Source organism: Pipra filicauda, unplaced genomic scaffold, assembly GCF_003945595.2.
Source record: "Pipra filicauda isolate LSUMZ 115617 unplaced genomic scaffold, ASM394559v2 scaffold104_size2351352_pilon, whole genome shotgun sequence".
Classification (NCBI taxonomy): Eukaryota; Metazoa; Chordata; class Aves; order Passeriformes; family Pipridae; genus Pipra; species Pipra filicauda.
Window position 1 is genome coordinate 1 of NW_024103485.1, and position 271,868 is coordinate 271,868.

The following is a 271,868-nucleotide window of genomic DNA, read 5'->3' on the forward strand; positions in this document are numbered from 1 at the left end:
GCATCTTGAGTTCATTATACTCGTACAGCTATCCCAATCTGGCTTTAGCTTGGGATTTTGTATGTTGGTTTGATTGTTATCTATATTAGCAGAATGTCCGTGGTCAAAGTATCTTGGATTCTGGTTTTGTTACATCTGTTGTTGATTTTTGATACCTTTTGGCTATGAGGTTATGCTGCCTTACCAGTTGAATCCTTAGGAATCCTTCTCTACAAGTGCTTCTGTGGACTGTGCACTTCCTTCTTCTTCCTGTGGTGTTTTCATGAGCTGCAGTTTACTGCTGTTCTTGCTGAAGACACACACCTCACTTAGGCTGAAAGTACACAGGTAGTATTAAAAAATATAAAAGATAAGCTAGAAAAAACGTTGGCAAGTAATCCAGTTCATTCTATTGGCCCAAACCAGAGGTCATTACTTAAAATAATTTTTGAGTGGTGTATTCTGTTCTGGAAGTGTTCCATTCAGAGTTTTGCATTTTGCCTCATTAGACCTGTAACAGTGCTTAATAATCCTTCCCTTTACACAGTTTTCCCAAGTGTCTCAATTGGTAGGGAAACTGCTGGTGTCAAGGGAGAAAATCAGTCTCCATTGCTCCATCTTGAGCACATTATGTCTGGTCCTGCCCTCAGTGGATGTGAAGAGTTTATCATTCTCTAATATATGTATGAGACTTACTATGTTTTTTAGGCTCAGCAAGCCTGACCCTTCCAACTTCTCCAAGGAGACCATGTTTCCTACATCTCTGGAAACCTTTGTTGCCCTCTTCTAACAGATCCCCCTGTTTTCTGAAGTGATGTATACCTGCAGATGTACTCAGGACTCCAGCCAGGAACTGACCAGTGCTCAAGAGGAAGGGAGTGCTGTTTGTAACTGCTGTGTTTCCAACCACATGAGATTGTGCCTACAGTGTGATTCACTATCAGCCCTGGATTTTGGTTTTGTTCCTCCTTTTTTTTTTTTTTTTTTTTTTTTTTTTTTGTTATGAGCTGTCAATTACTGGCTCATTTAGTAAAACATTATCTACCATTTGTGAAAGCAATTACCAAACCATTATTATAATTTTTGGAGAGATTAAGCCCATGAGTTGAGAATGCTCAAAATGCTGAAAGTTGCCTGGTTTTGCATGTTCTGATAATAGTTACTCGTGCCTTCAGTTGCAATTCCTAACTTTCGTGGGGTTTTTAAGCTATTAGTAGGAGAATATTTGCCAATGAAGAATCTTGATCTTTTTCATCAATGGCTAAGTCTGTCTAATATTTTCAGCCACGTTGAGACCAAGTGGCCTCACAGGATAGGTCAGGCTGAAAAAATAGACTGAAATAGAGAGGCAAACCCTAGCACAGTGAGGGAACTGAAAATGCATGCATGAAATGCTTCAGTGAGGTTTTGCAAATGGTTAGAACAGCTATTAGAGAAACAATTTAAGAGAGCAGGATGGATCTGGAGCCAAGTTTGTTCAACATCTGTGGGTGTGCTTCATATTAATTTTTAGTATCTGGTTTTAGAAATCTTGAGAAAGAGGAGGTAATGTTATGACAGAAGAACAAACATATTTTGTTGAAAGTGGAGTGAGTCCTGTGAAAGATATTATGTTGAAAGGAATTATTAGAATGGAAGCCACTTCCTTCCATATAAGATGAACAGCTGAAAGCAAGGTGCTTGCTCTGCCAATCCTCCTTGCTACACCATGGCTGAAAGACTTTGGAGTCTTTGAAGTGAATTTACATAGCAGTGGGAGAATCATCCAGATCTCCTCCAGCTTGGCCTCCTGGAGGTTTCCTAAATGCTCAGATGATTGCTAGTGAAGAGGACAGGTCTTATTCCAAACATCCCCTAAAGGAGCGAATTGAGAAGGTCTGGATTGATAGCAAAGAAGTTGTTAGCTCCTAATATCCATTTGCCATGCTTTGAGTATGCTGAATTTAGAACAGTGGTCTTACAGGAAAAGGTCCATAAATGTTCTTTAGTGCTGCTGTACCATTTATTCCACTCAAACCAGCTTTTTCTATTTTGGAAAAGAGAGGAGGAATGAAAAAGAGTGTCTGTCAGTGTAACTATGCACTAGAGAAAACAGCCTTGGAAATACAAGGCTAAGGAAATATAAAATTGGACTTGTTACTGTAATAAAGCTTAATGGTAAGAATTCACAATGGGTCTGTTACTATAATCAAGGAGACAAAAGGCTCTAATCCTTTGAAGAATACAAGGTTTATTTACATTATTTGTCCAGGTGTGGGTGTGATGGATGGGGCCAGATGTCTGTGGTGCAACTCTGTGAGTCAGTCTGAATCTGGCCAATATTCTCAGAAGAGACTTGTTACAGGGATAAGCTTTATTGGGTTGGTGACGACCTAGCTACAGCATTCACCTTCAGAAATATCCAAGCTTACCTTTTAGTGATAACTGATACAGTGTAGATTTTCACTGTGCTAGGGAAAGGAAATACCTGCTGTTTCAAAGTTTCTCACGCACTGAATGGGGAAGGACATATGTTTTTAAGCTCACCACCTTGTCTTCCTTTTGAAACTGTGCTGAAATTTTCTGTCTGAACCTGGGAATATCTTGCACGTGGCACTGTGGTAAATATGTAGACCTCAGCTGACTGCTAGGCATTGTTAATAAAATTCTGGTTTTGTATTATGTACATTTACAAAATGTTAATTGAATGAAATGGAAACAGGAAATGGGCTTTGAAGTATGTTTTGAGCCAGGCTCTGAACTAGAATAAACGTATTGATAAGTCAGTTGCATAAAGTTAGATATTTGTTTTCCTCTTCACAGTGAAATATGAGTGTAGACACCAAGTATTTACTTAGTAAGGTAATATCTGTGTATATTTGTGGGAAAAACAAAACAAAACAAAATCCAAAACAAAAAAATCAAGGGTTTCCCTTTTCTCTCCCCACCCTTTCCTCTGAGGCCTTGCTAGAGTTTTTCTGGTCCATAGAGATCTGATCTAAACTTAGGGAACTTAATTTTATTTTTTTTTCCCGTGGATAAAAAAATAATTGGTTTTGGTCATTCCCCCAAATGATGTCACTTTTCTCAGAGCTGCCTTTAAGAGTTCATCTCTGTTACAAAGGCCATAATGGATATTCAAGAAACATTTAAATAAAACTGTGGCAACTGAAGTCCCCATTTCATCAGTAAGTCATGATTCAGTGATTAATTGTGCATTAGGGCTCATCGTGATCGATTAGAAACGTAGTTGGCTAGTGTAATGCAACTGTGATACAAATTCTCACTGCTGATTCCTGTTGCTGGCAACTAAACTGACAAGTTGACTTCCTACTGGCGGGATTTTTCATGGATTAGGTATTGCCTTTGCTTACAAAGCAGTCACATAACTGGTACAAAGGTGTAATGCAGGTGGCAACACCACGAGCTAATAGGACAAAAATGTGATCACAGATGCTCAGATTTGCATGCTTTGGTGGTATGCTCGTGCACAAACCTAGTGATTATGAAACCTCAGCCTAGATGTAACTGGTCAGCCAGTTATGATTTCAAACTACCTTAGTTATCCTTACAATTACAGGTGAGCTAGTGCTCTTTCAAGAGAGAGGGTGTGAATGAAAGAAATTACCTGCTTGCAGTTGTTATGTCTCATGAAGGCAACTTCCATTTCTGCCCTTGAAATGCTGTAAACAGCCATTCAAGTCTTGTTGTATGGCATCAATCGCGTATTTCTTATGTTATTTTTCATTATGCTACATGTACCTACTCTCAAAATCTGTTTCAGATGACTGAAATTCACATGTAAAAATGGAAAAAGGGAGAATAATTTTAGATAACTTATGCATGATAACGAGACCTCAAAGATTAATGTCCTTGTTTGGTAACTTAGGATTTTGAAGTTTCTGGGTGTATCTGTTAGATCAGAACCTCACAGTGTTAACATAAGTGATTACTTTCATCCTGCTGGAAGTGATGTCAGTGTTCTGCTGTAGTAATGGTGGTAGGAAAAAGAAGATGAGTTGTTTAATGATATTTAGGTAAGGTTGATGTTAGACTTGAATATCATGGCTCGTGTATATGTGCCTTGGCCACAGGATTTTCCTGCCTCTACATACAGATAAAGTGAAGTCAGCTAAAACACACGGGCAGTTGGAAAATTTCCATGCTGGCAAACAGCTTGGCAAACAGGGAGCTGGATTGCATCTTTAAGGACTGAAATAGTCCTCTCACTGTTCTGGACCTTTTTGCATCTCTCGTGGGGGAATTAATAAATGTGTGAATTCCCTGTGATTTGATCCCATAATGTGTCTCAGCGAGAAGCAGAACGAAGCAGGTTTCAGGAAGTCTTGTTACCGAGATCTTCATTTTAGGTGGATTGTACAGTGCTGGCACGATTAATTCTGAAGGTTGTCTCAGTCAGGCAATCTTTTGGCTGGTATGTGCATATTTCATGGTTGATTTAGCTGGGTTCGCAGAGCTTTCTGTAAACCATGGACTTCCAGAGAGGAATTTATGGGTTTGAAAGAGTAACCAGTTTCACAGGGCAAATGGCACTGTCTCTGATTACCATATGAAAGGAAGTTTGGGTTTACCACTAATTACAGATAAAAATTATTATTTGCAAAGGAGATGTGTATGATTTATTTATAAGTGTTTTCTGTTTCCATAATGAAATTTCCTTTGGGTTTAAGTACAGTCATTTGGAGGAAAAAGCAGAGGTCTGTGGCTCATTAGTTTCTGGTGGTTGTCAGAAGCCATTAATCAATTGCCCCTTTTACCAACATAGGTCCTAATTCAGCAAAGAATTTAGGCACATGCTTAACTATAAGCATGTGTTTCAAAGCACTTGGCTAAATCGGGACTTTAATGTGATTCAAGCTTGCTCCATTTCTTTCCAAGTCTAAGGTTACCCTGAAATGACAGGAGTCACTAATACATCAGCTAAGGTGTCATGTTCCTTCCTCACCGGTCTTTCTAAAAAGTCATATGCAAGGTGGAAAAAAATGGGTCAATTTTTCCCTCATTCTTTTCAAATCCTACCTCGGTTGGAGGCTACTGTACTGAATAGTAGGGCACCTGATATAGCAGCAGGTCAGGAGCAAGGGGAGCAAAATGTGGGGAAAGCAGCTTCCACTTGATTGTTTTTTTCTCTCCGACCTCTGTTTTTGCCAAAACCTGCTTGATTACGACGATGAAAGAGGAAGGCAGCAGAGCTATGTTTTGATACAGCCAGATGAATACTGGTATGTGGGATCTGTTAAGGTAAGGTATGCATACATCCTAATCTACAGAGGAGATATAGTGAGGGGAAGTTGACTTTTATTCTACCAAGCACTTCTATTCTTTCGAAAATTACAGCGTGACTTTCAGCGGTGATGAAAGGTCAAGACTGAGGGTTATATTCTCAGTCCCAAACTTGTCCACTTTTCTGCAAAAAGGATGCAATCCAACAACAGCTATCTTGCAGAGAAATTCCCTGGCAGAAACAGCACCCCAGCTGGCACAATGCCAGCGTAACTAACCCCCATGTCCACCCTTCCCATTTTTACTCCAGTAAGAGAATCAAAGAGACCTGAGGGTTTTTTCTTTATGTTTATACTATGATTCGTAATTTAGTTGTGATGATTGAGAGCTGTCAGAAATTATAGCAGTTACTAGACATTTTTGTTGTAAGCAGGAAGTTAGATATCTTGAGAGTTAAGATAACTAGTCTTATAATCCCTTCAGGATTTTTTTGGCATAGGAGAGAGTATAACCTTCAGGAACTGTTCTGTGGAGGCCGAAGCTCCCCAGCAGTGACAGCCATCTATCACACAAACACTTGATTTATTAAAGCCTTTGCAGTAGGGATGCTGCCTGTTGAATCATCAGCACCATTTTTTGATAAACATACGTTTCCTTTGGATTTTCTTTTCTCAAGTGTGGCTGTCACTCAGACTTGTTTTGCAGGTGAAATCTGACATCATCTCAGCCTGAGGTTGTATGTGGGAAGGCAAATTACTTCAGTGATTCATGTTTTCATTTTCTTCACTTTCTGTATTTGACAACAGCAAGAGTGCATAAAACTTTGCTAGGTACATTACACAAATGGAAATGACAACTGAGCCTTGGCTTTCAGACTGAAACAATGCCTGGATTGCTCATAATGGACCTTGACTCTACAGAATGCAGTCAGTTGATTAGCGTGGAGAATTTTGCGTGCTTCCTTTGACTTTCAGTATTTTCTTTTTCCCAGAGAAAAGAAACCAAAACACTTTCTATTTTCTGTATTAATACTTTTATACCATATTTAGGGGGAGCTTAAGCACTGTTTGTGTTGAAAAGCATTCCAAGGCCTCAAGGATTTAAAATCTGATCAGATGAGAATCCAAGAGCAGTAGGGTAAGAGGCAGCACTAAGGTAAACCCCTGTCCCCAGTCTCACCCCAAAATCATGTGGCAGAGCTAGGCAGATAAGTCTCATCTTGAGTCTTAGGTCACAACTTTCTCTTTTGCTGCTAGAAGTGTGTCTTTCAAAGGCTTGAACTGTTTTCTGTAGCTTGGCTGATAATTGTGGCAGTGGCTTTGTCCCTAAGCATGCTTTTTTCTGGGACCCTAAATAGAATTGTCATCCTCACTAGCTGTGGAATCTCTTAGATAAAGATTGTTTTGCTACTCTAGCATGAGTTACTGAAGCAGGTAAAAGCAGAGACTTTGTGGTGCTTTTTCCCTCTCTCCCCCACAATTTGGAACATGCTCCTTCGAATTATTCTGATTTTAGAAAATTAACACAACTTTTATGGAAGTTTTAAGCTAGCTCTCAGTTTTCCTTCATGCTTTGATCATGTGTTTGCTTAGAATTCTTTGTTGTCTCATGCTTTTCTAGTGTGCAAGAGGTTTAGGGGGCTTCACATCTCTTACTTCTGTGACTTGCACTGTGTGTTTGGGTGTTGCAGATTCTTCAGGAGCAAAAGCCATGGGTTCTGTGCATAACTGTCCTGAAAGATGCTGAGCAATTACAGGTGGCCCTGGGAAGAGTGAATCCTTAGCCATCTCTAGAAGACACTTGGCAACAGCAGAGATTTTATCTTGGATAATTAAATAAAATGCCGGTGTTTGTTTCCAGGCCATGAAGTTCAACAAAGAAAAAGAAAGAAAAGGGCAATGATGGACAGGGAACAAAAGGAAGTGGTGGGATATGTGTGATAATTACAGTTTTAACTTTGCTGCCTGTGATGACAATATGCAGCGATGAAGTAGATGTATTCTGTGATTAATTTCCTTGTACTTTAAAGTAGTGGAGCTCTAAAAATGACTAATGAACCTCCTTTCAAGGTTCATATCTATGACCTAATTCATATGTGCAGGAATCTTGTCTTCCTTTTAACTGCTGCAGAAAGTTGAGAGTTGCTCATCTAAAGAGCATTAGAAGCCGAAGCAGAGACTCTGGACAAGATCCAGCACAAATAGCTGCATTCCAGTGAAAACAGGAATCAGATGTACAGTGCACATGATAGTCTAATTGGCACATGCTATTTACCATATGTTAATTGCAAGTTGTATTGTAAGTCATGATGTTGATTAAGGCAGTAATTAGAGCAGTTTCAAGTAGGATGATGAGTTTTTAAAAATAGTTGTTCCAGTAGATGATTTTTTATCACAGTACAATTGAAGCTTGTTCTTTAGAAGCAAACCTTATTAATGTGCATTGTTCATAACCTCAATAAGGCTGGTTTCAACAGAGAAGTTATTACCTCATGAAGTGTCCTGTGGTACGTTTCAGGCTATGGAAGATTGTATGGCTCGAATGTTTGCACACTATTTCTGTTCGACATCTATTGCAAGATGTATCAATGTGTAGTCATCATGAAACTTTATTGTAAATGCAGAGTCACAGAACAGCTGAGGTTGCAAGGGACAGCTGGAGATTCTGTAGTCCACCCCCTCTGCTCAAAGCAGGGTCAGCTAGAGCAGGTGTGTCGTGCTTGTATCCATTCGGGTTTTGAATTTTTCTAAGGGTGAGGGATCTGTGACCTCTCTCTGTTGAACTCCTGTGTATCAGCCACTCTATTTACAGTTCTATGTGCCTGCAGCCTTGCTAAGGGTGGGCTTTTCCATGACCCAGGTCATTAATGAAGATGTTACAAACTATTGGTCACGGTGTTGACCCTGCTGCACACCACTGGTGACTGGCCCCCTATGGGGTTTTGTAACACTGACCTCAACTTTGTGGGCCTGAAGGTTTTTCCAGTTTTGTCAATCCATTTCTCTGTGTGGATGTTCTATGCTATGAGATAAGTTTTAAAAGCCTTGCTAAAGTTCAGATAAACAGCATTCGCTGCTCTCCTGATCTCAAAATAACGTAAAAAAACTAGAGTAATTTGTCCATGCTTGGAGTGTTATGTCATCTTTAAATGAAAATGAGTGTAACTGGGGGTAAAATAAGGTAATTTAAACCCGATTCTTCTCAGTGTTTGAAGACAATAAACTTTTTTCAAAGATAGAAAGTACATAAATCTTATTAAAATTTACGAGACTTGGGTACTTAACTATTTTTTTGCCTTCAGAATTCTGTTTTGTGTCTCCCTAGAAATATGTATGTTGGCCAAGCCAAGTACTTGTCTGTTGGAACTCATTTTTGAGCTTGAGACTAAGACAAGTGTGGGCTGCAATCCTGAAGAACCTCTTCCAGGGTTTTGTAATTAAACCTCCTTTAAGACCACTTCAGTACTTTATTTCCAAGTTTATTTTATAAAGGGCTGGTAAGTGATCACAGGAAGGTACATTAAAGTTACTGATATGAATGATGTATCTTATAGATATCATTTGACAGTAACATTGCTCAATAGTCATGGTAATTAAAAACCCATTAACATGCTGGTTTCTGTTTAAGTGTATATTCTATCCCTTTGTAAACTGTTTATGACCAGAAACCTGATAATTTTTAGTAGCTTATTTATTAATGTTTAATATTAGTGCTACCTGTGTGTTGCTTTCTATTATATTACCCTGCAACCAGAATGAAGCTCTTGACATTGAGAGATTTTTTATATTTACTCTAGTGAAGTAGGTTGGATCTAATTGTCTTAGAGACCTTTTCCAAACTAAATGGTTCTATGATTCTATGAATGGTTACCTTGGTTTTGGTCTCCTTTAAAATGTCTAACTACTTGATGCAGCCATCTGAAGGCATAAATATGGGTTGTTCTCTTACTTATTAGAAGCGAATATTATAATACATAGAACACCATATCCCCAGTGGGGATGTTAGTATATAAGTGGAGCTCAGCTTATGTCTTGTAGACAAATTTCACTTATATTCTGGAGGCTGGAAATCATTCTTTGGACCGTGCAAAGCATGTGACAAGCTTCTTACGTTGCATTGTCTGTGTGGTGTTTGGTATTCCATAGTAGAGGAAAGAGTAGCAGAAAACTTTTGCAAGAAAAAGATCCAGTCCTTCAGACTTTCAGGCCAGTTGAGCAGACATAAACTCTCTCTAGTAGTTCTTCTCTGTTACAGAGTGATCTCAGGATTATTACTTCTGGGAGATCAGCTGCAGCCATGGTATTGTCTGCATTGTTAAGGCTGAGCTGTCTTCAGCTCTATCTCATACAATTGAAATGACTTCTGTTCAGGCAGCTGAGCTGGCTACCTTCACATGGGTCATCTAAAGACATCCCAAAGGAAACAGAGCTAATTATCTTGATTGCACCAATGAGTGTGGTGTGGAGGTAGCAGAAAGTGCAGATGCAGAAATCTCCCATGAATTTTGCTTTAGCCTTTAGTCTTATTCTCCAAGTCATACTAAAAACCCCTCTGTCGGCACATGCTTGTGGGTACTTGTCATGTGTCACCACACTTTCCTACTACCATAGTGCTGAGGTTTCCCTTTGCATTTAAATTGGAAAGAAACTGACTTTCTGTCTATGTTCTACGATTAGTCACCCAGCACCGTGCTGTTATAACAAACTTTTAAACTGCACAAGCAGATATGTGGAAGAAAGCTCATTTTTCTCTCCTTAAGAAAAGGCACTGCAGTGAACAGTGTGTATTGCTTTGAGAGATTGATTTATGTCCATTCTCTCAAAGTGGAAGGAACTCCAAGTGGAGGAAATCACCCAGTTGAAGGCGAGGCTACTTTGATTTATGTCATCTTCAAAGTGTTCAAACTTAGTCACACTCTAAGCTCTCAAACTGAAATAACTATGTCTACCCAGGGATTTGTAAGGGCTTAGCTGCATCTGTTCAGAATTGTACCTCTCATTGAAGTAGTGCAGCTTCCTATTCCTGGAAGAGGCTGTTTGCATGTCAGCCAGAGGCTGCAGTTGTAAAGGCAAGATTGAACTGCTGAAATTGTATGTGTGTGGTGTTTTTTATAGTTTTTTTTGTTTATTTCTTTTATTTTCTTTTTTTTTTTCCTTTTCTGCTCTAACAATAAAGTTTACATAGATGATGTGGTCCATTATTGCTTGGCTGTGGACATGTTACCAGGGAGGTGATGTGCAGGGCAACAGAAGAGAGCACACAAAGATGTGACTGCTGTGTACAACCAGGCAGTCTGTGTATTGAGGTAGGTATTTGAAAATAGTGACAAATCAATCCGCAGGAGTAACTGTTATGAGTGTTCATCATAAAATTAGAAGAGTTTGTTTTGCAGTTGGTTGGTCTGTTAATGAGCCTTAGGCCACAGACACCTTGTGGAGGAAACACAAATAGTTCAAGAAGACTTGAGATTTCATGTCAGAGGGTAGATGTCCATACCACATACCAATTCTGAATGCATGCAGGGAGTGTCTTCCTCTTTAAAATGAATGAAGAAAGTAGATAAGTGGGTACTTTTTAAGCTTTGCATTAGTATGACTGTGGCACATAAGTAGAAATTTCTGATTATAGGTGCTTGGCTTTGTCATGAATGTCTGTCTCAAATGCTGTTAGATCTATCTTGAAGGAGATGTAAGAATGTTGTTCTGTTTGGGGGCTGATAAATCACGGTGTCGACATTAACTTCGTACAGATTTTCCATATATGATCTTCACAGATGTTTGCTCAATTACCAAGCACAGGTGATCCTACTTGCAGTTCAAATAGGGCACCAAAGATATTGCTATTGTTTTGTATACTTAGAACAAGACAGTATTTGGGACTTGTCTGAAGCTGCCTCTCTTTTCTACGTCCTCCTCCTCCTCTCATTATTTTTGATTATTTAGATGTCATTTATGGACACACAAAAAGCCCCTTCAATCTGTGTAAAGCGTGTGCTTTGATTCTGGCTCAAGCAAAGAAGTTGACAGCGATGAAATTGCTATTTCTAGAAAAGGCAGGAATTTATCATCTGCAACATCTGTCGCTGCCCTCTCTTCCTTTTCAGAGCATACCACTGAAAGAATTTGAGAGAAATCAGTTTTGTGTTTCTAGGAAATGAATAATTTGTTTATTCCAGAGAAAGTGGCCCTTTTTTTCCCCTCTATAAAGAAAAAATAGTAATAATAATAATAATAATAATAATAATAATAATAATAATAATAATAATAATAATAATAATAATACCGTTCCACTGTTTGACCAGCTGGGAGGCCCCCATCTAAAGTCTTCATTCACAGAACATGTACCAGTTATTTATTTTCCCTGTTTTACAGTCAGCCTATTGTAAAATGAGAGTAGAAATGACTCCTTTCTCTCTTATTTAGATCTCTCTTATTGTGAGATCTAAAACTTTGAATCACTCAGTATTGCAGTGAGAATCATATGCATACCATTTAGACAGAAAGAAAAACTTTACTGTGGTAGAATGTTGACTAAAAGTGAGTAGAGATATATTTGTGCTTGTGTATTGCAAGAAACTATAGAGACTTAACCAGGGGAAGAGATGATGCATTACCTGAAGCCTTCTCTGTGTGGAGTTTCAATCATGTTTTTCTCATGTTGGAATGCAGTTCTTTTGATTTCCCACAAATATGCAGAAGGCAAAGCTGTGAATGGGATTGGTGATTTGCTACCAGAAGAATCACTAAAACTACTATCCCGTTCTGGCACCCTGGATGGAAAATAAAAAGTAGCCAAACAGTAAGTGGAAGTCATTCTGTACCTAGGTGGGCTGACATAGTTGCTACTGCCGTCACCAGTGCTCTGTCAGCTTTGTAGATCAGGGAAGGGCTTCATCCTGTGAGATTGCTAATCCATCATCACTTAGAAAACCTTGTAATTACTTATTTGGTTGCTCCTATCCCTTTCAAATTCATCTCAGAGACAGGTTATTGTGCAAACACAGAAGTGTGAGCATACTGTTAGTTTTCTCAGTCTTGGCGCCCGTTGACTGATTTTTGACATTGCTGCACAGATGCCCAATTTCTGCAGAACAGAGCTGGCATTCCAGGCATTGCATTGCAATAGTGAGGTCTATGGGAAAAAGTCAAGGAGCACTGTCTGGAGGAATTATGTGGGCCGGTCCAAATTCCAGCTAAGGAATCCCTAGATGATAATTATTTAGAGGGTTTCTGCTCTCTAGTGGGTAGAAGTCAAAATTAGAAAAATATCTGAGATGATGAATGGCTTGGAGGAGAACAATCTAATTGTTTAGACAAAAGCTGTTTTGTAGATTAAACTCAGAGCTGCTACACTAGCCATCTAACTCCTCAAATCCTCATTCTTTTCTCCCCCCCTCCAACCTTTTTGATTGTCTATTTTTAATCTCCTGTTTTTGGACACACAAGTAGAATGAGCCCTGTTGCATGAAGTATTTGTTATCATAAGGTTTTTCGTGCACTTCTATCTGGCAGTTAATCAATGCATATTCTTTCTCCACTGATGTCTGGGCCTCTTTACTAGATGTAAAATCAAGCAGTGCAAATCATATGTCTTTTTGGTGTCTGTACTGGGGACAAGCATCACTGAGGATACTATAAATATTAAAGAATAATGTCGTAATGTCTTGTGGCACCATGCAGCTACAACAACTTGGAGGAGCTGTAAGAGTTGCTTTGGGCCTCTAGCATAATGGATCTATTCAAACCTATTGCTAAACCTGAACCTACTAACCAGTTTAGAGGTTGGTCTCATTCCCTCTGTGTCAATCATTCTGACCATCTTCATCTTCTTTGATACTTTTCTTCCTTTATTTTTAATATCATCTTTCCCATCACTTTGATTTTCCATGTCCTCTTTCTTCCCTGTGTTCTGGGCATGTTTTTGTCCAAAGCATAAGGCAGATTTTTTTCTGTAGCTACTCCTTCTGTCAGCTTCTTTCACTAAACTACAGGTGGTAATGTTATTTTAAGTTTACATAAAGTAGTTGCAAGCTGTAATAGGTCGGGTGGTCTAATAGATTTAAAAATATTGGGGCTGTAGAAACCAGAGGTCCTCTTTCTGACTTACATCCAAACAAATGAAACTGAACTGAACTGAAGCTTCACGTCATTGTTATGATGTGACAATTCTGATGGTATAGGGCTCTACCATTCCAGATAGAATTGTCTCTCAGCTGGGAGAAGTGTTAACTTGGTATACAGGGAGAAGTGTTAAGTTGGCTTCCACTGAGTGGATGAATATAAGCATCATTGCACATATGAACTATTGAATTCATGGATTTTCAACAGGACTAAGAAAGGAAGATGGAACATATTCGAATAATAATGTTCTTTGAATTGTGGTTTTGTATATTATGTGATAGGAGAAATTAGTGGTGTGGAAGACTATTGTTTAGTTTTGTGTGTTCCTACAACTTGAAGATCAAGGAAATCCTGAGGCTGACAGGAGGGTTCTGTTTTAAAATAAGAAATACATAACATTCAATACATAACATTGAATTCCACTTAGTGAATGAATCCTGATGTCTATACAATACTTTGCTCTTCTTTAGTCTAATGTGATCCTTATAGAAAGTTTGCTTTGGCCCAAATGGCATCAAGACTTAAAATTAATAAACTCTCCATGAGGGTTGCCAATGAAAGCTGATAATAGACAACATCAATTAGTTTCCCATGAGAAACAAAGAAATATCAAAGGGCTGTAAATAGCATTGCATTTTCTGTTTGCTGGATGAAGATGGGACATGTGGATGGTCTTAAATGTTTTGTCCATTTTGGCACATGGTTGCATTTTCAGTGGCCTAACTTCTTGGTCTGAGATTTAAAAGACAAAATAATGCTATTATACAATGAGAAGAACACAGCCTCGTAAAAAAGCAGAATCACAGAGTTATTCTTGCTGATATGACAGGTCTTCTAAATAAAAAGACTGATTGCATTCTAAGTTACTTTATTACCAGTCTTTCCCTCTAGAGAGGATCTCTTTTCTTCCATTTGTATTTCTGAGTTTTATTTTGGTTTCCCTGCCCTGCTCAGTAGTTCTCTCATTGTATCTACCTCCCTGCCATTATACAGGCAATGGGACAACCATCCAAAGCTATTGCTTTGTTTTGGTTTTTAGACTGAGCTGTTGCAGATCTTGAAGAAAAGCAAATATACTGTGGGAAGGATAGTAGAATCCTCTCCAGCAGTCAGAATTAGAAAGTTCCTGTTTTGAGAGTCAAATAGTCACCCTACTTAAGAAAAAGTTTAACTGAGAAGCCTCTCTGACTTCTCTATTTTCATGTAACCCCTAGAGTCTAGCAGCCATCTGAAAGATAAAACCATCCCTTCAATCATGTTTAATTCAACTAAAATCTATTCTTACAGGGAAATTGGTGTAAAACTCAAGGAGGGTGAAGCGTAGCATGCTTAAGGTCTGCCAGTGCTGCTATCCCTCTTGCTGCCTTTCTCTTATTTTGTAATGCTGAACCCAATTTTGTGCTGCCACAAAACAGTTAGTGTTCATAGCGTATTTCAGCTCTGCTTTGACTCTTAGTTACACAGAAAAGTCATTCTGTTGTGTACTGTTGGTCGTGAAACTGTTGAATTATTTACATTTTGTTGGTACGAGGAATAACATTCGAATTCCAAAGGCCTTGTCTTTTTTTTTTTTCTTTTTTCTTTTTTTTTTTTCTTCTAGTTTGGGTAACAATGACTTGAACTCTCACTAGTTGCAGTAACATTTATTTGTGAGCCAGTGTCCTTGAGACAAAACAAATACATTGCTTTGCCTAATGTGGTTTTCTTTCCTATTCCAAAAAATATGCAAAGCATAAGGAGAAACGTTTTGTAACCCAGTACCCTCTTTCCCCTGTGCTTGCTGTTGCATGGCAAATAATATGCATTATGATATTCAGTTGGCTAAGCTTATGTTCTGTGGTCAACCACAGACTTTCTCTGGAGTCAGTGGAAGATTCAGATACTAGAGGAATCTGGATGTGAGTCAGCAGATACTGACCAGAGCTGGGTGAAAAATTATTTCTGTCTTTACATGTTCACAAATTCAGAATCTTTCTGAAAAGGCAATGGGACGCATAGAAAGATCTTGTTAAGTAGGAAAGCAGGCAGAGACACACCTTCAGCCTAATCCATTCTCAGATCTCCTTGCAAGATTGAAGGCTTAAGTGCCACTCTGTGCAGCTGGGATAGGGGTTGGGTCTTTCTCTTGTGAAAGTGTGGGTGCATTTACCATCCTGTACTGTACTGCTCCTGTTCCTGACTGTCTTTAGAGCTGCTCTGCACTGAACAAATAATGAAATAATTATATTCCCCTCGTCAATAGATCTTCTTTTAGTGTAAACTGGAGTGATTCCAGATAGTCCAGGTAGTAAGCAAATCCTGCTCCAGCACACCCCTTAGGCTGGTGACTTGGTGCTGCTGAGGCTTATCTGAGATGCAGGAGGTACACACAAATATTTTTACTTCACCTGTATTCTTTTCTCATTCTCTTCAGCTTAATGACTAATTGTTAAATAGGTCTTTCTTTGATACAACCAGAACTGATACCTTTGCTCAGTTGGAGGTGGATGTTTATACAGAAAATATCCATGTCATTGACCTGTTTTTGGGGAGGTTTGACTCATCGGCTCCTATGTGTTTATCAGAACAATTGCAACTGCCTCTGGATATGGGTTTCATATTAATTATGGCCTAAAACATCCTAAATTAAATGTAAATGAGTAGCAAAGCAGATGGGGAGAGAGAAAGTAGAAACTGATTATGCAAGATAAGATTTTGAGATGTGATGTGGAAGCAAGGCAGACCTCAGTAGCAGAAAGCTTCTCTGAGGTCAGGCATAATGAAAGCACCCAAGAAATGTGTAAGATAGATGAATGCAAAACATAGGGGGGAGAGAGGCTAATGATGTAGTCAGCCTTTAAAAATAGTTAACCTTAGAGTCCTTGGAATGTATGAAAAGCCTGAACTGAGTCTTTGGATTCTTTGGTTTTTCTCTGCTAGTGACTTCATGTGCCTGTTTGTGAACTGAGGACTGCAGAGAAACAGTGTAAGAACTTTAGTGGTCTTGGACACAACCAAATTTCATAAAAACTAGGACAACCCACTACCCAACCATGAATAAAGGGTGCTTTAGTGTTTGATTGAAGAGAAACAAGGCTGAACTTGGAAGGATTAACCTGGGTCTGATGAAACCTTCATTAAAAGGGCTGTCCAAAGAGGGTCTTTATCATTTACACATGTGCAGTGCAGTCATGCATACTTACACAGCTAGCAAGGAGGTCTGCAGTAGAAGACAAAGTAATTAATAAAATTAAAATGATAATCTGACTATTTTTAATCAAGGAGGCATTCATGTGAGAGAAAGAGAATGCCTTAAAAATAGGTCGTTCTGTGTGGGGCTCCAGATGAACTAAATTTTATGACTCTGTTCTTTTTTGCAAAATCTATAAATACTTTTCTGGGGGGAAAGGAGGGAGCAGAGAAGGGAGGGAGACTAGGAGGGGAACGAGAATGAAGTAAAACAAAATTCCTTTTTTTTTTTTTTTCTGTTTAAATGGAATGCTAACCAATCCCTTGGCAACAAAGGCTATGTTTATTTTTAATTAAAAAATAGCATAGCTGGGTTGACTTCAGTTTTCCCAGCTGCTATTCTTCCATCACAACAGCTCTCTGGCCTCTTTTCCCTTGCTGATTGCTTTCATCATTTGCACTTAGCTTGTATGTGTTACATGGATTTTGTGTAATATTTCCTACCACTGAAAAAGCAAGACTAACAGTCTAAACAAGTAGCTGGGGTTCAATCATCTAAATTCTCATCTACAGTACCTGAACATGCCCTTCCTTTTGGAAACGTAGTAGGTGTGACTAGGATAACTCTTTTTTTTTTATGTGCACATTCCTTGCTGTTTATATGAGTGCCAGGTGAGGAGAGATTTAAAATTGCACATTGAATTTATGAGTTGTAGTTCATTAAATTAAATGGAATGGGTTTGGCAACATTCAGGTATCACTGAGCACACAGGTAGTGTTTGAAAGCTGACAAACAGCCTCGGTGGTTTTTCTTTCTATGATTGATTGCAAACTGCCAGGTTTTGTGTTTGCATATTAGGTAAAAAAAATCAGAAAATAGACATACTTGCCATGCCTTCTTCAGCAACTTCATTTCCTCTGTCCATGGGGCAGAATATGAAGAAGTCATGGAGATGATCCACTTTTCAACATGTGGTCACAAAGCTGATTACTGACTATTGGAGATGATGGTGTCTGTCTGTAACAATTTGTTTTCCTGAGTCAACTAAAATTTAAGTATTTATGTAGACATCTAGAGGCCCTTGAGTATTCAGGAGTATCTGGGACTTTCTGCAGGCATTTTTCAGCTAACTAAAGTTGAGATAGTAATGCTGTAGGCTTAAAGGTTTGTGTACCAGTCATCCCTACTAGACCTTGCTGGTAGCATTGGGAGCTGAAAGCATCAAAACTGCTTCCCAGACAGAAATGTAGTGGCTGGAATAAAAGTAGTGGTTTGTTGTGTCACTGGAAACAGACCATGGAATATATGTAATATATTACTGGTTATTACTGTATTAATCACCAGTAATGTTACTACTGGGACAGTCTTTGTGATGCATGATTTGCAGGTTTTCCATATATAATATAGCCAGTTCAAAAAAGTTTTTTGCATTGGTTATTCATGAATAAGTGGCAGCATTTTGGTGTACTGTGATAACTTTTCCTCTGTGGAAGTTTAGCTCTGATTATCTTGCCTCTGTAAGGAGCCAGTAAGACGAGCAAAAATGCACATGAACTATTATAATATGAAAAAAATAATGTTATCCAAGCATTTTTAAGGCACAAAAAGGATTTGAGAGAGATTGGAGTTTTATGAAAAAAACTTCTACAATGAGTCTTATTTTATCTGGACTAGTTTTCCCTTTCCTTGTAGTATACTTTTTGAGAAATTGCATAAACAGGTGAAATATAGGTAAGATGTTATATACCAGTCTGCACTAAGGTATGGGTATCATAATACATGGAATGGTTGACACCTGTTGGGATGCTACTAAGAACCTTATGAACATAGGATTTGCAAATGGTTTCCCCAGTCCAAAATGACCATGGTGGGACTGAACACACATGTAGCTTAGTAAAAGGTGCCTGCTATATTAACCCTTCCTAGATGACACAGTTTGCTGTCATGATGAATGACAGGATCAGAGGTAGTAGATATCAGGAGGTTAGCAATAGGGAGTAGGAGGAAGCAGGGCAGTAGGATCTGGACCAAGACATTAAAGTCTGGTGTAGCAAGAATGTGAGCAGGAGTGAGCAACTAAGAAGCTGGAGAACAGTACAGTGGGGGGAGGCACGATGGCTATGGAAGCAGGGGAAAATAGGGCAAAAAAAAGTAAAAATGTGATGCATATAAGGTACTTAACATAGCTGGGAAAGAATAACTGGATCTGGATTGCTTGGATATCCTGTTTGAGCAAGGTGATAGAGAGGGATGGAGGAAGTGGAAAGAATCACATTTTTTGTTCTTTTTCTTCCATTTCACAGTTTCTGGGAGATGGTTCAGCAAACTGGTGGGTGCTTCCTGTGTGAACTGGGATGCTGTGTCCTTCTCTTGTTTTTGCAATGGAGCAGCACTGGCTTATTTCCAGTTACTTGTTGTGGCATGTAATGCATTACCCCTTCTAAAAGATGATTTGTTTGAGATAGTACTTAAATATTTGACAATAATCAAGTAAAACACAATGCTTGTGGTCAATTTAATCATTTGTCCTGAGTCTTTACAGGAGATTAGAGCAGAGAAATCTTGTTTTGAGCTGAGTGTCACCAGAAAATACTAGAAGACTATCTTAGTAGGAAGGTGACATGAACTTGAAAGCTAAAAGAAAAAGTTAGTCCGAACTAAAAGCTGAAATAAATCCCGAAGAAAAGAAAATGGAACCAAGTGTTTCTCTCCATGAAGTTTGGGAACATTCATTCTTAGGGTTTCAGTTTGGTTCATTATAGAAAACTTCCCCAGAGACTAACCTAGAAAACTTGAATCAAATCTTCTGCCCCAAGGGAGGGTGTTCTTCAGGGACTTTCTGCTATCCTATCTCCACAGAAAAATCCATGTGAAGGAAACCCACAAGAAGGTTCACATGGATCTTCCCTGCTGAGGGAATGCCTTTGTTTGCACAAAGCTCTTTTCTGAACTGCTTTATTTTTATGGGAGCTGTGAGCTCCAGGATCCACAAATAGTAACTTTTAGTGCTGGTACTAATCCTGTCAATCAAAATTCTTCTCAGAAACATCATAATTAAACTTCCCCAAAAAGGATACAGCTCACAGTTTTCCCTGCAGTCCCCTCTCTCCCGACACCCATCCCACTGGCATGTTTACATCCAATAACTGAAGATGACACCAACAAGGAGAAAATCAGAGCTTTCACAAGACACTTTTTTGTTGTTTCAGACTTTTTAGCTGCTTTACTCTGATACTTTTGAGCAAATTCTTTTATTTTCATGGTCAACGATGCTAACAGCTGTCAAAATATGCTTTAAAGCAACCAGCTACCATTTACTGTGTGTTGCAAGAGACTATTTTCTGAATTCTTATTCTTTATGGATTATTAATAATTTGGATTAGAGCTCTAGGCTTTCTGTAACCCTTTCCTTAAAGGGACAATGAATTTGCAAGGTATTTGGGACTTCTTATGAGCAGTAAATTGTTTTCCTCAGAAGCATGTTTTGCAGCAGACACGCCTGTATCCTCTGCCAGTAATGTAAGGCCACTTATGTTCACTTCCCAGATGACAAAAAAAGGGATATAGCAAGCTTCGTCTTTTAAATTTTAAAATGTTTTGTTCTCCCAGACGCACGATTTGGAAGAGGAATAAATACCCTCCTTAAGTTGTCTTTTCCTCGCTGTGAAGGTCGCTCCTCTGTTGGGAAGATAGGTTTACATGAGGACAAATGGCTATTCTCAAACGGGCTTGGCCTGTTCTTGCTGTCCCTGATGTCTTGTGTGAGAAAGGCAGTTCCTGCATGGAGCAACCGAACACCACAACCCTCTGTTTATTCTTGTGGGCAGTAACTGCTGATCAAAGCAGAAAGAGGCGAGTCTGTTTTTCTGCTAATGTGAATGCCACTGCTGTGTGGTTAGCAAATGGTTTCTGCTTAGTAGCACAAATGTGTCCAAAGAAGGAAGCAAGTGCTATATTTGCATGGCTGAGGATGATGTTCCAGATCAGATGCACACATACTTTGCTTATTTGTTGGCCTCTGCTTTTAAGAACAACCATGTAAAGATCTTGCCATCTACTTTCACTCAGTACGAGCTGTATCTAGTCTCCCTTTTGGTTGTGCTTAATCTCAGGAAGCAGTTTCCTTTCTTTGCTGTTTCATGCTAGAGATGTGCAGAATGAAAGCCTGTATATAGGGCAGTCATTGCATCTGAAAGTTGTTCACTTCTGTTGAGGGAGTATCACTGTGAGCGTGACAGGACTGACTGTTCTCCACAGTATTAGGGTGCTCTGCTACTGAGGTCAGCATAAGGATAACCAGCATTTTAAGACTGTGGAGAAGAAATATGCCATTTTCTGAAACTTTGTAGGTCACATGAGTTGCTGTTTAAAAGGATACCAGCAGCTTGGCTGAAGGGAAGATCTTTCTCCTCCACAGACTTTCCTCCCTATTGTGTATGGCTGGCATTATTTTAAAGACCAGTCACAGTTAGGAGCTCTTATTCAAATTTGTAAATAAGTACATTCATTGAGCAGCTTATTACATGGGAGGGGGTGTGCTCAGGGTGCCCCTGAGTCCTTCTCTGGAAAGCCATTTTATGTGCTGCTTCACCCATGGCATTGGAAATGGCTTGAAAGCAAGGCCCATGGACCCCCCAAGAATTTGAACTGCAAAGGATGGGTGTTCCCTGCTCTTCAGATTTCCAATATGTTCTGCAGCTGGGCTGAAAGAGGAACTGCTGATGGTATGCTTTTCCTCTCTCAACTCTTTACCTCCAGACTCTGAACGTGTGTGAACACTATAATCAGATGTTATCCAATCCATGTGGTTCAGCCAGAAAATATGACGGGGTGGGAAGCTATTTCCTAAAGCTCACATTATCCCTATGAATCTTTCCTCATTGCTCCTGAAATTCTCTTCAGATGAAACCAAAATGAAGCTGTACAGGTCTGAGTACGTCATATCATTTGAAAACTAACAATGGTATATACGTGTAGCTATGTGTTTGAAAGATGAAAGTATTTCCTTGAACATCTGTGGGCTCTGCCTTAATGATCAGCGGGGATTAGATGGCACTTCAACTCTAAATCCTTTCTTTAATAATAATAGATGTAATATAATACTAAGTTTATTGAGAAGTAGCTTCATCCCTCTTACACCTGGGTAGTTATACAAACTGTTGCACTCAGAACACTGACAGAAACACTGATAACTAGGAGCTGGCTGCAGCAATCTAGGAGGTAGAGCTCTATGACTGTCACACACTGTGACTCTGTGACCATGGGAGAGGGGATGGATGACAATAAAAATGACTAAACAAGACTCTTCTCAATGGTACCCAGCGAAAGGACAGGAGGAAAAGAAGAAAAAATGAAATAAAAAACATTTCATTTAAGTTCAGGGAAAAACTTTATTACAGTAAGTGATAACACTGGAACAGATTTCCTAGGAAGACCATGGAGTCTCTATCCTTGGAGGCAATTGAACCCCAACTGGACATAGAATCATAGAATCAACCGGGTTGGAAAAGACCTCCAAGATCATCAAGTCCAACCCTTGTGAACTACCACCACGGTTATTAGACCCTGGCACTAAAAGCCACATCCAGTCTCACCTTAAAAACCTCCAGGGATGGTGAATCTACCACTTCCCTGGACAGACCATTCCAATGTCTGATTACTCTCTCTGTAAAGAATTTCTTCCTAATATCCAACCTAAACCTCCCCTGGCACAGCTTAAGACCATGCCCTCTTGTCCTACTGCTGGTTGCCTGGGAGAGGAGACCAACCCCCACCTGGCTACAACCTACTGTCAGGGAGTTGTAGAGGATGATGAGGTCTCCCCTGAGCCTCTTCTTCTCCAGGCTGAACAGCCCCAGCTCCCTCAGCCTCTCCTCATAGGATCTGTGCTCCAGTCCCTTCCCCAGCCTTGTTGCTCTTCTCTGGACCTGCTCCAGCCCCTCAATATCCTTCCTGGACTGAGGGGCCCAGAACTGGACACAGCACTTGAGGCGTGGCCTCACCAGCGCTGTGTAAAGGGGAAGAATCACTTCCTTGGACCTGTTGGCCACACTGTTCCTGATACGTGGCCGTGATGGCAACTATATCAGAGCCTTCCTGCTGCACGATGGCTCCCAGCTCCTCTTGTTTGTTACCCACACTGCATGCATTGGTGTACATGCATTTCAGCTGGGCTGCTGACATCACTTCTAACTCAGGCTTTCCACCTTAGGCTCAGCTCTGGAGAGCCTGGTTTCAACCCCTTCCCCCTTCAAACCTAATTTAAAGCCCTTCTGATCAGCCTCGACAACTTATGGGCTAGAGTCCTTTTGCCCATGGATGAAGCCCATCTGACTCTAGCAGGCTGGGTACCATAGAATTTACCCCGTGGTCAAAAAAGCCCAAAATTCTGCAGGTAGTACCAATCCTTTAGCCACCGATTAATGAGTTTTCCTACTCCTCTCCTCATTCATCCCTGCTACTGCAGGAACTGAGGCGAACACCACCTGTGCTCCTGTCTCATTAACTAATGGGTCCAGTTGGCATATAGGGCCCTCAGTTCCCCTCAGAAAGGAGCTACCTACTACAACTACCCTTCTTTTTTTCTTTATAGCTGTGGTTGTAATCTGTCTGGTAGGTGGGGTGCAAGTGGGAGACCCTCCGGACAGATCCTCTTCCTGGCTGCCCTCTGCCTGACTCTCTGGGTCCAGGGCCTCATACCTGTTCTTTAATGGAACCATGGGAGGTGATGGGGGGCAGAACGGGATTCCTTTACCTCTCCGGTCAAGGACCTGTTTCCATTCCCCCCCATCTACTTGGATTGCTCCATCTGCCTGATGGCAGGAAGGACACGGTGTCACTGTGTCCTACTGGACTTCTTTGCCCATGATCCTGGGCAGCCTGCTTTGAGCAGGAAATTGGACTAGATGATCTCCAGAAGTATCATCTGAATGGTCCTGTCATTCTGTGAATATTTGCTATTTTTAAGATTGGAGAAGGAATCCTTCTTTTATCTAATAGATTGCTAACTTGGAACCCAGTAGGTAGACTGGGTTACATCCCTCGTCCAAAAGAACTCTCAAGTGCACTCTCTAACTACACTTTGTTGTGCTTCCACTCTCTCCTGTTGATGTCATTTAACTTTCCTAATGATTACCTGTAATTGGGATTGAAACCCAGGTGTGCTACTTCTAAACCAGCTTTTTAACCACCTTAATTGCAGGTAATTTAGGATTGTCCCATTATATATGATGCAATGGTGAATACTTTCTATGAGAATAGTGCAGCTAATTGTACATTAGGTGAGTGAGCCTTCAGCTGGGAAGTGACATGGATGAGTTCAAGTGTCAGTCTAAAGGTTTGATTACTTCTCCAAAGTTAGCTGTATCTTCACACAGCACATAATTAAGTTGTGTGACTCTCTGTGATGGGATTTTGTTGAGTGTTTCCAGCTACTGGAAATAATCATGGAAAAAAGTTGCCATGGTGATCAGTAAATATATAGATTCCACCTTCGACTTGGGCATTCTGGAAATTACAAGCTGCTATAGAGTATTTGTCAGTGTATATTATTGTATACTTTCCCTATTCTTATGTTCTACTCTAAACACCTGATATTGGTCACCACTGGAGACAGGATATGGAGCTGGTCAGATTTGTAGCCTGTTGTGTTAGAGTTCTCATTATACTCTTAGCACCAACACTATCAGGAAAGGACATGGAAAAAATGGTAGAGTGTCCTTTGGAAAATGTAAGCTAAAAATCCCTGAAAGAAGAGATATGATCTGAACCCTCTCACAGCCATGTTGTTGAGCTATTGGATAAAATTAAATACCTGCAACACATAATTTTGGTAACTGGGGTCCATAACTTTATTTCCGTTCAAAGCTAACAGGTATAATGGAACCAAATTCATTAACAGAGTGGAGGGGAGTGAAACCATGCTTTCATTTATATGTGCATGCATATACTTTTAATTAAAAAAAACTCCAAAACCAAACCCTACATTTAAATATCACAGGTGAACTTATGAATGACCTTGGATGTGATTTAATTTCCCTAGTTTCCTTAATCAAGAAAGCAGCAACGCCTGAACTTCTCAAGCCACAAAGTTCTTGCTATCAAGGGTTTTCAAGAACTTCCAATAAAGCATTTCTGTTACTAAAATTGTGTTTAACGGATACTGACCTATGTTAGCTGGGAATGTAGTACCTGTGTTAGCTGGAAATTGAGTTCCACAGTGGGCTTGAATATGCAGCACTGGCTACATGACTAGATCTGCAATGCTGTTAATGCCATTGTGTGAATGAGACCAGAACATGAACCCAAAGTTTATGATTAGGGGAATTTGAAGGACTGAAGAATCAGTTAAAATTGTGTGAATTTTGCTGCTGAAGATTACAAACCAAACTGTGTCCAAACCCTAGTGATATTTCTTGGATTGGAGGGTTTAGATTTATGGATTCTGGTTTTCAACCTAGACCTGAACTTCCTTCATGCTTAAGTTGTATGGAAATTTCCTGTTTGTTAAATTGTTACTAGCCCTTCATAGTCAGCTCACAATGGAACTGTGGTGTGATAGAAGTTCTTTTGGGTAGCAAACACTGAGAGAGAGTATTTCAGTCATTTTATTGATATTACAAATTATATAATATTACTTGATTCAGAAAAATGCTGATTTAGGACAGAGCAAATACAAAGAGAACTGCAGAAAAGGTCTTCATGAGTGTGGGAAAGAAAATGAAGATATTTTGGGAGTTGTCTCCACTTTAAAAGTGACCCTGAAGAGACTGAAAGAGAAGAAATTATCTGAAGCAGAAAAGGACTTTTGGACCCAGGATCCTCCAAATTCATGATCTGAATGCCATGAAGTTATGGCAGCTGAAAGTCAAGTGAGGCACACTGTACAACAGAAATGGGCAAAGTCAGCTTTTCAAGCTTGTGAAAAAGTTGGAATTAATTCAGTGACCTGGAGTGGCCTTGCTTTTCATGAATTGGAGCTCTGTGGACAGATAGAGCTCAGTCTGCTCTTGCTGCAAGCAGGTCTAAACAGAAAATTTAAAGAAAATTTAAATTTAAAGAAAATTAAAAAGAAAATTTAAGGCTCTTGGTTGCTCTTTTCAGACCTTGATGTTTAGGGATGTCCTCTTACATTGTTTTTTTTTTTTTCTTGTGAGGTGTGTGCGTAGTAATGCTAAGCATCAAATGGGGGTTGAGATTTCTTGAATCTAGTACTGAAACTTCTAATGGAATGAATCAAAACCTTGGCTCTGGCCACCCCAGTATTTGCAATAATATAAAACAAGTGTCTTAAAACGTAGAGACTACTTGCAGAATAGTTATTTATACCAAGAGTCCTCAAAAGTCTGTGAGTTTCCAGTGGAAATTAATGCAAGTAATCATCCCATGTTACTATCTTAAAATAACTGAAAGTAGACTTCAGTGATTTTTTTAATAATCCGTTTCTTCTGTTGGCAGCAGGATGTTCTGTATGAAGGTCCTTGGATCTAAAGAGAATGAACCAGTTTTTATTTTTACTCTGGTGTGTCTGTATACTGTCAAAGTGGTTGCTGAATGCAGAGCATGTCTTCTGGGAAAAAAAGACCCCAGTTCAATGAAGTTTGTTCTTAGTGCGTTTCCTGGTATCCATTATGAGTTTCTACTAGACCATCCACAAATTTGGCAGCCAATCAGGCGAGGAGGGGTGGTGCTGGGAGCAACTGTGGGATTTTTAAATGCTGGTTTAAAGCATTAAGTGACACGTCAAGTTTTTTCTTGAACACTTCCTGGGATGGTGACTCTGCCCCTTCCCTGGGCAGCCCATTCCAATATTTGGCAACCCTTTTAGTGAGTCAACTAATACTTTCAGAGAGCTCTTCCACAGACTCCAAGATGTCTTTGCTGAGTGTTGGCTCGTTTAGAGTTGATTGCTGTGTGTATACAGATATGAGGGATTTTTTTTTTCTCTTGTACCGTTCCATATGAACACTAAATTCTGTTTGCCCATATAAATTCATTGCTATGAACTCTTCCCCAGTTATTAGTACTGACTTCAGGTTTTATTATGATGAGTAGCTTTGTATCATCTACAGACGATGTTTTAGTGAGTGACTTGGTTGAGAGATTTTGGGAAATCAGTCTGCTTTGTCAAACTCTCATTTATGGAGCTGTTGACAGTGGGTTTTGTTGGTCTCTTGCAAACTTTTTCAGTTTTATTCCATACTTAAAAAAAAAACTTTTAGGAGTCTTGTTAAGACTTTACCACAATAAAATGAAGAATGCACAGTAATTATACCTTTGCTAAACAAGGTTTTTTATTTTCTATTTTTGTATAGAGAGAACCTTGCTGGTGATCAGTAATCATTTTGATACACCAAGCAGCTAGTTTGTTACTGAAAAGCTCAGAATATTTCCTCTGATTGCCTTCCTCTGAGTATGAGCAAAGAAGTTACCCCAGACTTCCTTTCCTGTGGTATTCAGAAGGTGGTTTTTTTTTTGTGTTTGTTTGTTTGTTTGTTTGTTTGGGTTTCTTTGTGTGTGGGTGGGTTTCTTAGTTGTTGTAGTTTGCTTTGGTTTTTTGTTTTGTTCTGTGGTTTCGTTGTTGTTGTTGTCATTGTTTTTTAATTGAGACTTTTTTTTGTATGTGTGCTTGTTTACTTCTTTGGAGGCTGATCCAAATTCCTCTGAAAATCAGTGAACAGCCCTGCAGTCAGACCCTGTTCCTCTGGGATTATTGACACCAGAGATTACTTTGTTCAGAACTAATAGTAGATGTAAAGGAATTTATCTGGAAGTTTATCTTTGTGTTTTACAGTAAGCACTTTGTGGGTGTAGGACCATTCTTTTAAAAGCTCTATTTCTCCACTGGATTGCAACAAGTTTTTTCCTTGCAATGGGAGTCTTAAATCATACTTGTTTTAAGATCATATGCTGTTGTGTTACTATCCTGTTGTGTCTTCTCCTCTTTTTAGAGTGAGCAGGTATGAGAAGTATGTGAAAGTTCAAATAACTGTGTTTACTAACTTTTTACAATGTGGAAGACTTAGACATTTTTTACATTGTTCTTTCCCTGACAGAACAAGTGAGGGCTCACAAACCATTTAAAGGAAGTGTTTATAATGTGTGTAAACTTTAGGCCCTCAATATATGGAAATTCCAGACTGGAGACAAACTGTGGACTGGCTCTAAGTTTAAGCAGTGCCTGTGACAGCAAGCTAATGGGTTCAGAAATATTGCACCAGTTGCAAGTCAGCTCCCTTAGCCACCATCATCTTCAGTCGATTCAGGCTACAAAGAGGTGCTTATCACTGATGAGAGACCGTGTTCTCTGTGTGCCTGGACCTCTGCTCAGCTGCCCCTCTTTTTGGCAAGAGCAGCGTGGAGGAGGAGAGACACAGGGAGGCAGGCTGAACACTGGTTGCATTGTCTTTCATCTCCAACAGCCTTCCCTCCCCATCAGCAATGCTGGGTCTGGACCCATTTCAGCTGGTTTTGTCATCATCCCTAGGGAAGAGAATTTAACTTTGTCTACGCTTCTGAGGTTTGTGCAAGTGCTGAATGGGCTGATAATTGTTGCAGGCTGTTCCCTGCCCTGGTTGCTGTTTTGGAGTTCTGCATTACGTTTGAACCTTTGGAAGTTTGTGGGGGGGGGGAGTATTTAAAACTGAAGCCAGACGCAATCTGGTATTTCCAGTTGTAGAAAATGCTGTTATTTCAAAATTAGGATTTCTTTTTGATTCAGAATCAGCCTAAATGTTCTAAAATTTCCCACAAAACACTTCTTCAAAGACAAAGCTGAATTTAAGTTCCCACGTGCTTCCATGAGCAGTGCATCTGTAAGGTGTTTAAATTCCTTAAAAATCTGAACCCAGGCAAAGAAGGCCATACTGTCTAAAAGCAAATGGGATCAGAAATGTAAGTCCTCTCCCCCTGTGCTTAGGATAGGATATTCAAAGAGAGCTGTGACTGCCCTCCAGAGTTCTTCTGATATCTCAATAGCAGGAGTTGTATCTGTAGACATGTCTGAACATGCAGGCTGTGGTGTTGAAAGAAGGCATTTCAGTCCCTCAAAACTGAGGCTGTGCTTCAGTATATTTCTGGGCTGGGGCTGATTCCTTGTTTTGATGCATAAATTGCATCTGAAAATCTGTCCTCCAGGGACTCATTCATCTATTCCAAGTGGAGGATGAGGGATGAGTGTCACCTGTCTCATGCTGAAGTCCTTGTGGTGCCTCCATAGCACTAGTCAAAGTGGTGAAACAATTCTGTCACAACAAAGGAAAGTCAAAATGTGATCATAATTTCCACATTTAACCTCCACTTTCACATTTTAAAACTGGCCAAATAGGAGGATGATCTTTAGGCAATGTGAATGAAAATACCGTGGAAAAGGCCATTAGTTGCCTTTAGAAAAATCATTAAAGCAAATGGCGTGGATCAATACGCTCATTTGGAAAGGAAAAACAAGGCACATCTCTTTATCTGAGTATAAAATACAGTAATATAGTTTAATATAATTATGTCAGTCCTGTAACTCTTCTGTTAGTTCTTGAATACAGTCAAAACTGACTTCGGAAGACAATCTGGCATATTCTTATGTGAATTACTTTCAGAAATAAGTGCTACCCTAAAAGGTTAAGGTTCAAAGTCACTGGCTAGTGATGATCACTTATTTTTACTTGGAAATGTTCATTTTGTCAAAAGTAAAAATGTTTGCCACTATGAAACATTGTGTAAGAATGGGTTTGGTCAGCTTTTCTCCTAAGCAATGAAACATGAAAGCATTTCTGTAGAATTTCTGAAGACATTTTCTATGGCTTTAGTATGAAAGGGTTTTCCTTCTCTCTCTGCTGCCTGGAAAAGGAGGTGAAGCATTCAGTCTTGCCTGAGTTTCCTTGTAGCTTCTGGAACCTTACATGACCTCTATGTATACTTTTTGGGAAAAGCTCTTTTGTGAGAGATGAGAACCTAGTGGGTTTTGTGTTGTGTTGCATGGCTAAAGAGGTATTCTAGACAACTGTTTTGAGTTGTGTTTATTTTAACACTTGGAGATCAAGCTTAGGAAGTAGTAGTATCCTAATTGATGCAGTTCATACTCCCAAGAAAATGTCATGGCTGCTGAGCCTAATTGGTGAGCATTACTTGGTGCACAAGCTTTATTGCTTCTAAGAAATTTGGAACTAACAGGCAACTAAAACAAAGCCAGAGCATCATATACATATAGAAGGTTATTCTTCCTTTAAGGGTGAAATCAAGCAAGTAAACCTGCTGTGACTAATCCAAACTTTTGGATGAAGAACACTTTTTATTTTCCAGAAAGTACACCACTTAGAAATTGTAAAACTGATGCACTGAGTAGTTGAAGAGAAATCTGCTTCTAATAAACCATGGCTTGTCAGACAGAGGTTTAAAAACATCTCAAAGCAAAATTTAAAAAAAAAAAAATGAACAAGCAGAAGGATCATATGTAGGGGCAGAGTCACTGCTGTGCTCAGAGTGAAGGGAATGGAGTTGATTATCTGCACTTTCCCAGTAGGCTGGGAGCAGATATAGCTCACTGGAGAGGATGTGGCAGGAACACGCTGCGCTTTGGCTGTTTGCTGGGCAGGAGTTCATCAGAGAGCAGTGCCAAGCACAGCTCAGGCACAGCAGAAGCTTCTGTCTTCAGTGCAGTATTACCCTTCTAAGGCAGGAAGTGCGTGTGCTGAGGGGAAGATAGGTTGGGAGCTGGGATTCTTCAGTTTTCACTGCTCTTTCTCAGCTTCATCCTAATAAGCTCTCCCGTCACTTTAAAACTGCATTACTGATTACTGCTGCTTTGAACTTCCCAGGTTCACTTGGTGTACCTAACTTTACAGAGCAGAGCGATCTCTTTCTGATAAATAGGGCCAATTATTCAGAGCCCTGATGTTTATACTGTGCAGCATTAAAAAAAACAAACAAAAAAAAGAATTTCCTTGCCTACGTTTTGATGATGCTTTCAGATTATGGAATGAAAATGCCTTGGTCAAATAGTTCCAGACATTTTGGAAGCGAGAAGTAGATGAAATGTCAAAAGAATATCATGTCTCCAGCTAGTGTTGTAGGCTCAGGTGCTGTGGTGGGGGCAGCTTCAGAAGTGCACAAGCACTGTTAGATGTCAATTCAAACTGAGCTTGAACTCCCAATCTCTGAAAGTTCCCCCATGCCTGTCTTCCAAGAAGAGCCTGACTTTTTCTCACATGAGAGCTGTTGGTTCGGAACTGTTAAGTCTTTGGCCTGACTCTCACTTTCACTGGAGTCCCTTTACACAGGTAAGGCATTCTGCCACAGGGATCTTAAAATGAAAGTAGATGACATTTAATAGCTTAAACAAGAAACAGGTCCCTTAAAAAAAAAAAAGTGAAATTGGTCTTCCCTAAATTGTTGAGTGCTGACCTTGAAAAAGCCCTTACAGTCTCTGCAGGCTGACTGAATTTTTTTTAGGAGAACAGATACCTCAAACTGCAAGAGATTACCTGAGGCGAGTTTGGATTTTTTTGTCTTTCTTTTTAAGAGAAAATTCTTTTCCACTACACTTGTTATCCACATGTCTATCTTAAAGCACTATTTATTTGTCTCAGCACTTCAGAACTGCTGGTGTAATTTTCTCACCCTTCTTTAATTGTTTTTTTAAATTTACTAGTTTTAAGCATTTATAATTCAACTTATCATTATGTGAAGCATGCTAAAGATTGCATTTGTATTTTGAATATTAGAAGGTTTTTATGTGGGAAGCAATGTTTAAATGTATTTTGAGGAGGGGGGAGGCAAGACAAGCTGTCATCCATCAACTGGTATGAAGTCCAGCTTTGAAAGTTTGATACAAAATGAACCTGACTGTTAGTGCAGACATGATACAAATTAGCTGTGACTTTATGATACCAGCTGTTTCTCTGACAGGGTAAAAGGGCACATAACTAGAATAGCATCTTTTGTTGAAAGCAGTGTTTCCCTTTGTTAATTGTGGGAGCCTCAGGCAAAAAATTGTGGTCCTTAGTTATGTGACATGTGCAGTCTGCAACATGTTCATGGAGCTCGGGGGGCTTTTTACTGATGTTTTACGAAGACAGGGTTATCATAAGTGTTCTATTTTTGCTAGTTTTATCACTGGAAGACAAATCTCTGTCATGTTTTTGCCTTGTGTTGAAAGTGAGGTTAATCTAAGTGCTATTTTCCTTACAAGGACAAAGAAAATACTGAAAAACAAAACCTGAGAAAAGTCTATAGATCTCAATGTAAAACTAAATTAGTTACTTTATTAATTGATTCTCTCTAGTTAATTTTTTTTCTTACCGGGATTTTCAGGGCTTTTTATTCCATAAAAAGTCTACCTAGTCCCTAACAAAGTAAAATCAGCTGTAACTGAGTATGTTTTATAGAGAGAACAGATTAGTCCTGACACGGATGCAGGGACATCTTGGCTCCTGACCCATTTCTGGTGCCAGGTGATTGTGTGCAGCAGCTTCCCTACCACATCCAGCACCTGAGCAAGCAGGGTGCCAGGAGCCCAGGGGATGGAAATGCAGAGATGATACACCTGAGGAGCTTTGTGTGGAAGGAGTTGTGGGGTTTCCTTGTTACCAGAGCTCATAAAACCTGCTCATAAACCAAAATGGCTCCGAGCAAAGCCGTTTGAGTGACTTTATGCCACTGCACATCTGCATCCCCGCTATGTATCTATACCCTAACATATCCCCTGGCTACCTCAGGCAACATGAAGTTGGTGTAGCATGTAAATAAACTAAAAAAGATGTGATTTATTGGGCAATCAAATTAATCATACTTCTACCACTTGACTAAGAGCTCATAAGGTCTCAAAATTTATTACTACAGGTAACAGACATACTCCATTTGAATCAATCAGGAAAGGGGCAATATTAAGAATGGAGTTATGTTATTAGTATAGTAATGTCTAACTAGGAGTACTACAAGGAACAACACTGAAGCTAGAGCTACCAAGAGAAGCAAAATTTCGACTGAGTGTCTTATACACTTAGATCAACAGTTATCAATGCTGATGTTAAACTGAAAAAGAGAGTATCAAAAGAGGTAGTTTCCTTTTTTTAATGTAGTAACTTTAGACTATGAGCAGTGTGAAGGCCATTGCTCCTTTGAAAATATTAAGTGGTACTCAACAAGGGAAGGATACCACTGCTAAGGTGACCATGAGAAACTTCTCTGCAGAGCATAATTTCAGACATGTGGAAGTTAGAATGACTTGATATTCTGGCCACAACAGAAATATCATATGGGTCCTGCATATCTTTCTACATGAAGTAGAGAAACCACTGTGGGAGATGGTAGAGCAAACAAACACAACTCCTACTGAAGACGCAGAAAATAAAAAAAATATGTGGACATAGAATTGTAGCAGGCATATATGAGTGAAAAGAGTGTTGAAAAATACTGACTTATAAAATTCTCAGAGTGAATTTTAAAAATAAATACATTTCAAAGGAAAAGTTTAGGATATAATAGCTGTTGTGTTTTCATGCATTGATGGCAATAATTAAGCACAAAATAGAAAATTCCAAGTACTAAAAGATGGGAGTTGGCTGTTTCTGTTGCTAACATGCAATTTTACTGTCTAGTATCTGTTTCTGAAATTATGTGAAGTACTTATTTAAACATTGTGTTTATCATGGTAAAACATGAGTGACAAGAAAACATCTTGTTTTCATGAATGTGTAGAGAGGTATGTCAACAAAGGTCCATACATGATATTTGAAGAAAAAGCCCAGCCACATTCTGTACTGATTTTTTGTTGATGTAAAAGTCCCCTTGGCCAGCTTTCTCCTTATGGATATATCCCTGCAAACCTGGAGTATTTTCAAAGAGAGCTTAATGTGTCCCTTCCACCCATGCAAGCAGACTGAATATGGAAGCACAGGGCTGGCTATAGATGCAGTCAAAGTAAAAATGTGTGTGAGATGCTGGAGAATGTGTTAATAGCAAATGTGGGGTAAGAATCGAGATTAAAAATGACATGGAAAAGTTAAACTGGTAGCATGGTAGAAAGTAAATTATGTGCTATAATGGCACAAATTATGTGCTGTCATGGAAGAAGCCATTATCCCAGCTGAATTTTATGGCCACAGTGCCAGAACCATCATAGCCTCTTGCAATATCATATTCAGGATATCTCATAATGACTTCATTAAGAGAAGGGGTGCTACCCCTCAAATCCCAGAACTTAAATTAACCTCTTCATTATCTGAAAGTACATTCCCTGTAATGAAAATTAATTTTTTTCCTCATTTTGTATTCTAAACTATTGAATTGTATTCTGAACTTCAATCAAGTTGCCATATTCGTCCTCAAGAAGCTGACATTCAGTGGTGAAATTGCATTGGCTCCTTTGGGTATTTGGGAGAGGACAGATAATATTTTGTACTCAGATGCGCCAGCTGCCTCACATCCTCTGGGGAGAGAGGAATTTGTGCAGTGACTGACTTACAGTCAAATACTTGGGTACCATTTCAACAGCTCAAGGAGGCCTGGGACCATTAGACAACTCTCTTCATCTGCGTGGCAGACAGGGGATTCTTAATGTTGAGTTACTCTGGGATTTATGGTTTATAATAGGGAAAATTCTTTTATTTTAAGTGCCCACTGTTTTGCAGATGCTAATTATGCAAAATGGCTCCCTCTGTGTTTCATCTTGTTACCCCTCTGACTGGTGCACTGCTACCCTCATGTTCTTTTGTGTCTCGACTCAATTAACTTCATAAGGGTTAGCAACTTTTTGTTCTCATTATTTAGTACCACACTCTGACTCGTCTCTTGGAAGACTCTACCTGCAAAACCTCTGTTCTGTATAAGTAAAATGGGTAAAATATGAACTTGAAAGGGAGTAAAAATTAAGGATTTGCTTCTGCCAGTCGCTGAACATTAGGTTAGTTCTTATATAGTCGTGTTGATGATACAGGTTCTTTTGTTTTTCCCTTTCTTTCTTTCTCTCCTTCTTTCTTCCTTTCTTTCCTTCTTTCTGTCTTTCCTTCTTCCTTCTTTCCTTTCTTTCTGTCTCCCTCCCTCCCTTTCTCTTCCTTTCAATTTGCCGTCATCTTTTAATTTTTTCCACTCAGCCAAAAGCAAAAATCTATAAGTAATGGTCTCATTCAAAGTATGGAAGCTGGCTCCAAAACCAACCAGATCTGACCTTGCTTCAGTTTTAAAACCTTGCTTGAGGGAGCCAGGATCCCTATACTTAAATGATTTAATTTTCAAGCAGTATGAATCATGCAGCAACTGCACAAGTTCTGGCTAGAATATATTCTACATGTGTTTGTTCTTTAGGCAGTAAGAGGAGAATACAGAACTGGAGGTCATTTGAGTTACAAGTGCTTTGGGGGATTTTTTTTAAAAACATTCCTTCTAACAAATGCAGTTTAAATGGGTTTGTTTATATGGTGAGGAATTGGAAAGGCCCAAACTAACCAGGCTTTAAACAGTGTGGCCTTCTTCCAAATTAATCTAAAATATTTTAATCCCTCTGGAGTTTCTTTATCCTCTGCATCTGTGCTATGGTTGAGACACATTTTTAACATTTCTTTGAGGAAAATTACCTTTCTTTCCCTCCAACTGTACTCAACAAGGTCAATGGAGCACTCTTATATGCTATTTAAACATCTGAGATTCATCACATATCTGCACAACAGAAAGAATCATCATAAAAAGTCTAATGAAGCCCAACTGCCGGCCAAGTAAGGGAGTCCCCTGACGGATATCGGGGATTAGAAACAAAGAATTGCATGCGAAATTCAGGTTTTTACACTTCAGCTTTTACAATTACGAACTAAACTGCCCCCTAAGAAGGGAGCAGGGAGTGTTTGTGACCCCCAGAACAATTCTGGCAAATCACACTCTGTTTGAGACAAATTCTGAAGTCATTGCACGGGCCAGGATGGTCCCAAGGTCTGCCTGGGAGCAAGGGGTCCACTCACCTCATGGGACCCTACTGTGCCTGAGCTGGAGCCTGCACGGGCTCCTTGGTCCTGGGAAAGGAGATACTCTGAGTCATGGTCAAGTTCCAGAGCTGGCTATCTCAGCCTCTGGCTGTGAGCCCATATTTGGGTTTAAGGCCTTTTAGTCTTCTAGTTCAGTAGCAAGTTTATGGGACTGAACTCATTTTACTACCCAGTAACTGAAATACTGAGGGAGGCCTAAAAATTTCAATTTTTGTAACATTATTTTCGAGGCATTTCAAAAACCACTCCTACTCCTTCATTTCCCAATAGTTCCAGTCAGCCTGAAATGGCCACAGGGGGCAGGTACAACTTGGATGTCTTGGGGGGTTTTGTCTGGAAAACTGTTATAGGATCATTTTTATCTGAAACACTGTTACATAGCTTTCTTTATTGATGACTACAGGGCAAGTTTAATACCAGCATTTATTCTAGAGTCAGTCATCCTTTGAATACTGCTAGACCGTGAAGTTCAGATACCTTAAAAAGTTTAAATGCTTCTTTCAACCTCTGAAGGAAAAGTTAAATGCTGAAGATCTCTGTTGTGTGAAGGCACGGGGCTTTACCAGAGTTGTTTTTTACATTCTCATCACTGAAGTCCTGTAGACGGAAGACTGTAGAGAAATCACAGAATCATAGAATCAACTGGGTTGGAAAAGACCTCCAAGATCATCAAGTCCAACCCTTGATCCAACACCACTGTGGTTACCAGCCCATGGCACTGATGCCACATCCAGTCTCATCTCAAAGACCTCCAGGGACAGAGAATCCACCACTTCCCTGGGCAGCCCATTCCAATGTCTGATTACCCTCTCTGTAAAGAATTTCTTTCTAATATCCAACCTAAACTTCCCCTGGCAGAGCTTAAGACCATGCTCTCTTGTCTTGCTGATAGTTGCCTGGGAGAAGAGACCAACCCCCACCTGGTTACAACCTCCTGTCAGGGAGTTGTAGAGAGTGATGAGGTCTCCCCTGAGCCTCCTCTTCTCCAGGCTGAACAGCTCCAGCTCCCTCAGCCTCTCCTCACAGGACTTGTACTCCAGTCCCTTCCCCAGCCTTGTTGCTCTTCTCTGGACCTGCTCCAGCCCCTCCATGTCCTTCCTGAACTGAGGGGCCCAGAACTGGACACAGCACTCCAGGTGTGGCCTCACCAGTGCTGAGTCCAGGGGAAGAATCACTTCCTTGGACCTGTTGGCCTGATCCACACTGTTCCTGATCCAGACCAGGATGCCATTGGCCTTCTTGGCCACCTGGGCACACTGCTGGCTCCTGTTCAGCTTCCTGTCAATCCAAACTCCCAGGTCCCTCTCTGTCTGGCTGCTCCAGGCTGGTGTTGGCTTTGTCCTTAATCCTGGTGGACTCTGCCTGTCCCAACTATAACATGCAGGCGGCAGTGTTGGTCTCCCGCACAAGGGGCTGAAGGATATGGTTTATGGGACAGCATTCTGGGATGGTGATGGCCTGAGTGAAATCATCCACCAAGATCAATCACCCCAATTATCAATTCCTCGATTATCCCCGCTTTTGAATGCAGTCATACCTACCTTAAACACACTTTCCCCATCTTTTTATGTAGCCGGAGTTATTTTGAGACCTCTGCAAGCCATACAGCAATGGAGTGAATTCCAAGTGCAGCAGGAGACCACATTGGAGGAAAAACTCACTAAATCCAAGGGCATTTCTTTTACTTTTTTTACTGGTACTGGAAAATATTCCCTAAATCTGGAGTCTACATCTGGATGTAGAGGCAAAGAGAGGGAAAAGATGAAAACCAATCCTTTAAATTCAGTAGGAGCCTACTTTAATGGCTTGTTTAATCTGCCAGCTGGCACAGCATTCATTGACTTCTTGCTACACATACTTTAAGAAGACCTATGTAGTTCTTGGAAGTGAGTTTATACAAAGTTGTAGTAACGTAAATATGAATAAATTGGCAAGACTGCTTTTTGGTTCTTAGTAGAAATCAAGAAACTGCTTAGTCATCTCCGAAGATATTTCTGTCTCAATTTACATGTAAATACCAAAATAATATGGACTTAAATCAGTAAGAAAGATAGTAAAAATACAGATCTGTTCCCAAAATGTGCCCTCTCTGAAGTACGTGTACATCCTTCAGACTTTGTAATCACAGGTATTCCCTATGCAACACCATGCTTTGGGCAGAATTTTTATGATGTTATTTGTGACACCATTTTTTTGAAGTAAGTACATTATGAGTTGGTGTCTTCTCCACCACTCCCTGTCTAAGAAAACTGGTCCCATCTTTATGTGAATTTTTCTTTGGGGTGTCTTGCAGTCTGTATCACTCAACACATGCTCTAAGGTATATTTTGCATATATTTTGTGTGACTGTAAGTGTTCATGTTTTTGGCTTTTAACTCTATTTTTGTGAAGGTAGATGGGTGCGACTGAGTGCATATTTGATGTACAGTGTCAGGTTTATAACTAACATTTATACTTTCCGTTCCTGAAAAGTTAGGCTACATCAAGAAGCATGTCTTCTGTTTTCAATTACTTCCAGCATTGGAAAAGCAAGGGAGAAAAGATTTAACTACAGACCAACCTGTCTTTTATGTTTAGGGAATTGTGTAATAGTATCTGAAGTGACACTTGTCAGTATTTACAAGTTATAAAAGTTTATTTGGTTCAGGTAAACACTGAAAAATCTGGCTAGTTTACTCATGTTTATGTATGATTTTCAGATCTGGTTTTTATTTTCTTTGTTCTCCTTAGGGGAGCAAGCTATTTTCAGGGTTTTTATCTTGGGTACAGATTGTTAAAGTCCTCCAAGTTTGCGAGCATTATCATCTGGAATTTTAGTTTGATCCTGCTCTGTATATATTTTCCGCAGTCTATTTCTTCTTTCAGACTTCTTTTCCCATTCTGGCCTCTGTTCCCTTGCCATCCTAGTGCTTTTTCCATGTATTTAACAGGGTATCCTTGCAGAGACTGTGTCTCTAGCTGTAGTCCCCTCCTGCAGAGCCATCAGATCTGGTCATTGTGAAGCATCCAACATCAGGAGGCCATAATGTCATAAACGTAATTATTGCTGCTTTCTTCATTTTGAAGAAGGCATAAGATTTGAAGGCTGAGTTCAACAATTGTTTCTTTCAGCTAGACCATAACTAAAGATGAGGTGACTGAGTTTTGAAAAATAATTTGCTTAGTAAAAATAAGCTGCTTTCCCATGTGACTGCATTTGAGAAGAGATTTGAAGCTGTCCTCCTTTCCTTCCCTTTCCACCTTTGTATTTCTGGTTTTGGCCAACACTTTGCACACATACAACTGTTCTCTGTGGGTTCACTGTGGAAAAGGTGCTTCATGTGCCTTTGGTGCCTAAAACTTACACTGTGAGCAGTCATGTGTGCTCTGTGTCCCAGTCTGAGCTGGGTAAAACTTACATGGCAACAAAGGAGGCTGAAGGAGACTCCATAGTGGTTTTAGATCCTTATGGAAGAGGACCTAGGTAGTAGATAATGTGCAGCACAGAAATTATTCTTTTTCCACTCACTTTTTGATGGAAAAATTATACTTTTTTAATTTTTTTTTTTTCTTGACCACACAGATATTGTCTGAACCACTGTTACTGGAAAAATTAAACAACTTTAAAATTTATCGGTTTGATATAGTGCTCAAGTGTAACTTCCTTTTGTCACATTAATACAAAACATTTATGAATGTCTGTGTGCTCTCAGTATTGGGCACACAGGACACTGTCACATCTCACCTGTCTCGTTTAATAGGCTCTGAGACAAGCTCTGCTGAAAGTTTTGATGATGCTGTTCCCCAGCAGGGTGAAGCGCTGCAGTCTCATGCAGTGATGTACCTATCCCCTGCTGTTGTGCTGTTTGCTGGCAATAAGTGTTCCTGAATGTCTAGATGTAGTAGTCAGATTATTGTCAAGATTGTTTACCAGCTTCCCTGCGTGAGTCTCGTGAGGGGAGCTGACAATATCGTAGTCTTGCTGCATCACATTTTGTACTGGCTCAGGTAGAGTATGCAAGTGTGTCACCTTGCCTATTTTTCTTTTCATTGTAGCAAAACCTCACTGTTGTTGGGCCTTCTGGTTTGGTGACATTGTTGTGTCAGTGTTTCCCTGTTTTCAGCTAAACTCAGCATAAAGTGAGGACGTATGACGTAGACTTCAAATATGGCAAATGGTTTGAGGGACGTCTATTTTGTGGTACCCTGTCTGAATCGTTGTGCTGAAAGGCTTTGCATTTTTGCTGCCTTGCTTTACCTCTTTAAAGATTCAGTTTTCAACCAAAATGACACAGAATTGCTGCCTATTAGAGACAAATTGGCAGGCAACAATCTGGGTTTTACTTTTAAAGATGACTAAAAGTGTGATCTGGAAAAGCTCAGTAGAAGTTTCTGCAGCTGGATCTGTTCCAGATGGAATTCCACAGTTTTCCATGATGCTCTGCTGTTGAATAACTGGACTTTCAGCTGCAATGTATCTATCACAGTGACGTGCATTGTGTTTGTGTAAGTGTACTGGTATTGGGAGAGAAGATGAGTTAAAGAGCACCAGGCAAGACCTTGAAAATTTATCATTCATTTCTTCTGAGGAAGTGGTTGTCTTGAAAATACTTATTGTCCCTTAGAGCACAGCTAGAAATAACAGCAATCTGAAGAACCTTAGGTACGTGGGTTTTTTTGTAATGTTTCTTTGTTTCTTTAAAAATTATTCAAACTTGGTATTGTTGCTTACTGCTGCCTCAATAGAGCAAGCAAGAGAGATCTCCTCAACTCTTATTTGAGTTTGTGATCCTCAGCATTAGGAAGAGCTGGATTCCTAGAGCTGCATGTTTTAAGACTGAAAGAAAAAGGATTGAAAATACAAAACTGAAGGCGCAGGTAGCTGGCTACATTGTATCTTCATATTATTTTCTATTACTTTTTTATGACTGACTATGTAGCTTAATAGATCATGATTTTGTATTTTGACATGTCTTCCAGAAAACATGTGGAGTTTAAAGCCTGGCTGAATGAATGTTGCTGTTGGAACATTACCTTAAGATTTGCTCAAACATTTTATTATTTTTAATGGCATTATCTTAGCTTTTAAATCCAGACCTGAGAGATACAGAGGAAGTGTGCGAACAGAGTGCTAAAACATTCGTAAAACCTACTTGGAAACAAATTCAGAAAACCTACTGCTGAAATATTGCATGTGAGCATGAAGGTCAACAGGGGTGGTTGCAAGTGTAGGACAAGAGGAGGGCATCGAATGAGAGGGATGGGAGCAGAGTACCAGAAGTCAGAGTGGCAGATACTTTCCATTTATGATCAGCTCCTTGCCTGGACAGGAAAACCCTTCTCAAGTGGAAAGTCAAGTGTGAAGAGCTGCACTGCTACCACTGGTGCAGAAGAAATGCTCCTGCACTTAGAGCACCATCTTCCCTGGCTGATGCCTGCCCCTCTCTTAGCTCAACTCCTCTGCCTATTGCCAGAGCTGTGACTGCTGTATGAGCCTCTGGTTGTCATGATGGGCACCAGACCACCCTGTCTTGTGTCATTCCTGCTGCATCACTGGGTGGCTAAATCCACTAGGCAAGAGCACCTGCATGCTTTCTGCTCCCATGGCTTGTTCAGCTTCATACCTGTGTGGTGGTACCTCGCTGTATGAGTTTGTTGTGGCTTTGCACATCCAGAAGGGACTGGCAGCATCACAGTGGTTAGTACTTGGTGCATGGTCATCAGCTCCTGCAGGCACTTCTGTTTCCATCTGCCCTTAAAGGGATATGTGGTAGCAGGTTTTTTTTGTGCAGACCAGAAATTGAAGACTGGCTTTCCACCACTGTGCAGCTTCTGCCTGTGTGATATTCTTTTCCAAGCTCTTATTTTTTTTTTTTCTATTAGAAATCAGTGGGAGAATTGGCATTGTCATTTAACAGGACAAGAAGAGCATTTTCCTCTTTAGTATGTCTTGGTCGTGTGAACTTGTCGTTCTTTCCTATTATTAAGAGCAAAGAGCTCCTAACTGGAAGTTGTTGGCATGGGCTCTGGTTTTCTGCTCTTGGAGTTTTGGTGAGAGATGAAGCTGGCCAACAGCAGGGGCATTGCCACAATTTCAACTGTCAGGCCACAGATTTGTGGCAAAGCACACTTGAGGACTAAGTGCATGATGTGGGCATTCTTGTAATCAGATGAAGGTCTTTGCTTGTAGAAGCAGATAAAAGGCAAGGGTAACTAGTGAATGATATCCCATGAACCTGCTTCCTGGACTATGATTGCAGAGAAAAATTGAATGCAACTCAGAGTTCATTTTGGGACTAGGCACTTTTACAAATGGTTTTGTGGAGCATAAAACCCCTTCAATTTCTATGTATTTTGTCCTTCAGAATGTGACCATCATTGTTGTTGCCTGTGATACTTGCACTTATGATTAAACAGTAGTAAGGGGGCAGTGCAGCTTTTCTACCCTTTTTATATACAGTAAAGGCTAAGTATTTCCTCAGTGAAAACAGCGCGAGTAAAAATAACGTGTTTCCCACAAATAAGCACTACAGGAGTAAAAGAAATTCTGCCTTTGTATCCGTGTGCACAAAGGTATGAGAGGATGAAGCAGCCTTTATTGGCAAAATCTGGGATCAGACCAGCTTCTGACATGCAGGGTAAGCTTAACAAATTTTCGTAGTATATATTAGATGAATTTGTCCTGCAAGGGTGGAATCCAGTCCTGATTGAAGACTCTGGGAAGTGTGCCAGGGATTCCAACAGGACCAGGATTCCAACTCTAGTTTGTATACAAATAATATTTCAGTATCTTTCGATCTTTGGGGACAACATATTTGAAATACTTCAGAGGGCAGTTGAAGAGGAGAGTCAAGGGTCGATCCTTCTACCATGAGAACCAGTGGCTGTGCCAGCGGCTTCCAGCAATGTCCTGTTTCTTCCTTTGTTTGCTAATGGGAAATGATAGACAAATGTCACAGAGATCAGGGGTGGGACCAGTATATGCAAATCCAAAGGTCAAGGGAAAGCTCTACTGGACCCTTATGTGACTGTGCAGTAGGAGAAAGGAGAGGAAGGAAGTAGGAATGGAAATGGTATACCCAGACTCAACTTCCCCAAGGGAGTAAATTAAAATGGGGACTTTTCATTACAACTGACTGGCTCTGAGATGAGAGCTACTACTGCTGTATGCTTAGAAGTGTATTGTGGTGTTGGCAGCAGCACACTAGATGTTTGCTGACACCTCTGAGACAATTAAACTCTATAGTGCTTCTTCCTCAGTGCTGAATTAGACCATGGATATGAGAGATGGACCAGCCATGGATCTTTTAGTTGCAACCCCGAGCTAACTCCAGCAGGGACAAAGTCATATAGAAAGGTCACTGTCAGCACTTTCATGTGCTTCACCCTGCAGCAGCTGGAGCTGACACAGGACCTGGCAGCTTCAAGGACATTTGTGATGTACACTGTGGTAACCTGTGCTGAAGGTGTGTGAAACATGTTCAGCATCCATAATGAATTGAGGGCCTGGATCATGGCATGATCCCGTGGGCCATCACAGTCTGCAGGGCACCAAATGAGAATCTCTATTCTATGTAATTACTTTATAGTTTTGCTTAGGATGCCACAGAGATGTTAACTAACACGTTCATCGGGTTTAAAAATGCCCCACCAATGTACGTAAGCTTTTTTTACTCTTATGGTGGAAAATGTACCTTATATTAAAAGCAGAGATTTTAATAGATGGAGGTTGTGACTTCCTTGTTGAAATTCTAGGAAATTTTCTGCCTTTTTCACGTAAAGTCAGTGTTTTGGACATGCACATTTAGCTGGAAGTGAAATGTTCTAAGAACTACAACTGAGACCTTAAGAAACCTCCAAAGTTTGGTTTTCCTATGCTAACTATGAACTGCACTTGGTTGGTTTGCCATTGATGAATTATGTGTGGAAGTCCTAACAAATGTGATCAGATGAAATAAGGCACAGGCTAGATTGGAATAAAACTGTGTGTTCATATGACCTGGTATGTTTATTTTGCCTTAAGTTCCAAATGAGCTATTCTGTTTGGGAAGGTATAAAGCTGCTTGATAGGAGTTTGTATGATTCCAGAGATATCCAGCATCTCAGATTAAAGAAAGAGCATGCATGAGGTATGACAAAAGACAAATCAGTCTTTTGAACTCCACTTTTTGACTTAAATGAAGTTATACCTGTTTCTAAAAGATCTGAGTGGCACCGAACGCTCCTAAAGCAGAATTAATAGGGGAGCAATGAAAATAACTTCCAAATTTTTTTGACAGATTTTATTAAAAACCACGATTTATTTGTTTTGACTGAATATAGATTAAGGAACTCTAATTCTCCCAGATATTGCAGCAGAATGTTTATCATACCCGCATTTCATGGGTGCCAGATTAAACAAGTCATATTTAGACAACAAGTCTTGTTTGCTGACCTGCTTTCAGCTGCAAAAGGGACAACGATGGGGTTCTGTTTTCACTCCTGAGGTGGAGGAGGTAGAAAGAAAGGTAAATGTCCTAGGGATACAGTAGATATCATGACATGTAGCCAGCCAAAGTAAAATATTCTCTATGCTTCTCCTTAACCAGTCCTTTACTGATATTTGAAAAGTCCACACTTCCACACCAGGGACAACTGAAGTGGAGGCAAATGGGCAAATGGGACATTTGGATTAATGGGGTACAACTCACAAAGCTGCTTGCACTCTTGGTCGAATTTTAATGAGACATTTGATACTTTTGGTGGTAGTATTAAGGAAAAAAAGAGGGCAATAATTTAGGTCTTGTGTTACCATCTGATCCTGCAGTGAGGACAGGTCCAAGGACACTCAAATGTCCAGTTGCAAGAATGTAGAAAATCTGTGCGTAGCTGGACTTGGAAGGGTCCTAAAATTTTTATCAGCAGCCACAGTAGTGAGATTCTACATTAGTGCAGGGTGGGTGTGTGCTGGTATGTAACTTCATTCACCAGCACGAGAGGCTTGTTGGGATAAGGAAGGAAGGGGATGTAGCTGGTACATGGTGCATGCAGATGTCTTTAGATAAGCTAGGAAATTTAGCAGAAGGTTCCTCTCATTACAAAGAAAGCAAGGTGGCATGTGCTTGTACAGTGCCGTGCCCAGACATGGCTTGGGTAGAACCATGTGCAATACACAGCCGTGCTATATTAGGGAATATGCTTTGACTTGAAGTTTCTTGGCTCAACTAGGTTGAAGCGGGTGCAGGGGTTCTGTGTAAACATTGCACTCTGGAAGCTCTTTCTGTGTAGTGGAAAGATGACTGATAGGTCTCGAAAGAAAGACATTTCTGTTTGTCAAAGACCTGAGTAGCAGTTCGCATTTTTGCTTTTTAACAGTCTGGCTCATCTGTTTTTTAAGTTCCCTTGGATGCTGAGTTGTCTCTGAAACCAGTGCTGGGAATAAGGTGAGGACAGCATTAAATCTGAGCCAGAGCAGTAAGTTATTTTACTGTCTATACTGGAATTATACAGCTATGTGGTTTTATATGCGTTTCTACCAAGCCAATTTATGTTTTTGCTTTCAAAAAGCATATTCCAGTAAATTGCTATTCAAATACTTAGTTGCCATTTACAATTGTGTATAACTGTGCCTTCCTCTGATTTTATATCTTGATGAAAGCTTAAAGAAATAAGATTTAAAAAGTTTTGAACTCTCTCATGGGATGAAACATAAAGGGGAGTGGGACTTGCATATGTGTGCCTTGTTCTGTGAGGGATTAAACGTCCTTTCTTGAAGAATGGACTTTTTAGCAAGACAGTGAAAGCCAACACATTTTAGCAATAAACCATAGTCAACTGAAGATCAGAGGTGTTATGTGAAGTGCAGAGAGGGAGGGATAGATTCGTATAGCTTTTGAAATGAAGAGGGTTTTTTGCAGGGACGTGGTGTTTGCAAGGGCACAAACTTTGCTGTGATTCTGATTCAGGTAACGTGGCAATGTGAGTAAAGGTTGTAGGTAAGTTACTTTGCTTATTTGTCATCTCTTTGTCTCAGTATGTCTTCAGGAAGACCACAGGGTTCATCAAACATGCCGAGATGTAAAGGTTCAGTCTCAGAATCAAAAGACACAGAGACCCCAAGAAGACCTTTGTATGAGAGGCTGTGTAAAACCTGAGGTCCTGAGAAAGAATTACCTTCAGCATATTCTGGGAGGTTTTTCTTTTTTTTTCTAAAAAAAGGCAAGGTCAAAGATCTTTGTAGCATTTTTCTATAGGTCCCTCTTCTGAGTCTGGTGGTGGAAAACTCTCAAGTGTCCACTTTAGATTCTTTCAGTCTTATTTCAGTGGTGTTAAGGTTGAAAAGATGCTAGGGTCCTGTTTTCAGGTAGAAGCAACAAACTGATAAGTTTTGTGGTGAACCTTTTCACAGTGTAAGAGTATCCCATATTCCAGTAATTTGCATATATGGGTAGATGCCAGGGGAATAGCACTGGTCAAACTGTTTCAGACATCTGCATCTATTTGCTAAATATATATGTTTCTGCTTTTTTAAAATTATTGATGACTTCTGCTTGAATTAGGTGAAAAACATACCTGGAAATAATTTGGAGAAAAAAGATATCAAAATATTTTCCATCATACTTTTAAAACCAAAATTTTTACATTTAAAATAAAGCTAGAGAACTTTTGGGGGTTTGGAGGTTGAATGAAACATTGCTTTTGATTTGAAATGGTTTTCTTAGGGACAGTTTTCCTCTTTTCAGAAAAATGAAACTTTTTTTGGTCTGACACCAAATTATTGAACTGTGTAACAGGAAAAAAAATGCAATCAAAGAATAAAAAAAAATAAAATTTCTTTGCACACATGAGATGATCACAGAGAGAGATATTTTCACATGTGGTTCTGAAGGCAGGTTCTGGAGTGGAGCTGGGTGGTGTGTTACATTTTGTCCCAGGATGTTTTCACCCATGAACAATTTCCATTTTAAAAAAAGAAACATTAAAATGTGCATGCTCCCAAAAACAGTTTGTAGAAAATGCTTCAAATAATTGGTACCTTAACCTATAAGTAAAGCAATTTTTGAGAGGCAAGAACTGTCTGAGAATCTTAGACAGTTTATACGCTATATAAAAAATGTATAGTGTATATTATATATTTTTGTGGACTTAGGAAACATTTTTAGACCAATTGATGTCATTGTCCAGTGGTTCTCAAAGGCTGAAAGACTATCATTTTTGGGAAGACAGTGAGCAGCACCGAACAGTAGACTTCTTCAAGTGAACTGATGACTCCTTTTCTTGCACTGACACAGCTTTGCTAACTAAATGTTGTACTGTTGACTTAATCTCTATTTCCCAATGGGTGCCTAATTTTTGAAAAAAGAAGATATTTGGATTGCAAATCTTCTGAATATCATCCAGTGGCTGGACCTCAGTCCTTTGAGAGGAGGCACTTTAACAAACCCTAGATGTCCTCCCAAGACAACCATCCATCTGATCTCCACTGCACAGCAGTAAAACATCCTGAGGATGGAGCAAGGTTGCTGCACCTGGGAACTTCTTATTGCTGCTGTGCAATGTCCCAGAGTGGAGGAGGAACAGAAATAGTTCTGGATTGTTGTCATTATCCTCCTCATACTTCCTCATGAGGAAGAGAGCGTGAGCTTTTGGAGATGAGAGATGGTGCTGAGGACCATGTAGAAAGGGAAGGGGTGGATGGGTATAATGTGGGTGCACAGAGTCAGGTGCTGTGCTGAAGAAGAATGTACCTTAACAGAGGTGGAGAGAGGTGGTAAAGGTGCAAATAAATCAGATGTCAAAGCGTGTCTGCTTTGGGAAGGTAGAGCAGGAAAAAAACTTTGGGATTTTCAATTCTGGCACACAAATTGTCATCCTAACAGTCAACTCTTTACATTTGAAATCCCTGATGGTGACTATACTCCACAGAATAAATGCTACTGCCTGGTACAGTCTTAGTTTTTCCGGACACCGTCATCTGCCTTCTGTGCACAGAAACCCAACATGTTGCTTTGAACTTGCTCTGTAGTGTACCATTCCTCCTTTGATCCTTGTCTCAGCCAGGGGCAACCACATCAGTTCTACAACTCACAGGCCCTCTAGCAGAGGAACTGAGGCTGGATTTAGTGGCACATGTAGGAAGGGGTGGAAACACTTCTTGGGAGAAGACAGCAGATAAGCTGCTCAGTGTTTTTCAAGGGGTACGTGGTAGTAAGAGTAAGCGAACATAAGATTGGAAAGAAGTCTTATTACAACTTGCTTTTTAGATATATGGTCTAACTGTGAGTTAAAAAAACCCAAACAACAAACCAGCAAGCAGCAGCAATTGCAGTGTCTCTATCAGATTTGCAAAATTAACTTTCCCTTTGAACCTCCACAAAGCAACCCTAGCCAGACAAATGCAATGAAAATCACATCAACAACAACAAAATTTTAAATCCCCGCAATCCAGGAACAAATCAGAAAGAAAAACACCCCTAGGAAAAGTAAACTAATAAGATAACCTTCCCAAAACTCTTGCCCTCAGCAGTGTTCTAATCCGAAAAATGGGTCAAAAAAAAGCCATGAATTCCCTTAAGCCATGCAAGGCTTTGCTGGTGCCACTGGTTTTATGTGGAGGACACTTGGAAGCTGCACTGGCGGGAAGGAACATAACATCTGCAAACAGAGTGCTTCAAATAACTTACAAATGCACCTTGGCTTTGTTTCCTTTAAACTGCAAGCATCTCATAAGCCACTTTTGAAAGTTTTAGTCAGCATCTGCACGGTGGCTTTCTCTGCAGCATAAATGGACTAATGGGCTGGGAAACATGGTTTGGGGGGGGAGCCATGGGGGGTGGAAATCCTCGGAGTGCAGCACAGAGTTTAGGATTGCAGAGGAAGCTGAGGCCTCCAGCCCTGCACAGGAAGCAATCTTAGAGCAGGCCTTAAATGCCAGATTCCAGGCAGAGTTTAACTAACCACTGACAGCTCTGTAAACAAAGCAGGGACAAAAAGAGAACAGCTTTCCCTTTTCTGGTAGTCATTTTTGGTTTGGGGGCTGCAGGGGAATTCTGTAATACTCGGCTTGATGGGATATAAACCAAGGCTGGAAAGGCTTTGTATATGAAGAACTGTAAAGGGGAAAATACTTCATGGATTAAAACTTAAAGAAGAAGGTAGGGCATGGGGAAAATTCGTGAATTAAACTACAAAAAAAAATATTGCTTCTTTTTGTTCTTTGAACAGGCTTTGTGTATAGTTTGGCTTCTGTTGGGTGATACTTAAAAGTGGTGGGTTATTTTTCTTCTTTTCTGTTTTCACTCTCGTTTTTCCACCTACTTTTTTCTCTTTTCCTTTTTTTCTCCCTCTCGTCTCGTTTTCTCCTCTTTTCACTTTTTTTTTTTTTCCTCTTTTATGAAGGGGGGGGTTGGGAACGGGCAGACGAGGGCTCGCTTTTGCAAAACTTTTAATTGTCTGTGAAACTAAAGAAAATAAGAACTCTCTCGTGCAGTGTTTTTACTGCTCTGACGAAAAATTTGAAGCTTAAAGTTAAAATCCCGCTGAATTGCTGCTTTTGTTTGTGGAAAAGACCTGTGACGTTACAAATAGCTAGTCTGCGGCTAGCAGATGTATACAGTCCTTGCTTAAAGCATGTTGATTTAATTTTAACTAGGAAACTAAACGCAGGCACGGGCTATGTTTATCCTACGAGACATTTCATTAATCTTGTTTATCTCAACAATGCTGAGGAAGTTAAATTTTTTGATGGAAAAAGAAAATAGTTACGGCAAAGTTAAGACAGCAAAGCAAAACTAAACGGACTCGGTCGTTTAAACACATCCATTGTGTTTTCGCTCTCGTCTAAGTGATCCTCTCCCTTTCAGATTTGGATCTTTCCAGAGCTTGAAACGCTTAAACACCCACCATGGATGACTTTGAACGCCGCAGAGAACTCAGGAGGCAAAAGCGTGAGGAAATGCGCCTTGAAGCAGAGAGGTGAGGTACTGCATACGGAAAATGGTGCTGGTGGGTCGCCTTTGACTAGCAGTAGCTTTGAGAATCTCTGTCTCAAATTCCAAAGTGTGCTCCAGCTAACCAAAGAGTCCTTGTGTTAATGTCTATGTCCCATAAAATAGCTTTAGTTAATATTGTGGGAGAGATGAGGGGTGTCCAGTGTCTAATTAGCTTAGGCTGTTGTAAATGTCCTGGCTTCTAGTTATTTTGTTATATGGATAAATGTGAACATCAAAGGTGGAATATGGGTGTGTGAAATCATTGATAGGAAAGCTCATGCTCAGATGCTACGTGGGTGTTGTGCAGAAGGGATTGTGTTTATCAGATATTTATATATGTTCGATAATATGTATGCTAAAGTTATAAGATATAATTGAAAGCTGAGATAGATTTGGTATGTGCAGTATAGCATATTTGTGAATTGTCTGCCATTAGTATGCAATTGCTGCTGTGTTTGTACTGCCTGTCGCTTTTTATTCATTTATAGTCACTTTATGGGGGCAACAAGGGCAGCATTTGCTACCAGTTATTACAGATTTATTTTGGTGAAAATGAAAGCAGAACTTGATGTGGGTATGATGTTGTCAATTTATGAAAGAAACACCATGAACATACTGGGAACGACATTTCAGTAGCTAACCTGTTTTACACTTGTATAGTTCTCTTTGCTTTTGTGGGATTTCCAATGATTTGCACTGGAATATGCAGAGAGAAAGTCAGGCTCCACTTATTTTTGTAAAGTCTTTAGTGATATAAAGATTTGATTTAGTTTATTAGTGCTGTGCTGATTTAAAGAAATAAAAGCTAGGTTTAAGCACATTTTGTTCCCATTTTTGTACTTCATTCTGAATATGGACTTCATTTCTGTCCTTTCCCATGTTCTGACAAAATCCTGGTGTTTTGGATTCTGAATGCTACAGAAGAAAAGTGATTTTTCAGAGCAGTTTTAAATGAAAGCCAGCAGAATGCAGTACGCTTTGTATGCCTGCTTTGAACTTTTTTATAAGGTCCTGCTACATCAGCAACTGCCTAATGAAAATTGATGATACTTGGGGGCGAGGAGGGAATCCCAGGTAGATGAGATGCAATAGCTAACTTTCTTCACAAAGGAAGTGCTACCATGCAAAACTGGGTGTGTGAGCTCTTGTCAGGCTATGCACTGAACCCATGAGCTCTGGAAAGCAGCAGCGTTGCTGGCAGATAAATAAACTCCTGTGAAGTGTGGTGGCCAAAGGGAAATGAGGCAGCAGCCTCCCTTTGCACAGTGCAGCCATTGCCATCCCTGAAAGGCAGAGCAGCAAATGTGACATGAAAGTTTCCCCTGGGCCTGGGGCTGTGTGTGCGTGTTGGGCAGCATGGGAGGGACTGCAGAGCCCGTACTAGTGTATGGTATAGCACGTGATGTTTATATACTTGCAGTGCACTTCTGCTTTAAGAAAATTTGTTTAAGGCAAGGCTCAAATTTTAGGTGTTGTTTTTTTTTTTTGTGAATAGGAACCCTGGGTGGCTTGTGGAGGGTGCTGGGGGGTGTAGTTTGGAAGGTGTTTTCTGCTACAGAAAAGTGTTGCTTGACTTCCCTTTGAAGACCTCCAAGCTCTTATGTGAGTGTGCAGAGGCTGTGGGGTGGCCTGGGTGTCAGCCATGGCTGGATTGTGAAGACAGCAGGGAGTTGGGGGTAAGGATTCTGCCTTTGCCACTATTGAAGCTTAAATCCAGGGCTTCAGGTATATATCCCACTCCTGCTTTTGGAAAGTGTTTTAGCCATGTCTAGGGTGGCTTTGTTGAGATTTAGTGTGGTAGTCTTCATGGAGGAGCTGCTCTATGGCAGCCTGGCCAGAAGAGAAGGGCTTAGGCCTGTGTCTCTATTTTCTCCCAAATTGCTGCAGATGCACTCCATGGCCTTTCCCACACATTTGAAGCCTTTTAACAGTAAATTGCTCTACACTAACTCTTGCTGTACTCCCTCCACTGCTGCCAACTCCAAGCATTCAAGTACCACGAGTCAGACTCCTTTGAAGTCATCAGACTGCTTTAAAAATCTCGAGATCTTAAAAATAATTCAGTCTGGCTTTTTTATTTTTGGTTTGCCTTAGCAAAAGCGGAGCCTGGCTCTCAAATTCAGACATGGCCCTGGGAACCAGGGAATCCCAAAATCTTCTCCGGCAGGGAAAGGTAACGTGGAGGAGGAGCTGAGCTCAGTGTTGGTCCCCATTGCGCTGCACTGCTCATGTCTAGTGAAAGGCAGCAACATTGGGGCAGTCATTAACAAATAAATATGTGATGCTGGATTGGTTTTGGCGAATTCAGATTTTTAGGGATTTAAGGATCATATTTACCTTTAAAATACGACCACAACACGTTCACATACGTGTCATGAGCTACAGCAGGCTTTCCTCTGAACGCTTTCAAGCATTTCATGAAGCAAATTGTGGAGCCCTAAGGTGCAGTGTGGAGGTTAAAAATGTTCTGTCAGCTCTCCAACTGTGGGCTGTAGCCTGACTGTGGGGAAACCACCACTGGTTGTAAGGATTTCCATTGGAAAATGGACAGATGGATGATTGTGTAGGCTGTAACATGTTTGCTAGGTCTCCCAGACACTGCTTAGACTCCTTTGAATAGAACAGTAAACCCCCAGATTCAAGCATACCACATCAAACAGTATTTGTAGCTCAGACAGTTGCAGTGACACATTTTGCCATTTCCTGGAATGAGGGTACATGGAATACATGTCTTTCCAGCCTGATGCCTGTGCCCAAGAAAGACCAAGGGGTGAAAATGCGTTGTAGCAGCATGGACTCATGCACCACATGCCCAAGAGGAAGTGACTTGATGTTACTGTGCCTTTACCAGGGGCCAGAGGCCATGTTGGGACTGGTCAGGATACATGTGCCACCAGATTCCCAAGTACCTGTGATGCTGGAGCCACTGGTGTCCAGCTATTTAAGTCTAATCTTTGGAGAAGCTTAGTCTAAGTTCAGTCCTGGAAGTCTGGTGTTAGGCTTTGTGTTTTAGGGGTTTTTTTCCATTAGAAGTCATTCGGAAATGATGCTTTGTTGTGCTGTGTAGCCTTTGCACTGTGGGTTCTTATGCTTGGGATTGAGCCTGTGAAGAGGCCAGTTTTGTCTTTTGAAGACCAACATTGCGTTTCAGCCTTGGTATGTGCTCTGGCTAGTAGTTCATACTGTGGCAACTCAGATACAAATTGACACCAACTCAGAAAGCAAGTGGTTTTTTGGCATTTTAATCTCTTACCTTTTCTAGGTATCCCACACATTCAGGATTCCCCACAAAGGCTCACTGCGCCCACCCAGAAATTTTGTCCAGCCGGAATTTTTTTTACTATTTATATTTGTCTGGATCTCTGGAGGCCTATCAACATATTTGTAGCAGCGCTGCAGACCTGTCTAGGGGGCATGTGTCCAACAGCAGACATATGGGACTTTGTCCAGCTTTTTCCCAGGCTGTCAGATTTATTGCACGTGCTGAGGCTGGCGGAGACCCAGCAGCCCTTGTACCTCATGGGAGAGCAAGGCTTTTCAGGCATAGACTGGGAAACCCAGGACAAAGTATGGCAGTGTTGGCTGTGCCAGTCTCCTGGCATTTTTCATCTGGTCTGTATTGGTCAGGCGTGAGGTCAGGGAAAAAATGACCCTACCAGTCGTTTGGGTGATGGGATGTGTTACATCTTTAACTGCTCTGTGGCAAAGCCAAGGCTTTGTCCTGCTCCCCAGAGACAGAGGGAGTCCTTTGCCTGGGACAATGGTTGTATAAGGCTCTGAGGTATCAGTCCAGAGCTGGCTGAAATCAGTGTGAAGCTTTCCACCAACTTCAGTGGGCTTTGGATTAAGCCCTACCTGAGTTATTCCAGCCAGCTGATTTATGAGGCAGTCTCAGTGGCAGCCTTGAAGGAGCTGGATGAATGCTTTGCCTTCCCAGCCACAGGGTACATACTGTGCTGGAGTGTCAGGGCTGTTACAGAAATGGGTTGCACTTAAGTGACAGGAAAAATCCCATATGTAATTGAAGCACAGGGGATTGACTTTCAACAAGGGAAAAAACAAATACCACCTGCTGCTTCGTGCCTCTTCCTAGACAGTAAAATATGTTCTCTTGAACAAAACCATTGGGTTTTGTCATTTTGATGTTGTAACTGACACTGGAAGAATTTAACCTGGGGCTGGGTAGAGTGTGTGTGTGTCTAGAGGAGTGGTGCTTTCTATCTTGCTGATGCACTTTGGTCTGCCACAGTTGCATGCAGCTGCAGTGAAAAACTGAGGTGAAATACTTCTTGAAGTGACAATAGACCTACTTCCTTGACTTCAGCATAATTGAGAGAAAAAATTGGCCCCTTAAACTCTCTAAAGAATAGTTCTCAGGTCAATCTTTGTAGCACTTAAGCCTCAGTTTTATGACTGGATGACTTGCCATTGTACCAGCAATGTATTTTCACCTCTACTTGGTGTTCGCGTTGTTTTGTTTTGTTTTGTTTTTTTTTAATTGTACTAGGAAGCTGATCCAATTTACTTCATTGTCATACCATCATGACTGAAGACTTCAGGAAGGTCATTGTCAGATTGGTCTTCATTAAGTTGAAGCTTAACTTTGAATCTGAACCACAGCTTTGCCCTGTATAATGTTCTTCCCTAAGGGACTGCAGGTCATTTCATGGGGAAGGAGAGGTGTAGGTCATCCTGTTGTAAAAATAGGGCAAAGAGAAGTGGCTATCTAGCATCAAATCACAAATCACTGAAAAGACTCTCTAAATCCATCCTGTAAAATGTCTTGACAGGGGTCACAGTTGTCCTGACTAAAGGGCTCATCTTTTTGCAGACCAATCAGATGTTACTAAATATACCCTAAAAAGGGCATGTGAGTAGGACATACAGAAAAACACTGCCATTAAAGCTGTATAGTTCCTCATAGATTATTAAAGGCAGTAGTTAAAAATTCTTTAAAAAAAAAAAAAAAAACCCACAACAAAAAGAAAAAGGATCCAACGGCTCAATCGCAAACTCCTTCCAGTCTCTCACTTAAACAGTTTTATAAGGCAGTGTGGTTCATATTCTTGGATGTGGATTGGGGAATGCTCATGGAAATAACCCAGCTTGCAGGTCGGGGATGGCAGCAGCCTGCAGCAGGCTTAAAGTCTCCTGAAGTGGTAACTTACTTAATGCAACTTCAGTTAAAAAGAGGACAGGTGGTTACTTCCAAAACTTATCTCGGTATGACTGAAAAAGGAGTCAAGCGAATTTCAGTCCAGATCCATGGAGGCATGTACAGAACCAGAAAGGTATTTAACATTTTACTGTTCCTGTTGAGTCTGATGTAGCTCAGGTAAACATACAAAGGACTGATTCACCAAGTTAAGAAGGTAAATCCAGCAGGGTACATCTTTGCAGGACAATGAGAAGCATGTTTCTTGTTTCTTGTCTTCTGGAGAGGTAAGACAGAATATATTTGTTTCCATAGCATCTAAATGATATTGTAGAGCCAGGAAGTGTCATCCTTGTCACCCACAGAAAGTAAACAATTTCCTTTTCCTGTCCAGGATGGTGAGGGTAAGTGTGTGTCCATGTTAGATCAACACTGAATGACCACAAATAGCTTTTGAAGCTGCTTCTCATTCCTGCATTGGCATCATCCCTAGTATAGGGTGTACATTAGTAACAAATGTGAAACACTGTTGAGAGTTTAGGAGTGAACATAAATGGTTCCTTTCCATTTTTTTTTTTTTTCTCGAAAGATTAGGACTTGCCCATTTCTTGTTCCCAGAGTGCTTCAACTGTGCTTCAGTTCAGGCTTGTGTACAGGGAAAGGAGAATATGATCTTAATACAAGTTTTCAATGAGTACATATATAAACATAAGAGGAGCTGGCTGCATATGTGTACCATATCATTTCCCAGTGTTCATGTTTTATTTCACAATCGTGCTTACCCAAAAGTTCAGCCTCTGTCCTCTTGAGGGCTGTGCCCTTGTCTATTCCAAGCCTCTTTTGCTACTAGAACAGAAACTACAGTGGCTTTATGTCTCCACAAACTTCATATATCCTGAAGCTGCAAATACTTTGAGGGTTTCTGTTTGTCTTTCTGTAAAATACTCACCTTCTGGCAGAGCTGAGACATGACATCGTCTGCCCAAGAGTTAAATATTAAGACAATGAATAAATAGGATCAGAAATGCGTGAGAGTTGAGAAAAAATTGAAGCAGAGTGCTCCAGTTGTTAACCTGTCTCCACAGCTGCCTTGAACTCCAGGACTGACAGGACATATTTGGATTGTTGAGGTGGGTTTGGCCCTTCACACTGCATTGCTGTCGTGCAGTTCTTGGAGCTCATTCTTAAACCCAGAGAGAAAAGCATGACCCAGTGGCTCATTAAAGCATGCTCTACTGCAGCCATTCTCAAGTGAGAGTGGATACTACACAAGTCTTTGCTATTGTAGCTTTTCAAATGCCCTGGAGGAAATAACCAAACTTATGCAAAGCTCAGTAGAATTTACGGCATAATTTTACAGTCATTGTGTGTTTTTTTTCAGATTATATTTTCTTTAACATCATTGTGAAGAAATGTTTTATAAAAGAAGCTTTGTTCTTTCAAATAAGACATGTAGAGTATGAACTTTACTGAGCTAAACCAACTGCAATTCATAAGCATACAACAAAATCAGGTCCTTAGTATTTCATATAGTAATCCACATATATGTCAGGATCATTCTATAATCTGTGTACTACATGTACTGTACCAGCCAAGCTTTTGGGAGGACAGCCCAAATCTAGCACCCAGACAGCTAACAAAATGCTCCACCTTTAATCCCATTCAGCAGAGTGTCACATGGGCTTTGGAAACACCAAGGAATTTTGGAAATTCCCAGGTGAAAAGAGAAATCCAATCCTATAACCAGGTAACCCACCTACCACCAAAAGGAAGTCTGCCCTTTTTTTCCTACTGTATATTTATGAGCTTTAACTAGATTGAAGTCCTTCATGAACTGGATCTTACTTAAATGCCTAATAAATATGGGCGTGGAGACACAGCTTTTGGTGCTCATTATTGATGATTTTAGTATGCCTGTTTAAAAGAGCACCATGTGAGGAGTAACACAACACGATATTTTATCATAATTTTCAGAATTAGACCAAAACATAGGCATTGCACAAAGAAAATCGTGAGGCTGAAGGAACGTAGCTGATTCAGTGCAAATAAGTGTCAGTGGCTTTCCTGCCATGTTTTGTTGAAAAATAACATCTCTTTAGTATGTTATATGCAAACTGGCAGTATGCAGTCTATTAAGCCAGAGTAGCCTGAAGTGCTCTTGCAGCACTGTCCATCTCTCATTGCACCTTCAAACAGTGTAAATCATATCTGCACCCTGAATTTGCTCACACAAAAGGCTTCAGATACTTGAGATGCAAAAAAGCTGCATTAACTGAATATTTACCTAAGGTTGTGAAGGCAGAGAGCCTTCAAACTTCCCATACCAGCCCCAGTGGAGCAGTGTGATGTCTGTGACTGTAGCTACGTATGCCCCTTGGAGGCAGACACAGAACCTCAGATTCCCCAGCAGCATTTTCTGTTCCCTGGTAAGGAGCACTTCAGCCCTTCATGTAGGTTACCTTCAGTTAACTCCATAAAACAGAGACCAAAGACACTGTTCTAAACTGACTCAGAATAAAAGAGGTTCAGTTCTTCATCCCTGGTCTATTTTTGTCAGTCTTTCCTAAGCAGAACCGTCCCTCATCTTCAGTAATCTGGACAGCCAGTATTCGGTTGTCAGGAAAATGCCCCAGAGCTATTTCTAAGTCTTATTAGATGCCTAACCCAGTCTCTCTTCTTAAATAAACCCAGTTGATCTGTATTTCTTCCTAGACAGAAAGTATATAATCGAGCTCTCAGTTGCTTAGTCATTTCCCACATGCCTGATATCCAGCTAGCAAAAGAGGCAGGGTTAATTTAATTCATTGTATAAAGAAGCATTCTCAGACCATAAGATTGTGTCTACTGCATCACACAAATCCATATACTTACAAATGAGTTTGCTGACAATTCTACATTAACCCTTCTTTTGATTAAATGAGGCCTTATTTTTAATAGTGATGCTCTGCAACAAATTTAATTTAGTCTAAAAAAAAGCAAAAGGAATACCGTGTTGTTCCCATATGAAAGAATTTGATGGTTGAATACCCCGTCTTAAAAAAAAGTTTTAAAACTATTTTTCAGGTGAGTACATTTGATACATTTATCTGTCATAATATATTCTGTTGGCTCCATATGCATGTTGCAGGTGGCTGATGACGTATATCCTGATTGTTCAGCCTGCCCACTGAGGTAGGTCACACAGGGTCTTGATGCTTTTTTTGGACAGAAGGCCATAAAGTGCTGCTCAGACAGCTGGTTACTTCTCCCAGCCCCTGACATGCAGGTTGATTGTTAGTACAGCCCTCCTTGCTGTTGCCTAAGAGGGAAGGTGGGAGCAAAGTGAGCAGGGCTGCCCTGCACTGCCCTCCTGCCACAGCACCCACACCCTGGCCCCAGGGGCTGAGCAACTACTTATGAGTAGAACATATGGGGACAGACTTGGGCTGGTGGTCCTGAGCCCAGAGAGCTGCTCTGCATATGTGGTGACACAACTCTGTGTCTGGGGTAGGTATTAAGGTGTCTGGGGGAGGCTGCTCCGAAGGAGAACATTGTCAGTGTTTGATTTGCTCTTTTGCTCTGAACAGAAGAGAGTAACTAGACACAGCCTCTAAACCCACAGCTTTCCAGACTTGGATGGATATGATCCCTTAATTGTTAGATTGCAATGCCTTTTTCTTAGGGAACAAAAATATTGTTGAACTTGTTGCTTAATTCTTCAGGGCATTCTGGGCTCAGAATGGTAGAAGCTATTAGGCATGATAGAGACTGAAGTTATTGCCCAGCTGTAAGACTCTCTAAGGAATGACATGAAAATAAATTTAGCCAGTGTGCTCCTAGGAACATCTGCTTCTCAGTGCGAGTTTGCATTTTATTAATGTCTTTATGATCTAATATCTTAAATTAAACCAGATAATCAGAATATTAGATTTCCCTTTAAAAAAGATTAGGTCCATTGGTTTGCAGGGATAATAGGTTAAATAAATCCAAACACTAACAAGTTTTACACACAAATAAGCAAAGTATGAAAACACTGTCAAATTGCTGGCAGCCTGGGCAAAGCCATCCTTTTACAGCTCAGTTGAAAGAACTATGGTGGGAAAATGTGATTTGCAAATGGAACTCCAAACTGATTTCAACTTGCAGAAGCATCTCTTTGGTGGATTAGCTTCTGCATTTTTGGTTTTGAGCCCTTAAATTAGTTTTTAATTACTGAAGATAAATGTTTATCAGCAGCTTTATTTCTCTCACCATAACCTACTTATTAGCTCATGCTAAACAAGGAAAATCCCTCTCGCCAGCAGATTGTTCTTGTGTAATCAAGGTCTTTCATAGAATAAAGTCATTAGGTGTCTGTGCTTCTTGGTCAACTTAATTCATCAGCATGCAGCTCTAGAAATATTCCTGGCCAGAAATAAGGTCAGTGGGCAACTACTCCTTAGAAGTCTAATGACAGCGCAGCCCCTGGGAATGCTGGCCTGCAGCCTGACCAGAGGGGTCAGGTTAACAGAAGTGACACAGCTACAGATTAGAAGGAGCAGCATTTGTGCCAGTGTTGCAGCTGAGCCCTTCTCTTCCTGGAGAGCAGCAAGGGTGATGGGAAGTGGAAAAGTAGAGCAGCATGCTTTTCTTGTCACTTATTGGAAAGTATAGACTGGTGGGTAGTGTGTGTGACAGTTAAAGGTTAGCTTCATCTTGGTTACATTAAGGAAATATAAATACATCTTTTTCTCCTCTTTACTTGAAAACCTGTTTATTGGTCCAAATAAACTTGCTTATTAATAGTCTTTACTGGATAGTCTGTTGAATACAAGGACAGCAAGTTTGCCATGCTGACAGAAAATCAAGAGAAGACTGCAACTCAACAGCAAGGTGTGGCTTTCTTTTTGTTTGAGTTGTTTTTTTCCCTGTCATTTGCTGAAAACACACCTCAGTTTCCTTTAAGGCAGTTTGTGACCCGTTTTTGATGCCGACATTTTTTAAGCCAGCAACAGGGACTGCTCTGGTAAAGGTTACCTTCTAGGCAGGCTGTGTTCCTGTGCTGAGACCGTAAGAGAAGTGCTGAAAATTAGTGCTCAAAAGCAGGGCTTCTTCAAAAGTTTGGTAAAGTTATTTCTCCATACTATTACTTACCTCTTCTGCCAGCTTGAGACAACATCTTGGTATATAAAGTGATTGACTTGAGCAAGCGCTTCGTTCTTTGTGAGCCCTCTTTGTATGATTTAAACCTGATGTATATAGTGGTAAATTTTTAAGTCAATTAAATGCACACAGGGGAAAGTAACCAAATTACCGTGACTCAATTTACTGCTTGTCAGCCAAGCCTCTTGCAAAATTGGTCTTATTGTGAAACAACACAGGAGGGTAAGCCCAGTCATGCTGGAGATTGGATGAGATGATCTCCAGGGGTCTTGTTCAGCCCTAACTGTTCTGTCATTTGGACTGGGAGGTTTACATTGATTTACTTCACTTGGTTTCGAACCAGGTTTGAGGTGAACTTTTGCTACTTCTGTGCAGAGACAAGGACTCTATAACTGTGATGAGGTGCTTTGGTGCTGGACTCCCTGACAAGTAATCTCTTTTGATCCTCACTTTCCATGCAAATCCTGCTGCTTCCTATAGCTGCTTTTGTTTCTGCTGTTAACTTGGCTCTGTGGAGGGATGGGAGGCATAGATGACAGACAGGGAAGCTCAGACACTGATCTACCTCCAGTGCCTTAATGTTACATGTTGTGTGGGGTCAGGTACAGATCAGGGGAAGGCTGGCAGAGTCAGCCTATGACTACAGCTATTCCTGCTCCCAGCGGCTGAATTCCTTGGACTATTACATTTCAAAGGTGAATAGGGAGAGACTAGAAAGAAAAATCTAAGCAACATCACTTTTAAAATGAGAATAGCACTGCAGAAATTATTGGAAACATATACAGTTACTTGTTCATAAGACATACAGTTTCTTACCACAAGACAGCTTAACTCTCAGAAATACCTCTTTTGGGCTTGGGGGTGGGTAGGATGTTTTTCTTGAGCAAAATTCCAACAAGCAGCCAGTGCTAACAGGAGCAAGCTGTTTTCAAAGTGATAGGCAGAAAATCAGATACTGTGTATCAATCCTGGCAATTTCTGAAAGTCAGTGTTATAATAGAGTATTGAGAAATAAATAGGGCTGAAATTGACCCCAGAGCAGAATGCTTACTTAATATAAAGAATAAAACCTTTTCCTTCTGTGTTTTTTAGCAGAGAAAAGAAGATAAATGGCATAAATGGCTTTTAGTGAAATGGATCTTTTGGGAGGGGGAAGAAAAAACCAGCCAACAAACCTCATAAATTTATTTTTAACCTTCATGTGAATTGAAAAACTTTTAATCAAAACCTAGCAATCAGATTTTCACAGAAATGCTTACAGTTGAAAAGTCAACCACCATGAAAGGCTGCCTTCACTCCTCGCACTTAGTGCTTATCATCTTGTCAGAGGACCAGGGCACAGTAGAGACTGGAGAGGAAAGCCCTTTTCATGATCCATGTACAGATGTTTTTTTGTCCAAGTGCACTCTTGTGAGATGATTATACCATTGCATTAGTATGTCACATCATGCCATCCCTTGAGATGAAGTCCTCAATGTTCAATCTGTTTTCTCCCTTTTTCCCATGGAGAAAATGTTTATGACTGGTTGGAAAGGAAAAAAAAATCGTGTATTTCCATAGGAATAGCACGACTGTAGTTTCTTTAGAATAGGTTTCTCTTACTAGCCTGTAATCACCAAGCTGAACAGTCCTCACAGCTTTTTCAAGTTCATATTCAGCACATACAAAATGACAAGCTTTTTTTAGGCAGTGTTGCTCAGATCATTCCCGAGATTCTCCAGCGGCTACTACTTCAGTGTCTTAATAAGGCAGCACCATAGCTGGGAAAGACAAGGAGATGGCTTTTCTAAACACTGGCAGCACATGGATTCCTTTTATGGTCCAGCTTGCACAGTGGGGTATTCCTCTGAAGGTCAGTGACATGGATAACAAAATACTTCCACTGCAGCTAACTTTTTGAGGGCAGGCATCATGTGTCTGGTGCCACATGTTCAGGCTGTTCTGAAAAAGAGAAAGAAATATTTGGGTAGGGAAGTATAGAAAGAGGGGGAAAAGCAGAGCCTGAAGTACTGTGTATTTTGTATCGATGCTACTGCTGCACTCACTGGGGCTGCAGGATGTGTTTGTGACTGTCACACAGAGAATGTGTGTGCATGTGCTGGGCTGATATTTCATGAACAATGCCCACAAGAAATGCCTCTGTAGGGTTTCAGGGTTCAGATCATCCCACAGCAATACCAAGGGCAAATTTTCATGTCATGGCTACGAGTTTGGCTTTTCATTCTCCCAACAAAATGCGGCAGAGTTCTAATGACCTTTTCAAGCCAGTGAGTTATGATAGCTGGAGGGTTTGTCTGTGCTGGAATGCCATAAGATGAACTTGTTTAAGGAAAAGGTTTAATTCTGCCTGCTTTCCCCTTCTCTCTTGTACAAGCTAGAGAATCTTTTCTCTCATTAGCATGTAATCATCTTAGAATGGAGGGTTGCTTAAGTTGCTTCAGGGCTACAGTCTTATTTCTCACCAAAATTTTTCATGGGATGGTTGAGTCATTTCAATATCCTAACAGGAAAGAATATATTGGTGGTTAAATTAATATGAGAAAACCTCCTACTGAGTAATGAAAATATTATCATGTTTTGTCAGGCCTGAATACATGTACAGGATATACATAAATTGAATGAAGAAAATATAACTTCAAGGTAAACCAGAAATGTTTAGGCAAATATAATGGACCTGTAATCTAATATTTTGTGTACTGTAATCTAATTTTTCGTCTTGGAGACCAGGAATGACTTTTCTGTCACACATCCATCCTCATTTATTTGTTGGTTGTTCTTCCCTCAACTTAGGCTGTACTCTGTCATCGATTTTTAAGCCAAATTCTAATTACTAATATGGTACCTATTAAACTATGATGATAAGGAAAGACTTCAACTGTGTCACCAGCTCTGACACTTTGAGTAAAGAGAAGTGCTTGAAGGTGTTGTTTTGGTGACTCACATCTTAAAAGTCTAACTTTCTTCATCTGTTCCCCTGTTGCTTTGCTGGCTCCATCCTGATTTCACCTATCATGCTCACATCATACTTACAATGAGATCCTGATGTACTGACTTTGATATCATTATGGGTCTTGCATGCTTGTGGTTATGCTGACTTTGTAGGAAATGTGACTTCTCAGTCTGTTGGCTGCAGGGTTTTGCTGGATATAATATCTTGCTTTGAGGAGATAAAGGCATAAATACACAGAAGTGGAGTAAACATCACAAAACAGGCAGTTTAGCTGATGAAAGCTTTTGAACTCCTGTCAATGCTTGCAGATAACAGAAGGACTCTGAAATTCGAGCAATTATTAATGAATATGTTTTAAAGCAAGATAGATCTGGGAGGAAGGGGTTGGCTGCCAGTTAAACTCAGAGGACCCATTTAACAGGCTATGGCATACCTACATACCTATTCAGACTGAATCTTGTTTTCAGTGGTTGTGCACTTTTAGTGATTACTCTGGGTTTAAGGGCTTGGTATAACTGAGGGCAGAGAGCATCTGTCCTGTCCTCATTATACCGCTGGAAGAAAATACTGGTAAGATGTCTTGGTGACTAAAAATTACTTTTCTGTCACCAGCCCATCTTCATTTATTTATTGGTTGTTCTTCCCTCAACTTGGGCTGTATGTACCCTGTCATCAGTTTTTAAGCCAAATTCTTTATAAAAGCCAATAGGGAGTCCTGCGCAAAGGGAAATGACATAATGTTGCCCTTTGGTCCTACCTACAGAGAAGCAGACTTGGGGGAACATATGCATTTTCCTTATTACCAAGCACTGAATTTACAACATGTGTTCGTTTTCTATCGACATCCGGCAGCTACCCCATATATTGTAAATTGTATTCAAGACAATTGTTTTTAATAAAAATATTCTGAATGTTGTCTTTATTTGGATTACGTGTCATAAATGTTGTTGTTCAGTACTCAGAGGTAAAGAATTTTAATGGGCAACATTGGGTGTTGGTAGCCAAAAGTATTTCCTTGAGCCACAGGAGTACATGATTTTGTAGGCTGCTGATTTTTACGCCAGCAGTAACTGCATTTTGCTAGAGATACGTGTCTATAGTTTGTAAAACACTTTTGATACAGAAGATGCTTCTGCAAATAAAAGCTATTGTCATGTGAACTGTCAGCTTTTACAGGAGCCGGATTTCTCTGTTCATGGCCTACTTCTGTGGTGCCTTCAAGTCGTTTTGCAGCACAGGATAAACAGAGTTGCAGAAGGAGTTTAAAATTAACACTTTTTTTTAATAGGACAACCTCTTTGCTAGTTAGAATTTAGACTCTTTAAAGCTTAAATGCTTAATAAGATGAACTAAGGATGTAAGCATAAACGTAAAGAAATCTGTCCAGAGTAGATTGCTTGAAAGGTAGATGAAGGTGATTCCTTGTGTTGGGAATAATAGTGTCATTTTTACTGCTTTAACTCCTTTCTTTAGCACTGTAGAGCCTCTAAGAGCACTGGAGATCTTGTCAATTATTTACTTGTCAGTTATTTACTCCATGTAAATCCCTCCATCACCCTTGTAATGTGGTAGTGCTGTTGCTTTAGCTTTGCCCATAAGGAGTGATGGCACAGCCAAAAACCTATCAAAGGGTATGTATGAATGCTTTGTGCTTGTTTGTTTTTTATTAGATCTTCTCCAAGCTACAGCTGCAGAGTTTGGAGAATGATGTAGAAATCACCCAGGCCCAATGTTCAGGCCATCTTTAGAAGGAGAAGCCATGAAAAGAAGCTTTAGTTATAGACTTCAGAAGTCCTCCTCCATAAGTTTTAAGCTCTATGGAGGTTTGCCCTCCTCACTTACATTTGATAAGAACTCTATATTTTATTGCAGGGAAAATTGTATACAGAGCCATTGCTTATCTTTGCCACTCACTGTTGACTCTTGGGTGTTGATAGGGAGATACTGCAGTGCATGTGCTGATGATTTCCCCTGGCAAGGGAGGATATAATCAGGTTGACAACCTGATAATGTTGGACTTATCGACTGTTGGGGGGCTGACACTGAGATGTCATGAGCTGATTTGCACAGGATACAGGGTTTTTATGGAGCAACTCTGTACTTAATTCAATAAATGCTTTCAGAAGCTGGAGAGGAGTAACAGCACCTCCTCGTAGCCCCTTTCTACTGGATTTTGGGACATTTCACCTGGCATAGGTTTTGTTTAAGAGCAGACTGAAGAGTCTTTCAAATGCTTGTGCAAGCTTTAGAGTCACATCCTGAAAGGCCAAGGATAGGGTACTTTAATATGTTGTGGAGCATCTGTGTGAGAGAAGGACGTGGAAGACATCTGGAGACTTGTTCTGGCCAAAACTAACAAACATAAGGCTTATTTTTTGGGAAAGCAATCCGAAGATAGGGCAGGAGCAGTACCAGATCCTTTGACTGAACGTACTCTTCTGCCATTTGTGCACTGGATTCCTCACCTGGGATAGCAGCTATGGCCATAGCAGATTAATAATTTTTCCTTGGTTTTGTTTTCTGCTGGTTTTTTTTTTCCTTAAGCCCGAACCATGTCCCTGTTTCTTACAAATGTACCTTTATCATCATAGGTTTAGGCTGTCATAACTTATTTTACTTCAAGCTCCATCTTTAATTACCTAGTGGCAGACCTGGGAATAGAAGCCATGTCTCAGTCACAGGACCACATCATCTCTCTGAGGCAGAGACCAGCTGTGAGCTTTCTTACAGAACAACCTGCTCTGCAGTTTGCTTACAAGCTGCATTTTGGGCTTTTCATAAACTAGGGCAAATGCTACTTCACCTTATGAGTCTCAGAAGACATAGAACTGCCTGCAGTCTTGTTTAGGCAGAAGAGGGGAATGTGGCAGTTGAGCCTGTACATTTAGTGAATGTTGGGAACAGATAATAAATTAAGATTTCTAGGGGGGAAAAAAAAAGTTGCTTATGTAACTCAGCTCTATCTGCTAGACTTCCTCCTCTCTAGCCTCCTTCCCCATTATTTATCAATTAAATATATTGGTAGTAGTGGGCTGCTGACCACAGAACTGGGGAGAGGATGGGATAATAGTTGTTTTCCTGTTCCAAAAGCCATGATATTGGATACCAGAAAGAATGAGAGTCAGATGTAGATGATGCTGTTGAGTTACCATTGGTAGAACAGAATGTACTATACTTTTCAGCTATGATTGTTACTGTGTCTAAAAGCATATACTATGACTGAAATATGGATGTCAGCCTGTAGCACTTGTGTGGTTTATTGGCTCCTCATTATGTCGCTAAACTGAGGGCAGTAGATTAGACTACCATTAAAATTCCATGTCTCAAACCAGCTTATTTTGCTGCACAAACCTTCCTCAGCTTCCACTGAGGGTTCCATGCAGATGAAGTCTTATCATTCAGGCACTCAAAAGTGCCTGTTTGCTATTCCTTCTGTCAGCAAAATTTTTATTGATTTCATCATTACAAAAACTGAATGAAATGCCTGTATGCTTGTTTTTCATGAAAACCTGTATGGGTAGAAGCTTTTGGTGATGGGGAGCTAAAAAAGTGTGCTGAAAACTGAGAAAGTTTATCCCAAACTCTTTTTCACAAATAAAACTGAGAGGGAGGGGAGGAAAGTTGTACATTTCCTTCAAGGTGACAGTGAGTGGCTCTGGTTTTCTCCAGATGGAGAACGCTCTCTGAAGTGGTAGATTGCTCCATTAAGAAATAAGGGTAGAGGCCTTGCATCCCAGTACTGAGCTGTGAACCTGGTGTCCTGAGAGTACTGGGATGCAGGGCGAAACGGTGTTTCTGGAGGAGGGCATAGGGGACTGGTGTTATCGTGAGAAACTTGTGCTGTTGCAATGTGAATTGCTTTGTTGCTTGGCTCCTCTCCTCTGCATCAACTAAATCGTGCTTAGCAACTCCACTTTTGCTGCTCGTTGTACTGAACTTCAGATCAGTGTTTTTTCAGTACTATTTGGAGCCACAAATTGGAAACCAGCACCAAATATTTAAATTAAATGTGAACTTGAAACTAGTTTAAGCTGTTATTCATTTAATGAACTGCAACTCAGTCCAAATAATTACTTTTAAAAGTCTTTTTAATTCAAATCTTAACTTGAATTGAAGGAGCCAAACTGAAACCAAACCAAAGCTGAGCTGAAAAATATACATTAGCTGAACTTTATGATCAGAACTGTGTTGCAAATTCGCTTACGTATATGCAGTGAAGGGAAAGACCTCTGCTCTGAAATTCTTGCAGTCTTAATTAACACAGGATGTGCACAGCTGATTGACAGTGAAATGGCAGAACATGCAGTTAGGCAATTACAGATAACACAAACTGTGGTCACAACTCGTCAATGAAATGTGGGTGGAGTCATTAGCAAATGTGACCCAGACACAGTGATTGCACTGAAAGAGAAGCTTTATAGAGAGACCTGAAAAGGGACAAAGCAGGATCCTCTCACCTACCTTTATACTCCAAGATGCAGCTGCTTACCTGAGACCAGGAGATAAAGAGAAAGATTCAGTTCCTGGCAGGGAGTTAAGGTGGACTATTGGTCACCCTGTTAGACCCATCTAATGTGACACATGCATTTTATCACCTACAGATGGTGGGGTCCCTTATGCCTGCTCATCACAGGTCTACCCTGCCCTGAAAAAAAACCATACCAGCAGTACTTGCAATCTGGTATCACGAGTTATCTCAGTGAAGCCTCCCATGGATTTCAAAAGTATATTCACAATTAATTTTTTTGCCTAGCTCAAAGCTGAAGGAAACCAAAACAGGAAGAATATATGTTGGCAAGTACTGGGATTGATCAGACCAATTAGTCTGATCTGGAGAAAAGATTTAAAAACGGAAGAACAGACTAGAAAGAAGAATAAATTTTTAAAGCATCTCCTGTGAATTGAGTTGCTGGCACATGACTCTGCCCCAGGTGGTTTCCCAGTGGTGCAGGATTTTATCCATGGTGGGGAGGTCCTAACATAATTCCTCCCTGGAGCCTGGCTCCAGGCTCTTGGTGTGTTAGAGCTCCTGGACAACCAAGCAGGGGCTGAGAAACTTGCACATTCTTTATTTCAGCTCAGCACCTGGCCTTCCTGATGCTTAGGTGTTGGCCTTTAAGAACATAGGTATTTGACCTGTGATAAATGTGAAAAGGATTTTTTTCTTCCCTCCCTTGAGTGCTTAAAGCTCCATTATCAGTATCCAGGAAAGCCATGTTTAGACTGAGTTGGGAACAGGTACCAATAAGGTTAGCTGATGCAAGAGCGGTTTATTTTCAATTTTAATAGTTCTTTAAACGGGTCCTGCATTAGTATATAGCTCCTTTGTTGGAATAAAAATCTTTCTTGGAGGCTACCAGACAGCTATAAATAGCTGTCGTGAGTATTTATGGTGAGGATAATCTCAGGAGAAGGTATTTTTAACTTTGCACATTGTTTAGAGTAGGAAATTCTTTTAATGCCCTCTTTTTCCATTCCCAGTGCCATTTGCTTTTCCCCACCCCCTCTTATGATGTGTGTCTTGCCCTTTCTTTCTCTCTCTCATTTCCTTTAAGGTTCAAAGTTATAGCCAATCTGCTCCAGAGGCAGACTTGAGTTTATTTCTTTTTTTTAAGGAAAATGCTAACTTTGGCCTTCTGTGACTCTGTGGGAATTCAGTTCATTTCATGGAGCTATCAGAATGTAAACGAGATATCTCACTAGACTGTCACTGTAAATTGGGTAATGAATGAGCACTTTATTTCTCTTGCACGTGGAACTATTCTAATGCGCTTGTTAGAATAACAGTGGCCAATCTACTTTATACTCCCACAGAAAGTATTCCACTGTTTTTTGGCAAGTTTGTGAGAGCTGCTACTTGTACCAATACTCAAGTTAATGCTGGACTGAAAAAAAAAAAAGTATTATGCTGAATTATACTATATGGTTCCCAGCAAAGCCTGTTCTCACACAAGTCAATAAATAACTGCAATCCACAAAACTGTCAAATGTGTGTTAACTTGAGAGAAAGTGCTGTGTAGACTACGGGCCAGATTAAAAGCAGGTAGGAACTGGCACAATTTGAAGTGCAACCTTTGAAAGAAGTTGACCTGTTAACAGTTGTGCAATCTAGTCAGGCCTTTTTTTTTTAATTTTCCGAGATTGTTTTTAATCTTAAAAGAGACTGATACGTGCAAAGCCTAACAGTTAATGAGAATTACGTAGCTTCTAGATAGGGGAAGCCTAGATTGTCTGTATGAAGCTTTAGCAGATTGACAGCTAAAATTAGGTGAAATACGTCCTGTCTAGCAAGTCAGGTTTTAAAATGTATTTCAGTACCTTGTGAGATTGTCTTTGAAGTCTCTGATCTCTCACGGGACTCAGCAGAAGACAATCTGTGTGCTCTTGAAGATGTGACCCAAGCTCCCTGCTACTGCCAGCAGCCCCAGAGCATCCTTTTAGCCATATGAGGTGATGTTTTGGGGTTTTTTGAAGATGGAAGATGGATGTTTCAAGCCTCTTTTTCTTGGCGTGCTAGATAAAGATAGGATTTGTGGCCTGTAACCCACCTGCCCTTGTTTGTAAAATGGTGCTCTTGCCTTAACGGGAATTATATTTGGGTTTTTGGCAGGTCACATTGCTGTTGATTTCACTATTATATTTGTGTTTACCACATAAATATGTAGGTAGATGTATGCCCAGAGCCTGCAGGTTTGAAATGCCGATGTGTTGGAGGCAAGGGCTATTGGCCACAGAGCCCACTTACTGCAATAATGGTTAAAGAAAAGGAATTGGCAGGTGTGGTGGGTTCACCTTATCCAGGTGCCGGGTGCCCACCAAGCTGCTCTATGATTCCCCTTCCCAGCTGGAGAGGGGAGAGAGAAATAAGATGGAAAATGGCTTGTGGGTTGAGATAAAGCAGTTTACTCTGGATCCCTTTCCCCACCCACGACGTGGGGGAGCCCAGTTCTAGTTCCATCTCCATCTGAAGAACCATTCCGACGTCTTGAGGGACAGGGAAAGGGAACTCCAGGGGTTTCTTCAGGGGTTTCTCATGCCCCGAGCCTGGAGGGGAGAGGTGCCCTCCCCTCCCCCCAGCACCCACGTTGTCCCATGGCTGGTATAGAGACAGCACACTGGCGTGGAGAGGAGGCAAGAGAGAGTTTGTTGTTGGGAAGGGGTTTATAAAGCTTTTAGGAGGGTCAAAGGGAAACCAATCACGAGTTCAGGGTCACACAGAAAAAACCAGCCAATAGGAAGGAGTTAACCAAGGATCAATGAGAAACACCTCAGGACACCTTCCCAGGACATTCCTGAGATAACACTACCGTGGAGGGTCTTGGGAAGAAGAAACACGTGTTTGCAAAGAGACCAAAAGCCATTTTAAGACATGTTTAAACAACAGTTTTCCCATATAATGCAGGTTTAGTGCCACAGTTTACTAAAGCAAAAGTGGAAGCTTACGTGTGCAAAGCAAAGAGGAAAATAACAAGGTTTATTCTCTGGATCCCATCAGTGAGCGACGGACAGTCAGGTCCCGGGAAGCTGGACTTCAGCACTGTGTAATGGTTTCTTAGCAGGCAACCATTGGAAACAACGAATTCCCCCTTTTCCTTCTCCTTTCCTTAGCTTTTATGTCTGAGCTGACGTCACATGGTATGGAATATCCCTTTGGCTAGTTTGGGTCAGCTGGCCTACTCATGTTCCCTCTCAGGATCCTGCCCTCGACTGCGGAAGGAGTGTTACAGCACTGATGCTGTGCTCAGCAGCAGCCAAAACACTGGTGTGCTATCAACAACCCTCTAGCTACCAATGCAAAGCATAGCACTGTGATGGCTGCTGTGGGGAAATGAACTCCATCTCAGCCAGACCCAACACAGGAGGACAGGAAAACTCACACAAAACCTGCTCAGCGAAGAGAGCACCTTGATTTGGCCTGCTGAGTGAGCAATGTCACGTTCACAAAGATCAGGGCTTAATTTCTCATCCGTAATGTTGTTTGCTTGGAGAAGTTATTAAACAGAAAATTTGGCCTTTGTAACTGTGTAAATGTTAGGGAAACGTGGTTGCTGCTTGGTGACTGGCAAGAGGTTGAGTGCTCAGACACACCTTGCTAGAGGAACTGTGGCACATTTCAAGCAGACCCACGAAAGGACCTTCTGCCCAAAGGCAGCTGATGACCTACCCCATGCAGATTTTTGTAGTCTTGGAAGTTTTTTGCTAAAAAGCATCAACAATCCGCCCGGACAAGAGCAGCCCTGGGAAGTACAATAGGAAGCATGCAGTAGGCTCAGCTACCCTGGGAGAACTTCTGCCCTGGGCAGGCAAAATCCAGGGGAAACAGCAGCTACCAGACAGAAGCAGGACTTGGTTTTTTGCCTTACTCCAGGGTCAGCACCAGCCATGTCATTCGAGCAGGGAGGCCAGAAACCATTGGAGGTCAGCTAGAAAAAAGGTGATGGATTGCAGCCACACTTGACTCCCAAGCCAAGATGGCAGGGTGTGTTCTGAATGCAAGTTTTCTGCATGTACCATAGCCTTGATTGAGAGGCAGCTTTGCTGAGTTAGCTTGCAAGGGTGCCAGGGATAATGAGTCCAGTAAAACCTGGCTGCAAACCACCAGGTTTCTTACATTCTCAGTTTATGGGATGTAAGTCAAATGGTTTCTTTCACAGTTACCTCGCCTATCTTATCTGATGAAACTGTGGCTTTATTTGCTCTTAGTATTTTTCTCCTTTCTCTGTTGTCTAGAATGTGACTAGATCAAATTTCCCCCTTCTGTCATGACCATTAGTAACTTAATTTTTTTTTACATGAAGATTTTTTTCAAAAATAAAATCTCTCCCAGGCTGTAGTTACATAATATTCAAGGTCACAGTAATCATAACAGAATCTGTCTCAGTTAGTAGGACTGTGCTCATGGAAATGAAAATGCCCTAGCAGGATTTTTTGCAGGATTTTGCTGCAAAACACATAATTCATGAGACTTGATCCATGAAAGATGATGCCATTTTTAGGCTCATTGTATTGAGCTGTTCAGTGTCTTAAATATTTCAGCTGTGAGGCAGAAGTAAAAAGCATTTGGGCCTCTTCTCTCAGAGAAACATTGTAACTGCAGAACTTTTTGATGTTGCTATTCTATGAATATTCTAAGTGGCTTTGAATCCAGAGTGGCATATAATTAAAACTTAGCATGTGTATTGGTGCACAGGGTCTTCCCAGAGATGTTTTGTATTATCATTCCTTGTGTTCTCCCTTTTTCCTCCCTTGTGTCTTCTCAGCACCGCAGCCCTCCATCTCTAGTTCACAATCATCCTCACAGGTATTATTCATGTCAGAGGAAAAGCTTTAATGTGGTTTCACTGTGGATGGAGGAATGGTGATCTAGGGGAAAGCTGACCAGCTGTAAAACTCATGGCACTTTCTCCACTCATATTTTTCTATTTCTGATATTCTTTGTCCTCTAGCCAGGATGGCTGGGAATGCATTTTGTCTTTGAAAATTGTGAGGCCACATGTGACGATTTTCAGAGAATATCAGGATAAAAAATTTGGTGCGAATTTCACTGGAAGAATAATTTATTGCCAAAGGGATCTCCCATTGAAGCATCTTCTGACATGAAAATACAACTAAGCTCTCAGTATTGAAAAATATATTGTAAACAAAGAGCTGTGTCCATTCACTTGCTGCTTATGGGCTCTCCTCCATGAAGTTAACATATATGATATGATTGCCTGGGGACAGTGTCATCAGTGAAGCTGCACAAAGATTGAATTTGGCTTGACCTGTGTCAGGAGAAGTCTTGCATAACTCCTTGCCAAAGGGTGACTTCAGCAGATACATAGCCACTGTTAAAATATAACCACTGCTTGATCAAATCTTTTATTTCAAGTCTTTGAGAGCAATTAAGACTGGTAATGGTTGATATAACAGCTGTGTGCTACAGATATTCTTCTGTGACCAGTCTATATGGGGAAGAGCAAGGAGAACTTTCCTTGGTTAATGTTATCTCATTAGATAACACTCAAGCTGGAATAGTTTGAGTGGTTATTTCTGCAATCCTTTGTGTTCCCACTGCTGACAAGGCAGTGGTCCCTTCAGAACAGTCTAGAAGTCTTCCAAAAGTCTTCCACTGCTGTTGCTAACTCAGACTGAGCCTTTTACTCTGGTAAAAGTACCAGAACTTTAATTGCAGAGGTAGATGTGTGCCTCTTTGGACTGCAGTGTGTCATGAAATGTCAATATCATTGCCACGTTTTTCCTGGCTAAAGATGCCTTCAAAATTTATGTGGTGGCTTCTAATCTATCTGTGTGGGCTACAACACTTGGATATGTAACACTCATTGCTGTCAGCAGGATTAAAGGAAGTTTTGAAGAGCTTTGCTCTGTTGGGGCCTGAATGGTTTTGAAGTGCCCCCTTTGCACTTCTGCAGGAAATCTGCCCAAGATTAGAGTTAAACTTTAGTCTGTTCAGCCTGTTTTCATCAAAACAGGCACTATTTATTTCCACCAATGAAGGTATGGGGGACATGTGATTTCTGGTACTTCACAGGTGTACTGGAGGACACCTAAGGCACAGGGAGTCGTCTTCCCCAAAATACAGCAAGGTGACAGCATTCTATGCAGTGGATAGAAATTGCTGGAGACTAAAATCACTGCCAGACTAAGAGAAATTTTGCCAACTGGTCTGTGTTGAAGTGATGCCTGGCTTTGCCATCCTAGGGCCTTGGTGAGACACTGCAAATTTCTTAAAATTCTGGGTTAAATTCTGAACATGCAATACTGGTGACTACATTTGTTTTTAATGTTCTGTTTAATTTGATGATAGTTTTAAAACTATTTTGAAAATGTTTGACATGGGTAAAAATATTCAAATCTTAACTCCAAAATAAATACAGGATTTTGTAAATATGGACAAAGGTAAAAGCACCGTAGAGTATCACAGGAACAGACTGGAGACTGTGCCAACAGTGGTTAATTTTGAAGGAAGAATTGATTTCCTTTTCCTGTTTTTCAAGAATTTTTATGTGTAGGAGAAATGCCACTGCTGCATAAACATTTTTTAAAAAATGGCTTTAAAGGGCATGAATGAGAGCCCGAATTCAAATGTTTTGCTACTACTTTTGCAAGTATGGCTGGAGGCAAGATCAGAATAAGGCAGATGTGGGCAAAAATAATGATGAAATAATAATACCTGCCTGTCCATTATAACCTGCTCTGTTTACCTGCCTAATACTTTAACAAAAAAAAAAAGAAAAAAAAAAGAGCCAAAGCAGCAATAGGAAGGAGGATTTTTTTTCTTCTGCAGATACAAGAAAGCAATTTGAGATTCCAGGTTTATGTACTCTTCTTAGCATAGTTGCTCTGGTGACATTTGTTGTTCTGCTTCAGGGAAAATAGAGACACCAGATGATGTTTGTTTCTGAGAATACCGTGTGGAGGTAGCAATCACACGTACTGGGCATGTGGACTGCATCTGGTTGTCTGGATAAATAGCAGACCACTTTTGGTCTAAGCAGGGGCTAAAATAGACCCATAGAGCTGGACTACCTCATAACTGCAAGGTGATTTGACGTCACTTGGTGTGGAATATAGACCAAACTGGAGTAACTGTCTTCACTGTTGCTCTTTGCCATCAATAACATCTTCTTAAAACAGACTGAAAGAAATTGCTGCATTTGGTGGAATAAAGGGAAGTTACAGAATTAATAAAATCCTTTGTGTGTGCTTTTGGGCTAGCTGTTGGAAAGATGATAATATCTATTGCCCAAAACAGAAGAACTTGATTCACTTGGGACTGCTTTTAGCCATACCATTGCTGGCAACATTTGAGCTGATCTCCATATTTGTGGTTGATGAGTCCATCCCTCTGCCTGCTCTTGCTGCAGCTGGCATCATTGCTCTTCCTGCCACGAATGCCAAGAGCCAGAGAAAACCCATTGCTATTCTTAGATCTCAGTCTGACTCTGCAGAGCGGGTAGTGACTCTAAATGTGAGCTGTGGGACTGACTGGGACAACATGAGTGTGTGTGTGTTTGTATAGGTATCCTAACCTTTTAGTGTTATAGATTTATTCAACTGGCAAATAGTCCAAACAAATATTGTCTGCTAAGTTGTGAGATGTATCAGTTGTTTGCTTTTTACCTGCACTAGATATATTGTTCTTGAAGGGGGCTCTTGTCAGGTATAGTAGTATTAAACAGGTAGAAATAAGGGATGGTGTCTGACATTATTGTGGCTTTGTGGGAAACTGGATTGGAAATGCCGTTATCCAGCCAACCATTCAGGGAAGAGCCACACCACATGGAAGGGGATAGCTAGTCATTTGTGTTGATTCCCTCAACCAGTCTCTTTTCCAACCTGTGTTTGTGATCAAGCTGTTCACAAATGAAGAAAGATGAAGTGGCATATCAAGAAATGAAATGTTTCACCTCATTTTAAATAATGGACCTTTTCTTAACTTACATGAAATGTCTAAGCCTCTTATGAGGAAACAAGTGGAGTGCCTCAACGTAAGGTACCAAAAGATTATGCTTATTGTTTAGAGCTTGGTCCTGTCTCCTTTAATCCTGATCCAGTGGCACAATTCCCACAGCTGAAGACATTAAATAGTGACTAAGTGACCTCTTCATCTCAGACATTTCCTTTAGAATCTTCTGCTTGTTTGTAATTATGTGCAGACAAGATCTTGGGGTTTAGATGCATTAAATATATGGGAACAAATATTTTTTTTTTCCATGCAGAGTTCCTAGTTTCCTTACCCAAATTCTAGTTATTTTGTAAAAGAATATGTTAGGTTTTCCCCATTTGGTTTCTAGATTTCTTTCTGCTACTGTTTAAAGTACATTATTTTCTGGTCCCAGCGTTTTCTGAAAGTCAATAGGAAAAAAACTTATTGTTTTGAGGTAACCATAAAGAACTGCCCTAAATCACACTGCCATAGAAAGACAATGGATAGAGGAACTATGTATGCAACTAATTTTTCCATATTACTGATTTTTCCCACCTATCATGTTGCATACATCTGGGTTCATCAAGTAGCAAATATGGGGGTTCATCAAGTAGCAAATGCATAGGACCAAGTCTGCAGAATTAGGGATGCTTTGGCAATCTGATTTTGGCAGGTTGAAGTAATATTCTTACCGTAACAGATTTTTCTCCTTTGCTCTGATTTTTGTAGACAGTCATGTACAATGGCATATGCCAGATTGACACAGAATAATATGCATGGATCTTGTATATATAGATATATCTATAGCCAGCCACACTGTACAATTATTTCTGAACTGTCTGGTAGTTGCACATACAAATTGCACTTGAGTTTTGTGTTCTCCAACTCTGGATGAAAGCTACCCTTCCTTATTCAGTATTTGCAGGCTTGAAATTACTAGCCTGTGCTTGTTTTGGTTTTGGTTGTTTTGTTGGGCAGGAACAGAATACTTTTTATAACTTTCAGAACCTTTGTAGTAATTTTTGGACAGGAAACCTTTTCATAGAATCACAGAATCATGGAATCAACTGGGTTGGAAAAGACCTCCGAGATCATAAAGTCCAACCCTTGATCCAACACCACTGTGGTTACCAGCCCATGGCACTGATGCCACATCCAGTCTCATCTTAAAAACCTCCAGGGATGGTAAATCCACCACTTCCCTGGGCAGCCCATTCCAATGCCTGATTACCCTCTCTGTAAAGAATTTCTTCCTAATATCCAACCTAAACCTCCCTTGGCACAGCTTAAGATGATGCCCTCTTGTCTTACTGATAGTTGCCTGGGAGAAGAGACCAACCCCCACCCGGCTACAACCTCCTGTCAGGGAGTTGTAGAGAGTGATGAGATCTCCCCTGAGCCTCCTCTTCTCCAGGCTGAACAACCCCAGCTCCCTCAGCCTCTCCTCATAGGACTTATGCTCCAGTCCCTTCCCCAGCCTAGTTGCTCTTCTCTGGACCTGCTCCAGCCCCTCAATGTCCTTCCTGGACTGAGGGGCCCAGAACTGGACACAGCACTCCAGGTGTGGCCTCACCAGTGCTGAGTAGAGGGGAAGAATCACTTCTCTGGACCTGTTGGCCACACTGTTCCTGATCCAGGCCAGGATCCATTGACCTTCTTGGCCACCTGGGCACACTGCTGGCTCCTGTTCAGCTTCCTGTCAATCCAAACTCCCAGGTCTCTTTCTGCCTGGCTGCTCTCCAGCCACTCTGTCCTCAGCCTGTAGCCCTGCAGGGGGTTGTTGTGACCAAAGCGTAGGACCCGGCACTTGGCCTTGTTGAACTTTATCCTGTTGGAATCAGCCCAACTCTCCAGCCTGTCCAGGTCTCTCTGCAGAGCCCTCCTGCCTTCCAGCAGATCGACACTCCCCCCAGCTTAGTGTCATCTGCAAATTTGCTGATGGTGGACTCAATCCACTCATCCAGATCATCAATAAAGATATTAAATAGGACTGGGCCCAACACTGATCCCTGGGGGACATCACTAGCAACTGGCCACCACTGGATGCAGCACCATTCTCTGGGCCCGGCCCTCCAGCCAGTTCCTGACCCAGCACAGAGTGCCCCTGTCCAAGCCGTGGGCTGCCAGTTTTTCCAGGAGAATGCTGTGGGAGACGGTGTCCAAGGCTTTGCTGAAGTCCAGATAGACACATCCACAGCCTTCCCCTCATCCACTAGGAGGGTCACCTGATCATAAAAGGAGATCAGGTTGGTCAGACAGGACCCGCCCCTCCTAAACCCATTCTGACTGGGTCTGATCCCTTGTCCATCCTGTAGGTGCTGTGGGACTGCACTGAGGATGATCTGCTCCATAACCTTGCCAGGCACTGAGGTCAGGCTGACAGGCCTGGAGTTTCCGGGGTCCTCCTTCTGGCCCTTTTTGTGGATGGGCTTGACATTCTCCAACTTCCAGCTATTGGGGACCTCCCCAGTGAGCCAGGACTGTTGGTAGATGATGGAGAGTGGCTTGGTGAGCTCTTCTGCCAGCTCCCTCATCACCCTTGGGTGGATCCTCTCTGGTCCCATAGACTTGTGAGGATCCAAGTGGCTCAGCAGTTCACCAACTGTTTCCTTGAGGATTACAGGGGGGCTATTCGGCTTCCTGTCTCTGTCTACCAGCTCCTGAGGCCAGTTGTCCTCAGGACAACCTGTCTTACTGTTGAAAACTGAGGCAAAGAAGGTCCTAAGTACCTCAGCCTTTTCCTCATCTTTGGTGACTATGTTCCCCCCCATGTCCAACAAAGATTGGAGGTTTTCCTTGCCCCTCCTTTTACCACTGATATATTTGTAGAAGCACTTCTTGTTATCCCTAACAGAAGTGGCAAATTGAGTTCAAATTGTGCCTTTGTCTCTCTAATTTTATTTCTACATAACCTAACAATATTCCTAAGCTCTTCATAAGTAGCCAGCCCTTTTTTCCATAGTCAGTAAACTCTCTTTTTTCCCCTAATTTCCTTCAAAAGCTCCCTGTTCATCCAGGCTGGTCGTCTTCCCCTCCAGCTTGCCTTTTGGTACACTGGGACAGCCTGCTCCTGTGCACTGCAAGGTTCTAACTCCTACTTTTGAAACTGTTTCACTTTTAAGTGAGACAAGTGCTTTTGGAGAATTTCACAAAAGTAATTATTCTATTATATATTAAAGATAATAGGAGATAAAGCTGAGAGTAACTTCTTGGAAGTGGTGTAGGTAGAGCATGCTGTAGGTTGAAGTAAACCACAGTGCTCTCTTTAGGCTGTGACTATTGTTTACCTTCTTTAGTGATGTTTGCTCTTCCTTTCTTTGTGATATTTTGGCACATCACGTGGATGAGAACCACAATAATTACTACTTAATTTAGCAGGTTTACTTTATAAATTGTAATTTATAAGGTAGTCCTTTGGCCCTCTCTCCACTGAAGGAATTTCTGAGAATAAGGGAAGAGACTCTCTCTCTCTCCTTTTTGATGTTGAATGTATGGCTGTGATGTCGCCTGGTCTTTATATACACCATGCAACACCCAGTCCTTTAGCTGTGCTGTTAAGGAAGGATCATGAAGCATCTGGCCCTCAGCTAGAAAGCCAGAATGCAGGAAATGCCTTTGCTTGTAGCATTTGCCAACTGTGGTTTCTGGTATGTTGGTGGGTGGATCCAGAACATGGCCATCTCGATAAGAAAATGCCTAAATACAGACCCCGTTCATCAAAGGATCATTTTCTTTATCTCTTGTTTCAATTAAATGTAGAGTTTCTAAAAACAAAAAGGCACCATACTCCTCTTAGAACCACATTTAACCTCTTAAACCTTGTCATGTTCATCAGGAGTAGCCAGGCCACAGTTAAGTATCAGACTTATCTTCCCAATTGAATCAATTTTCCTTGACTTTCTCCGAAGAACTTTGTATCCCCTGAAATTCTGCATGTCATACCTTATCATAGATGAGAGAGTTTTTTTCTGGAGAGATTTTAAAGGAATAGTAACAAAAAAGTTTATAATGTACAAAAAAGTTGTACCTCTTTTGATTTTGTAAATTATAAAAATGTAACTACAAAACCAGTCTCCTGTCTAGTGAATATTATTAATCATATTTTTCCTCCTAAGGAAGAATGGAAAAAGAAAACACCCCATGATTTTATTGGGTTATTTGAGAGGTATATTGTCTAGGTTTTGCATTTTTGAGAAGTACACTTTTAAAAAATGTATTTGGGATTCAAATAGAACGATGTGGACAAAGTTGGGTTTTGGAAAGAGGTTGCATTCAAGAAGAGTGCATGTTTGAATAATGCTGATAGGAATAAAAGGCCAGCGAAGGATCACAGTATGCTCATCTCTTTTCTGTAGTTTCCTACACTCCCAAAATGTCTATCTACTATTCCTTGGATTCCTTGGTCCAGGCCTGTGGTTTTTGTATAAGATCTCAGATGTTGCAAATGTTGATTTAAGTCCCATCAAGTGATGCAGGAGTCTTGGTCCACGATGGTGTTCAGAGAGGTAGGACCTGTTTTGGTCTCTTCCCTGTTGTTGAGGGATGCATCTCCACTGGGAGTTGCTCAAAGCCCGTGGAGCCACAGCTCAGGGTGAAGCCCGCCCAACCAAAAATGTTTCTTCTGGCTGTGTATTTCTGATCTGCCTCAGCTACATAATTACACAAGCTGCCACTGTGTGGGGCCAGGGTTCTGTTTTTCTGCCCCGCAGGTTGCACACACCACTGCAAGGTTCTCCTTGCATGTGAGGATGGGTGGCTGGGTCCACGTGGGTGATGAGGAAGGGACCAGAATGTCCTGTGGGTAACATCCCCTTGGGATTGGCACCTCAGTTACACTGTGTTGCCCACAGGCTGCCCAGCCTGGCTGTGAGGAAGGAGCCTGCTCACCTGTTACAAACCCTATGCTATCACAACACTAGAATTGAACCCATTAAGTACTCACCTAAGATCTATTTGACTTCAGTGTGTTTTGCCTATCCTTGGCGGTTTTAATGAGCATATCAGAAGTATACATCCTGGCTCTCTTTCCCCCTTCTAAACACGGTGGGAAAGTCCAAAGATCCTTGACTGATTATAGAGCTCTTTGGAGACTTCAGAAGCCCTCACTGAGATAGCACCTGGCTTATCAGAGCCTGAAAGCCAGAGTCTTTTCAAGATTTTCAACACTAAAAAAGAGCTAAGTTTTATCACAAAACATCTCAATAGTTGTTAGGTTACTTGTTAGCAGACTGCAACAAATTTCAATTAAATGAATGGTTTAATGTTTCCGTTCTGTTTTAGATTCTGCCTTGGCATTTGGAGATGATGGGATTACTCTACTTTCTTTGAATCCTGAAGTCTGCTTAGTTTTAAGCTCAGAATTTCACAGCAGCTTCAGTGTAAATGAATGAATTCTGAGGAAGAAGCTGCAAACTTTTCTTGAAAGAAAAAAAAGGTTCTGAAGCATTAGAAGTGTTTGAAGCTCTGCCAAGTTTCTGAAAATACTTCTGATTTCTGTCATACTTTTCTGAAATGTTTATTGGAAACATATTTTTAATATTTTTGATGGGTTTCAACAAATTATAATTTCTAGTGGCCATTTTATTGAGATATTGCTAGTTATTACCATGAAAACTGAAATGTCAGTCAGAAGCTCTCTAAGTGCAAAGATGGTGCCCTAAGAATGGGTTTGTCTCCAGCTGCCTGTGCTTTTAAATGACAGAAAATCCCCTCTTTCTGAATGTAAATGGTTTAGATTGGAAGGGTAATTTTCTGTTATAATGACTTATTTTAGGAGGAAGGTTGCAATACTGCATGTGTGTTAATCTCTCCTGAACCTCTAAATCCCATAAGAGCTCGTGGAGGAGGAGTTCCTGGAATCCTTCCCATCCTATGAAATTTGTTCATAAAATGTGATGCTCTGAAGCCTTCTCTCAGGTAACAAAACATCAACAGGGCATGAAAGTATACCCACAGCTCTAGAGGTCAGGCTGCAGCTTTTGGCAGATTTTGAAGGGGAGGTTTGCCATTTGAAAATTAAAATTATTTTTCTTTGAAGTTAGTGATTGATAATTCTCTATGCAAGCTGTACTGCTACTGACTCTTTTGAGAGCTACTTTATTTAAATCTCCTCGAAGACAAGTCCATCAGCTATTCTGCAGAAAATTACATTTCTCTTAAGCCACTTATTGACAGTTTCTGCGTCGTAATATGAGGAACTGAGTGGAAAAGGGAGACTACTGGTTAGTTAGAAATTGCAAGGAATGCAAGCCCATCCCAGCCAGTGAGAGCTGATAAGGACTTCTTTTATGTTTGGTAGTGGCAAAGGGGATTCTCATGTTCTTTGCATAGCAAAAGAGCAGCTGAGGTTCACACCCTTTCTTCACCATTTCGTAACATGCCAAAAAACTTTAGTGGCTGGGGCAAGTTTGGCAAAGGTGTATTTTTGTACACAAACCAAATCCAAAAGATTCTATAGGGATGCTGATCCTTGTGAGAGGGGTCAGATTATTGTGTTTTAAAGATTGTGTGGGAAGGAAATAATTCGGTATTTATCAGCTTCCCTTAAACACAGGTGAACACTTACATTTGCTTTTCCTACTATCAGACCTATGAGACTTCTCACTCTGTTACTCAGCTGACTGACAGATTGTTTGGGTGCTTACCTGAGCAGATAGTTAAAGCCCTCATGCATGCTCCTGTGTCACATTCCCAGAAAAGATAAGGTGGGGAATGCATGCCATCGATGCCTGCTCACAGTCTGATTACCCTCAGTGTGTGATCTCTCCAATCCATGTTAGGAAGTCTTTAGGGTGTTGTGATGATGGGTAGGTTCTGAAGGAGGATCCAGACCCTGCTGTGACAGGGAAGCATGTGGGAATTGTAGTCTTGCAGCTCGGGGACCACCTGTCACCCACATGGTGTCACTGCATCTCTCAGTCACTGGCAGCTGGACTGACTGGAATGCTTCCTGAGGTCCGTGAGCAATGGTGAAGGAGTCGAGACAGACTCTGTCTTCAAACGGTGAGCACTGCGCAGATGTTTGTTTGCAAATGTATTTCCTCATGGATACCTTAATGTATGTTTAAAAATGAAAACCAAAATAGATCCAGAAAAATAACAAAACAAGCTGTGTACAGCCTAAGGGTTTGCAGCTGCCCCTCTTCTTCCTTTCCCTGGCTCTGCCTCCTGAGCAGCTCACGGTTTTGTGCCGTCGGGGAGGACCCGAGGTGCTGCAGGTCCTGGGGGTTTGTCTGTGCTCAGCAGACGATCAGAGCTGAGAGGATCTCCTCACATGCTGTTACCTGTCTGGTCAGCAGTTCTGATGCTGAAGCTTCCAGACCCGTGGTCCAAGGCTTCCCATCCTCAGTGCCTGCTGATGGCTGTGCTGGGCCACGCGTGGGAGGCACTGGTGGTCATTTGTAAGGGTGCTGGCACTTGTCTCCACCCAGGGCATCAGGGTAGCCTGAATGAGTTCTGGAGCCTTGAGCAGATGGGATGTCCTTTTGAAGAGAGATCAGGCCCTTTAACATGGGTTTTAGGGTGTACAGTATAGATGGGAGGAAATCGTGTTCTTATGAGTCTGCTCAGACCTCAGCCTATCCTGATAGTGTAAAGTGTGACCAGAGAGCCATTTTCCAGGAGAAGCTAGAAGTAGATATGGAGTTCCTTAGAGTTGTTCCCTTGGCATTGTTACTAAATTACAATAGATTTCAGGTACTTCCAATACTGAAATAAGTATTAGCATGTGAGTATGCAGAGAAATAACAAAAAAAAAAGTATAGTTGGGTCTTTTATTACACTGGAGTAGTTTGAGTCCTCAGATCATTATGTCTTGATGTATTTGCTGTAGTGCAAATACTGAACATTTATCAGAGAATCACAGAATCAATTAGGGTGGAAAAGACCTCTGAGTTCAGGTCCAACCTGTGACCGAACACTAACATGTCAGCTAGACCATGGCACTGAGTGCCTCATCTTTCCTTAAACACCTCCAGGAACAGTGACTTCACCACCTCCCTGGCCAGTCCATTCCAATGTCTAATCACCCTCTTTGTGAAGAAATTCTTCCCAATGTCCAGCCTAAACCTGGTGCAGCATAAGGCTACGTCCCATACCATGGTGATTTCATTTTACTCTCTTGATGCCCTTTTATGTTTATTACCATGCAATAAATTGCTTTTTTGTCGTTGTTGTTTAAAGACCCTGCGGTGCAGAAAGCAATGCCTGTCCATGGCAGAGCCCCAGCTGCCTGCCTGCAGGGGGCAGAGATGAATTCTGTGGTGCTGGGGGAGCTTTACTCAATGGGCCAGGTGCATTAGTGTTTGCCTTTTTTTATTTTTTTCCCTTGCTTTCCTCTAAAACATTAAGCACAAGCCATGGCCGGAGGCAAGAATCCAGCCTTGATGGAGTGCCTTCCTGATCTGATATGACAGGCCTTGTGAAAGTATTCAGCCTTAATCCTTTGTTGCTTTCAAGAGGGAAATCCCATTAGATAACAACTGTACAGATGAGGCTGGAAGATTTTGTGTATAGATTTCCCTAAGACATGAAGAACATAAAGAAAGAAACCTTTTTTTGTACATGGTTTTGTTCTGATTTCCTTCAAGAAAGGAGAGTTGTTGGGAAAACAGATGTTAGATATATCCTGTTTCTTGAATAGTCCACAAAATGGTACATTTCTAACATGGTTTAATTTCATATTCAGTTCCTCCTGGAAGAAGTTGGCAAGGCTTGCTGCAGAGGGAGAATAAGTTTGGTGTGTTGCTACGTCTTCTTGGAAATTGCAAATGAATTGGGACAGGAGTGTTAAGGAGATTTCTTAGCACAAGTTGTGAGTCTAAAAGTTAAGGCAGAGATTAGCATGCTGAAGAAACCTCTGTTGTGAACCATAGAAGTGAATGGGGTAATGGAGGCAGTTCAGATCCACTCCTTGCCACTTTGCTAAAGTGGATTTGAATGAAATTGAATGTATAACTAGCCCCTAATTTCCAAAGCATTTTTGTGTGGGTTTAGCAATCTGATTCCTGTCAAACCCGATGACTGTCATATTGACGCAAATACCAGACAATATTTAGAAAATTTGGGAAGGTATTTTGCCAAGCAAGAAAAAAACCCCCAACTCTCTTTTAACATGCATTCCTATAGGAATCAGAAATATTGAAGAAAGGGAGAAAGCATACTGATGTGTTGACCATCTAACAAAAATCATACTGTACTGGTCCTTTTTTGGGATGTTTTTTGAAGTTTTCCACTGGCCGGAGGCTTTTGAAGGAAAGAAAAGACTCATCTTCTGGCTTGAATTAACTTAGTTAATGATTAACAGAACAGTGCAGCATGTGTGGTGCGATTTAATTAAATCAGACAAGGCATGATTTTAACAAGATTTTAGTTTCGCTTTGAAAGTTATTAAATAAACTGACACTGTTTGCTCTCTGAAAGTTATTGGGAACATCCGGTTAGTTGGTAATCCCTGAGCATCTAGTGAAATAAAGCTGTTTCCAGAACACCTAAGGGCCATTACCAGGTATTAAAAATCACTGGTCCAGTCAGGCAGGTTAACTAATCTTTAACCTGCATGAGACAGGGTCCTGGTCTGAGAATCCAACTTCATATTTTCAAGCTAAGTTCAGAGTTAACAAAGGCTCAAACTGAGTATTTCTAGTTGAGGTTTGTATTTTGAATACCTTGGAGATGTTCAACTGGCATAAGATGTTGAATAGTCACTGCCTTTAGTGGAATTCATATGGCTTTTGCTAGCTGAGTTTATTGGGTTGTTTGTGAAGTGAGATCCTGACTAGGGGTTGGATGTTGTTCACCAGTAAAACTCGGAGTATCATAAGATAGGAGCTTTTGGTCCAGGAAGGTCCCCGTAAATTGGCCCAGCAGGAAATGCTCTTCTCTTTCCAGGGCTGTGTGCATATGCTCCTGTGCACTCATTTGTATAAACTCTTCCAGCAGAGGAGGATCAAATGTGAAGCATGGACTGGGGTCACGGCTTCAGACTGAAGCAGAACAGTGGATGCTCTTGCTGTTACGTGGTGGCACACAAGGGTGAACAGACCCACACTTCACACTTCATGAGTTCACTGTTGTTTACTGGGCTGTCTGTTAAGGAGCTTTGGCTTAGGCTTCCACCTATGCCTGTTCAGCAGTAAAATCAAAGCATAATCTGTTTTGGCTACAGATGCATCTATCATCTATGTTTGTATCACACCTACCACTGTGTTGTTCTTTCTGGCTTTTGTGGCTAAGCTTGAAGTGAATAGTGATGTTTGGAGCATGCCTGCTAAATATATTAAAAATAACATTAATAATTTAATATAAAACCTCTTATTGAAATTAACTATTGCCAGAAGCAGTTGAGGCAAAGAGAACTTACATCTACATTATTGGCAGCTCATAGAGCTTTCTGTTTTGTGGGCTCTGCAAGTATTACCCTACATGGCTGTGAGCAGAAGCCCTACAAGTCTGGGCTTTGACTATTATTGTTTGCACTGATAAAGCTGAAATTTATTGATAACAGTTATAGCAAGCTACAGTTCAGGTATAAACGAGACAGCAAACTTTAAAATTTGTGAGCCAAAATAACAGTTTTCTTTTTATTGCTGTGAGAATTGGCATATGTCCCTGAAATACATAAAGCACAAAAGAATGGGTGCAGAAATGTGTGGGGAAATATGTCCTTCCTTCTTCTGCTCCTGTTCAGAGCAGGAGGGGACCAGAGGAGGGGACCTCCACTAGTGACAGTGCCAGGGCACAGGGAGACGTGGTAATGACAATCCTTGCGAATGCTTCTCCCTTATGGTTTCCTACATTTCAGTTGTTCAAATGACCAGAAGGTAGCTTTGTATCTGTGTGGTTATATTGTTTGGATCTTAACGTTTATCTGAAAGCAGTGAAAACACAACATACAACAAAAGCTGTGCTTTGGTGGAAATGGTCTATCACACACATGAAGTGTTATGCTGCCCTGTTTCTGGATTGTGCATTCCCCCATAGGTAACCGGTAGAGAATGCTATGGTTTTTTAAACACATTTCAATTTATTGTGTAAGTTCTCCTTGGAATATGACTTTAACACTTGCCTTAGAGTTTGTTCTGTTTATTGCTACAGACATACACACGCTCAGTAACTTTTCCACGTGAAAAGCAGGATAATATTACCTCAAGAACTGAGGACAGTCAGAGAAAATTAAATACTCTTTCCTGCAGAGGGCCAGACTCCTGCCTGCACTATTCAAGGCCATCCTGTCCCAGCAAAGCAGGTATCAAATAGAACTGAATGCTGCATGGGCTCTATATGGGTCTTATCTGCAACTACATTTATTGCAAGTGTTTACAGTTTCAGGCTTCGGGCTTTTGCATTTTGATGTGCAGGCCTGTGTTCCTAATCCTGCAGAACTTGCCTATGCAAATGGTTCTGTCGCCTGCTAAGGCATTTCTTACCTGATAATGTGTCAGTGTGAGCATGCAAATCCTGTTTGTGTGTGACTCCATGATTTGCACATGCATATACCCAAGCCTACATATTTCAATTTGAGTAGGTATTTTAATACATATACCCACAAAAACAGCTGGGTATGTATTACTCACAGGTTCCATTGAACATGCTAAAATTTTTGAGCCTGCTGCTGTTTGTGGGCATCAAGGTCGTTATAACTATGGGTTACAGTTAAAGAATAAAGGGAGGAATACATATCATAACCATAGGGTGTATTCTTAGTATTGAATCTTGTAAGAGCATGGAAAATTTACCACCGTGAAATGGCAAAGTCTCCGTTACTTGAGATATTTACAACTGGACTTGAAAAATAAGTACTCGAGATTTTCTTCAAGACCTTATGCATGAGTTGCCTGGCTTCACCTACTGCACATGATTTAATACACAAAGTATTGTTCATCTGTGAAATGAATTCCCTGCTCACATGCCAGTGTCCTAGAGTAAAATCTCACAGGGTGGTGAATGCAGATGCTTTTTGCCCTGTGAGATGCATCCACTGTGTTCCCTGCAGTGAACTGTATTGGAGCATTTCAGAACAGACCTTAAAAATACTAAGAATTTGTCTACTGCATGAGAACACGAAAGACACTGTGGCATCTTTCATTTTCCCAGGGACAGAACAGTTAAAAATATTCTTCAAACAAGGAGCAGATGTTAATGTCATTAGAATGGATTTTCATAAAAAACAAGAGTTCTGTTCCTCTTGCAAAATGCCAGTAGCTTTGCAAAGTTCTTTACGAGTCTGCCTACTTATTTCAGACTGGTGGCACAGAGGAGAGTGGTGCAGCATGGTCCCTGAAAACAATCAGATACACTTCTGTGAGTTACTTGCCTGCTCATTTTAAGACTGCCTCAACGTGGACTAAGCAAAGAGCTAAAGAAACATGAAGGTGTTTGAATAACAGGAAAACAGTGGGTAGCACAGCAAATTCTCTGTTGCCAAACAGGTACAGAAAGGATTAGGCTTTCCATGGAAAGGCATGGTCTGGATGGTGCATGTGCCCCTGTCAGGTCCTGAATTCACTATTGTCTCAAAAGAAAAAGGATTCACAGGCTATTTTGATCAGCTCACTGAAAATTCTGCCTTGCCTGCACGAATGGTTAAAGTAAAAATAATAAACAAAATGTTAAGTGGCTCTCTGGATGACCTCTGGACATTCCTCTTGTTAATACAAGTAGACATTGGAACCTTCTACTAATAATTTACTTTTGGAAAGCTCTCACATCTCCTTCCTCCTCCTCATTTTGCTCCTTTTAATGTTGAAAAGCTAGGAAAGGCCCCAGGAGTTCCTTTCATTGCTGCAATAGATGGTCCTACACTAGAGCCATTTGACTTGACTTCATTGGCATGAATGACACCTCTCAAGTGCTCTAGTTTAGTGTTTGTTTACTCTAGTTTTTTTCTTTTTCTAGTGTCTTCCTTAGGGGTTTTGCTGTCCTAGATCTCTGAAGCATCAGAACATACAAGGAAAGCAGGTTTAGACTCCAGCCCCATTGATTTTCCATGCTTTAGATGCCCATATGAATTTTTGAAATTATCTAGAAGATGATTTGCCTCTTCCTGCTCCATATGTAAGATCTCCACCTCAGGGCCACAATGTACTGAAAGCATCTGTCTCAGTTTAGTTACTGAAGTAAACAACAAACATTTGGCTTCCAAATAATAAGGGGGTTATTAAGTGCAAGGATCTATAACTGACTCAGATCATCCTCCCACTTATTTTTAAAGGGGTTGCAAGCATGGCAAAATTTTGTCTGTGTCAGCTTCTTTCATGGGAACCATTTCTGTATTGCTGTAAACTTAGGGAGCTGCTGGATCCCCACCCAACTGAGTGTGAATGTCTGGCATTGCATGGGTTGGCCTTGGCTGAGCCCTCGTTCATGTTGCAAACTTAGTCATCAGATGTCCCCGTAGCTCTTGTTAAAACAGTGATGTGCCTCAGCTGAACAGGCCTTATGACTTAAATGATGGGCACAGCTTAGAGAACAGCTGACAGTGAAGCCTCCTGGGCACTTGTTATGACCCGCCCCAGAAAAAGGGGAGGGGGGTAACCCAGGTTCTTATCAATAATTCCCTTGGGGTGGATTAGAGTGAAACGACACTGAATAATCAGTGTCTGAAAACATATATAGGTAGGGTTTATTTTAACAATTTTGTTTGAACAGGTATGTTAGCATTTTGGGATAACCCCTGGGGGAAAATGCATAAGGGAGAGAAAGGAAAGACAAGATAAGGGTAAGGGAGAGTAAGGGAAAGAAAAGCTGAGAGTGGAAAGATGTCTATAGTCACTGCCCACGGGGTTCAGCGATGGAACTTGGTAGTTGCAGCTTCCATGTCTGTCAGTTGAAGTGGTGGCCTTGATCTGTTGGGGGTGAAGGAGGGAAGCCCCCACACTCAAAGAAGTTATGAGTTACTATATCCGTGGTTAGTGTCACAGGCCAAGCCACGACCCTCCAACATCTCCTGGGTCTGAGCTGAGTTTCCATGAGGGGTCTGGCAAAAGGGTTTTTCCCGCCTTTCAAGATTGGCAGGGGAAGATGGGCTTTGATGGGCCATCAGAGGTATAAGGCAAAAGTCCTGCAGAAGTATTCAAAAGTCCCTTGGCAATCCTAGAATGCATAAATCATTAACCATTTCAGTCTCTGACAGCACTCACCAGAGCACCCACTGTGCTGGTCCCATGGGTTAGCCCAGGTCCACCTGGCAGCGTGCTCATCGCCTGGATGCAGTGGATTAACATCCATGTGTCCAGAGTTGCCTCTTCGATCTTGCAGCTTTGCAAGTGTGACAAATCATGGTTGTAGCAACTCCTGGCAGGTTAAAAAATTAATTTATGGGACACCAACTTGCAAAGCATTACGAGCAGTTGTTGACAAGGATGCCTGTCCCATATAACACTACAAACAGCTGGGCAGAGGAGGCTGATACTGTTTGGAAGTGCAGTTTGTTCACCTTATTCATCTTGAGTTTCATTTGCTGGCAAAAATGGCAATGTCTTGAGGATAGACTTGCATGGACAGTGTTGCTTATTGGTCAATTAGTAGGCAAATGAAATCTATTCTCAGTAGTGCTGTAGAGGTATGGGCAAGAAGATGCAATTTGTTGTTTGAAGTCTTGAAATAAAAATAGGCTGACCATGTGAATTGTTTCATCTGGAGTGAAGTTCTCCTCCAGACTTTTATAATTCAAAACAATATTTGGAAGAGTGAAGAAGGAGAAATTGAGATTCTTATGATTGTCCTAAGGGGGATATTTTAAAATGGTTCTGGAGTCTACTACAAGTGAAAGAGGCTTCCCCTTTTCCTAATGACTCAACAAATAGGTCAGATTTGCCATCTAGAGCCATGTGTGACAGTGGGGGCAGATTTTCCAAAAATCTGGAACTATTCTTTGTAGATGTAGAGTATAATGTTTTAGAGGATAGTCAACTTGTTTTTATTTTATTTCTGAGCGGAAACAGTTTTGTTGGTGAGCACTGCAATAATCTAACTACTCCAGGATATATTGAAAAGAGCGTAGAGCTCAATCAACTGGAAAAAAAGTTTCTGAGATGCAGTAATAAATAGAGACCTGTGTTTTAAATCTGTAGGGTTGCTTTGGAACCCAGTTCACAGTTTCATAAACATCAACTCTTATGTCTGACATCTGATTAAAATGTATGTTTTGGAAGAACATGATATGATCTCTGTTTAACTAATGCTCTTCCAGAGGGAAAAATTCTGATTCTGCTGCAGTGGTAGGAATGTCTTTTCCAGGAAGAGTAAATGTGACTCCCTTCTCACCAGCATTTTTTAAGACTCTGCATTCACACTGCCTTATATGTTCACTTTCCTTTGAGATTAGAGAAAACAACCTAGAGATGGCCTGCCTAGGGCACCCTCATCTCATTTGCAGATCTCTCTGCAATCACAGAAGTGGAATTCCTGTTTTACTTCCTTTGCAATCAGTACTACTGGCCTTTCCTTCCTCCAGACCAGGATTCCAGTATAGTTTATACGCTAAAAGATGGGAGTTTTAATGTAGTTTAGAACAAAGGGCTGGGTCTGCAGAAGGTATACCTGAAGAAATAGCAACTTCTTGGGGTACTGCAGACCTGTTTCTCAGTGTGAAAAAAAACCCTGAGCTTATACATGCTTGCACAGGAATCATTCAACTATCTGTAAAGCACAGAATTGTTACTTTTTCACAAAAATCTATCTTCGTGAAACTGTACAGAGAGTTTTCAGGAGGGGAAAAAATGCAGTTATTGACAGTAGGATTTAAGCAGAATGTAAATTAATATCAATGTCCTGAGAAAAGTGCAGCTTTTGAATTCTTAGAAGCTCTGAGGAAAAAAAAGTCAAGGTTGATGCTTCCTTGGACATCCAGCATCCTCCATGGCTTTGTGCAGAGGGTTGCCTGGGTGTTCACTCCAAGGTAAGAGTGCCACCTACCGAACCCACACATTCCTTCCCACAGACAGGCGAACTTGCTTAGAGATTTCCCTTTGGAGCACTAATCCATCCACACCCACTCTTGCAATTTATGAGGTTTAACAAGATCAGAGACTGGAGTGGAATGGCTGCAGGACTGCACAGTAAGTGGTTTCAGTTTGCTCCCATTTGTGGGCTTAAAGAGATATGGGAGCCAAGCATGTGAAATCATAGTAACTGATGGTGCCTCCAGTTAACTCACTGTTTGCATTTCTGTTTTCTGCTTCATTCACTGGATTAGATGGAAGAACATTGAGGTTAGGTTGGGTTTAACTCCAGCCCTGGTTTTAATCCTTTTGTTAAACACAAAATGGTTTTACCTTGACTGCAGTTGAGCTTGAAGGTACTTCCCACCTCCTTGGATTTGTCCTTGTTTGGCAGTCACCTTCAGTCTTTTAATCTATCTGATCCAGTTGACCTTTCACAGGTTAGATTGGATGCAAAATGCTTAGGCAATGATTTACTATCAAGTTCCCTGGACCATTATTTTATATCTGGGTACTCTTGGCAGGCTGGAATGTGACTTTCCTAGGAGCAAACACTTTTGAAGGCATCTCCGTGCAGTGCTGAGGCTACTCGGTGCTCAGAGAAGCTGGCTAAGCAGAAGCACTTCTTGTGAGAGCTGAACAGGAAGCAAGCATTTGTCATTCAACTTGAGCAGCTGAGAAATATGCAGGAATTTCTGTAACTGGGTGGCCCAGGCATAGAAAAGAGGATCTATTAGAGAGAATACAGTAAAAAAAAAAAATAAAAATCATATGATCACAGAGCAGAGGAGGGCGAAGGGAGGGGAGGAGGATACAAGATAGATAATGAGCTTGACAATACACAAATACAGAGTGTCATTTACGGGAGCGTCAGGACCGACTGAATGGTTAGCCTGTGGGGTGGAAAGAGCATCCAATGAGTCTCACATGCCTGAAAGGATAATGGCATTTTTATTATCTCATTCCACGCCCTGATCATCCGTCCATTTGCTCGCTGGAGCTGCCAGCAGTTTGCACTGATTCATACGCTGCAGACATGATCAGCAGATCATACTGCAGGCAGAACTCATCAAGCCTTTCCAAGTGAGTCGCCAATTTATTATGATATCTGTATGGGTTTAGTCTTTTGCTGTTGTGTAGGAAGTGCTGGATGGTGACAATGGGTAAGGGAAACAGAATGGTGGAACAAGTTGGGAAGCTGGTTTAACTGGGGAATAAGCACTGGATGCAGATTGGGTTCTTTTTCTTCTTTTTTTTTGTCATATCGTGCTTTATTTTCTAAAGGAAAATTCTTTGTATTTATGCATTTCCCTTCCCTGAATTGCAGAATTTAAATTGCTTTGTTCAGTGGCAGAAGAATATGATGGAAGGGCTGGTTGCTGACTGGAGTTCTGTTAGTGGGAAATTTGCAGAAGTTTCATAGTTTGTGTGAAAGCTTTTGCATAACTCGGATTGCTTAATTCACCGAGTAAATAGAGTCCTCATGGTACATTCATCCCTGAATGTGGGAGGGAAGCCAGAGAAGAAAATCAATTAGCCTGGGTAATATTGTCAACAAACTAATCTGCTTTATTTGTGTCCTGTATTGTTGTTTTGTTTGTCTGCTTTAGGTGTTGAGGGGTGGGAAACCGGACACTACTATGTTTCTAAATTGCAGTGATTTATATCAGGGTTTGGTTTAAAGGTTGGAAGAGGTTTTGAAAAGCAACTGCGCTTTCTGGATGCCTGTTTTTCAGAGTTTCCAGCGTGAAACCCTGTGCTCTTAGAGGGAAGGGGAGCTTGGGGATTTCTGAAACTTAGCCCTTCCAAGCAGAATCTGAAATTCTTCATTGTGATTTCAAAAATTGGACAATAAATAATAATTTAATTAAGAGTGTACCAAGTGGATTCTGTGTGTACGTGTGTGTGTGTTGTTCTGTGGCGAAATGCAGCCACAACAACCCTCCTTTATTGCTGTACCGGAATGGGGAGCAGCCGTGGCAAAGCACCAATTTCTCTGCAACCAGTGCAAGGGGAAAGCAAGGGAGGGAAAGGATGAACTAGGTGAGATTTGGACACTGTAGTGATAAGTGGTGAAAACCATGGCTCTTGATAACTCCTTGGGGAGTTACATGAAGTGAGTTCACCGCAATCAGTAAAATTATATGTGAGTGAAAACAATCCTATTCTCTTGAAATATAATTGGCTACTATACTGTTGGTTTCCTGTATCTTGGGAGATTTGGGTGCTCTTGCAGCTTCTAGCGAGAGCTGACACACCTCGACAACCAGACATGGGTTTTCTTCTGTCAAGAATCACAGTAGCATGCTTGGAGAAGAAAAGCAAAGCTCTCTTTGGTGGGGAATCTGAAGAGAAATCAAATGGGTGGCCAAAACTTGGTAACCGATTTGTTCTCTTTCAACAAGAATCTCCGTGATCTCAGGCCAAAAGAGGGAAGGCACCTTTAGCATTACCCAAAAAGGCTTCTTCAAAGCATTGCTCAGAGAAATACATGATGAAATACTGCCCTTCCCATGCTGAGGCATAACGTAATCATTCCAAGTGCTCCTGTCTTCTCAGGAGATTGCAGTGGAAAAGGAGTATTAATATCCTTATAAGTTAACTCTCTGGAGACTCTCCAGGGAAAAAAGAGGAGGCTGCAATTGCATTATTTTGAATGAGGTACAGTGTGATTGTTAACTTCTTGCAAATGTCCTGTAATGACCCCTTTCCCTCAGATCATTTGGTCTGCATCGTTTAACGATATTTTCTACGTTTTCAGTGTACTTGTAGTATTTGTAGAGAATTTTGTAATTGCTAAATAGCTGAATGTAATCCTTTTAGAATTTGATACACTAGAAATTAAAGGCAGAAGTTCTCATCATAGCCAAGAAATCATTCCGGTTGGCCTGAAAACATAAAATCTGTTTAATAGATGCATAGGGATTGACTTGGATTGGTTTGCTGGGCAATAAAGTGTTTACTGTGCAAGTTCCTAGGGAAAGCAGAAGTCTTCTTTGCCAGCAGGTAGAATGTTTTCTTCCAGCAAATTATAACTTCTGTTTAAACTTCACAGTTTGATTGTTGGAAGCTCGCTTTTTCACAGTATTTTCTTCATATTGTAGGTTACATTTTCTGTTTCTTGGCCAGATTTTCGAGACTGATAATCAGCTAGCTTTTTGAAGGGAAGAGAGGGGTTAAGGAGGACACTTCCCCACAGGCAGCAGTAGTGTTAGTGGCACTGTGTTATCTGGTTAATTCTGCTCCAAAAATTGAGGCCATTAATTTTCCCTTGAAGCCATCACTTTCCTTCTTTCTGGTCTTCTCTGTTGACCAGTGTTTCTGTTCCACAGTGGGCGATGGCTCGAATCCTTAATTTCTGAAAGCCTTTTTACATTACTGAGGTAAAATAAGAAGGACGTAATATAACCGAAGACCAGATCCTCAAAGATGTTATCCTGTAGTGAGGCTGATTTCTGAAAGCCTTTTTACATTACTGAGGTAAAATAAGAAGGACGTAATATAACCGAAGACCAGATCCTCAAAGATGTTATCCTGTAGTGAGGCTGATTGTCTCTGTTTTAAAAGCTAAGAATCCCAGTCACGCTCTGGAAGTGACTCTTCCTCAACAGTGACAAGTCTACCACGGTCCAAGAAATAGGCACTTTTTTACAATGTCCTGTCTGTTTGTGAGCTGCAATGTTTATATCCAACAGTTGGAATGGTCATTTTGATGCAAATGTGTTTATGTGTGTGTGGACCCGCAGATTTATGTTGAACACTGTAGTAACAATGCTCCATCTATATGAGCATTCTTGATGTATTAGTTGTCGCCACCTGAATGAAATACATGTTGCTGGATTTAGGAACTTTCCTCATAATGGATCAGAAGAAATTTACTGGAAGAAATGGAACATTTTTGAGTGGGACGATATTTGGTGGAAGAAACATTAGACAGAGACAGACAAGATGTTTCTCAGGAAACATCTGAGATTTTGCAGCCTTCTTGCCTCAGTGAAAGATGCTTTTCTTTTTTCAGCACAACCAAAACACTGGGTCAGGAGCATAAAGCTGGAGTAATATGTGTGGAGTTTTGGGCATCCACCTAAGTCATGACTTTGAGAATCAAATGTCTAAGGTTTTGTCAGAGAACAAGCGACTCTGGGGAGTTTCATGAAAACTCCGAGCTGAATTTTCCACCCTGTTTAAGCCAGGAACTTGAAGCTCTGTGGATCCCAATGCCTGAAATGAACTGTGAGAATTGTTTCTGATGAAAGGTAAATTTAGTAAAACCAAGAAAATTTAGGGGAGTTTTGGGCAGAACTGTTTCAGAGCAGTTCAGAGTAGAACTGGTAGCTTTGTCTAAATGAAAACAATAGGAAATACTTTTGTTAATTAATTTTTTTTACACTTTCTAAACAAGAAATTACTGAGCTGCACCATTGAAATATTTTTAAATAAAATATTCTAATATTTTGTAGAATATTTTGATTGAAATTGACCTACATTTTAAAGAATAAATTTAAAAGAAAAAAACCTTAAATGAAGGATTTGCTTTCTTGTTTCAGGCAGAATTAAAATAAAACAACCCTGAACATTTTCCATAGCACTTCACTCTGACAAGAGTTTTTGCTTCTGCTTCAACAAAACTAGAGAATTCGTTGTTAGAGCAGATCTTAAATCCAGATAGCTCCTCCACAGCCTCACTGTTGGCATAGGTGTTCAACTAGTGTCAGATAGGGGTGATAGAACCTCATCCTGCTTCTTCATATCCCCGTCTTTCCTTCTCTTGACTAACCTCCACCCTGTTCCTAGTTCCAAGTAAAACAAGAAAAGTCAAAAAAAATAAGGGAAATTCTCAAATGCAGTCTTGGTTTTTCTGTCCATACATAAAGCAGATGCACTAAACTCGATAATCAAATGTTTAAAAATTCAACCAAGAAAAACACTTCCCTCAGTTGTTGAAATAATTGAAATATGGAGACTTTACTCACTGTAAATTTTCTTTCCTTCTGTATTTTATTTTATAAAAGAAAACATTAAAAAAAACTAAGCTTGCTTTGCACTATTTTCATGTACTGACATTTGATTTATATTTTGAGATGTGTAAGCTCTTAAGTGTAGCAAAACGACTTCAGCAAACTGAAGTCTCCTTGACTTCAGTAAGGCAGTTTACATTTGTAAGTAGCTACCAAGTTTATAATTATATATCTCTGTAATGTTGACCTTCGTACATTTATCCATTCCAATTTTAATTCTCCGTTTCATAAAATCTATGATCAAATTTTGGAGCCCAAACTAAGCTGATGTCGTCCCTTTTAATTTAGGACTCAGCCCTTTTATTCTCCTTCTCTGCTTTGCTTTTATTTGTTGCTTTCTTTTTGTGCTGATGTGCAGCACATATTGTTAAAGCCACTTATTAGAGCCAGAATTTTACAGCATGGAAACTGTCCTAATAAGGGGAAAAAAAATAGCCTTTTATTGGTGAGGTAAGAGAAGTCAGGCAGTGGATAATTTTTCTGCTGATTGAGAAGGATAAGGTGTGGTTTGGCAGACATCACATTGGTTTGGCATTTGATGACGTTTCCTCTTTTCTGCAGTTCAAATCCTTTGCAGAGTTGTCAGTCAGGGAAGGCTTCCCCCATGCTCCCCTTTGCCTTTCCCTGCCTTCTTCCTTTGCTTTTTCACAAGTGTTCAGCATTGCTGTGAAATCTCACTCTGACTCTCAAAACTGGATGTGGTAATGAGACATTTTTGCAAGTTTAACAGTGCCATACTGTAGTTACCTTTTTGGGGAACAGCAAGCACATTGGACTACAGTTTTCCATGTGCATTGTTCTACACGTAAAGTGTCAGAAAAATTGCACTTTAGTCCAAGGCATTGCAATGCAATTTGTCTTTTCTCGAAAACCCATTATCGAAGCTAAATTCTATCAACAAGGTTTAGTTGATGCTTTAAATCTGGGTGTTTGTTTTTTTTTTTTTAATCTGTTTTTCTTTCCAATTGCTTTGAATGCACATATTGAATTCCAGAGATGAGCAGCACATCCCAGGCTTAAGTACAGGCTTCAGATCTGAAGTCAATGTAGTTCTATGGCTTTTAAATTGAGTTATGATGAGCAAAGTTTCAAGTGAGGGCAGAAGCTGGTATTTCAGTTTTTTCATTCCTCGGTCTCTGTCTCTTGGTAACTGAAATATAAAACCAAGTATTGGCTCTGCTTAAATTTACTTTGTACTGCACCAGGAGACCAAAAGTGATGTTCAGTGGCTGCTCCCTTCCTACCCCGTGCTCTGGTGTATTTCTTTGATTGTAGGAGGAACAGTGGTTAACCTGGTCACTAAATACCTAGTTTTCTCTGTTTGCTTATTTTCTTCTGAGTATTGTAAGTTTGCTTGTGTCGTTTGTAAAGCAGTTTTTTTCCTTTCCCCCCCACCACAGTAGTTCCAGAGTACGTATCCTATCATTGTTGAGGTTAGCTTACTGTAGGGAAAGTGTGTGAAAGACAAGTGGATGATGATAATAAAGCAGAAAAGAAAGATAAACAGCATTAGTTGTTGAATGTACCAGTTCACATTAAACAAAACATACAGATACACCATTAGGAATGGGCTACTCCCAGAATCTTACAGCATAACCAGGGTTTTTTTGCTTGATGCCTGTTTGTATTGAGACTCTTCTTCCTCAAAGTTAGAATTTCTCTTGAAGATCAGGGACTTGGCTAACTTCGTTGTCCTCTTTTTTTAATTTCCATCCACCACTTTTTCATATACCTTGACTAAGCAACTGTGAGAAATATTCACGTGACAAAAATTTCCTATGAGCAAGACTGACTCCAACAGAACCTGGCATACCAACTGGAGAGGATTAACTCTGTGCAAGAAATTTGACTCTTTTTCAGGTTGCTTTCAATCTACTTTTTACTTCTGTTTAGGAGGATCTGGTCCTGCTTGTTCTCAAGCTAAATGTTGCTGCATTAGTGAACAAAAAAAAAAAGATGTTTCTTGTTCCAGACTGCTTAAAACCTTATTGAGAAAATACCTCCTAACTGGTGTACCATGCATTTCAAAAATTTGAGAAAGCAGGAAGCAGTCCATGTGCACTTGTTTTCCTTCCCACGATTCTCTAAGAAATGTGGAGGCCTGTCCTAGAGGTGTGTCCTTGAGACCAATGCACTTGTTGCTATAGGATGTAAGATTTGGGATTCTGTTTTGTTTGTCACAGCCAAATTGCCCACAGGTTTTTTAACCATAAAATATATTACATGTTTCTGATCAGGAGGTTTTTGGCTTGCCAAATTCTGTCTGCAATATGTTCAGCCCTGGAGTTGCTTCAATATAATTGCAGAAGTACCTTCTAGCATTGTAACTGTTGCTGTCCTGTCGCATTCCTTACTACAGGTTTTTGTTATTTGGGGTTTTTTATTGGGTTGTTTGCTTTTTTGTTTGGTGGTGGTTTTTTCTTTTTTGTTGGGTTTTTTTTTGTTTTTTTTTTTTTTTTTTAAGTGGAGTTTGTAACTGAGCAGTTGGGTCATGACATGAGTGAGCCTCACAAACTCAATACACTGTAGGTTTCAGCATCCACAAATTATGTGTACCATCATCACACACTGACATGGTCATGGTAGAACTTTTCTAGTCTCTTTGTTCATTTTCAGGTTGTTCCTGGTACAGCTTCTGTGAGCTACAGCAGCATTCTCCATTACTATGTGTTTTTTTTGCCTCTTTCTTTTATTTTTCCCTTTCAGTTCTCCCTCGATAGCATTTTACATGACTATTTTGCAAAGTCCAGATGAAATGTGTTCCAACCATTCTGTATTCTCTTGCATACTTTAAAAGAAGCACCCCATTTGTGTGTGTTTTGTGTAACACTCATCTTTCCTCTGTGAAGCATGAGATTTTTAGGATTGTGCTTCTCCCACAAGAGGGAAATCACTGGCATGTACTCTGGGTGTTGTGCATCTTGGCCTTAGTCATCTGCCTCCTCCTGGAGCTGGAGGATCATCATAGACATCATGTCAGCAGTTTTCTTTCACAGGATTTCCAAAAGCCCCAAAGCCTAATTAGCAGAGGCCACAGCTGTTTCCAAAAGCAGCTAAACTTTTACTTCAGTTAGAAAGATTCAGCCTGAGGACTAATTTTCTTCTAGTTCCTCTGTTAAATTTACCATAAAGGCAAAGCAGTTCTCTGCAAATGTAGCTTTTACTCGAGTCTTACCAACCTGTTAAAAAACTCTCTTAACACTGTAGCAATGCTATCTTGGGATTCCCACCAGTCCTTATCTATATGGCTGTGAAAGTTTCCCACTTGCAGCACGTGCATTAGCAATAATTTGCAGCCCATCCAGTCAAGAAGAAATATTCCTGTCTTGTGCATATCTGAGAGCTGCATTTGGTCCTTTGTCATTTTGAGATAGCCCTGGGGTTAATTCCTTACTTGATTTCCTGGATTCTTTTCTCTCTTTCAAACTTATTCAACACTCTATTAAGTGATTTGGTAGGAGACAGTGTGTCCCATCCAGTCCTATGTTTATTGCCCCTGAACTTAGGAAGGTGAATGCTCTAAACCTATGAAAAGATGTTTGTTTCTGCTACATTCTACGTGTGCTATTTGTTTCTTGTGGTGTTCTGCCTTGGCAGTCATGCCAGTGTATTTTCTTTCCCTCAGAAGGACATGGTTATCCTTTTCACAAGATTCTAGCAAGCAGAGATTTTGCTGTTTAGGGCCTTGTCCCTGGTTTTTTGGTCCCTTCTAGCACTTTTCAAGATGAATGACATCATTTCAGTGAGAACCTGAGTCCTGCAAAGGACTGGTAGTATTGCAAGGGTAGGCAATAGGGAGGTTTAAGCTTGGGAGAACTTAAGGCACAGGGCTCACAGGTGTGGAGGAAGAAGATAAAGACAGCCATTAAAATGCCATTGGGTGAAGAGTGATGGGGGCTGCCTGGAACATGAGAAGAAATTGGAGAAGGCACTGGAAGAGGTTCTGGGGAGCTGAAATAGAGGAGAAAACCATTTAAAAGTTTCCTGTGTAATGTCACAAAGCAGGTAGTGGGGCCTTAGCTGGAGTTTCTCAAATATTTGTTAAATTTGTGGTAGTATTTTGAGCAAACTTGGGACAAATGTACAGAAAAAACTGTTTGTATATGCTTATAGCTATTCACTGACAGTCTGTCTCATACTCACCTTGAGCTGGCAGAAGCACATGTAAGTAGATCCAAGAGCACCTCATTGGCAGAGGATTGCTGGTGTTTCAGTTATTCCTGCCTTCATTACACCAGTCGGTCTTACAGCACCGTATTGGTGTAGGTAATGCTGGTTGTGCTGGCCATCCCAGAAATGCATGATTGTTTTCACTGAGCATTTCTGTGTGTTAGTCAGATGAGCGCTGGAGCACAAGGGATTTTGAGCATTTCATGCACCTGTAGCACAAGAGGGGCTAAATGAAGTCTTCTAAATCCCTTATTTAGCAACTTTCGCATGTTAGCTTGCATTAAGAGCAGTCCTAACTTATTTTTGCAATATAGAATATTGCTGATCCCTTTTTTTACCTCTTAACTGCTAAAGCTATCTTCTTCAGACCGTTGATTACCATATTCTTGTTTACTCAGTAACCTCAATCAGTTGAATTTTGGTAACAGGTTGGACCACACTCTTTGTGAGCAGGTATTGAAATTGTCTTATGTTTGTCCTAATTCTTTATTGTGCCAAACATTCTTCAATTTACATTGCCAAATCCTTGCTTTCCAAACGTTGTATCAAATCTATATTAGATGTAGATATATCTACACCCATAATCTATATTGGATGTAGATTTGCTACCCAGTGCTTGGTTTTTGACCCCTCCCGGTACCTTTCAGAATGTGTAACTTAAATTCAGTGAGAACTTTCATAAAATATATTGAATTGCTTCTCCCTCACAATGGACTTGGTGTGTGTATATGAATAGTTGATATGGATTGCTGGGAAGAGGATACTTGGATGAACAGTAACATGTTTCGATCAAGTCTGTTCTGTGGTGGTGTTGTTTGCTGTGCAAATGTCTTGTTTTAGCAGTCTCAGTGACTCTCTAAAATGTTGTCTTGTGGTCCAGGTGAGACAGGAAAAGTTTTGACTTTGAATCAAGATGAAGTCTTGCAAGAGCCAGTGTTGGAAGGGTTGGATGACGTTCATGTCAGTCCTATCTACACTGTGGAACTGAGGAGGGTGCAGTGAGAGCTGTGCTGCACAGAAACCTTCCCATGTGATGACTCCTACAGTTTCTGTAGGACTGAAACTTCTCTGGTGCAGAGCTGGTGTTTTCTCACTCAATCACCTTTTGGGAGTGCTACCTCACCAAGCTGGCTTTCTGCACCTGTTGAAGCTGGAGAAGCAGATGGGTTTGACAGCAAGCTAACTCCTTGTTTCCCAGTGGTAGAGTTAGGACCCTGCACCACATTTCCCATATTTTCAGGTGTTTAAGTGTATCTGAGTTCACAGCCCAGTGCCTCAAAAGGTGCCAGGCTGTGCTGAGCTGTGCTGAGCCATGCTGACCCCTGTGTAAAACCCAAGGTGCTTTTGCAGTGACACAGCCAACCAGATCCCCTGGGTTAAACTTACTTTTCACCCTCCCTTTTCACCCATTTCCCAGCAGGCACACCTCTTTTTTTTTAAAATATAAACTACTGGTTTGGTAATATCAAGCAACAGAAGGCATTACGTAGAGGAGAGGCAGGCTATCACTTGCTCAGAGAGAGCTCAGAGGAGCATGTCTCTTTGTTCAGTATGATAGCAAAAAGACATCCCAGGATAATCAATTCTGCCAGTGGCTTTCACGTACTTTCAAGTGCAGTGATGGAAGTCAGCACAGTGTAGCCATTAGAGATGGGAGTGAGTGGAAGGAGTCCATGTACCTATATATCCCTTTGGAAGCTGCTGGAAGAGCTTCTGGTAGCTTCAACAGGTTTTGGAACAGGTTTGAAGTCGTGCAGCCAAAATGCAGTAGTGCAACCTTATCTGCATGGTTTAGGCTAAAAGCAGTACATTCGTCTATGTTCTGGTTTTGCATTCCATAAAGTGGCATTATAGTGGTAACAATACCCACCACAAGGGAGTCAGAAAGGGTTTCAAGGATTACTTAACATTTGTAAAACACGTTGAGGTCTTTCGAGGGAGAGAATTTAGCCAGTGCCAAGAACTAATGTGACAATGAGTGGAAAATATCTGTTGTTCTGCATTCTCTTCTGTAATGTAGCATATGATACTGGAAGCCTTGGTTTAAACATCTGTTTACCATTCAATTACCTTTTCTGTGAAAATGTCAGCTGAATCTTTTGGAAGGCTTTGCTTCTTGGTGATGGAAACTTGTCAGCAGTTGCCTCCTCTCACATTTGGAATTAGACTCTTTTTGCCTGCACGTGTGGTCTGTTTCCATCATCTGTATTGCTTTCTTATCACAGCAGCTCTTTGCTATCCTCCCACTTTGGTGCCCACCTGTATAAAACATTTTGCAACAGCTATTACAGACTGGTTTCCTGCTTGGAACTGCTATTCCAGAATGAAACTGGAATTCACAACGAACCAAAAGGTGGGAAGTACTGAACTGTTTTTTTTTTTGGAGGGGACTTTTGGGTACAGGATTATTTTTTAGTTGTTTTTGTGTTCTTTTGTTGTTCTGCCAATACACATATATCCTTTAGTAAAGGGCTGTTATTTTTTCCTTTCTCCATACTTCCTCAATTGGAGCCTCTTAATTTCAGATTTACAATTGCTTGGAGGGAGGAGCTTGGTCTTCCTCATAACTCATCCTCCTTAGCAAAACACTTCAGTCTCATTAAACTGAGACAAAAACATGCTGAATATTGCAGAAAAGCCCCTCACCCCTCCACTGTATCTCCACAGGGCAATTTCTCTGTGTTGGATGCCTTATGCCTCCAACAGCTGCTTCTATCCCATTGGAAGTCCACAGAGTGTGGGCACTCCTAGGGCAAACAAATTGTTATTTTCTTCTGTTTCCTAGTTTTTGTCTGAGTATTTTCTGTGAATAACTTATAACCTGTAGACAATTTGTTAGTGAATCTTTGAAATGGAAGAGTTAATTTGTTGGATGCCAGAGTTCTGTGAAAAGGTTTGTTTTTTCCTGCTCTTTAAAGAACAGTGGCCTTTAGGTTTGTGTTTGCAGTGTGATTAATCAGCTCTCATGAGCTCAGTCAGCTTTCCACAGACTATTTCCAATATTGAGTTTGGTAGGTTCTTACAACTTCTCTGGAGTAAGAATCACAGTGAAGCAATATGAGAGGAGCAAGCACATCTAAGGGAAAACTAATTGAAAGGATAAAGCTGGGGCATTTTATTGTGTTTATGTGGGTGTAGTTACAATGGCTGCATTTCAAACTTCCAGCTGTTTAATTTGCACAGTGCTATTATACCATGTTTGCAAATTGTTGTAACATTAATGTGCTGTTCAAAGTGCTGTACTCAGCCTTGCATATCTGTATGGACTTGTTTTATGGAAGGGTTTTTTACCTTTCATGAAGGTGAAAGACACATCAGGATTAGCTTTTGGAGGGATGCATGGATTAGGGATGCCCCTAATCCTGTTAGCAAATCACAAGATATGTGCTCCTAATTCCTCTGCTGTCTCACTGAAGATATCTCCTAATCACCTTGGCTGTTGACAGCGGGTTTCTTAAACACCTGAGAAAGAGACAGATGCTTGTCCATGTTAAAAGTGAACAGCCATGAATTTCCCTTGAAACAAAATCTGCATTTGCACCTGCACAGCATCCATGAGTTGTATGCATGAGGAATCAGCATCAGAAAACTTTGAGACATCTGATTTTCATTAATATTTTCCCCCACTCACCATATATCGTAGCACTGAATGTATTGGCGGTGTCATATCCCTTGTCAAGTGGTTTATTTCATTTAGCATAAGGGTTCACAGTCCACTGTTTTGATGCATGTTCTGCTCTTACATCTCATCTCTTTCCTGTTTGTGGCATTTATTTCAGTGTTTAGTCTCCTGTAGTATGTTAAGGCTATGTCCTCCTAGTGCATATTTCGTGTTGGGAAGAGCGGATAAAAAAAAGATTATTCCATGATTATCTGAATGATTATCTGGTAAAATTATTTTTACAGACTCCCTGTGTGCAAATGCACGCCTTGAATTTTGTTCATTTACACAGTCTTTCCTGTATTTCTGAAAGCTTCGACAGACATCCTCAGGGATCTTTCTGGCTCTAAGCAATAGTAATTTTGTTACAATATCTAATCTCCTGGGAAAAGACAGAGAAGTTTTGATGCTTCACAGAGGCCAGGCTAATGCTAACACCTATACCTTCGATGAATCGAGCAATAAAAATAGCAGGTTCTGACTGTTTGTGGGTGTTTTAGATCACAGAACACTTCAGGAAAGGCCGAAGTTACTGAGTGATGTGTAATCTGGGTAATCACAACCTGCTATCTTGCACTTTCCATTCTGTCAGTCACGGTGGGTTTCAGTTTTCCAGGCCCTGGACAGCCATGTAAACCTGGCTGGATGTTGATGACAGAGCCACCTGCCCAGTCCTGGTGCTTTTGCTCTCCTTGCTATTCCCTGATGGATCCCTTTCCCTCTTCCCTGTCCTCTTAGTATTTCTCCATCAACCTTTCTGCATTCACCAGCTCATGCTCTGCAAGGGTGGAGGCTCCTCACCCATTGCTGCTGTCTGTCTCTCCTCTCTCTCCATCCACAGCCCAGGGAGATGTCTTGTTTCAGACCCCTTCCTACAGCCCCAGTCTCTGTTTGATTCCTGCTTCCACATTCCTCCTTCCTGCCCCACTGTTTCCCTCTCCCACTTTTGTTCAAATCCATTATGAATTTCAGAGACCGATGTTTTGGTTATGGAGCCATATCCATAGCCTACATTCTGATCTGCCCGAAGCACAGTGGCATTCAGACAAAATAACTCCTTTCAAGATGGGTTCAGCACTAATGGTGGGTGTTGTCCTTGATATCAATCAGTGTTGTGCCATGAACTTTCTTCTCTTCAACATTCCCCCACTGTAGAATCCTGTCCCCGGTTCCTCATTACACCCTACAAAGCCTGGCAGGCAAGTAAAGAAAATGCAGGAGTGCAAAAGGGGATTCAGCTCAGAAATTTGTCGTCTTTGAAAACCAAAGTCATTTTTCACCTCAAATTTTACGAATTTCTTGTTTTGTCAGGGTGGATGGTGAATAGATGTATGCTGGAAGTTGATTGTGAGTAGATTGGGCATGGTGATGGAGGATTAGGTTGTGTGACTGAGATTGGTTTGGATGTTAATATTTCATCTCTCAAATCAGTGATTCTCTGAGTTAACTTTTTCAGTGTTTGTCCTTTTATGATATTCAGTGAAGCAAATATGTGTTGAAATTAATGAAGGTTCCTGTGTATGAGACCTGTCCTCATGGTCCTGTACTTCCTTTTAAAACACAGTGCTCTTAAAATGCAGCAATCCTATTAATCTTTGTGGAGGGAATGAAATGCAAACACTGGTTTATTAAGGGGCTCTCTATTTCCTAGAGTTCTTCATTAAAGAAGACTTCCAAGTGGGTAACCAGCATGAAAGTAGATAAGCAGATGAGCTTGAAGGCTGTTTTTTCAGGTTAGCAATGCATACATGATTTATTATAATTCAGTTTGTGCTTTCCTGAAATCATCGATTTGTTCTTGTTTGCTGATTTGTGAGGGTGCAGCATACTGCTTTGGAATAAAAAAAACCCACTAGAAATAATATTTTTTTTAAAAAAAGGAAACTATATTTTTTTCACAAAACTTTACCTGCCGCGGTTACTGGACTAAACTGCACATTGAGCAGAGAAGAGTAAGAAGCCAGTTTTCCTCCCATTCAGTCTCCTTGCTTTTATCTCTGTAGTGAAACCTTGGTAAAATATCCATTGTTTCTCTCATTGCTGTAACCATGCAAGGGTGGAGGTGATCTGTAGGCTGAGCGTCATGTTTTGTATGTCTGGGTTTAGCTCACCTGGCTGAGGTGGTGCACTCACTTCCTGACAAAAACACAATTTCCCCTCCAGCCTCTGGTGGAAAAAAATATATCACATGTGATGGGAGTTTTTAAATAGAAACAACTGTTTCTCATATTCATTGCCAAGAATACATATCTATTATATATGTATGCATATAAAAATATTTAGAGAAAAATTACTTTTGGGCCAAGAGAAAATCCTGTGCTCTTGTTCAGAGTCCTCTTTATAAGGCTGCAGGGTTCCTTCTGTGCTTTTGCTCCAGATTCTTTACAGGCTTTGTGATGGAGTGCCCACCCCTGCCTCTACTCACCTCAGTATTGTAGTTTATTGACATGAGGATTTAGGATGAAGAGATGGCCCCATAAAAAAGTCCTCATGTCTGCCTTCCCTCTCGTGTCTTCATTTAAAGATCTCTGATAGATATCGTAGATGATGGCATGAATTTTGTGTGAGTTTAAATGATAATTGGAGGAAATACAGAAATTTGGAGCTTGAGCATGACACGTTGGAGACATCAGTTTGCCTAAAGATGACTGTAAATAAATGTAGGTTTAATTCCTCAAATCTTTAGCATGTTTTCTATGAAGACCACAGTTCTCAATATGAAGGGGAGATTTTTTACTTTAAATGTCTGTCTTTATTTTTAATTCCTTTTATCTTTATTAAATCTCTCAGTCATGTCAGTTGGAGTTTTATTTGCATTGAAATATAAAAGAGGAAGAGTTAGATCTTAATTTTGCATGCATTCAGTAAGCTAGCAATTTGAGGTATTAAAGTGCCTTGAAAGCCACATTGAATACAGCAGCCCAAAACCACAACAAAGAAAATTTCTTATTTAACTTTGTAGAAATTGTGGATTATATATTCTGGGGCATATCCTGTAAGACCTTACTTGTGCCTCAGCTAGGCAAAATGCCCATTATTCTCAAGTCATATGCCTGAAATATTACTGAGGGAGGCTGTGGCATAAGTTATTTTGGATTTTATATGCAATAAAGCACTAGAGACTGGAGGTGGTGGTAGCAAGCAATTTGCTATGGAGTCAACAAGTACCACACCAACCACAGTGGTAAACACACTGGTTGGGGTTTGCTCCCACTTTTTTACGTTTGAAAAAGCAAACTTGTTTTCTGTGCTTTTTTGCCTGTTTGCCATCTGCCAGGGCAACAGAGTTCTAGGTGAATTCCACCAAGCTTCAAGGAGGTAAAAAAGTACCAGTTATCAGCTAGAAGGCACTTGGCTAATTCTTGTTTTCTGCTCAGTTCCTTTCTTTTTTTGTGTGTGTGAAACTTCTAAATTAAAATGGGATAAGTATACTGCTCTGCTCATTGCCAGGTCAATGCCACGTCTATTGTGGATGAAGTAAAACTGCAGAGCATTACAGACTACACATATTGAGAGAATTATGTGCTTTTCCCTGGTATGTTTCCAAAAAGCACTTTTATCTAAATATAATATATGTTGGAGGCAAATTAGACATTGTTTCAGTAGCTGAAGTTTTTTACCCTTTGCGTTAGCGGCCCTGAGTGCGATTTGTGCTGAAGTACTCAGAGGCAATTTTCCAGAGTTATTTGAATGTGGTTGGAGGATCTGCTTGCATTTCATATTATGAAACAGATGATCAATTTTCAGCCATGAGGAAAGAAGCAAAAAATAATGTGCATTAGTCATTCTGCGTTTGTGCAGAATGATGCCGTGACGTTACCAACGGGCTCTAAGTACGAAGCCCAGGTTTTAGGGCTTGAATCTAAAACCAAAGGAACTGTGTTGTTATAAAGAGAAAACTGAAAAAAAAAAAAAAAAAAAAAAAAAAAAAAGAAAAAAGAGACAGGGCATTGGAAATATTTGGCATCTATGAAACTGAAATTTTTATTTTCAACAGAAGCCAGTAATTTGGGAAGGCAGGATCTGTCCCAGAGGCTTCAGTGTCATCCCTAGAAATGCAATAAAATGCCTGGAGGCTTTTCATATTGATTATTTGGTAGTCACCAAGGATTTTTGTTGTCAGTATGGAGTCCTTTTTCCTTGTGGTTATTAGCTTGCATGTCACCTTTCATACTTCATTCTTTGAGGTGGATTGTTTTCACCTTAGTTCTTTAGAATCACATTGTTAAATGGATGAGTGTATCTACTCTTTCCTTGCCTGTGAAAAAACCTAAATGTCAAAAACATCAAAAGAAATCATAAAAAAGAATGTACACAAACTGGACCTCTCAGAAGACATTTTCTTTCCCACACTTAACTGTTTTTTCATGTCTCCCAGCCAAATCCTTAGCCCAAGTAAATAATCTAAAGATCTTCCTCAGCTGAAACAAAACAAACAAACAAAAAGTTGTTAAAATGCACATTTTTTTAGCCTTTAGTTTTTTAGATCAAAGTTTAAGGTAGAAGGAATGCTTCTAAAGGTATGGTAAGAAATTAAGGACGCCAGGTCTGACAGAAAAATGTTCTTCTGCTAACCTTTTGAATAAGTGGTTACCCATCAAAAAAAAATTGTAATCCTTGAACTCTTTGGACCTAAAATAAAGAAGAAAGTATATTAGAAACACACAGTATGAAAACGAGGTGAATGAGTACACAGTACGCTGAAAGGTGAGTAGTCACTTTGGTTTTGCAAGACAACTACGTGGATATCTGGGTTGTTCATCCAGTCAGGAGTACAGGCTGTGCAGCTCTGGAGAATGTGTGGATCAAAAGACTAAAAATACTTGTGAGACAGAGATGAATTGTGAGCAAAATGAGAAACATATACCTTTGGGTAAATGTAAGGCTGTAGTGTTTTAAGTCCAACAGGTGCCACCATATAATCTAGTCTAACTTTCCATACCTAAGCGTTAGTGGAATTTCAACAAATGAGCCCCCAGATTGGTATTTTTTGGTAGTATAACTCCCAAAAAGGCATCCATCTTAATGTGGAGATGCAAGAGATGGATGTTCCATCGTTTCTTCTGTATATAATTACCCTCACTGCGAAGGATATGTACTTAATTTCCAGTTTTAATTTGTCTGGGTTTAATTTCCAGCCATTGGTTAATTTTATCCATTTGTCTCTCCTACATTCAATGTGAAAAAAGTTGTGCATGTCAAATTGAGAAATATGTGAAAAATATGGGTGTTAATATCAGCATTCATGCACAACATTGGACTGAGAACTGTGGTGGCATGTCTGCATGTCTCCAGCGAAATCCCCTGTTTTCGCTCACTGCATCTTTTTGAAACATGAGCATTTTGGACTGAGATTCTGCTCGTTCCCTCATAAAAATGAATCCTCCTGAGCAGGTCTGAGCAGAAGGCTGTCAGTTCTCCTTGAATTATGGAGGAATGATTAGAGAAAAGAGTTTTGCCCATAACTGCCCCCCACCATTCACCATATTTTTAGATATGACTCGAATGAAATGCAGCTGACGTTGACACGCAAAGCTTGAAAGAGGAACAACCCTCTGGAAGTGTGTGCATTTGTTATGGGTTTTTTTAGGTGAAGATTGATCAGTTGTTTATATCCACATTTTGAAGCGTGCCTATCATAACACAAATTAAATGAACAATAAAAAGATTAAAGGCATATGTAATAATAAATAAAACGGGCCTGAATATCAACAGTGACACAAAGAGCACTCCCCAGTGGGTATTATTACAAAGTCCATCCTCACCCCACCCATCCTTTCAGGAAGAGCCTGGGTAAATAGAAAGGCTTTCTAAGAGCACAAAAGGCAAACAAATGCACATTTATAGGTTGAGTCTGGCAATTAAATTTATCATTGAGGACATTTTACTGGCATCTTCCATCTGACATAAATTTAGAAATACGCAAGTCAACAAATATAATTTCAATTGCTGTGGTCTTAGGTGATGAAGGGTGAAGGTCTTAGAAGTAGGTTAGGTTGCAAGTGGAGGTGCAGCAGTCTGGTACAGGATGAATGATCTCATTTCTTGGGGTGGACCACAGAGAAAACTATTCTGTAATACATGTAAGGACTTCCAGATAACAAAGTTGTGTGGAAAAGAGCTTTCTGAAGAGGTACAGTTGCATCTAATTGAGGTACATGTTGTGAGGACACTGCTAAGAATGCAAGGTGGTTTTGTGGGCAGGAGAAAGGGAAAACAGACATTTGATTTGAGTGAACCACAGAGGAAATAAGAGGTAGATATGAGCTGTCTCTTTAAGTTAAAAATCCTAAAGGCTTTTGTTCTGTTTGGAATTTTTTCGCATATTTCTGACACTCCTGAAATGGAGTCCAAGTTCAGATTCACAGCAATTCTTTCTTCCTGCCTCCTTGAATGGAGTTGTGTGATCCAGCTCAAATTAGACAGGGTTTTCCTACTCCTGTGAAAAATTAAAAAAAGTTTAGATTCATCAGGTTTAGCTCTGAGGGCCCTCACTGAGGGCAGATAGGGCTACAAATTATAAAGTTTCTCTTTAATCAGAATACAAAGTGTTTAGGAGAGGGACCAGATCTTGCCCTATCTTTATAAATTGCCTGCTGTAGCAAGCCCCTGAGCTTGATGGGAAATTTCAATGCTGTCATAATTCAGGCAATAATAATAATGTAGTAGTACCAGGCAAGGAACTCTAAAACCAAAGTGCCTTAGATAATATTTGAACCGATTTGAGGTTTCAAGTGGAAACCAGTTGAAGCTGGCTTGTATGAAATGGTTTCAGCCCCATAATCATCCTGGCTATTACAAAGTTTCTTTATGGGCTACAACTTCAGGTAAATTCAGTGTTTGGTGTAAAATACAGAGTGCTGAATCTCTCTGAAGAAGGTCTGAGGCAGATGGCCACATCACCCACCTGTATTCCCAATCCAGCAGAGTTATTTTCCACTCAAGGCTGTAGATTCCCCCATTCAGTCTGAGGGCAACATTTTTAGACTCACTCAACTGGGAGATTTGTTGTTGACTTCAGCAGGTTTGGGATTTCAGTCCTGGAAGTATAAATTTGTCCTACCCACTTAGTAGGGCAGAACATCTGTTATTACTTGTTATCACTACCCAGAGTGGTGGGAACTGTCCTCTCACATGGATGAGATGCTCAGTCTCCCGTACAGGAGTTGTGCAATGTGGGAAGGATGACAGACTCAGCACTGTAGCTTTGCTAGAACAACTTACCAATAATGCACAGAGGTTACACAGCTTTTTCTCATGTCAGAAACACAGAGAAAGATAACAAGAGAAGCAGCCAATTTTTTCCTCTATTACTTGACTGAGATCACGTTATCTTTGATAACAAGGTGTAGGATGGTTTCCAAGTGATCATCTTTTCATCTGAATATTTAATAAGAGCTTTCGTGCATCACAAGGCTTGGCATACCTCTTTGAGGTCATACTGTGTTGTGGTCTCATTGCCTGAGGTAGCTGGAACAACTAACTATAGAGAGATACTTGCCTGCAAAGACTTTGAACAGTTATATGGAAGGTGACAAATGGATATAAATTTAGTTTAATTCAGTTGCCCTGTGTGTACGTGTGTGCTGGGCAGCAAGGCTGCTCTCCAAGAGTGGAGAAGCAGCACAGGCCAGCATGGATCATCAGATTTCCATCTGTCTGATACATGGAGTTAAAATCTTGGAGTCACATTTTTTATTATTTGTTCACTCTTGCTCTAAAAAATGTCAAAAGATGTAGGCAAGTGAAAGATAAGCTTTGAAGAACTCCCAGGTTGATTTTGGTTGTGAGGGGTAGCTAGGGAGAGCTGTAGCAGTGGGAGGGTGAGGGTCAGTGTTTCTATTCCCAGTGGAGGATGCATGAATTCATGTGTCAGCCCATGGTTTAATTTCTATGTGAAATTACTTTGACACCCTAGGCTATGTTGATAGCTGAGGAAAAGAGAGCCAGTCAAGTTAGGGTGAACAAACTCAGTGCGTGAGGATTGAGTAAATGATGAGATGAACACTAGTTGGAAGAGTGTATTTTTCGTGAGCAGAAATGGCATTTGCCTAACTTGCACCATCTTTCCTATGACTGAATTTCTCGTGGAAAGTCAATGGCAATTAGGGTAACTCTTCTGAATCGTTTCAGTTTACCCATGCTGTGGTCATTAACCCATCAATTAACATAGCCAGCCTGAACCTGTATTTTCAACCTGCTCTACTGTCAGTCTGTTGTGGCTAGTCACGTCCACTCCAGAAAAACCTTTATCTCAGAGGGAAGCAGAACAGCCTGTGAAAGTACAGTCTGGGGAGCAGTTTTAACGTAATTGTGAAGAAAACATGAAACAGATCTCTAAAAAAATTGCAATTAGTTTTTCATATGACTGTTTTCACGTTCGTGTGCATATTGTATGCATCCATCCTGGTGAACAGAAATTAATATTTAAGGTGACTCTAATGGATGGAGCCCATACCTAGTGTACTTGCTCACTAGTAGGAAACCACTACTTTCAGCAGTAACCACTACTTACTGCAGTAAGGCTGTGGATATACTTAAAAGCAGATTGAGAGAGATTGTCAGTTTTCTTAACAGCTGATCTATGTGATAAGTGTCCAAGGACAGGAAATGCATATCTGTTTAACGGGTACTATTTTGTGGGAATTTTTTGCCTAGGGTATTTTTATTTTTTTTTTAGTTTGCTGAGCAACTGGTGATTTTAAAGAGACATTTTAAAGAGGCTTTTGATAGCAATTGTTCTCCTTGCTGTGTAGGAGTGTTCTGTGTGGGTACAGAGAGTGGGATAAACTACTTCATCCTCACGTGGTCTCACTGCAAGGACAAATGCTGAGCCATAGGCACTGGGAATCGACTCAGTCATGGCCATTATCCAGCTGCCACAGGCTAAGAGCAGTATGCCCTCTCCTGTGCCCTTACATTTGGACTTCAGAGCTAAAAAGACCATAGCCTTCCTGCAGCCAGAATATCTTGTTAATGAATGGGCTGTCTGTCATCAGTTTGCTAATGCAGTTTTGTTCCAGAGTCTCTCTCTTCTGCAAATTAAAGACCTCAGTGGTTTTTGGTTGTATTCACATGCTTTCTGTTCTAGAATTAAATGAAATGTTGATCCTCCTTTAAATTGTTTACAAATGGCAGGAAGTGTTTTTCCTTACCTTCCCTGCATCACCTCTAGTGCTTTTAATTTGTCTGCTTCCTTTCTTCCTTGTCCCTACACTGTGATCCTTCATCACCAGGCTGCTTGTGGTTTTCACGCTTCTTAAGAGGATTTGTTTCTGTAAAGAAAAGGTTACAAGCTCTTGAGACAGACCATGAAAGTAGCAAATCAAATTCTGTGGTGCAATTAGGATGAAAATGCTTTTCTAGGTCTGGCAAGGGCCTCAGCCATGGTTTACATTTTAAAATCTCAACGCAAAATTTGGGTAATTGAGTCCCTGCTGAACCTATACTTTCGCCTTATTTTCAGCAAAGGAGAAAAGCAGTATCAGAATAAGGTTAGAGGAGAGGATTGGGCCCAAAACACCTCTCTCATAGCTAAATCAAAATGTTTTAGTTGCTTTTAATGTTAAAATATTCCTTGCAATACTTGGTTTTACTTGATGCAGAACTCTATTATTTTTTCTCCGTGTGCATGGCTGTACAGCTAACTTGAATGTGTGGCTATATAAGGAGGATGACTTCTTAACCATGACATATCAGACCACTGCTAGAAGCAAAGTAAATTAATGTCCTGACTGGGTCTGGCACGTGTTAACTTCCTATTTCACTTTCCCTGCACAAAAAGATAAGAGGAACGCAGGCACTCTCCCTTTATCTCACACAGTAATAATGCACTTCAGCAAAGATTTGAACGGGCCACAGGATTATTAGGATTGTAAGGTCTTGCTCTCCTTTTCAAGTAGAATGAAACTAAACTAAATGTGATGGGTTAGATGAATACAATGAGTTCTCAACTGTAGGCTTTCATCACCGCATCAGTCTTATATGATTTGGTCTGAGAGGGCTCTGGGCTCACCAAAATTTTGTGGGTATCAGATGTTTGGCACTCAGAACCAACCACTGAGAGCTGTTGTCATGCTTGTGTCTCCCTGATTTCATGTCCTTAAAATTTAGAATATTGTCACCATTTTTAGCACATGAGATTTGGAGGAGACTAATGAAAAGCTGCTTGGCTAAGTCCAGTTTCAGTTGTGTGGGTCTGAATGACAGTCTGCTCAAAATGCTGTTGTGAGCACTCCAGCAGGATCATGGTACAAGCTAGCAGGATGTTTGCTTAGCTACAGAGCTGGGGGTTTATGGTCTCGGGGTTTTCTAGGAGCAAACTAACAGTGTGGTATGGCTGCCACCTTCACTATGATTATTTTGTCGAGTCCACTTTTGACAAACAAAAGAAAACCAACCTTTGAAATGCCGCATCTCAAACTTCACAACGTATTTTCTAAGCAGCCACTGTAGCCATGCTTACTGTGCTCTGGAAAACTTCTTTTTTCGTAATTCTTCTGTGTCCTATATGCTATAGCAACTTCATCTCCCTATCCCTAATGCTCTACTGCAGGCTGTCCTACCAGAGAAACGATGACGATGACGAAGAAGCCGCCAGAGAACGTCGCCGACGGGCTCGACAGGAGAGGCTGCGGCAAAAGGAAGAGGGAGATCTGTCAGGAGAAGTCACGGAGAAATCAGAAGTTAATGCCCAAAACAGGTAAATGGTATTTACTGTTGTTTGCTGACAAGTCAGTGGTAATTTTTATTCAGAGCAGAGAAGTATTTTGAAAGGTCTGCTTTGGTACTTAAATTTTAAGTACCCGGTTTGGCCATCCTTATTCTGAAGAAGGACCTAACACTGTGAGGATTGACCCTGGCTGTGTCTACACAGTAGAGTGGGAGGATTACTGGCTCTGGGCTTGAGGCCATGCTCATAACCCATATCCAGCATGTCCTCAAGGCTGTCCTTGGGGTGATTCAGCTGGGGCTCATGGAGGCTGTCAGATTCTCTCAGGTATGACTGCATCTGGCCTCACAAACCACCACATTTTTGTCCTGCTAATAGAGGTCAGGGCATTGTGGGGCCAAGGCACGTGGGATTGGTGGGCACCCAGGCCTCAAGCTGCAGCTGAAACATGCCTGTAAGGTGCTAGATGTGAGCTGCAGACCACAGCAGTTGTCTGGCACTGTGAGTGTCATACAGCTATAAACAACAGAAAAGTTTATGGAATGAAGTGACACTTAGAATCATAGAATCATCAAGGTTGGAAGAGATCTTTAAGATCATCAAGTCCAACTGTCAGCTCAGCACTACCACTGTAACTCCTAAACCACTAAACCATATCATTCATATCACCACCTACTTTTCACACGCTGAGTGGCCAGAGCTGGCCTTCCTGTCTGTCCATCACTTGTTTAGTTTCACACAGTCTCAAATAATATACTCAGATTTCCAGTGGCCATAACACAGTTGGCAGAAGAAACCAGAAATAGACATTGGGATATCGAGGTAATAGATCCTGAGCACAAGTAGCATTCTATTAAAGACAAAGAGAATGGATATAGATAGGAAGACAGCAACATTTCTGATCATAGATTATAATCTTTTTCCACAACAGAGGAAAGGAAAGAAGAACAAACTAGAAAGAGGGAAGAAACCTGCACACATGAGTATTAAACAGCTGAATTTTAAAGGAGTCAAGAAAACCTCCAGGGACTGAGAGTGAAGTCCATTCCTGATACCTACAGCTGTTGAATAGCATATCTTAAATTAGGTGCTGTGCTCTGATCTCTAATAGTGTATTGTCCCTCTACAGACAATCACAACCTCACTGCACATTAATTGCTGGACTATCCCTTTAGGGACTGTGTCTGTGAATGCTGTTGTGGGACAGGAATAACTTCTTTTTGCTAGAGAAACTCTGAAGTCAGGAAGTATCTTGCTTGTGTAGAATCTTCAAAAATTTTGCCTAGGATGAAGACTATGCATAAGGCACATATTACTCAGGCCAAGCTGAAGGAAGCACCTAAAGCAAGCTAAGGTCTTCCAAGTATTCTGCTGCAGGATGCAGAGGGGGAGGGTGTATTTTTCAGGGCAGTTCAGAGTGCAGCTCTACAAGTGTCAGTGACCATTCCAGTGCCTACCAAAGTCATTAAGGCTCCTTAGAACTTCAGTGGCTCTTGGAGCTGTCTTGGGAGGGAACCATTCCAGGCTCTGATATTGTGAAACATTGCATTCCTATGGATGTAGAAATGCCAAAATTAATCCCCAGAACCACTTTGCTAAATTTTGAAGTATGTAGCCTGTTTGAAGTTGTGTCTTCAAACCATGGAATGATGTTACAGTAACCTTTTTTTTTCTGGAAACAGTGAAGTGTATATGTTGTTAAAAAAGGTTTTTCTTTTTTCTTTTAATGCAAAACTGTCACTTTTATGTAGTGTGGCAGGAGAGGAAAGCAAGCGTTCTACAGATGATGAAGCTGCACTGTTGGAGAGACTGGCAAGACGGGAGGAGAGACGCCAAAAACGTCTACAGGAAGCCCTGGAACGTCAGAAGGAATTTGACCCCACAATCACAGATGGGAGCTTGTCACTGCCCAGCAGGAGAGAAGTAAACAATGTGGAAGAAAACGAGACCACGGGGAAAGAGGAAAAGGCTGAAACACGCGGAGGACACTGTGAGATTGAGGAAACAGAAACAGTTACCAAATCATATCAGAGGAACAACTGGAGGCAAGACGGGGAAGAGCAAAAGAAAGAAGAAAAAGACAAGGAGGAGGTACAGGAGGATAAAACAAAGGAGGTCCCTGTAGAGGAAAATCAGATAGACGTGACAACAGAAAAACCCACAGATAAAGAAGGAGTAGAAACAAAAAGTCTAGCTACAAATGCAGAGGAACACAAAGCAGAGAATGATACAAATGTTGTACCAGAAGGGACACCAAGTCTAACTGACGCAGTAGATAAAGAGAAGCTTAGGGATGAGGACAAGGCTGAGGAAGAAAGGAAGGAAGCAGAAGAAAGGGAGAGGTTAAAAGCAGAGGAAGAAAAGAGGGCAGCTGAGGAAAAACAGAAAGCAGAGGAAGAAAAGAGAGCAGCTGAGGAAAGAGCTAAGGCAGAAGAAGAGAAGAGGGCAGCTGAGGAGAGGGCTAAGGCAGAAGAAGAGAAGAGGGCAGCTGAGGAGAGGGCTAAAGCAGAAGAAGAGAAGAGGGCAGCTGAGGAGAGGGCTAAGGCAGAAGAAGAGAAGAGGGCAGCTGAGGAAAGGGCTAGGTTAGAAGCAGAGAAATTAAAGGAAAAACAAAAGATGGAAGAACAGAAAATACAGGATAAGCAGGTAAAAGATAAGAAAGCGCAAGAGGAAAAACCCCAAGCAGTAAGAAAACAGGTACAGTAAACATTTTGCACCAAACTAAGACACCTGTTGTTTGTGAGAAATGTAATGCAAGAAAAAAAAGATTGATTTGGAATTTCCTCACAGATCTATTCCTGCACTGAAATGACTAATATTTGTGCTCTCACTCTCTCTTTTTAAACTTAAAGCTCTCCCTGCTTACCAATAATTCAGTGCACAACATGCCTGACCTCACTCTATCACTCAAAGAAAACCTTGCATGTTCAGACCTCTGCATGTTTTTTTGCTACCTTTTTTTCTCAGCTGCTACAAACTGCCTAGTGTGGTGTCACACATGAGGTGGAGGCAAATACAGCTTGGCACAAAATGTTGTGAGCACCTGGTAAAGCTGTGCGAGGAATGTTGTGTGTTAAATGCAATCACAGGAGAGGGCTCTCTGCTGAGACGTGTGAGCATGACACCACATGAGGGAGAAAGGCCCAGATGTGGGAAATGGGAGAGGGTTGAGAGGGCGGGGAATTTGGAGAGGGTGAAGGGAGCACAGTGGCACATGCAGATGTGGGCACAGCAGCGTGTGATGGAGCTGTGGCTGCACCCAGGATTGGTACACGAGCACAGTGGAGAAACAAAAGTGCAAAGAGACGTGATGTTTTCGCATTAAAAAAGTTATTATTGAAAACCCAAAAACGAAGGAGGAAGAAAAGGAGGTTAGAGCGGAAGCTAAAAGGGAAAAGTTACCAGAAGAGAAGCTCCAACCTACCTCCAGAAAAGATCAGGTAATTCATAAACCATTGGTTCAAACGTGGTAGGGAAACTTGAGATAAGAAAACAAGTAAGACAGCTATAACCGAAAGTTTCTTCTTCAGCAAAGTGCTTAGGCATGTGCTTCAGTTCAAGAATGTGTGTAATCCTGCTGAAATAAATAGGGATGAAACTACTTACTTAAGTGCTTAAAATTAAGTTAATGCTTAAATATTTTGTTCTTTTGGGGCTTTAGAACCAATTCCTGTTTGTCTTAAAACAAATATTTCAGGAAACTCAGTTTGGTCAATTATACAAGGATGTTTTGCACCCTAGGGATAAATTTTTCAGGACGGTATCAACTAATCATCCTTCCTTGGTTTCCTCTCACTTTACTGTGAACTTTTTCCCTACGAATGAAACCTACTCTTACAATAATAATATCATAATAATCATCTAGGCCTTTGGCCGCCCGCCTTAACTAATGATTTCCTCCAAAACTGCAATACCCTGTTATATAAAAGCATACCCAAGATTCTTCTTTTGTTTTAAAGAGCAAATCTACAAAATTTACTGCATTGCATTCCTACTGTAAACACAGGAGCTGGTGCCATGATGTTTTACTGTATGGTAAGTAAATAAGATTTGGGGACCATTTACTCTTCAGGTTACAGCTGGACACAGGGAGCCACGTTCGGTGCTGTGTAAGCAACTGTGGTTTTGGTTCAGTGCAGCAGGTCTTAAAGTACCCCCCAATTCTAATTAGACATTGAGAATGGTCAGGGCCTTAGAGGCTTGGACTCACTTGGGTTTAAAGGGAGGCTCACCCCAAAGATCTAGTAACAGGCAGTTTGCTGTTCACCCAGCTGCACGGAAGCATTGAAGTTGAAGGGGGTCAGCTCCAGTCCTTAGCTGGTGGATCAATTCAGAACATGCTGGAGATGCTTAGCTCACCCTCAGAGAGTGAGGAAGGCAAATCATGTTATAAGATTTTATGTCCAGTTGCCTGGCTTGATTATCCAAGGTATGTTTTGAGTAAGTTTCATATGAGATGGAAAAGACGAATGAAGGGATGGAGATGGTTAGAAGAAAGGTTCCTGATGAATCAGGAGAGACATTGGCAATACTAGAATAAATTACTCTTGTAAGGGGAAGTGTTAAATGAGACCTAATGGAGATCTTCAGAATAGTGCACTAGAAAAAGTAGACAATCTCTTTAAATTAACCCAATTTAGAGGTAAGAGCTACACAAAACAAATAAGAAATGGATTACATTAAGAGTTCAAAAGACAGAATCATCTTCCAATATTCACTTATGTCTTTGAATATTACAAGTAAATGTAAAAAGGAGTTTGTAACTGAACACAAACTTTGATTTTGGAGGGGAAATCGAGACACGGTTGTCCTGCTTGTGTTTATGTGGAGCTCAGTCAACTCTCACTAGAGCTCTTGTCATGCTTTTAAACCCTACCCACTGGCTAGATTATTCCAGGAAATTGGTAAGACTTATAAAAATTACTTGTGATTTTTATGTTTCCATCTTTGGATGCTCAAGCTGAGACAATGTAATAGAATCCCATTTTTAGTGCAATGCTGAATAGCCACCCAGTGAAAGATAAATCTTTTGCAAGTGTATCTATCATGCTGAGCATTCAAAGTGTTTTGGAAATCTTGGTTGTTGCTTCCTGGCTTGTGAAGAAAAATTGACAAATTTGGACTCCAAACCAAGGCAAGATCAGGCTCCCATTTCCACTCCTTCCCCCCTTTCAAGGACATACAAATTCAGTGAGATCTATTTCTAAGCATACATGCAGTTAAGAGGACAACAGTGTTCCATGAACAAGATCCTGAAGCAATACAGTCTATCTACATAATCAGATTTTGCTTTTGCAGTCATGTTCTTTCTTAATGTGATCAAAACCTGGCCCTTGAAATTCAGGTTTTGGTCAAATTGGCAAGCAAAATTTGTCTCATTTTCTGCACTGTTGCACAATTTTTGCTTCTTAAAAATGACCTGAAAAGTTCATAAGAAAAAGCTTTCTCATGATGTGAGACTCCTGGTATTTCCTGCTTCCAGTTTGTGCTACAACAGTTGCTTTTCCCATGGTATTTGGGTGTAGTAGTTGGCTCTACATGGAAGCTCTAGACCCAGATGCCCACAGCTTTTAACTCACCAAGTAATTGAGCTGAAATAAGGAATCAAATTTGGCAGATGACCCCAACCTCAGTAACAGATTCGCCTCAGTCTGAAGGTGTTCAAACTCAAGATTTAGAAATCTCAGCTCTCAAATAGTAGCATAAAACTGAAAAGAAACAGTGTAGAGAAAGATTAAAATATAAATACATTAAGCTGGAAATTCACTAAACATGCCTTTGGTCATATTCTATATTGATATCAAGATTTGTGAGAGCATGTGAACTGTTTCAGTTCAGGTAATATCACGTCTGCTCCAAGTGGGGTCAGTGTAGTCATTTTTACTGAATTCAGCAGAATCTGAATTAGTTTGTAATTCAGGGAAGCAGTGAGACAAGGGAAAGAACTTTTTCTGTTGCCTGCCTTTGGAATAGGATGCAACAGTTCCTTCTTCTGTGCTAATCAATCTCTATTTTGGCATTAAAATTAGTAGGAGAAGGATTGGGCCCAAAAGCTGAGAAATGTTTCTGTAATATCCTGTTTTAATATCTTTTTGAATAAAGAGGCCAAGCTGTGTTAATGGTTTTCTCAAATGCAGACACATTATCATAAATCCTACTGGCTTCTGAAATACTAGTTCCTAACCTATTAATTTTCAAACTATATTGTTTTAATATTGGTTTTCTCAGGGATTTCAATTAAGATGTAAGAGATATGACCCTCCCCAGTGGACCTGAATACATCAGGCAGCTGGGAGTGTTGGCTTTTTAATAAGACTTGGAAAAGTCTCGATGAAAATCTCAGCCAAGGAAATCCTATGCTCTCAAAATCCCCACACAGACATCCTGGCATGAGAAATTTTGCAACAATCAACACAGCCGGTTTCAGTATCACGCTGTCCGGGACTGAAGGGTTGGGAGACTGCTAACAGGCAGTAGAAATTTCATTTATTTATTTATTTATTTTGTGAACATGATCACTAGCTACAGTCTTAGCTTTTTGGGAACACCCAAAAGATGTTACTGTCTGATGGCATTCATTAGGGTCAATGAATAGCCCTGGTTGTCTCAGCTCCTAGAAAACAGTAAATCATTCCTTGAGGCTGCTGGTAATAAAGGTCTCGCTTGTAGCAGTTACAGCATCATGGCCAAAGAATGCACGGTCATGGAAGCTGAACTTCCCTCCTGTCTGTCAGGGTGCTTCTGCCAGGTCATGGCTAAAGCCTGTTGGCAGGGGAGGGTGGGAAAAGTCTGCACTGCTGCTGCCTGCTCCCAGGACAGAGCAAATGCCTCTGGGAGTTCTGTCCAACCTCCCCCACCGGTGGCAAATTTGCTGGAGTAGTTTGACCATTCCATACTCACTTACTGTGTGTGTCACCACAGTATTATCCAGCATATCAGTTTCTGTGAACAAGCAAACTGGCCTCAGGTTAAGTCAGAGACTGACTTTGGGACTTCACTCAGCAACAGCCTAATCCAATGCCTTAGGAGGATCTTTGAAGACTTTGAGCTCATTCTTTGTTGATAAAGACATTACAACTCCAGAAGTCATTCTTCAATGAGAAAGGATAGAAATTTCATTTGATTTGAGGGTGAGGGTGTATATTAGTTTTTTATTTCAAGGTGCAGCTTAGGACACCATAAAAGCAGTTGTGTTGCAGACAGAACTGTTACAGAAATTCTTTTTCTTTCTAGTTAGCAAATGGGATGGCAACAGGCCAGGTTCCCAAAGGACAAAAGTATTTATATTCTAAAGGTCTCCATTTGAATTCTTCACAGGAGGTATTTCTTTCTTGCCAACTAGAATATTCTGCCAACATAGTAGAGCTGGGGAAAGCAAATAAATGTTTTGGAGGTATATGTTTCATCTGCTGCTATTGAAAGTCTGTTTTGGTTGGTAGTCTTAGCTGAGTGAGAATCTTTCTACCTGAGAATAAAGAACTTAAATCAGTCCACTTTCTCCTCTTATCAGCATCTAACCATGACTCAGCATGCTGGTATCAGGTCATCTGAGGTATTGATAAATACTGCAAACTCATAACTCTGAAGGAATACTGGAGAGTGAAATCATGCACTGATGGATTACTTGATTACTATTACGAATTCTAGGACAAAGCTTTGGAAGCATAAAGGGAATTTTTACTTTAGCATTTTCTGCAGCGTTTGCTTCTTCATAGGATTAAATATTCATGTCTGATAACACTACCCATGACTAGCTCCTGGTAGGACTGTGCTTTTTGTCAGAGTAAGTTTTAGTCTTATACAAAGAGAATTTTGTGTTTTGGCCATTATTCTTGCAACACTGAAGATGTGCTATGACACCAAAAAGGGTGAACTTTGTCAAGCAACCTTGACAGTCAGTGGAGTTTTGTGTTATTTATATTGCACCAATGCCCTAAACCTTGTACCAAGAATATATACACAAGCTTAGTCCCAAAGAGTTTGCAACCCAGAATCTTAAGAGCCAACAGGTCAGTGGTGTTGCAGTGAGAGGGAAAAGAGTTGGGATGTAGATGCAGAATGAATTAATGAGGTAGCATAGTCCCATGGCTTCAACAAACACTTTCACAGATTCAAGATGCTTTGATCACTCAGGACAGTGATGGTTGATCACAGTTTAGAGCTTTACAGATTGCTTCTGCCATAAAGCACATGAACATTTTGAAGAGAGTTCCCATTAATACTAAGAAATCTGTGTTTCTTTGCTGTTAATTAGAATGTCTCATTGTGACTTCTTTTTTGTTGTTTGTTTCTTGTGTTTTGTCCTGTGATTTATGGTACCTCCTGAACAGGTAAAAGATGACAAAGATAAAGGAAAAGCACCCAAAGAGGAAATGAAAAGTGTCTGGGATCAGAAGAAGGGTGTTCCTGAACAAAAGACACAGAACGGAGAACGTGAACTCACTGCCCCAAAACTTAAACCTACTGAGAATGCTTTTGGGTAAGTTTCAAGTAGGAATTGAGCTCACTTATGTTATAGCAGAGCACGGGCCATCTCTGGGTCTCTGCTTAATAGCCTTGTAGCAGCTGAGTAGAGGAATTGTGTTGGAAAAATCAGCAGAGGCTCAGGCATTCATTTGGTTTAGGTATATGGTTTCTAACAACTACCCCCGTGTTGTTGCAGTAACGAAATGAAGTACAGAAAGCAGATTTCAATAGCCTTGCTCCCTCAGTAGAGACAAGTGTCTTATTTTCACTTTGCTGTGGATTTCCTTCCTCATTTATTTCTAATACCTGCACAGAGGCCAAACATGACAACCCAGATTCTGTGTTCTCTGATTTTTTTGGTCAGATCTCAACCTTTACTTTAGTAACCTATTGCCAATTACCCACCTGTTTTTAATTAGACTCTGTATAGCAGAATGAAGCACAATCCACTTGGGAACTCCTGAAAGAACTTCTCCCTTGATTTCAAGGCAAACCTTGGAATTAATGGCTTCTCTAGAAAAGTGGGGGGTTTTTTCAGTTAGGTGAAAATGTTTTCTTTTTTTTTTTTTTTAGTAAGCTGGGCCAGAGTTTGGTTTTTATTTTTCTTTTTAAGGAAATATTTGCCTTATGGTTATATTGGGAAATTCAATGAAGGTAACAAATTGTTAGTGAATATTTTATTTAAAAGAATCCTTTCTGCCAGTTAAAACCAGGGAACACACGAAGTAGAAATTAAGTTCTTCCTTTTAGCAGAAACCCAGGGATGAGTAGGTTAGAAATCTAAATTTTTCTCCTTCTGCATCTCTCTTCCTCCTACATGGACACAAGCAAAGAAAAGGTTAAGCTTTCCAGGCACTTTGAGAAATCTGTGCATGGCACATGGGATTTGCTATTGTATCTCCCCTTGTGATTCTTCCGGGAAAAACAAACTTTCTCAAAATAAAATGCAGTTCAAAAGACCCTGGAGACACCCTGACCTAAAGTCAAAAGACAGAGATGGAATAGCAGGAAATTGGCCTTGCTCAAAACTGTCCTGCATCATGGCTTGGGTCACATCATCAATAGCATGAGAATGGTTTTCTAAAAATAATTTTGTTGTGTTTTCATTTGCTTTACTTCCTGTGGGAGATGGGCATTAGAGGCAACATGCGGATTTGACTTTTCACTCTTTATTTTTCTATTTCTGCTTTTCTTCTACTGTTTCATAGAAGTGGGAATAAGTCTGTTTAGTAACCTGTTATCAGCTGAGTAAAAGACTTGGATTGGTAACATCAGCAGAGGCTCCAGTGTTTATTGGGTTGTTAGATATTAATTAGGGCTCTTGGCCTATTTTCTAATGAACTGCCTCCACAGAATTGGGCTTTGTCTGGAACTTTCTTTTATGTTTTTTTGTTTGTTTGGTTGGTTTTTTAATATGAACATATCAATTATAGTTAGAAAGAATATAACTTGGCTAATTCTCAGCAGTGAGGTTTGAGAACAAAATAGGGTAGTGGAGGCTAAAGAAAAATTTGATCATTTTGTCTACATCAGCCAGTAAGAGAAGTACAGAATAAACCCCCATTTTATGGCTTTCCCTTCCCATCTTCCCTCTCACCTGCCTCCCTCCCTATTCTCATACAGGATTGCAGAAGTCTTAAATATGATGTAACATGTTTTTGCACATTCTTCTGACATTTTTGGCTCCCACAAACCACTTCTTTCCTTCTCCTCCATGTCTGAAAGTGGCAATCATCTTCACTTCTTAGCACCAAAGAGGTGCTTACGAAACTCTTCCTCCACTCAGCATCTCAATGCTATTTAGCAATATCGACAGTGGGCAACAGAGATTCCCAGAGTCCCTTGAAAACAGAGCATTTGGAAGTGGAGGAAAAAAAGGAGAATTACTGCCAATTTATTATTTGGTATTTTGGATTATGCAGAATCAGTCCTGTGAGCAGCATGAGAATAAAATAAGCTAGAAAATGTCAATGTCCTCCATTGTAAAGGGGCCAAAATCACCTGAGGTCTCCAAACAAAAATGTTAAGACTTCTATCAGTTGAAAGCTGAGAGCAGCTATTAATTTCACTGAGGCTGTCTGCACTGAAGTTATTGAGGACTTCTGTGCTGATGTAGAACAGAATGGATCTTTTTTAAGAGAATCTTAGCAAGTGTTACATTCTTCATTCTCTTAATTCTGAAGGTTGAATATTTGTCCTTGCCAAGGAGATCATTGTGTCCATCAGAAGTGATCTCTTGCATCTTTTTGGGCCCAAAGCTTGCAGGTCTTGGTGGGTTGGCAACACAGACTTCAGAGACAAGAGGCAATGAAAAAAAAAGTGAGATTCCTGGGTTTGTTTGCTGTTGAGTCTACAACCTTGCAATGAAGCAGGAAAGCCTTAAGATAGCCAGGGATTTCTCATGCCCTGTGCAGCTTTAGGCACACTGGATCCTTAGGAATACTTAGTGCCTTGTAGAGACTCAGGGAACATTTTGGGTTCTCAGTATCTCTCCAAACTGAATCAGAGGTATTTCAGGCTGGGCAGCCACACAAAATCATACTTGAATATTGTTCTTCCCTTTGCTTTTGAATGGGCTAAATAAAATTTCACAAATTTTCCAATGTTTTTTTCACAATACTTTAGTTAATTGCATATGTATTTTTAATTTAAAAAGGCAGGAGTTTCTTTCTGTAGTTGGACTTCGCTACCTGATGCAAACTCTTATTCATGGCTATTTATGTTAACTTGACACTTATGATGGAGAGTGATCTTGTGGTTCTACTCTCATGGTTTAAGTGATTGCAATGCAAAAAAACCACAGGACTGGATGTGCAGCAGAAAGGGATTGTGATAATGTGATGTTAGGGAAGTATAAATTATGTACTTGTAACTCTAGGTTAGAAAATCAGGTATGAGACTGCTGGAGGTAGACACCTTTACAGACCTCTGGGATTTTTTTTCTTTAGCTTTGCTTTGTGGTGTTACATCCTTGCATGGAAAAGACTTTCTAAAACCAAGTAAATACATTGCAAAATAAATGCCAGTCTTTCGTACTGAACTTGAACAGATGAATTGTGCTATTTTGCTATATTTTTTTAAGTGATAAAATTCCTAAATCATGCATGCCATGCTAGAACCAAATTTCATCCAGTTTAGTAAGATCATGTGAGGGCAGAGAACTCTGTTAGTAGATTTTACTATGGTATTGAAACCACATAATTCAGCTCTGGTCTACAACCTGTTTTATATGGTTAACTCCATCTGGATGTGGCAACTATCTGAATGAAGAGCACCTTCCCAGGGTTGGATGTAATTCACTGGATTGCAAATTTATATGATATATGTTCTTCATGTTGTCATCTCTAACAGTTATTGTTGGAATATTTGATTCATATCATACTCTGCAACACCCTGGTTGCATTAATGAAGTCATTAATATCCAGGTTTTTTCGGATGCCAACAGTACAGGAAGTTTTTTAGAAGACTTTATTAAGTACCTTCCCTTTCTGTCTTTCTGTCTCTTCTGAACAGCACACTCACACCTCTTAGGTACCTATCTCCTTGTCAGCAGTAACATTAAACACATTCAGGGAGCAGACATTTCTCTAAACACTGATGTGACAGTTATTTAACAAAACAATGATATTTGACTCTGTTGAAAGTATGCACTTCACCTATGCACATTCTTTAGGTTTGGGGCTTGGATTTTTTTGCTATTCTTTCTTTCTGTCTCATATAACACAGCTGGTTGGAAAACTTCTGTTTTTCTCCTGTGGAAAGTTTCCATTAACAAATAATTTCTGGTTTCTTATTAAAAAGCCATACTTTCCCTAGAAAACATCAGCAAAAACTCTGGTGAACCTTTCTGTTCGTATGTGCTTGGAGAGTTGAAGTGACAGGTGGTGTAGATGAGATAGGAACCTTTTTAGGTTTTTTTTAAAACACTGTTGAAACTGTAACACTCCCTCCCCTCTCTTATTTCCTTCTATTTTCCCTGAGTCAAGTAATTTGTTCTGTCCCCAAAGACGTTTATCTTTTTCTAGAGGGTTTATAAAAAAATATTTGCCTTTGAAAGCAAAGGATTCGTGCATCTTTTATTACACAGAACATAGCATAATATTTTTACTGTGAGGTTTTTATATGTAAATTTATCCAATTTAAAGACAGCAGAGAGGAGTTAGTTATGGCTTTCCTTTGCTTTGTTTTGTGTATGAAGTGCAATATGATTTTGGAAGTGTTTATAAGCAAACTGCAGAGCAGAGTTGTGGAACTGTAACAGTTTGCTGTCTACAATAAGGATGCTGATGAGATATGATACCTCTTACTGAAGTTACAAGAGATGTTAAGTATTTCGATTTCAGTTATTAAATTCTTTAAAAATGGAGGTGGCACAAGTTCTCAGGCAAACTGGTGAAGCTCCTGTGTTCACACAAGCATATGAGAGACTCCTTCCTCACTGGCAGCAGATGGGAGAGGTTTTCCTTGCAGTAGCCCAGCCTACTAACTCCGGATGAAAATGTTTTGGGCCTCTCATAGTTTGCTAGGAGCAAAAGGTTTTATAAGGAAATGTCTTTGAGTGCCGTGCTCTCACGCTGCTGGTGAGCACATGGCAGCAGGTGGCCCTGGACAGGATGGGAAAACACATGGTGCATCACCTTCCCTTTCATTTCTTTCCCAGACGCTCCAATTTGAGAGGGACTGCAAATGCCGAGGAATCAAAGCCAGAGGCTCTAAAGCGGCTAGAAGATCAGCGCCGTCGTCGAGGTGAGAATGACAGTGAGGAGCTAGAGAAGTTGAAGGAGAAGCAGCAGGAGGCAGCAGCAGAGCTGGATGAACTGAAGAAAAGGAGGGAGGAGCGCCGGAAAATCCTGGAGGAAGAGGAGCAGAAGAAGAAGCAGGAGGAAGCTGAAAGAAAAGTCAGAGAAGAGGTAAATGTAAAGTATGAAGTGTTAGACATGGGTTTTGTTCTCTGATTACTACCATACTTCCACTGTCTTTGCATTAGTTGATAACTCTGTGGCATTGCCTGCAGAGGCACTTTTAGGCAAAGAAGTTGGTGGGGCTGAAGGTCGATGGGTCTGTATTTAAGAAAAGGGCAGAATGAGGCCACAGGATATTGGCTTGTAGGTGAGGAAGGAAAGTGTAACAAGGAAGGCAAGACTGAACCCAAAGATACAGGTATTTCTCATTCTTAGATCTGCATTTGCTGAATAGGGAATTGATGCTGTGGCTTTGCTTTAAATTGTAGCTTTTATCTGAGTCCTCTGGATTGTGGGCATTGCTTAGTTTCTTAGTTCCTGTCAGGAGATGGTCTGTTGCAAGACACCTTGATTTCAAATGCAATTAAAATCACCCCATTTTCTAACCTTCGGGTTTAATTGCAAGTATGCTGTATTTGATATCAGGTCACCACATCATATAGGTGCTCTAGGGAAGACCTGAGGTAAAACATGCAGCCATGCAAGGCAGAAAAAAATTTTACTATTCCTGCCTCAGGAAAAGCAGGGCTCTAGTATATGTATTCATGAGTCGGGATTTCATTTGCAATAGTTGCAAATTTCTTATCTTCTTGGGGATGCAAATTATTGGGGGAAGTGTTATAGCCACAGAGTTCAGGGTATCTATTTGATATTATGTAAACTGAATTACAAAGCGCATGTCAAAATTCATCTGTTGCAGATAAACTGGAATGCTAATTTTATATATAGTTACAATGGGCTAGATCTCATTAGGGAGATATTCCTGTCTATTTAAATATTGAGTACTCAACACATCTGTTTTCTTGTACTTCTCTGCCAAGGGACTCTACAAATAGGATTTCCAAATCTCTGGTGCATCATTTAGGAATCCTAGTTGTTCGGAAAACAAATAGTAAATGAATAATAATGATAGTTTCTGACAGCTGAGTGCCAATTCCTTTAACATATTAAGCTCTTTACAACAGAACTCAATAGATGCCAAGACCCCCCTTAACCAGCAATCAGAATGATGGTGTTTGAAGGTTCTGGTTTGACTTGTAGCTAGTGAAGTAAAAATCATCTCTTTAAAGTAGTCTATCTGGACTTCAGCAAAACCTTGGACACCGTCTCCCACAGCATTCTCCTGAAAAAACTGGCAGCCCACAGCTTGGACAGGGGCACTCTGTGCTGGGTTAGGAACTGGCTGGAGGGCCGGGCCCAGAGAGTGGTGGGGAACGGGGCTGCATCCAGCTGGGATCCGGTCACTAGTGGTGTCCCCAGGGATCAGTGTTGGGCCCAGTTCTGTTTAATATCTTTATTGATGATTTAGATGAGGGGATTGAGTCCACCATCAGCAAATTTGGAGATGACACCAACCTGGGGGGTAGTGTCGATCTGCTAGAAAGTAGAAGGGCTCTGCAGAGAGACCTGGACAGGCTGGATAGATGGGGCTGAATCCAACTGCATGGGGCTCAATAAGGCAAATTGCCAGATCCTGCACTTTGACCACAACAACCCCAAACAGCACTACAGGCTGGGGACAGAATGGCTGGAGAGCAGCCAGGCAGAAAGGGACCTGGGAGTTTGGATTGACAGGAAGCTGAACAGGAGCCAGCAGTGTGCCCAGGTGACCAAGAAAGCCAATGGCATCCTGGCCTGTGTCAGGAATAGCGTGGCCAGCAGGACCAGGGAAGTGAATCTGCCCTTGTACTCGGCCCTGATGAGGCCACAGCTTGAGTACTGTGTCCAATTCTGGGTCCCTCAGTCCAGGAAGGATATTGAGGTGCTGGAGTGTGTCCAAAGGACAACGAGACTGGTGAAGGGACATGAGCACAAGTCCTACAAGGAGAGGCTGAGGGAGCTGGGATTGTTGAGCCTGGAGAAGAGGAGGCTCAGGGGAGACCTCCTCACTCTCTACAACTCCCTGACAGGAGGTTGTAGCCAGGTGGGGGTCAGTCTCCTCTCCCAGGCAACCAGCAGTAGGACAAGAAGGCACAGTCTTAAGCTGTGCCAGGGGAGGTTTAGGTTGGATATTAGGAAGAAGTTCTTTACAGGGAGAGTAATTGGACATTGGAATGGGCTGCCCAGGGATGTAGTGGAGTCACCGTCCCTGGAGGTGTTTAGAAGAGACTGGATGTGGCACTTAGTGCCATGGTCTAGTAGACGAGGTGGTGTTGAGTCAGAGGTCTTTTCCAATATGGTTAATTCTGTGATTCTGAGAAGGGAAAACTGTAATCATTTAGTCTTCGTTTTTTTGGGCACCTACTGATTTTTCCTTGTGAAGCACTAACCCTGGTGCAATAAATGTCAGAGTAGATGGACAGAAGAACAGTACCAATATCATACCCGAAAATACAGAGAAACAGAATTTGAGTCTAAATGTGCTTTTTTTCTCTCTTTAAGTGTGACTATATGACAACACATTTGGTGACTTCGCTGGGAGGAGACACTAAAGCAGCACAGACTAGCTGTCTTCCTGGCACCCTCAATACTGAGATGAATTAGCACTAATGCATTTATAGATTTTGGACTGGTCACTGAACTTTTTCAACCGGCACAAAAGTCTGCTCTTAGAAAATTTGGTTTGCAGGACTCAACAGCCCTGTAACGGTGATGTAGTTTCTGAAAGAAAAAGTAACCACTCATATTTTTTAAGGAGGAAAAGAAGAGGATGAAGGAAGAAATTGAAAGAAGAAGGGCTGAAGCTGCTGAGAAACGTCAAAAGATACCAGAAGATGGTGTATCTGAAGACAAGAAGCCATTTAAATGTTTCAGTCCTAAAGGTTCATCTCTCAAGGTAACCTCCTCACTAACATCTATATGTACATAAAAAAAATAATGGGATTTGTAGTCCAAACCAACAGCCAAACATCAGAGCAGTGTAGAAATACTTGTAATCAGACCTAGGTAGATTTGATAGAGTTTAGCCTGAAACCTCTAGCTGAAAGACTTCATTCATTGGATGATTGAAAATTAGAGATCTTTTCTAAAAAAAGAATCTAGACTGGGATTTATCTGTTCTTGTTGATGAAAAATATCCAAAAAGGATCTTCACCTTCAAGAGAAAATTATTTGGGAAACTTAGAGCTGTATTATTGTGTTGCTTTTCAATGTTAATTTATTATAGGAGTGCCTTGTGAACTGGAGTAAAATTATAGAATTGTTTAAGTTGGAAAAGACCTCTAAGATCATCCAGTCACAAATCTCCTCTCACTACTTCCACATCCACAATTATTTTCTTCCTTGCCAGATTACTTTGTCTTTAAACATATTCAGCCTAACCATCATTAATTGAAACTGATCCATATGGGAGTTCTAGTTTATGTCTAATCCCCCCAAAGGTAACATCTAGAAGTACTGGACTGGATTTAATTTTCTTACATAAGAAGAAAAAAACCCACCCTTCTGTTGCTGAAGAATTTCTGAATGATGTTTTGTGGCCTATATTATATTGGAAGTGTGATGAATCAATTAAATGGCCTTTCAGCATGGAAGAGGAATCCTGGCTCCATTGAAATTATTGGGAGTTTTACTTTAGTATTCAGTCCAGTTGCTTTCTCAGCTCAAGCTCAAACTGCAGATCTACTGATTGTTTTCAGCTATCTCTCCCTTTTCTCATTTTGTATTATTAGTCATTTAAGAATCCAAACTGTTTGTCAAAAAAAGGCTGCTTAGTGGAAACTAGGAGAGAAAAGAGCCAGGCAGGAGGTTATCAGGTAGGAGCTCATTGAACCATGAAGTGGATCTCCATGAGATTAAGAACAGTATTTGTTGAGTGAAAAACTACATTTGATCAAAATTACTTTTCCACTCACAGAGACCTACACTTTGATCTAATTGGGGGATTCGGGTCTCTACTGCTTTGGGTCCAGCTCTAGCAAATACAGTGTCCAAATACTGTTGAATGGACTTGCCTTTGATTTCTAAGACATATTTGAACCTAAAATACTAGCTGTAAGCAAAGATTGCCGAGCTTCTCGACTTCCTGCTAGATAAACCTGGTGTTGCCATTTTGGTTGCTAAAGATGATGCCAGTAACAGACACTATAAACACACAGCTTCTTTCCAGCCCTTCTGGGAGGGCTTCCTTTTCTTCTTTCATTTATTGAGATGCCTTTTATGATGTACCTTTGGAGCTTTCATTCACAGAAGGCTCAGAATAGAGGAAGTTGTACTTGAAAACACAAAATAGAAACATACAGATTTTGGGGAAAAAACACTGAATTTAGCAGGAGGTTAAGGGCTTTCAGGTAACTTTTGGACTGATGCTACACTATTCTACTAAGTATATTTTTAAAGGGAAGCTGAAATTTTCCAAATGTCTTTAAGCATTCAAGGTACAATTTTTTTTTTGTTATGATAATTGCTGCTGGATTTTACAGCTTGTTAGGCAAAATTTGTTACAAAACCTGATATATGCAACTCTACACATTTTTTTTTCTCTTTCTCTGCTTCTCTCTCTGAGAAATCAGTGATACCTTATATGTAATTTCAGACCAGTGTCTGTGGGTGGTCAGTGTAGATACGTAATTCTGTAGAAGTTCACACCCTAAACTGTTTCTTGGCCTTCTGTGGTTAATAGCTGAGAAGAGAATAATCTCAGTTTAATAACCTGATGTGAAATTTGATGTCGAAATCCAGTTATTAGAGGACAGTACGTTTTGTTACCTTGAGTTTGGACAGACTTCTCAGGCTGGTCTAACCTGGTTGGTACACAGCTTTCTCATTGCTTGCTATGCACTGCCCAAGTTATCTTTTGACTTGTAAAGCATCTGGCATATGTTTTCTCCCTTAATGAATGTATCATCTTGTTAGACATGTCATAAGTCATGTGAGAACCCCAAGTGCATAATTGTGGCTGGGTGGTTGGAATTAATGAGAAAAGGGAGGCTCAGTATAAAAATACCACATGATCCATGTGCACATTCCGACTTCTCCTGGATAACAATCTGGCAAAGCATATTTTTTTCCTTCCCTGTCCCTTGTAACGTTGTGATAAGTTTTTGGGAAGAAAAAGAAGTTCCTGGGAGTGGCTTATATGAGGAAAGTAGGGCATGCTGATTACCAAGTGAACTATAAGAACAAAGGAAAGAAGGGAGATAATCTGAGAAGCAGGGTGGCACGTTGCCATCTTATGGATGCTGCATCAGGCAAGGCATGGACTAGCATGGCATGCAGACTCAGAATTGAGAGGAAAGGTGGGCAGCTCATCTCCATGTACTACATGGATCATGGATGCACATATAAAAATGTATGTATACAAACATGGACATAATATACATACATGCTTACATTTAGAAAGACCTTCTGTGATTATCTAGTCTAGCCTCTAATAAATCACAGCCTACACAGTGTTGACAACTCCTGTTGTTTAAACTGTTAAATACAGTATTTCCCTTAAGCCTGAGGCACTACTTCAGCACAACACAGCATGGAGTCCTCTCAGTGATAGCATGAGGGCTGGTCCTTTCTGGGGAGAGAATGAAGAGAAAGCATGCAAAGTAAATGCAGACCAAGTTCATCACTAGCTCAGGGACAGAAGCAGCTTGGATTTCTCAGGGCTGTGTGGAGTCCCTGTGGGCAGCAATAGCACCAAATGTCTGCTCAACCTTTGCCCTTTATCTTGTTATTTTTTTAAATAAGGACGAAGACTAGAACAACCTCTGCTGCTCTCCATCTGGTTCTAGCTCACACTTTCCTCAGTTTAGTTCATGCAAAGGGTGCTGCACTCAAGGAATGAGATTTCCTGAATAAACTTTGTTCATTTTGCTTTTTAGACAAGTTCATTCCTCACGTTTTCTTTGGGAAGGAGGGTTACTGACTTCTTGCATAACTATTCTGTAGGTTAATCAGGAGAGAACAGGATATTTCAAAACTAAGTCTCCTCTTGGGGGTGAACTCCACCTCTACAGAAATGCAAAAGCAGTTAGGCATTGAGGGGAGGAAGCAATGACAGGAGGCTGGGAAACACAGGCTGATGTGGGAGCCAGCACTGTCTGCAAGGCAATGCCGACAGCTAAACCAGAAGATAGACTTTTCAGAGACTTTTTTTCTTTTGTCTTGTCATATCTTGTTATTGCTCTCAATACCTGACAACTGGAACAGTGACTATAACGAATTAGGCTTCACAAAATCAGTTCTTCCTAGATGAGCTGCTCTTGGAGCAGAGGGAAAATAGAGTGGTAAGAATAGTATTTATGACATTTGTTTTTCCCCAGTCTTTTGTGCTGATGGCATCACTCTAGTCTTGTAGGTAAACTGGAATAAATTTGTACACTCTGAACAGATGCTGCTGACAGCAGGAAAAAGCTTAACTTTATGAACTTTTGCTTTATGAAGCAAAAGAGCATGTGAGCCACTCAGGGAGGATAAGGAGAAGCCACTCTACTCCCAAGGACTACCACACCAAATGGATTTCCACGACATTCTTCCACATGTTGGATGTTAGGCAAAATTATAATACAGGGTTTTCTGTTTTCTGTGTGCATTTTTTATTCCCCTTCCTCCTTGACCCAATTTTTAGAAGAGTTTTTCTATATATCTGTTTACAAGTTTCTGCTGCATAATATCCAAATAGACAGTTTAAAATTCCTAGGACTCATTTAGTATGTTTGTATGAAACAGGTTTTACTGGGAATATCTAATGTTTTTTGTTTCCCAAGTCTCATATTGTTAGGTGGGAGAGATGCAAGCTGTGTTCTTTCTCTCTGGTCATAATTTAACTAAGGGCTGGCAGGCTGACTTTCTTCGGAACTTGTGTGTTCTGAAAGTATTCCTTGGTGAGAAAACATAGTCCAAGATATTTAAGAAGAGCCTTTTAAAAGGAATGTAGCAAAAAGATTATTCTTAGTTTCTGGTCTCAAATTGAGAAAATATCTTGCATTTTATGCTAACCACTTTGCTTTGCCTGTTTCTCTTACAGATCTATTTCGTAATACTGTTTACTGTATGTGGCAAACATTTTAAATACTTTGCATGGAGTTTGTGTGATGTGCAGTGGATAAATGACCTTTAGATGTTGCTGTGCAGTCTAAATGTATTTGACCTGTATGTTGAATACATGTGTGTATACTGGCTTGTTTGCTTTAGGTGTATTCAATGTCTGCTTCTGCTTCATGTATGCTATGTTTTGAGGAAGATGCTTTAGAACAAATTCTCATATACATGTGCAGAAAATTTTTATCCCTCCACACAAGGCACCTGCTTCCTCAGACACAGTATTTTACTGAGCTCTGAGGGTTGCTTCCTAACTCTGCTTTTCAATTTATTTTCTGTTTTGCTTCCTCACTCTCCTCTTCTGAACAATCCCTGACTTACTCCTGATACCACGCCAAGTGCTCTGAGAACCACTGTTTCCAGTGGGTAAAGAATGACCCCACTTTTGTGTCTTTTTACTACAATCCCAAGAATACATATCCCTCCTCCCTCCCATCTATGCCCCTCTTTCACTAGTGCCTGCTGAAGCCTGCTTTTCCTGCTGTGCAGAAGCATTTCTCCTACCTGCACATGAAAGACTATGAAGATTCTGTAAATTGGTTGTTAGGTGGTTACCTTGAGTCCCAGTTCTTTTAGGTAGTGCATTATTATTTGTCCTTGCTGCCCACCAGGGTTTCACTGATGCAGTTGTGGACAGACCAGGGAGAAAGTACAGGCTCTTGCTGGTACAACTCATCGTTTTGATGCATCGCTGGTTATGACCCAGAAATCAGCACTGGGGGAAACTTCCACTATATCGTAGTAGAAGAGAGGAGACGTGTTTTATCATCCTTGGTCTGTTTAGTCACTTTTAATCCAATCATTTACTTCCTCGTTTTGTGGCAGCGCCTCCGGGTGAAACTAAGCTGTAACCCGTTCCGGCAGGCGAAAGACCCGCCTGGTCTTTTGCTGCCACCTTGTGACATAAGTTCACTGAAACACTTGGGATCTATCCTAGCAAAGCCCATCTTTCCACTCAGGACTGCTTTTAAGTCCCATATTAGCAACTAAAACTGTTAACATAAATCACCATGTAAATTATATATATATTTAGAGCTTCAGAGGTGCCTTTGAGCTGGATGGATGCTAGCTGGGGTTCCTCCCGTGAGCTTGTTTGGCAAATTCTGCAGTGAAGTGAACTGCCTGAGTTTTTGCTTCTGAGGGCTTAAGAAATAAAACATTCATGCCCTTTGAAGGGATTGCTGTGGGATTTATTGCTCTGGTACAGCCTGGATGCTAAATGTACTGAGGAGAACCATTTAAAGAGATGGCTGTCATTGCCTTATTTCAAAGGCATGAATGCCACAGCAGTCACTGTTAAAGTAAATTGAAAATAGAGAACCCTTACTGAGACTGGGGAATCTCCAGGAATCTAGCCATGCTGATTATTAGTCATTTCAATCCCTTGGAGCTGCTTACATATATTTTATTTTGAGTGAAAGTGTAGAGCCTTGGATGAGAAGTGAAGCAATGTAATATAGAAGAGACTTGAGGAAGTCTGATGAAAATATTTCTTGACCCAGAAGACAAATAGACACACACACCCATCCACCTATCATGAAATATTTTAAAACTTTATTCGCTCTTTGTTTTCAAAGTATTGAGAGATTTGACAGAAGTCATATGAGACCTTCATGATTTCGCTTCCCTGGAAACGTCACAATATTTTCCTGTGCACAGAGTAGAAAATAAGGACAAAATATATCAGTTTGTATAATAACAGCTGGAGGATATTGACTCTGCAGTGACCCTGCCTGAACACAAGCAGAGTTTAGTCTGATTGATTTCTTGGAGTTCAAATTAAATTGTTAGTGTCCTCCAAAAACATACTTGAGAGAGGGGATGTGGCTGACATCCAAACCTGGCTTAGTCTGATGTCTCAATTCAGTAAAACTTTATTAAATTTGCTGTATTTCTCAAGAGGTACGTAGCTTTGATGTAGATTTGGTGTACATCAACCCCTTCCATAAGATAAATTTCTTCCCTTTTCTACTTTCTATGTTGGTCATTTATTCTCTTGTTATAAATGAGGCACTGAAGAAATGTGAAGAAATGTGTCGGATGCAAACATTCATGTAGAAAATACATCCACCTTTATTAATCTGTATCATAATAGGCTGCTATCTATAAAACATTTGTGTGTGTCTGTGATGATTTCTGTTGGAATGTATCTCTTTCAGACTTTTTGACATTTAAAATGACATTCTAGCCTGGCCTTTTGCACAGGCTTCTTCTTTATTAACCTTAAACTTAAAGCTCTTCTCTCTTTCTAGATAGAGGAGAGAACAGAATTTTTGAACAAATCTGCTCAGAAGAGGTAAAGTAATGAAACAGTAAGTTCAGTTCAAATAGCAGAGTTTAGTTGGAGGGCATAATAATGTCTTTCTCTCCTTTTTTTTTCTACTTCCTACAGTGGTATGAAACCCACCCAGACGACAGCAGTTGTCTCAAAGATTGACAGTAGACTTGAGCAATACACGAGTGCAATTGAGGTAAGCTAACTCCAGGTCACAATGGATGTAGTTAGTAATGGCTTTGAGGGCTTTAATCAGCCTATGTTTTACTGTTTAAGAATTGCAGGGATTTTTTGGTCACAAAAGCTTCTTTACAGAATCACAGAATATCTGAGTTGGAAGAGACCCACAAGGATCATCAAGTCCAGTTCTTAGGTGAATTATCCATACAAGGATCAAACCCATGACCTTGGCATTATTAGCACCAGGCTCTAACCCACTGTGACTTCAAGAACAAAATGCTTCAAGCACATCTATAGCCAACATTTAGATATATAGCTAAACAAAACCTCTTTCCTTTCATGCTGCTACTTACTCTGTTTTGTAAGCTTGGAGCAGCTGTTGAAGGACTCAGAATCTCGAGTGACAATTGCATCCTCTTCTTGCCTGATGAGAGAATTATGAGCACAGAGCTGATAGCCATCCTGAGCAAAGCTGACTTAGCAGCTTATTTAGAAGAACAGGGAACTGGGTCTGTGCTGCTCACTGCCACTTCAGAGTGACATTCCTTGGCAAAGACATACACCGGGGTGAACAAGGGAGTTAAGAAGTGACAAAGGAAAAACAGAATCACATTAAAATGCAGAATTTGACCCCAGGTGATTTTGACAACTAGTGGTTAATAATGTGCCTAGGAACCAGAATGGAGGGCTTTTTCTTCTCATAGTTCAAGGAAGAATAGGAACTTGATTTTTTTGTTGTTGTTGATCTGAGGTTTCTTAGCTGTTTTTATAATTCAGTGAGTACAGACAATGTGAAAGCTACTAGTTAATATAGCAGGCTGACTGGGTTGTTAAGTGTCATGGGAATGGAATAGTATACAAAAGGATATGATATTGAAGCTGTGACAAAGGTATAGCACATCTTCCTTCCCTGCTGGATATTTTTTTTCTCCTCTCCTCTGCATATAGAGTCTAAACATGATATTCCACTAAGGTTTTAATTGGTTGGGCTTTATTATCATTTAATGTAAAGGAAACTTGAGTCATTCAAGATCAATTAATAGGTTTTTTTCCTGTGACTTCTGCCCGTTCAACCTTTCTGCTAGAAAGCCTATCAGCTGGAGAGTTTTATATTGTGTGTCAGTTCCCAATGAAAAAAAGCACACAGATGAAAGGGTGAAGGCTCAGGCTTTCCTCCAGCACTTAGGTCAAGTTGAAGGTAGCTCAAACTCCTCCATTAGGGATGAATGCCAGCATGGCACCCAGTAGTCCCCATATCATCAAAACAGGGGCATAGAACTTCTGTCATCCTGCTTCACTCTGTGCCTTTTCTGAATTATATTAGGTCCTCCAGTATTTTCAGTAGGGCTCTGCTCCATTTCGATGTTGAGAAGCACAGCCCTACGGCCAGAGGAAGGCAAGGTGTACAGTTCCCATCTGACTTGAAATGTTTCCTTTGCTGAGTTTTTAATGTTTCCAAAATCTGCCAAATCTGACTTGCTTTGCAACTAGAGGCAAAGCCTCAGCTTGTACAGGTTCTTATTCTCATCAAACCTATGATATATAAAATGTGCAAGAATTTTGAAAAGAAGAAAGAGGAAGAATCTGGTCCAGTGTTTTTAGTGAACATGCAAAAGGCACATTTCCAAAAAAAAACCAAAAAAACCCAAACCCAAACCAAAAAATCCCCACCCCAGTTCTCCACTCTTCAAAAGAACACCCTATTCCAAATATACTGAAATTGTTGAAATTTACCCCTAAAATCCTGTGTTGTGAGGTTAAGTTGTCTGGGACAGATGGAGCAGACTCTGACACTGAATGACAGAGCAGCCTTTTTTTCCTGTCTCTGAGTAAGGATTTCCTTAGCTGTATCCCTAAAAGAGCCAGGCTTACAGGATTTAGATGCTGAGGTTTGAAAGAGGACAAATAAAAGCCTTGGAGCAGTTCTGTGCAGAGCTATGGTTTGCCATGAATTTTAGAAATTAATGAAAAAATCTCAGGGATTGCAGTTCTCTCAGTTAGTTGTGCCAAGGGTACAACTGTGAATCAAAAAGGGAAGAGAGTCTCAGTGGCACTTTTGGAGCTGAGTGCTCCTTTTCATCTTTGCATGATCAGTGCTAGAACCACTTGCAGCTGCTGCATTCTCCAGCACTGCTCCAAAGTCAAACTACCCTGCATTTCCAGCTCTTAATGCCAAACACCAACTGGCCTCAATTCTTCTCCAGGGCACAAAGGCTTCAAGACCAGCTAAGCCAGCAGCTTCTGACCTTCATGTTCCAGCTGAGGGTGTCCGTAATATCAAGAGTATGTGGGAGAAAGGGAATTTTTCATCACCCTCTGGGACAGGAACACCAAATAAGGTTTGTGTTTCATTTAACATCATGATTCTAAAGAATTATGCTCTGGGCCTGACCTTGCCATTCATGTTCCTGTGAGTAAGCATGTCTGCTCCTCTTGACATCACCGGGGAAGAATATCCCAAAGGATCCTGAGGACCTCAGAAATCCACCAAATTTGTGGCTGCAATACTGAGCATCATGTAAGAATTTAGTAACCTACTGAGCTGAGTTATGAGACATTCCAGAGCCACATCAGATATCTCAGGCAGATATATCTGGGTAGTTCAAGGAGAGTACAAACAAATTCTTTGGGTTGGGAAAAGTTCTTTCGGGGGTCAGAGAAGGATTAAATAGGCAAGATAGTGATGATGTTTTATAGATAATGCATAGAAGTATTTGTGAGACCCTTATCTTTTCTATGTAAAATCTTAAGGCAAGGTTTTCTTTCTATGAATTGATACGAGCTGATGAGCATGCCTCATAGCCAAAAAACTGAGCCATGGATTGAAGGGGATTATTACAGATAATAATTAAATTTTAGTAATTTGTTCTAACCTTTTAAAGATTGATTTTAATGTTTTAAATTTTAGGCCACTTACCTCCTCTATTGTCTGCTTTTCTGGAAAAATATTAGTGTAACAAAACAAAAAATGTGGACTTAGAATGGTGTCTCTTATTCTGTTAAGCTAAAGATTCTTTTTCCTTGGAGTTCAGGCTCATCACAGAAAGAGCATGTTTATGTCTAACATTTATTCCTGGGTTAGCAGGAGTGGAAATGATTTTCTCAGTCCATGTTTATCATTATTGAAAACTAGAGGGCAGCAGTCCTGTTGTAGTTCATAGGGACAATACCTTCAGAGAACACAGGATGACTCCAGTCACAGGCTCAGTGAGGAGCTCTATATTAAACTCAGGCTTGGCTTTGCTTTTCAGTCTACACCAGGAAAACAGAGCAAAAGCCATTCTTAAAGTTTTCTGATTAGATTTTATTATTTTGCAGGAAACTGCTGGACTGAAGGTGGGTGTCTCCAGTCGAATAAACGAGTGGTTAACCAAGACCCCAGAGAGCAACAAATCACCTGCTCCAAAACCTTCTGTAAGTAAACTTGCAACAACTACTTCTTCAGTAGGTGGGTTCTTTCCATGGGCAGAGGTGGTGGCAGTGCTTCCTCGACCAGCTGGTGGTCTTTGGAGGAAACTTGCTTAATGTCCTCTTGGAAGCTCCCAGAGGCCCCCTGGCTGCTGACTCAGAAAAGGGGGAGATGAAAGAGGGCAGTTCTCACCTTAAAAGCTCATGGATGCTCTGAAAAGGCAAGTGCTCAGAAAAGCACTTCTGCCATTCTCTGGGAGAGAAAGACATTAATTTACTACCTGTGAAAGGCTTACCACTAATTTAGAACTTACAAGCCATAGACCCTAGATGAAATCTGTAAAAATTTTCCAAGTATATTTGAAAACAAAGTGAAATAATATATTCTTTATGAACCTAAATATAATTTCTAATGAATGCCCTTTAGCATGCCTATTGCTTCAGCAAGAATAAGAGCAGAAAATGCTTTCCAGGTAGTAAGGTGGGAGTGTGGGAAGCAGCAGTGAGGATGTGGGAAGGAGAAGAAATAGATAACTGTGGGATGGGGAAGGGTAAGCATGAGGAACTCGAGCTGTAAATATCCATTTTGGAGAAAGGGTATCAGTCGTGGTGTTAATGGTTAAACTTCAGGATTCTATTAAAGAACTTGTTTCTTTTCATATTCTTGTGTAGTGTTTTTCTGTCAATCCACTTACCCTTTATAAAAGGTGCAGCCTGAAAAACTCTTTCTCAATTCATGCTCCTATTTGTCCCAAAGAGGAGCTTGACATTTGAAGGGTTGTCTCTAATGTCAGTATTTACTGGTAGCTGCATGGAGATCGTGTCCTTATGGACACCAATATAAAATCAAAAGAAGCCATTATGGTGACTGTATTTAATCAAAACTTCCAAAATCAGTACAGAATCTGCCTCCAGTTTTTCTCTCTTTCTTTTAAGTTGCATCTTTTAGAAAATGTAAAACTAACCTCTTGTTTTTCCTTCAGCCAACTGTTTCTATCTATGTCTTAATTTCCCTCTTTCTCAATAGATTGTTCTTTCTTCTTTCAATATCTCTGCCTGAAGGAGCCCACCCTCCTCCTATTCTTCTTTGGGGGTCTGTTTACTAAGTTGGTCAGGTAAACCTATTTATTATTGATTATGAAGAATTATATACATCTATAATGTGTGATTTTTTTTTTTTTTTTTTTTTTTTTTTTTTTTTTTTTTTTTTTTTTACCAGGAAACCTAGAATTTCTTGGTTAGCAAATAACTTCTTACCCCCATCACATTGCACCAAAATAAAGAAAGAAATGTTCAAAGTTGTTGTGACCATCAAGATTCTTGCGGGTTTTGGAACAATATTGAATTCAAAGTAGAGGGAGAAAAGATCTCAGTTAGTTTCATGGTGAACCTAAATCACACATCCCAAATGATTTCAGGATTATGGAAATGGTATTGTGATCATCTCCACTGCAAGTGATTTTGTGATAAGGTCAATTAGAATTTTGTTGTTTTCTTCCTTCCTATTACTGCTGAAGCAAGTTTTTGAAGTACATAATTGGCTTCAAGTCTTAAACAGCTGCAACCCTCCGTGGCTGCAGATTATGATCCGTTCCAAAACACCTCTGTTGGGTGCAAATATCCCTTGCAGAAATCACATTTCCATTCATCACTGAGTTTAGAAGTTTTAGAGTTAGGAGTTCTCATATTCAGAAAGCTACCTACCCATGGATGGCAAGAACAAGATTCTGGAAAATGTGCAGGACTTGAATACTTTCTGAAAAGGAGAGTACCTATGTCCAAAATTGTTTGAGTCTCTTGTTTGCTGTCCACAGAGAAGATATCAATCCATCTGTCCTTAAGCAGGTGCATTGGCACTAGCCTAGCATATATCATTTTGATTTGTGGCCCTCCTTTTCTCCAAGAAGATGCTTAACATTTTTATGGAGTTTTGCTTAAACTCTCCATAACATTTTTAGAGAATATTATTATTCTTTAATGACTTTCCTTTATCCTTTGGTTTTGTTTGGTTTTTTTGTTTGTTTTTGATTTTTGTGGTTTGGGTTTTTTTTGTCAGGCTAGTGATTGGTGCATCCTAAGATTACAAATGATGCAATGGAAATTCAAATGGATATGAAGGACTAGAGCGATAAATCTTGAAACTTATATTTAAGAATGCAGAGTAGAATCTGCTTTTCTGTTGCATTAAAAGTTCTACTCTATTTTTTTCACAGATTTTTTTTATGAAATATTTTTATTTTGATCTAAAATAACTGAAACAAGCTGCTTTTGAATTCCTCCCTAAGAAAAATACTATCCCTGAAAAAAATGTGGGGTTTTTTTCCCGCAAAAATTGGAATTGCCTTTGTGCAGTAACCCTTAACTTACTATGTTCAAGCAAGGGAGTGCAGTGATGACCAGTCTGTGCTATACAAAATAGATTTAGAGGGACTGTTTCTTCTCTTATAGCACGTATATGTGTAGAGTCCTATATATGTATATGTGTGTATGTGATGTATCATTCTGAATTGCTTTATGATTGGTAGACAATGTAATACTTACCACTGGTGGATGTCCCTGAACTCTCCCTAGGAGGAAGTTGCATTCTAACGTTTTCTTTAACAAATTAATAGAAATATAAACTAATGTCGTTTCCCGTTCTTTGACATTTGACAGGATTTGAAACCGGGAGACGTGTCCGGCAAACGCAACCTCTGGGAGAAGCAGTCGGTTGAGAAGCCACCTTCTTCTTCTAAGGTAACACTTCTGTGCATTGTTAAGAGCATAATATCTCTGTTGAAGGCTTTCTAGGGGGAAGGTGTCACTAAGTTTCATACAGTCAGTCAGTTGGAATGAGGTCTCTGCATGTCCTCTGTTACTAACCTGCCTCTTTATCTATAGAAGAAGATACCATGAGGTGCAGAAAGCAGTGTGTAACTTTTAAACACCCATTTGGCAGAGCTGTGTTATGTGTGGAATCTGTCTTTTGCATGGAGTTCAGTTTTTCTCCTGTTATAAATACCAATGTTCTCCTCTCTTGAATTTTAATCATGGGTTATTACTTTTTCAAACAGGTATCAGCTATGGGGAAAAAATCAGAGGCCAATGGTAAGTAATACCATAATGCACACATTGTACCCATTTTTATATTGTAATACACGTTATTACATATATAATATAATATTATTATATTATATGTATAATATTATACATACTATTCACATATTTAACAATATTGTACACATACACTTTAATAACATTATACATATGATAATATAAAATGTATATTGTAACACATATTACAACAGAGAAATGGTGCCACATTTTCTCACAGGTGTACCAGTGTTAAAATTCTACAGCTATTAATGCTGATGCCATTAAAGTCCTATTTGCCTTTGCCTTTCAAAAGCTCCATTGCAACATTATCAAAACATGAATGCTTGAGAAATAAACCTAGGTCATCTTTCCAGGAGGACTGAGTACTAGCAGTGCACCAGCCATGTGTCCAAAGGCTTGTTCAAGAGAGATTTATAGCATGTTTGATGTAGCTGGGGAGTATCATTAAAAGGTGTGTGGGCTGAGGAATGGGATGGCCATTTGACAAATTACAGCAAATGCAAAGCATCTGGGAAAGGCTCTTCTGAAGGCTGCAGTGGGAATGGATGTGCCTTTTCTAAACAGAGAGGGGGAGCTCAAAAAACAAAGCTGTTGCAGCAACATCATTTGAGCAGAAAAGGAAGATTTCAGTACTCTCAAATCAGCCTGAGTACTGAAATTCAGTCCTCAGCCCCACGTGTGATTTTAAACACATCCACTGGGTAATGGTGAAGCCTGAGGAAAATTCAATAGCCTCGGTTTTTAGAAATTGTTCTTCTGGCTGATTGTGAGTCTCATATTCTCCTGCATCCCCAGACTGGAATGGAGTTCAACCACCTTCAGCAGCAGGAATGCTTTGGCTGGAGCTGTGAGTTGGTGTCTTCTGAAGGCAAAAATAGTCTTAATACTGTAATTTTGAAACCACTAGCAAATTCCCCCTTTTAGGTTTTTAATTTCTATTTTAACCTAAAACACTCCAAATCAAACCAACTAAACCATGTATGTGCCTGAGGACCCGTGGGGAAGAATGGAAATTCACTGACCAGTTCAATAGCTTTAAAGATGCCTTGCAACATCCCTCGACTCTTCTCTAAGAATGAAATGGTTGAATATAGAAAACGTTTTGGTTTTCTCCGCTTTAATATGTGCACACATTTTTCCTCACATTTGTATGTGAAGCCAGAGGTGTGGTATGCCTGTGAACTTTTCTTATTGGTTTAGAGTCGTGCAAAGCAGAATTCTTTCCCTCCTCTTCTCCTTTTTTAAACCAAACTGTTAGGAGAGGGGTTTTCAGGCTCACTCCGTGTTAGTGCAGCTCTGCTTCTCTGGAAGGTGTTCCCAGCCCACCCACACGTGGCTGGGGAGAGCAATGGGTTCAGGGACACCCCTGCATTTCTGTGGGGGTGTTCCTGAGCACTCCCTGCTTCCTCAGGCTGCTGGAGGCAAGCGAGGTGAAATCCTGCTTGCCTCTTGGAGACCACCTCTGAGCAATCCCAGGAGATGAGCACAGCAGCACCCAGCTTGTGTCCTGCCTTCTTACATGTTGTTAATCTAGAGCTGTGCCTTTTCTGTTTTAGAGATGTATTTGGGTTGTTTCAAGGCATCTTTAATCTTTCTTTTTCTCAGCAGGTTTGAGACAATTGGAGAAAGAACCATAGAAGGCCACTGAAGATGCTGGACCAATCAGTCTGAGTGAAAGAAAAAAGGAAAAAGTGCTAAATTGTTCTTTTTATATTTATGTTTATTTACTAAGATGTCTTTTTGCATTATCCCACTTAAAACCATGTATATTAGCACTGTATTTAACAATCAGTCTAGAGATTCATCCTAATTGTACTGCCTTTGCACAAGAGCCTTTATTCCTAAAGAAACCCATGCTGTGAAATATATAGACTCTCCTACTGATAGTCATAACCATGGATCTGAACAGTGATTTCAACTGCCAGAAGAGGTCAACCCAAAATGCACATGAAGTAAAGTTGCTTACGAAAGGGTGTGCAGTAAACCTGTAAAAACAATGGTTCCTTTTGTAATACAGAAGTCTTTCTTTCTGCACTTTAGACTAAGGCATGGAAGAAATATCTTTAGTTGACAATGTAATATTTTCTGTAAGCTGCCCATGTCATGAGAAATACTGCATCAATAATGTGTTTTATTTTTTTGTTTTATACTTTTTTTAAGTATCAATTTTTCCATTCTAGTTTAAGTTAATACCTAAATTTGGATGATTATGATAGCTGACAGCGGTACTGATATTTCTTTTTGTTGTTAGTGACTAGGAATTGAATGCAATTTAGAATATATACACACGTAGCTTTACAAAGTTTAGCCTAAAGGCACTACTAATGGTAGAATGCTTTTAAGATGTGCTAGAGTGTTATATTTAGTCATAAACATACATAATTAGCCAATATCACAGCTTAAAAAAATAAAGACAAAATTACACACTTTTCTATAGGAAGATTTCATAATTGCTATTAGAGGTATGGTGAGATAAGTATTAAAAAATTTTAAATGTCAGTTGCCCAGTAATGGGTAATTAAAAAGAAAGTATAGTTTTTAAAAGAGGAAAAGGAAAGGGTATAGAGGGTCAAAAGTAGGTCACTTGTATAAAACGTTGTAGTTTAATTTATATAAAACTACCATAATTAAAAAGAAAAAAAATCTAAACAGAGTTGGAGTTTGTTTCAAATCACTGTACACTACATCTTGCCATCCATCAGTGCTGTCTACCAAGTCCACCAAAAATGAAGTAAACCTCTATCTTTATAGCGCTTCTTTTTACCTCTCTCTTTTGAGTATCCTCTTGACAGATGTTTTCATTTGTATATAGTTCACACATGGCTATAGGACGTCAGCTGGGTTTGAATTTACATGTCATACAGTTTAGCATTTACATCCTACAGCATATGGGTAGCATAAACTGAGCAGCTCAAGTAGCCCCTGAGCACGTTGTTAACAGCTTTGTTGTGCATTGGAACCCCCAGGTTCTCCCTTTTCACCACTTCCATCTCTTACAGTCTCTGACTTCTTCCTAAAGAAGTATACTGTTGTATTTCAAGCCAAAGATGAGCTGCCCTGCTTGGCTGAAACATCTTGTTTACATGTAGAGATGCACCTAATTATTTGTAGGGGGTGAAACTGGGCCTGACATTGTCTGGGAGTTATCATGTTTTGTTTTGGGGATTTGTAAATGCTCCTCTGAATCTTTCAAATACATCTGATAGCTGCAATAAAAATGATTTGTTCATACAATGTATTCTGCAACTGTATCCACAATAAATGGAATATTTCCATCAGCAACCCCCTGTTTGTTAATGGGTAGGAATGGACCGGTTGCAACTGGGATAGGAATTGGTGCTGAGTCTGTGTAAGATAAGCTGGTGCAAAGAACCCTGAAGGATGTCCCTCCTGATGTACTATCCTTCAGGAGACAGACAAATCGCAAAATCGGCAGCTTTAACACACATATTCTTTGGGGGAGGGGAGGAAGAGGAGGAAATAATCTTAATGGTCATTCCTATCAGTACAGGACTGGAGCTGTGCATCATCTGGGAGGCAGTGTGCTCAGCTAAGTAGGTTCTGACCTAGTGCTACAGCCATCTGCTTTTGTGCTTTGAAATCAATATTCCCCGTGAGAGCCGTCATATTTGTTCTGTCTGCCTTGGTGGGATGTGCTTGGACACGCGGGTGATCACAGGGACTCAGGCTGGGGAGCTGCAGGATCCGTCATCTTCCTGTGTCCCTTTGTTTTGGCTCTAACAGGGGTACAGCAGGTACCTGCTCTAACCAGCTCATGGTCATCCAAAAGAGGCCCCCCAGGCTGCTCCCAGCTCCAGAGGAAGCAATGGGAAGGCTGCAGCAAGCACAGCTTCCTGAACTACTGGGGGAGAAAGAATTGGATGCTGCCTAATTTAACCTGACAAGAGCCTGTATGCCTGAAAGTGTGCCTGTTCTCCTGCCTCACGCCGCCCGATTATGTTGCTACAAGTTACTTCAAGCTTTGCTGGAGTGACACTTTCCCTTGCCGGTGGGGGTTTCTCTCGCTCCTGGTTCCTGCCTTTTTTGAGAGCGTGGAAGCATGCTCTGTGCAATCCGGTTTATTTTTAGGAAACACTGTCAAATGGCGTGGCTGTGTTTTGTTCCCACCAGAAGGCACCACCTCCTGGCAGAATTCAGCAAAGACAAGTCCTGGGGGCTGACTCAGCAATGCTGTAAAGTTTTTTTGGGTATTTCAATGCCATTTTTAAGTGATGATTTTTCAAACAAAACGAAATTGTCCTTTGCTTTCCTGCAGCTGACTCTGCATTCTAGCCAGAGTTTCTCTTATCAACAGAATGCCACAAAACAACCTGGCTTTGGCCCAGCAACATCTACATAAAACTATTTTAAAGCAATTAATTGTGAGTCTGCCTCAGGGTTTCCTTTAGTGTTCTTTAAGAACTTTTTCTATGTTTTCCTTAGGTAAGGCCAGCCTGTGTCTCAATATATTGTTCTGGATACTGCCAGCAGAGTTGCCAAAATCTAATTTTCTCTTTGAGACTCTTGGTGTAAGTCAGTGTGATTCTGGAGGTAGCCCTTATGTTCAGCTGGGTGGATTTTAATGTATGTTATCACTGGATGTGATGCTGCCTTCAACTGTCATCACTAATCACATGAGAGTTCAATTTCTAGGTATTCAGAGGAAGGGGTACAGGAGGCAAGAGGTGCAACTTGGTTCTCTAGGTCCTAACTACAGCACAATCCTGTTTGATGCTTAAGCCACAAAGTGTTCTGTATGTACTGTCTTTGTACAGGAATTATAGAAATTTATTCCTATCTGTATTAAAATTTGTAAAACCCCAGGCTTTAGAGAAACATGCCTAACCAGCTGTATGAAACAATTTAAGCACTACACTGATCAACTTTTGTTGTTAATAAACTTTATTCATATAAAATTTTAAAGTATTAGAGATACATTCTATATACAACTACATAAAAAACAAAGTGCTTAGAGCATTCCTTGACAGTGACTCAAGCCAGTAGGGCTGACCACACCAGAAGCATAAAAAAATCAGGTAAGTAACCAGATTTTTTGTTAGACACGTTTCTAATTGAGAAAGACAAGGAAAAAAAGGAAACAAAATACATTGTCATTCTAATAGACAAAACTAGATTTCTGATAACCATTGCTAAAAAAACAAACAGCCCTATTGATGCATTCTTACATCAGCTGGTGATCTCCTCCTAGCAAAGGAGGAAAAGAAACTGTTCATAATTATTGTCAAGTACAGAAGAAGAAATCAAGATCAAGCTACAGAGTGCATCTTCTGATCTGGAAATACTTAAATGGAGGTCTTGCAGAAACCGCTTGCATCTAATATTCTGCTTTAAATGGGTAGTCCTTGTGATTGACAGCTCTGAAAAGAGAAAGAACTCGTCATTTAAGTACCATAGAAAGTAGCTTGGCAGCATTTCCCTATTGCAGTCTCCTCACCCCCCCATTTCCAATATACTTCAGTTTTGCAGATGTCATTAAATTGAACACAGGCTTGTGAGAAAGCACATGTAACACATGTAATGTGCTGAAAGGAGCACTCCAAATGAATCTCCCTCCTGGTGTCAGTTCCAGGACATGTCTCATTACCTGGGGTCCAGGGTTTATAGTACAAACTCTCCATGATTTTGGTCATGTATGTTTTCAAGATCATAAGGGATAAAATACAGACAGAAATAGGCCCAATGGATAGTAAGAATAATAACATACGGGAGCACTGGAACTGCCCTCCAGTTTCTGTTAAAGCTGAGGATGACATCCATCTCCTTTTTGGACAGTTCAAAGTCAAACACCTAACAGGGAAAGGAAAAAAAAAAAAAAGCTCTTTTTACTTAGGTTCATGAGTAGTTAGCTACTGTGCATGCTTCATGCTTTTATGACTTGAGGTAGGAACATATTAAGCATAGTTAAGAAATACTCTCATTTCTCAGCCAAATAAAAATTTACCCATGAAGTAATCAACATAGTCCTTCTCTCTCTGAGATGCTCTTTATAGGAATATCTTAGAGTTCTGGGTGGTTGAATGCCAACACCACTGCACTTTGTGTTGTAATGCACCAAGAGAAGACTTCAGGTGCTCAGGATGGATTACTTGATGTCTCACAAATCCGGGACCCAGAGGTAAATTTTCTGCTACAACAGAAGACTACTGGGTACCAACAGTCTTGTCTGACTGTCTCAAGCTAATCAATCATCTAGGAATTCTTGCTGGTGGTTCATAGGAGAAAGAGCTCCAAACCCAGCAGCAGGGATGAAAAGTAACAGAGGTATCATTTAAGATGCCAGGTCTTATAAGCCAATGTGCAGCTGAACTTCTCTGCCAAGAGGAACCACAGCCTCAAAATGAGACATAAACTGTAACAGGTCTGGTGTTCACCACTTGTTCCTTTACACCTTAAAGCAGGACTTGCTAAGTGTTTCCCACAGGTCAAGTCCAAAACTGGGATTCCCTTTCCAGGACAACAGAACTCAGACAACTCTGATGCTACTCATTGCTCTCCTGGCAGGAACAAAATGCTTTTTCCCAGAGAAAAAGCACAGATGGTTAGGTAGCTGATGAAGCCTCAGTCTTCCCACCTCTGCACTCCCCTTCCAATCCCTCTTAGGTGCTGCTTGGAAACATGGAGGAGCTATGGGTATGTATCCTGCATGAAAAAAAGGTAGCAGCAGTCCCAATGGAAAGTTCACCTTCATGTTTTCCTGGACACGCTGCGGTTTGTCAGACTTGGGAATGACAATGAGGTCTCTTTGGATAAGAAAGCGGATCAGAACCTGGGGAAGAACAAGGAGGAGCATGAACACAGGGGTACCAAGAAGTCTGTTCAAGTGCATTTTGTGTTCTTACTTTTGTTTAAATGCACAAAACAATTTGTTTTTCTACAAGCACATTCACTCTTTGGAAGACTACCAATTTGCACACAGGAATTTGATATGCCAAAATTTGCACACATATTTACCAGTCTACTGGCAAACTTTAATTGTTTCTGGCCTACGTTGTTTCTCCATCTTGTTTTTTCCAGCATTGGTTTTGGTTTCATTAAGGGTAGTAGCAGGGGGAGAAAAATTATGATGCTTCTGCCTTGCATTACATGGATGCTCAACCCGAGTGAGCATAATGATACTGCAGATTATTTTGGACTCACAGGTAATTATCTCACCTATGTTAAGCTTTTTGAAGTCCATAAAAGAAAAAGCTTATTTCTAGAATTTGAAAGTGTGTATGCCGTCCATCCCCATACCAAAAAGAGAACTGTTGCATACAATCTTTTGTCCTGCTCTGCCTGTCTTTAAAATATGATTGTCGTTGATTGCTTGTGAACATGTGTGTTTTTTCAAAGTGCAGTTTCTACACCCATTTGTGTGAGTGGCAACTAACAGAGAAGAAATTTATTCTTAAATAATCAAGTACCTTTCAATAATTCTATGTGAGCAGACAGGGTGCAATTCAATAAGTCTGCAAATTACAGGACTTCTCTCCAGAATAACTTAGCTAACTTAGCTGAAGAAAGGAATAAAAGGTTTAGGAAGATAAACACCCAAGCATGTACCACTGCTGATCAGTCTACCCCAAAACTTGATACTCAAGGCCTCTTAGAAAATAACTGATCATTTACATGAATGCTGTGAAGAACTTGGGCAGAATGAAGAGCCAAATGCAGTCCAGCCCTGTTATACTGTATCTCTAAAGAAGGCACATCTGCTGAGGCTGGCTATCAGCCTGAAAACATCTGAGGGGGAGCAATATTTTGCCTTGACAAACTCACTTACCTGGGCAGGGCTTTTATGATGTCTAGCTGCAATCTCTTTAATCTTGGGATCCTCCAGCAGCACAGGCTCCCCTGGCTTAGCCCTATTCAAAAATAGGAATATTGGTGGTAGAAAGATTATAGTTTCCCTGCAGGAAGCCTAACATTGTATGACAGAATCTGCAACAAATCAACAGCACTTTTCTCATTTTACCTGCATTATTCACATAATTTGCCTCAAAGATTCAAGCTACTTTCTTACCATGGGCGGTTGGGAGAACCAAGGGGGCTGTAGGCAGTCACAGCAATCCCTTTGGATTTACAGTACTTGATCAACTTTTCCTGGGTTAGGTATGGATGGCATTCGATCTGCAAGCACAGAAACATGGTTGGTAAAGAGGCAAACTGCACTGGGATGCAAATCTTAACATTTTAATTCCTCTTGGCTCAGAGAAAATGTGAAGACTTGACTTTCAGTATCATGATTCAAATTTATCTTATGAAGAATTATTAATGTCACAGCAATATCTAGAGGCCTAGCACAGAAAATAGAGCTTTCTCATGCTACAAATTACACATTGATAGTGAAAAATAATATGGAGGCGTGAAAGTGCTCTCTGTGTCAGGAATCTGGGAAATCAGTCTTTCTGGACTACTGCAGAGCAGTTATTGCATCTTCAGAGGGCCAGCTCAGAATACCTGAAATTTATTTTCTGCTCAGAGTCACCCAATGTCTCCTTGCCTCAAGCAGTCTACCCTGATACCTGTAGAAGCCTGAGGAGATGATCTGAGCTAACCTAGAAAAGCAAGTTCCTGTTGCAAGCAGCCATTTGGGAAAGACGTCCTTCAACTGAAAAGAACAGGAGCTACATAGGGACGCTGCTCAACTTGCCACAAGCCATAGTATGACCACAGGGCTGTGCCTATGCTGTTTTACATGGCATTGTGCACATACCCAGCTGTTTCTAAATGCTGTAGCTTAGTTACCAGGCATGGTGACATGACCAGATACGGGTGATTACAGAGGATTCCATGAGACTTTGAAAACAGCATACGGACCTACATGCCAGGTCCAAAGCCCTCTACTCTGTGCAGATGGTCAAATGCTTCTCACAGATAAGATCTCCATTCTGAATCAATGGTCTGAACACTTTCAGACTCTTTTCAGTACTAGCTGTGTAGTTCAAGACTCAGCAATTCAGTACATTACACAACAACCGGTGAAGAATGAATTGGATATTGCCCCTACTATGGGAGAAACTCTTAAGGCCATTCAGCAGGTGAAAACTGTCAAGGCAGCTGGGGTTGATGGAATTCCACCTGAAGTCTGGAAGCATGGGGGCCAAGCACTCCTTGCTAAATTTCACGAGTTCATGGTGCGCTGCTGGGAACTGGGCGAACTACCATCAGACCTTCGAGATGCAGTCATCATCACCTTGTGTAAGAAGAAAGGAGATAAATCAGACTGTTCAAATTACCATGGTATTACTCTGCTCTCCATTGCTGGTAAAATCCTTGCAAGAGTACTTCTGAACAGACTAATACCCGCTATAGCAGAAGGAATTCTACCTGAAAGCCAACGTGGTTTCAGAGCCAACAGGAGCACCACAGACATGGTATTTGTCCTCAGACAACTGCAAGAGAAGTGTAGGGAACAGAACAAAGGACTGTATGTAACCTTTGTTGATCTCACCAAGGCTTTCGATACTGTGAGCAGAAAAGGTCTGTGGCAGATTTTGGAACGTTTAGGATGTCCCTCCAAGTTCCTTAAAATGACCATTTCACTTCGTGAGGATCAGCACAGCCAAGTCAGATATGGCAATGCACTTTCTGAGCCCTTTCTAATAACCAGTGGTGTGAAACAAGGTTACATTCTTGCAACAACTCTATTCACAATCTTTTTCAGCATGATGCTCCAAAAGGCCATGGCAGACCTTGACGAAGAAAATGGTATCTACATCTGATATCGTACCAATGGAAACCTATTCAAGCTAAGGCGACTAAGACCTTAATCCATCTTGTCCAGGAGCTGCTTTACGCTGACAATGACGCCCTCATCGCCCACACAGAAGCAGCTCTGCAGCATTTAACATCCTGCTTTTCTGAGGCTGCTGAGCTTTTTGGGCTGGAAGTCAGCTTGAAGAAGACAGAAGTTTTCTATCAACTTGCACCTCAGGAAGTCTTCCATCATTCCCATATCACCATTGGCCAATCAGAGCTCAAATCAGTCCAGCAGTTTAATTACCTAGGCAGCCTCATCTCCTCGGATGGTAAGATTGACGGAGAGATAGACAACAGGTTAGCAAAGGCATATAGTGCTTTTGGAAAACTCCATAAAAGAGTTTGATGAAATAAACACCTGAAGAAAAGTACAAAGATCAGTGTTTACAGAGTCATTGTGCTGCCTACTTTTTTATATGGATCCAAATCATGGGTCATCTACTGCCACCACCTGCGTCTCCCAGAACGCTTCCATCAACGCTGCATCCATACAATCCTAAACATCCACTGGTCAGATTATGTGACCAATACATCTGTTCTAGAGCAAGCAGCAGTCACAAGTATTGAGGCCATGTTGCTGAGAACACAGCTGCGATGGGCAGGGCACGTCTCCAGGATGAAGGACCAACCACCGCCTCCCTAAGATCCTGCTTTATGGTGAACTTGCCACTGGCTGCCGCATGAGAGGAGCCCTGAAGAAAAGATACAAGGACTCCCTGAAACAACATCTCAGCCTTGGCCATATTGATCAACATAACTGGTCTACTCTGGCCTCCAATCAGGAGGTCTGGAGACACACCATCCATAACGCCGCTGCTTCCTTTGAGAACGCACACAGGGTCACTCTCGAGGAGAAAAGACAACGCAGAAAGAATCGTGTCTTGCCGATACCACCGAAGGAGTCCTTCTGCTGTGCCTTTTGCAACCGGATTTGTCTATCTCCCATTTGCCTTTTTAGCCACCAGCTACTTGCTTGTAGCAAGTGTGGGTAGAGTCCTTCCCAAGTCTTCATTCGCGAAGCCTAGCCATGATACATGATTTTACATATATGAAATGCATATTATATTTATATATTATAGGAATTTAGGAATACTCTAAATATATATCTATCTATCTACAAACACACACACATACACTCTAAACGTATTTAGGAATACTGCTAAGTCGAAAGTTCCCTGTCCTTGACAGGAGGGTTGAAACTGCACGATCCTTAAGGTACCTACCAATCCTAATTATTCTATGATTCTATACTCCAAGGTTAGCTGACAAGAGGAAATAAAAATCTCACCTGGTTCATTACGGGCTTGTGTTTCAGTCCTGGTTTGTTCAAAAGTCTTTCAATCTGCTCATGGTTAAAGTTGGAGACACCAATGGCTTTCACCAGACCACAGTCCACCAGTTCTTCCATGGCCTAATGGAAGGACAAGTAAGGACAACCAATGATTGTGCATGAGGTGGTGATATTACTGGCAAACCAAACCACATTATTTTATTTCCCTCAAGCTAGCGACAAACGAACAAACAACTCACATGAGATTAGATAACAGTAGCTCAATTAATAATAATAAAAATTCCTATCTGTATAAAACACACGGAAAACTTACAGTAATACCTGGATTCACCTATAAGTTGATTCTACCATTGTGCATATTCAATTATTATTTTAGTGACAGCACTTACAGTGCTGATAGCTTCCTTCTCTTTAGCCTTAATAAAGACGCCTCATTCTTGCTCCCCAAATCCAGAGGTAGCAGCTTTTAACAGGTCAAAATACAATTTTGTGGGACAATCCTCTATACCCAAACATATCCCTTAATTTCATTGTGCACACAAATCTTTGCACCAGCTTTAGTGTTGATACCTGCTCTCAAGAGCAAATATTAACTTACCTCCCATGTGTCAAGAAAATCTGTATCACTGGGGATACTCATACCCTTGTCATCCTTAGGATGCAGCTCTTCACCAGCCTGTTATTTCAAAGCAGAAAATACACAGGACGTTAAGAGTTGAATTTCCTACTGGGAACTAGCACTTTGGACTGCATCTACAGGCAGCAAGTTAGCAGGTTATTTAAACATATAGCATAATTAAAATAATGCATATTCATTAGTAGTCTTATTTGGATGAGGGCCATATTTTTCCAAATCAGCCCCTGCATGCAAGGAGTGTGGGGATTAGTAGCAATTCTGCAGTTTAGGCAGATCTAGAAAAAAAGGAACAGACACCCCCCCACTACCTTTTTCCTACTTTTTTTTGATTTATTTTACACAGATGTAGACTGGGGGGGGGGGGGGAAAGAAGCACATTCTTTCTGTGCTGTGCTTCATTTTTCACTCTTGATTACTCCAGAGCAAGCCAACATCTCCAAAACTTGAGATGTTCGTGCTGTTCCAAGCCCGGCAGAGGGTCACAGTCCCAAACTGCACCATCCCATGTTGATTACAGCTTCCCTGAAGACCCAGCAGGCACATTAGCAGTTCTCATACCTATGACTCTCCTGTTCCAGCAAGTGTGAAAAGTCATCTGCTAAAACATATCACTACTTAGTGACCAAATCCTCGCTACCACCAGATTCAGGGCAGAGCCAAACAAACCATGGCATATCCCAGTTGCATAATGAAGAATGCACCAGGTTTCTAGGCAGGTAAGGAGAAAAGGGATGTAGGGCAGGACTACCTTGAATCCCATAGGGAAGTGCATCAGGTAGAGGTCAAGGTAGTCCAGTTGCAGTGCAGCAAGGCTCTTCTGGAATGCTACTTTAACCAAGGACTTCTCATGAAAGGTGTTCCACAACTGTGGGAAGAAACCAAGCCTGACTGTGACTTTACAGCTCCACAGTCCTGACCAGGGGATAGAAGTTTCTCTCTTGGTGGTCTGGGAGGGCAACTCCCTCCCCAGTGCATTCTGAAGATGAGGATGACAGCATTTTACTTGGAAGGTAGGACAAACACACCACAAAGCCAGCAGTCATGAGGGTGGAGTCAGTATTCCCACTTATGAAAAGAGATTTTCAGAAATAAATGTAACACTCTGGCAAGGGTATCTGACAAGCAAAGCTGTGTTAAAATTATTTTTTCAGTCTAAGTGTTGAGTATTGAGCAGCCCATTCCTTCTGCCCCTTTTAACTATCCACAGTGAGAACAGTGGTCAATTTTTTTGAAACCAAAATTCAAGTTGTTTACATAGAAGAACTTGCAAGTATTATTAGATTAAACCGTGTTCTTTTACAAAAACAAAGCTTAACATGGAAAAGCTCAGTTATCCTAAATTTGTCTGGCTTTGGTGGTAAAAACCCCAAGTCATAAGATTATTTAGCTTAAGTGTTCTTTTTGGTAAGGAGTATTTCTGAGACAAGTGGATGAGATAAAGGAACAAAGAAAATACATATAAAATGCTTCAGAATTAACTCCCATACTTTACTTCTATTCCCTTTCAGGCTTATGATTTGCACATGACACAGTTTTCAAATGTCTTGCATAGCACGGATGAATCCACACAAATGCCTTGCCTTTTTTTCCTGATCTTTCTCTAGGTGTGTACAAATGAACCTTCAGGATAATCAATGCAAGGAAATTATTAGATCAGGAATAGCCACGCTATCTATCCTAAGTTGTCAATGGTTCCAGATAAAGCTGAGTACAAATTGCAAAGAATTATAAACACACAACAAGGAAACTATGAAATGAATGCCAGAGAAGGGAGTAGGTCCCTATGTTACTTTACAAGGTAGAGCAAGGGGTTCTCTGCAAGGAAATTTAAATGCCCAAGGAATCTTGCATCCCCGTACCTTAGTGACAATGAAGAGGTCTTCCCGTTTCACTACCCCCTCCTTGATCTTCTGCTTGACTGCATTCCCTATTTCATTTTCATTCTGATAGAAATAGGCACAGTCAAAGTGGCGATAGCCAGAATCGATAGCAAACTTCACCACCTCTTCCACCTTTTCTGGAGGAGCCTGAAATCAAATACAAGCCAACCATGAGCTCTTCCATGTTCTCCAGCTGGTGCTCACTGCTGGGACAGCTCCACAAAGTCCCCCTTTCCAGCGGCTCCTGGAGGTTCCTCATCACCTCCATTGAACTGAGTTCCAATCGAGATTCCTGGCAAACAGCATTGTTTGCAGGGAACAGGTACAGAAAGGAATTTGTTTCTGCAAGCCGTTTTGGCTCTGCCATTGCCAGCAGGGCAATAACCACTGCCATTTCCCCTTGTTTACTCAGAAGTTTCGCCACTTCGCTCTCCCCAGATCTTCCCCTGGGACTGTGACACCGCCCGGGGGCTGCGAGCCGCTACCGCCGAGTCTATTTTGTCGGTTTCTTTTGCTTCCCCTCTTTTTGTGTGCCTCCTTCCGCCTTCTTTAGCCCCTCATTTTTATTTATTTCTTTATTTCGGCCTCCATTTCTCTACCTTTCGCTCCCCGCGGCCTCTCCCCCCGCCCTGGCCGCCCGCCCGGTTACACAACCGGCCGCCATCGGGCGCTCCGAGCGGGCGGCGAGACCGACCCCACGGCCCCCAGGAGGGCACATGTATCCTGCCGAACAGCCCCGTCGCACCGCGGGAGGTTCTGCTTTTAATCGCCGCTCTTCTTTTTTTATTTACTTCTCATCTTCGCGGCGCCCGCCGGACCGCCGCCCGTCCTTCCTCCCGCCCGCCGCGGTACCTGCCAAGTGCCCAGTCCCAGAGCGGGCATCTTCATCTCGTTGCTCAGCTCCACGCAGGGAATCGCCATGCTCACGGCACCTGTTTGCCTGTCCCTCTGTCGGTGCGTGCCCCAGGCTGACCCAGGGCGCTATAAGGAGCGGAGCTGCCCGGGCCCCGCCTCAACCCACGCCCGCCGGGGCCGGCCCCCGCTCCCCGCCTTCCCCCGTGAGCGAGAGACACAAAACGACCGTCAATCTGAGGTTGTGTTTGCCTGCAGAAGCCTGATGCTTCTGTCCGTGTAAGATAAGCTGGTGCAAAGAACCCTGAAGTCCCTCCTGGTGTACTATCCTTCAGGAGACAGACAAATCGCAAAATCGGCAGCTTTAACACACATATTGTTTGGGGGACGGGGGAAGGGGAGGAAATAATCTTAATTGTCATTCCTATCAGTACAGGACTGGAGCTGTGCATCATCTGGGAGGCAGTGTGCTCAGCTAACTATGTTCTGACCTAGTGGTACAGCCGTCTGCTTTTGTGCTTTTAAATAAATATTCCCCGCGAGAGCCGTCATATTTCTTCTGTCTGCCATGGTGGGATGTGCTTGGACACGTGGGTGATCACAGGGACTCAGGCTGGGGAGCTGCAGGATCCGTCATCTTCCTGTGTCCCTTTGTTTTGGCTCTAACAGGGGTACAGCAGGTACCTGCTCTAACCAGCTCATGGTCATCCAAAAGAGGCCCCCCAGGCTGCTCCCAGCTCCAGAGGAAGCAATGGGAAGGCTGCAGCAAGCACAGCTTCCTGAACTACTGGGGGAGAAAGAATTGGATGCTGCCTAATTTAACCTGACAAGAGCCTGTATGCCTGAAAGTGTGCCTGTTCTCCTGCCTCACGCCGCCCGATTATGTTGCTACAAGTTACTTCAAGCTTTGCTAAAGTGACACTTTCCCTTGCCGGTGGTGGTTTCTCTCGCTCCTGGTTCCTGCCTTTTTTGAGAGCGTGGAAGCATGCTCTGTGCAATCCGGTTTATTTTTAGGAAACGCTGTCAAATGGCGTGGCCGTGTTTTGTTCCCACCAGAAGGCACCACCTCCTGGCAGAATTCAGCAAAGACAAGTCCTGGGGGCTGACTCAGCAATGCTGTAAGATTTTTTGGGTATTTCAATGCCATTTTTAAGTGCTGATTTTTCAAACAAAACGAAACTCGTTTGCTGACTCTGCATTCTAGCCAGAGTTTCTCTTATCAGCATGCAGAATGCCACAAAACAACTTGGCTTTGGCCCAGCAATATCTACATAAAACTATTTTAAAGCAATTAATTGTGAGTCTGCCTCAGGGTTTCCTTTAGTGTTCTTTAAGAACTTTCTCTGTGTTTTCCTTAGGTAAGGCCAGCCTGTGTCTCAATATATTGTTCTGGATACTGCCAGCAGAGTTGCCAAAATCTAATTTTCTCTTTGAGACTCTTGGTGTAAGTCAATGTGATTTTGGAGGTAGCCCTTATGTTCAGCTGGGTGAATTTTAATGTATGTTATCATTGGATGTGATGCTGCCTTCAACTGTCATCACTAATCACATGAGAGTTCAATTTCTAGGTATTCAGAGGAAGGGGTACATGAAACAATTAGGTGCAACTTGGTTCTTTAGGTCCTAACTACAGCACAATCCTGTTTGATGCTTAAGCCAAGAAGTGGTCTGTATGTACTGTCTTTGTACAGGAATTATAGAAATTTAGTTCTATCTGTATTAAAATTTGTAAAACCCCAGGCTTTAGAGAAACATGCTTAACTAACTGTATGAAACAATTTAAGCACTACACTGATCAACTTTTGTTGTTAATAAACTTTATTCATATAAAATGTTAAAGTATTAGAGATACATTCTATAAAAATCACAACTATATAAAAAGCAAAGTGCTTAGAGCATTCCTTGACAGTGACTCAAGCCATTATGGCTGACCACACCAGAAGTATAAAAAAATCAGGTAAGTAACCAGATTTTTTGTTAGACACGTTTCTAATTGAGAAAGACAAGGAAAAAAGGAAACAAAATACATTGTCTTTCTACTAAGAATGAAACCAGATTTCTGATAACCATTGTTAAAAAAACCCCAGCCCTATTGATGCATTCTTACATCAGCTAGTGATCTCCTCCTAGAAAAGGAGGAAAAGAAACTGTTCATAATTATTGTGAACTATAGAAGAAGAAAGATCAAGCTACAGAGTGCATCTTCTAACCTGGAAGTACTTAAATGGAGGTCTTGCAGAAACCGCTTGCATTTAATATTCTGCTTTAAATGGGTAGTCCTTGTGATTGACAGCTCTGAAAAGAGAAAGAACTCGTCATTTAAGTACCATAGAAAGTAGCTTGGCAGCATTTCCCTATTGCAGTCTCCTCACCCCCCCACTTCCAATATACTTCAGTTTTGCAGATGTCATTAAATTAAACACAGGCTTGTGAGAAAGCACAATATGCTGAAAGAAGCACTCCAAATGAATCTCCCTCTTGGTGTCAGTTCCAGGACATGTCTCATTACCTGGGGTCCAGGGTTTAAAGTACAAACTCTCCATGATTTTGGTCATGTATGTTTTCAAGACATGGAGAATGAAAATACAGACGGAAATAGGCCCAAAGGATCATAAGAATAGTAACATACTGAATCACTGGAACTGCCCTCCAGTTCCTGTTATAGCTGAGCAAGACATCCATCTCCTTTTTGGACAGTTCAAAGTCAAACACCTAACAGGGAAAGGAAAAAAAAAAAAGCTCTTTTTACTTAGGTTCATGAGTAGTTAGCTACTGTGCATGCTTCATGCTTTTATGACTTGAGGTAGGAACATATTAAGCATAGTTAAGAAATACTCTCATTTCTCAGCCAGATAAAAATTTACCCATGAAGTAATCAACATAGTCCTTCTCTCTCTGAGATGCTCTTTATAGGAATATCTTAGAGTTCTGGGTGGTTGAATGGCAACACCACTGCACTTTGTGTTGTAATGCACCAAGAGAAGACTTCAGGTGCTCAGGATGGATTACTTGATGTCTCACAAATCCTGGAACTAGAGGTAAATTTTCTGCTTCAACAGAAGACTACTGGGTACCAACTGCCAAGAGCTGTCTCAAGCTAATCAATCATCTAGGAATTCTTGCTGGTGGTTCATAGGAGAAAGAGCTCCAAACCCAGCAGCAGGGATTAAAAGTAACAGAGGTATCATTTAAGATGCCAGGTCTTATAAGCCAATGTGCAGCTGAACTTCTCTGCCAAGAGGAACCACAGCTTTAAAGTGAGACATAAACCGTAACAGGTCTGGTGTTCACCACTTGTTTCTTTACACCTTTAAGCAGGACTTGCTAAGTGTTTCCCACAGGTCAAGTCCAAAACTGGGATTCCCTTTCCAGGACAACAGAACTCAAGACAACTCTGATGCTACTCATTGCTCTCCTGGCAGGAACAAAATGCTTTTTCCCAGAGAAAAAGCACAGATGGTTAGGTAGCTGATGAAGCCTCAGTCTTCCCACCTCTGCACTCCCCTTCCAATGCCTCTGAGCTGCTTCTTTAAAACACGGGGGAGCTATGGGTGTGAGTGTCTATCCTGCATGAAAAAAGGTAGCAGCAGTCCCAATGGAAAGTTCACCTTCATGTTTTCCTGGACACGCTGTGGTTTGTCAGACTTGGGAATGACAATGAGGTCTCTCTGGATAAGAAAGCGGATCAGAACCTAGGGAAGAACAAGGAGGAGCATGAACACAGGGGTACCAAGAAGTCTGTTCCATAGCCCCATTTTACTGTATCTCTAAAGAAGGCACATCTGCTGAGGCTGGTTATCAGCCTGAAAACATCTGAAGAAGAGGAATATTTTGCCCTGACAACCCCACTTGCCTGGGCAGGGCTTTTATGATGTCTAGCTGCAATCTCTTTAATCTTGGGGTCCTCCAGCAGCGTAGGCTCCCCTGGCTTAGCCCTATTCAGAAATAGGAATATTGGTGGTAGAAAGATTATAGTTTCCCTGCAGGAAGCTTTACATTGTGTGACAGAATCTGCAAACAAATCAACAGCACTTTTCTCATTTTACCTGCATTATTCACATAATTTGCCTCAAAGATTCAAGCTACAACTGCACTGTTTGGTGTACAGGAAGACTGCAGTGCTTTCTTACCATGGGCGGTTGGGAGAACCAAGGGGGCTGTAGGCAGTCACAGCAAACCCTTTGGATTTACAGTACTTGATCAACTTTTCCTGGGTTAAGTATGGATGGCATTCGATCTGCAAGCACAGAAACATGGTTGGTAAAGATTTTAATTCCTCTTGGCTCAGAGAAAATGTGAAGACTTGACTTTCAGTATCATGATTCAAATTTATCTTATGAAAATAAGTTATTAATGTCACAGCAATATCTAGAGGCCTAGCACAGAAAATAGAGCTTTCTCATGCTACAAATTACACACCGATAGTGAAAAATAATATGGAGGCGTGAAAGTGCTCTCTGTGTCAGGAATCTGGGAAATCAGTCTTTCTGGACTACTGCAGAGCAGTTATTGCATCTTCAGAGGGCCAGCTCAGAATACCTGAAATTTATTTTCTGCTCAGAGTCACCCAATGTCTCCTTGCCTCAAGCAGTCTACCCTGATACCTGTAGAAGCCTGAGGAGATGATCTGAGCTAACCTAGAAAAGCAAGTTCCTGTTGCAACCGGTCATTTGGGAAAGATGTCCTTCAACTGAAAAGAACAGGAGCTGCACAGGGATGCTGCTCAACTTGCCACAAGCCATGGTATGACCACAGGGCTGTGCCTATGCTGTTTTACATGGCATTGTGCACATACCCAGCTGTTTCTAAATGCTGTAGCTTAGTTACCAGGCATGGTGATGCAAAACACATGTACAGTAGGTTATTTAGACCTGAGCTAGATTAGGCAACTACTGTAATGGCAATGTGTGGCACGGGCCATGCAGAAGCAAACTGGAGGCAAAGTCTGAAGTTCTTTAGGCTGCTGAAGTAGGTGCAGCTTTTAATGGGGGCAGAGGGGGGAGGGAAAGAGGTGGGAGGTAGTTGGGTTCACCCACCAGACCTTTATAACTCTCAGTAAAATCTTTCCAAGCCCTAAATCCCCCTGGTACTCAGCTTTGCCAGTGCAAACACTAGACCCAAGGCCAGCATCACAGCACTGTGTAACACAGGATCTAGTGTGGGGATTTCCCTGGATATTCCCCAGCTGGCAGAGATGGGCATTCAGCACCCTCAACTGAGTGCAAAGAAGTTGTGTATGGAAGAGTCAGGAGGTACTTATGCTGCTGTTGTCCTGTGATTACATTCCTGAGGTATGTGGTGAGAATGTGTATGTAATTGTATACTTCAACCCTCCTTTCTATAATGAGATTGAGAGAAATGGTTTATTTTATGTTGAAAAATAAATAAGTCCAGTGCATCCCTGTACATTCCCATGCTGATGCAGAAACTCACAGTGGGGGTTTTGCTGGTTATCCCAGGGCTGGAAAATGTGGACCTGTGGCAACTTAGGCAGTGACACAAAAGTCCCAGAGATACTTGGGAGTGTGAAAGAGGCCATGTAGCAGGAAATTGCAGGGTCCCATAGAAGGTAATGAGTATTTTCACTGTTTTCCACTGTCTAAAACTGAAAGATTCTCATCTGTTTCATATTACTGTGATATGCATAATCCATACTGTTTGTGAGATATTGCTCTAAAATCTCCACTTGTATACATACAAGTATACAAAAATTTTTCTGTTGAGATCCCTGTCAGCTAAAAACCATCAAGACTGACACTGTAGCCAAGCCTTGCATGTCATAGGGATCTTTCAGGCAACCAGGGACACCTATGCTTCGTGTGATCTTTCCATGGCATCAAAACTATTTAAATGGTGTGGCAGAAGCCAGTTTTAGAGCTGAAGTGTAGCATGAATATATTTAGGAATACTCAAAATATATATTTTATAGAAATTTTTATAATAAATATATAAGAATTCTATGTTAGATAGATATAAAGATATATTTTACATATACGAAATGCATATTACAATAACACATTTGGGAATGCTGCTAAGTGGAAAGTTCCCTGTCCTTTAAAATTACATGATCCTTAAGGTACCTACCAATCCTAATTATTCTATGATTCTATACTCCAAGGTTAGCTGACAAGGGGAAATAAAAATCTCACCTGCACCACTACAGGCTTGTGTTTCAGTCCTGGCTTGTTCAAAAGTCTTTCAATCTGCTCATGGTTAAAATTTGAGACACCAATGGCTTTCACCAGACCACAGTCCACCAGTTCTTCCATGGCCTAATGAGTAAGGACAACCAATGAGTGTGCATGAGGAGGTGATATTACTGGCAAAACAAATCACATTATTTTATTTCCCTCAAGCTAGCAACAAACAAACAAACAACTCACATGAGATTAGATAACAGTATCTGAATAAATAATAATAAAAATTCCTTTCTGTATAAAACACACGGTAAATTAAAAGTCACACCTGGATTCACCTATAAGTTGGTTCTACCATTGTGCATATTCAATTATTATTTTAGTGACAGCACCTACAGTGCTGATAGCTTCTTCTCTTTAGCCTTAATAAAGACATCTCCCTCTTGCTCCCCAAATCCAGAGGTAGCAGCATCTATCTGGTCAAAATACAATTTTGTGGGACAATCCTCTATACCCAAACATATCTCTTAATTTCATTGTGCACACAAATCTCTGCTCCAGCTTTAGTGTTGATACCTGCTCTCAAGAGCAAATATTAACTTACCTCCCATGTGTCAAGAAAATCTGTATCACTGGGGATACTCATACCACTGTCATCCAGAGGATGCAGCTCTTCACCAGCCTGTTATTTCAAAGCAGAAAATACATAGACTTTGTTAGAGTTGAATTTCCTACTGGGAACTAGCACTTTGGACTGCATCTACAGGCAGCAAGTTAGCAGGTTATTTAAACATATTACATAACTAAAAATAATGCATATTCATTAGTAGTCTCTTTGGGATGAGGGCCATATTTTTCCAAATCAGCCCCTGCATGCAAGGAGTGTGGGGATTAGTAGCAATTAGGCAGATCAAGAGAGAAAGGAAAAGACACCCCCCCCCACTACCTCTTTCCTATTTTTTTGATTTATTTTACACAGATGTAGACGGGGGGGGGGGGGAAAGAAGCACATTCTTTCTGTGCTGTGCTTCATTTTTCACTGTTGATTACTCCAGAGCAAGCCAACATCTCCAAAACTTGAGATGTTCGTGCTGTTCCAAGCCCGGCAGAGGGTCACAGTCCCAAACTGCACCATCCTGTGTTGATTACAGCTTCCCTGAAGACCCAGCAGGCACATTAGCAGTTCTCATACCTATGACTCTCTTGTTCCAGCAAGTGTGAAAAGCCATGTGCTAAAACATATCACTACTTAGTGACCAAATCCTTGCTACCACCAGATTCAGGGCAGAGCCAAACAAACCATGGTATATCCCAGCTGCATAATGAAGAGTGTACCAGGTTTCTAGGCAGGTAATAAGAAAAGGGATGTAGGGCAGGACTACCTTGAATCCCATAGGGTAGTGCATCAGGTAGAGGTCAAGGTAGTCCAGTTGCAGTGCAGCAAGGCTCTTCTTGCAAGCCACTTTAACCAAGGACTTCTCATGAAAGGTGTTCCACAACTGTGGGAAGAAACCAAGCCTGACTGTGACTTTACAGCTCCACAGTCCAGACCATGGGACAGAAGCTTCTCCCTTGGTGGTTTGGAAGGACAACTCCCTCCCCAGTGCAGGCCGAAGACAGGATGCCAGCATTTTACTCGGAAGGTAGGACAAACACATCACCAAGCCAGCAGTCATGAGGGTGGAGTCAGTATTCCCACTTATGAAAAGAGATTTTCAGAAATAAATGTAACACTCTGGCAAGGGTATCTGACAAGCAAAGCTGTGTTAAAATTATTTTTTTCAGTCTAAGTGTTGAGTATTGAGCAGCCCATTCCTTCTGTCCCTTTTAACTATCCACAGTGAAAACAGTGGTCAATGTTTTTGAAATCAAAGTTCAAGTTGTTTACATAGAAGAACTTGCAAGTATTATTAAATTAAACCATGTTCTTTAACAAAAACAAAGCTTAATATGGAAAAGCTCAGTTATCCTAAATTTGTCTGGCTTTGGTGGTAAAAACCCCAAGTGATAAGATTATTAGCTGAAGTGTTCTTTTTGGTAAGGAGCATTTCTGAGACAAGTGGATGAGATAAAGGAACAAAGAAAATACATATAAAATGCTTCAGAATTAACTCCCATACTTTACTTCTATTCCCTTTCAGGCTTATGATTTGCACATGACACAGTTTTCAAATGTCTTGCATAGCACGGATGAATCCACACAAATGCCTTGCCTTTTTTTCCTGATCTTTCTCTAGGTGTGTACAAATGAACCTTCAGGATAATCAATGCAAGGAAATTATTAGATCAGGAATAGCCACGCTATCTATCCTAAGTTGTCAATGGTTCCAGATAAAGCTGAGTACAAATTGCAAAGAATTATAAACACACAACAAGGAAACTATGAAATGAATGCCAGAGAAGGGAGTAGGTCCCTATGTTACTTTACAAGGTAGAGCAAGGGGTTCTCTGCAAGGAAATTTAAATGCCCAAGGAATCTTGCATCCCCGTACCTTAGTGACAATGAAGAGGTCTTCCCGTTTCACTGCTCCCTCCTTGATCTTCTGCTTGACTGCATTCCCTATTTCATTTTCATTCTGATAGAAATAGGCACAGTCAAAGTGGCGATAGCCAGAATCGATAGCAAACTTCACCACCTCTTCCACCTTTCCAGGAGGAGCCTGAAATCAAACACAAGCCAACCATGAGCTCTTCCATGTTCTCCAGCCACTGCTCGCTGCTGGGACAGCTCCACAAGTCCCCCTTTCCAGCGGCTCCTGGAGTTTCCTCATCACCTCCGTTGAACTGAGTTCCAACCGAGATTCTGGCAAACAGCATTGTTTGCAGGGAACAGGTACAGAAAGGAATTTGTTTCTGCAAGGCGTTTTGGCTCTGCCATTGTCAGGAGCGCAATAACCACTGCCATTTCCCTTTGCTCAGTGTTGCCCAAGAAGTTTCGCCACTTCGCTCTCCCCAAATCTTCCCCACGCGGCGGTTCAGTGACGAGACCCCCCCTGGGACTGTGACACCGCCCGGGGGCTGCGAGCCGCTACCGCCGAGTCTATTTTGTCGGTTTCTTTCGCTTCCCCTCTTTTTGTGTGCCTCCTTCCGCCTTCTTTAGTCCCTCATTTTATTTTTTTTTATTTTTTTATTTTTTTTTTGCCTTTCTCTCCCCGTGTCCTCTCCCCCCGCTGCCGTCGCCGCCCCGCCCTGGCCGCCCGCCCGGTTACACAACCGGCCGCCATCGGGCGCTCCGAGCGGGCGGCGAGACCGACCCCACGGCCCCCAGGAGGGCACATGTATCCTGCCGAACAGCCCCGTCGCACCGCGGGAGGTTCTGCTTTTAATCGCTGTTCTTCTTAGTCGCGCCGGACGGACCGCCGTCCGTCCTTCCTCCCGCCCGCCGTGGTACCTGCCAAGTGCCCAGTCCCAGAGCGGGCATCTTCATCTTGTTGCTCAGCTCCACGCAGGGAATCGCCATGCTCACCTCGCCTGTCTGTCTTTCTGTCTGTCTGTCTGTCCCTCTGTCTGTCCCTCTGTCTGTCTGTCTGTCCCTCTGTCGGTGCGTGCCCCAGGCTGCCCCAGGGCGCTATAAGGAGCGGAGCTGCCCCGGCCCCGCCTCGACCCACGCCCGCCGGGGCCGGCCCCCGCTCCCCGCCTTCCCTCGTGAGCGAGAGACACAAAACGACCGTCAATCTGAGGTTGTGTTTGGCTACAGAAGCCTGATGCTGATTTATCTGTTTGTTTTTTTAAAATGAACAAACTAAGAGCAAATGTCTTAGCAACGGACGCGGCACTTACACGTGTTCTGCTTTGCCCACAGCGGTGGTGGAATCATCATCCCTGGAAGTGTTCAAAAGATATGCAGATCATCCCTGGAAGTGTTCAAAAGATATGTAGATGTGGTACTTGGGGATACGAGTTAGTGGTGAACATGGCGGTTCTGGATACCAGTTGGACTCAATGATCTTTGAATCATTTCCAACCCTGATCATTCTATGGTTCCACAGCAGGAAGAGCCTGACAGATGTCAGGAGAATTTCTGCATGGGACAATGGGTATCCAGGCCATTGGAGGATTTTCTCCCTTTCAGGTGGTGACAAATGGGCTGAATTTTTCATATTTTTCCTAGATAATATTAGGCTCTTCTGCTGTTCAAAGAGGAATTCATTAAAAGGGAACATGGTCTTACCTTTTAGCTAAATTCTGTGTTCCCTGGTTTTGCAAAGGGGTGGGCTCCCTGCAGGACCATTGTCTCAACCCATGCGAAGACATCTGATCCCTGGGCTCCATTAAAACATCAGCCAGCATCAGTAGGGTGTCAGAGGCTGGAAAAGGGATTTGTGACCACAGCTTTTCTACAGTTAGTGTACTAGTCCAAATAAAGTCCCTGATTTTTTTACATATGGTGAAAAGGCATTCAGAGGGCTGATATTTAAAGGCAGCAGGAGATTGTACAAATGCAGTGTTTCAGAAATTAAGAGCCCGGGGCCTGGAGGGACTGGGTTGCTTAGCTGGCAGCTGTCTGGAAGAAAAAATGCTTCACATTAGGAAGCTGATGTAATTTCAACACCTTGCCTTAGGTACCTCATGTCACAGACCCTCAGCTTTGTGTTTGATTATCAGAATAGGGATGTTTTGCTTCTGGAATCTATTTTTCTCTTTTGCTTATATTAGTATAAACTCCTTCTTGCTCATTGCTGACTCCTAACTACCACTTTACATGTTGTGCGAGTTCCGCTGGTGTTGTCTTGTAACTTGTACAGTTTGAGTGAGTGATAATTAAATATTTTATGCCTGGATTTATAATGTTCATCTATCAAAATATAGAGACAACTGTGAATTACTGAGCCATTAGCTGTGATGCTTTCTGTGGTTTGTCATAATTTTTGTGCACTTGCATTCCTTAAGCTGCTTTTATAGGACAGTATTTTCAGTTGGTTGGCAAATTCATGGCCTGGGTTCATACTTGAACAAAATCTCTTCCTGCTGTCCTTGACCTAGCTTCTAAGCCACTGGCTTAACCAAGCTTTATCATAGTCTTTCTCCTGCCTTGGATGTCATCATACTTTGCAGAATGGAAAAGATGCCAAATTTATGTGAAGCAAGAGAGAGAAGCAGGGAATCAAATTTTTCAAAGTGACATGACAACTCCAGTGTGGTCAAACCAGAGCAGTGAGAGGAGGTCTCTTCTATTGAAAACAAATATGAAATAACACATATAACCAATATAACAATAACCAATCCCCCCCCCCCCAAAAAAAAGAAAAATACTAAGCTACTGCAAGAGATGTGAGAAATTTGACAGAAAAGAAAGAAAGATCTACCAAAAAAAAAAAAAGAAAAATATGTAGTTATTTTATAAATTCAGTAATGGTACGTTGTTTTTTAAGGCCAGAAAGGACCACAGTACTCTTCTGCACTGACCTCTGATTAGACTGACAAGCTGTTACATCAAGCCTATGTCATATACATATTACTTAATTTATTATTAGAGGTGCTTGGGTGCTACAGCAATAGGAGCTGTTCAAAATTATGTAGAGTACAGACTAGAAAATGTTGAGATTGAGCTATTAAACTTATCTTAATTACATAAAATCGTGGTCTGAAAGGTATGAAACCCAATCATAATTGGCATTTTTTTCCTTTTTTTTTTTTTTGACAACTCAGCCACAGCAAGAGCTGGCAGGGGAGATCTGCTGGAAGGATACAGTTATGTATACAGGCTTTTCTGTTCAAGTATTTTTGTTCTGTTTTACCTGATTGCTTTATCTGCATGGAGAAAGATAACTATCGTAATTTAAAGCCATATAAAACCTGACTTTATGGGAGTTTAAAAGCTTTCCTTTAATTTGATGAGGATGATGATGATGATTATTTGCTGTGTGCAGTGTGGGTGGTTAGTGAGGCCCATTCACCTCAACATTTTTACTGAGTCATAGTGATTTTCCTCCCTGCAAAGTCTAACAGCTTCCTGGAGCACCCTGCCAAGATGTTTCACGAATCAGAGTGTGCAGATACAGGCAGAGACTTGCACATAACCCTGTTAGTCATGGCCATGGATTGCTATCACCTGACTGGAAGTCTACTAGTGTGTCTGATTTCGAGTTGTCCTTCCTTTAGAGTGACTCTTCTAGAAGAAGAGTATTGGTGCTCCTTCTTGATCAGCCTTTGTTGAAATGCAAAAAAACCCAAATCACTTTTATGGCCAGTTCAATGCTATTGGGAATGGTTTTGTCCAGATGGAATCGTAGAACCATCGAGGTTGGAAAAGACCTCCAAGATCATCAAGTCCAACCTTCAAAGATGAAAGTATTTACTTAGAAAGCTCCAACATGAGGCAGCCTTGCTGTTAGTGTTCCTTGGGGAAACAATGTGCATTATTTTGCTGAACTGATGCTAAGTAGCCTAATGTCTCTTCCTGTGCAGCTGGCAAGTGAGTATCTACATGCAATAAGTGAAGGGCATGGGAAATGTGTTCAGGATGTGGATTTTGTGTTGTTTCTTTTTCGAAGAAAGATGTGGAGAGTCATTTGTGTCAGAGAGAAATGTGGCACAACATTGCAATGTATTGATTGCAACCAACAATGAAATGACAAATGTGACTCCATGAATTGTAGGAAGGGAAGTATTGCTATTTACATTTTAGTAAAACTTGGGGGTTTTCCCCTGTGAGTCTAAAAGCATATTGGGCACCTTTTCAGAGTATGCACTGGGTGAAGATTGAGACACAGCACAGAATCACAGAATGGTGAGATTGGAAGGGACCTCTAGAAGTCATTTTGTCCATGTCCCCTACTCAAGCAGAACCACTGAGTGCAGGTTGCTCAGAAATGTGTCCAGATGACTTCTGAATACCTCTAAGGAGGGAGACACCACAACCTCTCTGGATAAAACGGTGCTAAGTCACCTTCACAGTAAAAAAGTGTTTTGTAACGATAAGAGGGACCTTCTTCTGTTTCAGTTTGTGGCCATTGCCTCTCCTCCTGTCACTGGGCACCACCAAAAAGAGCCTGGCTCTGTCGTCTTTGTACCTTCCCTTCAGGTGATTATATACTTTGACAAGATCCCCCTTGAAACTTCTTTCTCCAGACTAAAGAGCCTCAACTCTCTCAGCCTCTCCTAATAGGAGAGATGCTTGAGTCCTTGAATGCTCACCTCCACTCACTCCTGTGCTTTGTCTGAGTCACCTCCCTGCCATGCCCAGGGCAGCCCTGGCATCCCTGACAGCCCTCCCGGGGTGCCTGGCCCTGTGCACCCCTGAACTGTGGGTGTGGGCACAGCAAATGTAGTAGAGGTGTTCAAGGCTGGCACTGTGCTAGAGGTGACTATTTTACAGGTGCCTTTTTTACAGGATGCCTGTGGCAGTCGGTGCATCCAAATTTTTGCCCTTCTATGCTGTACTCTGACACAATCTTCAGTGTCTTTCTGATTTATTGTATAGCCTTTCTTTAAAAACAGGAGTAAACAAACACCAATAGCTTAGAGCAGGAAATGTCTACTCTAACTGAGATCTACTTCCATCAGGTCTTATTTGCACTATGTCACGTTTATGGTTCTGGAAATGTCAATAGAAAGGGGTACATCAGCAGTGGAGAAAGTTATGTATGTGAGACAGACATATCTAAAATGCTTTGGTTGATTCTTGCCTCCTTGATCGCAATGGACAGTACAAAAATTGATCAACAAGTCATGGATTTTCACTACTTTCTGAAATCATTTCCCTGAAGCAGTGGCCTTTGGAGTGGTTGCAAGACACCAATTTTGCCAACACTGAAGTGAAACTTTTTACCAAAACTCTAAAACCACGTTTAGAAATTCACTGGACCAGAATCACCCGAGGTCCACTGAATCCCAAACCAAGTCGTGTTCTGTTTCTCTTGTGTGGGGGTGTGTTTTCTCCCCTGTCTTTGGGGCCACTCTGCAATCCTAGGGATTCCTGTTAAGTCCTAAATGAGGCCTTTTGAGGTCTCCTGGACCACAGTGGGCTGTGCTAACATCTCCCTCTGAGTGGGATGTCTCTCAGAGCTTATAAAGCCCTCAAGTCTGCAATTCTTGGATGAATGTTGCTAAAAGCTGATGATGAAGCCTGGGCTAATATCCCCACTCCTCGAGGCTCAACCCTTCAACCACTGAGAGGTGCAAAGGCATCCAACATGAGTATTTCACTGAAGTCAAGGGGAATTTTTAACAGGTACCTTTGTACACATAGATATAGATACAGACATCTCTATGTCTGTGTGCATGCACGTGAATTGATTCAAATATCCTCTCAAGTACAGTATAAATGTTGCTACCTCCAATCTATAATTAGGTCACTGTAGTAATTGTAATAAATCCTATTGAATCACTTCATAAATATTAAATTAGTCAATGATAAAGTGTTGCTAAGCCCTTTTGCACCATTACCCCTTACACCCTTACTCTTTTGCATCTCCATGTAAATCATTCTAAATCAGTTCTAATCCAATTTTCCTTTGTGTGATTCATCTGTGTAATAATTGATAGAGTAAATCTTGCCATTGGACTCTGTAAAGTTACATCTTCACAAATTTACATTAAAACCTGCTTTTGCTAATACCTTTGACAGTGACTCTCGAAGCAGCCTAACCCACTCATTCACCATGTCCCTAAGCATGTACTTTAACTCTGTTCAGAAGAGCCTTGAGTTAAATCCTGTGAGGGCTTTCTCCAGTTCAGCAGTTTTGTGGTCTGATTGCTGCGTATTCCTTGCTTTTAGGTTCCTTCCTCTCTTTGTTTCCTCCTTTAAATTTTGGAGCTCTTCCACTTAAGTTCAGTTTAAAAAAGATCTGAGACATCTTTGATCCAGACCCCTGACAGCTTTGATTGCCTGGGCTAAGCAACACAAAGGGCATGATGGTGGCTGGTCATGGAAAAGAGTGTGGGAAAGTTGCTGCTGGTGAGGAGATGTGCTGATCTGGCAGCAATCCAGTTCTTTTAAGCGTTGATGGGGATTGTCAGACAACTGTCAGCTCAATGTCAGGCAGGTATTCTGACTATGAACAAACAGATGTGCCTGGGTGGCATCCAACAAATTACCTGTGGAGATATTTACATTTAGAAAATACAAAAAAAAATCAGCTATTGGGAAATAGTTGGTTTTTAAATGGGTTAGATGATGGCTCATTTCTGAAAATGACAGTCTTTTAGTTAGAGGTCTTATTAAAATAGATGCACTTGTGTCAAGGAGGAGGTAAACTTAGTGTTGGAAGGGAGTGGAAAGCTGGCAATTGTAAATATGCTCAAGTGACCCTGCAGCTGGGGTCTCTTAATCAACCTGTGTGAACAGCAGGCCACGGATCTTCCAGCATGGGTTGAGTTTAAAGGTGCCTTTGTCTCTGTCTGTGTGCCCCTGCCCTGGTGTTGCTTTTAGGATCCCCTCATCAGCGAGATAATGGAAATGAATTTACTCTTTGTGTTTTAGTTCTGAGTTTGTGGTTGTCCTAGCTGCCTGCCTGTGCTGACTCACACACTTGGAAATGGCGAGTGACCACACTTATGTAACCAGAGTTGTTTACTTTTATTGCACTGTTACACTCTTAATTTAACTTTTTGTTTTCATGTTCATCTACAGAGTTTTTTCTTACACTAGAATCTTCAGCCTGGTTGGTGTATAAGGTTAAAAAGAAAGGGTTCTGTGACTCTCTGCAGATCAGTTTCTGAATGGAATTTTACAGTCTTGTTTGGCAAGAGAAGGCAACTATGTGCTGAAGTCAATTCAGAACAGGTATAATGACAATTTTATTTGCTTTTATTCAAAAAATCAAATTATTAACAAAGCTGGACTATACTAACAATCCCATTGCACAGAATCCACCTTTTAAATAGCTTTAGGAAAAACAGCAAACTTAAAGCATGGTTAAGTAAAATGAGAAAAATTGTGTTTGTTTTTTTTTCCTAAGAAACAAAGGGAAAACTTAGGAATGGCTTCTGTGTAGGAGGTGCAGGGTCTGAGATTAGACACGTGAAATGAGAGATGCAGAGGGAAAGGAGAGAGGCAGGGCAAACAGGGAAGTCATCCTCTTCAATGTAAATGTGTTTTTCATCTGAGTCCCACTGAAAGCAAGAAAGTACTTTAAAAATAAATAACCAAAAGCACAGTTGCTCCTAAAACTCATCTTATTTTATCCCAGGTCTCTTGCTAACATATTGTTTTCTTATTGACGTCAGTGGAGTTTTCAACACCAATTGAAAGCAGCTGCCTGTTTTAAATACACGTTGAAGTCATCAGGAAAAGTAGTATGCAGTCTTTCCCTGAAACACACTTGATACTAGTCCAATATGTTTTTTCATCACAAATTTTAATCAATAGCTGGCTTGGTTTATATTTGCTGCAGTGCAACATGTAGTAGAGCAGCTGTATCAGATAATATATCCACAGTAGTATATAACTGGCTTTACCAAATCCATAGAACTTACTTTCATATTAAATACAATATTATATATTTTTCTTTTTTTCTCAGCAACTTTCAAGATTTGTGCTCTTTTAATAAATTAGAAGATTAGTTTCTATTAAGGAAACAAAGTTCGAAGTCCACTGATTTAATTTCTTATATCTACTTATAGAATTTTGTGCTAATGTATTAGGTTAAATGATTTTTACACAGTGAACTTTCATTGCATGGTTAAGTTGATAAATATTAACTTTAAAAGTTGACACCTTTTTTTTTAAATACAGAATATCCTTTTGTTGAATACTTCCTAAGTGACTTGACTTGAAATTGTCTTATCTCTATAAGAAATTGTAGGATTGCTGTTCTTTCAGTCTTACTGTGTATGGTTAAAAGTGCCTCATGCAGAGAATTACAAAGAATATGAACTAGTATATGAAGAAGACAGACTATCTAATTTCATATACAGTGGAATAGAAGGGGATCAGGTTTATATGTTGTAGGCTTTGGTCACTTAAAACCCCTTTCTTCTAATATTTGCAAATAGTGCAAAACCATGTTGCCTAAAGAAGACTTGTGATCACTGCAAATGCCCTGAACTCAGCTAGCAGAATAGTCCTCTGTACTAAGTCAAAACTTAAACAGAAAAAATAAACATCATATATGGCTTGGTTCATAAAGGAGAGGAGTCAGAAATATCTGAAAAGGGGAAAACAGCCATTGCCACATAAATGCAGAACCGATAAATAAAATACAAAATACATTTTATTAAAGCTTGGGTATATTCATAGTTTCCTTATGTCTTCCTGGACCTGCAGAACCTGCAAAATCTCTGCATAGCTTAGAAGAAGCTGAATTATTTCATTTTCCGTGTATATTTTACAGCAAGATCCTCGCTAGAAACTTTATGGTTACAAAAATGAAGATAAAAGCACTTATTGTTGCAAGGAGGGCTCTTGCCATTTAATTTACAGTAGTCTTTTATTCTTCAATGTCTAAGCCTAGCAGCTTAGACATTCTTTCTAGCCTAGTGCTAATTTGTCCCTTGTCATCTTATCTATTTCCTTAATAACATGATTTCCTCTTCATCATCTCTATTTTTCTGCTTTCTCTTCTGCTTTGGATTTTAATCTCTGTATTTTTTCTGGCTAATTGTTTCTGTTGGAATTCTTGATTCCAGCTCCAAGCGGTTTGATTCACATCATGAACACAGCAGAGGTAAATGACAAACTACATGGCTTTGGTTACGTGTTTTATTTTCAGCAGTACAATAGAATAGCAGAATAAAACATCTGAGCGTTCTTAGGATTTCACTTCATTGATTTTCACTGATTCAGCAGAGAGTGTAAGAAAGTGAAGCCAGTGATTAAGGGAAAGACTGTTTTTAAACTGTAGGTGTTTCTGGGATAAAGCTTTTCTTCTTTCAAAAAAAGACATTCTGTTCTGCAAATCAAAACACATGCTTAACTACCATTCAATTAAAACAGTATTATTAAGAACAAACCCCTCAAACTTAAAATATCTGTCAAGGGAGGGGCAGGAAAGTTTTTAGATCATGGTAGTAAAACTCGTCTAACTTGTTTAACTTTCCATTTTTCATAACAAAGATTATTTTTTTTTCTATTTGTTGACTTTTGTTGGTTTGTTGTTTTTTTTCTTACTTTATAGTTGGCTCCATTCTGGCTTTGGAAGGGCTGGGTTACAGCATTGTTGGATGTATAGCAGCCTTTCAGATGGGTAGGATTTATGTGTTGAGCCTCTGTGCAGGAACGAGTGGGCACTTAAATTTTGTGGAGGAGAAACTTCCGTGGGGTTGTTATTAAGAAAGTCACATTAGTTTTCTGGCTGTAACAAAGACTTCTTTTGCAATGACCTGCTTGTATATCATCTTTGAGTTGATGGAAAAAAATCAACCCAAGTGCCAAGCAGCAAAGTGGTTCTTATGCTAAGGCCCAGCACAGATCCTCGTGTTCAGTGTGATGGTGATACCACAGAGAACAGAAAGAGCTCCTTGAGGCTCATCCTGATCCCACTGAGAAACAGTAGGAGCTGAGCTGTTGCAGTTCAGGGATGCACTTGCACAAACTGATTTTAGTAGCAAAATGTTGGGAGCCGAGGTTAGACTTTTTTTGAGTCATTTACAAAATATATTCCGCTGACAGTTGTTTGGTGTCTCCATCTTGTGCCTCTGGAAAGCAGCTAAGAGGTGTTTCAGAGCTGCACTGAGCCAGGGTGAATGTGTACTTGATGGTGCATTTCAGCTCCTGTTTTACGGACTGAAAAATAATTCATTACACACAAAGCAGACCTATCTGAGCCCTAACAAAACTGTGACTTATGATATCATAAGTTGAGGTGAGAATAGCAAACTAGCAGGAAAATTTAATCTTGCCTCTAATACTTACCCTGCGCAAGTCTTTTAGTCAGAAGTTTCAAAAGCAGTCGCTTATGTAGTATAATTTATATTTGAAGATTAAGTGTGAACTTTGATTAAGTGTGAACATGCAGTTTTCTAAGATGAAAATGATTAATTGTAAATAAGCTGATTTATTTAAAGATATTATTAGGATAATTAGGATAATACAGCAATTATTATAAGCTGTATTAGCATCATAATGATAATTACTACAATGACCTGACTAAGCAGAGTTAAGTGCATTCCCCAGTGTGGTTTGGTTTGGGAATTCAACACACAGGGCATAAAATAAAAAAATTTTTTGGGAGCATGTTATGCTGTTTTTATAACAATCATTCAGGCATTATCTTTTTGCAGTCCTTTGCAAATGCAGATGAGAGCTTTAGTCTAATTCTCATTCACAAAGGCATCATCTTAAATTGAAATATATTGGTTCTTTCTGCAGAAAATAACTGAGTACAGAGAAGAATCAAATTCCTGATTTATCTCTGGAGACAGACGAGCCTATGAACTTTAATAATATCAGAATATTCAAATCTTCACCAAATAAAAGACATACTTAAAGGGTTTCTCATCAGAGCTACAATAATATTTTTCAAAACTTTAGTTTTTGTTTAACTTTAGAATCCAGATGTTCTCTGAAATACTTATTGCAACACAGATTCACAGGTATCTGAAGCTGAAATACAACAGCTCTTAAACACCTGCATTGCATTTGTTCTAAGGCTTATCTGAGGCTGAGTTTTAGTTTTCCCTGGGCTTGACTGAAATCCTGTGAAAATCAGGGCAAATGTTTCCATTGTGTTAAATACGCTTTGGAGCATGCCCAGAAATTTCACTGACTTGTTGAGCATCAAAGATGGCTCAAACCAGCCCAATCCTGTGGCAATCTGGTCCTTTGAGATTCTCTCTCCACCTACACTTCTTAATGCACAAATATGTTGTTGCTGAGTTACATCACAATGCCTGTACTGATGTCCATAATGTGCCAACCCCCTGGTTCAATTTGATCTTCCCCTAGAGGAACTTTGGAGGGAATGAATACTCTCAAATATAAAGATTAGATTAGGCTCCAGTACCTTTTCCCTAAATGTTAAAGTGCTTCAAATAAGAATTTTAAGCATCGCTATCTCAACTGTGTGCTAATTTGGAAACCTCTTGCTAAGACTTCTATGCTCAGTGATACATTTTGGCTTTAAAAAGAAGTTGTGATGTGTTGGGTGACATATTTTCATTAAAGTTTGAGGGATTATTAGTACCATTAAAAAGTGCAGCACTATGTACACAGTTAGTCAACCGTGTTTAGAAAGGTGGAGTCCAAGTGGAATCGAGCTGGAGTAGATATGCGGAAACACGGCTTGTATTACCAAAGAGGATTAAAAGAGCCTGTCTTTTGGAACAAAAATCCAAAGAGAGACAAATAAAATTGAGCAACATGCCAGGCAGGGAGTAAGAGCTACTAATTTGAAGTTGACACGAGGACAGGTTTCAAACAAAGTAAATTTGTGGGTTTTTTTCAACGGCTAGTTCAAAAAGGGAGTAGCCCAAAAGCAGGTAGGTGTCAGTTCAGTTGCCATGATTAGTTAGCTGAAACTAAAACATGCACTGAAATGTATCAACCCCTCACTGTTTGATAGATTTGACAGAGAGGAAGTAAACTGCATTAGAGCAGGGAGAGAGAAAAACTTTGGCAGTGGATTTGGTAATGAAAACAGTAACTTCACAATGACTGGGTGGTAAGATCCTAATGCAGAGCAGATGGTAGTTTTCACTTCAGTCAAGGAGTCAGTATAAATTCTCATGTCCTTTATAGATGTTATCCTACATAAATAGCTCACATAAAAACAGGCTTTAATTTTCACTGAATTTTTACACTGAATTAGCTGTCTAGAATGAAACATATTTTATCTCTTCATAAAGATAAATTCGTTGTAATGCCTTCAAATAACAAGACATTTGACATGTTTATTTCTAAGCATTACACACACTGATTTTTTTTTCCCAGCAGAAGTAACTGCCAGTATCCACTAAGAATTAAAAAAAGAAAAATAAGAAAACTTGAACTATTGAAGGCAACTCCCATTACCCATGCTGCTACTTCATGTCCTCTCTGAATAATAGAAGTTCATGGCTGTCAAGTTTTGAGTGTCGTATAGGAGTCAACTTCACTACATCTTAAAAATAGGTTTCTGTTATTAAAAGATTAATCATATTTCTGCCTTTCACTCTAGGAATTCCAAAGGTAAATATAATCGTGTGAAAGAGAAGCCACTTGCTTGGTCACTTCATGTGCTGCTCAAGGGGAAAAAAAACAAAACAGAGTATATCTACTGCAAAACAATCTGAATATTTAGATCTTCTCAGTGTCTTGCTGATCTCCGTGACACTCAGGAGATCCACCTAAATGGGAGATCTCAGTTGCATGTTCTGGCAGGGCTGAGAAGAACCTGTCTCTACTGAGATGCTGCTACAGGCCGGCACTACAGAGCTCTCTGACATTTTTTCTTGTATGATCTTGCCCTGCTAGCAGAGACAGAAACTTCATAAACAGTACAGTCCTCATCAAACTTCCATTTTGCTATTGACATCTTATACCAATTGAAAGAAAAAAACACAAGTCTCCTCACTGTCAACTTCTGAAATTCGAATGACTTTTAAAAATGTTGCTATTTTACACTGTGGCAGGCTCAAAAAAAGATAATACTGTTCTTCACATTTTATTAGACCATGACAAAAGCTGCTTTTCTGACTTCTTGAGAAGAAGCTTGTCTATCTTTTTCAATAATAATTAGTGTCCCCAAACACTGAATTAAGTTTCATTAAAGCTCTGTTTCACACTAGTTGGGTTTATGTGTGGAGTTAATTTTTTCTCTGCTGCTGATCTGCAAAAAAAACAGATTGCTAATTTGACACATAGGAGATGATAGGAAACTGAGCTGAGATAAAGTACTTGACTGCTTCCAAGTGTTTTGTTGTGCATGCAGGGAAACATCCATACAGTAAGGTATGTTAATCAGAGACTGCATGTCATTTTGGAAATGAAGTCCCTTTTAATGTGATCCAGAAATACTGATACATCATCACAACTGTGCTTGGTATTCTGCTGTTGTACTTATCTGTACATTTGCCCTTTCACTGACTTTCATAGTCTGGTTATCTGACTCCTACTCGTAGTCACATGGAAATATATACAAAGATTTTGGATTTTTAATGCGTGGAAACTTTTGAAATTGCTACTTCTTCTCTTCCTATTATTCTGGTGGACCTAGTGTTTTTAAATCCTTGTCAGACCACTACAAATCACAAATCTTCTCTCTTAGCTAACTCATATTTCTTTGACCCAATAGCATAAAGTAGTTTGGCAATATTTATTTAGTATTCCTTACCACAGTCAACTTCAGAATGGTTTCTCTAATGCTAACATCTCTCCCTTGAAAATCATGTCAGGTTTCTCCAGCACTCCTGAAAGAGCTCACAACATATGCCAGCACGTGAATTTTTTTTTGTTTCTTTACTCTCATCCAAATCTTTACAGGCCACAGTCAGACCCACAGAGAGCAGAAAAAAATATGTGCATTTTCATTTCTGATGATGGAAACCTTGATTGTGCTACCCCTCACAGCTATCAGCTCTTTGCTGAGGTGAGAACTATTGGTGTGGCTGTTTTATAAGGAAGGTGAAGGAGGAAACGATTCTTGACTAGCTGAAGTCAGTGAGAGTCTTTCTTGACCTCTAGATCCATGGTACTACAGTTTCAAAGCATTTCCTTTCACACAGGAGAGTCCCCCTCAAATCTATTCAAATTTAGTTCCAGGGAAAGGCTGACTCTAAACGATCTTTGGGATCAGGGTCTTTTCTTGATATTCTGCTAGGAACACAAACCTTTTTCTTGCCACTTAAAATAGGTGTCTTTTACTCTGGTTTTCAGCATATTTTCCTGTTGATTCTTGCTTTTGCTTAATCCTTTTAATTACGCACTGTTGGAAGGATGACACAGTGAAGCGAAGAGAACGATCTCTTATCGTTGCCTTCTATTAAGTATCAGCACTCTGTGGGAGGTGCAGCCTGTAACTGCTCTGAGAGAACTGTATGAAGCACTGAATGAAGTATCAGTCCAGTTTGCTAATGGCTAGGTGAAGAATGTTTCCTTTGTCTTGTGGTCTTCATAATTTTGTATATAATTATATATATAATTTCATACCAGATTGCAATCAGCTGACCCTTGTGTAGAGTACTATTTGTGGGCAGTGGCTGGCCCCACAGTTGTGTGTGGCTCTTTCTGTTGTTTTATGTCCCATGAGATGCTTGGCTTCAGTGCTGGGAGCTTTTTGAAAGCTACCGCAGCTCCAACTGAAAAAGAAGGTCTCCCAGCTAAAGAACCTTCCTGTGTAGGGGATTTCACAACAGGGCATGTCCAAACCAGGCATGAAGAGCTTTTCAGTCAGCTGGATGAGATACCTCTAGAATTAGACTCTCTCTTGCCTGCACTTGCAGTCAGTTCCCATCAACCTTTGCTATGCACGTGCTGTGTTGCTGTCCACCTCCTCTCACTTTCCTTCTCCTGCTGGTTGCACTCATTTCCTCTACAGTCCCATTTGCTTCACCTCTTCTGCTCTGGATTCAATTGCTGCTTCTTTTAGCTTCATAGTGAAACACAGTTAAAAGGAAGTTTATGTTGCATGGCATCAAACCAATGTTTTGATCATGGAGTCAGTCTTCTGTTTCTACCCACAGTGGAAATTTGTATAACACTTTTCCACTGATTTAATCAAAAGCAGCAATACCACAACTGCATACCCTAGTTTGAGGGGCTTTTTTGTTTATTTGTTGGGTTTTGTCCCCCTCTTTTTTCTGTTACTATTGTTTTGTCTTTCCCCATTTTAAGCTCTTAAAGGCTGGGAGTCTGGCATACATAAATTTGAAAAAAATAACAGCGGGGAGGTAGTCATGAGCCTGGCTGTGAGAGGTTTATGCTTGGAGGACTCAAGTCCTGGGCAGTCTAAGCCCTGTCTTGTCCTCCTGCTCAAAACAGCCGGTGACTTCACCTCTTTTCACAGATTCTTGTTCTCCTTCTGTCCCTGCACTTCTGCCAACACTGGAGAAATTAGTTGCTTTCTAGATCAAATTTATGTCAAGTGTTGAATGTTTGTTAATCACTGGCCTGGGTCTCCCGTGGGCATAATTTTCCTTTCATTTGTTCACTGTGGTTCTGAACATCCCAATTATCTCAGCATATGCATCATTTGCAGTCCCTGTTGCTTTGAGTCACCAGAGCTCTAAAAGTGACTTAACTGGTATCATGGGTGTTCCTTCATGCAGCACAAGTGAAAATGTGTTTTTTTCAAACTGTGACACTGAAGTAAACTTCTGCACCAGGAGAACACAGGGACTTCACTGCTGAATACAGAGTAGATTTTGCACTTCAGAAACACAAGGTAACACACTACTTGTTGCTTTTCGATTATCTTAAGACAAGCCAAATGGTGGGAGAAATGGTCATTGGAGATATTTAGGTCAAGACCCCACGGACACAAATAAACCTTAATGGCTCTGATCAGCCTCACCTGTGGCCTTTCTTACACACCCCCACACGCCCGTCCACCCTATTTAAACATGGGCTCCTGTGGGCTTGGGTTGATCAAACGTAGTGAGTTTTGCTGATGCCATCAGGATCCTGTTAATTCAGTTAAGTTGTTTGTGGGGTTTTTTTCTTGTTTGTTTTTTTTCTCCTTCAATGACAGTCTTGAAAGTAGCTGTAACTTTACTCTGTGCTGACCTACTGTATTAAAAAAAAAAAAAAAAAAGCCCACACAACACAAACACCCCCCAATGCATCCACTGGGTATTATTTATGTCCTAGGTGGGGAGCTTTTGCTGTGGAAATCCCATAATCATAAAGTAGATGAGCTTTTCTGCTTATAATATCTGACACCAAACAAGGCTTTTGATTGGTGGATAGGTTTTTTTTCTCCTACTCCTAGGGCCTATAGTTAAATATGTCTGATTTTGTTATGTACAATCCATTGCAATAAGCTTCAGAACAGATAGGTTAAGAGAGCATTTGACATTAACACAGAGTTATCAGCATCAAATGTAAAGCTCTGATATTTTTGCATCTGATCTGGATTTTAAGAAGGTAAGCTACAGCACCACATCTGCAACTAGTTTTTTCTATGTTTTTTGGGGACTATGATTAATGTGGCTGCTTATTATGTCATTTACATAATGGTGGCATGGTATCTTCTGTCCACAGCTTTTTTATTTTAATGCTTTTCATTTTCTTGCTAATAATTTTACCTGTTGGACTTTAAAGTGACACTAAGGAATTGTAGAACCAAGAGACTCTTTTTGGGGTTTGTGTCTTCCATCCTGTTGCCCAGTATTCTGAAATGCACATATTTTGCTCAGTTTCTTAGGTGATGCAAGGTGGCAAAAGAGAGTATTAAATCCAAATTTGAAGAACAGGTAAGGTTGGAGAAGAACTGAATAAAATCTGTTCTGTGCTCCCTCTGTAGCTTTAGCTGTTTTGGTTATCTGGTAGTGATGGTAAGACTGAGGCCCAAAGGAGAAAGTGAGGAAGGTGTGTTGTTACATGTTATGTGCTTGAGTCTCAGAAATCGAATTTTCTTTGACTTTTTCAGTGCTTTAATCAGGCTGTAACAGCAGTGCCTCTCACCAGCTCCTATTTAGCTACAGAGTGGCAGGTTTCTGGTTATACCTGGATCAAAGTGTACCTGTTTGGTTTCAATGACAAGCAACATCTGACTGGGCTGGCTTGCTACTGAAATCCATTTTCACCACTGTCTTGGTTTCCTGTGCCCTGCTCCTGTAAGAAAATGGCAGGGAGTAAAACTATCTGTCTTGTCAGAGTCTCTGTGCTGTCTCCTTTCGGGTGCTGTTTCTGTCCCATACTGCCGACCTGGCCTCCTAGATCTGGAAGTCTGTGTGTCACACTCCTTATACCGGTGTTAAGTGGGACTTAGCCTTAAAAGAGAATCAGTCCTTCTCCCAGTAAATAACTGGTCTGGTTATTCCTAAATTGGAGGTGTCCTGTAGCACCCAACTTTTAATTTTTTTAATTTATTTTTTTTTTTAACTAATAGGCATCTGAAAACCTCTGCAATTAAATTCAAAGTAGTAATCTCCACAAACTTGGAACCGTATGCCGTTTTTATTGTAAATACTTGTTGGGTAAAACTATTTCCCCCTGTTAATGGAGGTTGACAGGAGGCAAAGCAGTTGTCACAGTCACAAGAGGCAGGGAAAGTTGTTTATTTTGTTGTCATTGTCATTGTTGCTTTCATTAAAGCGATGCTTTCACGGGAATATCTAATTAGTTATAATACTTACCAAAGGAATATATTTCTTTATTGCATTGTAAATCAACTCAAAGCATAGTTTGAGTACAAACACAAATAAGATGTTTCAAAATAACCCTCATGTAAGTTGAATGTTTTAGTGCTACATTTTGAGAGGAGCACACGGAAGTCATAAATAAGAGACAGAATTTTATTCCAGCTTTTCCCCTGGCCTTAAGCTAGAATTGCTCCTCATGCTGAGGATACCTGTGCCCAAGCTGCTTGGGCTGGTGGTTGGACAGCAGTGAGTTCTGAGAACACACTTTAAGAGGCCAGATCATCACAGATGGTTTGGGGAACAGGAGGAGGAAAAGTCTACTGGGATCACACAGCAGCCAGCTTTCTTGTTCTCACAGGCACCATGTTCTATAAAGCCTTTTATTAACTTGCTGTGAATTTGAACTTATGTGCCTTTTATTAACTTGCAGAAATTGCAAGCAGGCATTCAGATCCCCAGGTTACTCTGTCTAATTGACTAGCCTACTTCATTTTATTAATTGCTACTTCCAACTTATCAAATCTCCCCTTTTGAGACAGAAAACTCTTGTTACCAGCATTAATTAATTTACTTTGAAAAAGTTTGAATTGCTGGCTCCCAAATTATTTTTGAGATGCTCCTACTAAAATGTCTTTGTTGCTTACTGCAAGTAAAGGTGTCAAACATGGTTGTTTTCTGTAGGCTGTGATTTTTCATGAAAAAACTTTCCAGCTGCCATGGTGTTGGATTTGGTGACATCTGGAGAAAAGGAGGCTTAGAAGAGACCTCATTCCCTACAACTACCTGAAAGGAGGTTATAGTTGTGGGGGTGGGGTGTGTGGTCTCTTCTTCCAAGTAGCAAGAAATAGAAGAGGAGAAATGGCTTCAAGCAGCACCAGTGGAGGTTGAGGTTGGATATTAGGAAAAATTTCTTTATGGAAAGGGTTGTGAAGCACTAGAATGGGCTGCCCAGGGAAGTGGTTGAGTCGCCATCCCATGGAGACATGGTTTACTGGTGGGCTTGGCAGTACTGGGGTAACAGCTGAAGTTGATGATCTTGGGAGTCTTTTCCAAGCTAAATGATTTGATGATTCTATGACTTCTGGGTCCTAGTACTATTGATAACAGTCAGACCTGTTGGCTGTCAAGGCCTTGTCTGATGTGTTCCTATAAGACAGCCAGCATTTCTGGCAGTGCATTTGCTCAGGTTGGCTCCTGGACCGTGGCAGGGCAGAGTGGGTGGGGACCCTGAGAGCTCACTCTCCTTCCAGCACTCACTGTGAAAGGCTGGAAGACAGTGTGTACCCCCTCTTGTGCCAGGAGAGTGAACATCTGGGATCTGCTTATCTGCTCCCCTGTGTTAGTAATATTTTCCAATTAAACACCTAAGCACTCAGGTTCAAGATGGAAAAGATGTATTAGGTAATATTGTTCATTTGCCTTGGGGCGAGCACAAGATTGTTTCCTGTAAAATAGTTCCCTGACTTCAGGGGAAGTTGAGTTCTATAAGCATCATCAAGGCTCAGGCTCTTATTGAAGAGTTGCAAGGCTTATATATACATTTTTATTAAAACTTTCATTTAAAAAAAAAAAGGAAGGTATTTCCATGCCTACTTGCTCCTGCAGATTCCAGCAGTGCTACCTTATTTCTCTGTGATAAAAACATATTTATTAGTTTTGTGTGCTCAAAGGGAAGGAGAAAAAAATAATAACAGAAGAAACTGGAAATGAGAAAATACTTGGCCTTCAGTCAGTGGAAGCCTTCAGGTGTCTCAAAGTTTCAACCACAGTCTCATCCTTTTTCCAGCTTATTTCATTTAGACATAACATCTGTAAAAGAGACTTACTTTGTCCATCTTATTTATGATTTTAATAGGGTAGTATATAATCCATAAATATCTTAGTTTTCAGGTAAAATGAGTCCTTTTAGTCATGACCAGTTGGAGTCCCAAGTATGGAGTTTTAGTGGTAATAACCATAGCAAGAAACTATTTGCTCTCTGAAATTATTTCAGCTAAAGTAGTTAAATTTTTTTAATTATTATTTTCCTCTCTGTCCTTATGTTACAAATCTTCATGAAATATATTTTGACTCCCTTTCTTTCAACCACAGCACAGAATGTGATTTGATATTGCGGTGTTTCTACAGTAAATATTCCTGTGCTGGCTATCCTAAGTCTTGCTGATGTGGAGTTGTGCTGAGGCCGTGGTACTGTGTTATACCCAGCTGAAAAACATATTCAAATCCTTCTCGAGTCGTGACAGTCCCAGGTGCTTTTCCCATATCTTGCTTCTGCATCTGCCAACTCTTAGGTTTCCAACCCAAAGGAGAGCTGTGGCTCCTCAGTGTAGTACAAGTTGGACTTGATTTCTTTTTATGTTGAGGTAGAGGGCTTGACTGCTGGTGGAGAGAGCCAATCTAGATCATCAGCCTGTAATTCATATCCTAAGAAGCTCCCTCCCATAATCATCAAAGTCTGATTACTGTGTAAGTTAAATGAGTGCCTCTGCTGTGAGGTGCAGCAAAGCACAACACCAGAATGGCTTGGCACTTGCTAACATTTAATCTGCTGTGTCAAAAGTGAGTTAAGGCTCAGAAATTAAGTTTATTAATAGAGTAAACTTATCTTATGCATCTTCTGCACTTCTAGGTTGTCAAAGGAGAAAGTGAGCTTGTTGCATGCCTAGTTTGCTGATTAACTAGTAGTTTTTCACTTTCAGTAATATGCAATTCTGAACATCTGCTGGAGGAGAGACTTAGAGCTAGATCAGGATGTGAGATAGTCACAGCCCATGAGATATGCAGCCAGGAAGCCAAAGCTATAAACCAGTTTCTATTATGTAGATCTGTCAGGGTTAAGATAAAGCTTGAACACTTTCATTCCTCTGTGCCCTCTGAAAATGAAGAAATAATTGGGTGGAAGTAGATTTGAATCTATTACCCTTTGAAGACTACCAGGATTTGTGGATGTGTTTGCTTTACAATGAGTTCATACCACTATTCAGCTTCCTTCCTGACTCGTCTTTTCAGAAGAAAATATATTGCAGGATTTTTTTCTGAGCCTCAAGATGCTGGCTGTGAATAGGCCATATCAATTCAGACCTGGCACAGAGGAGTCATCCTGCTACTGCCACTTTCTATTTTTGGATCTTCAGATTTCCCATAATACACAGTATTCCAACTGATTATCATTAGTTTCTCCAAAGGAAGAAGATATCTCATGCTGTGTATTAGTTCTATCTAGAACTCGTATCAAGTGTGATGCTTTATGTAGGAAAACAGTTACTTATTTCTCAATGGGTTGCACAAGCCATTTTGAGCGTTGACTGTGTGGGTCTTTGAAATCTGGCTTTTGTAGTGGTGAGAGTAGAAAAAGCTCAAAAAATAAAATCACATTCAGACCAGCTAATTTTGATGTGCTGTAGACACGTAGACGCTTAAGAGTACAGATGGTGAAAGATATGAGTGGTAGTTTGTTTTTTGGTACTCAAGGCCTTAAGAAATGCTGTGTATCTCCTAATGCAGTAAAATTTTAATTTTGGTTAAAGCCACTAGGTAGACTGTGACACTCACTAGAGCCTGACTTTGGGAAATATAATTAACGGTGTCTTGACTGTCAGGTATAATCACTTACTAACTTGCAAGTCCTCAAGCAGACAGAATGAGTAAGAACAACTTGTAGGAAGTCAGGCAGGAAGAACTTGAGAAAAATATCAATTTCTTCTCATCTCTACCTCACCACAAGAATAAAGAAGCTTGGAGGAGGAACTTCTGAAATGCTTGAGGTGAAATAAGTCAAGGCACTCCTTCCTCTGGTAGCTGAAAGATGAGAGCTAATTAACATCCAGGCTCAAGGGAAAACCCTAGGTTTTAATAACCAAAGAGACAATTGTGAGCACCCACTTTAAACCCTACAGAGTGATGGCTCTGGTGTTTCACAGGACAATTTCTGTGCTGACTCTCTGTTTCAGAGTGAGATAACTGAGTTTTGAAAGACTGTCAGTCTTTATCTTGCAGATAAACTTGTAGTATCAGTGACTACCAGTTTCTCTTGGAGAGCCCTCAGTGCCAACATTGTTCTCTAGTCTAATGTTATACCTATGTTGGCCTCTATAGATATTCCCAAATGAACTCTAGATTAGTTATTATGGTTATCAAACACAGATGGCCTGTCATAGCATGGAGTTTGGTGAGAAGACTTTACAGCCTGTCAGGAAAGTTTTTCAATTGCTGTTGATTGCTGCAGGTACCTGGACACTGGTGGCCTGTGGAAGTTGATGTTGCTGATTGTTGGTCTCTTATTATAGACTTGACATCTACAGTGTAAAGACACATTAAGGCAAATTTTCCACACCACTACTGTAACTAGCTTAGCAACAAAATTGGCTAAGCAAGAGGAGACAGCCACAAGGTCACGTTTGTGATCAAATTTCCATGCTAATAGCACAAAATGTAAATAAAAATAATTATAAAGGACTCTTTGTCAAAGGGTGGCCAAAGATTAGCTTTCCAGCTCACATGATTTGGTCTGAAGTTGCAGACATGGAAATAATAGACAGCTGGTTTCATTTGGGAGTCACAGGATACAGTTCCTTTGCAGCCTTTTCCCTGCCACAAATTTGGGTGAGCTTTACATAAAACAGAAATAATGCTTGCACTGTGCTTTTGAGAAGATTGTGGCTCAAGCCAAGAGAGCTCAAGTGGAACAGGAAAGCCAAAGGGTAGCACAAATCAATAATGAAAGCAACATGCAATATCATCCAGCCAGAGAAAGATGAGATCTGTGGTGGGATTTAATGATTCATTATGAAGTCACCTTGCAAGAAAAGGAATATGTTCAGGGATTAGGATGGGTTCCTAGGACTTGGAAAAATTGGAGTTTTTGATCTTGTCACGTCCTGTCTACATGCTCTTCTATTTGTGACTCAGTTTCCCAGCCCACATAAGCACTCACTTCAAAGCTGTTCTGTGGGCTCCTCCCAGGAGGCTTCTGGCCCCTTTTGGAAACCCAGTTGAGAAGCCGAAAGAGAGAATGTCATTATTTTAATTGACTGCTCAGTGTTTTGTATTTCAGATGAAATTAAGAGCTAAACAGAGCGAGATCTGTACAATATCTTGGAGAAATGAGTGGTTAAAAGAAAAAGCTCTTCATGTTTTAAGAAGAGTCACCTTTCATTGGGCCCTTCCTCAGCACGCCTAGTTTAAACATCTCTGACAAGCATTCTGTAAAAAAAGCTTTCTTAAAAAAAGCTAGCAAGTGTCGTGGGAACAGACTGTCTCAGAGCTATTGAACAGGGATAATGTGGTGGCTACAGTGAACACTGCCACCCATTCCTGCCAGTGATTCATTGGTTTTAGAGCCTCTTACACTACTGCAGTCTGGATCTGAAGTGAGGAGGAAGAAGAAGAAATAGGGAAACCATCAGAAGATTTTTGCTGTGGTGTAGCAGAGACTGGGTTTTGGATGATTAAGTCTTTTTTATGAGAATGGTTTCAAGGTAAGTAAGAGAGAAATGTTAAATGACATCTGGCAAAGAGACCATTAAGGCCTGACAGTGTGTACAGAAATTTTTCCTTACATGTGAGGAAAAATGCATATACTTCTCTCACCAGAGAGTAGTGTCATGCTTTTGAAATGAACCTGAGGAATATTTAGAAGGTAGCTTAAGGAATTAAGTTCAAAAAAATTTCTTCTGTGAGAAAAGCAGACCCTAAAACCACCTTTGTAATTGCTTGTTATTGCAGCATGGTCAGACTGTGTTCCAAGAGTTTTGCAAGTTCACCTGTGCCTCTATTAGGAAAGACCACTCTCAAATTTCTTTACCACTGGACTGAGAGTGTAAGTCAGGCACATGTTTTAGACTATAGACTCTGAAGACTTTGAGGGAAACTTCAGGAAAGAGAAGCTAATTTGGGTAGGATAAAAGATTTAGAAATATTAAGTACGAACTTAATGAGCTCGTTGCAAAGAAATAGAGAGCAAATCAAGTTATTTCTTCACATTCAGAGATTTCATATTTGTCATCCCGAAGTGTAAGCTACGTAAGAAGTTTGGTGATTAGCTTATTCCCATCTTTCCTGTGTGAGAGAATGGGGGCCACAACTCAGAACATAAAATTTTTTTGGTTCAAGGGCATCCTTAATTATCCCGACAGCCAGGAGAAGGAAATGTCCCTTTCACAGAGACACCACTAGAGGCCACTGCAAACCTCGACAAAGAGCTAAGAGACCTCTAATTTTTAGTAGAGAAGAAAATTTACAAAGAGAAGCCAGAAGGTCACAGAAACCCGTGTCCCATAAGAGCATGTGTTTCATGTCTTCTGTAATGAAACAAAATGTGGCTGATCTTACATGAAGCTCATTTATCCATCAGGTTTTTAATCTTTTTTCAAAGGAATTTTTTTTCCTGGAAAGAGGAATTAGATAGAAGAAATGTTTTTTTGTGAGGATAATACCTGTTATATATGTTTCATAGAGGGTAAATATTAGGTCCAGAGAGTCTAAGACTTGCAGAGATTATTGGACATTGTTATTAATTCTTGCTTTAAAAGCATAACCTGCTGTGAGCCAGAGATTCTTTAAAGTGTTTTTATTCACTAGGCCCAGCTATCACATATGTTATAATTAAGAAAATAGACCACAACTTTCTTAAAATTCAGTCTTTATTTAATACAGGGAACAGACTGGCACTAAAGTGCTGTCTTCTCTAGAGCTAACTACTGATATCAGTTTCCATTACCTCAGCTTCTATAAACCACATTCACCTGTAGCTGTAGGATCAGGAAGCCTACCGTAGCACTTTCTGTGGCTGAATGCAGGAACTTGGCTCAGCCAGAATAACAAACATAATTAAATAAAATTTAATCTGGAAGGAGATAGCCATTCCACCTTTCACTCCACTTAGGACTGTGCCCAGTGCAACATATTTTGCAGTGAGCTAGAAAAGATAAATGGAATATATTACACTTTGTGACAAATTATTTCATAGAAAGCTGGCTTTTCTCCATAGAAAGCCACAATCTATCCCTTTCACCAGTAAATACTGGCAGCAGCTATGCAAAGTTGTCGAGTCAGCCTTTCAGATTACCTTGCATATTGCTTTGCAGTGTATCCTGGTACACATTAAGCAGTGGAATCCCACATTGGTGCAACGTGCAGGAGAGATGTTTGGCTGAGGCATGATCAGCAGATCAACACCTTGTTGTGTGGGCACAGCTTTTTATTTAAAAGTGAGGAGTAGTGCTGATCTGAGTTGATAATGCATGTTACCAGTGATCATTTCCTTTACTCTTTCTCACTCCCTCTCCTTCTCCACGGTGTCTCCACGATGTTTGACATTTCTTATTGGAAATTTTGAATGACCAAACCCCTGACCTGCAACTAAGATGACAAAGCCACGTTGAAGAGTTGATTTAGAAGTTATTTGTGCAGTGACAGAGAGAACAGTGTGGTAGGAAATACCAAAAAAAAAGCAATGACAGGAATACCAGTAATTGTCCCTGATAGTAAGATGGATAAACTTGTGGATTGAGAGGAAAACTGCTCAATACTTAGTGTATTTGGATTATGTTGTCCATCCCCATTGCTGCTATTGTTGTCCATCTACTCCATGGAGGTGAGAGACCCTTCTTAAAGCAGAACTGTGTTGTTTTGCTATTGGAAAGAAGGTGTACCTTAACTTTGCCATGCCACTAGCTGCATAAAAATCCACCAAGCAGATGCCATAGCATGGAAAAGGCCTGTGGTTTGCATCAGGTAATGTTATGTGCAAGAGGGCTGTACTACAGCAAAATGCTGTCAGCTGTGTCTGAAGAGTCTGGCATTAGAAAAAGTGGGTATTTTGGAGCTAAGGGTCAGATTACATGAAGATGTATTTGAAATTCAAACCAATGGGGTAATATTTTTTTTTCAAAGTCAGTAATAAGAAGGGAACCAGAGTTGGTACAGCAGACATTTTCTTCTTTTCATGATGGAAGCTGAGGGCAGTGTGGAGCTGGATGTTCCTCCCTTATTTGGTCTGCCTACACTTCTCAGGTTTTTGTATTACGCTTCTTATCATTGTGAAAACACATATTAAAACCCAAGTAATGTATTTTTGGTAATATTTGGTTTAAATAGCCCATCTCCACAAAGATAAAGGAATTGTACTTCTTTCCCTAGCATACAGCCATAGAGATCTGCTAGATTCATTGTGATGTATTGGTTTCCTTTTTCTAATTAATTTTCTAATTATATATTAATTTTCTAATAATCTTTTTCTAATTTTTCTTCTCAACATGGGATGTTATCAGATCTGCCCTGGTAAATCCTCAACTCTCTTCAGACTCTTTGCCTGCATAAATAAACCTGGCCGATTCCATGTGTGTGTTTTCTCCTCTGAGTCTCTGTCTAACAAAAATTTTTTTTAGACTGTAACATATTCTTTTCGCCAAAAGGACATTTTTACCTCGCAAATAAATACACAAGCTCCTAGTTAGCATGCTTTTGTAAAGGGTTAAAGTGGTGCATATCACAGAGAGAGACTCTGCATGGTGTCACTGCCTCGTGTCCCTCTGTGTTCCCACTGAAGAGGATCACTGTCAGTTATGGAATCTACCTAGGGCTGCTGCTCATGGCTTCTTGACCTTCATAAATCACACCAATCACAAAGCCATCAGGATTCTTCAGGAGCCTCTGAAGTGCTGGAAATACCAATAAGGTAATGCAATTTTCTCTCTTCTCCAGCTACATCTCCTCCCATAATCTGCTGTCTGTTCTCCTTAGGTCTTCAGTTGCTCTGTTGCTATGCACAAACTCCCAAAAAAAGGTGAAAAACAGAGGTAATATTTTCAAACATGCTGTGGTGAAAGGTCTTTTTAAAGTAATCATTCACCAACTCCCAGTTAATTCAGTGGGAATTAGATACCCAAAAGCATGAGGGGCTTTAAAAGCCTTTTAAAAGAATTACCTGTCCACAGAAGTACCTTAGGTGCCCTGATTCTCTGTAAATATTAGGCTCTGTAGGTCTGCATTCAGCTCACCTAACTTTAGGTACATAATTAATGCACTTTGGTTAAAAAAATAATTGTCCTCAGTCTCCTTTGTAGTCAGAGAGAGAAATGAGCTGCTCGTGATGATCTCAATGGCTGTCAGTAGGTGCCTTGTTATTTCCTAGGGTACTCAGAGTTACTTAAATAAAGTGCCCAAAATTAGTTAATAGGGGCCTGGGAACTACTTGTCTGTCAATAACTTTTAAGATTGCAATGTGGATGTTTTTGAAAAGTAGCTTGCAATTTGAAATATGTTTCTTTCTGACGGAGGTCAGAAGGAATTATTTTTTCTTAACTAAGGGAAAAGCAGCTGAGAATTCTCAGAGCAGGTGCTAAAACAAAAAATTATTAAAAAGGATGGTTTTGGTTGTAAGTACTCACTTATGTGGAATTAAGACTGGTGCTTTGGAAAGGATGGACTCCACACCAAGGGGCTGGGGTACTATGAAGCATTCTTTTGGTTCATGCTGCCTGCTCTTGCTCCCATGGTCAAGTGTAACACCTGTGGAAAAAGTGCTGCTGTGAGTATACATTTTTAACTATTTATTTCTGGCAAATAATTTCAAAAGGATACGGAATTTGTACCTTTAAATGGGAGGTTTCTAAACAGCAGTCAGTGAAACACTGGGCCATGTCACACACAGAGTCCCAGGTGGGCTGCTGAATGCATTTATCTATTATCTGTAAAGAGCTACTAGATGGGATCTTTCATGTACTATATAAACGTACTTTCCTACGGGATCCAAAGGGCACAAAGTAAGATGATCCTTTGAGTCAGAGGTTCTTTTATTTCCCTTTCTGATTCTCACTGTCTGTACCATTATCAGACCCCTTTGCAGACACAAGCACAGAAACTCAGTGGCAGTCACTACTGGAGTAAAGGATTTGTCTCAAGAAACAGTCTGGCTGACGCTGGAGAATGGACAGTAGATGGCAGAAGTAAAAACACTCAGCTATGAATAATGTGGTTTCTTTCTTGATTTTCTTTTTCTGCTTATGATCTGGTTTCACACCAAGTCATTAGCAACATAGACTTGAGAAATGGTTGCACAGTAAATTACATTATAAATCGTAGCATCAATCTGCAATACTGAAAAACATGTTCTAGTGGGCTGAGGCTCATTAGGTGTAGCTCTTTCTTGCCCATTGCTGCTACAGATTTTAAAGACTCTGTGTAGCTGGATTGCAACTGATTTGAGCCAACAGTAGGGACATGTGAAGACATTTGAAAAGGTCCCTCAAAGGTTTGTTTTCAACTCATAAGAACAGAGTGAAAAAATAAGTGTGAAGATCATGAGGAAGTGTAAACCCAAAGGTTAAGCTGGCTCAAATTAAGAGGGTCGTTGTGCTGCCCTAGAGTGAGGAGATGAATGTGGACCTCTGAACTGATTCCTACCGGAGCTTTTGCATGACCACAAATTAGAGATCTGCCAAAGTCTGCTTGATCTGCCAGTGCTGTTTTTTAACCAAGTGAAGGCAACACATTTATTCCTGCTCTTTAAGAAAGGATTTAATGCAGCAGCAGCAACATAATCCCTGGGATGATCCCAGTAACATCTGCAGAATTTAAATGAGTGCAAAGTCTGTCTTGTAGACCAAGTGAAAAAGAAGCAAAAGTGGCTTTCTTCCACTGGCTAGGGACCTTTGCAGACCATAAAAACCCTTAAACTGAAGTAGGTTCAGCTGTTCTCATATGAGATTCTGCTGTGTTACATGGAGCAGCACACAGACAAAAAAAAATTTGCAAGAAAGTCCTGCAGCATTGTGCACTTGGACTTTAAATAAAGGACTTTTTGAATGTGTATTTCTTACCATGCTAAAAAAATACTGTTATGGGAGAGGACAGGTTGAATTCCTCATCTGTGTAACATTTCTAGAAGCTGCAAATATTGTTTCAGTTTAACCCTCCAGAAGAAAAAAAACACTCCAGCTCTATCACATAGTAAAACTTATATTATCAGTTCTGAAAACAGCTAACACTTACAAATCACCATCAAATAGTGATGTACAAAATACTTATCAGAATTATGTTACCTTTGAGTGGAGCAGGATTAGAATTGTGTGTGCTGCACATGCTGATTACAACATGTTGATGAGCTAACCAGAGGTTAAGTTGTGAGTGCCTTAATCTGTGGTCAATCAATGTATGTAGGAGTGTTGCCTGACAAGAAACCCATGGCAGGTGTATTCTTTCCCCTTGTACCCAGTAGCAGGGTCTGGAGCTGTGAGTGAGGAGAAAAGAGGCTTCTGTGTTCTCTACCTGGGCTCTTGTCCAACATTCTTGATCTAAATTTATTATTTTTGCCATAATTACTCAACCTTTGTGTTTTAGTCTACTTTTGGTTCTTTACATAAACAAAGCAAAGATAGCTTCCCTATTCCAGGATTTGTGACCCTATCTCAGGTGAGATGTGGAGGGCTTGAATTTCATGAGTCTCTGAGAATACAAATAGAACAGTGTTTCTCTTTGATACCTGTGACCCTGAGTGATTTCTTTGACCCCTAGTTCTTATAGCACTCTGAATACCTGTTTACTTTCCATTAGAAATACCTATTTCCTTATTTATTGTTTCCTGTATCACATAAATTTCTGGTGCTTTGGCAGTTTGAGGGAGTAGACTTGTTTTTGTGGATCTCATTTGTTCATCCAAGGTGAGGTTTCTCTGGACAAGATCTGCCAGCTACTCTTAGGATTTATAAAGTAGGAGCTGCTCAGGGTTATCTCTTTGGTAGTTTTTATCTCATCCATCTGGCCTTTGGCTGCTTTCAGTGTTTGACTCATGTCTTTGTGGATAGTGGACTTCTGGTAACTACATTGACTCACAAGGCTTCATGCCCAACTTTTACAGGATGTCCATTTTGCTTGTAATGTTAGTTTCTTCAAAACATTTAAAACAGTAGAACTTTAAAAAATAGGATTGCTCTCCTACCTAACACAAATATAAGAAAGTAATTAAACAAAAATTAACATCTTTTTTCTAAGTCACGACCCTTTATTTTAATTCTTTAATTTGACTCTTTTGTTATTTTCTTTCTTCTCTCCTCAAAAAGTAGGGCAAAAGTTTCTTAAAAATGTTGAAGGTTGCCAACATGTCCAGACTTTCAAAACTTTTATCAGCCATGCTAATGGAAATATTACAATGTCATGCAAATGTGACTTAGTTGGCAGAACATCTTGTTGCAGACAGGGGGAAAAAAGCTCTGCATACTGAATGGCATATTTATATTTTTCAGGGCCGTACTTATTGCTTAAGATGGAACACATGTAGCTGTACTTTGCAAAAATAATGAAGTCAAGGATATAAAATAGCTAGGCTTCTCCAGCTTTCAAGCCCTCTTTGAGATCAACAATTTGAAAAGGTTTTTCAGGATTCTCTTGTGGCTTTGTGCACGAAAGATGAAATCATTGAAAGAACAGGACATAAAGATACCATCTGATATGTGGATCACAATAATGCTCTCTATGCTAAGAAAATAAGACCAGTACAGAACAGCCTTGAATGAGATTTAGCATTCATTGTTCCCTATAAAATTGATTGACAATTCTTTTTCAACTGTGTAATTTTTAAAAGAGTTACAGGAATTGTTCAGCCCAACCTCATTTATATTTTGAAATAGAGCTTTGTGTGCTTTTATTCATCATGGCAAGCATAGAAAAAATAGCAGCACTTATCTGATCCTGGCTTTACATAATGCAGCATTAGTCAACAAAGTTTTACCTGCATTCCTCCTATAGGTTATTGGGTCAAATACTGAAAGTCATTACCATTTCATGGCTGCTTGGTATCTTGTTTAAAAGAAGTTGAGAGCTCAGCTTAGCTCCTGACAGGCCATCAGAGCTGTACCAGAGATGTGTAGGCTGTTTTGGACAAAATGAGAGCAAACTCCAAAAAATGGAGCTAAACCCCAGCTCTAGGCTACGGTCCAACAATGAGTTCCATTGTTGTTTCCAAGGAGCTCAGTGCAGGATCAGCCACAGTCACTTTTAAAAAAATATTCTCGTGATGCCTTAGTGTTTCCTATCTTGCTGGGAGTATGGGAGGAAGAACAGTAATTTTGTGTTATTTTGGCATATCTTCCATGCCTGTCAGTAGAGCACAGAATGGAGACAGGAGCAAAAGGCAGCTATACTGAAACATATTGGGGTTTTTTTGTTGTTTTTTTTTTTTTTTTAGACCCAAAAGAAGATCAGACTTGAAGTAAGTTGTAAAGAAAGGATTGAAGCAATGATTTGAGACACTTCACTGGGGGAAGATTGCCTTGTTTCTTTTTGTTTCTTTTTTTTTTTTTTCCCCCATGAGAATTATAGATTAAACACTGTCTGGATCACAGTAACCAGAAGTGGTGGATTCTGCTGCACGAATATTGTTTCTGATTTTGTAGGTGCACGTTAGCTCTGCACCTGCCAATCATCATCTCACATCTGAACATCCTCAGCTGTGGGAGCTATGTCATACATTTCTAGTTTGTTTTCAGCTGACGTGGTTATTGTGGCAGAAAGGAAGGAGAGGCACGTTGAAAGAGGAGCTTATCCTTGTGCTTGTCCCCAAATTGATGCATATTGCAAAACACTTCCAGAACTTCCACGACTGCTGTCCTTTCTCTCAAAAAGTATTAAATAAACTGCATTCTGAGAGCTCATACAAATAGTCTTTGCTCTTTTCCCAAAATTGGTGCACAGCTTTTGAGTGGGGAATGATGCTGCACCAGCTTCTGAGACGAGGGCTGTTATTTTAAGCCAGCTATAATTTTGTGTTTCTGCAAACTGACAGCTATTCTCACTGGCTGGGGTGGGATCTGGCTTCTAGCCCTGAAAAGGAAAAATGGGTCCTGCATACACTGGCTTTTAATGCTGCTGATGCCACTCAATTACTACATGGATTAGTGGGACATGAGTTCTCCTCCCTGCTTTGAGGCATCTTCGTCAGGCATCTCACCCACTCCTACAGACTGCTCTGGCAGACAAAGGAACCATGAGTATTCTCCCATGGTGATTCATCTCCCCTTAGGGTAGAGAGTCAAGCTCTGTTCTGCAGATAAAAACCTGGTTCCTTTCTGGTCTTCAAGTGGGATCTAGTCTGCCAAGTCTACACAGCTGAAGTTTGATGATCTGAATTCTTTTCATGCATCTACCTGCATCTCACTTAGTAACGGATTAAATCCTTCAAAAAATGTAGTGGGATATCACATTCTTATCAGCAGGTTACCTGCAGTGACTAGTTTGGAGTACTTCTTTGTAGTGTTCAAAATGATTCCTCATCTCCCTGGGAGACTGTTTTTCGGTTCCTCCATGCTCAGATTGCAGCAGGGCTCATTCCCTCCACCCTTTGATAGACTTCTTTCCCCATGTCCCTCATACTGTGCAGAATTTCAGATATTCTCTAGGCATAAGCAATCCAGACTGCCATTCCATCATGACGCTAGTCTTCAAGGTTCCTTTCTTGCTCTCCCCAGCTTAGATCTTTAATTCAGCATTCAATGTGTTATGATTTCAGCTCTTTCAAGGAACTTTTCCCCATCTTACCTTCCCTGCAAAAGAATTAAACCTAATCACAGTCTGAGCATCCTTGAATGCTTGTCTGTAACTTGAAATCTGAATCTAGAGCTGCTTTTTATTTCAAGGGCAGACCAAAAAAGTTTTGAATTTCCTTAGTGCCATATATGTACAGAGAAGCATCTCCATCTGTCACCTTCTGTGTTTTGATTTGCACTTCGTATCTTCCATGCAGAGTTACAGATGTTATTAGATTCTCCTTTGGGTTCTGGAAAAACATGTGCCCATGACATTATGCTTGGCTGTGGAAAGTGAAAACACAGATCTCACCTGAAGCATAAAGATTTGTTTGCTTTATGTTTGATGAAACAGTAAAAAGCGTAACAAAGGACACTTTAATAATGTATAACTTCTTTCCATAACTCAGAGCTGTTCATGTTGGAAAATCAGGTAAAATTAAAAAGTCAGCAGTTAAGGAAGGTATTTTTACTATATATTTTATATTTGCCATTTTATGATGTTCAGGTGTTTGTGACACGTGTTATTTATCCCACTATGTTTGCTAAGTAAAATAAGTGTCTATTTAAATTTAGCTTTCTTTCTTGTGTCTTTATCTTGTACAAATGTCCCGGGGAACCTCAAAAAGCAAATAAAGTATCTGTAATGTTTTTTAAATACATTTTAAAAAATTAAATTTCTCTCTTACACTATTTACAAGTTGAGGGAGAGAAGTCTTTATCTCCAGAAATACTTAGCCTGTCCCTGTTTACTCAGCTTGCCTGTGACATTTGGCACTGTAATAGGTACAAGGGCCTGCCTGTCTTTTCCTTTGGCTATATGATATATCATGATGCTAGAAAATAAATCCTGGGTGCTGCTGAGCTTCATCTCCATTCATCAGCTGCTTTCATGTTGGTGGGAGGAACAGGACCAGTTATAAGTTTCTCCTTAGTGTCAGAGGAGGCTCCTCCACTCCTTTTGGGTGTCTCTGAGCAGCTTGAAATGTGCAGAAGCTGCTGCTTTGACTGACATTGCTCTCCTTTTCTTCCACAGCTGAGCTCCTGCCACAATCTCTTAACTTTAATTTCTCTACTTGTAAAAGGTTACTTGTTAAACACTATCACAGCAACTAGAGAAAGAGAGAATAAAATAGTCAATTCTTGTCTTTTTCTTTCAATCTTCTGCTACCTGATCTCTTTCTTCAGCTTGTAGTGCCTATTTTCAAGTAATGAAGTGAAAGAAGGCCAAGTCCTCCTAGTAACGAAGACAAAGGACATGAACAAAGTCAACACTGAGGCTGAATATTTAACTAAAAGTTCCAGAATATACTTTTTTAAAAGTCCACGATTTCAAGTATCTCTGGCTTTTTTTTTGAGCATCGCTTAAGGTATTTTATGGCTGGTATCAGACACGCCAATGAGGTGAATTAGCTGAAGATTTCTTTCACCTCCTTGCCTTGTGATTTAAATGTCCCTCACCTATCTTTTACAGGTGTTTTGATTTTCAGAATGCTCAAAAGATTATGCCTGCAAGGCCTGGCAGGAGTTGGGTTAGAGTTTTGATTTTGGACTACAGTATATGTGAAGAATGGTTGAGGAAGCAGTGAAGACGAAGGGGAGGACATCAATCCCTGTCCAGCAGAGCTGTATGTTGTGCATTAAGAAAGGGAGCAGGTGAGTCTGAGAGAAGGAGTTTTGCATAATCAAAAGTGTGAAAAAGCATCTTGCAAGATTTCGAACTTCCTCCATCATTGAAAATTACAATTCTGTGTCATGTTTCCAGCCATGGTGCAAAACCAAAGCTTCTTGAAGCAACTGTTAGGATCATTTTCTCTTTTTCTAAAGTATTTTTTCATTCACCAGCTCCAAATACAGTTACTGATATTTTAAGTTTTTCAGTTTTCTGACAAGCTTTAGTTTAAAACAAGTTACTGAATGTATAACTATTGGGAATATCTAAATTCAGATAGTTTGGCTTCTGGAACGAAATCAGCTTGTTTCAAACTGTATTTAGAAGCTGAAGAAGTTGTCTGAGATTCCTTTATCTCATGCTGCTCCAGGACTCTGGGAACAGCTCCATGGTGAGGTGATGTCCTCTTGGAAAACTTTGGTGCACTTGGAGAAAATCCCTAGAGTTCAGGTCACTTGGCAAGGATACTGTAGTCTTCACCCAAGTAGTGCAGGCTGTGGGAAAAGACAACCTTTTCTTGGCCAGAACAAACCTCTTGGATTGAAAAGGGCAGGACATGAAAAGCAGAAAAGGAAGATCACAGACAGGAATAACATCTCAGACTTTATGTGTGATTTGTCTCACCTTGACTTATTGTCTGTAGCAGGACATATTCTCAATGGCAATACAGATCAGTTAAAATGAAGGAATTGTAGCAGCTTCAGCTAAACTTTAAACTGGATCATTGTCATGTAACTAACATAAAAATGTACTTTGTGATTCATACTATTATTCTTTTGTATTATGCTATTAATTTTATGTTGTTCCCACACTTCCTGATACTTAAAATACTTTGGAATAACTGCCAATACATAGTTACATGGTTGTGTTTGTCAAGAAGCGTCGCTCTGAGTACGGTACTTACAATTTTGGAAGTTGAGATACTACCAGAGAATGTTTGGATTGCAAAAATGCTGAATAATAGAAAAATGAATATTTGCCTATACATAATCTTGGTAGGCTTCAGAATTCCACAGTGGTGAGGTAAATAAGGCAACAGCCTTCTTTCGTTTGGGTATGTTTCGTGTTTAGAAAGCTTTTCTGGTAAATATAGGCACTAGAAACCCGACTTTTTTGCCAACTGAAAGAAATGTGAAGAGAGATTGAATGTCACCATTTGATAATTCTGTGAGCTGCACATACGCTTGTCGTTTGCTGCAGTTCTGTGGCTGACCCTGCTTACGGATGGTCGCACCAAATTCTACTCAATCACACGCATTTTCACTGAGCTTTCCACACGGCTTGTTCCCGAACACGATTTTGTTTCAGCTTTTTCCCGTTACTCTCGGAAGCCCTTGCAAGACTGAAAGTTGACTTTTCCCTCAGCGAAACACGATGGGCTCCTGTGCTGCAGTGCCTCAGCTTGCTTCCCCATCCAGCCCACCACGCAAGGGGGAAGTGTTGGTGAATTAAGCTGAACTGGCATTACTGAGTGAAATGATCTGGCTCAGGGTAACAGGCCGGTGCTGTACAGAACGAAGATTCCCGTGTTTGTATATCTGCTAGTCCTGCTCATTGAACATCCCTGGGAACAACTGTTCTATAGCAACAGATACAGGGAACCTGTGGGGTGTGTGTACCTTGGAAATACTGGAAATCGTCTGACAATGTTAAAAAAAGAACCATTCAGGTGAGGCCGGAGTGTGGGAATGGAGGGAATAACAAAAGAACTGACAGTAGTGACATCTGGAAAGTGCATCACCGAAGATGTGCTCACCAGAAGGAAAGCAGCAAGCATGGTATGTGGTTTTATGATACCTACAAGCAGTATAACCTGCTTTTGGCATAAACTGTCTGTAATCACTATTCCAGTGCTTTATCTCGCAGCTAACATTTAGAACAAAACAGATGGGAAGATTAGGTTTGAAATGCAATAAAATGGTTTGTAAATCTACATAGTGTGTTGAAATACTTCTCATACATTGCTGAGGATTCTAATTTAATAATGCATCTCGTCTGGGAAAAAAAACCCAACAAAACAACAAACCTCCAAACCTTACCACTACCACCAACCCACCCAAATTTTTCAGTTATTTACTGTTTATCTCTGCTTAGGAGGCATGAGGCATTAGCTGTGTAATGAAATCAATCTGTGAAATGTTCCTCTGTCTGTCCAAATGTTTGTTAATTAATTTTCATTACAGATTTTGAACATTTCCTCTTCAAAAGAAAAATCTTGTAAGGGCTGCCTAGTGCATTGACAGATTATATTCCCCTTGTTTTTATAATTACAAACTCCTGAAATCCTATCATGGTCTGAAAAAAAACCCCAAAACATGCAGTTACAGTAATAAAAATTACACATATGCTGTCAGTGTAATATGGCATATATAATTTTAACTATTATAAAGTATTAGATTTTTTTGTATCGATCTATTGAACATAGATATTATGATATATAATTAGTAATTTTTTGTTTTATATCAGTGTTATAAAAACACACAGCATTTTGCATGCACAGCCTGGTAGGAGGAGTGTCAATGTGAGCTACATTTCCTGCTGTTGTCTGGGTGGATGGCCCTGGGTAGACCTAGTTAGTGGTTGCAGATATGTATACATTTCTGCTGAATGTAAAACTGATGCCTGACATCTTCAGCATGTGATACAAAGTCAGACTTTATCTTTGTAGTTAGACTGAACACAGAGAACATTTCTAATCACATCAACCCTGAGCCTGGGACTGGGGTTTCCCACCTTACAACTGAGAAAAATGGAAAAGTAAAATAGAAATGAGGTAACCAAACAAGGAGAAGATGAAGATCTTGGAGTTCTCATCTCCAACCCAGTACTTGGTATCTCAACCCTTCAGACTATTTATTACATATCACAGGAAAGCATCTTTGGTGCTCTGGAATATGTTTTATTTTGGGGGATATATTTATGATCCCAAGAAAGATATCTGGATTTTTTTGACTCTTGTAAGCAAAAGAATGAATTAGATGAAAAAAAAACCAAAAAACAAATTAGAATATTTAGAAAGTTGTTTGGGTTCTTTTGGCTTGTTTTGGTTTGGTGGGTTTTGTGGTGGTTTTGTTTGGTTGTTTTTTTGGGGGTTTTTTTAGGGGTTTTTTTGTTGTTTTGTTTTTTGGTTGATTTTTTTTTGTTTTGTTTTTTTTTTGTTTGGTTTGTTGTTTTCTTTTTTCCCTTGGAAAAAGCAGTACCCAAGCAAGATGAGATTTCAATTTGATACTCTGACAAAAATCTTTATCTGGTGTTTAGTATTCTTTATGTCTTTTAGCTAAGCTGTTCTATATATGCACCTGTTGATCAGATAAATACCATCATATCTCCTTTCCACAGTGCACTGCATTAGCTTCTGGTTCAACCACCACATTGCTTTTAGGTATATTGTTTCTGAAACCATGAAATTAACCTCAGAAACCTTTCCAACTATACAGAGTTTTGTTGGCACCAACCAGTTCCACTTGGATGTTTACCACAATTCAAGATTTCAGCTGCCTGTGACTGGTTATTGTTTCTAGTTCCACAGTTATGTTCATTATTTTATATGGGGTTTAAGTGTAGGGTAAAGTAATTACTTAAAGTACTTGATGTTTACGTGAGCCAGAATGAAACATAACAAATAACAATGGGACAGCACCTAACCTCAGAACTGCCTTCACTCAGATTCTGGGCAAGTTTGGGTTTTGATGTGTGTTGACCAGTTTAACACGTATCTAAATGAATGTCATCACCTTGCTCCTTAGTCTAACCTGGACACTTCTAGGCACAGAAAGACATTTGCAGATGTTTTGTACTTTGAATTCTCTTTAAACAAATCATAACAGAGCCACTAACACAAATTTATTCTTGTATTTTGCAGGAATGACAACACTCTGCTCGAAACCATCTCAGTTTACCACTGTTTTAAACATTTTGCCATCGATGCACAAGGGGCAAGAAAGGGAAATGCTGGGCCAAGGGAGGAATAGCTCATTACAGTTCTAATTTGCTCAAGTCTATAAAGCCACTAAACAGTTTTTCTTTTTCACAGGAAGACTGCATCAGTTTCATTTTTCTGGAATCTATCAAGCCCGATTCCTGCGTCTAACCTTATATAACTTTATTTACTTACTCCCCTCTGGCCATTAAAGTGTGTGGGTTTTTGGTTTTGTAAAAATTCACCTTTAAAAAAATTGAAAACAACAAAAAGCCACATAACACAAAAACCCCAAAACCTACTAACAGCTCCTCATACTTAATAGAGAACATGATGTGTAGCAGGTCCCCCTGTCTGGTGGCTCTTTGTTGTGCCTATGAGGAAGATTGTCTGTAACTTTCTTTTCTTATCTGTCACAGATCAATTTTATTTCCCAAACCCAGAGGGATTCTGAGGGATCCAGAAAAATTACAAAGATGTAACCTTATTTTTCATCTAGTTTGTGGTACTGGGCTTGTAAGATAGTTCTTATCCACTATAGATCCAGAGACCTAAATTTGACTGTTAGCACCTATTTCCAGGGTTGCTTTGCTGTTTGTCACATTCTCCCTTTTTTTAATTTCAAATTTCTGTTCCATTTTGAACCTTTTTTTATTATTTTTCAGTTCTTTTTGTACCTACTCTATGTGTTGGTAGTTCTGTTTTGAAGTCTTTTACTATTCTGTCAGGAGAGAGATTTATCTTGCATGGCTTCTCTTAGATCTCTTGCCTCTGTCAAGATGTGGCAATGCATACTTCTGACAATCTCTTCCCAGATTTTACTTATCTTTATTTTTGACATTGCATACTTTAAACATAATTACATGGTTACTATTATTTTCTCTGGAATCCCTTCAGTTGGGTTATTTCTGCCTGGGAATCGAGGCTCTTGGAATTAAACCCTTTGCACCTAGGGTGACTATAAGAAAATTTTGTCTCCAAGACCTCCTTCTTAAAATGAGGTCTATGAAGTCAGACTTTTGCATGTGCCTCTAGTCCTACTAATTCAGCAAGATTTCCCACAGAGCAGCCCATTTCTCTGGAACTCATTGGAGAATGGGAACCTACATGAGAAACAACCCCTGCTGCTCCCTCGCCTTGTACACTGTTGCCTAAGGACCAAACACTGAATCCGTGGTGACATTTCCATGCTTCGTCATCCCTTTGTATTTTAGGTGAATTTTCTCAGACTGATCACTATTTAATCTCCCCTTGGTGTTCTGTTTCTTCTGAGTTTGTTGGATGCTGGAGACAAAGAGGCAGCGAGGAGTTAACACAAGAAAGTTCTTATATAATCCATCTCGCCTCATTACACAAGTCTAACTATAACACACAAGGAAAAGGCAGAAAAGAAAAATCTGACATCCATAGGGGACACACTGAAAAGGTAAATTTTTGTGTTCACCTCTCCTGCTGTTTTGAAAAAGCACTCAAGCATGTCCACCTCACTTGTATCTGGAAACCTTTTAATTCTGTATTCAACTTTCCTTTATGCCTTGTTACAGCTCAGAAAAAGTTGTCAGAGGTTTCTCCTTGAAGATGGCATCTCTGAGTCATGGGACTGAAGCTAATGGAAGGATCTTACTCATGTCAACAAACTGCTTCTCTTCCCCTGTAATCGACCTGGGAGTGTTGAAGATTTATGGTTTGATGGGGTACCTCACAGGGGAACAAAATGCAGCTTTGTAGCTGCAGCTGGAACTGAAAGAAAATCTACATAAGATAAATTTTACCTGTAAGCTTTCATATCGTCGTTTATTTGAATTTTACCTATCAAAGTAACACTAAGCACTGGTGATGGATTGGTTATTAAAGAATCTGAATGGTAATTTGTTTAAATATTTGTGATGTATGAAGAAAAACATGTGAGATGAGGAACTCCATAGTGGGAAATATATAGTCAATACCAGCACGAAAAGATGGAAGCAGGTGAGGGAGCCAAAAATCAAAACGTGTATAAGTAAAGAACTTTAAGCCTTGTTCACTTTGCCTTTTGACTAAGAGCTCTAAGCAGCTGTAAAATTATAGTGGCTGGTAGGTCCCAGGCTGCTTTTGGAACCTGGGAATCCCCCACTGATCCACATCTCCAATGTGGAGACCTTGAGTTGGGTGCTGGTGTGCCAGGAGCTGAGCGGGAGCGATGGGCTCTGATGGGCATTGTCTGTGAGGAATCACTGAAGACACAGAGATAGACTGTGCAGCCTTCTGAGTTACCAAAAACCAAGACTTCATAAAATTTGAGATAATAACTGATCCTATGAAAACACGTGGCTCTGCTGGTGCAGATAAATGTGTGTCACATCTGAAATGTTGTTACAGGAGGTTTTCAAAGAATGAATGTGTGTACTTTGCTACACATTGCTTCTAACTGCTGTTTAGTATGAGATGTGCATTATGGTCAGGTCGTCATCCTGTTGCCATTAAACTTAGACTTGGAGTAGAGCAGATTTCTGGAAATTAATTTTTTTCTAATTTTTTTTATTTAAACATAGATTAATTAACACAGACAGAAGTCAAATATCACAGTACTTGACAGTCATAATAATTCACTTGAAATGCAGCACTATGCCTTGACAAGATCACTCTATACAAACAACTCAAAGTACAGAAGGTTTAAATTTTCCAACAGGCAGAAAAAAAAATCAAGTGTTTTTTTTTTAACTTTAAAATTAAGATGCTTCATAAGACAAGATTCTACAATAAATTTGGGTAAAATTATAATATTGAGATATTTCAAGACATTTCCTTTTAATCTTGTCAATGCAGTTATGTAAAATAAGCTTTAAAATACTCCAACTACTAAAACATTTTCTTCAGAAAAATCCACAACCATGCCATTTGCTTCCCTTTAAAGCATGATGCATTTCTTACCCTTGGGGAAAAAAACAGTGTGGAAATCCATTTTTTGTGAAAGGTTTCACTCTGAATTTTCCTGAGGGAAAAATTCTGACCAACAGATGTTTATTTACAGCTAACTTTCTCCCAGGAAATAAAAAAGTGTAAGTTTTAATGCATTTATTCTCATGCTCACCAGGAAGCTTGGCTGACAGCATCTAAAAATCTTCACCTACCTGCAGACTCCAACCACTGGTGAAGCCAGATAGGTATTAAGACTGGTGTGAAACCAGCCTAAAATATGGAATAGCATGTACAGTCTAAAGGAAGGGGAGAAAATGTGTTCCTCTGCTCAATCTTAACTAGGTCCAAGTGTTTGGCTTAGTTTTTCTTCCTTACCTAAATTGTTGACTGCTAGTATCCACCTTCCATGGGATTAACTTGTTTTATTTCTGCACTTCCATTTCCTTTTTAAAATACATTATAGATGACTCACAGTGCCAGCTATGCAGTTTGAACCACAAAATGTTATGATGACTTGGCTGAATCACACTGATGCAGACATGAATGCCACTTAATTCTTCGAGGCTTTTGGAATGTGGTTGCTATGTGGATATCAAAACTGGGAGACATGACTTTGCTTCTGGGGCTGAACTTCCACAGACTTCTAAAACACTTATTAAAACTGTTTTATAAATAAAACAGTAGAGCTTTTGACATTTAAAGGCTTTGAGACATGCCATACACCTTATTGCAGAGCATTTACAGGAGTCACCTGCTGATCCCACTGCTCCTTCTTAAGGTATAAACTTTGTGTAAAAGAAAAAGAGAACGTGGTGATTAGACCCAGCAACAGGCAGCAGATGCTGCTGTTTCATGCTGTTATGCTCACAGCCATACACCTCCTTAACATAATACCATTTCACTAGCACAAGGAGAGGAAATGTAACTTTTTCTATAGCATGAATGAGACTGAAAACTATTACTTGACCCAGAAAACACATAGAAGTCCTGATATGTGCTCTAAACCCTGTCTTGCTGGCTGCAAGGGAAAAGAGCAATTAATAGTTTCAAACAGGAGAACCTCTCCTCTCTCCCTTTGCCTTGAGCATTACAGTGACAGGACTCCATCACCTCTGGGAGCAACAGCTCAAAAACTTAGCACAGTGAGAAGGTGACCAGATAGGAATTTGTTACCTTTAAATAATTTAGTGCATTTACTTCCTTTAGTCTCTCATCTGTTGTGAGCTGTTTTCTTTTATTCCCTCCTAGAAGGATGTTGCAGCCTGGTACCCATCCCTCTTTATTGACCCAGGCTCCCACTGCTTTAACAGCACCTGTCTGCTTTGCAGCTGGTTTCAGCCTTATGGGTGTCTGTATTTCCAGTTTTAATGTCATCTGCAAGACCAATCAGGCATGAATCATACAAAGAAAACACATGTTGGTGCTCACTGCTGATTGAGGCTTGGGACTGGGTTAATTAAGAAAAGTCCCTGGAAACATTGGAAGAGACATGCAAAGAGCCACAAACAACAGGAAGCCTCACAGCTTGAATATTGACCAGGACTGTTCAAAAGTACAATTTTCTTAAACACAGATGATGAAGAATGTCAGAGGAGGAAAGAGTTCTTTGTAAATCCCAAGTTGCCATGTACCAACTGGGTAATAGAAGCTCTGCTGTTGTTTTAGCCCCCCAAAAGCCAAAATCTAAGTGATTTACTAGCACATATTCAAGAATTAGCACCATCAGGTGTGTTTTAATAATGCAGTGGCAAAAGATGTTACCTTGATTACCTTCAGATCTGATGGCAAACTTTATCTTTTTTCATATTTCTAGTTGGATTGTTCAACCTTGTAACAGCTATGTCTTCTCAGCCTTTGTCTAATGATATAATCATAGTACACAGTACACTTATTGCTAAAATTTATTAAAATTTTCATTAAAAAGGCCAATTTTCTGTCTCACAAAAGTTATAACTTGGTAAATTTATCACCATAATTTTTCACGAAATTAGGCAACCCAATAATTTCCAAACACTTCAGCAAGAAATTTTTGTTGTATAACATATGTGACAGTTTTGTTACATACTTCAGGAGCAAAAATTTTTTGCCATTTAAAAAGACATTCTTCTATTTCATAAACCAAAGCCCATAATTCAATGGAATCTTGAGATGCCTTTGGGTAGAAGCCTGCTTTCTTCACAATGTATCTTCTTTTTCCTGAAGCTCAAGGAAAAAATTCATTATTTTGCCATTACTATCAATGTGATCTCATGATAACCAAGACCTCTGAGAATCCAGTCTAATGTCCAGAACTGCAGCACTTGGAATTTAGATTTTCCCAAAGTTCCAGAAGACTCAGATCCACGGGTTGTTGTTTGGGTTTTTTTATGCCTGGGGGAAACTCAGATATAGGAACTTTTTTTTTTTCTTCAGCTCTATAGCTAAACAAATCCTCCAAATAGAATTATAAGACACAGCAGTATAATCATCAAGCATTCACAGGCTCAATATTTTGATGAAATATTGAACAAACCCCTAGGCTTTATTCATTATTATTCAGACTATTAAAATCTCTGTCTCTAGGAGATCTCTAGCTCCTCCTTTTTTCTTCTCCACCCATCTGCCCTTCACTGAGACACTGGATTTTCAGTAAGCTTTGTAAAGTAGTCAAGGGAGTGCTGCCTCACATTGTACTTTGGTGTGGAGATAAAGGCCTTAATCCCCCTTTCCACAGGATATTAGAAGAACTGTGATTTGACAGCTTAGAATCAACAGATTTAAATTGTATGAGATGTGCTTGATATTCAGCAGTAAATCAGCCAGCAGACCCAGGGAAACTCAGGGGGAGTTTTGTCTGTTACAGTAGTAGTTTTGCAGTAGTATGAACAGGCTTCAGTCTCATAGCAGGGGACATAGTAGGTATCCACAGATCTGCTAAAGTAACATTCCTTTCCCAATGTATTACATACTTAAAAGATCTTGCTATTTTCTTTTTCCTTTCTGTATTTCAACACAGAGAACTAGAAAGCCTGTGATGCTGAAATTCACTGTTCAGCCCGTGGAAGGAAACTCCAGCCTCAGCAAAAAATAGAGCTTTTTTACTTCCTTGATGTAAAAGAAATTCTGCCATCCTTTAAATCACTGCAATATGTAATAGTTGGTGCCAATAATCTCTTGTGTTTACTTATTTCTGTCATTCTACTTTCCTATTGGTTTTGAAGTCTCTATAAACATATGCAATTTTTGCATTAAAGACAAACAAAAGAGTTTTGTTTGTTCCTTAGCTGCTTTACATGAGCTTTTTCTCAGTCTACATTTTAATGCTTGACAGCTGAGCTTTTACAAGATTTTTGGGGCCATTTAGAAGAGCACTCTTTCGGGAAGCTTTTGCAATGTATATTTGAGAATTTGTATGGCACTGGTTTAAATTAAAGGCTAAGGCTTGCTTTTGAGGCTGCTTTTGGACTCTCACTGTAAAGCATGGAGTCATATATTGTTGTTCAAAGAACCCATAATTAGTTACAAATGTTTGCAAAATGCTAAAGGTTGGTACTCCTTCAAGCTGGGATGTGTGAGAGAATGTTAAACCTAATTTAGATCTATTTCAGAAACTGCTTTCTTAAGCTGCAAGTATAGATCATTTTTACGCCGTGCAGTACGTTCTGACTTTTCAAATGGGCAATAGGAATAAAGGCATTCCTTCAGGAATAGGCATGACTTTGTGTGAGCAGAAATTAAGCTCCTATTCTCTGAAGTAACTTGCTAGTGAATCAGACAGGAGATAGGAAACAGGACACCAGACATAGGCATTTTTTCTTTTCCATAGAGATACTGATTCGTTTGCCCGGAACCACTCAGATTCCAAGCTATTTTGTCAATCCAAATAAGGACCAGAAGCATATTTTTATTAGTTTTGTAGGTAAATGATAACTTTTCTAACTGATAGTAGAAAAAGATTGAGAAGTTTAAAGTATCCCCCAAAATTTTTTCTGTATAATCTCATATGCCTCTTGAACATACCCATCGAGTCGTGTGTAACAACATGATGATTGCTTTTTGCTGTGTTTGACTCCAAATTTCGAAAGCCCCATGTAAAAGCTGCTCTGTTTGTGCCAAAATGTCTCTGAATATATTTTGCTGTACAGGACACTAATCATTAACACAGAGTGGCTCTGCAGGTCAAATGAATTGACAACAGACTAAGCTGACAGCCTACAGACGAGCGACCTGGCTTCCATCGCTCTTGTTTGAGTGACTGTCTCGTACCTGCCACAGTGGGTGTTGATTGCTCCCTCCAAAGACAGCAGGATGTTACAGCCAGGGTGTGGGAATTCAGGTGTTGCCTGCAGTTCTGTCGCAGGTGGCCTGTGTGGTTTTGGTTTAAGTCCGTTAAACTCCTTACATTTGATTTCCCTGCCTTCTTCCTGGATGTTTGGCAGCCTCCTCCCCATGCCCCCCTTTTTGCATGGTGCTCTTTCTTCTGATGCACTCTGCCATCAGTGGTGGCACATGGTGGAGTTTTGGGGCTGCCAGAGGTGGGAACAGGGAGGGTAGGAACCACTGTAGGAGCTGTATCTGGTGCCTCACCCTGCACGAAGAGCCTTGGGGGCAGGGAGTGCCAGTGAAACCTACTGGGGGTGGGTGACTGTGGGTAACACAGACAACACCTTTCCCTTTGTGTGAATGTCCTGCAGAATTAATGTCTGCTATTCAAACACATCAGGATGGAGAATCAGAGGAGGGAGAGGATTTGGGTATTTGGGGTGAGTCATGCCCAACTGGCAGGTTGCCACAGATTATGGTCCTTTTCATAAAGAGGCATGCACATGAATTGGCAATGTGACTTGAGCACTGGGTCTGCCCTTGGAGAGGTAGGTTTCTGTGTTCCTGCTCAAATAGTATCAGAGTGGAGATGGGTAGATATGCACATTAAAATTTTCATGGATCACTGGTGTTTTTCATTCGAGACCTGTGGGAAAAACATGGGAAAGAAAGGTGTCCCAGAGGCCAGGAAACATGAGTGAGATTCAGCATGCAAATTGGGTGATTAACTTAAATATTCACCTCTTTGGCCTTTCACCTCCATTTTTTGTGGGATTAAATTGCTGGGCATGCAGCAGTGACACTGAAGCAGTTCAGATTCCCCAGTGTTCCCTCCGTATCCAAGCTCCTTAGCTGGGGTTTGTGTGCACGTAACTCACTGTCTGTGCTGGACTGCATCCAGCTCCCAGTGTGCCTCCTAGTGTGCCTGGAACAGCAGAGGCACTTTGTGCTCAGTTTTGTACTTTAATCTTGGGCAGCCAGATGCACGTGGAAGTGTCTGTGCACAACGAATGGGGGGCCATGATGCTTTTGAGGAAGCTTATCTGGGCTGATTAATTCAGAATTGAACTCCAGCTACCTGGATTGCTGGATTGTTGAACTGGAAAAAAAAAAAAAAACCAAACACCTGCTGGTGTACAATCCCTTCTCAAACTCTACTTTCTTCTGTGTCATATCATGATGCATAATCATTTTAATCAACAGGGATGATGGGAGGATGTAACTTAAACAGAGTTTTAAGAATGCTCACTGTGTCAGAGGTCAGACCTCTCTCCTGTCTGTTAATCTTGTCCTCATCTTTGTTGTTTCATATCTAAATAAAAAAAAAATAGAGTTCTCACTTTCAGAGTGGGAGAAGCTTGTTAGATGTTTACCCTGTTTTTGCTGTTGGAAGTGAGATCAGTATCTGGCTCAGTAAAAGCCACTTTACTCTCTAAAATAACAGCATTTACTGTTATTTTACAGTAATGTTACTCACTGCAAAATGTGTATACTTTGTTTCACCTAACCTCAATAAAGACTGATCTAACTTTGTCCTTATATTTCATGCTGTACTTTTAATTATGAATGAATGATCCCTGTCTTCTAAGAAGACAGACCCAAATGTGGTTCCACAGACTATGAGGGGGAAGGAGGAATAAATTGTCCCATCCAGGTGGTGATGAGGCTCAGCCTCAGCACTCTGGTTTGCAGTGGCATGTCCTAATTAAGACTCAAGTTAGAATCAGAAGACTTGAGATACTGCTTCTGAAATGAGTCCCAAATGAAAGAAAGATGACCACTTGATTTTACTTCCCTCCTGGTGGGAAGTAGGCACAGCTAATGTAAATTAACTCACTTCCCTGTGAGGGCCTGGCAATTTTAACCAGCAGTCAGTCTGTCCAGCCCTAAGCCATGTCCATAGTTTCAGGAGGAGCACCTTTCTGTCCTGGTCTTTTCATTATTTTTATGGTTCCTGTGATGGATATTAGTGTTTGGCTATTTTACCGAAAATGCTACATTATTTTCTAATGGCCTAGGATAATGTCTCTCTGTGCCATCCTTTCCTTTTTACAGGTGCAACAGTCTGATGAGAGTTTCTTTTCCTTTGTTTTATCAGAGGGAACCAATTCCAAGGAGATTGTCTGTGCAGCTCAGCCTGTTGTTAGTCATTTGAGATGGTGTTAGTGTTCTGTTTTACGTTGTGGGGTTTTTTTTTCACCTCCTTGCTTCTAATTCTCTTTGCTCCAAACAAGAGCTTTAGCATTTTGTCCCAAAGTCTTTGATCAAAGATTCAGAATCTGTCTATATTTAGAAACAGATTTATCTTTACTTTAAGCTCACAAGTCAAATCAGTACTATTATACCCATTTTTTTAGTGAAGAACAGAGAAACAGGGCAGCAGGATCTCCCCAGTGTGCTTAAAGTTGTGATATGGCTCATTTGCAACTAAACAGGACAGACTTATCATTGATTACATTGGTGTTTTCATTCTTTTTTTTTTTTTTTTTTTCCCCTGGAAGAATACTGAAGGTAGACTTAAAATTTGTTCCAGAGTTCCAGATTTGCTTTTGTGGTTTGTTTGGTTGTTTTTTTCCCTATGTCTTCTCCACCCCTCTTTTAACTACCCTGATGAAGGATCAAGGATAACCACTTGGATGTAGAAGCCCTTCTTAGGCAAGTGTTAGCTATCAAAGTGTTGATTTTCAAGTGAAGTCACCTGAATCACATGTTGCTGCTAATCAAAGAATCAGAGGTGTTAATTAGAATCACACAGTGAAATGCTTATCTCTAAGCCATGAAGTCTACTGAGACCCCAATTACTTTCTCTTATTGGGTAGAACAGGAGGTGCCTCTAAATCAGACGTCAGTCATCGGCAACGGTATGTGAACTCTGAGCTAGTAGTTAGAAAGAAAGCAAACACATCAGACTGTTGCATCAAGAGTCAGAAGTTAGTTTCATTTAAGCTGTAGGAGTAGTTTGCATTTCTGAGTTGTGTTTTCATAAAGTTTTGGTTCAGTGGTCTGGGTAGTATTTCGGTATGGGACTACCTGATGTAGTTGTGATGCTGCAAATCTGCAGCTAAAACAATGCTCTGTAGCTTTGGGAAACTGGTCTTAACTTATTTCCCCCTGACTGGGGATAGAACTTGGCTATTAGCTGAAAGTGAGTGGGGGTGTTTTTTGAAAAATGTCATCTTCTGTATATGATGTGCATTCTTCATTTGCCTCGAACTTGTGAAAGATGTTTTAAAGGCAGTAGTGAAAATAAAAGTACCACAGGCTAAAAATGATAAAAGTGATTTTACTTCCTTAAAAATAACTTCTCAAAATGTGCATATGTTGAAAAGAGGTTACGTGGCTTGTGCTCTGACTAGGTGGTTCCAGGTCACTACAAGAAGGGCTGCAGTGTACAATTTCAGCTTCTTTTTCAGATGAACTAAGCTGGAGAAAAAAATACACAGGCCTTCATCTGAGAAGGGGGGGACAAATGCATCAGGTAAGTGCTGTTGCTTGCATGCCCCTTACTATGTGTACAGACTGGCCAGTATTTTGTTGAAGGTATGTCCTTCTCTACACAGGAAAGGCCTGCTATATTTTGCTTTTTATAGGTAGCTGGGTGAATATCTTGAACTTGTCTTACAATAATTCTACAAGGAGCTGTTGAGTTTCTAGTCTCACTGGTCTTACAGGTCATGGAGTATGTAAAATATCCCAACTAATTACTGTCCATAAAACCAGTATTTTGCACCCTAGTCTGCACTTTTATTTTGATGTTGGCTTTCCTTGGTTTTCCTTGGTTAGACTTGCTAGAGTATAGAACATGTTGCTTTTAGTAAGCAGTGTTTATAGTATGGCTGCTACTGACTCTGCACCTCTGGAGAGTCTGTTTTTAAAGTTCTGTGATATAGCAGAGAAAGGCTCTTCACCACCAATTCCAAACAGGTTGAATCTGCAGGGTGAGCATACTGTGTGGAGACTCATCTAAAGGCATGTGCAACTTCAGTTTGTCAGCTTCAATCCTTAGTCTGGCACTTTATTGCCCTCCAGAATGAGGAAATATCCACAGAAATAATTGCACGAAATAACATTGCTTTCTGTAATGTTTTTGTGGCCTGTTGTCAATGCCTTTGAGAGAACCTCTAGAGAATGTCCATACTTACTGGCTACTGTGTATTGTGTGACTTGCCCCAGCCAGCTGGTAGGGCTTGGGTGCCACTTCTTGTAGATAGGGAACAATATGACTTAAGAGCTTGTATCCCTAGGAACAGTTTAGGATGGCATTAGGAGTTTAGTTTCTCAGTGAGAACTGTAAATTCAGACATGGTCTCTGTCTGCCATCTGATGACAGAAGGCTTATCTGCTGCTAACACACAGAAATAGCAGGCTGGTAAGCAAAATATTAAGAAGATTTCTGGGCAACCTCAAGGTACCTCTTAATAGGAGATTTTATGGACCCCTTCTCAGACTTGCATTGTCAAGAGTGGGGTGGGCAGCAACCTGTCTCAGGCAAGAACATTGTTCTGGGAGATGTTGCTGATGCTTTCCATAGCAAGTGTTGTAGCTGAAGGAGAATGGCTAAGGCCTGGTTAAGGCTTAGATTATGTAGCTTACTTGGAAGATAGGTGAAACTGTCCAGCTGAGATGCAAAGATATGTTATAATGCTCTGTGGAAGTTCTCCTGAACAGATATTACGCTCCAAACAGAAAGATGGAAAGTTGAGAGAATGGCAGTGTACCACACCAGGATAAAGGCTGGACTCAATTACCTCAGAGGTCTTTTCCAATCTAGTTGATTCTGTGTGATATGGATTAATAGCTGCTATCACCCTGCTGTTACTTGGTTAGCATTAAATTGTGTCTACAGTGTAGATATAAACTCGTGCTAGTAGATTGCCCACCACTCTCTGGGCATATTTGTTTGCTATGGTAACTAAGGAAATCAAGTACAGTTTAGCTTTTTTTAAGCAGACAGGAGAATCTGCCAGTTCTTCAACAAAGGCCTGATAAGGTAATTTTCTTCATCTCATGTTGATAGCAATTATGTAAGTTATATATACAGTAAATGACAAAGTTGTCTTTTAAACTGTGTTTTCTGGTAGTGACTGTGATACTATGCTAGCCTATATACTGGCTGGTCTCAGTTTTAATGTTTATGGTTTGATATCTGAGGGCAGAGTTGCTATTCCTCTGGGACAGAAAAAAACCAGTCCCTTTGCATGGCAAGATAAGATACTATTTAAAATCTATAGGCTAAGTGCGCCAAAGCCCCTTTTTTGGGGAATGTAACTGGTGCAGTAAGTCACTTGTGCTGGGACCTCACTGCTAGTTCCTTTTTCTGTGCCATTAAAATGATAGATTCTGGGGAAGATATTAGATACAAGACAAAAAAATATGTAAGTTTGTGGGAAGATCACCAAACTGATCACTGACAACATGAGTGGGATTGTAGAGTCAAGAGCAGGACAAGTAGTCATATGTGGAAAAGGAGCAGTGCTAGATAAATACAAAAAGCTTGTAGCTGTTTTTTTAGTTGAAAAAAAAAAAGATTTAGGCAAGTCTGTAATATGGTACTTTTTGGATTACTTGTCTACCACCATAGGTAACATTGGCACCCCTAAAGTTCAAACTCTTTGTTCCTCTGATTTCCATCAGTTTATGTGTATCCATAACCATGTTGGTTCTGTAACATTTTTGTTTTGAAAAAGGGATCTCTGAATGGAGGGAAGTATAATATTACAACTTAATTTGTTGCAGTAATGATAGGCAGAAGGGTAGTAAAAAGGGGTAGTTGCATGTGTTTTCAAGTAGTCACATCAGTAAAAATGAGTGTGAGAGGGAAATGGACTTGACTGCGAAAGGCAATTACCATCGTAAGACTGAAGTGATCCAGGACACATGCTATAAATCTGTCTTGAGTAAAATATTTGGATAATGATAGGCAGATAATGCAGCACAAATCACTTTTTCCTTCATGTTTGACCTCTCTCTCTGAACTAAAGAACGACAACTGTTTTTTCTGTTCCCTTTAGCTAAGTTCTACAATCTGAGATGAAGGATCTTGTGCACAAACACACAAGTTGAAGAGTTAATTCATGCATTTGGGTTCCTTTTTATGTCTCAATGTGCTTATGTGTGTCTTCTAGTCCAGGTGAGAGATGCTGAAGAGTATTCCAGAGTGTATCTTATTCTTCAGGTGTGCCAGCTGGAGTATCAAGCTTCTTTTCATGGTATTTTTACGCTGATTCTGAATTCCTATTTTCTTCCACAGTGCCAGAGTTTAGTGGTCAAAATTAAAAATGAGGCAGCACCTGTAATTGTGAGACTCTACCCTACGACTTATTTTTCAGGAAAAAAGATTTTTACTGTAACTCTTTATGAAGTGCAATGGGACCTTGATGAAAATAGTAGGGCCTACCAACTTACTATGCTGAGCATCATTTTGGGAGCTAACAAATATGGCAAGAAGTGAAATGCAGCCTAGTAACAGAATCAAATCTGGTAGCTACATGCAAACTGTGCAGTTGCACAGGGCAAGGAAAAGAAGCCTGAAGTCAGTTCCTAACAGATCAAGCTCAAGCCTTGCTTTGTCCTCTCAGGACAACTCTATTAAACTCCAGTTCAGACTGGTTCTGGTGCCAAAGAGAATGCTTAGACAGATATATTGCTGTTGTAAGTGAAGCTGTAGTCACAGATGGCTCCAAAAGGGACTCATGAAACATGAGTGGTAACATTAGTCAAATGTTCCTCTTGAACTGCAATTTGAATTTAAAATATAGAGAAGTGATTGTTGGAGCAGTCGCACAGACAGGCAAGTCCAGCTCTGTTATGGTTTCCATAAGAGGCAGTTGAACATAAGACTTCGTGTTCTTTAATTATGAAACATAAAACTACTCCTAGCTCAGTTGTTAATAATGTGTTTTGAGGTTGAATGCTGCTACTGAAAATGTTTCTATACTCAAACAAAGGATTCAAATCTGTCCTTTGGTAACTGTTCTACTTACTCACCAAGGCTTGACACTCAGCATGATGCCTGTGCCAGTGAGCCCTTGAGATGAGAAACCAATTGCATTAAACTTCTAAACTATAGTTTCTTGAAAATACTTTGGCTATTTCTCCCTGGAACTCTGAAGGAATGAATGCAAGATTTAGACTTGCACGTTACCGAACTAATCAGTGCTTTAACATTTAGCAGGTTCTGTTTAATTCCCCTCTCTCTGCCTTCACGTGGATGTGCCTCTCACTGGCACATTAATTTTAGACCCCTTCTAAAACTGGAGGTACAACTGCAGGACTAATTTGCTGCAATGCTCTGGAACCTTTTCCTCAGTCTAAAGAGGAAAGAAGCATCTCTAATCTTATCTCTGTGCTGAAGAATGTGGATTTTTGTCAAGAGTAAGAACAAAAATCACTGTGTTAAGGTTGGACTTCAGTATCAGTACACTTGTCTTGACAGTTTTACTCCTCTATATGTCTAGTTCCATCTGTCCCCATGCTAACACCCTGGACTATGCTGACACAAATTAGCTGCATGTTTACAAGAGTTACAGCACTGAGATTACTTAGTTAAAGCTATTGTTGATCTTATCTACTTCATCATCACTTTTAACAGCTTTTAAAAAAATAAATTGAATCTTCCTTCCTACACTGTACTAACTAGTTATGTCTCCACTGGCACCCCACTGTCAGTTTTGCCGTGGGATAGCATGGAAGAACATTTCTTAACAGCTGTATGACAGAGCCCACACATACCTAAGCATGGGACTTATCTAACATCATAGGAACACAGTGTTACTGTAGAAACAGACCCTGGAGCTTCCTTTAGTGCTGAATCTATGATAGAACTTTGATTCCATGTTCATGTCCCTTTCCTTGATAGAGTCAACAGCCTAAAAGTGTAGATAACTACCTATAAAAAAGACTGACAGCTAACACAGCTGCTGCTATTAAATTCAACAACTTTAATGAGAGGTACCAAGCCATAGTTGAGGCTCAGATACCCCTGCCTCTGCTCTAAGGAAAGCCATCAGGATGTATCCTGACGGGGATTTTTGCCCATAAGGAATGCTCTCCCATAGGAAGAAGCATAGTTTTGAGAGAAGTGCTTGAACATTTCAAGGACCTACTTCAGTATCAATGAAGCTCATCTAGTCTTACATCTCTGGCTGTCCAATACCGTTCATCTCTGGTCCTTGCATGGAAATTCATTAAATGTTCACAAGTGTACTAGAAAAGGGTGTGTATCAAAAGAAACCTTCCCAGAACCATTTGTGCTGGACTTCATAAAAATCACTGTTTGCATTAACCTGACTGCAACCCTTCATAACACACCTAAAATATGCCTGAGAAAAAACATGTAGAACTTGTCTGTTCACCTCTGCTACTCTACAACAGTAAATACCCCATAGAGAAACACTTTTGGCATTCCCAGATTCTGCATCTGCCCTTCCAGGAATGTACCCAAAATGTTCTTGCAGTAGGTGTGATGCTAAGCAACCATTCCACAGCAGAATGAACTCTCACTGTCAATCTGTAAAGGGCACAACTATGATGACAACAAGTAAAAGTTCTGTTCAAAGTGATTGTTCTGGTCCTAATTCTCAGACCTGTAGGACCCTTACTATGAAAATACTAAGAGAGGAGCTTAAAAACTACAATTCATGATGCTACAATTCATGTTGCTGCTAGATTCCAGAAATAAGGACACATAGCTTACGGTATATTAAAACTCATGTTGTTCACAGGAGATACATTTAGTCTTTGTGGCCAGCCTTTCTTCTCCCAAGGGTGCAATTACTGCATCACTTTTCTTTCTTCCTCACACTCACCACCTCAATTTATGCCATGGGGAGGCTTACTACCTTTGCTCTCAAAGGTAGTAAGATCTTGCAGTTTTCCTTATAGCTAAACTCTGAGCAATGGATTTCTCATCTTGCCTTTAGCTTTGAAATCTGCTGTTTCTATTTCACAGAGTCTCAGAATCATTCGGGTTGCAAAAAGATATTTGATATCATCGAGTCCAACTGTTACCCGGCACTGCCAAGTCTACCACTAAATCATGTCCCTGCATCCCATCTTTTAAATACCTCTAGGAATGGTGACTCAACAACTTCCCTGAGCAACCTGTTCCAGTGCTTGCTCTTCCATGAAGAGATTTTTCTTATTATCCAGTCATTGTATTCCTGCCCTGCTACAGCTACTTCATATTATTCAAGGTCGTTATTCAAAGGTGCCTGAGTTGTGACAGGTTACTTCTGCCTGTAAGTCATGAAAAGCCACTTATCTGGGAAATTACTCAGCATTACTCCTTTGTGAGTATTATTCTCTATCTAGTCCATACAATGGACTTCATCAGACTCCAGATGAATGAGGGAATGCTGCAAATCAGTGTATCAAATGGAAAACTGAAATGTCAGGTGAGGAGATGTTTGTGAGGAAAAAAAAAATGATTTATTTTCCTGGTCTTTAGGATTTCTGCCTATTAATCCATCCCCTCATCTTGATAGCATGCTGTTTATCAGTCCTTTCATGGTTTTGTTGTTTTCTTTAATTCCCATTTTCTTGTATTTTTTATATTCCTGGCAGATTATTGATATAAGACAGGGAGAGAGTTGTTTCTAAGTGGCATTTTATACAAATATTGTGACTCTCTTACTGTTGTCTCAATGGTTTACAATGCATCATGGCTCCTCTAGCTACAGAGGCTTTCAGCATTTCAAATTTATAATTAAAGGGGTTGCTAAATTTGGCTTTCATAACAAGAACCACTTGAACAGTTTCCTTATTTAGTACACATGTAATTGACAATGTGTAGGGGGATGCTTGTCTCTTTTCGAAAACAAAAATACAAATAAAGTTGTTCTCTTTTGTGAAAAGGGTGTGAAATCTTTTTCCTCCTCATCTCTGCAGCTGCAAAGAAAGCTCTAAACTCAGAGAAGAAGTTGCTATTATGCTCTGGGAACTGGGAGGTGAGTGTCTGAAAAACAAATCACACTGCTGGGCAGGCTACTCCCTGGGTCACTTGCTCTGTTATGTTCACAATATATTAGACACCCTATATGCCCTAAATAGAGAAATTCTGTACTAAGATTGATTTGTTCATTGTCTTATCCAAAGCATCACCTTAATCATCTGTACTTTGGTTCTGCTGGATCTTCATCTCTCTGTTAGCCTGATTTAGACCAGGTTGAGATTTGCTTTTTGCAGATGTTATGATAGATGTTATGATAATAAGCACAGAATACTGCTGTTTAGTTTGTGGGATATAGGATGCAGTTGTTTATTCTGCTCTTTGACCTTCTGCTTTTTAGTCTTGTTTTTCAGCACTATCTGCTATCTTTAAGCACTATCTTTAAGAAGATTATAAAACTGAAGGATGTTGTTACCTTCAAATTAAATTTAGGCTTTGACAATGGAGATAATGATCTGAACTTCTGGATGTCAGCCAGTGATGGTGTTGCTGCACTCTGTATTAACACTTTACTAGAAGTCATTCCAGTTGCCCTCTACTTGTCATTCTGCTGTGGCCTTGGAACTGACTGGTGGAGAACAGGCTGTTTTGAAGGAATTTGACTGATTTAAAGATGTTTATTCTCTGTTAGGACCAAACCTGTAATGTAGCTTTACAAAAGGCCATTGAAATATCCAGTAGATGAGCTTTTATGATGGTGGTGTGACATGAGAGCTTTTGACTTTGAAAACCTTTCACAGGAAATTTGCAGAAACAGACTTCTCCATGAAATGTTCCTATTGGAGAGAACATTCAAAATAAACCAACCACCAAAATACAGAGCAAATGTCAGTGTGAATGAAGTACAGGGATTGAGTGCTAAGCAAATGTGACATAGGGAGTCAAATTTAAGCAAAAACATTGGGTTAATTCCCAATAACATGGGGCAGAGGCTGCAGTTTGCTTGGCTTCTCACTGGAATACCTCAGTCCAGATGAATGCTATGGTCTGCTGTGACATCCAGAGTCAGGTTTTCAAATGGTAGTGGGAATCTGCTTATGTTCATTTTGTGTCTTCCCCTTCCCTTATTCCTTCCTTTACTCCTTCCAATAGTTTTATCTGCATTATAATAGAAAACTAAATAGGATTTCTGACCCTTTTCAAAAAAAAAAAAAAAAAAGAAGAAAAATAATATCATTTGGATTTCTTGAAATCCAGGTCTTGCTTTAGGTTTGCACTCTAAGCTGAGGAGTTGAGAATGAAAGAGATTTTTCAAGCACAGAATTGTCAGTGTGAGCCTAGTATTGGGATAAAAAGGAGGAAATATTTTAAAAAAAATGTTTTTACTTCTGTCACCAGCTAAGTAGAATATGGTCCCTGTCTTCAATTTCTTGTCTTCTTACCAGATTTTCCAGTATTAAAAAAAAAAAAACAAACAAAAACAAACAAACAAAAAACAAACAAACAAACAAAAAACCAAGAAAAAAAAAAAAGATAAATCTTGGAATTCTGATATCTTTAAGACTTTAAAAACAAATAATCTTTTATCTGTGGATTTTTTCCCTTTATACACTACCTCATATCCATGAAGATGCTTTGTTTCTTTGAAAACACAATAGAGCTTTGCCAGTAACCCAGACTGAAAATGAGTCATAAAAGGTATTTCCCTGTTTGCCTTCTGTTAACACCCCTGTGTCTACTCAGATTTAGGATTTCTGTAATCTTTGTTTACAACATGTCAATCACCTGAAACACAGAACTCTCCCCTTCCTCACTCTGCTTCTCACTAACCTGAGCTCTAATCCCTCAGAATACAATTAAATCATCCCCACTTGTGCTTGAACCTCTGATATGGAAACCAGGTCAGAGGGTTGGATTCTGGGCAGATTTTGAAACAAAGGAGGGGAATGGAGCATGCTGCCCTCCATGTGGAAAATCTGATGGCTGGATGGCAGCAGGAGAGTAGCTGTGTGTCTGCCTTGACTTTCTTTTTTTCTTGTAAAGTAGACATAAATGTCTACTTCATAACACTCCTGATTAACCCCCCCTGATTAAGTTACCTTATTTAAGTTGTGTTATCATCCTTGGCTGGGAAGAGGGTTGAACATAAAAAATAATTTGTAGATGGAGAAAGGGGAGGGTAACTGTATTCTCATGTTTTATTATACAATATGGAAAAAATTGATTTTGATTGGAAACTAAAAGTGTCTTGCCCAATATAAATCAAGTGGTAGTGCTTTACTCATAACTCTAAAGAAGATAAATTTCTTCAGTGCAGAGCAATCAACATACAGCATTATATTTTGGTGTTGGTTAGGTTTGTTTTTTAAAATTATGGCCTTGAAACACTTCTGTCCCATATATGGTTGGATTCTTGTGCTCTGAGATACCTGCACTAATCTCTTGTTATGTGTGGAGAATACGAATAAATAACACAGACTTAAGTTCCAAAAAAGACTTCAGATGGTTAGTGATTTCAAACACACTGTCTGAATTCATGCTGGATTTATTAGGATGTAAAACTGTCTGAGATGAAATTCTACTGCCTTTTGTTTTTTGTGTTGTCCAGTTAAAATACCATCTTTCTTTTGTATTCCCTTTCCCCTGGTGTCAGGTAACTCGGTGCTTTTGTTAGTCATCATCATCAGTGCTTAAAGTGCGGTTGCTGCCACTGCAGGAAAGGACAAAACACTGAAAAATTATATTTCTTACCCTTCTGCTAACACAGGAATGCTGCAAGCAGTGGGTGCTGTCAGGTGGAGCTACCTCTCCCAGGAATAGCCGGCAGCTTACCTGTTCCAGCTTCTGCATCAAGGGCAGCCAGAGCAAGTTTGCCTTCTATGAGAGACAAAATGGGCACCAGAGCCATGTCCATCCTGCTGTCCCCAGCAGGTGACTGCCCTGTCTTGGCATGCCTGCCTTGTCTCTGCCTGCACCTTGCCTTGGTCACACCTCTATACCTGGCTGCTTATACAGAGGAAAAAAGACAAAATTACTTCTAAAATTTATTTGGTCAGAGACCAATTTTGAATAATCAAAGGAAACACATCTAAATTCACAACACTGAGGGTAAGAATACTTTTTATAAAATGATGATGACCTGATTTATTGAAATCTATCTGTATTTATCCAGTTCCTCAGTGCAGTGTTCCCTTCTGCTCTTTTATTCAATTTGATTTCACCTATATAAAACCCTCTTCCCGGGTAACACAGTTTATAAGCACTGGCATGAAAAAGAATCTGCAAAACAGATGTTAAAAGAAAGAAGTCAGCAATCACTGCTCTTATCCTTTTATTTATTCACTTATTTTTCCAAACTGTTTTGGATTGACATGCGTCAGTGTCTGTAAGCAATACATCGCTACACTCCAGGGGACAAAATGCTAGGAAGCAATAGTTAAGCATTGCTCTTAGCAAGAAAACAAGATTTGTTGCTATATATTGTCTGTAAATTCCCTTGAGTCTCTTCAAATGAATCGCTAGGGATTACCAAGATCTGTTTTCTATACTGAAGTTCACTTACTCTGAGGGATCTGAGTTTGAGCGAGTTCCTCCAAAGGCTGCTTCATCCTGATTTCCCTGCTGTGTTTTTATAGGGCAACCTAGCCCTCACCTGTGCTTGTAAGGTGTGAGAACCAGCTATCTCCACAGCTAGCCAGGAGAGGGGCCACCAACCCCCTGTACTGTCCACTTGCTCTGCTGTCAGTGCCTCCCGTCAGCCTCCTCACAGCGTGGACCACAGCGAGCAGCGCCGAGACACGGGGTGGGTGGTGGGTCACCCTCAGCAAGGAGGGCTCTTCAAAGAGTGAAGGTAAATACATCAGCACAGATTTTGTGGGTGAAATAAATCCACAGAATAGTGACAGTGAGTAGGTGTGGTGGAGCAGGGGTGAGTGTGGGACAGATCAGCAGCTCTGTGTCACTGCTGGGCTTTTCAGAGTGTGCTGTTGGCAGGGTGTGTGCACTCGTGTCTCAGCTGAGCACTGGTGGGGCAGCAGGGGCTAGTGCAGCTTGAGGTGCCCCAGCCTCTGTCCCTGCTGCAACCAGGAGGGTGGGCTGGCTTGGCTGCTCCACCCTTGCACACCCTCAGGAGCATCCTTGAGGAAATGGCTGAGGAAGCAGGGTCACTGGCAACTCCTGGCAGGGGTCCAAATCATTCCTCAGCCCTGGTGAGAGGCAAAAAAAGTGGGGAAGTTTCTTGCCACCTAAGACACTGATTAAAAGGGGCTGCTACTGTGTGTGGTTGCACAAGGAAACTTCAGTATAGAGGTAGGTGGGAAAGCGGGAGAGTGTTGAAAGTTCAGCGGAAGGCTGTGTGTAAAAAGGGAGTGAGTAAAATGGGGAGAAACCTCTGGGGAGCTGTGATGATACAAATATCAGTCAGAGTGATTAAGCTCCCCAAGGCTGCATCTGGAAAGAGAGGTATTGAAGTACATCAGGAGTATAATGCTCAGGCAGTCAGCTAAAAAGAGGGAGCCAGTTTTTCCTGGTTCTAGGCATTCAGTCTTTCTGTATAATCTCTGAAGGAGATAGAATTACTGAAGGCATCTCCATCCTTTTGCCATTTAATATATCTTTCTCCCTCACTCCCTAGCACTAATGTATTCCAGAATTTTATTAACCAGATAATAATACTGCCTGAATATCCCTCTCAGTCTTCCCCTCTGTCAAGCACATGGGCGTTTTGACAAATTACCACCCAGTCATCAACTAGAAAAATCAGTTCTTTCCACATTATTTTTCGCTGCAAATATTAACAGCTGGTAAGCCAGGGATAAAATTGCTGAGGTAGATGGGAAGAAAGTCTTCAAAAATCCTTAATCTAGGTAATATCTCCACCAAAGGTGAGTAAACAGCCTCATTTCACTGTATATTTAGCATTTCTTTGAAACAACTTAAATGTGATGAAACTTCTAGTGAGTTAGGACTAGGTACTGATTTGCTGCTCCAGATGTGCAGAGTGATGGTAGGAGTCCTCAAGGAGGAAGAGGATGTGAGAAGTGTTAAGAAGTTCTTCTCCAGAATAAACAGGAAAAAAATAAATTACCTCTTCTTTCTGCGGGAAAAGCAAACTAAGACAAAGATCTGGAAAAGGATCTTTTTTTCTTTATTGGCCCAGAAGTGTCTTAATTCTGGATCTTTCAGGCTATCGAGGAAGTTGTGAGTGTCCCTATTATACTGCGAGTATTAAGTCACCACCTGACTCAGTTATTTTTGTCATCAAATCTTGAATGAATTTCTGTGGAATAAATAATTCTTTTTGTCTTCAGATATAAAGTGAATTTTTATGTGATCCCTCAGATTTGTGATCTGAGTTTCTTTGGACCTGAGAATTTAGTCCGGTGCTGATACACTCTTATTCAATTCTTGACAGTTTATTAAGTATTTCCAAATATACAGGGAATCCATGTGTGACATACTGGATTCTTGTATTAATTATTGGCTCGGACCAACTCAAGTGTGTGTGTGGGGAGGTGTGAGATACTGGATCTGAATCTCACTGAATTGTTGATATGGGTAGGAACAAACTCACTGTGAGTGTGTGTGGGATGGGGGGAAGGACTGGACCTGCAGGTACATGGTAAGTCCCTCTCCCTCTCCTCCCCTTCCCTCTCCTTCCTTTTTCCTCTCCTGCAGATTCAACCATGTGAACCATCAGATCTTGTCGGTAACCATTTTTCCTTTTCTCTCTCTCCTTCTCTCTTTCTTTACTCTTTTAATCTGTTTTCTTCTTTTACTCTTTTCCTTCTCTTGTGGGTAACTTAAAAACCAACGAATTGTATTTTACTAAAGGTAGTTTATTGGTTGTTTGTAGTGAGTATTTTCTGTGGAATGGGTCTTTGTGCTGAATGTTTTAGTGAAATATTTTTCTTGGTTGTATTTTACTCTTGTAAAATCTTTTGCCAAAATAGCTTATTTTCCTCACTAAATTAAAAGAATTTCTCTTAGAGAAGAGTGTGTGGCTCTTTCTCCAGGCACTAATTCAAGGTTATAACAAACCAAAAGGCTTTTAAAAACTTTTTTAGTCTAGTGAGATCTCTTATTAGAATAAAAGTCCCACTAGTTTTTAAGATATGTTTTTAGTCATATTGATATAGTAGGATTCTCAACACATACCCTGAGGGTTCTGCTTTCAAGCACTCTCAATGGTTGTTGTTATTATTAGTTGTGGAGGGTTTTTTTGTGCAGAGATGGAAAGAAATAGAACAGGATCAAAATCAGGAACAGAAATGAGGTCTGCATATGTTTGTGAGGCCTTTAATAAGTGACAGTGTCAGGGGCTGAGCAGTTTGCTGCATTCTCTGTAGGGGACGGAGTAAAGACTGAGTGGGGCTTCCTAGACTAATCCACTAAGGGCTTCGTATCCAAGAAAACAAAGGATTACAGCATAATTATCCTTTGAACTACATGTACAGTATGGTTCAGAGATATGGCTCAGAGACCACACTAGAGCTACTCTGAAGTAAAGCTTGTGAGATGCACACAGTGCACATGTACAGTTTTTGACATTGGCTGCTTTGATCTCCTAATCCACTTATAATGCATGAACGTAAATGTAACCCAGGATCACTTTTTGTAATTCAGCTCTACTCGACCTGAAATTCCTAGTATTTTCTAAAGTTTATTATGGGGAAAATGCACATTTGATTTAGCATTGAGGAGACAGATTGTGTCGACAAAGAACATCGCAAGTAAATCTCTCTGTGGCACCTTCCTACAGGAGAACCTCTAGTCACCTGATCTGTTAAGTTGTGCGAAATTATGAATGTCACAGGAAACTCCGTAACAATGTTTTACAGAAATTATGATTTCTTTATCTAGTTATTTGCATTTTCTATCTGGAAGTTCACTTTGTCACTGTGACAATGCAAAGTATAGATGTTGTTGATGTACCGAATTCTGTGGGCCTTGGAGATTCAACCAAATCTCACCAAATCACTTTTAGAAGGTGACGTGAGAAGGTTCTTAGATTTAAGAACCAGTTTTGTCCTTTGACAACGGGGCACAACCATACTTGAAGCTACTGGATATTGTATTTGTTACGTGTATCTCTGTTTGGGAACGTGAGCTGAGCAAAGCCCATCAGTGCTGGTACCTGTTAACTCCCCTCTCTTTCTTTCCAAAACTGTGGATGCAGTTTCCTCTTTGAGATAAAGCTGCTTGAGCAAAATAAGTATTATATTTCCTGACAACATATTTTTTTCTGAAAATACAAATGTGGCTACACCTCCAGAGAAAGATAATCATGTTTCTTCCCTTTTCTGAGAGATTCAAAATCCATAGTGCTTCCTTAGAGGTGCTTAATTTTTCATTTATGCAAATTATTTCATCCAAAAGGGTCCTGGAGTACTCCTCAAACTGCAGGCCCAATCCAAAGCCTTTTAATAAGAATGGAAAGATTCTGACTTCACTGACCTATGGATAAACTCATTAAATTTTAACAATGACAAAAAAAATATTAAATGTAGATTATAAGCATTGTCAAAAGGTTACTGTTATGCTGATCTCTTTAAAGTATTTTGACATTAGCTAGTTAGACCCCCCACATCTACGACTTTTATCCGACCCCAGTTGAAGTGTTTTTTTAAAAAAAAATTATTCCATAAAATATTTGAATTATACAAGAGTCTGAGAGTAATTCAGTTGAGTAATCAACTGAATCAATGTGAAGTACATCAGTGACCAGTTCTAGAATCTGGGAAGGAGCACAGACACCACCGAAGGTGCCCACCTTCCTTCCAGCCCACAGCTGTGATGGCTAGACTGTGACATTCTCAGTTGGTGGCAGAATTCAAACTTTAAATACCAATCAAATTCATGATTGTCTGCAATTCCAGGCAGGGTACCATGTATCCAAGTACCTGGGTTTTGCAATGTTATTTGCATAATGTTAACAAAGCCGTTCTGTAGTCTAGAGATGGCTGATTAATTCACCAGTTCAGTTCTGTTTTGAAAACACACTTTAAACAGACATTGAAGTAGTAAGACATGCATTGAAATCCTAATGCATAATCCTAGTGCAGGTTAGAGTTTATGATTCAAGTACATGTTACAATCAAAATTTACCCTTGACTTGATTTTGGACTTGAATTATTTTGAACCTGTGCTGATGGGGATATCTAATATGCTTCTATTTTGTTGTTCCTTTTTTTGTTTTGTTTACATTAGTGATTTCTTTTTTTCTTTTACTGGTTGAAACAAAGCTGTCACTGTTCTACAGAACAGGCTTTCTTACTATCACACTGGAATAATGAAATCCAGTCTGTAGAAGTATGTAGGACTGCTTTATATGCCTAGTAAACATCTATCTAAATATTTGTAAGCATTCACAGTCACTGCCATACCTATCACTTTGCATCATGCCAGAAAGGCAACATATCTTGCATAAATCTCTGATTGTAGTCATTGATAAATCAAGAGAGGTATCTTTTGGAATCTTGCAGCATTCAGAACTAGAGTTTCTGACTTCCAGTCCCCTGCCCTGATCCTTGAGTCACACTCTTGGTAAAGAAAGATCAAGTAGAATCCGATCTTGTTTCATGTGAAACAAATGGCAAAACAATTATTATGAAAGATCAACCAATTACAAACATTTTGTGTCTGGAAAAAAAAAGCAGATTTTTATTTGAAGCTGTGTCAAAATTTTGTTACCTGCGGCTATCATTTTAATTTCTTTTTGCCTTTTGTAAAAGAAGAAGTCTTCTCATTTACCTTTGTAAATCTGTGCTGAAAAAGAAGAAGTCTTCTCATTTACCTTTGTAAATCTGTGCTGAACAATCAGCAGTTTGGATTTCTTCTCCAAAGTCCAACCTCATTAGTGCAACAAGCAACTATATGCTGTATGTCAGTGTGAGAAATCTCCCTGAACACGTGTCAATTGAAACTTCTGCCAGTCTTAAACTGCCAAGTGGAATTATAGCTAGAAAATATCCCTGTGAAAATGGCTGTGGAATGCTCTGCTTGTTCTCCTTCTCTCTTAATTGTGTGAAACAGTCTCCCACAACCAGGAATATACAGCACGCTATCTAGCAGCCTAAAAGCTCATTCCAGTGTTTGAAATGCCAAAGGTGTTCTTTCTGCTTTTTGTGTCACTCTGTAATAAGAATTATTCAGCCTGACTTTTGCTAACAGCCTCAATAACAATTCCTAGTGTCAGCAACCTCTTCTGGCCAAGGCCTAGCAATGAATCATATATGTAAGTGAATATGTGTAGGTATATATATATAAAATGTAAATAAATGCTTGATTCACCCTGTGCAACTCAGAATTTAAGCTTCCTCCAGACCATATACGGAGTTAAGAAGACAATATTTCCACAATGTCAACTTTCTGACCATAACCAAACTTCTTAAAGTGGATATTTCTCAACTTGCTATTGGGAAAAAAAAAAGTAAGAATCATAAATCAATAACTCCATGTAAATCTCCAGTTGAAAAAGCATGCATTTTGGAGCCAGTTTTCTTTAAGATACGAGGACAAGGTTGTCTACTGAAGTCAAAGCCACAAACTGAAATTAGAACAAATAGAATATTAATTTCCACTGACTTCAGTGGGTTCTCCAGTGATTACTTGATATGGTGGGAGTTTAGGATAGTGTGGATTGATGATAATTTGGTAGTTTCTAAACCAGAGTGCTCTTAGATGCTAAGTTTAAGAATGTGTAAAGAGTGTAAAGAGGCATTGTTTGAATCCTTGCTACATTTAACTCCATGAGGGTTTTGCAGTCCTGGGTATGCACACATGCATTAGAATATTTTCAAATGAGAAATCAACCATGCAATCCAGATATCCTGAACTTCCAACTTATTTTTTTTCAGTTCCAAGGAAATTAAATTAATTTCACGAAATTCCACACAGCAGGCAAATGCTTCTGTTGACTGTCCAATAATATTTTCATAATTTTGTATTCAAAGTATATATTGGATCCTGCTACTGGCAATGCTGATTTTTTGACTAAGTGATCTAATGGCTGAAGTGAATTTCATACCTCAAATCGCAGGCTTTGTACTTTATTTACTTCAGCTTGTCTACACTTGGAAAAAATTACTTTTTTTAAAGAATGCAGCAGTTCAGTGGGTCGGATTTATTTCTTTTTTTGCTTGCACTTGTGGCTGTGCATTGGATTCTCTCTCTGTGTTTTCTATGACTTCTTTTCCTTTCTCTTTTCCAACTCCTGTAAAACTCCCTGACACTTTAATTTCCTTTCCAGTTATCAAGGCAAGTTGCAAACAGGTCGAGGGCCTTCGCCCCAGCTGATGCAGGGAACGGAAGGACTGGGCTTCCTTTGAATCTGAAAGGCCAAACAGATCAGTGTGGGATGAACCTTTCTCTTGCCTGGTCCTGATGGAACACTAATGATAAGCCTGAAGGAAATCTCGCAGTAGACAATTTACACATTTGAGCTGAAAATAAATTTTGGGAAAAGAAGAGAGAAAGCAACAGAGTGTCTGGAGTATTTACTAGCAGAGTGTCTGCTAGTATTTACTCTTCTGGGGAAAGGCTGCACGTTGCTAGGGAGATGGAAGGATCAGGTTTTCATGATGGTCACGTGGGAGACCCTAGTGATGGCATAACCCAAAATGTTTATTCTTGCTTGTGGCAACCAAGAGTTGTTTTGGTGTTTATTGGTTTGAGTTGGTTGGTTTCTTGGAGGGGGTGTGTGTGCATGTGTGTTTTGTTTTTAGTGCAGTGATTGTATTTTAATATTTCTGTGTGGATGTGGATGTTTTGAAGTCACAATGTGGTATGGAGGACTTCTGCCCGTCAAAGTAAATTGCATTTCCAACTGTAAATAAGTGCCAAACCTTAGTAGAGCAGGTTTCCAGAATCCCTAATAAGGTAATCAAGCAAAACAAAACAAAAATGTGCTAGTCTTTTATCATCATTAGCTTGTCTTATACCTTGAACAAAAACAGGCTCAGTCTTTGTGTAAAGTTTCTAAATTTCAGGTCACTGAAGTTTCATCATAATTAGCTTTGGGATAGGGGTTAGAGCCTCTTCCTTGGCTTGTAAGGAGATCCAAATGTAAGCAAATGAACATTTCTGTTTGCTTAATACTGTATTTCCTTTTTATTCAAATTCCTGTAAAATTTGCCACATTCCCTCTTTTTTAACATCGTATTTGTCCTATTAGACATGTACATGGAGAAGTAAGATGACACTTTTTTTTTCCTTACAGTCATAATTGTTTATCAAGGATTATGTCTTAGGAAAGAACTGCAATGATTACATTTGGAATGATGGCTGCAAAAGAGGGAACAGATAGCTTCTTGTCTACACCACCCTGTTACTGTCTTTCCTTCAGTAAGAAAGTCTATTTTCTGGGAAAGCCTTGCAAAAAGCACGTACTTTTATACCCAATGATAAATTGCATAGATTTGTGTTTAGAAAAAATTTTGGTATGGACTTTTTAGTATTCAAAGACTGAGGATAATGCTGGCTTTTTCGAGCTGCACTGCAAAAGGAAATAATTTTGAAAGAGGGTTTTTTCTCTTCCCAAAAGCTCTCAGGATTTGAAGAGTTGTGTGGTAAATCTCATTGCACGCATTTCATATGCTGTTAAATACCACAGTTAATAAGCTTAGTGTTTGGAGTCAGTGATTCTTGGCTTGGCAGTGTTTTCTGAAATTTGGAGAAGTGAGCTTTGGAATAGTTATGAAAGTTCCTGGCCACTCACAGAAAACATGTTATAGGCTTGGCTGCTGTGTGCCTCTGAAGCCTCACCAGCATCAGAGGAGTCTGTAAATTTTGTACAGGTTTTCTGACAGTGTAAATAAACCCCCAATCAGCTGTGTTGTTATTCTTTTAAAAGTCAACATTTTCAGGACTTTGAGCATTTTTTTTATGGAAGAATTAAGTGTTTCTAGACCCTTTCCTTAAAGTTGTTAAAGCCCCAATGCCAGACACAGGGCAAAAAGTCTAAGCTCTTTTTTAACCAAGAGATCAGGAGAGATAACTACAATGATTTTTTTTTTTTTCCAAATATGCTTTGAAGGAAATTACATTGACTCTCGATATCTGCTAGATGGGGAAGGAGAGGGGAAACTGAAACCTGATTATTTTTTATCTTGAGGTAAGTGCTGAGTTACTCCACTGTGAGGAAATAGTAGTGTCCTACCTAGTGATTCATTCAGTGCTCTTTCAATGAGTCTCTGATTGGACCTGGACATGGGCTCACTAGTTACTAGATCTGAAATGTCTTGGTGGATGATGGCATGTAAGTGCTCTAAAAGGAGTGAATCTCAGAATTATGATGTTACTCAGCTGAACTGGTGCTATTCTGTCCTCTGTGATTTTGCTGGTTAAATCTAACATTTGTGACACTAATGAAAAATACCTGAGAGATGAGATGCAGGGGGGTTGAGGCTTTAAGAGTGCAAAGGCTTAGTTCCTTGAAAAAAAGAGACCCAACTCGCAGTGAAAGTAATACAGAATTATCATTTTCTTTGGAAATCATAACTCCTGCATTTTACTTTCTTCTAACTTAGAGTAAGCTTGTATATTTTTAATCTCTCTCAGAGGAGCTTTTACCTCTTATCCCTTACAGTTTTTATTTCAAGAAGCAAAAATATTTGTCTAAGTTGTTTTTTGGCTCTCCTATAACTCCTATGAAAATTCCATGACAATTTTCAACCCTCTGTATTGCAGCAGGGTCTCACTTTGCAGAGTTGTTCCTACAGCTAATACTCCCTCTTTTCTTTTTCTCCTTAGCTAATTGTTCATGTTTTCAAACTTTACAGTCTCAAAACCTAGGCATTCTTTGGAAGATAACTTGAGAAGGAACTATAGACCTCAAAAATGTCACTGAGCTCAGAAGTCTCAAAATAAAATCCTTTCTCTTCTTAAACAGGATGCTATCAAGGGGTCTGGGCCAAAATTTAAAAAGGAAAAATACTATTTTTATAGGGAGTTTCATGTAGTATTTTAAGTGGTTATTTCCACAGCTAAAAAAAAAATCAACAGTAAATATTAATTTTTGCCTTTCTTGAAATCCATAAAACAAACCAACATCCATCTCCAAAGAACTGCTTTTTCTCCTGCTTTGACTTTCATCTTCACCACTTCCATTGTTTCCCAAATGTGTGCTGGTCCCAGCACCTGGTGCTGCATAGCAAGACACTGTGTTTTCTGAAATGTCAAATTTGACTTGTAGATGACAGGATGATTTATTCTCCTTGCTTTCTGTTCAATACTACCAACCAGTTTGCATCTATCTGTATCACTCCACCAATGTTAACATTGACAATGCTTTACAGGGAGTGAGGATCTGCACTCAGAAGTTTCTCTTGTGCTTCAAACAGACCCACCAAATTAAATGGCATTGTGTGCCCTTGGAGTCGGGGCAGAAGTTTCTCTGTAAATGCAGAACTTCTAAAAAGGCATCAGAGCAATATAAGGCTGTTCTTCAACGAAAGACCTTTAAAATGAAAACCCATCGTGATTTGTCATTACAGGGTTATTCCCTCTGGGAAAAGCAAGTGGAGTACTGGAGCTGAAAATGTCAAGGTCTCACTTTGAGGAAGATCTCCTATAAACAAGAAAGGCTGGAACACTGACAGGAAAAACTACATCACCACCAACATTCTGTGCCTGTTTCGTATTGATTGTGGTCATTGGCAAAAGAGCATCTCCTTCAGAGGCAGCTGGTCTCTTACAGCCCACACAGGACAGGCCTGTTATAAATCTCCTTCACACAGAAGTTTCACTGAAAAGAGATGGGATTGCACAGGAAGTAGTACCTGTGCTGTTTTCCCAGAAGTAATCTCCCAGGTTTGCTCATCAGCCAGCATTATTTCAGGTGGGAATTGTGATACTTTGCTTGTGGCTGTGCTTGAAAGGGCTTTTTCGTCATTATTATTGTTTTTAAAAAATGAAAACATTAATAGATTTGTAAGAGTGGGAGATGGGAAAATATAAGATCCGTTTTAATGTCAGCTTTTGTGCAAAGGAACTGTACCTCTCCTGAGGCTGGTGTGATTCAACCAGCCAGAATCTGAATGTTCTTGAATACTTGTGGTCCCATATTTTCAATTTTTTGTTACAGATACAAGTAAGGATCTTTAGCTAATACAGGCTTGGTACTATTCCTGTGCTTTAGAGTTCCCTGATGCTTTCAAAGCTCTTTCCTTCTTTTTTCCTCTGTAGTGTTTCCTCTTATTCTTGGCATCTTTCAGAGTTCTTGTGGCATTAGTAAATAGTCTGTGCAGATATGCTTTTTGACGCTGCAAATGAAATGGAAAAGCTTCTATGCAAATGCCTAATGTTTAATAAGAGTTAAAAAATAATGTGTATCAAAGGTAAGTCTAAGTGAATTGTAAGAATGCAAAACCTACAGCAGCAAGACCTCCAAACACACCTGCTACCTTCACTTGGCTTCTGGTTTTGAAACGAGCTGAAACCAATTCGTGCAGATTGAAAATGTGTTTTTAGAAAAACCTTTCTGAAAGCTGAGAATCAAGGCTTCTCTTTGGCCCAGACTTTCAGTAGGGGGCCAGATCAGTAGGTTTCCTTAGGCTGGGTCATTCTCCATTTATAACAGATGGATTTGTGAAACGTCAGTGTTTGAGTTGTTTTTCAACAAAAGCACACAAGAAGTTGCAAGCCAATTGTATATATTTGATTTTTTTTGTGATTTATTTTAGACAAAAGAGTGCTTGTGAATCCTTTAGTGATTTTTTTGTCTAAAATAAATGTCTAACACACTTATGAGTCTCCAGGTTATCTAGCATCAGCCTCTATAAATTCCTTTGTCTGCAACATCTCATCTGCCCATGGAGATAATGCTACTTTAATGCCTGCACATCCTTGTCTTTTGCCTTTCTTCAGCTCATGAACTTTGAGGGACAGTTTTCTAACTGATTGCATCTTACAGGGATACAAAACTACTTTTCATGAGATGGGGAAACAAGGAAGGTAACTGATTCTATAGTGCTGGGTAGTTCACACCTTCTGAAATAATAAAATGTTAAAATGGCACAGTTGTCCTTTATTTTCTCTCTCACTGAACGGCAGACTATTACCATATGCTAGGAACAAAAGCCATGCCAGATGTACTGAATTTTCAAACTAACATCACTTGCTCCACTCCTTCCATCTCCTATGAAATGAGGCCATCCAAATGTTGAGTGGGTGATAATTAGGGATTTGGCAAAAAAATATATATTTTTGTATATTTTCACTTTTGAAAATGCACATCATCTATTTTTGAGCTTGAGTGTCCGAATCTGAACAGAAAAAAAAGTGAATTGGGGTGCCTTCTAGGCCACATCAAAATCCATTAAAGGTCAGAGAACTGCTTGAAGAATAAGCAATTGAAACAAATTAATGTTGAATTCAGCTCTTTTAGACTCCTCCTTGCTTTGGCTGCACTGCAGTGGGGTCATGTTTGCATGGCTTCCTTTGCTGCTGTAACTCAGCTCTGTTGCACCTTCAAGTAGGCCCATTCTGCTAGATACTTTCAAGCAAAATGGCAAAGAGGTCTTTTCCTCCACACTTTCCAACCCTGTTCCTCCTCTTCACACTAGAAAACGTCATAATCTTTCAAAATAATTTAAGATGTTATGTGTTGGGATTCCTTCCCATGTTTTATTACCACGTGAGTAGAAAATGGGAGGTGCTCTTTCTGTTGTCAGTTTTCTGCCTAAATGCAGAGCAACTTCATTTTACAACAGATAAAATGAGAACAACCATCCATCCTCATTCAATAAAGAACTGAAGGATAACAAGAGGGAGATGCAAACCAAGGTATGCTGATGTAAGATGCTGTAGAGTACTTCCTTCTCAGACGTTCTCATTTAGCACCAGGTCACCGTGGTGCTAATTTTTGCTGAGGAGCTTTGTGCCAAGAAGGGGTTTCTCAGGAGTAGTCACTGTGAGAATTACTATGCATATTAATTGCCAGCAGCTGGAGGTGTGTGATCAGCAGCCTGCACATGTGCTGCCCCTTGCCTGGGGAAAGTAGGTTAGTGGGGTTTTTTTGAAAGTCGGAGAAGAGAAAACTGGCTCCATCTGAAGGTAAAAGATTCCAGAGGTGCTCAGTACATACCTGAAACAGTAAGATAGTGCTTTTTGTAACCAAATGCTCCAAATCAAGGTCAAAATCAGGAAACAGGATCCTAAACCCAGTGTTTGTTTTATGGGCAAAGGCCCCCTGTGTGCCTGCTAGCTGGGATATGTGCTGTGTGATCTCCATCCTCCAGGAAGCCATTTGGCTGGGGTCTTGCTCTTTCTCATAAGGAAGCAGCCTGTGGGATCTGGGCTGCCTTCTGCCTCTAAAGACTTGGACCTTTCTGATCTGGGTGCCTGGACTCTTCTGGAGGGGTCTGATGTGGTTTGCCCTCTATGCAACACCCTCATTGCACTTGCTGAGGCCCTGAGTACAGCCCAGGACTCTTTCACAAGGTAATAAGTACTGCTGTGTGTAACAAGAAAGCCTGACCAGAGAGCACGGACAAACACTTTTTATCCATCCAGTCAGCTAGTCACTTCTAAAAATACTCCATTTTTCTGACATTTAAAACTGTGGGTGATGTGCAAGCGCTGTGAACCTGGCAGCTTTTGGAACATGTAGCAGAACACACTAGAAATATGTCCACACAGGTTGTGTCTGTGTCTCAGGAAACTAGCATTTAAATATCTCATTTATTTCAGTATTTCATTTCTTTGAAAAATCCATACACACTTTGATATGCCAGGGAGAAAATCTTCTGAGCAGGGAATAATTTGTGAGGGTCCATATTAGTTAAAAAAAATAAATAAATAAAATTGAAGCACATAATGGTAAATTTCTCAAAGGAAAACATTAGGGAATATAGACAGAAAGAATGGTTTCTAAAAGGGATTAGTTAACTTAAAGGGACTTTAAGTTAACTTAAAGCTCCTTAAAGGGACACAACAGTAGGTTTACATCATAATTACTTTTTTGCTTAAATTAAAAGGTGGATGAAGTCCTTTCACTTGGTCAAAACCAATAGGCAAATGATTTTTCTTCCTAAGATTTTTGGAGGAGGGTTTGGTTTTACTTACTGTGAGTGTGATGGACATCAGCTTGGAAGCTTTTACAAAGTTTGTAAAATGGGTCTTAGCTGTAAAAAGGTCCGTTCCACGTCCCAAATTCTCCTGAGTTTAGTGTTTGACACAAGCCCATCTGTACCAGGATTTGTTCCAAGGCATGCTGACATGAATGGCATAATTGCAATTTTTTAAGAGACAGAATTCAATAATATCCCAAAGGTCCAAAAAATTAAAGCAGTATTTGATTAAAAAAAATACTTGTGCATCATAAATTATCTGGTTAATATTCAGACTTATGGGGGGGGGGGTTTCCTACATCATGTGCTACTTTAACATTACTCAGAAAAATACTAAAATAGACCTGCTTTGAATTCTAGTATAACTCCAGTATCATTTGAGAACACGTTTTTCTTGTTGATGGTGGCACCATGATATGTTCTGTCTCTGCACTTGTTTCTGCATTTGCACTTTCAAAGCTTTGAAGGTAGTCTTCTGATGATGACAAACACCAGCAGAAAGAGAGGATGAATGGGGACTTCTGATGGCATATCATCAAGTGCTGAAAATAAATCTGAGTTGAAAATACAACATTGATTGTTGGAAAAGGAAACATCTGATCATAAAATTAACATGGAAGACAGAAACTGAGCAAAAGCCAAACTTAAAAGCCTTCTGTGATGAAAACCATGCTCCCAAACCAAGTTGAATCAGTAAGGATGTTGAGGACAAGGGAAAGCCTTTGAAAAACTGGAACTATTCTTAAACTTTCCTGACTTTCCCTGTTTTATTTAGCTATCAAGAGATAGAGGTTTCTTTTTAAAACTCTGCAAAATGTTGTTTGCAAAATATTCCACAAATCCGTGGTCATTTTCTTATTTAATACTGTATTATACAACAGGAGGGAATGCTGAGAAACTTGCTAGGAGTCAACATGGACACCTGAAAGACATATTAAAAAAAAAATCTATTTCTTTGCAATGAGTCATAGCAGTTGGCAAAAGTTCTGCTAGAGATCTCTACAGATCTGATGGATATCACTGGTCTATAATGGGAGACTCAGCAAGCTGAGACGAAGGGTGGAATAATTTTGTATTATTTTGTATTCCTGAGTCTCCTTTAGTATCTAGCTGCAGGAATCTGATTCTTCTTCTGAGTCCACAGGTGAAGAAAAATTCCACAGAACTGTAAACAGAGTAGAAGAAGGGGTAGAGGACTGTGAGACACTGTAATCAGTTTTCTTGTACTTATGGTGTTGCTGCTGGACTGTTTGAGTTGAACTTAAGTGTTAATGGCTCTGTTTGTTTAAAATTGTCAACATTGCCTAGAGTGTGAGTTGAGTTTTCTTTTGCTGTAAAACAACAAAAATTCAGATAAATTTTGAATAGTTTTGTCTTTGCCTTCTTGCTACAAGAGGATTTAAAGGTGGTTTATATTTTACTGCTCAGTAAGCTGGTTTTGTCCATCCTCAATAGTTCTGACATCCATATAGTGAAGTATCACAAATTGTGGTTACTTTATCCAACTCTACTGTGAGGTTTTGCTTGCTTAAGACTATCAAATTTGTGTGATATGTTGAACTTAAGATGCCAGAAATGTCAGGACCTACATAGATGAACATAAATTTAGGGACTGAGTCATGTTTTATGTCAGAGCAGGCCTCACAAATTTTACATTTTCACCTGCTATAGAAGAATTGTTTCTGCTAAGAGAAACTGTTATCATTAAGATGAATTGCTGAGTGTTATTTTCTTTGGTTTTTTTGTTGTGATTCCCCTTGAGATTTTGTAGGGATAAAAGTAGTGATGGTCTGGGTGTTTTTTTTTCTCTCCATAGTTCCAAGAGTAGTTGGAATTTCATTATGTGTGAAGCTACTGAAGACAATGAAGAGCGAGGTGTAAGGGATGATGTAGTCCCAAAAGCAGCGTGAATAAAACATTTGAATTGTGAATTCTGCTATGCATATTTGTAGACCTAAGTAATAAAGCATTGTCAAGCACTGTACCTGTGCCTTAAACCTGTTTGTTTTTGTTGTTTGCTTTTTTTTTTTCCTTGGAGAAACTACACTTTTAGTTTCTGCCTGTTTGTGAGAGAGAACAAGTAGCTGGCTACTTCTTTGTCAGGCTGGACCAGAAATAGTTTTCACTGATGAGTTGTAGAAGCAGCCTGGACAGAGCATGAGGTTTTCAGTAGAAGTGTTCTACTTCCAGCAGCTATGATGTCAGGCCTGCAGTTCTTATTTTACTTTATTTTAAGAGTGTTTTAATCACAGTCAAGAATATCTTTCTCTCTAGAGCACAGATGACCAACATGTATTCAAAGGATTATGAAAAAGGAAGGGTTAGGTGAATTTTGTTCTCGGAAAGAGAAGCTATTAAAATATTTCAATCTATTTAATCCATAATAGTTTTATTTCCTGTAATTACTGGAATCATAATAGGGAAATGAGTATCCTAAAATGTATTTAATAATAATCTCAGTGTATAGCCTGATTCTACCAAGGAAGGCCTTCCAAAGGCCAAACCTTAATTATTTTGCTGTCATTTTATTTCAGATAGAAACTAAAGAATTTCTCTCATATACTTTTTCCCCCAAAGATCATTCCTAGTAAAATCTAATTTTGATTTCATACACTGCAGAGCGATCTGCTGTTTAAAAGTATCTTTCCATTAAATTTTCTAAGCCTGTTTATTGATAGTGCAAGAATATGAGTTTCATTATACTCCAATGTGGTTAAAAAATATTACTAGATCATTTCTATAACTGGGGAGCAAATATCACAAAAATTAAGTGTTGTGATGGTCACTGCTTAATCATCTGGCTAACAGAATGTGTTGTCCAGCATTAGGTGTGTAGCTTATCACAAATCAGAAGTAGATATTTTAGCTTCCTTAAAAAGCAAGAATAAATTCTAACAATAGAGCAATAGTTATTAAGTAAAATAAATTTGATAGGGGTTGTTATGTTACTGGATATTTGGGAGTGTGAGGTGTTTTTTCCCCCTGCTTGTGAATTGGTTTGCTCTTTAGTTTTGGGCACTCTTGTGGATTTGCATAGCTTTCTTTGAAAGAATGAAGACAAATTGCCTCTACAGGAGGATTAGAGAAGTGAATTTCTCTTTTGTATCTTGAATTAGATCTGAGAAAAATTATTAAAATCCTGCCTTGTGTGGGTGGTTCTCTTAGACTTCTGGTGTCACTGTTTTGTGTTAATTATTTAGTGAAACTGCAGCACAACCCTGCTGCGAACCGAGTGAGTTCTCTAAATACGGGGTAAAAGTCATGTTCATTATCTCCTTTAGATCAGAAAATAATTAAGCTGAGCTGATGAAAAGAGTTTAAACAAAAGGTAGTGAATTCTCCCTACGTGCATGGGGAAAGAGGGATAATATTGTCTTCTGACCCTTCCTCAAAACTACCAGGAACAAACCTCACTCTGTTTTGTGTGCTCTGCAAAGAGCAGCAGGGTCTCAGAATATGAGTAGAAAAAAACCTATTTTCTATATACTGATGTGTCTTGGAAACATGACAGACACAGAGCAGGCAGCTGAAGTGCTTTTGGAAGAACACAGAACTCTGAGGTTGGAGAACTCTATTTCCACAGGATTAGGCAACAGCTGAGGAAAGTTTCTGAATAGATGTAAATTGGATTAGCTACCTTTTGGGGAGGCAGACACAGTCAAAAGTGACTTTCCCAAGATTGATTTTGCAAATTAATTATATCTAACAGCAACTTCAGAAAGACGAGCCAGGATAACTCCGCACGCCTCTCTGTGACTACTGATAACCTTTTAAATATACTGCACTGAGAAATGGAACTTTTCTTTGCAGCACTTTAAGACTTGTTTCTTCAAAATATGAGAATATGCAAAGAAATGTTTGATCAGAAGTGTTTACAGTGAATATCCCTCCATCACTTCACAGTCGCTGTCGTGATGGATTTGAGCCCAACAAGCCAAACTGCCCTGAGCAGCCCTTCTCTGTGTCACGAGGTGGCAGTGCAGAGTGGGTTTGCAAATCCAGTTTTAGTAACTTTAGAAGGGCAAATTTTTCCCAGAGAAGTCTGTGATTTCTGCATGACTCTTCAGATTCTAAGTTTTTCTCAGTCGGTCTTGAGAAGTGGAAAAGTTGTAAACTGCCTACAGTCACAGCATGAAGTTACATTTTCTTGAAATTACTCTTATGCAAGTTTATTTAATCAAAAATTACAGTGGGTAGTATTTTAGAAGTATGTTGAAGACAGAAAAAAAAAACAGCAGAAACTCAGCAGTAATGGTAGTGGAAAATCTGGCCAATATCACCACAGGTTAAACAATAGGTCACTATTTTTTTAATTTACTCAATTAAAGCTGTCAACAGGATGTATCTTTACTGATTCATTTCTGTGGGGCTTATGCATAATCTTGAACTGGCATTATAACACTGGGATTTAACATTGGGGGATTCAAGTAGCTTAAACCAAGAAAGATGTTGGAGAACCTGTTGTAGCTCAATTGCCCCAGGGAACAGAGATCAGATCACCTTTATAAGATGGGGAACTGGAATTGCTGCAACAAAATGTGTAAGACAAATAGCAGGTTTTACTTGCAAAGTCTTCAGTGGATTTCAGTCTACAAGGTTACTGAGCCCTGTTAGGAAAGGCCCTACTCTTCCTCAGGGGAGGGAGGGACTGACAGAGAAGGCTTTTTTCTTTGCTACAGACCAAACCACTTAAAACAACAGGACCAAAGAATTAATTCAGACCCACTAGAGTTAAGATTGCTGGCTGTAGCTAGGGACCACTCTGAGAGACATTTAATGCTAGGCCATCTCACTGGCTGATTATGCCGAGCTCAGAGGTGACATCCTCTGACAGCATCTGAAATAAAGACACGACAAAATAAAATTAAAATCAGCTATGTTAGTGGATTTAGATATGTTAATGTGACTTTGCAAATTGTAACTGCTTGAAAGAAGGTTGCTGCCCAAATTGTGGGCAATTAAGATAAAGCTGCCTTACGTAAACTAAAGAAAGCGGGAAAGACTTTTAGCACATAACACTGCAAGAGAGACAGAAGAGAGGTGGGGAAAACCTAAGCTGTTTGAAATGATAAAACTCTATGTAACTACTCTATAATAGTAAGAATAGGAGGTAGGCAACCAAATGTCTATCTAGATAAAGCAGACTTCGTAAAGAGTGTGTATGACAGATACTTTTGAAGCTCACTTCTTCCAAATGTATAAAAAGCCGTTGTGTTTCTTTTCTCGGCGGAATGCACAGGGGGGGAAAAAAAACCCTGGCATCTCCCCGGCTGTAATAAAAGTGTGCTTTACAATTTGTTTAAGGATTTCTTTGAATCACATCCTCATATTCAAAGTTTTGGCTCCCCCCTCTGTGTGCTGTAGTTGGCAAGGCAGTTTACCAACAGGAAACAATAAAGGAGAAATGAGTGTATGCGGAGTGCTGCAGGAATGGGGTCCCGTAGCTGCTGCCGATAACCTACCACCTCTCTTCTCCTCTCCTCCCCTTCCCTCTCCTCTCCTGTCCTCTCCTCTCCCCACCCTTGTGTCATGGGAGAAGCACGGCAGAATAGGGTTGCAACCTGGAGGAACAGAGTTGTATATTATTCTGCCTGTTTGCTGATTTTTGAAGAGCTGTACGACATTTAATTAGTGAAATAATCGTGTGTTGGCTAGATCTAACTACCAATTAAAAAAGGTAATATATGGGTAATCTATCATGTAATGTATGTTCCATACTAGTGTAAAAAAAATAAATTTGAAAATAATAAAAAATGCTGCTCCAAAAATGGATGAGCTACCATCTGCCTAGCTAATGTAGTGTGACAGAATAACAAATAGAGTTAATTATGTCAAGCAAGAATGCGTTAGAGAATCCACTTAAATAATCATGGATCACTTTGTAATCATCACTATCTGTTTACAGATAATTTGTATGGATTTCACTTTCACACATCCCTCTACTTAGAGCTGATGTGTGCACAAGATCCCAAGTCAAAAGGCTTTAGAATGGCTCAGCTTTAACAAAATAAACCTATCTAGAGTGTTAAGTAAAGCCTGGAAAATGCCCGTGGCTATTTGCTATATACCCAGTTGAGTTCATCAGTTCAACACGTGTCCAACCTCTTTTCACTAAATAAGGGCAAAATTCTCCAGTCCATTTGATGTTGGGTTTAGCACGTGCCCTCTGTATTCTGCAGCCACAGACTGTGCAATCACCACTGAGCTGTTTGACCTGGAGACACTTCCTCCAAGGGGAAAGTGTCTGGGTTCCCAGAGACAGAGGGGGGAGGAGGTATGTTGGCCTATTGTGCACAATCTAGCCAAGCAACAAGCTACTCAAGCTGGCAGTAGTAAAAGGGACATTAAAAGCTGTAGAAAAAACAAGCTGAATGGCATAGGCTAAATGCCTGCTGAGCACCCTTTCTGTGATTGAAATGAAAGAGAAATTTCTCTCACTGGTGGGTCTATTTAAGCATAACTTACTTGAGTGCCACTCTCTAGGGGTTAGATAATTTAGAAAATAAGTGATGGTGAGACTTGAGGACATCAGTGTGTTGAGTACTTGTACCTCACAAAACCGAGCTGAAAATACAGATTGTAGGTTGATAGATTCCATTAATCCACACCAACAACCTTATTCCATGATTCTTTAACGAGTGTTGCAGAGTAACCAAATATTTCCCATCAAGTAAGGACCCAGAAGTCTTGTTAATTTTCTGAACTACAACTGCATCTGCAAAACTGGGCTGGAAATCTCCAGAGGACATGCTTTTAATTAGATTTCTAACATTTCCCTTTCTAGTCGGGTTGGAAAGATAAGAGCATCCTGCCCTTGCTCCTGGTCCCAGCCAGAACCAAGAAATCAGAGAAGCATGTGAAAATGAAAAGGATGGGGACGAATAACAAAGTCCTTCTTACCAAACATTAAAAGTATTTGATCCTGGATTTCATGAAAGGGATGAGAAAAAGGATCGATCTGTCCTGAATTTATCTGCTAAGCTTCAGGTGTTCTTGGACTTTGCTAATAACAACAAGGTAATCACTGGAGAGATTTGCTCTTTTCTCATCAATGACCTTGGAAAATGTTCAAATGTTTAGACTCTCTGGCAGCAGATGACTTCTCTTCATAGTTGCTATGTTGTCAACTGCATCTATAAATGGAATAGAGATTATATACAGAGATTTGGGATTAGGGTAGTCTGGGTGTATTGACACTATTTGGAAGGGGGAAGTAAACAAATTATCAACATATTCCATAGAGGCCATCGAACCAACAGAGGTCTGTAACCAACTGGATGATTTGCAAGGAAATACTTAATCTAATGTATGTACTTTACTTAAAATTAACTAGGAAACTTCTGGTGAAAGGGGGCTTGACAATTTCTTCTTCTGACACACAACTAATACTATATGTCAGAGCTGAGCAAACAAGCTCTGTTTGATGTAAATGAGCAACTTGATCTGCCATTTCTAATATGCAGACACCTTGAAGGACTTTATATCCAAGTTATAAATTTTCCTTTCTTTGCATCTGACCTGCTAACACAAGGAATGGTTAACAGTTCCCTTTTTTGATTCTATTTTCTCACCTGCTGCCCACTGAATTTTCCCATTGATCTGGATACCTGGGAAACAATCTTCTTCTCCAAGAGAAAGGAAAGTCTCTCTCACTGTGATTCAAACAAAAAATTCTTCACTGCCCTCCCCAAGGGTGTGGGTTGATCATCTTTGGTTTGATCAGGCATAGCGTCCACCAGCACCTTTGCATGTAAAAGGTATGTGTATAGTCCCTCAGCCTCTAATAAGTTTTGTATTACTTGAGAAATCCTGTTAACAGGAATAGTCTGGCATAAGAAACTGAGGGAGGAATGGCAAGAAGAGCTTTTCCTTTATAAACAGTCATAAGGGAAACCTATTCTCATGACTAAATAAACCTGAAAGCTTATGTAAAGCTTATTTTTTCTCAGCACCAAGGACAAAAGTGAACTAAGAATTGTCCATGTTTGTCAGTCAAATAAATTATTGTGTTGGATGCAAAGGTGCTACAAAAAGTAACATTTAAACTCCTAACCTTCTCCTGCAGCCCTTCAGTCAGCACCCAGTCTAAAGAAGGAAATTCAGTAGTACAGATTTAGTATTAAATATGCTCTTGTGGGGTGTTTTTGATTATCAGATTTAGCAAAGGAAAATTCAGCTGCAAGATAAACATACTGCTGTGTGCATTTACTTTTGGCGAGAGGTGTTTTATTCACATGGTAAGACAAATTATAATAAATAACCACCTGTGTCTTTATCTTATACTGTTATTAATCTTATGCCTCTGCAGCCACTGTATGCACACTAGAGATTTGTAATGAGAACCTGCAGTGCTGAAATCATGAAGATTAACTGGGATATTAGTGCCATTGATTAGTAACTGCAGTGCCTGGAGTAAGTGAGGAGCTGGACTCAAGAGAGAGTGAAAGGTTTGTTTAGTGTTCTCCCAGCATTGCAATTTCTGGGATACCTTTTTCAGTCCTATCAAGAGACAAATGCCTCAGTGAGATTTTGTCCATAGGAAGTTTTGGGCCAGGAAGTGGCGTTTAGTTGATTTCTGCCCAATCCAAATCTTTGATTTGAATCAAGAAATCCAGTTACACTAGACAAGGGTTAAGTTTTGACTTGCTCGGTAAAGCCTGGCTTGCTGCTTTTAACAACATTTTACAATATTTGGTTCTCTCTCCCGAGTTTCCCAAAATGCTTATGTGTTGGATGCAGTGTGCACATAGCCTGCATTGGGGCACAATATTCCATTTTAATCCCTAGGTAGCACAACTGCTGTAAGAATTAAATTGTTGATGCTAAATAATGCCAGGTAGAGCAGCTTTCTGTGTCTATGAACAGGCTTAATGAAAGCTAAACCAAGAAAATATGGTGAGGAAACCGGGTGAAGCTGGAACACTTTTATGTTTCGTTTGTCAGAGAAGAGGTGTCCTTCTCCAAAGGAGTTTTAGATTCTATATTCTTGCACTCCTCCCAAAATACCTGGCTATGCCACGCTTGGACTAAGACTTGAAAGCAGCCCAAACTGGCTGGTGTTCCCCTGTAGAAGGGAAGGTGCAGTGTAGCAAATAAACCAGCCTGCAAGCATCAAGTCCTGTACACTCTGAGCACCACATTGTTGCACAGAGCTTCATGTAACAGTGAGATTAACATTTGTGGGTCCCGACTTGTAAGCCAAGAACTCAGCTTCCCAGAAATACTGAGCAATCACTACGGGGATGAAACAAATAAGATTACTTCATTGGCATGGGTTGGTGTAACCACAGCATATACTGTTAGGTTTCATTCTGCAGGGGAAAAAAAAGTTAGTTCTGAGCTAATTGTGGTCTTTGGAAGGGGAAAAAGGGAATCAAATGTTATATGTTATGTTGTTTTGTGTTATTTTTTTGTGAGGCCAAAAGTGGCCATTATAATAATTTAATCAGATGTTCTGCATAACTCAAGCCAAAGAATTCAGCCACTAATGGCTGCACCAAACTTGTTGCTTCTGGTTGGATTATATTTTAGAAAGGCACCCAGAAAGAATGGTATGTATTTAGGAATGGCTTACCATCTGAAAGCTGAGAGGACAGCACAGACAGCATTTGTTAGGGAAGAATAATATAAACTACTTGGATTTATACCTTCCAAAATTTGAAATATACTTACACAGAGATAGGAAACATTGATTTATAATAAACTGACTACTGCATTTACAAATCAAACAAGATTTCTGAGACACCTGGGTCTGGGGAGGTCTGTTTTACAGAGATGCCTTTCAGGGGGAGTATGCCTGTGTGATACTCTGATGTCTGATGGTAAATGAACATATACTATATGTCATAGCAGAAATACTGCTTCTCTATGTAGATTCCTATCTATCTATCTATCTATCTGTCTATCTATCTATCTATCTATCTATCTATCTGTCTATCTATCTACCTATCTATCTAAATACTTACAGATACAAAGCATATGTACATCCTACCTTGTTTGACTCTCTCCCAGAAATTACTATATACCCTAAATTTTTGAGGGCAAGAAGTACTAAAGGCATAGGTATTTTCATGCAGCTGCTGTTGCAGGAGCTAGTGCAGTAATAAATACTACAGACTTGGTAGGATTAGCTGCAAGTATTCAGTGATGACCAGAAACTAGGTTAAAACTCGAGATATATTTTCATTTTTATTTTTATTTTAATTAGGAGAAGAATAAATTTTTCCAGCTAGTTTTCTAGCTTACAAAGGTGATGTGTTTTCCCCTTTGTTCTAGAGCAATAATAGTAAGACTAATAAGTTAGTCTTATTTGGTTAAAAATTAAGAAAAATTAAAAGGTAAGATCTTAGCAGTTTTTATGGAAATCATGAAAATAATGTATGAGCTGGCATCAGTCCATTTTAGGACAAAAATTGAGAAAGAGCTCAGTGCCCAATTAGTTTTACAGATAATTGTCTCAACAGCATCTATTTTCTCCTTCAGGAAAAGACCAGAGCTTTCATGTACTCAGAGAAGAGAGGCATCAAAAGGCATTAGTGGCACAGTTCAGGTAAATAAGCATATTTGTTGATCTCTTGCTCAGAGGCTCTTCATGCAAACAGCTCACAGGAGTGGTTTTCTCCACCTATCTATCAGGTGAATGCCTTTCTTGCTTAATAGATTCTAAGTTGACTGCAGTTGAACAGCCCTGCATTTCCAAGAGTGCTTCACTTTCCATGATCTCAGGAACCACAGGAACATAATGTTCATGTCTCCTGTAATAGATATTTTTTTAATGGTTCAGTCATTCCCCACAGAGTCAGTGGCATTCTTGCCATTGACTATTTTTGATGCTTGAGTGAATCTTAATGTTTTGGGCTGCTGAGTTCAAGAAATCCCTGAGGGTGAGCTGGAAAGCATCTTCTTTATCTGCAGGTGGACAGGACAATACCATTGTCCCTCTGACAGTGCAAAACTAGCAGCTCTGAACTGACTGCTTTGCAGAAAACGTACTTTCTTCCTCATCTCATTTAAGAGCACAAATAAGTGCATGGACCACAAAATGGAATTACACAAAAAAGTTAGTAGTTTGCCATGATTCAATTATTGGAAGGAAAAAAATTGGAATGAACCTGCCTTTTTGTTGTTTTTAATTTTTTGTTGTTGTTGAGCTTTGGTTTTAAGACTCCCAATAGAGGTTTTAAAATTTTCTTGTAAAATGACATAACCACTATTTCAGAATATTTAACTCATAGTGGGAAAGATTCTTAATCCAGCAGGATGGCTGCTGTAGCTGCCCTCCCCCTTCCTGCTGTGGCAAAGGACTAAAAATCCTAGTGCAAATTACTTTATTCGCAATAATGGTCAGATTGCAGCTTGTCCCTTGAAGGCTTTCTGCAAAATTGATTATTCTCTTAATATCCTCAGCTCACGATGTTAATGCCCTGGACAATTTAATGTATTGATCCATCGTTCTGTTGAGCAACAAATTTCTGTCTCTTGGAAATTTGTGTTAGTGTAACCTGGGCATATATTGAAAGAAACTGTTATTGGTGTTATTTACACTATTGCTAGCCCAGGAATGGTCAGTGAAATACAGGCAAAGAGCCTATTTACAGTGTTCTCTGCCTAAGCATCAGAGTGAGAGTCCTAGGACATGGGTATGTGTATACTGTTAAATAAAAGAGAGAGAGTTCTTGCTCTGACCCTTTGATTCCCAGTACTCCTTGATTACTCACTCTCTTCCTGGCTCTGGACCATTCCAGTTATGTCTCAGAAAACTGTATGATGCAGTGGGTTCATCCTGCACAGAGTGGTTGGAAGACAGAATGTACCTCTTTGCCTTGGGTTAATCCATGATCGTGCTCTATTTAGCCATTTATTTATATCTGATGTCCCAAGAATTGACTGTGGATCCCAAAATTGACTTTAGGTAAAAACTGAGATGGATTTAAGTTCCCTGGTGATTGTTACAGCTTCCCTAAAGAAACAAGCATACAAAACAATAAAAAGGCTGTTCTGTCTCTATTAAACTAAGATTGTCTATAAACATGTTGGTTGGTAACACCTCCTGTAAAATTATGAACTAATTAATCTTCTGGCATCTCTATAAAAAATCTGTTCTGAATTATTAAGAAATTCAACTGACCCTGTTACTGTTTTGCTTTTTGACTAGGGAATTAAATGACTAGTTAGGATACCCAAGTTCAGTTTATGAGCAGCCAGAGTTGTAGAACAGTGCTAAATTTAAAATCTAATCCTGTTTCTTCAGGATGTCTTTTAAATAACTTTTCAGTGAGGAAAACTATAATGAATCTGTGGTTTGTGAGCTTAGTATATTACCTATAATCCCAAGGTTGCATTAATCCATAATCTTTCAATATGCAAATATTATTTTCTTTAAATAGGTTCATAGAAATGTAAGTATCTTGCAGTCAAAAAGAAATTTGCTTTGAAGTAAGTTTTTTGCTGGTCTGCTTCCCAGAAAGGTGCATCCTATCTCATTTCTCAACATTACTGTTGTCACCATGTTAAGTTATGCAAAGTGAATACAGTGCATATGTAGTAGCTAAGTTTCATTACAATGTCAGATAATAATACAATATGCTATTGTTTTGGGGATAAACTTTTTTTGTGTGCTGAAAGGTAAGTCTAGGGAGGCTCAGATGCTGGCCAAGCTGTGGACCATGAGCCTTGAATGCTACTCCAATTGTGGACTGCAAGCTGTGGCCAAGGGCCAACCTACAGTGGATGGACACTGTGAATGGATGTTGAGATACTGAGACTGGGAAGTGGGCAGTGATATTTTGACTCAGCAAATAGAGTCTTCTCACTCACTGCCTAATGCAGTCCTTCATGGAGCAAGGGATTTTGGAAGCTCCTTCCTTGGGATTTTGGGGGATTCCACAAGCCCCTTGTGCTGGTGTGCTGGATGTTGGTGTGCTCCACTTCAGGAACCTTCGTGCTTGCAAAGCTGCAACCTGGCTTGTGCATCCTAGCCAATAAACTGAAGCACAGCCAGTCACCTCCTTGCAGGGTTTCCATGGAAGTCAGAAGGCTTTGCTTGTTTTAAGTTTGCTGGCTTGGAACATTACAGAACAAAAAACAGTTTATGAATACCATGCAAACTGTGTCATGCAAAAGTGACTAGTAACCAGATGATTCACTGCAAATGTATTGCTAGTTTTGGTGTTTGTCTATTTTTTTTTTCCAGCTGAGCTGAGAGAGGGTTTATTGTAGGAGTCTGAGAATTGCTCCCATCTGAGAGATTTTGGATCATAACTGCTCTTTCCGGGCATGTGGCTTAGCACTGGAGCTGGAGATCATGTATTTCACCTCCCAAGAGATGTTCACTTTTCTGTCACTGTCCTCTTGTATCACTCTCGTTTGACATGTCATCTTTCCCTATGATTACACTGACAATGACCATCACTGGCTACAGATTCACTGGGGAATAGGTGGGAAGGATAAAAACGGGTTAAATTTTCTGTTTAACATTTCTCTGCCATACTGTTAGCAAAATACACAATTCCAGCTAGAAATCTGCTTTCTTCTGCTCCTCAACCTAGAGAAAACGTGGTTATGCATAACATTTTGGATTCTCACCCCATTGCCGGCTGTGTCTGTTGGTCCATCTCTCCCCTCTTCATATGCTCTCCTGGAAATCTCTAGTACCAGGGGAGGGAGCAGCAATCTCACCTCATCTCATAGCTGCACTTTCCTTCCCTGGATAGTGCCACCTTCCTCTGGTTAGTGCCACCTCAGGAGGTGGCACATCACTCGATCAGTTGATATGGGAAGAAAGATTTTTGAAACCTGAGACTCCTGGAGAAGGATAAAACAGCCTTGGGGAATTAAAATGAAGTTAAAGGTCTCTTAGTAGTGCTGTGGGTTCTGATGATGCCACGTCCAGCAGCCTTGCAATATGACCCGTGTGTCCAGTGTGAGCTGTTGAAATGGATGAATCTCTTGTACATCATATTGAATGAATATTCACTGTCATGTCATGGATGACAGATGGTTAATGACACTCCATGGGGAAGTTTTACTGGGGTTTACTTAAGAACTGTCAAGATTCTTAAATAAACTTTTACATTTAAAAAAAAAAAATAATTAAAAATTATGTGAAGAACAAAAACAAAAGCACAAACAAAGACAAAAGCACAAAAACCTGTCACAAACTTTTAAACAAGCTTTTACCCTCCTTGATTATCTCTCTCACTCACATGATCCCCCCATGAGTATTACATTTACTGGGTCTTCTCTTCCCCATGGAGAGGTTGCTGTTGACTAAGAAAGACTGGGCAGAAAGTCCTGATGCTTCCTGCTGTTCTGTTGCTTCCAGTTGGCAATGCCAGGTGCTGCTGGCCAACTACCCTGGGCATCCCCAACCTTCACCACACAGCTCCTTGATCTCCTGGATCTTCCATCACTTCCAGGATCTTCCTCCCAATGGGATCTTCACTTTCCTCTTTCTTTCTGGACCCTTGTCTTCTCTCCAAGACCATGGTTTCTCTATGGGAACTCTTCTTTTTGGACTCCTTTGTGAAACCATAAATGCCTGACTGTTCCAGTCCAAATAGTGTGAGTGAAGAAGCACAATGTGTGGTCAGCAGCCTAATTGGTGGTTCTGCCTCATGTCTCTTTCTTAACTGAAGGATTTGGGATGCTTAGTCCAGGTGATCTACAACAGCCTGCACTTGTTGCAGCTAGCAAATATCAGGCTTCTGCCAGAGAGTTCAGAAGTTCATTTTTGGACATTCATTCACCTAACCAACCTCAAAAATCTGCCATCTGTTAGCATTTATAATTTAAGCTATTTTTTTAATCAATATCAGTTATTCACAGTCTTGTATCCAACCTTACTGCCTTGCAACTGAAGTAAGTGTAGGTGCATAGTGAGATGAGTGTGGAAAAGAATGGACAGACTCTCCATTAATGCCATCCATTTGGCACATGAGGACTGCAACAAACCATGCAATGCCAGGAAAAACTGCAGAGACATGCCCTTCCTCCAGACCATGACTGATGTGTCCTAGCTTGCATCATTGCATTTTAGAGAGATGCTAGTAAATGCAAAGAATCCACATAGATAGATGTTTTCATTAATATCTACTATCCAGAACTTTTGTGCTTTCCACTCTTTGGATTTCTCCTGTTTTCTCCTCCATGACAGAAGCTTCATATATAAAAAACTGTTTTTCTCTGTCTCTTCCATCTGGTAGCTGTGCCTACCTGGTAGTATGTATCATCAAACTGCTCAGATGTTTTGTTTCTGCCATGGAATAATGTGTGGCACGAGTTAGAATCTGAACAGGAAAATTAATTTACTTCTTCTGTATTCTTGGTGAGGTGATGGTTGGTTGTTTGGGGTTTTTTATTCTGTTAGTGGAAAATGAGTTGGTTAAGAAACTGATATTATTGGTTGCAGTACTTAGACTGGGTCCTGGAAGCAGCTGCAGTGGAGGAAGCAGTGCTTCTGAAGGAAAAGGAGAAACCCACAAAGTGAACCCTATATAAACCCTTAGTTGCTACTGTTGTAAGCCACTGATATATTTAGCTGCTGGATGTGAGTAGCATATCACAGGAAGAGTAAAGTACACCATTATCTCTTAACCATAATGCAAATTTACAACGTGTGGACTTTCACGTGGTGATGTGGTAAAACACAACTTCGTGGAAGTTAGAATTAAGATGACACATGGTATTTGTGGTGATCAGTGTATAGGTGAAGCCATAGGTTATTCCACTGACCTTTAAAATGTAGTTCAAAGCAAACTTTGACACTTTCTCAGTTCCATCAAAGCCAGGACCATCCATTGGAACTGCAGGATGCACTATTGTTAATGCAGGTTGAGAGCAGTGGCAAAGTGCTTTCGAGAGTTCCTGTTTCTAATGCATTTTGAATACATGTGATCCATAGATTCTAACATCATGGAATTGTGAATGCCTGTGTTCCTCAGACTCTCTGCCTTTGATTTCAGTGAACTTTGGATCAGTCTTTTCCAGATCCTTTCAACTCACATGTTAATTCTCTTTGGTAGCTTCACACATCCTAGTCCACCTAGGGGTGGCTCCCTCTGTGACAAACCATACGTACAGGTGACTTAGAAAAAACTCAGATTCCCTCATATTATCTCAGTATCTTAGAGTGCTCTCAACCTGATGCTGCAGAGGTGGTCAAACTGCAGATTTCTTAACTAGTTTCAAAGTTAAAGAACTTTGGGTTTGGGAGTTTTTTCCAGAGTTGCACTTACTGCCAGGTGTTTAGATCCTCGCCCCTTTCTTATCTGGAGGAGTTGCAATGACAATACAATAAATGTGACCTTGTCATGGTTTGAGATAGTCCCAAAATCCAATTCTCTAGCTCCATCCCCCCTCCCACATCTCAACCTAATGTGAGAGAGGTTTTTCCAGACAAAACACACCAGACTCCAAAGTGGGGGAAGGGGAATATATTACAATGACTGTACAAATAAATACCATATCACATTATACACATGATCATAACTATCTCTACCATGACATATAGTATTTACAATGGATCAGATCTCTTCTCCCCTCCAAATAAAAGTCCAGGAGGGAAAGAAGGACAGATCCCTTCCAGTCCCAGAGTACAATGATTTCCTTGCAAGTAACCCCAAGCAATTACTTTCTCTCTTTATCAACAAGCTTTTTAGGTTGCATTTATCTCCTCAAAAACTCCCTTCAAAAAGCATGTGGAGTAAATAATTACAATTGCAGTTCTGCAGCACGTTCCTTGAAAATGGAAGTTAGAATTAAGATGACACATGGTAATTTGTGGTGATCAGTGTATAGGTGAAGCCATAGGTTATTCCACTGACCTTTAAAATGTAGTTCAAAGCAAACTTTGACACTTTCTCAGTTCCATCAAAGCCAGGACCATCCATTGGAACTGCAGGATGCACTATTGTTAATGCAGGTTGAGAGCAGTGGCAAAGTGCTTTCGAGAGTTCCTGTTTCTAAAGCATTTTGAATACATGTGATCCATAGATTCTAACATCATGGAATTGTGAATGCCTGTGTTCCTCAGACTCTCTGCCTTTGATTTCAGTGAACTTTGGATCAGTCTTTTCCAGATCCTTTCAACTCACATGTTAATTCTCTTTGGTAGCTTCACACATCCTAGTCCACCTAGGGGTGGCTCCCTCTGTGACAAACCATACGTACAGGTGACTTAGAAAAAACTCAGATTCCCTCATATTATCTCAGTATCTTAGAGTGCTCTCAACCTGATGCTGCAGAGGTGGTCAAACTGCAGATTTCTTAACTAGTTTCAAAGTTAAAGAACTTTGGGTTTGGGAGTTTTTTCCAGAGTTGCACTTACTGCCAGGTGTTTAGATCCTCGCCCCTTTCTTATCTGGAGGAGTTGCAATGACAATACAATAAATGTGACCTCTTTTTTATTTCTGTACTCTCTGTTTTGGACAGACTGAAACAATAGTCTTGGCTATATTGTACATTTAATTTAAGTAAAGGAACTAAGAAAAACATCTAGTTTGAAATTCTGAAGAAGAATGATAGATCTTAGCTTTGTTTTGAAAGTGGTAGCAATATCTGTCATGTAGAAAATTACTCTCTGATAATTATGCTGATAGTACTGAAAATTGTGGCAAGTCTCAAAATAAACTCTTAGAAGTCCCTGACCGTAAATGTGCTTGTTTTTTTGCACAAGATTCAGTATTTTAGCTCTACAGCATGGCATCACTAATAACTACGTCTGAGTGTGAGAAGGCTTGTTTTATATATTATGTGGAAAATGCTGGAGAAAGTCAAATGGTGTGGCAGGTTTGGCCATAGCGGGTCTAGAAACGTGGAAATCAGAATTAAATTGTGACAAATGGGACAGCATGAGGGTTTTGGTTTCGTATTCCTCATTTATTGAAAAGTTTGGGTAAGTGATCAACCCTCGGTGAAGTACTGAACCTCTGCTGCCACAGCAGCTATTGCATTTGAATGGATTCTCAGGATGCACAGCAGGCAGCCTGTTTTTTGTCCAGTTTACATGGGTTATCTCCTGATAGAAGCAGATTTTATGGCATTCAAACCACACTTCCAAGCACATCTTAAGCTGAATAGCTGCTTGTTGTCTGGGGGAAACTAGTGACTCAACTATGATGCTGTAAAGCTGCACTGGACGTTTCTTGCTCTCAGTTCAGAGCTCTTGCTGCATAGTGGCAACAAGCAGCAGCAAAGAGGGCTAAAAAGTGTTTTAACTCCCTGAATACATTGTTGATTCTACAGTGACAGAAGCCACCAAACACCACACAGTGTTGTGGCTTTTCAGTTCATCCTTGGTTTTTGCACAAATCTTCAGATTAGAGTGGATACCCCTTTCACTCCACTGCTCTTACTAACAAGAAGTTGTGGTCACATCATCTAAGGAACTTGAGTCTAGAGTTATAATTTCAGCTGGATATGAAACATGTTCTAAACTCTCATACATAATCTTTTCCTGAAAAACCTGCTCCTGTGAGGTAGGAATGAATATAATATCCTAAATAAGAAGCTATCAATTCTGTCAGTTTACAGATTTATCACCTTCTGTTGACTATATGCCTAAATGCTACTGCAGAAGAAAAAATATACTCAAACAGCTCCTATTTAATTTTGCTTGGATGATTTCTGCCACTGATGGTATCACAGGGCTACTTGCATTGAGGAGTGTAACATAGGATTCCTCTTGAAATTTTTCTGGAAATCAGACCCTGGAGGTATTTTCCCTGGTGAGATAAACATATCACTTACACTGCCTTTGCAAAAACAGTGCATCCACAATAATATATTCATTATATTTGTTTGGCAATCAGGTTAGCACATGGTTGTTTCCTCGTGGAACCACTGCTTGACCAGATAACAATGAATTACAACCAATAATACACATGCATTATTCTGACCATCTTTGCCAGGACTGAGTTGTTTGTTCCTGCTGCCAAATCTGCAGGCATCTTCCTGACAGCTGAATGTCCCCAGTAACTTTATTTGGATCCCCAGCTATTTTGTAGAAAAAAATGTGATTTATTTTGCAGTGCTGTCATTTTAAATGAGGATGTAATTTAAACACAGAAGCACAATGATTTTCTAGTCATGCTAGTTGTAAACACTAGGCTGGTAATGAGTTGATTTTGTGTTCTTGGTACCAGTAGCCAGCCCCAGTTTTTGAAATAGAGTTTTTAAGAACTTAAAAGTTATTTTAGAAGAGGAGGATGGGAGGATGCAACATTTCAGGACTGAGCAAATAGAAAATATCCTTGAAAAGCTGAAGAGGTGGGAAATGGGAAGGTTTCTAAACAAAAGAGAATATAGGAAATATAGAAGTTCCCATAACTCAAGCAATCCATAATTCAAGCAGTCCATAAGTACTGTTCCTCACTTATTAATTTGCTTTTAGCAATCTCTTGTTCTAGCTTTAGACTTGCTATTTGGATTTCCTTTTAAGATCCTATTCCCAGTTTGAACTGCTTCAAATCGGCACTCAAAGAGCAGCACAAATTTTAATTTGCTTCGTATACAAGCATTCTCATCTTTGGTTAATAATTTCAGTGTGAGGGGAGAGGAAAGCAGATTTTTTTTTTATTTTTATGAATGCAGCACCCGTGAAAACAGAAGACTTAACTATGTAGATCTCTGCTTCCAGTGCAATGGTAGAAACGCTTGGACTTTACTTTAGGGTTCATTAAGGGCAAAGTAATTAACATTCAGTTTCATGGAGGTTCCTTCTGTGCCTAGGTTGCTCATTTCCAGAAGAGAGATGTCAGTAGTTTCCATATCACAGGGAAGCACCAAATTAACACACAGTAGTTTGGGGAAGCCAGGCAGCTGGAGCTTGGGAGTGGCAAAAGTACCATGAACTCTAGGCTGGAGTGAAGGCTGAGAGTAGTCAGAGGCTTCTATTTCAGTGCTTTTCTGGCTCTGCCTTACTCTGTCTTAGAATATATTGTGTGGTGCTGCACCCAGCCCAATCCTGCTCTGGGACAAAAATAACTGTGAAGATGCTACAGAGCATGTCTGGACCGTATGTAATTACACGCCGACTTGGAAAGAAAAGGTTGTATTTCTCCTTCCAGGGAGTCCTCAGTTGTAGGAGCAGAAAATTAAATCTGCTCATATCCAGGGTAAAATTATAGAGTACTTTTGTTATAAAAGGAAACCTGCCTTCTCCACACTGGTTGGGAAAGGGAGTGGGAGCTCTCTATGATCAGGGCTCTTTTCAACCATCTGGCAGAGGTGGGGTCTAAGACAAAAATATCTGAGAACAACAATGGAGAGGAGACTGGTGTGGCCTGAAAGGTAGGCCTTCACATGATGGGATGAATCAGAGAAAAAGGACAATTGAGACTGAGTATCAAGAAAGAGATTACAAAGGGAAATTGTGGAAATGCTTCTTGCTCGAGTGATTTAATGACAGAGCATGCTGCTGCCTGTTTTGTGGAGGCAGGAACATGGTGTGTGTCTGTAGAGGTGAGTCAGGGATGGCTGATTTGCTCAACAGTATTCCATTAAAGTGTACTTCAAAAGAAGTAATTGTAGGTTTTTCAGTCTCTTGTTTCTAAGGATGTTATTTCAGAAGAGCACAGAGTCTGGGATGCATGGGGAAAAAATATGACTTTAAATGTCTGTTTCACATTAAAATTTGTGTAGGTGTTCTGAAGGTCATGGAAGCCATATAGTACCAAAGGCACTTGCCCATCTCTCCACTCCCCTATCCCTTAACCTGCCTTACATGAACAGTGGAGTAGATTGGGGGGGAGGAGTGGAGGATTCTGCTCTTTTGGGCATAGGATGACTCCTACCTGTCTTCTCCTGCACAGTGATTACAAGTTCTCTCTCATCCCTGTTCAGATGGATCCTTTAGCATCACCCTGTGGATGGTATGAGGTGTACTTACCATACAAGCATAAAACAACAGAGGCATTTCCTTCTTTAACTTGACTTGAGTTGTTGATGCATGAGAGAACTGCTGGAGAACATTTGGCTCTGTGTTTTCCTCCTAATGTTTCTTTAACAACTTGAGAACGACCCAGTGTCAGGGCACAGAGGGACAGAAGTTATTTTATTCTGGGCTTCAAGGCTAGTGCTGAATTAACAAAGTTTGGCTTTGTGCATAGCTACATGTAGCAATTATGTGCTTCTAGCTCTGCATGATTACTCTATCCTGTTTTAACAGCTACAGGTTATAAATAAATAAATAAATGGCTTAAATTGTTGTGAAACTCTTCTCTGTTGGAGTTATAGACAGAGCTTTGGAGAGCTTGTGTAAAAAATTGCTTTTCTTTTTTTTCCCCCTCCAAACTAGAAGATATCCAACTCCCCAGCAGTTCTTTTTTCCAAAACATATTGCAAACACAATGGTACTTTAATCTTTGTGAATATGACCTATGTGAAAAATTTGCTTGAATTAGATTAGCCTTTCTTTTTGGGGGGACAAGCAGGAAACCTTCCCAATATTCTTTCTCTAACCATTTAATATGTGTGTGTCTGTGTGCATAAGTTCATAATATGAATATTATATATTCATATATATTTATGTATAAAAATTACATGTATCCAAAATCACTATGTAAAGCACTTGAATGTCACTGTTACTTAACAATGCTCTCTTGTTTCTCAGTATTTCAGTTATTTAGTTATTTATCTTTTATCTGTCTGCCTTCTGAATGGGAATACATTGGAATCCACTTAGTTGACTTATTTGTGGTTATCTCTTTAGACATTTGTAATTTAGTCCCCAAACACTGATGGAGTGCAATTAAATTGTAGAACTGCAGATAATTTATGTCCAGAAGCCAGGCTGCATTTTAGGGGAATTCATCACAACTTAAAAGGTAAATGTGCACCGGTTTGATCCAGAGCTGGATGGTAAAACCTCCAAGGATGGAGGTGCTGAGGAAAGTGGTGCTGATGATTTAATGTGCATCTTTCTACGCAGATTGGTGCTGCAGCTCAATGTCCTAGAGATGCTGCTTCTTAGTAAATGTTTTTTCCTGACATCAATAGCTGACTATGTGCTTCCAGCTGAAACAGTTTTTGGTTAGCTGAAAGCAAGCCACAGCCCAAGCAAAACAAATGGGTGGTGACCTAACAGCAGCCTTCCAGTACCTCAAGGGAGCCTACAAGAAAGACGGAGAGGAACTTTTTACAAGAGTGTATAGTGACAGGACAAAAGGGTATGGTTTCAAACTGAAAGAGAGTAGGTTTAGATTAGATATTAGGAAAAAAACTTTTACTGTCAGGGTGGTGAGGCACTGGAACAGGTTGCCCAGCAAAACTGTGGATGCCCCATCCCTGGAAGTGTTCTAGGTCACACTGGATGGAGCTCTGAGCAACCTCGTCTGGCTGAAAGGTTTCCCTGTCCATGGCAAGAAAGTTGGAACTAGATGATCCTTAAGGTTCCTTCCAACTGTGGCCATTCTATGATTCTATGAAATAAGAATATGTATAGTTTAAGAGGTTGTATCCATACTACCTACAAAATGATATTAAGGAGGCAGAATAAGAAAAACAAAGCTACAGCAGTTATATAACTACTACACCCACGATATTTATCTCACAGGGTAGTTACTTGCAGCCTGTACAGCACCCAAACTCCTATCAGATAATTCCACTGGGTCTCTGTGAATTACATATGTGTTTTGCACTATCTGAATTCAGCACCTAGTCCTCCCTGATGTTATCCTTAACTACACTCTATCATTTATCATACTTCACTGAAACAGCTTCACAAAAGCAAGTGAAGAGATTTGTATGTCTGAGAGAGTGTTTTGATAGCAAAAGATTGATGAGCCTGACTTCCTTTGTAGATGTGTGGCAACCCTTCATTTCACTGGGTTTATCACTGTTTTCCCCCCTCTCCAGAGAACTTTGCAGACTGTCTCATTAGATGGCCTTCTTTGCAGAACTGTTTTCTGGGCTCTTCATATTGTAGAAAACATAGAGTAAAATATGCCTATTTACAGAATGAGACGTAGTAGATTGCACACATGTGGCATGAATTGTGTATATGAAGAGGAAAACCCTGTTAAGGTACCTGCCCTTTTTGAGGCTGCCAAGACAGAAAGGCAGGCTGCAGTTTGACTAGTCATCTACAGCCCTCATCTCAATTACCAGCCCTCTGCTTTTGGGATTGGACCAAGAAACAGCCTCTACAACTCCCCTGCAACGAGGTGGGCGTTGCCTCAAACAGTAGAGCATCAGTGACATTGGTTTCTGTTATTCACACACTAACTAGACATGACCCTGGTTGCCATTTGGAAACTGGTGAGATGACAATCCACTGTGGCCTTTTGCTATCATTAAATGCCCCCAAGTCCTCTCTCAAAGTCAATGTGATGCAAAGCAAGTCTGCTGTTGATACTTTTCTCATTTGTCCTTTTCTGCCTGTCTCCAGAACAAGTGTTTCTCCTTCTGATGCCCTCTAAGTAAAGCCCATCTCAGTTTTCAATGCATATTTAAACCAGCTCAGTTGTTCAGAGATGTATTTTGTACCTCATTTTGATTTGTTTTGTCTTATGCTTGCATATTCTTCTTTAAAAAAACAAGAAGTCATGACAAACTTAGGTTATGGCCTATTGCTTGGTTGGAATTACCTAAACTTATTTTTTCTGCTGCCCTTACTTATCCTGATTTGTGGAGTTTGTTACAACTTGAGATAACTGTCTCCTGTTCCTAACTGTGGAGAAAATAATCTTTGTGACTCCCATATCCTCTTGATTGCTCTTAGATAAGAGCTCTATGCACATTTCAATCTCATCTACAGTGACTGGCTCTGTGATGTTTGCAGTATTCCTGGAGAAATGGGTGCCTTTCTCTAATTATTAATATGTGTTATAATGCAGATCATCATCTGGCCTTCTAGGACCTGATTAAATCCAACAAAACAACTGCGTTAAACTTTTCTGTGGTGCCTTTGAAAACAAATAATCTGGCATGCCACCAGGCTCAGACTGATTGTCATCTCACTGAAGATCTCTAGCTTGCAGAAATTCTCCCCTGCCAGGTGCACAGGGAAGCTGTGTTACAGACAGGAAAACCTATCCAGAGGAAGAGGCTTACAGGCATAAAGCTGGGTCTTAGGAATGGCAACCAAAGATCCATGGGATTAAACACTACGTCATATTTCTCTGCTCCATATTCCTGGCAGTAGATTATTCAGACTCTTTTCCTTCCACAGGGGAAGATGTCCCACTGGTAGCAGTGCCTTGAGAGGTGTTTCCTTACTCATGCACCCACTCTTAGTTACGGTGTGGATCAGTAGGGTGCCATTTATCTCTCATTTGTTTGCAGGTTGAACTCATTCCCTGTGGATCCATTTGTGTGGCTTGACCTGTGAATTCCCCCAAGTCCTTACTGCTGAAGTTGAAAGGAGTACAATTTCCATGGAGAGTAGCAGAGGGGTTTGAGACTCTATTTCTCTCAGTAGGGTGGTAAGGGATTCAATGTCTATTCAAGAACACTTAGAGGTAGCTATGTGTGCTTGTGCTGTGAAGAGGTTGTGGATCTCAGACATGTACCTATATGTGGCATTTTCTCTGGGCTGGCTATGGATTTCCTCACTTGGCTAGAGGGGTTTTGTTTCTGAGCTGCAGAAAGCCTTGGTTTTGGCTCAGATTTTTTCCTCAAGCTTCCACCCCCAGCTTTAACATAGTGGCATTCTGGTGTTTAACTTCAATGGACCACTATGGAACCTTACTCAGTTTAGTTTTAAATCAGTTAATTCTTTTGCATCTTGCCTTTTTCTTTTTTTTAACGTGATTCCCTCATCCCATTTCCTCCGCTGTTTTACATTCACACAGTCAGTGGAATACTTTGTGTGTAGAGGGCTGTAGTTCCCTGCTTAAGATGCTGAAAAGATTTTTCAGCCTGTTCCAGGACCATCTGCTGTATAGGTGCTGTATAGGTGCTGTATACTACCATTTAGGATATCAACAAAAACGTCACCTTCGCTTCCTTCCTGGAAGATAACAACCCACCTTACTCCTCAAAGGAGAAGTGTGAACCTGCTGGAACGTGAAGCACTCTGGGCTTTGTCCACATCCAGACTGACAAAGGGAAATGTCTGTCGGGCACCCCAGAGTTTGCTGACACTGGTGCCGTGTGGTCTGTAGGGTTTTGATGGTTGGCCACCGTGCTGAACAGAGTGCCACTAGGTGGTGGTGCTGGTCAGACCTACTGGCTGGGGGCACGGGGACAGCTGTTGGCAGGGCAGTCCCAGAAGAAAACTGGAAATTTAAAATTCATTAATATTTTTCCACTGTAATCTGATCCGACAAAGTCAAGCAATGTAATCTCGTCCTCTATTTTCACTGTGGAAATGAGTCCATTTAAAAGCCACTTCAAGTGTGCTTGGGGGTCCATAAACTTTTCACCACTATTTTAGATTTGTGTCTTACACTTTTTTTTCAAACTGAGTGTATTATTTTTAATATACCAGTAACATACTGTGCCTCGGAAAGATGTGGATATATTTTTTTGCTTTACATTTTGAAAACCCTGTGAAATTTGGAAGTAATGTTCTGAACATTCAAAATACATTGACTAGTCAAATGTAGGTGAATATATCTGTAAGTTTCTTTTCTTAAGTGACACCATTTAAAAAAAATTATATAGAATATTATCTTGTCCCTCAGTTTTAATTTATGACTTGTTCTAAGTTTTTAATATATCCAGGAGCTACACTGGCAAATATTCAAATATTTGTTCAGGGAATCTGAATGAGCTATCTAAAATGAAGGGTGATCTTTCCTCTCTTTCCATTTTCTCCAGTAGGCTACATTTCATGTTACATAAAATGGAAAAATTATCTTCTTTCAGGTTTATTGACTTTTTTGGATGCATATCAGAGTTAGATTTTTCCAATGTATTCTTTGCTGAGAACCAGCCCTGAAAGCACTCAGCAAAACAGCATGTGGGAATGTGCATGGGTTTTCTGCATTTTTTAAAAAAAAAATTTAAAAATTAGGGAGAAAAGACAGTTCTACTTCATTTCACATTTTTTGGCAAAAAAAAAAAAGTAATCTTCAGTCCTGAGACTGTTTATGAAGAAGTGTCAGTTTTCTTTTCCCCTTTCTGGGCGCTGCTAGGAAGGCTTGACTGTTCCCTTCTCCAACCCCTTTTCATTCAGTTCACCCATGCAGTGCTCCATTGTCTCTTTTTACAAATAATGTATACAGTAAAGCGTGTTTTCTTGATCTGGTCTGGTATCCTATTCTCTGAAAGTAGCAAAATTCGAATTTATATGGTCTGCTGAGCTCCACTGCATTGTTTTCTACTGCAAAGGTTGCAAGCAGGATGTTTAGGACCTTCTTCCCTGTGGTTCATTCTCCCATCTGGTTCCAGCTGTTTTTTCCCAGAAAGCAGCTCCATGACCCAAACACATTGAGTCCTATGGAGCAGCCAGTGATGGCACTGCAGCTGAGATCCCAAAGGGAAAGCCATTTCAAGTTGTTCCCACAATCCAGCAAAAATGCTATTTCTTGACCGATTACTGCTCTCCTAATGCCTTTTTCTTAAGATCAGGAACTGACCTGTTGACCCCAGTCCCTCCATCATGAACATTTTATCTCTCTGAGCTATTTTGTGCTGCTTCAGCTGTGCAAAATAATCTTCAGAGTTACTCAAACAGCTAGTGGAGAAAGAGTTGTTTAAGTTAGGAGTGTGGAAATTTCCTGACCTGGACTCCAAACTCTGCTTAGTTTAAGTGTTTGCTGGCTTGTGAATCCAGAAATCAGTATTGCTCAACCTAGATCTTGATATAAAATTTAGATCTGAAAAGGATCCAATTTTGAGGGATGTTCAGACCTAGTGTTTCAGATCCGCTCATGGGAGATACATGTTCCAGCTGTAGCATTTGAAACTGTGTTTATATTCCAATTATTTTCCACCATTTTGAACCCTTCTCTGACAATAATAAAATTCCAGCAAAGAGATGCTGGAAAAGAAACATCATTAACTGTTTTTTTAGCCACCTCGCTGCCAGATAGATATGAGCACACTTGGTACATAAAGCTTGCATTGATAGACAGCTGAAACCTGCACCAACCCACCAAAATATGCATTGACCAATAACATATTTTTGGCCAAATTCTGTGTGTTCAGCCCTCTGGGCCTTACTGGAGTTACACCAAGCAGAATGCTGGCCCCAGAAACTCTGTTCGTTGCTGTTTTGAAATTCAAAAGAGAGAGAAAGCTGATCATGTCAGCATCTTCTTCAAGTCATAATTGTTTCTGCTGCTTCCTTTAAAAACTGTTAAAGACGATGGGAATTCTTGTAAATTCTATTTAATCATACATCAAAGAATTGGCCATGCTATTCTACTGTTTTAAAAGATGTAACCATATTTGCATAGTTTTCACTATGAGAAAAGTTCTGGGGAAAAAGCTTCCAAGTTCATAAAGATCCTTTTGGGTGAGTATCTTAAGTTCAGAATTTTCTACTTTTCTTTTTTTGCTGTTGCTGTTCTAAAGGTATTCTAAACCTAAAATTGTTATTGTCTGGAAATATATTTGGCAAAGACTTCTTATAGGTAAAAGTTTGAAATTCTAGATATTTGTCCCTCTCCCAGCTATAATCTGCCATTTCTCTTTGAAGTTCTTAACTTTGCTGAGTGGCTCTGATCAATACCTCTAACTCGTCATCAAGTACATTTCCTATGTGTATTTAAAATAAGGGCATGTGTCATTCACCCTATTTATAAATAAAAAGCAGGCTCAGAGAACTGAAGTGATTTTACCAAAACCACACCGAAGAAAAAGAGGTAAGGGTCCCTGCCTCTTGAAGCTGAACACCACAATGTATTGGGTCTCATTATTTTTTTCCAAATGTTAGATACCCTTTATTAGCAGTATAAATATTTCACTCTATATTCACACTTATAATAGATTAAATACATGGGAGTGGTGGAAACAACGTCTATAACACAGTTACATGTGAGAGTCAAGGGGCTATGAGAGCAATAGCTGACCTTGAAGAGTAAGAGGAGGGGACTGTTTAACATTCTTTCACCACCTAGCAAAATTTTCAAGGCCTTGTGTACCAAAAGGAGCTGCCAGGGTAGCTACAACACAGACTCATATTTACCACTTACCTTCACCTCTGGTGACCCAGCTCTGTGGTTGAGAAGCATGGCAGCAGACCATAATGTCTCCTATTATGGTCTCCTCATCCCGATAATCTGGACCTGTGCAGGCAGTTTCTTCTCAGCATGTGATAACTCTGCAGTCCCAGCCTTCTAGGGTGAAGTTCCCTGGATTTTATCACAATGCAGAAAGCACATTCCCAATAAATAGTAGAAGATGTCAGAGAATGTGACAGAGGTGTACTTGAACCAGGCAAGTCAATTCCATTAATAAACTAAGGCTCGGGAATGCTGATGGGGTGGATAAGAATTGCTGTCTTTTCAAATGAGCAATCAAAGTCTGATGCCAATGTAGACAGAAGTTTTGTAGCAGAGCCCAAAGCAGACTCCTGATCTTTCAATTCCTGCATACATTTCTTAATATTTCTTGGTGGGTTTATATGAACTTGAAAAGAGAATAATTGCCTTCTGCTGAGGAACTGTCCCTGTAAACCATCAGCAGAGTATTAATTATACTAGATCATTTTAGGTATGCAAATTGGAAAAAAAAAAAAGAACATCGGTCATTCCTTAGGGCAGAGGAAAGCCACCACTGTTCTCACTATTATGATTTCTCAGACTGATGAACCTATATCTAATTCTGTATAATTTCCAGCACCGTCAACTAGGACAGAGAAATGTCAGCAGTTCTTGGGTGTATTCTCTGTTCTCTACTTGCAGCATTGCATCTGGGAGAAGATTCTTCTTAGGGCAAATGTCCACTGAGGACAGGAAAAGAACTCAGTGAGAAAGCTACAAAGCTTAGTTTCAATATCCTATACTTAAAACTTCACTTGCCTTGCTCTCCTCACATCACCAGTTAAGTATTTTTTTTTCCAAAATTTGAATTTTGTTTGAATATGAAATCATGTTAAGCCTTACACAAGGTGATCTTTTCAGGATGGTTAACTGAACTTCCTATGGACAAGCAGCAATTGTTAGAGAAGAAACAAAGCTAGTGACTGGAGACAAAAGGGTTTATATGCTTTAGGCTTTCTTATTTATCATAAATAGCTGACATTAGAAGCAAAAATATAATTTGTTTTCTCTGTCTAGTAAACACTTTTCCTTTCAACATACATTGCTAAGATGCTAGTTATGGAGCTACCTTTTTCTGCAGCCCTTTCTAATATAAATTCTCATTATTTTGAGTGAGGAGACACCCTTCCTAATGCAGTGGTGCAAATTTGTGTACACTGCCACCACAAGAAAATTCTCCAGATAAAAAGAGAAGTAACTAGCAACAGTGAGATTTTCTTTTAGACTTTTTTTCTGTGTAGAGGTCAATATTGGAGGTGTGCCAAGTGCTACTGCTCTCACCCCGTCTGCTGCTTGTTATTGGCTCAACACTGGATGGAATATACGGAAGAGAAAATAAATCTTTCATTGCCAAAGAACTTAAGATTTAAGAACTTTTCTGGTAAGTTCTTGGAAAGTATGGTTGTTGACTTGGCAAGAAGGCAATTTTTTGACTGAATTGGAAGGGAGAAGATACCTACACAGAAGAGCAGAGAAAGAAAACACACAGGCCTTAAATGGTGTTAGTAGTTTGCTTACACAAGAGTGCAAGACAGCTTAATGGACCCAAGGTGGTGTCTGATATCGGGGAAAGGCAGCTCAGTGTGAGTTGCCAAAGCCTTTGAAGCCAGCACTGGCAATGTTTGTTGTTAAAGCCCGTGGGAAAGATTATAAATTGACTTTTTAAAGGGATGTGATTGGTCTGAAGGAATGACTGAGCATGTAATTTTTGAGTTCATGCTTTACTGAGTATGGAAGTAGGCAGAAAGAGTATACCACTGCAGGGTTTAGAGTGAAAAATGAAGAGGACTACAGTATGGATCTGTCCTGAGATATTTGAACAGGGAGGAACAACAGTTGGACAATCAGATAGTCTTGGTCACATCAGGTCTGGTATGGATTCACTGTGGCTTTTAAATGAGATGACTGATGTTCATTTTTAATCTTAGTGTCTCCAAGATGTTTGAGCTCCCAGTATGCCAAGAGTTGCATAGACATTTAGCATATATACTGATATACTACTGAAATATGAAAAGGGACTGAGAGTCAATACATTGTTATCTCTTGCATACAGTTAAGGGAACAGAAGTGAGAAGTGCAAGGGTAAAGATTCAGACTCCAAAGATCCTGAAAACATACTGGGAATTATTTTTATTAACTTCAGTAAAGTATGAAACAACTCTTAACTAATTTGTTTAGGATCAAAAGGGGGAAGTCTGAGGCAGCCTGAAAACTGAACTTAGTCTTGATGCAGGTCTTTAAGAAGTGAATTGGGATGTATTCTAGTCCTGTCCTACTGTATATATGCTTGAAAAGAAAAATCAATTCAGAAAAGTGCCTCTCAGCAGTCTTACTTATACATTTACCAGTCTTTGGGAGTTTCTGAAAATTCCCCTCATTACTACTAGAGTCTGCCATTGGTACACATTCACTTCATGTAATTAGAAGTGAAGCTTATTCCCTTCCTGGAACTTGATAGCCACAATAACTGTGTGTTGGAAACACCATGCTTTTTGTGCTTTTTGTGTTGAAAGTTCAGACTGGGTCACAGAAGCAACTGGATCAAACCCATGAAGGACCACGTGTGAAAAGTGCATGGCCTTTCTGCCTCTAAGTTGAAATGCATGCTGTGGCCATAAATCAAGCTCAGTTGATGGATTAAGGGACATAAACTGTAGCTGGAGTTGTTGGTCAGCTGAGTGGTGTGGCCAAGGACATGTATCATCAAGCCACATGAAAGCCACGTGATGATTCACGTGATGATGTGCAATCCCCACAGTGGTGATGTGCTGCTTCTCACAAAGCATTAGAGACCTTTCTCTGAGATACAGTGAGTAGTAGTTGTCTGAAACCTCTTTCTAGCCCCAGGGTGATGTTCCTCCTCTGACCAGTGACTTGGGGTACTCAGTCTCAGCTGTGTTAACACAATGTGACATCGTGTAATCCAAGGAGGGTAATGGAGAGGTCAGTGACAAACCTTCTCCACTCGGATTCCCAAGTAAGTGCAGAAGGGACAGAGCCTTAGGGGTCTCTGTGTCATCTAAATGGGAAACAGACCTTCAAAGGTGTGAATGGATGTAAACGAGCTCTGGACAATACAGACTTATTTTCTGACTCGAGACCTGGGCTAGACAGGCAGAAAGAACAACTCATGGAACTCAAAGTACACGGCACATTTCCACCTGAAACACAGTGACCGCTTTGGGAATGTGCATCCTGACCTACACACTGATTTTTCCTCCTGGTCACTGAGAGAATACAATGAGCTGTCAGCACATTATGTTGGCTCTGACCATTGTATTTCATTTAGCCTTCCTACAAGTTAAGTTGAATCTCATTCAACAAATCTGTAAAACCTCCTTTAAGAAGTGATTTCAGTATGCTAAGAAAAAAACAGAACCAAGCTGACCCCAGAAACAAATACCTTAATCCTCAGACTCTTAAAACAGAAAATAAATAATAAAAATATTTTGATTTCTTTTTTATCCTTGATGTGGTAACTATTGTTCCCTTTGCTCATCCTTGAATAGGGTTAGTAACCTCTCACCTGCTTACATGAGCTGTGAGATCATGACATGGTCTGTGCAACTACCTTAATAAATCAACTTGTTTTCAAAAAGGTTTAAGGAGTCCATAAGAGTGTTTGACAACAAAAGCCCTACTGCCCAAAAGTTAACAGTAGAAAACTATAGAATATATCAAATTGTGTATGAGCTCACAAAAATGGTTGGAATAGCTGTCCCAGAGATGTTTTCTTTTTAACACAGTTGTGAGAAATAGGTGTCTTAAGCAGTTATTTAGATATTTTCACTGAGCTCAACACAGTAACCTAAATTAAAATGTGGTGGGGAATGGGTTTTTCTGTAAGTGTCAAACTCACCCCAAATCATTAACTTTTTACATCAGCAACTTTTAAGTTTTTCCTTGAAGAGGACAAAGACATTAAAACAACCCAGAATTTGGTGGTGAAAACTCAGGGCCAACACATGGGCAAAACCTGGCAGAACATCATGCCTATCATTTTATGGATGTTTACAGTACCTTATAAATTTCTGTCTGCAGCCATTTCTAAAATCCCAGGAAATGTTCGAGGGCTACATAGTGTGATCTTTCAGTCTCCAGGTTGGTTTTTTTTTTAATACTGAATCAATTTGTGAAAATTGGAGAGGTGGTAGGTTTTATTGGAGAAAATTTTCTGAAACCAGGCTAGTAATTAACTCTTTACTTCAGAATGATGACAACTCTAGCCCACAAGTGAAGACCCAGTGGTCGCTGACCAAAACATACCATCCTATCCATCTCTGTTTTGCTCCCTGCAGTAATAATTATTTTAAAAAAAAATCTGAGATTAAACTTTAGATAACAGCTCATCCCTATGTATAAATGTCAGAGTTCTTCAGAGAGCTTTAACCAGCTTCTTTTCTAGGAAGTCTGAAGATACCGCTCTTTCCTACCTTACTACCTCTCTAAAATAAATTTTTGTCATTCCTGATATGTTTTCTTTGAATGCTTTAACTCCACAGTAGAGAAATACTGTCCTTCACAGAAACCCCCTAGAAGAAGTCACAGGCTTTCTGCATTTATTGTAGTTATTTCAAATATTAAAAAACAGAGAAAAGAAGCAACAGGCAACTAATGGGTCTGTCAAGAGATTTAATATTTGTAGAACTTATCCAACATTCTTTTGCTCTTTTCTGTTCACACAGACAAATCATTCTTTTGTTTATGGATTTCTGTTAGATATATTTTGGCATAATAAAACTATGTGTAATTTATATTGTTAATGACACCCACTGCTTTGGAACTGAATTCCGTTCTAAAGATGGGAAATACACCCTGCTTTCAGAATGCAAAAGTGAAATAA

The 271,868-nt window shown here is 40.2% G+C and overlaps 3 protein-coding genes across 5 annotated transcripts; 1 reads left to right on the plus strand and 2 right to left on the minus strand.

The window, feature by feature from the left end:
* Nucleotides 1-48,353: 48,353 nt before the first annotated feature.
* Nucleotides 48,354-147,166, plus strand: CALD1 (caldesmon 1). Of its 2 annotated transcripts, XM_027747449.2 has the most exons (15): nucleotides 48,354-48,568; nucleotides 49,277-49,388; nucleotides 114,407-114,553; nucleotides 116,275-117,220; nucleotides 117,880-117,963; nucleotides 122,854-123,002; nucleotides 127,650-127,899; nucleotides 130,586-130,726; nucleotides 137,178-137,221; nucleotides 137,318-137,396; nucleotides 139,585-139,719; nucleotides 140,699-140,794; nucleotides 143,444-143,524; nucleotides 143,842-143,875; nucleotides 145,493-147,166. In XM_027747449.2, exons 2-15 carry the CDS (start codon nucleotides 49,318-49,320, stop codon nucleotides 145,519-145,521), a joined length of 2,286 nt encoding a protein of 761 aa, XP_027603250.1. In that variant the 5' UTR covers nucleotides 48,354-48,568; nucleotides 49,277-49,317; the 3' UTR covers nucleotides 145,522-147,166. The 2 variants fall into 2 exon arrangements, with proteins under 2 accessions (XP_027603250.1, XP_027603255.1); XM_027747454.2 differs by lacking the exon at nucleotides 117,880-117,963 and having other exon boundaries at nucleotides 48,363-48,568; nucleotides 116,275-116,614; nucleotides 145,490-147,166.
* A 1,602-nt stretch (nucleotides 147,167-148,768) lies between these two features.
* LOC114001898 (aldo-keto reductase family 1 member B7-like) lies at nucleotides 148,769-158,472 on the minus strand. Of its 2 annotated transcripts, XM_027747458.2 has the most exons (10): nucleotides 158,307-158,472; nucleotides 157,434-157,601; nucleotides 156,323-156,439; nucleotides 155,536-155,613; nucleotides 154,935-155,057; nucleotides 151,908-152,014; nucleotides 151,668-151,749; nucleotides 150,588-150,671; nucleotides 149,610-149,692; nucleotides 148,769-149,262 (listed from the first exon to the last, which is right to left on the minus strand). In XM_027747458.2, exons 1-10 carry the CDS (start codon nucleotides 158,373-158,375, stop codon nucleotides 149,220-149,222), a joined length of 954 nt encoding a protein of 317 aa, XP_027603259.1. In that variant the 5' UTR covers nucleotides 158,376-158,472; the 3' UTR covers nucleotides 148,769-149,219. The 2 variants fall into 2 exon arrangements, with proteins under 2 accessions (XP_027603259.1, XP_027603260.1); XM_027747459.2 differs by lacking the exon at nucleotides 156,323-156,439.
* Nucleotides 158,473-160,116: 1,644 nt separating this feature from the next.
* Nucleotides 160,117-167,977, minus strand: LOC114001897 (aldo-keto reductase family 1 member B1-like). The gene is made up of 10 exons (XM_027747456.2): nucleotides 167,835-167,977; nucleotides 166,936-167,103; nucleotides 165,826-165,942; nucleotides 165,048-165,125; nucleotides 164,456-164,578; nucleotides 162,437-162,543; nucleotides 162,160-162,241; nucleotides 161,915-161,998; nucleotides 160,936-161,018; nucleotides 160,117-160,601 (listed from the first exon to the last, which is right to left on the minus strand). Exons 1-10 carry the CDS (start codon nucleotides 167,901-167,903, stop codon nucleotides 160,559-160,561), a joined length of 954 nt encoding a protein of 317 aa, XP_027603257.1. The 5' UTR covers nucleotides 167,904-167,977; the 3' UTR covers nucleotides 160,117-160,558.
* Between the last annotated feature and the right edge of the window lie 103,891 nt (nucleotides 167,978-271,868).

Coding starts and splice junctions, on each gene's coding strand:
- LOC114001897 (XM_027747456.2), bottom strand. CDS start 167,903: ATGGCGATTCCCTGCGTGGAGCTGAGCAACAAGATGAAGATGCCCGCT. Junction 167,104..167,834: donor TGGGACTGGGCACTTGGCAG/GTACCACGGCGG, acceptor GTTTGATTTCAG/GCTCCTCCTGGAAAGGTGGA. Junction 162,544..164,455: donor ACAAGCCTGTAGTGGTGCAG/GTGAGATTTTTA, acceptor CTGTGCTTGCAG/ATCGAATGCCATCCATACTT.
- LOC114001898 (XM_027747458.2), bottom strand. CDS start 158,375: ATGGCGATTCCCTGCGTGGAGCTGAGCAACGAGATGAAGATGCCCGCT. Junction 155,614..156,322: donor ACTTCCCTATGGGATTCAAG/GTAGTCCTGCCC, acceptor TTGAAATAACAG/GCTGGTGAAGAGCTGCATCC. Junction 150,672..151,667: donor ATCATAAAAGCCCTGCCCAG/GTAAGTGAGTTT, acceptor GTTCTTCCCCAG/GTTCTGATCCGCTTTCTTAT.
- CALD1 (XM_027747449.2), top strand. CDS start 49,318: ATGGATGACTTTGAACGCCGCAGAGAACTCAGGAGGCAAAAGCGTGAG. Junction 130,727..137,177: donor CTAAAGGTTCATCTCTCAAG/GTAACCTCCTCA, acceptor CTCTCTTTCTAG/ATAGAGGAGAGAACAGAATT. Junction 137,397..139,584: donor AATACACGAGTGCAATTGAG/GTAAGCTAACTC, acceptor ATTCTTCTCCAG/GGCACAAAGGCTTCAAGACC.